Raw genomic sequence first — 288,358 nt, 5'->3', positions numbered from 1 at the left:
ACAAATATATTTTAAATGCTTTAAATTTTTTTTTCATTTTGTTTGCAAGGCAGAGACAGAGCAAGAGAGACAGAGACAGAAAGAAAAGAGATTTCAGACATTCTTCTGCAGTACTCTTTCTTTACCTATTCACAGAGAGAGACAGAGGTATGCGTTTTTATATTTCTGGCACTGAGTATTCAGCGGCCCTTTCCCCCTGGCACCTGAAGCCCCTTCAGTGCTGGGACTCATTTTTTTTTTTTTTTTTGACAGGCAGAGTTAGACAGTGAGAGAGACAGACAGAGAGAAAGGTCTGCCTTTCCGTTGGTTCACCCCCCAAAATGGCCACTATGGTGGTGCACTGCGCTGATCTGAAGCCAGGAGCTAGGTGCTTCCTCCTGGTCTCCAATGCGGGTGCTGGGCCCAAGCACTTGGACCATCCTCCACTGCCTTCCTGGGGCCACAGCAGAGAGCTGGACTGGAAGAGGGGCAACCGGGCCAGAATCCGGTGCCCTGACTGGGACCAGAACCCAGGGTGCTGGTGCTGCAGGCGGAGGATTAGCCAAGTGAGCTGCAGCGCTGGCCTGGGACTCATTCGTGAAGTCTCTATTTGAGTAATAGATTTAACCAAAACTAATTGGGGAGGGATTAATATGGTGGAATGGCGGGAGTTTGCTGCTCTAGTCTAGAAGGTAGTTTACAAAAAATTAGAAAGAGTACAGGCTCAGGGAAGAGTTAAGGAGAAAACAGCAGATGAAACTCTATGCAAACTAGATGGACACAGTGGATCTACACAGAAGGCGAGAACACACACAACCCAGGACTCCAGCAGTCGAGAGTCTCTGTACCAGCATTGCAGAGTGAGATGAGACCAGACTGGAGCAGCCCAAGCCACTGGTGAAAAAGCTACAAGAAGAGCCTAGAGAGAATCCAGCTTGGAGCCCTGTGGGGGATAGTGTACCTGCCAAACTAGAGGAGAAAAAAACAAAGAGGGGGACACATTTTCTCTCTTCCGGATCACTCTGCAACTATGTCCTGTAACAAGCTGATAGAGAGCACGCATCATTTTGGACATGCATAACAGCTGCCCCAGCTCCTGTCTGCACCCAGCAACCAGCCAACCAGAGATTCCTGAGTCTGGTGGGGATAATAGATACGGGGCTGGGTGCTCATGACTGTGGTAGGCTTGTGTGCTGGGACTGTGAAAACACTGAGGCTGCGTGGGAAGACTCACGATGTGGCTAGGACTTTGGGCAGTCACTGTGGGAGGCTCCACACGATCAGGGCTCCCTGGTTGCCTGGTGAGGGACACTGCAGGGGAATCTGATCTGAGCTTACACTGAGGACTGCACAGATCCTTTGTGTAGTTGTTGGGGCAGAGCAGATGAATAACATACCCACTGGGGTTAGCACTCAGGCACTGGTCTCCTTTGAGAAGAGGAGCTCAGCTGAGTCTATACCTCTCCTCTGATTGAAAAAAAACCTTCCCTCTGATTAAAAAAGAAGAGATTTACCACACCAAACCTGGGTGTGTTGCTCAGACATGCCCTTCACCCTGGAGCACTGAACAGAGCTCCTAGGCCACATAAACCACACACCTCTAGGTATTTCCTGAAAGCAGACACTCCACTAATCCACACATAGTCAGAATATAAAAACCATCACAGGGAAAAAAAACTAAAGAAACCAACAAGTATCTCTACAAATGCCAAATAATAAAATGCAGCAATTCAAGAAACAAGAATAAGGAAGACAACATAATGCCCCAAAAAGAACACAACATTTCAATACCAGAATGTGAAGACGAAGAGACTGAACAAATGCCAGAAATAGAATTCAAAAAATTGATCATAGGATTACTTAGAAGTAATCAGAATAAAATGCATGAACTAATGAAATCTATACATGACATGAAAGGAAATTTCTCCCACAAAATTGAGATCTTAAAGAGAAATCAAAATAAAATCTTGGAAATTAAGCATTCAATAGAACAAATAAAAAACACAGTGCAAAGCCTTAACAGAATTGGTGAAACAGAAGAAAGAATATCTGACTTAGAAGACAAAGCACAGGAAATTATACAGTCAGGCCAAACACAGCAAGAAGAAATTAGAAAACTAAAAAATGCTGTTGGTAATCTTACAGGATACTATCAAATGACCCAATATATGGTTCTAGGAGATCCTGAAGGTGTGGAGAGAAAGGATTAGAAGGTCTTTTTAGTGAAATAATAACAGAAAATTTCCCTAATTTGGTGAAAGAAAGGGACATCCAAATACAAGAAGCACACAGAACTTCTTATTTTTTTGATTTTTTTAAACTTTTATTTCATGAATATAAATTCCAAAGTACAGCTTATGGATTACAATGGCTTCCCCCCATAACGTCCCTCCCACCCGCAACCCTCCCCTCTCCCACCCCCTCTCCCCTTCCATTCGCATGAGGATTCATTTTCGATTCTCTTTATATACAGAAGATCATTTTAGCATACATTAAGTAAAGATTTCAACAGTTTGCTCCCACACAGAAACATAAAGTGAAAAATAATAGATGATTTTTTAAATGATGATGAAATCAGATCAGACCTATTGTCATGTTTAATCCCAGTGAGAGTCAAGTTGGGAATTGATAATTTCTTTTTTTTTTTTTTTTTTACAGAAGATCAGTTTAGTATACATTAAGTAAAGATTTCAACAGTTTGCACCCCCATAGAAACACAAAGTGAAATATACTGTTTGAGTACTCGTTATAGCATTAAATCTCAATGTACAGCACATTAAGGACAGAGATCCTACATGAGGAGTAAGTGCACAGTGACTCCTGTTGTTGACTTTACAAACTGACACTCCTGTTTATGGCATCAGTAATCTCCCTATGCTCCAGTCATGAGTTTCCAAGGCTATGGAAGCCTTTTGAGTTCTCCAACTCTTATCTTGTTTAGACAAGGTCATAGTCAAAGTGGAGGTTCTCTCCTCCCTTCAGAGAAAGGTACCTCCTTCTTTGAAGACCTGTTCTTTCCACTGGGATCTCACTCACAGAGATCTTTCATTTAGGTGTTTTTTTTTTTTTTTTTTTTTTTTTTTTTTTTTTTTTTGCCAGAGTGTCTTGGCTTTCTATGCCTGAAATACTCTCATGGACTTTTCAGCCAGATCCAAATGCCTTTAGGGCTGATTCTGAGGCCAGAGTGCTGTTTAGGACATCTGCCGTTCTATGAGTCTACTGTGTATCTCGCTTCCCATGTTGGATCACTCTCCCCTTTATTCATTCTATCGGTTAGTATTAGCAGGTACTAGACTTGTTTATGTGCTCCCTTTGACTCTTAGTCCTTTCATTATGATCAATTGTGAACTGAAATTGATCACTTGGACTAGTGAGATGGCATTGGTACATGCCACTTTGATGGGATTGAATTGGAGTCCCCTGGTATGTTTCTAACTCTACCATTTGGGGCAAGTCAGCTTGAGCATGTCCCAAATTGTACATCTCTTCCTCTCTTATTCCTACTCTTACGTTTAACAGGGATCACATTTCAGTTAAATTTCAACACTTAAGAATAACTGTGTATTAATTACAGAATTAAACCAGTCATATTAAGTAGAGCAGACAAAAAGAAATACTAAGAGGGATAATGTATTAAGTTGTTCATTAACAGTCAGGGCTATGCTGATCAAGTCACCGTTTCTCATAGTGTCCATTTCACTTCAACAGGTTTCCTTTTTGGTGTTCAGTCAGTTGTCACCGATCAGGGAGAACATATGATATTTGTCCCTTTGGGACTGGCTTATTTCACTCAGCATGATGTGTTCCAGATTCCTCCATTTTGTTGCAAATGACTGGATTTCATTGTTTCTTACTGCAGTATAGTATTCTAAAGAGTACATATCCCATAATTTCTTTATCCAGTCTACCGTTGATGGGCATTTAGGTTGGTTCCAGGTCTTGGCTATTGTGAATTGTGCTGCAATAAACATTAGGGTGCAGACTGCTTTTTTGTTTGCCAATTTAAATTCCTTTGGGTAAATTCCAAGGAGTGGGATGGCTGGGTCGAATGGTAGGGTTATCTTCAGGTTTCTGAGGAATCTCCAGACTGACTTCCATAGTGGCTTGACCAGTTTGCATTCCCACCAACAGTGGGTAAGTGTCCCTTTTTCCCCACATCCTCGCCAGCATCTGTTGTTGGTAGATTTCTGTATGTGAGCCATTCTGACCGGGGTGAGGTGAAACCTCGTTGCGGTTTTGATTTGCATTTCCCTGATTGCTAGTGATCTTGAACATTTTTTCATAGCACACAGAACTTCTAATGGACATGACCAGAAACGATATTCACCACAACACATTGTAATCAAATTCTCCACAGTAAAACATAAAGAAAAGATTCTAAAATGTGCTGGAGAGAAATTCCAGATTACTATCAGAGGATCTCCAATTAGACTCACAGTGGACTTCTCATCAGAAACCTGACAGGCTAGAAGAGAATGGCGAGATATATTCCAAGTCTAAAGAAAAGAATTGGCCGGCGCCGTGGCTCAATAGGCTAATCCTCCACCTTGCGGCGCCGGCACACCGGGTTCTAGTCCCGGTTGGGGCGCCGGATTCTGTCCCGGTTGCCCCTCTTCCAGGCCAGCTCTCTGCTATGGCCAGGGAGTGCAGTGGAGGATGGCCCAGGTCCTTGGGCCCTGCACCCCATGGGAGACCAGGAAAAGCACCTGGCTCCTGGCTCCTGCCATCGGATCAGCGCGGTGCGCCGGCTGCAGCGGCGGCCATTGGAGGGTGAACCAACGGCAAAGGAAGACCTTTCTCTCTCTGTCTCTCTCTCACTGTCCACTCTGCCTGTCAAAAATAAAAAAAAAAAAAAGAAAAGAAAAGAATTGTCAACCAAGAATACTATACCCGCAAAGTTGTCATTTAAGAACAAAGGTGAAGCTGGCGCCATGGCTCACTAGGCTAATCATCTGCCTGCAGCGCCGGCACAACAGGTTCTAGTTCCAGTTGGGGCGCCGGTTCTGTCCCGGTTGCTCCTCTTCCAGTCCAGCTCTCTGCTGTGGCCCAGGAGTGCAGTGGAGGATGGCCCAGGTCCTTGGGCCCTGCACCGACATGGGAGACCAGGAGGAAGCACCTGGCTCCTGGCTTTGGATCAGCGCAGCGCTGGCCGTAGTGGCCATTTGGGAGGTGAACCAACAGAAAAAGGAAGACCTTTCTCTCTGTCTCTCTCTCTCACTGTCTAACTCTGCCTGTCAAAAAAAAAAAAAAGGTGAAATAAAGACCTTTCATTGACAAACAGAAACTGAAATTATTTGTCACCACCCATCCAGCCCTGCAGAAGATGCTAAAGAATGTGCTGCACACAGAAACACAGAAACATGGTAATCACTACAAAAGAAGGTAAAGAAAGGAAATCTCCCAGTAAAAGTACAAAGTAAATCCAAACTGAAGAATAGGAATATTTATGGGAAAATGGCAGGGCAAAGTCATTACTTATCAATAGCCAACTTGAATGTAAAGGCCTTAACTCTCCAGTTAAAAGACACAGACTGACTGCATGGATTAAAAAACAAAACACATCTATTTGCTGACTACAAGAAACACATCTCACCAACAAAGATGCACCCAGACTGAAAGCTAAAGGTTGGAAAAAGGTAAGTCCATGCTAAAAGAAACCAAAAAAAAGCTGGTGTAGCCATCCTAACATCAGACAAAATAGACTTTAACCCAAATCTGTTATAAGAGACAAGGAAGGGCGCTATGTAATGATTATAGGATCAATTCAACAAGAAGATGTAACTATTATAAACGTATATACACCTAATTACAGGACACCTGGCTATTTAAAAGAAATGCTAAGTGATCTAAAGGGAGACATAGACACCAATATAATAGTAATGGAGGATTTCAAGACCCCACTTTCAACAATGGACAGATCAACCAGTCAGAAAATCAGCAAGGAAACAGCAGAGTTAACTGACACTGAAGACTAAATAGACCTAACAGATCTCTAAAGAACTTTTCATCTTACAGTTGCAGAACACACATTCTTCTCAGCAGTGCATGGAACTTTCTTTAGGATTGACCACATTCTAGACCTTAAAGCAAGTCTCAGCAAATTCCAAAATTTTGAAATCATACCATGCATCTTCTTGGACCACAATGCAAAGACACTGGAAATCAGCTACTCAGGAATGTTTAGAACATATACAGACACATGGAGACTGAACAACATGCTCCTGAATCAATAGTGGGTAACTGAAGAAATCAAAAGAGAAATCGGGCCAGCGCTGTCGTGCAATGGGTGAACGCCTTGGCCTGAAGCGCTGTTATCCCATGTGGGTGCCAGTTCTAGTCCCAGCTGCTCTCTGCTATGGCCTGGGAAAGCAAGTCCTTGGGCCCCTACATCCACGTGGGAAACCTGGAAGAAGCTCCTGGCTCCTGGCTTCAGATCTGCGCAGCTCCAGCCATTGCAGCCACCTGGGGAGTGAACCAGCGGATGGAAGACCTCTCTCTCTGTCTCTACCTCTCTGTGTAACTCTGCCTTTCAAATAAATAATATAAATCTTAAAAAAAAAACAAAAGAGAAATGAAAAAATTCTGGAAATGAATAAAGATGACAATACAACATATCAAAACTTATGGTATACAGCAAAAGCAGGGTTAAGAGGAAAGTTTATAGCAATTGGTGCCTACCTCAAGAAATTAATAAATGAGCTATCAACACATCTCAAGGATCTAGAGAAACAACAGCAAACCAAACCCAAAACTAGTAGAAGAAAATAATTAAAATTAAAGAAATTAACAAAATTGAAACAAAAAATCAATACAAAAGATGAGTAAAATGAAGAGCTGAGTTTTTGAAAAAATAAACAAAATTGAAAAACCATTGGCTCAACTAACCAAAAAAAGGAGAAGAGAACCAAATCAATAAAACTAGAGATGAAAAAGGAAATGTAATAACAGATACCACAGTAATAAAAAGACTCATCAGAAATTACTACTAAGAGCTGTATACCAACAAACTGGAAAACCTAGAAGAAATGGATAGATTCCTGGACACCTACAACCTCCCTAAATTGAGCCATGAAGATACAGAAAACCTAAACAGCCCCATTACCAAGATAGAAATTGAATCATTAATAAAGACTCTCCCAACAAAGAAAATCCCAGGACTGGGTGGCTTCTCTGCTGAATTCTACCAGACATTTTTTTTTGACAGGCAGAGTGGACAGTGAGAGAGAGAGAGACAGAGAGAAAGGTCTTCCTTTACTGTTGGTTCACCCTCCAATGGCCGCTGTGGCCGGCACGCTGCGGCCGGCGCACTGCACCGATCCGCTGGCAGGAGCCAGGTACTTATCCTCTACCAGACATTTAAAGGAGAACTAACTCCAATACTTCTCAAGTTATTCAAAACAACTGAAAGGGAGGGAATCCTCCCAGACTCCTTCTATGAAGCCAGCATCACCTTAATTCCTAAACCCAGAAGACACAACAGAAAAAGAAAACTACAGACCAATTTCCCTGATGAACATAGGCACAAAAATCCTCAACAAAATTCTATCCAGTTGAATCCAACAACACATCAGAAAGATCATTCACCCGGACCAAGTAGGATTTATCCCTGGTGTGCACGGATGATTGAATATTTGCAAATCAATAAAGTGATACATCACATTAACAAACTGAAGGACAAAAACCATATGACTATTTTAATAGATGCAGAGAAAGCATTTGATTAAATACAACACTCTTTCATGATGAAAACTCTGAGCAAATTTGGTATAGAAGGAATATTCCTCAACACAATCAAGGCAATTTATGCCAAACCCAAGGCCAGCATTGTATTGAATAGGGAATAGTTGGAAGCATTCCCACTGAGATGCAGAACCATAATAGGATGCCCACTCTCACCACTGCTATTCAATATATTCCTGGAAGTTTTAGCCAGAGCCATTAGACAAGAAAAAGAAATCAAAGGGATACAAATTGGGAAGAAAGAAGTCAAACTATCCCTATTTGCAGATGACATCATTCTGTATATAGGGGGTCGAAAAGACTCCAGCAAGACATATTGGAACTCATACAAGAGTTTGGTAAAGTAGCAGGAAATAAAATCAATACACCAAAATAAATAGCCTTTGTATACAGACAATGCCATGATCGAGAAAGGACTTCTAAGATCAATCCCATTCACATTAGCTACAAAAAATGTCCTTTGAATAAATTCAACCAAGGATGCCAAAGATCTCTATGATGAGAATTATGAAGCATTAAAGAAAGAAATAGGGGGGCTGGTGCTGTAGCATAGAGGGTAAAGCTGCTACCTGCAGTGCTGGCATCCCATGTGGATGCCAGTTCGAGTCCTGGCTGCTCCACTTCCGATCCAGCTCTCTGCTATGGCCTGGGAAAGCAGTAGAAGATGGCCCAGGTCCTTGAGCCTCTACACACATGTGGGAGACCCAGAGGAAACTCCTGGCTCCTGTCTTCGAATCAGTGCAGTTCCAGCCATTGCAGCTAACTGGGGAGTGAACCAGCGGATGGAAGACCTCCCTCCTCCTCCCTCCCCCCGCCTCTCCTTCTTTTTCTGTGTAACTCTGACTTTCAAATAAATAAATAAACCTTAAAAAGAAAAGAAAGAAATAGAAGAAGATACAAAAAATGAAAAAATCTTCCATTTTCATGGATTGGAAAAATCAGCATCAACAAAATGCCTTCTTCAGAAATCAATTTACAGATTCAGTGTGGTACCAATCAAAATACCAAAGTCACACTTCTCAGATCTAGAAAAAAATGCTGAAATTCATGTGAGACCTCAAATAGCTAAAGCGATCTTATACAACAAAAACAAAGCTAGAGGAATCACAACATTGATTTCAAAACATACTACAAGGCAGTTAAAATCAAAACAGCCTGGTACTGTTACAAAAACAGATGGATAGACCAATGGAACCAAAAGAAACACAAGAAATCAATCCAAGCATCTACAACCAACTTATCTTTGACAAAATTGACATTTTGAGAAGGTATGACTTGAATAGCCCTTGTCTTGACTGTTGAGGAATAGTTTCATTTCTTTTTCTCTTCTTCATACTATTTGTTGAACTCTTTACTTAACATAGAGTTAATCATATGTATATAAAGTCAATTAAAAATAAATCTCAGTAAAAAATAAGAGTGGAAATAAGAGAGGGAGGAGGAAGTTTGTAACTATAAAGCTGTATAGTTCTGCACACATTCCTACGGAATTACTTCTAAGGGTACAGTTTAAAAACTTGCCACGGGACTCCAAATCCTATTATGCTACATGGTAAAAATGTCATTTTAAGTGTTAAAGTGACCATATAGATAGGATTAAGTATTAAAGGTATCATGTAAATAAGATCAAATGTATGGTAATAATAATATATAGAATTAAAAGGAGAGAATTTTCCAACACAGGAAGCAGTCCACACAACATACTCATAGAATAACAATTGCTTTAAACAGCACTCTGACCTCACATTCAGCCCTTAAGTCTTCCTGGTCTGGCTGAAAAGCCCATGAGAGCTTTTCAGGCATGGAAAGCCAAGACACCATGGCAAAAAATGTCCTACATGAAGGATCTCTGTGAGAGAGACCCTAGCAGAAAGAAGTGGCCATCAAAGGATGTACTTTTCTCTGAAGGAAGAGAAAACTTCCACTTTGCTTATGGCCCTGTCTAAATACTGATAGAGTTGGTGGATTCAAAAGGCTTCCATAGCCAAGGTAGCTCATGTCAAGAGCCTAAGGTGATCACTGACATCATACATAAGTGTGTTAATTGTTAAATTAACTACAGGAGTCACTGTGCATTTACTTCCCATGTAGGACTTCTGTCCTCAATGCATTATGAGAATTAACTGTAAAACTTGTTCTCAGCTTTTCTGGCCTGAGTGTGCAAATTGTTGAAATCTTTACTTGATATAGAGTTGGTCTTCTGTGTATAAAGCTAATGGAAAATGAATCTTAATAGAGAATGGGACTGGGAATGGGAGAGGAAGGAGTAGTTGTGGTGGGGGTGGGAGGGCAGGTATGGTGGGAAGAATCACCTAAAGCTGTACATATGAAATTTGTACTCATTAAATAAAAATTTCTTTGGGAAAGAAAAAGACTTGGAGTATAAAAATAATTACTTGAATGTCATAGAGGAACACTGATAAATGAGAAGACTGATTAAGTTGTTTATAGATTAACAATGATGACTAAGAATTTCCTAAAGGAGTCCAAACCTCCAGTGTTTTGACTGTTTAATTTTTGAAAAGAACCCACCTATAGCATTCTGCACCATACTTCCAGGGGTGAGCCATCTCTTCACTGGCTTGGTTTTTACATATGGAGAACATCTGCTGGCGTGACACTCCTGGCCTCTCTTCCTACTCCTTCTTTCTTAACGTAGCAGGAACAATGATTTGAGGTTAATGAATTTTATGAGAAGGAATTGAACATGCTCAGCTCTACACATTCCAGCATTTCTATCTGTTTGCATCCAACCTGAACACCAGAGCACATATTCCATTGTTTACTCTGGAGAAAGCCTACCATTGTCCATTCTGCTTTGTGACTGGGTGTGTGTATTGTCTAATTAAGGAGGGTGAATTAGGAAGTCCAGCGTAACCACACACCCCAGCTGTGTTTTCTAGTATCTGATTGATAATGAAGGCAGAATTTGTTCTCCTTCTAAGTGACTTTTATGTCACCTCTCAACTGGATCTGAAATCTAGGAAGGAAATGTGTCTTCTAAAACCCCAGCATGCATGTTAACACGTAGTTTAATGAGTGCACATGTGTGTGTGTAAATACATACATATATAAATACATATACATTGGTAGAGGATTATTTGCACAAAATCATGGGTAGTTGAAGGAATTCAGTAACAATTTGGATACTGCTTGGTTTTCTCTTCCTTGCTGACTTTGAAACCCACTGCCCATATCATTTGCAAAACTAACACATACTGTTCCCAGCAACCAACAGAACAGTGAATGTCACACCTGTCAATGTGTTCTCACAGCTCTGCTGAGTGGGTCCCAACGAACTGAGAAGTGATCTTTTTCATTAATGAAACAGAGAATATCTGAAGATGTTCTCACTCTGATAAATTCCCATGGAGTTCAGTTTAATGAAGACATTTGCCTCAATACACCTTTGTGGCAGTCATATATTTCTAAAGTAATAGCTGAGTCCCTGCTATTAATTCAAACAGGACTCCAGTCTACCAGCCTTTTAGAATCTCATGTTAAAAGAGTTTATGACCCCATTACCTTTCAGTTTGACAAACTTTCCCATATAAGAAATATATGATAGCCTCAGACCTTGCAGATATACCATATGAACAAATCATATAATCGAAAAAACAGTCACATTTTTCATACCTAAAAGATTATTGATTCATTAATTTAACTAATCACATAATTTACTCAACAGATATTGTGTGTTCATTGTGTTGAGCACTCCACTATGGACTTAGAATATAAAAAGAGATCGTTGCAGAGACTGACACAGAAAATAATTGTAGAATAATGCTAGATGCATAGAGATAGGTGCAAATTGCTGTAGAGCCTCAGAGGGAGGGGCGGTTTTCCTTGGCCAGAGGAGTCTGGAGCCCAAAATAGGTAGATTGTTCTGTCCTCTAAACCTTAGCAAGGTCACAGTTAAATTTCCACATCAATGAAATTTTGACCAAAGTATGATTGTGGGGAGCAACTCAGACTAGACTGTTACTGGAATTAAGACTTATTCTATGCATCTGCTCTCCCACAATATGGCGCTGAGAAGGGAGTAACAACTTCTACGCAGCTGCCTCTCGCCAATTTGAATGATGACCTGCAGGAGCTGATCCTGCTCCTGATTGCAGGAGAGCAGTGTGCTCGGCGTGTGGGTAGCAGAGTTGGGATTGGTGGAAGAGGTCTATAAAGGAGGAGAGAGACAACATGCACCAGGAACATCTACCTGGAGGAACACCTGTGCAGCCCCCGAGAGAGCCGGCCGGCGATGTGCCGCTCCCCTGCGGAAGTGGGGAAAGTGGCCAGGGGGAACCGCCCTTCCACGGAGGTGGGAGGGACGGCAGCCAACCCGGGAAGAACCAGCAGCAAACCCGGGGAGGGCCGAGCAGACAAAAGAACAACGCAGGGTCCTGTGTCGTTCCTCCGTGAAGAGGGGGAGCGACAATGATGGTTTGAATAGATACACTAGTGAAGACATTTATGAGACTTTGGTCATGGCAAATTTACTTATATATCATGATAAGTGTAGTGAATAAAAGGAGTTACCAAAAAACAGAGGAGAAAAGGACTAAGACTGTGCATTTAATTCCATTTAAGATAGAATTTTCATTCCCTCAAAAGTGACTTGGAGAAGGTCATAGAGAAAGGTGGAAATTACTGGTTTTTGATAATAAAAAAATTCTGAATTTTTTCAAAACTTCAAGTTTGTTTTACATATTTTGATAACATGATTAGTTTGTGAGCCATTCTGTTTGAAAACAGGGATCCAACAACACTTATTTTTAAAAGATATTTATCTATTTATTCGAAAGATGGAGAGAGAGAGAGAGAGAGAGAGAGAGAGAGAGAGAGATAATATGAATCTTCTATCTGCTTGCTCATTCCCCAACTGGCTACAACATCTAGGACTGGGCCAAGTTAAGCTGAGCACCTGGAACTCCACCCAGGTCTCCCATATGAAAGCCAGAAATTCAAGCACTTGGGTCATCATCCACTGCTTCCCAGATGCATTAGCAGGGAGCTGGACCAGCAGTGCAACAGCCAGGACTTGAACAGAACTCTGATACGAGCTGTGGCTGTCCCAAGCAGCAGCTTAACTTGCTGCATGACAACACCTGCGGCTCACATAGCATTTATTCAATACTTACTAGATAACTTCAAGTGAAAAAATACATTAGATTCATGCAGTGATAGAAAAATTCCTACAGAGACAAGTCTGATAACATAAATCCATAGTAAATCAGTCTGGCTGAAATATAATAGATGCTGACAGAGCCTAAGATAAAATTTAGAATGTATACTTCATCCTCCATTACCCAAAAATTTAAAATTTAAACTAAAAAAATAGAGTAGATCAAATAAAATATCTTTGTTAAGTGAATCTGGCCCTTCAATTATTTGAAACCCTTGGGTTGGGGTTTCAAATACTGAGATAACGCCATTCCCATTCATGAGTTTGCAGACTAGTGGAGGAGGCAGATCTATTACAGTGCAGCAGCTGCAGAGGGTAGCTGAGCAGAACTTTGGGAGCACAGCTCACTACTTAGTCAAAATAAGCAGAGATCCTGAAATGAGTATCACACAAAGCTCACAAATTCCATCAAGAATTCTGCTTGTTGTCATGTAAGATATCCTCTTCTTAAGCATACATCAAGGTGCTTTCCATAATATTTTCATTGTTGTTAGCCACAGTTTATTTTCTTTCATTATGTATTTTATCAACATTCATAAATGTTGCCCAACTATGATTTATTTTCTCTAATAATTTCAGTTGAGTACATTGTGAAGAGTATTTTGTTACGTCAGTGAAATATCGTATACATGGAAACAGGCCAACTTGTTTTTCTACCTTTCCAATATTGGTTCATATGTCTTGGTTGGGACTTCAAGCACAACAATGAATTCAAAGTGTGACTGTGATGACCCTTTTCTTTCTCCAGGTTTAATAAGAAGTTTTGGGGCATTTTTCATGAAGTTGACTTTAAAACACATTAAAAACTAATTTGGGGAGTTCATACATCAACGATTTAAGTGCAGAATTCAAAGAGATGTTGGTGTACCCACATTTACAGCAGCATTATTTCCAATAGCCAAGGTGGAAGGAACTCAGACATCTATTGATAGCGGAGTGGATAAACACAATGTGCCCTCCACATACAATAGAATACTCAACTTAAAAAGAAATGAAATCCTGGTACATGCCACAATGTGGATGAACCTCAAAGAAGTTGTGCTAAGAGAGGTAAGCCAGACACAAAAAGACAAATATTATATGATTCTCCTTATGTGAAGTAACTAAAATACTTAAAGTCTTAGAGACAGAAAGTAGAGAAGAGATTACCAGGGACCAGAGCAAGGGAGATTCCAATATTATTGTCTAAAATGTACAGAGTTTTAGTTTGGGAAGAGTAAAAAATTCTAGAAATGGATGGCTGGTTGCCAAACAGCGTGAATGAATGTACTTAATGCCACATTTTGAAATGGTGAGTTTTATTTTTCATGTATTTCATCACTTAAAAAACTAATTGGGAAGTATTTATAGCATTCCTTATGCTCTCCAATAGCTAATGTGGGGATCAGGTGGCATCTGTTACTGGAAGTTTAAAAGCAAATCATCTATGGAACATTCGGAGGTTCATTATACACGTGGAGGCTGGATCTGAAACAGTATTCAATTTTTTTCTGAAATTATTGGTCTTCTATCTCCTTTGAATGAAAATTTATTAAGTTATATTTTCTAAGGAGCTAGTACTCATTGTCCAAGTTTTATACTAGCCAAAGCATTTTCTAGTAATTCTTTGAATTGCCTGGTGTCTTTTTCCCATTAAAGATTTATTGTTTAGAAATATACATCTGGTTATATAGAGAATGTTTACATTAGAGAGAATGGAGAACAGGTATGAGAGTCAAGTAATAATGAGGGCCCAGGTAAGGATATAAGGATATTACCAAAGGGATAAAATGGAGAGGCAAGATTTGAAGGGAATTTTTTTTTTTCGAGGCAGAGTTAGTAAGAGAGAGAGACAGAGAGAGAGTTATAGTGAGAGGGAGAGACAGAGAGAAAGGTCTTCCTTCCGTTGGTTCACTCCCCTAATGGCCGCTATGGCCAGCGCTGTGCTGATCCAAAGCCAGGAGCTTCTTCTGGTCTCCTATGGGGTGCAGGGCCCAAGGACTTGGGCCATCCTCCACTGCACTCCCTGGCCACAGCAGACAGCTGGACTGGAGGAGGGGCAACCGGGACAGAATCTGGAGCCCAGACCGGGACTAGAACCCGGTGTGCCAGCGCCGCAGGTGGAGGATTAGCCAAGTGAGCCACGGCGCCAGCCGAAGGGAAATTCTGATACAGAAGCCACAGGACCTTATCTGCAGAGGACGCCATTGGAGACGATTATGTTTAGTGAGATAAGCCAAACCCAAAAGACAAACATGTTTTATTTGATTTGTGGTAGCTAATATATAGAGTACAAAAAAATGTAGTGTGTATGAGTGAAATTGACATCATGAGATTTGATTATTGTTTTTATCCCTTGTCTATATTCCTGAGGAACAGTGGTCCTTATACTTACCACTTGTTGAATTCTTTATTTAGTGAAGTATTAAGCTGGTCTTTTTATTTCTCCACTATTCCTTAACATTTTGCTTATAATGAATTCTCGACCTAGTTTAAAAAAAATGCAGACCTGCAATATAATATTGGTTTTATTTATATACACACACACACACACATAAACACACACACACATACACCAGCAACAAAAAAACTCTTTGATTTATTATCCATTTTAATATTTTAACTATTTTCCTGATTGTTAGAGTGCTTCGTTCATTTGTTTTTATTCTTACTTGATTGACATAGTGCTGAAACATTAAATTTCTTTTTTTTTTAATTTTTTTAACTTTAATTTAATGAATATAAATTTCCAAAGTACAGAATATGGATTACAATGGCTTCCCCCCGATAACGTCCCTCCAACCCGCAACCCTCCCCTTTCCCGCTCCCTCTCCCCTTCCATTCACATCAAGATTCATTTTCGATTCTCTTTATATACAGAAGATCAGTTTAGCATACATTAAGTAAAGATTTCAACAGTTTGCTCCCACACAGAAACATAAAGTGAAAAATACTGTTTGAGTACTAGTTATAGCATTAAATCTCAATGTACAGCACACTAAGGACAAAGATCCTACATGAGGAGTAAGTGCACAGTGACTCCTGTTGTTGACTTAACAAATTGACACTCTTGTTTATGGCATCAGTAATCACCCGAGGCTCTTGTCATGAGCTGCCAAGGCTATGGAAGCCCCCTGAATTCACTGACTCTGATCATTTTTCGACAAGTCCATGGTCAAAGTGGAAGTTCTCTCCTCCCTTCAGAGAAAGGTACCTCCTTCTTTGATGACCCATTCTTTCCACTGGGATCTCACTCGCAGAGATCTTTCATTTAGTTTTTTTTTTTTTTTTTCCCCAGAGTGTCTTGGCTTTCCATGCCTGAAATACTCTCATGGGCATTTCAGCCGGATCCGCATGCCTTAAGGGCTGATTATGAGGCTAGAGTGCTGTTTAGGACATTTGCCATTCTATGGGTCTGCTGTATATCTCACTTCCCATGTTGGATCATTATCTCCCTTTTTGATTCTATCAGCTAGTATTGGCAGACACTATTCTTGTTTATGTGATCCCTTTGGTTCTTAGTCCTATCATTATGATCAATTGTGAACAGAAATTGATCACTGGGACTAGTGAGATGGCATTAGTACATGCCACCTCGATGGGATTGAATTTGAATCCCCTGGTTTGTTTCTAACTCTACCGTTTGAGGTAAGTCAGCTTGAGCATGTCCCGAATTGCACATCTCTTCCCTCTCTTATTCCCACTCTTACATTTAACAGCGATCACTTTTCAGTTAAGTTTCAGCACTTAAGAAGAATTGTGTATTGATTACAGTATTCAACCAAAAGTATTAAGTAGAACAAACAAAAAAAAATACTAAGAGGGATAACATATTAAGCTGCTCATCAACAGTCAGGGTGAGGGCTGATCGAGTCACCATTTCTCATAGTGTTCATTTCACTTTAACAGGTTTCCTTTTTGGTGCTCAGTTAGTTGTCACCTATCAAGGAGAACAAGTGGTATTTGTCCCTTTGGGATTGGCTGATTTCACTCAACATAATGTTTTCCAAATTCCTAACAGGGATCACTTTTCAGTTAAAATTTAAACACCTAAGAATAATGGTGTGTTAATTACAGAGTTCAACCAATGGTACTAGAGTAAAAAAAAATACTAAAATGGATAAAGTATTACATTGTACATCAACCGTCAGGACAAGAACTGATCAAGTCACTGTTTCTCATAGTGTCCATTTCACTTCAACAAGTTTCCCCTTTGGTGCTCAGTTAGTTGTCACCGATCAGGGAGAACATATGATTATTTGTCCCTTTGGGACTGGCTTATTTCACTCAGCATGATGTTTTCCAAATTCTAGCATAGATTTGGTTGTATCACCATTTTTTCACATGATATTTTCTTCCTTGTTTTCTAGATAACCTGATTTATTCCTTTAGTTTTTTTCCTTCATTTTCTCTTATTTATTTATGTTTTCATTTTATTTGAAAAAGAGTCACAAACACACACACATACACACACATTCACCCACAGAAAGAGATAGAGAGACAGATATCTTTTATCTGCTGGTTCACACTCCAAATGCCTGCAAGATCAAGGTCTGAGCCAAGCCATAGCCAGCAGAAGAACAGAACTTAATCCAGGCCTCTAAGGAGAATGGCAGGAACCCAAATACTTGAGTCATCACTGCTGCCGCCCACAGTACACATTAGCAGGAAACTGGATCAAAAATGGAAGAGCTGAGACCTGAGCCAGGCGCCCTTAACCACTGCACCCAACCACTGCACCAAAAGCCTGCCCCACAGTTTTTCCCTTTCCAGGTAAATATAGCTTAATTTTGCCCAATTTTCTAAATATTTTGGAAAAATTCACACAAAAATTGAAAGACTAAATAAAAAAATTAACTTACCAAAATCCCAGCACTCTGATGTAATCACTATTAACTTTTTGGCGATATTTTTGTGAATACATTCATGTTCACAAAATTATAATCTTCTACGTATAAACTATCAGTTTTACCATAGACATATTAACAGATGATGACCACAGCATCCAAACTATGTCCTAAATTACCCCAGAATGTCACAAACAATCACAGGAGTGTCATGAGATATTTAAAATTTCAGAAGTACCACAGCAATATGGGATATCTGATAGGTACTAACCGAACTACTACCTGAAGGGCAGTCACAGTTTCAATATGTAGTTATGGAGAATGTAAGATGGAGTCACATTTGCTCCTATGACATCATTTACTATTTTATCAACCACTTGTTTGGACTTAGCTAAAAATGAGACTGTGGGGCCAGCATTGTGGAGCAGCATCCAACGCCAGCATCCATGAGCACCAGTTCATGTCCTGGCTGCTCCACTTCTGATCCAGTTCTCTGCTCACACACCTGGGAAGGCAGTGGAAGATGGACTAAATGCTTGGGCCTCTGCCACCCATGTGGGAGGCCAAGATGGAGTTCCCTAACCCCTGGTTTTGACCTGGCCCAGTGCTGGCTATTGTGACCACTTGGGGAGTGAAACAGTAGATAGAAGTGCATCTCTCTCTTTCTCTGGCTTTCCAATAAATAAATCTTAAAAAGAAATGGGACTAGCCGGCGCCACGGCTCACTAGGCTAATCCTCCGCCTTGCGGCGCCGGCACACTGGGTTCTAGTCCCGGTTGCCCCTCTTCCAGGCCAGCTCTCTGCTGTGGCCCCGGGAAGGCAGTGGAGGATGGCCCAAGTGCTTGGGCCCTGCACCCCATGGGAGACCAGGAGAAGCATCTGGCTCCTGCCATCGGATCAGCGCGGTGCGCCAGCCGCAGCGCGCCAGCCGCGGCGGCCATTGGAGGGTGAACCAACAGCAAAAGGAAGACCTTTCTCTCTGTCTGTCTCTCTCTCACTGTCCACTCTGCCTGTCAAAAAATAAAAAAATAAAAAAGAAATGGGACTGTTACTCACTTTTGTCTTTTTTAAAGGGGTGCCATAAAAATTATAATAAAAGTCACCTGAAACCTCTATGAAATCTTTAATTTTTATACACTATTATTATCTTCTCCAACCAATCACTTTCTCTTATGCTTTGCCACACATTTAAAAAGATTGTATAATAAACATATACTTTTTCTTTCTCCAAGTGTGGTGGTTGAAGGGGAATAATTCCTAATCTCAGAATTTCTACAAAGCAGGAGTTCAAGGGCAGAAATGTAGTAGCAATGTGAGCCGAGGAAGCTCACATCCTTTTGTGAGACTACCCGTTTATTTTGGGTGACTTTGAGGATGCAGAGGGAGGCAATGGTATTGTTTCCTAAACTCCCCTTCTTGTCCTGAACTGTCTTGCTTTTCTGATCTCCTCTAGACACAGAGCTAGCATGCAGGTAAGAAAGTTCCCTACTGAAGTTCGAACTTACATCAGTCAAGCTCCCAACACAAACAAGGTAGTAATCTCAAGTGGGATAATTGAAGAAACTTTAATAAAGAGATTATTTAAACGGTGGCTGTGGCTAGGTAAAAACTGCAAGAGCGTACCCTCAAGGCTAACAAGACTGAGGAAACCAGGAACTATTAATACTCATAGGCCTATTTCAAACTGGATGAGTCTTGGTAGTTTGTCTTTTTTTTTGAGAATTGGTCCATTTCATGTAAGTCGTCTAATTCATGCATGTAGAGTTGTTCATAATATCCCCTTACTATCTTTTTGACACCTGTGGAGTATGTATGTGACATCCTATTTCATTCCTGATGTTTGTGATGTATATCTTTTTTTTTTGTTAGCAATTGAACTAGATCTTTGTCAACTGTGTCTTTTCAGAGATAAAACTGTTTCACCAAATTTTTATATTATTTTTCCATTTTCAGTTTCATTGCTTTCATTCTTATTTTTGTCCTTCCTTCTGCTTGCTTGGGATAAATTTGTTCTTCTAAGTTCTAAACATGGGACTATAGATTATTGATGTGAAGTCTTTCCTCCTTTATAATATAATCAATTGAGAGAGCGAGTTTCTCTTTCACTACTGCATTAATGGCATCTCACAAACTGTGATACTGTATTTTTGTTTTCATCCAGTTTTATGTACTTTTAGAAATTTCCCTTAAGACTTACTCTTTGATGCATGGATTATTTAGAGGCATGTTATTTAATTTCTAAGTGTATGGGGATTTTCCTGTTATCTTTCTATTATTGGTTTCTACTTTGATTCTGCTATGGTCAGAGAAAACATCTTGTATGATTCGACGCTTTTAAATGGGCTAAGGTTTGTTTCATGGCCTAGCATGTCGTCTTTCTTAGTGAATGTTCTATGAGCACTGGAAACCGATGCATATTCGATTGTTGTTGTGTGGGTGGGGTGATCTGTCAATTAGATTTTGTTGGTTGAGGTGACGTTAAGTTTTTCTATAACTTTGTTAAATTCTAAGTCTTTGCTAAGTTTTATCAGTTGCTGAGAGGGCAGTATTGGGTGTATCCAACTACAACTTGTGGATTTGTCTATTTCTCTTTCAGTCTGATTAATTTTTGTTTCATGTAATTTGACGCTCTGTTCCGTGGTACATGTGTTCATAGGCTTTCTATTTCTTCCTGATGGATTGACCATTTTATCATTATGTCCCTCTTTGTCCCTGGTTATTTTATTTTCTCTAAAATTTACTGTATCTGATAATAATACAGCTATTTGTGCTTTGATTAATATTTTCAGGGTAAACATTTTCCATTCTTTTAAACTACCTGAATCATTAGATTTGAGGAGCGTTTCTTACAGATAGCACATAGCTGGGTCCCAGTTTTGCTTGTTTGTTTTTTCCTCTATTCAACCTCCTATTGAGTCCCTCAGAGTAAGGATTTCTTTTTCATTGAATTTTTCAGTTCCAAATTTTCTGTTATTCTTCCTGTGGGGAGCAACTCGGACTAGACTAAGTTACTGGAATTAAGACTTATTCTATGCATCTGCTCTCCCACAATATGGCGCTGAGAAGGGAGTAACAACTTCTACACAGCTGCCTCCAGTTCAACCAATAAACTGTAGGACCTGCTCCTGATTGGAGGAGAGCAGCGTACTCGGCGTGTGGGTAGCAGAGTTGGGATTGGTGGAAGAGGACTATAAAGGAGGAGAGAGACAACATGCACCAGGAACATCTAAGGGGAACATCTATCTGAAGGAACACCTGTGCAGCCCCCGAGAGAGCCGGCCAGCGGAGTGCCGCTCCCCCGCGGAAGTGGGGAAAGTGGCCAGGGGGAACTGCCCTTCCACGGAGGTGGAAGGGTCGGTAGCCAACCCGGGAAGAACCAGCAGCAAACCTGGGGAGGGCCGAGCAGACAAAAGAACAGTGCAGGGTCCTGTGTCGTTCCTCCATGAAGAGGGGGAGCGACACTTCCATTTTTGTTCTGAGACTTTCTACTTTTTACAACTTCTAAGTGTGCTCACAACTGCTTATTAAAATATTTTTATACAATATCTGCTTTAAAATTCTGTCAGATAATTTCAATCTCTTGGTCATTCTTGTGGGTAATTGTTGATTGCTTTTGTAATCCATAATGATATTTCCTTGTTCTTTGTATGATAAAGGTATCCTGATATTTGGGGTATAATATTGTGAGCTATATTTCCTCACTAACTTTTTTTCAAGCAGTCATTCTGTTTAGGATTGCATTTGCTAAATGCAGACAATTACAATATACTGCACTTTATGAAATCCTCTGGGAATTATTGCACTTTTCTATACAAAGAGCCTTACTGAGAAGACAGGTACTTTAGCTCACTTCATTGTCTGCTTTGAAATCTCCTCTTTCAAGATGTACATGTATTGGCCGGCACCATGGCTCACGAGGCTAGTCCTCCACCTGTGGCACCAGCACCCTGGGTTCTAGTCCCTGTTGCTCCTCTTCCAGTCCAGCTCTCTGCTGTGGCCCGGGAGTGCAGTGGAGGATGGCCCAAGTGCTTGGGCCCCTGCACCTGCATGGGAGACAGGGAGGAAGGACCTGGCTCCTGGCTTCGGATCGGTGCAGCGCTGATCTGCCGGCCATAGCAGCCATTTGGGGAGTGAACCAACGTAAGGAAGACCTTTCTCTCTGTCTCTCTGATTGTCTATAACTCTACCTGTCAAAAAAAAATGTACATGTATTTTGTTATTATTTATCTTCTCCCAAGCAGTTCTCCCCGAGGCTATTTTTATCTGCCCCACCTAGATCAGCTCTGCTTTCAGCAGCTTTTTAGAATCCAGCTATTTAGCTCTTCTAATGCTCCCACAGATCTTTCTGAGTTGTGAAATCATGCAGGGGTCCTGAGGCTCTCTCACCCCAGGCACTTACTCCATAAAGAGCCTGGGGCTCCAGCTCCTGCTTTCAGCCACTGTTCTCCCACCACTCCACCACTCTTCCCCTTCTGGGTCACCTGCACTGTCCTCCAGAGGGGAGGGGTGGACTCACTCAGTTTACTAACAGTTGCCATCAAACACCTTACCGGAACAGCTCCTCCTGGAAGAGTGCCACAACGGCTTCTCCGTGTTGAAAAAATTTCTGCTTTTGAGCATTGTGAAGTGATTCAGTGGACAAAACCAACAGAAAAAAATCAAAGTTAAATAACTTTCCTACCTATATCTAGACTCTAGAAAGTGGGGGCAAAAGGGACTTCAGGAAGAGAGGCAAGGGAGAGGGAATCAGAAACCCAAGTTGCCTATGGAGCGAGAACTTAGAGCCAACAGCCTAAGGGCCCCTGAAAAATCCTCCCTCCCAAAAAGATGCGGTGGATATTTAAAAGCTAGTTCAGTATTCCAGTTAATAAGGAAGAACACAGCTGGACTGTGTTGGGTGTGAAAAGAGCGTGGAACAGCTAGCTGTAAGCGGCAAAGAAAAACAATAAAATAGCTTGAACTCCAAAGGAGACATTAACCAAGTTACAGGAAACAAATGGCCCATCTCTTTGCTTTCTTATTTCTAAAGTGGACAGTGGGTTAAACGACGGTTTGCCGTGCTGGCATCCCACATATGGGCGCTGGTTCAAGTCCCACCTGCTCCACTTCCAATCCAGTTCCCTGCTAATGTGCCTAGGAAAGCAGTGGAAGATGGCCTAAGTCCTTGGAATTCTACACCTAAGTGGGAGACCCAGCCATAGCCGTTGCAGCCATCTGGGGAGTAAACCAGTGAATGGAAGATTCCCTTGCACTAGCTCTCCCTCTCACTCTGTAACTCTGCCTTTCAAATAAGTAAATAAATATTAAATTAAAAGCAGTGGACAGTGAAGGTACCCAGAGTAAGTGCTGGGCTCCTCAGAATGGATTGTTGTATTGGAAAATGAAAAACTGCCAAAACAAAATTTTCAAAAATGTTGTACTTTATACCATATTGAAACAGATCACATGTAACACATTATGTGTAACATATGTGTAACATATGTGTAACACATGTAACACATAAGAAGAGGCAATGTAATTTATTCTTTGCAAGATAATTTTAGATTTTTTTAAAAATGAATGCCTGGCATATGGTTTACTCAGTCTAAAATTTATGATGACCATTCCCTTCTTTCAGATCCGGCAGTGTAGCCTTCAGATTAGATAAAAAGCTTTAATAGGATATGGGGACCTTGTTCATGGGAAACATGGGCCAAAGAGGACCCCTCCTCTCCCTGGCCTCTCAGCTACACTATTGAGCAAGTGAGCCGCTCCTAAGGGTAGTTCATGCGGGAACTTGTTAACTGTACTTCCCTCATTAGGCAGATCAGTTGCCTGCGGGTGGCCCAGTGCATGAGTAAAAAAAACTCCTGCATGGCACTTGGCCCACACCTGAAACCTTTTTTCTGGCTAACTACATGACAAGAAATGGGAAGGCAGTAAAAAGAAGAAAGGAAAACCATTTTTCTGTGAGCTGGAAATGAGGGCCCAGGTACCCAACAAGCTGAGAGACCGAGGCCTCTGATGTACAAACTCCTGGGTTGGCTCTCCCAGGCCTTGCTGCAGAGATGCACAGTGGTGAGCACACAGTGTGTCCTCAGGCTTGTACAGCCACTGCCCGTGTCTCAGGCCTTGTGCTGCTTTCTGCTCTCTTGTCCTCCCCTACTCTACAGGATGTCACAACAGCAGTTTCTGCACCCTGCCCAGCCCCCTTCCCATTGTTATGGGAATAGGAACCTCAGTTTTATTCCAAGCTCTTGTCCCTACAGAAATAAAGAGTTCAAAACAGAGGCATAAGCCAGGTGCATAAATGAGAATAGAATTTATTTAAAGTAAGAAACTGGGAATAGCTTCACACATGAGTGTGGGCTACCCCACAAGAAGAGATACCCACCACGGGAGGGCCAGAGTTGCCTATGAAGACAGAAAATGGGAGGCAGCCAGAGAAGGAAGACTAGGACAAAATCAGAGTGGTCCCACGTACACTGCTTTATTTGTTGGGGTGTAGGGTGGTACTGTAACTGAATATACATATGGGGTGGCTTTGGACACAGTTTAGTGTGCATAAGGCTTTCTGGGCGCTTCATTGCCACCTCTATGTGGAGATTAACTTCCACATTTTCATCATGGCATCTTCTCCACCCAGTCCTGGATTAAAAAAAACACAGGTGCATCATGGGAATGCGGGAGTACTGGATTGACAGGCCAGGGGTGGAGTTACAGCACAGGCCGCGCAGCAATTGTGAGAAACTCTTCCAGCTCATTTATCCCTAACTTCACACCGGTTTCCCTCCTAACACCATGGCCCTGCCTTGCTCCTACAAGTGCTTTGATTGAGGAGCTCTGAGAAGAATCCATTGATCAATCAGCTCCCAAATTTCCTCAGAGGTGATCCCTCATCCCCACTGCAAGGGATTCTTTAGCCCTTACCTCCTTTGTCTTCCTTCTTAGTTGTATTAAAACCAGCTCCCAGGGGCCGGCGCCGTGCCTCACTAGGCTAATCCTCCGCCTTGCGGTGCCGGCACACCGGGTTCTAGTCCCGGTCGGGGCGCCGGATTCTGTCCCGGTTGCTCCTCTTCCAGGCCAGTTCTCTGCTGTGGCCAGGGAAGGCAGTGAAGGATGGCCCAGGTGCTTGGGCCCTGCACCCCATGAGAGACCAGGAGAAGCACCTGGCTCCTGCCTTCGGATCAGCGCGGTGCGCCAGCCGCGGCGGCCATTGGAGGGTGAAACAACGGCAAAGGAAGACCTTTCTCTCTGTCTCTCTCACTGTCCACTCTGCCTGATAAAAAAAAAAAAAAAAACAAAAACAAAAAAACAAACAAAAAAAAAAACAGCTCCCAGAAGATCTGACAAACCTATCTGCACCGCACCGAGCAGACACCTGTACCGTTTCCCTCATAGAGTGCATTGCAAGAAGTGACGGCGCAGGCGGTCTCTGATTATGCAATGTCCAGCATCAACACGGACACTTTCCTCATAGGAGTTTGTGAGGAGAGATTCAGCACGTGTTTGGAATTTTAATTTGGTTAGCAAATCTCCCTTTTCCTAATCTATAAAGTACAGATTAAAAGAAGTTTGGGAGTTTAAAGGAAGAGAGTGTATCTACCCTGTACAGTACTGTTATTGGCTGGGTTTGGACCTAAACTAATTTTCCAGGTTCTTGCCTTTTATTTAGAAAAGAATTCTAAATACAGGCCCAAACCCAGCATCCAGTGTGATAAACTTTATTTACAAAGTGGAAAAAAACCCACACAGGACCATGAGTGCTTTATTTAGGGAAAAGGGGCCACAGAAAGGGAAGTATCTATCATACCCTGCTCTGCTCAGCCTGAGTCCACGAGGAGAGAGAGCGTGCTCCTGCTCTTCCTAGCATTTTATGAGCTTTAGAAAACCGGAAGTGTTTACGTGGTACCACCCCCACTCTGGGGTAAGAGGAGGAACTTCCTGGGGAGGGGTCCCCTGATTGACAGGTACATGAACCTGGCAACACAGAGCAAACGAGGTGTGGCCTCCAGCTCATGAATTTAAAATTATCTATCTAAGCTGTCCCACATCAGTACCACATGTGAAAGTGTCTGATAAGTGACCGTCTGCAGCTGCTGTGGCTGGTGGACTTCAGCTTTGCCTCCAAACCTGGCACAAGGCAAGGCCACAGGAGGTCTCTGGATCCAGTAACAGCAAAAACAGATTTCCAGACCTCCAGATACTCTGCATAAAAGGAGACTATTTGCATCTGGACAGCTTAATTCTCTTTCTCCCACACGGTTCCCTCCCATGTTAATTCTTAACCTCTCTCCCTCCTTCCCAACTTCTTTCCACATTTTCTCAGGCATCCAGAAACCAGCAGAGTCTCAGTACTTGCCAAAGGCCCACAGCCAAAGCAGAACAGATTTTTTTTAAAAGATTTATTTTATTCACTTAAAAGCAGAGTTACAGAGAGAGGTAGAGACAGAGAAAGAGGTCTTCCATCTGCTGGTTCACTCCCTAGATGGACGCAACGGCCAGAGCTGCACAGATCCAAAGCCAGGAGCCAGAATCTTCCTCTGGTCTCCCATGCGGGTGCAGGGCCCAAGGACTTGGGCCATCTTCCACTGCTTTCCCAGGCCATAGCAGAGAGCTGGATCGGAAGTAGAGCAGCCGGGACTAGAACCAGTGCCCATATGGGATGCTGGTGCTTCAGGCTGGGGCTTTAACCTGCTGTGACACAGCATCAGCCCCAAACAGATTTTTTTTAAGTACACATGACTCAAAGGTGTGTATGTCACCACCAACTACACACAAAGCATCTTCACCAAGAACTATAGAAGAGGACCAAGAAAAGAGAGAGAAAGAGAGAAAAGTCTTCCAATTTAAAAAATCAAGGCATTCATTTGAATTTGGGTTTAGAAAATATGGTCACTATAAACATACTGTGATAATAGGAAGCCGTCAAAAAAGCTTGGTAGAACAGATCTTTGATTCCTACGGAAACACTGGGCAAACCATATAGCAGCATCCCTGTGTGTGTGTATATGGGTAGTGTGTGTGCACATGTCTGTGTGGGCCTGTGTTTAAATGGGTGAGAGTTCACAGAGGGATGCTCAGCATGAGTAGTTAGACAGGAAAATAGTCCTGTATCGCAGTATATCCTACACAGAAGTGAGTGCTTAATTAATTCAAGAACACACCTGTCATTTTAATTATGATTCTGTCAATAAGGCTTAGTGCCTGTGAGGAGTGTGGAAGAGGAATTGTGGTTCACCTTCTCTGGCAACAACAAAGGAAGATGAACTCTGTGGCACTGACTTGAGCACTCTCTGCCCCGTTAATGGACCTGGACAGCAGAAGCTAGGATTCTAATTAAATTGGGAGTTTGTTCCTACTTATCTTGTAGTTATTGCCTTTGTGTATAGATTCGTTTTTCTACAGATTTACAGATTATTGTTAATATATACCACCGCATTTCTGTGGCCATTCAAGGTTTGGTCTTATCTCAAAGATCACTCTGTTGCTTTGTCCCCTTGAAGATGAAAGGATCACCATGATGGCGACAATACAGTCAGAGGAGGAGGGGACAGGAGCAGGGGAAGGAGCTCTCCAGCCAGTGTGGGACAGAGGCATCGGGACCCTTCAAATATGGCAGCTGGGGAGCTCTGGGAGTTCAGCACCCCTGGGACTGGGGATCCTTGATGGTGGAGTCTTCAATATGGGATCTTCAAAAATGTACTCTCCCTCCCCTCACCCCATACCCAAACACACACGACGTGGTTGACTGCATGGCCTCAGGCTGTGGTTTTCCTGCCCTCCCACAAGTTCTGTGACCTGCCTAATTTATTTTAGTATTTCACCTTTCTTTATACAGACTAATCCCAGTTCCTTACCTGGTCTCTAGGAATTGCTATGTAGCAGTTACAAAGAATTCACTGCACTGACATGGAATGCCTAAAACATTGTTATCAGTGAAAGTAAAAAATCAGAATCCAAAAACTAAAGAGTATATTTCTGCATTACATAGGTATCTGCAGAGGCGTAGAGAGAGAGAGAGAGAGAGAGAGAGACCTTCTGCAAGAAAATAGAAACAGTGGTAAGCACTGGTAGCTTCTAGAGAGTGAAGGGGGATTGGGAGTGGGGTAGGAAAACACATGAGTACTTATGCCTTTCATCGTGTACTCTTCCACCTGAATTTTTACAAGGAGAACACTTTCCAGTATTGTTTATGTGCTCAACATGGCAAAACAACAGGTGCTGCAAACAGAGCAGTCTCTGGCTCATTATCGGCCTGATTCCCTTCAACTGTCATAAGCATCCAGGCTGTGTACCAAATACAGTGTGGACAAAGATGGATGGGAAGGACCCCATTGCTCTCAGGGACCAAACAAGCAGATACGTAAATAGATGAAAAATTTAGAAGGAGTGTTGTGTGTGAAAGGATAGCAATACAAAGAGGTTTCACAGGGAACCCATGGAACGGTCCTCCGAAGCCACCCCAGGAAGAATGGGGTGCACAAAAGAGATTTCCTTGAGGAACTGACACAAGGCTCCAACTCTTGAAGAATAACGTAAAAGGAATGTGTGGGTATGTGTCAAGTGTCCATGAAGGGTGAGCAGGATTGCAATTCCCTTCCGGGTCATCCTCAACAAAGCTGTTTTTACCTACTCCATGAACAAGACAACCATAATGCAGGTCACGTCAGAAAGAAATATGAAAGACTGGAGGCACAACCAAGACATTCACCCTGAGCCCAGATAGCCTCTGGGAGACACAGGCAGGTCCGGATGCCCACTCAACAGCTGCCTCCCTCACTGCGGGTCAAACAGAAGCCCAGCAGCCTCCCTGGGGCAGCAGCACATCGCTACAACCAGCACCTTTGCCCCGCAGTGTGTGGGCATTCACTAACAGTGTATTGTGTTATAAACCACTGAAGCTGTCAGCCTGAAACAACACCACAGAGAGGGGCTCTCCAAAGAAATAAATTTACTAGGGAATAAACAGGAGATCAGAATCCAGGATACACATGCTCTGATGAATCATAGGCATGTCCGGAGAGGTTGAGGCAACGGGAAAATTTTAAAGGCAAAATAAGAAAGGTTACATAAGTTGTTTTGAAACCACTGTCCTTGGCTGCAGGAATGGATAGCAAGGGCGGCATCAGGCCAAGGTTGAATAGGCAGTTGCTGGGCAGATGTCCTCACAGAGGTGGTCTTCGCATGAGGCTCCGGTGGCCTTTGTGCAAGGTTGTGGGTTTCAGAGTCCTTGTAAACGTTTTTTATCATAGATGTGTGTGTGTGTGTGTGTGTGTGTGTGTGTGTGTGACTTCTTCTTGACTTTCTGACACCATTTTGTTAGGGTTTGGGAGAACTAACTCCATTTTATTTCTGACATCTTTCACAAGTCAAATAAAAGGCACTGGATCAGGCTGCATGGCGTCTGACGAGTCAACAAGCTGACACTTGTCTTTTTTTTTTTTTTTTTTTTTTTTTTTTTTTTTACAGACAGAGTGGAGAATGAGAGAGAGAGAGAGAGACAGAGAGAAAGGTCTTCCTTTGCCGTTGGTTCACCCTCCAATGGCCGCCGTGGCTGGTGCGCTGCGGCCAGCACACTGCGCTGATCCGATGGCAGGAGCCAGTTACTTATCCTGGTCTGACACTTGTCCTCTTGTGCTCTCGAGCAGGGACCCAGTTCTACCTTCTTCCTGGTGTCCCCTTTGCTCTGTTCCTTCACAAATTCCACTTAGTGTCTTCACGGGGACTTCCTGCAGTTAGGACTTCCCAAAGCTGCCCCACAGCTGTACTTCAAGGGTTTCAGTTGAATATCCAGACTTTTCCTTTCTCTCAGAAGCCAGTCTTTGGCACTACCAGTCTGACCTGTCTCAGTCTTGCTAAGTGTTGGGGCCAAATCTGGTAAACCGAACCTGTCAATGTAATAACTGATGACAGCTTGATGAGTTACTCCCTGTAGGTAAGGGATTTGCCTTTAGACCAAGTCTCCAGGGTGAATAATCCCTTCCCTCAAGAGAAGGCAAGAGAGAAGTGTAGTCACAGTATGCCCTCGCTGGCCATCCTGGTCAGAATTAATCACCTGAGCTGTGCACCTGCCATTCAACTTCATCCTCTTAGTCTAGATAAGCATCTAGCTCTGTCTTCTCTTTAGTGTGTGAGCTCTGAGGGCGTGTTCACCATTGAGCCTGCTGGAGTGAGACTTGAAGAAAGTTGGCCTGAACTCATTTAAACAACAGGTCTTTCTCAAACTCCAACTGAGCATAAGACACTGCTACTCCTGGAGACACAAAGGAGAAACTTAAACCATCCCTGCTCTGAACAGCCAGTCCACTGTGTGCAAAATGGTTCTGCTTTCTGCTTTTGAAAGGTTTACATTCAGTTGGGAGAAAAGATATAGCCTAGGCAAAAATAAACCCACTGCAAAGCCAAAGCTAGACACATAAACAACAATGCTTTTGGCGTGGAAACAACAGCTCAGCTGAGGGAAATATATGGACAGGCTCCAGGTCTCTAATATTAGAAGAACTGTCTTAAATATGAATGGAAAGGTTTGGGTTGGTGTTTTTATTTTCTTAGTTTCCTGTTTTATTAAGAAATTTTGAATGCTACAGAGGATAATGTAGCAAATATCCTCATTCATAACACCTGGATCCAGTAAATCTTGACCATTTTGGCATATTTTGCTTTTTTAAAAAGATTTTATTTATTTATTTGAAGGGCAGAGTTACAGAGAGGCAGAGGCAGAGAGAGAGAGAGAGAGAGAGAGAGAGGACTTCCATCCACTGGTTCACTCCCCGCAGATGGCCACAACAGCTGGAGCTGCACCAATCTGAAGCCAGGGGCCAGGAGCTTCTTCCAGGTCTCCTAAGCAGGTGCGGGGGCCAAGGACTTGGGTCATCTTCTACTGCTTTCCCAGGCCAGAGCAGAAAGCTGGATCAGAAGTGGAGAAGCCAGGACTTGAACCGGCGCCCATATGGGATGCCAGCACTGCAGGCGGTGGCTTTACCCGCTACATCCCAGTGCTGGCTCCTCTTTCTGTTTTTAATAAGGAAATAAAAACTACAGATAGAGTAACAGGTCTTTGAAACCTCTCCCTAACTCTGTTCTCTTGCCTCTTTCCCAGAGATCACCATTCTTCAAAGGTCATTTTGTTTCCTTCCCTTTTGTATTGTTACTTCTTGTGTTCCTTTTGTGTACCCCAGTCAAGATCAATGTTATTGGTGGTGTGTTTTTGGAATTTCCATGAAGGCATTTATACTGTGGGTATTTTTTATTCTTTTTCACAATGCTTTTTCTAGCATCCGTATACTACTTTATGGTTTTTTGTTATTCAGTAAGTCTCAATTTACTGTGAGATTTAAATATACACACACAGACTCTGCTGAGACTTAGGGAGGACACTTCCAGGAGGCCCTCCCCCAGACACTCAGAGCTTGTTAAGGCCCCTCTGTGGTCGTCCGGTAACACTTCTTCAGCATTGAGTTAACATCTGAATATCTTGTCTCACACACACTGGGTATCCGATTATCAGAAACCATCATGCCTCATGAACTGTGAATCAAGGAAAGATACAGGCATTTATTTCTCTTTGACCTTCAGTATCTAGCCTTGTGCCTAACACATAGAAGGAAGTTTATAAATATTTAATGCCTTAATCTAAATTCCTTTAAAAAAAAAAAAAAGTATGTCCAGTGCACTTCTGTGGGTCTCTGTGCCTCTATGTAAAAGTTGGGGGTCTAGGGAGTTCAGAAGCTCCCTTGCTCACTCTTTATTCTAGATAGAATTCTGATACGCTCTTTTCCAACCCACCATAAAAACAAAAGATTCAACCCAAACAGGAGGGGGTGGCATTTAGCCCAGTGGTTAAGATGCCCACATCCCAAATGTGAGTGTTTGGGTTTGAGTCCCACCTCCAACTCCCATTCCAGCTCCCTGCAAATGCAAACCCTGGGAGGCAGCAATACTGGCTCAGGTAGTTGGGCCCTGCCACCCACACTGGAGACTTGAATTGAGTTCCAATTGAATTGAGCTCCTAGCTCTAGCTGTAGCTGGCATTTGGGGCCTGAACAAGCAAATGGGAGCTCTTTGTCTCTCTCTCTCTCTCCGTCTCTCAAATAAATAGATATTTGTTTAAAAAAAAAAAAAAAGGAGGACCATAGTCTGCCTCTAGATGAGAACATGTATGGCCTTAGTAAGTGAAAGTCACGCAAAGCCTAAGCGTCTGCAGCTATTTGCTGGAACCAGTCCATAAACAATGCCCAGTCCCCGAAAGATGATTACAGTGTTCTCCACATACTCTGCTGACGAAGCCTGAGAAACACAGAATGGTTTTCAAAGGTAAAGAAAAAAAAAAAGGAAAAAAAATGCTGGAACAACAAATCTCATTTTTTGGACCTGTCGTCCCTGTCCAAAGTTTAATAGATGGAAAACTGCAATATGTGTTTTTAATTAATTGTTTTTGTTCAACATTCGAATGATCCCTGTTTTAAATTTTAAAGTAGATGAATTAGAACATTTTGTATTTCTCCCTTCATAAAAGATCACACACACACACAGCCAAAAATCAACAATAAAAAAACCCCACCCATATGCATTATTTTCATGGTTCTTGACCAAATTTTGTCCCAAATCAGACATCACCTCTCACTTCTTCTGGAGTCCTCACAAGCTCCCTGAAAGGTAATGCCCAGCACCGGGCTCTCCTCCTCTCCCACCGGCCATTTGTCCCCTGCGCGGGGCAAGCTGGTGGCAGACAGAGGGAACCGCCACCCTCCCCCGGGTCCTGTGCGCTGGCTCCAGTCTGGGGACGTTTGCTGGCTGCGCGTGCGCCAGTTGTGAATGCTGTGGAGTCTCAGGGGGTGAGAACGGCCTCGGGCTGGGTTCCAGGGCAGCGCAGTCCCAAGCCCTTGGCGACACCTCGCTTTCCGGAGGCTGGCACAGCTGTCCTGGCCACCCGGCCCCTGGTTCGCTATGCGGAACGCGAAACTAAGAGCTGTGTGACCGGATACTAGGTCGTAACCAATGCTAATCAAGAAGGAGCTCTGTAAAATAGTTGAGACTGGTTAAGCCCATCTCGAGTCTTCATTCAGTCTCTCAACCCTAGAGCGTTCAGGTTTTCACTTTGCTTAATTCAGTGCCTAAGGATGTTGGATGATGAGGATGGATCTTTGCAAAATATGTTCATCAAAATATGTTCATCATCAGGGAAGCGTCTGCTTCCCTGAAAAAGAGCTCACAGAAGAGGTGGAATGACCATCTAAGACCCAGGGAGAGAGAAGAAATGGGCACAAATGGGATATGTCATTTCTGAAGTTCAAAGCTGAAATGGCAAAGAATGCCTTAACAACATGGTATTTTTTTTTTACTTCCCTTCACTTCTTTCCTGTCCACTGCTGCTACACGGAGGGTTGTAAAAATGCAGCCGTGTTGTGTGGGTGGGTCCTGGGCTGTCTGGGTGTAGTCGATCACCATTGCCAACCATCCATGGACCCATCAAGTACCCAAAAAAGGCTGTGCTGATCTGATTCAGTCCTTAGAACTCTCAGTTCTTCAGGAAAGGACTAAATGGCTGATCTCACCTCTTGCAAAAGGGTCTTGAACTTGGTGAAATTTGTGTTGAGAAATAAAGTTTTCACTTTTAAACTGTGTTTTCCACGAGCATTTTGAAGTCCCCTCGTCTATTTCCTCAGTATTTATGTGAGTAGGCCCATGGAAAGAAGAGCTCCTGTACAAAAAGGCCCAAGAACAGTGAGCTAGGCTGTGGGGAAACAGGATTATGGAGTGAGCATCACTGTTTGCATGGTAAACTTTAGGCTGTAAATAATGCCATGTCTATTACAAGCAGGACATTTCTGAATGGCTTTATGTAGGAATTTATTTAATCATTCCCAAAAACCTGATGAGGCAGGTGCTACTATTATTGTCCCAAGTTTTTCAGATGAGAAAGACCAAGGCTCAGGTAGGAAATGGAAGACTTAGGGTTCGAACTCAAGGATTGAACTAACACTCTACTTTTAAATTTGTTTTTCATTTATTTATTTCCCTCTTTTATTTGAAAGAGACACAGAGAGAGGAAAGTGAGAGATCCTCCATCTGCTGGTTCACTCCCCAAATGCATTCAACAACCAGGGCTGGGCCAGGCCTAAGTGAGGCACCCAAAATTCTATGCAGATTCAGGTCTCCCACATTGGCAGTAGAGACCCAAATACTTGCGCCTGTTGCCTCTCAGGGGTGCACATTAGCAGGAAGCTGGAATTGGAAGTGGAAGCAGGACTTGAACCAAGGCACTCCCATACAGGATGCAGGGTCCTAGGCAGAGGCTTAACTGCTATGACAAAAGCCCACCACCCTGTCACTCCTCAAACAGAAAGGAATTTGCTGTTCCTGTCTCATATGGTGGAAATTCTGCTTTTACAAGCCACTATAAATGTTGGGCATCCTTTGATCTATTGCTTTAGTCTCTCCATGACTGATTTGCTTGGAGAAGCCAGGGACATAAGAAAATAAAAGGCCAATAAGCAAAAGCCTGTTGATTTAGATTTTATTTGTGTTAAGATAGAGAACTATAACTTATTTCACTATTCACTTAGAAAAATTTAATAACAAAGCTTGTGAAACTTGTCAAAGAAAGAAAAACAGAACTTATCCTGAAGTCTGCATTTTGGTCAAATTAACATGGGCAGAAATATGAAACAAGAAAGAGAAAGTAACATGGAGCAGAGAGGAATCAAGACAAATTAAAAGCTATAAAGAGACCAAGACAGCACAACAGAGAAGGGAAGATATTAAATAATTGAAAAAGAGAGGAAAACACAGCTGCAGAGGAGACATACCAACAAAAAAAGGAAGACATTTAGGGAGGCCAGTGAGGAGTGGGGTGGGAGGCCACAGAGAAATCCAATACTTCCCACAGAAATGAAGACGGATTGTCAGCTCCCTGAGGACAGACTGTTTTGTTTGCTGCTGCTTCCCCAGGGCAAGCACAGTGCTTGACACAGAACAGACATTCAAGAAAAAGCAGTTGCCTGAATAAACAAAAGGGCAAGACGAAGAAACACAAGGGTCACAGATAGGAAAGAAATCAGCGAAGTCATTGAACGTGTAGAAAGGGAATCAGGTGGATCCGGGTTCAGAGCTTGGTCTTGCAGATTCATGTGATCTTTGGTAACCTTCTCATATTTTTTTAAAGATATATTTATTTATTTGAAAGTAAAAATTACGGGGCGGGGGAGAGAGAGAGATTGTCCATCCACTGGTTCACTCCCCAAATGGCCGCAAAGGCAGGGGCTGAGCTGATCTGAAGCCAAGAACTGGGAGTTTCTTCTGGGTCTCCCACGCAGGTGCCGGGGGCCAAGCACTTGGACCATCTTCTACTGCTTTCCCAGGCTGCAAGCAGAGAGCTGGATCAGAAGTGGAGCAGCCAGGACAGGAAGTAGTGCCCACATGGGATGTCAGTGCTGTAGGCACAGGTTTAGCCTACTAGGCCACAGTGCCGGCCCTAATATCCATCTCTTGATGGGTGGGAGCCTTAGTGAAAAACGATAATAATATCTACTTTATGGAGTTGTGAGGCTAGGTGGGTAATGATTTTAGAGTATTGGCTGTGGTAAGAATTCAAAAACCATTAACTATTACATAGAGACACAGAAGAAAATTCAGGCATTCATACCCGTGGTGGACACAGATGGGCTTTGTAGCCTTTGACAGCTGTGCTATACTTTTCCAGCTAGGGACACAGATAAATTATCCAAGTCAGATATCATATATCATTGAATCTGAGACACCATTTTTCACATATACCATTCATTTTGAGTATCACCAAGAAAATTTAAAATCATTAGCAATTAAACTATGCCATATTTCAGAGGACGAGGCCTATCCTAATATTGGAGACATTATACAGTGAAAACAAAGTATGTCTTATGATAGAATACAGTAGGTATTGAGACACATCCTCGTGGAGGAAGCCATTGGGAATTGGTTACAAGGATATAGATATTTCATTTGATTTTGTCTGCCTGTTTTAATCAAGGAATTGCCTACCTCACTGAGAAAGCCTCCCAGTTTTATAGACAAAATAACCTAGCACACAAACCACAGGCAAATCAGTTTGCTTTCTGCTCAGGCTGAGAGAGGGTGGGAACCTATAGTGGAAAATTTCCTTGCTTAGGATGACCAGTGTGGTCTGAGCTAAAATTATACTATGTCCAGAACACGCCGTAGGCTTTTATGAGTCATGCTTAAGTTTCAATCCAAGTATGTTTCTGGAGCATGGTAACAATAAAAAAAAATAAGGAATGTAAAAATAACACCTATGAGTCAATGTGTTTTCTGCCCCAAACAGGTTTTTACTATAGCCGGCTCTGCACAGCCCCGATCACCTTGGGAAAAGTCTGGAATTTACTCCATGTCATGCAGATTCAGTACTGACTCTGTGACAAGACACAAAACATATAAAGAAAGAAAGAGAGAAAGAAAGAAAGATGAATTCATGCGGCGGAGCGAAGGGAGGAGGGAGGAAGAGAGTGGGATGGCTAGGACCGACTGGGAGTTGATGTAAAGACAAAAATGAAAACTCCTCACAGGTTGTCGATGACCAGTGTTGCCTTTCTTTAGTGTTCACACACTGGGCAAACAGGAAGACCTGCAGTCTGCCTCTCTTCCCCCACTGCCCCTCTGACGCCATCTGAAGGTGGAAAATCACACTGATTCGCTTCTAAAACAGTGCACTCCACTGGCAACACTTATTTAAAAAAAGCCCTCTGTACTTAACGCTCAAACGTTCTCCTGGGAGGTGTGAAGAGGAAAAGTCAGCCGCAACGTGTAAGAGTGAAGAAGCCGGTGGTGTGGGCTCCACAGGAGGGAGAAAGGGACTCAGTGGAATGCCGGGAATGTTTACTCCACTAGACAAGATCTCTCTCCAAATCCCCAAACAGATTGCTGGAAAGACCACACAGAGGAGTCACGGTCAGGGAGTGAGACTGATCAAGATCAAAAAGTCTGCGGAAAAAGGCAAAGAGAACAGTCGGGGTTTTGGTGTAGAACATTTTGAAATCCACACATAGGTTTTTCAAAAAACACATTTTCCATGAACTTTTTGAAGACCCCCTAGTTTATACAACTTCAAAAGTTTTTGCAGCGAAACAATATATTTTTAATTCCATTTTCCACCTACTTCTTGAAATACCCTCGTATGTTGAATGCGCTGTTTATTGCATGTTTACAATGCTTCTGTGTCCGAACGCTAGGCACAGGAGATGCAAAGACAAATGAGAAAGTCCTGACCTCCAGGAGCTCACCCTCTCACCAGTGTGTAAACAATCAACCCAGAACTTCCCCAAAGCAAAAGCAGAGTTCAAAGATCCAGGGCCACGGAAGTACAGAGGAAGGCGGGGATGGAGAGGCACTCTTCCAGGGGCCTTTGCATTGGCTTTTCTTCCGGGCTGGAAGCTCTTACCTGAGATATCCTTGTGGCTCACTCCCTCAGCCATGCTCAGAACAGGCCCAGCATCAGGGGGACAATGATACAATGGATGAATCCGTAGGGTCTGTGGCATCCCTGAGCGCCTCCAGTCAAAAACTCAAGGTACCAAATCTCCTCCCATCTTGCTCAGATTGTTTGACTCATAGCACTATGTGCCCTTACAAGAGTGACAGCATTCCCACGTTAAATCACCAATGTGTATGTAGTGTGCATTTCTGAACAACATATTCTGAGATGGGGTGACTCAATAACCAATCATAGTTCCCTCGTATTGTGCACACACGGCCCCAGGAGCCACAAAAGGGTGAGGTTGTTGGTGGAAGTGCAGGCAGTGGTGTGCTGGAGCTGGCTCAGTAGACCCAATGGTTAAAGTCATACGAATTATTCAAGACAGCAGATATCATATTGAAATCAGTGAAGGCAAAAGTATTCAAACCATGGAAAGCAGCCAACTCTACACATCAGGGCTCCTTTTCCTTCTATAAAGCCAGTTAGGCATTAACAAGCACCCTATTGTCAAGGATGATTCTTCTGGGCTGCAGGGACCAGCTAAACCCAGGTTTCTTCAGTGAAAACTAGACGAAGCATGCGGAAAGGGACAGAGAACTGCATTTTCCCTGCTCGTGTACAAGTACAAGCTGTCTGGTGCTTGCTCCCTGTCCAACAGCTCCTTACAGCAGGGGTCAGAAAACATTCTGTAAAGGGGCAGGTAGTAAATAGTTTTTATTTGCAGGCCATATTGTCACTCTCTTTTTTTAAAACAAATATTTATTTGAGAGGTAGAGTTACAGACAGAGAGGGAGAGACAGAGAGAGATCTTCCATCAGCTGGTTCACTCTCCAGATGGCTGCAATGGTCAGGGCTGGGCTGGTCTGAAGCCAGGAGCCAGGAGCTTCTTCCGGGTCTCCCACATAGGTGCAGGGGTGCAAGCACTTGAGCCATCTCCCACTGGTTTCCCAGGCCATCAACAGGGCACTGGATCATGAGACTCGAACCAGTACCTATGTGTGATGCCAGCCCTAGAGGCAGAGGCTTAACCTACTAAGCCACGGTGCTGGCCTCCCATGTTATCACTCTTTCTGCTATTCAGCTGTCCTTCTGTAGAACAAAAGCAACAACAGTCAATGCATAAATAAAAGGTGTGACAGCATTCCTAAAGAATGTGATTTGTGACCACAAATTTGAATTTCATATCATGCACATGTGTCACAAACTACTCTTTTTCTTTTGATCTTCTTCATTATAGATGTAAAAATCATTCTTAGATCACGGGTTGTACAACATCAGGCAGCAGCCCGGATTTGGCCCGAGGGCCACAGTTTCCTTCACCCACCTAGAAGGATAGCATATTGAGCAAAAACAAAGAAGGGAAAGTGATCTCTGTGTCTCACTAACAACCCCCAGTATCGGGTAGTTCATGCAAGAAGTGTAGTAATACAAGCTTTACATACCTTACCTGATGTTATTCTTAAAATAATCCTAAACTAAATGCTAGTATTCAGGCTTAGAGAAGAAAAATAATGTGGCCAAGATCACTGGATTAGAACACTGCTGAGCAAGGTGGGGTTTGGAGTGAATTTTTGGCCTAATTTGAAGGTTTGCACTCTTACTTGCCTCCACCCTGGTCAGAAATTCTGGATCTTGTTTGCAGAAAATAAGCCTGAGCAATTCATCCCCCTTCAGCCTTTCCTTGCAACCAGTCCATCCTTCTGTACTTTCTCTTCAGAAGCTATCCAGCAAATTCACCCTAGAAGAGCAATTAGATGGACAAAGCAACGCTTGTAATTTTATCTTTTTTTTTTTTTAAAAAAGAACTTCATAAAATATGGAAATAGGTTGAGTAGCACTTGCAATTGCTGTCCCAAAAAGGAAGGCTGAAAAAGGGAGGCTCCTATGTCACTTGAGGATGCACGGGGTTTCTAGACTGGACTTTGTCCTTGATTGACACAAAGCTGAGTCCAAGCTAATAAACCACTTCTCTGTCTCTGCTGTCAGCAGGACAAAGCTAGGAGCCCTGCTCCTCAACATTGTGTTAAATAAGAAATAGAAACTTAGTTATTTTGAAGACAAATGATTCCTGGAAGGAAAAAAATGTTTAGATTGTGTGTGCATGTGTGTGTATTTATGAAAGTAACACTCAAAATGTTCAGAAATGAAATAAAAACAGCCTAATGTCATAATTTCTGTAATTATCTTGAAACTACTTTCATTTATTTATTTATTTTATTTTTTATTTTGGAAATAGAGGCAGATGGAGAAATAGATCTTCCATCTCCTGGTTCATTCTCCAATAGTCAGGGTTGGGTCAGGTCAAAGCCAGGAGCTCGAAACTTAATCCAGGTCTCCCACATGTACTTGGCAGCAACCCAAGTACATGAACCATCACCTTCTGTCTTTGGCGGTGTGCATTAGCACAAAGCTGGAATTGCAAGTGGAGCCAGCACTCAAATGAGATGTGGGCATCTCAAGCAGTGTCTTAACCATTGAGCCAAATGTCTATCCCTTGCAAGTACTTCAGACAAAAAAAAAAAAAAAAAACACAGATGAAGCAAACACAAAAGTTAGTATTGTTAAATATAAGAGATGATTTGTCACAAATGGAATCTTTTAGATGCCCAAAACAAACAGTGTGATTGACCAGAAATAGATTTTTAAGAACATATATCATTTTGTTCAGTTTAAGTTCTAAGATAAACCAGACAGATGATGGCCTAGGTACAGTTCAGTGGTGTCCTGACAATGGATTTCCAGTTTACATTGGCCTTGACCACACGTGGCCTTTACTGGGCCATCAGTTTTACTCAGTGTTGAAGTAAACTGAATACATCCGCACCAGTTAAGCTCAGAGATCCAAGCACCCATTCAAAGGAAAGTTTAGCTCGAGCCTGAAGACTAGTATATACTTTCACTAGATTATGCAGAAAGCTGATTAGTCCCTTGACGTGGGAAGCTAGCTCTTCAAATCACAGAGTGTCATGTCTACTTAACCTTGAAAAAGGTCAAGCTACCGACGATGGAGCCCCAGTTCCAAAGGAGAACCAGATGTGAGAATGGGAATGACCAGGAACACTGCTGTGGGGGTTTGGGGAAACCAGCACGTGCGTGCACTTTTGGTGGGGGTGGAAGTTGGCGCAGTCTTCCCAAAGGAAAACTTGGCAACATGTAGAAAAGGCTTTTTTAAAAGTCTTTGATCTCAAAGTCCCACTCCTAGGAATTTACCCTAAGCAAATAGTTGGATAAATGTGCTTGGATGGTGAGTAGGATGCTAACTGCTATAGAGTTTACAGCACTGAAAAATTTGAACTGATCTCAATATTTAGCAATAGGAGCCTGGTTAACTAATTATGGCATATGCACACAACGAAAACATTAGCTGGGATGAGATGGATCTATAGATAGAGATATCAAATGATGGATGTTTAGATTTTGCTCAGCGGGAAAAAAAATCTGTCCTCTGTTTCTAGGAGAGTACTTCAAAATGTTCATGGAAAATGTGGGAGCCAATGCTGTGGTGTAGCGAGTTAAGCTGACGTTTGCATGCTGGTGTCCTGTATCCGAGTGCTGGCTCGAGTCCAGCTGCTCCACTTCTGATCAAACTAATGCACCTGGGAAAGTAGCAAAAGCTGGCCCACATACTTGGTCCTCTGCCACCTACTTGGGGGGCCTGGATGGAGTTCCAGGTTCCTGGCTCTGGCCTGGCTCAGCCCTGGCTGTTGTTCCTTTTAGGGAGTGAACCAGCCATTGGGCAACATTCGTCTGTCTGTCTGTCTGTCTCTCTCTCTCTCCCCCTCCCTTTCATATTAATTAATTTTAAAAAGTCAGAAATTAAAAACCAAAGTTTGAGGCCCTTTGGGGATACATGCCTGAAGTCAAACAGATACTTCTCTGATACCCTCCATATCTTTCCCAAGCTGGAATGGTTGAGTACACACCACTCCATCTGGCCTCCACGCGTCCCCATTCTGCTTTCCCAGACCTGACTCTGGCTTTCTAGTCTTACAGCTCCCAAAATACATTCTGGGTGCTCCTCAGGCCATGGCAACCCAGTGGCTTTTGCTTTGGAGAGTTCAACCTCTCTCAACACCCACATGAGAGGTAGGGTTGGGGCCCAGCGCTTGCCACGAGCATGGCTTCTCTGGGGCAGATTGTTGCCTGCAGAGCCCAAGCTCTAGATATAGTAGCCCAGGAGTGGCCACAAGACAATACTCCACCGTGGGGAACCATGGTGCTAAGGGTGTAGAGGTCCAGGCACACCACACCTGCTTGTGCTTAGGAAACTAAACAGGCCAAAGACCACAGCTGCACTGATGTGGTGTGAAGTTCCAAACAAAAAACAGAAGTCATGTCAACATGTCCCTGTGACTGCAAGACCAGGCCTCCGCCACATGCCGCATTTGGATTACTGAGCAGACAAGACTTCAGCCTGCACAGCTGGGCAGACACAGCTCATTCGCAGCCATTCCCAGGCCCAGCAGAAACAGCTGTGCCGAATTCAACATTGCTCCTTGTTGTGCCAAATCCCCCTTAGAGCTGGACAGGAGCAGGCACTGAGGATGCAGAGTCCTCAAGCAGCTGCCGTGGGGAACACAGAACAGGGGGACCATCGTGGAAGCAGAAACAAAGCTGCGACCCTCCCGAGCACTCCTGCAAGCTGTGTGACCTAAAGGCGGCGTCAGGGGTGGACATAACCAACAAGTGGCGCCGGGCCAGACGCTCTGGATAACGTTTTTTGTTTGCTTGCTTCTGAACTTTCTACTCAATACCAATGACGCATGCGAGGCCCCGCCTGTATTATTACACAAATCAACTCCCATTTATCTCCCTCCCAACCCCCATTCTTTCACCACAGGCAATATGTTCATGTGCTTCATGTAGATCTTTTTATATGCATGTTTTAAAAAACATGTGATGTTTTGGGTGCATGGATTTTTCACTTACATAAATAGTTATGTTAAACATATCTGTTTTCTACCTTTTTTTAGAGTATTAGTGTGGCTGTGTGTGTGGTGTGTTCCTTAGTGCCATAATATTTAACCCATTGTTTGTAACTGCAACATTGTATTCAGTCAGTGGCCTCACAACTTTCTACTTGTCTGCTTCCCCACTGAAGGAAGATACCACAGATGATTCTGCAGTTAACATTCTTATGCACTTGGAGGAAAATATCTCTGGAATATACATCCAGGGGCTATAGAGTTGGAAGACAGGGTAGATGCAGTCTTAGTTTTACTAAATTCTGAAACTGGTGCTGTGGTGTAGCGGATAAATCTCCTGCGTGAAGTGCTGGCAGCCCATATGGGTGCTGGTTAGAGTCCTAGTTGCTCCACTTCCTATCCAGCTCTCTGCTATGGCCTGGGAAAGCAGTGGGAGATGGCCCAAGTCCTTGGGGCCCTGCACCTGCATGGGAAACCCAGAAGAATCTCCCAGCTCCTGGCTTCAGATGGGTGTATCTCCAGCCATTTTGCGGCCAGCTGGGGAGTGAACCAGCAGATGGAAGACCTCTCTCTCTCTCTACCTCTGCCTTTGGCTCTATGTAACTCTGACTTTCAAGTAAAATAAATAAATCTTTAAAAAATTTTTTTATTAAATTCTATAACATTGCTTCCCAGAATGGCTGTACCAGTCTATAGTCACATGAGAACTCTGAGAAGATGCCCATGTTTCCACAGCCCCAGAGCAGGCACCATTTTTAAGAGGACCTTGGACCGTGGACCTTTTGTGTCTTGCTCCCAGGCTAGCTGCCTGAGCTCACAGCACCTCAGGAAATCCTGGAAGTTTGTACTGAGAATACTCATTGCTAGGGCTTGCCAGAAGAAAGATGAATTAATGTGCCTCACTGCTAGCTAACTTTCGAACAAATATTTATTGAATGCCTTTTAAGTGCAAACATCTCTGTCAATGGAGAAGAGCTGTAGGCCCTCTTGAAATGTTTACTGAACCAATGACTAAAAGAATAGAAGTCTGGGCTTCAGGGAAGGTCTCCTGAGGACAAGTTGTTTGAAGCAAGTACAGGAAGACAAACAAGGGCAAGGTGGTGGTGGTGGTGGTGGTGGTGGTGGTGGTGGTGGTGATGGTGGTGATGGTAGAGGGCGTGATGGTGCTGTGCTGATGGTTATGGTCTTGGTACTGGTGCTGGGGGTGATGGTGTCTCTTCCCACCCCTCTCACTCTCCTCTCTGGAGGAGCAGTTAGCAAGAAGGCTTGTGCAGACACAACTGCTGGTGAGGGAAGAAGGCATCTCAGGCTCCCTTGCATGCATGCACACACACACACATACACACGCACAAGCGCTCATAAACACTTCTGTCAACTGTGGGCGGCAGGCCATAATTATCGTAACTGGTCCTCAACAGACACGGCAGCATGCTCCAGCTTTCTGCCAGGCACTTGGAGCCACGATGACAAATGGCAGTGGATTTCCTAAGCCTTGTTTAAAACTGGAGGGAGTCTGGCTGAAAGGATACTGAGTCACTCCTTCACTTTCCCTTGAAGAAATGGGGACATTCCCGACAACAACTACCTATTGAATCCAAAATCAAGCAGAACGGGGTTACTGAGTTGTGGGCAGTCATTGGGATTTTATTTTAAGCAAAATAAACTCAACGAGTGAAGAGACTTAAGTATTGCAGGGAGAAGATAAGTCATTTGAACTAGACATATGGGAGCCTGAAACATTTCTCTCTCGCTCGCTCTCTCTCTCTCTCTCTCTCCCACCCTGCAATTTATTTTCCAAGGAAGGTTTCGCGCAGATGGGGTAATCTGTGTCCTGAAAGAGTCCAGGCGTCTTCTCGGGTCTCTTCAGGATCTGGTTGAAGATGCAGTGATGAAGGAGCCGCTCGGATGAAGGCAGAGCCCGAAGTTTCCCACTGCTTTTCCCGGGCTCCCTTCCCTTACGCGGCCTTCCCCCCGCCCTTTGAGAACTGAACTCTGGGGTCTCCTGCTAACCCATGCATTTTCAGCGAAGGCGCTAACCAGAGATGGAGGGGATTAATTTTACAAGATGGTCTAGATACCTTGGGCTTCCAGCCAGGCACAGGGAAAACTCCTGACGACAGAGAAACATGCAGACCCAGGGGAGGAAAAGCAATCCCAAGACACAGAGGGAGTCCTCCCCGACCAGATTTAGGCAGACCTCACCCAGGCGATCTGAAAAGGGCTTTCGGTTTGAATCCCCAATGAAGGCTGATGCCAAAGAGAAATTGGTGAGGACGCACACACTCATGCACAAACACACACACATGGTGTGAGAGAAGAAAATGGATACAGTTTCAATTGGCAGCAGTTCATATGAATGAGATACTAGGCAGGACCTGAGGGAATTGCATGACTAATTATGAAAATAAACCTAAAATAAATCTGGAAGAAAATACAGAATGTAGGAGAGAGCTTCAAAAAGGTCATGGAAATTGTATATTATGAAAAAAAATGCCTGGTTTCAAATATTTTTTGCAGCAAAATAAACTTATCTTGCATTTTTTCTCTTTTTTTGATTTATTTATTTAATTTGAAAGGCAGAGTTACAGAGAGAGAGGGAGAGACAGAGAGACAGATACAGAGAGAGAGAGAGATCTTCTATCCACTGGTTTACTATCGAAATGGCTGCAACAACCAGAGCTGAGCTGATCCAAAGCCAGGAACCAGGAACTTCTTCCAGGTCTCCCACGTGGGTGCAGGGGCCCAAGCACTTGGGCCATCTTCCGCTGTTTTCCCAGGAACATTAGCAGGAAGCTGGATCAGAAGAGGAGCAGCTGGGACTTGAACCAGCATCCGTCCATATGGGATGCTGGCACTGCAGGCGGCAGCTTTACCCACTATGCTACAGTGTCCACCCCACTTATCTTTTTTTTTTTTTTTTTGACAGGCAGAGTTAGACAGTGAGAGAGAGAGACAGAGAGAAAGGTCTTCCTTCCTTTGATTCACCCCCTAAATGGCCGCTGCGGCCAGTGTGCCGCGCAGATCCAAAGCCAGGAGCCAGGTGCTTCCTCCTGGTCTCCCATGCGGGTGCAGGGCCCAAGTACTTGGGCCATCCTTCACTGCCTTCCTGGGCCACAGCAGAGAGCTGGACTGGAAGAGGAGCAACCGGGACTAGTACCCAGCGCCCCAACCGGGACTAAAACCCGGGGTGCCGGAGCCACAGGCGGAGGATTAGCCAAGTGAGCTGCGCTCCCGACCCCCACTTATCTTCTATTTTAAAGATTTATTTCTTTGGAGCTGGCATTGTAGCTAGCGGGTAAAACTGCCACCTGCAGCATAGCATCCGATATGGACACCGGTTCAAGTCCCAGCTGCTCCTCTTCTGATCCAGCTCCCTGCTAACGCTGGCCAGGCAGAAGCCAGGAGCCCAGAACTCCATGCTGGTCTCCCACATGGGTGGCAGGAGTCCAATACTTGAGCCATCTTCTATTGCTTTCCAAGGACTTTAGCAGGGAGCCAGATCAGAAGCAGAGCAGCTAAGTAAGCCTCACTGGCACTCTAATATGGGATCCCTGTATTGCAAACTGCGGCTTTAACCTGCCACACCACAATACCAGCCCCATAAATCTATGTCTTAATGCTGTTTTCCAGAAACTTTTTAAAGTGTCCTCATATTTGGGCAAAAAAACTAAGGAGTTTGTGTTTTGTTATGATTAAAGGTGTATTTTTCAGCTGGGGACCATTATTTAGAACCACTTTATAAATGAATCCTTTCCATCTCTGGTTAGGAGCTCCATAAACAACAAAAGGTGTTAAATGCGTGTGTTTGTGTGCATATTGAATTACTATCCGGATAAATATGTACCGCATATCATATTGATTTTCTGGTAATTCGACACCAATTCCTGGCAAAGCATCCTTGGAAATTCCAGACCTATGAATGCTTTTCTGGAAGGTCATGATCAAGATGTGTGGAAATCCAATTGTATTACAAACAAATCCTGGATTCCTTTTTAAATCAAGAAACAGCATTTCTGCACTGCTTTTTCTGACCGTCGAGCCAATGCCTTTCGTTAAATAGCTGGTATTTTAAGAATTTGACCTAATACTCGAAATACCCCAGAAGGAAATGTGACAAGTGTTACCACTACAATTTTCCAGAGATGAAAGAGAATGTGCTCCATAGATCAGACATGGAGGGGACATCAATGCTGAATCTCGTGACATGGTTTCATGAGGAATCCAGCTCATGGGATCAGTTCCTTGCCTCTAGCAATCAGAAATAAACCATGCTTCATTTAACTTTAAAATCTTTTCTTTAACACAATTATTGGACATTACATTATTATGCCCCCCCCCCCCCCACACACACACAGCATCAGATCATCTAGGTAACTCAGGGAAGAAAGAAGAGATAATCTAATCAAGTTTCAGAGACGCTAACTGAGTCAGTTGGCTGAAAAGGTGGTACAGGAAGTACTTCCGCCACCTGAGAACTCTCCTTCCCCCATTTCTCCAATTGTGTGCATTTTGTGTCTGTTCATGTAAGCCACCACTAATGGATATTCCTAATACCAGTGCTATTACTGGAAAGTAATAGCAGTAGACAGCAGTGTGTCCATCTGGGCTCTTTGAGTTTGAAGTGGGAGTTATCATCTTGCCCACTATAGAGACGAGGAAATAGAGTGCTAAGTAAACTGTCCAACGTCACCACCCTGCTAGTAAAAGTGGAAGGGCAGGTTCCAAAGTTCAAGTCTTTATAGTAGGCACCAAGGTGACTATTTGTTATCCCTTCCCTAAGTAAACAGTTCATTGATTTATGACCCCCTCATGCTTATCTGTATTCAATAAGGACTTTATTGGTGTATAAACTCCACGAGGGTAGGAACTTGACCACTTTGCTCTTAGCTGCATCCTAGTGTTTAGCACACTGAAGATGTGCCATAATCAGGGCCGGCTCCCAGGGACTGTGGGCAGTGCTCTGGTTCAGAACCTCAGTGGAACACTTTACTTATAACACTCTGCAGTCACTGGCCTGGGATCCTCAATAACATTGTCTGTGGATTTATGCTTTATAGACAAAGTCCAACAGGACAGGGAAGCATGGATGGGGCATCTGTTACCTCTACTCAGTTGTAGCCCCACTTCCAACCATTTCTGATCTCTGGTCTCCCTGCCTGGGATCTTAGCTTCTCACTCCCTGCTCTCCTCGTCACCCCCCTCCCTGCCATGATGCTGTGAGTGGCAAACAGTTCGTGTGGGGTGGGGACAAGAGCCTGACTCTGGCCAAGGCTGGGTTTTAGTGTGGGAAGAGTTGAGGCATATCTTCAGGGGCATAGCAGAAGCCATCCCACTCTGCACAGGGAGCTCAATAATGCAGAGCAGGTGCACTTGACCCAAATGTCAGGGGTATCCTGGCGGGGAAGTTGCAGTGCCTTCAATATCTCACCTGTTTCCAGCCAGGGCCGGACACATCAACCACAATGAAAGTTTAATATTTTAATACTAAAATGATAGTCTTCCCTGATTTTTGGATGGGGCCCACACGTTTTGGTTTTGCAAGAAGCTCCACAAATTATACGGCTGACTTTGTCCTTAATTATGTATAAGAATAATAATTGGCACTCTTGGAGATCAAAACTTGCATGTCTCAAAGAAATGAAGCACTAAAGATCCAGAAACAATAGAATCTTGGACTAGAAAGTTGGCCTTCTGGTGATATTCCCAAGGGAAAATGGATAAGAAAAACTGATATGCCCAAGAACTTCTTGACAATAAGCACTAGAGTGGGGTGTGCAGGGACACGTAAGTGAAACCTCCCACATGATAACCATGACGTTAATGGGCTATAGACAGTTATTGTTTAGCAGTAATGGTTTTTAAAAGGACCCATTTGGCTGCGTTTTTGATAGGTATGCTACTGTGTGGTTGGGTCCACCTCCTGGAACTCCCCAGTGTCTCACACTTGGCTGCTTCTCATGTTTGCTCACACTTAGACGTTTGAAGCCAGCTCAAGAGGCATGTCTGTGTTTACCTCTTGTTCTGAGCAGCAGTATAGGAAGATGTATCCTGCCCCTTTTAGGACTGTGATTCCATGAATATGGTAACAAAGAGAGTTCATAAATGATTTCTCTGGGAGGAATAATTATTATGGGGTGCGATGTTTTTATATTCCTATCTCCCCCACTGCACTATGACTTTTTAAAGACATATATTAGTCATAGTCTAACTGCTGAATGAATAAGCCTCAACTCTCAGTGGTTTAACACGATATAGGGTACTGTTTATTTCTTTGTTCTGCACTTGCGTTGTAGTCCAAAGAGAGTCTGTGAGGAGATTTACTCCACATAATCATTCAGGGATCCAGGCTCTTCCATCCCGTAACTTCCTCAATTCTGACGGCCTGGGAATCTTCTACTCCATCCACATTTGGCTGCAAGATAAGGCGGAAGAGAGCCCATGAACAACTGTGACAGAGGTTTTTAGGGGTCAACATTTGCAAAGACAAACATTATTTCTACCCACATTCTACTGGTTTCGACTTCACGTGACCCAAGATAGCTACAGGGGAGGTTGTCAACCATCATCAGCTTTACCTTCTTGTCAATTCCATTACTCTGAAATTCAGACTGGCAGGAGATTCACAGAGAATATCAGCTAGCAAATGGCCTGCCTTTGAGCCTACAATCTGTACTTGAACATCGCTATACCTCAAGTTTGAGCTGCTCTGCAACTTCACTAGCTATGCAACCTTGGGCAACTTACTTGACTTAACTTCAACTTTTTTCTCTTGTGTACCTAGGAAGAACAGAAAACAGGGTTTGGTGCTACACTGGTATTGCCTCCATTACATTAGAGATCATAGGAATCACTATATTCCTGAAGTTGTACTTATGAAATGCATAAAGGCTGTATTCCTTAAATAAAAGGTTTCTTTGTCGGCGTGGGGGAATAAATAGGAAAAAAATCATAGGGTGTTTTCTTTTTATATGGGATAGTTGGCATCCAGGAAATGTTCAGTAAGTATTTATCAAGTTAAGACAATAAATCAGATGGGTTAATTATTATGGGCTATGTTTCTGTGTCACAGGAAAGTCCTGAACTGGGTGCATCTGAAATGAGCTGAGAAGTATTATTTGGAGAAAATGAGAGTTCAAGCAGTTGACTGGAATTGCTTATTTGTGTTTCACCTCTGATCCAGTGACTAAGTGGATGATGTGTGTACACAGTCAATCTTCTCTATCTCATTTACTTTTCCTGTTTTTGATGAATTGCTTCTTTCCCCAGTATATTCCTTTCTGTTTATGTTTGTACGTACTCCAAGGAATGTGCTAAAGGTTTTCCAAATTCTGATCCTGCTTTTTCTGTGGTGTCATCAATTGCCCTAAAAACGTTTCCACCATGCAAATCATTGGTGGATTAGCAGAATATAATAAACTTGGCTTTTTAACAACAGCTTGCCTTTATGACAACATTTGCCCTCCTCCCCCCACACACACTTCAATGACACATCCTCCATATGGCCATCTCATTAGATGCAGAGAAAGCATTTGATAAGATTCCATACCCTTTCACAAACTAGTATAGAAGGAACATTCCTCAAAATTATAAAGCCTATGTATCACAAAGCAACAGACAATGTCAAACTGAATGGGGAAAAGCTGAAAGCATTTCCCCTCAGATCTGGAACAAGACAAGAATGTCCACTTTCACCACTCTTATTCAATATTGTACTGGAAGTTTTAACGAGAACAATTAGGGAGGAGAAAGAAATAAAGGGCATCAAAATTGGAAAAGAGAAAGTCAAATTATCCATGTTTGCGGATGACATGATGTTGTACATGGAAAAACCCAAACACTTCACCAAAAAGCTGTTAGAATTGATAATCCAATTCAGTAAAGTGGCAGGTCACAAAATAAACACACAAAAATTAGTAGCTAATGATGCTAATGATGAACTACAAAAAAGAAATCCTATTTACAATAGCCACCAAAAAAATCAAATATTTCAGAATAACTTTAACCAAAGTGAAAGATCTCTATAATGAAACTTATTGAACACTGTTGAAAGAAATCATCAAGGACATGAAAAAATGGAAAAATACTCCTTGCTCCTGGATCAGAAGAATCAAATCATTAAAATGTCTATACTACCTAAAGTAATTTACAGATTCAATGTAATCCCTATCAAAATACCAATAATAATCTTTACAGAGTTAGGAAAAACAATCCTAAAATTCATATGGAATCACAAAAGACCCAGAATAGCCAAAGCAATTCTGAGCAAGAAAAATCAAGCTGGAGGCATCACAATACCTGATTTCAAAGCACACTACAAAGCTATAGTAATTAAAACAGCTTGGTAATGTCATAAAACCCAATACATAGATCAATGGAAAAGAATAGAGAGCCCAGAAATTTATCCAAATACACAGCCAACTGATTTTTGATAAAAGTGTTCAGACCACACACAGTGGAATAAAGATAATCTCTTCAACAAATAGTGCTGACAAAACTACACACACATACACACACACACACATATATATAATATTATATACTGGATATATATTTATATATATTATGTATATAGGTGGAAGAATGAAATTAGACAAATACCTCTCACCATACACAAAAATCAACTCAAGATGGATCAAAGACCTAAATATAAGACCTGAGACTATGAAGTTGCCGGAAGAAAATGTAGAGGAAACACTCCAAGAAATTGGTATAGGTGATGACTTCTTGGACAAAACCTTAAAGCACAGGCAATGATATCAAACTCAGAAACTTTTGCACAGCAAAGGAAACTATCAATAGAGTAAAGACAGGGCCGGCGCCGCGGCTCAGTAGGCTAATCCTCCACCTAGTAGTGCCAGCACACCGGGTTCTAGTCCCAGTCGGGGCGCCGGATTCTGTCCCGGTTGCCCCTCTTCCAGGCCAGCTCTCTGCTGTGGCCCGGGAGTGCAGTGGAGGACGGCCCAAGTCTTTGGGCCCTGCACCCCATGGGAGACCAGGAGAAGTACCTGGCTCCCGCCTTTGGATCAGCGCGGTGCGCCGGCTGCAGCGCACCAGCCATGGCGGCCATTGGAGGGTGAACCAATGGCAAAGGAAGACCTTTCTCTCTGTCTCTCTCTCTTACTGCCTGCTCTGCCAGTCCAAAAAAAAAAAAAAAAAAAAAAAAGAGTAAAGACAGAGCAAATAAAATGGGAAAAATAATATTTGCAAACCACCTATTTGATAAAGGATTAATATCCTGAATATATCATCAACTTAAAAAACTCAGTAACAAAAAAAAAACAAGCAATCTAGTTGAGAACAGGCAAAATACTTCAATAGTTCTCAAAAGAAATCAAATGATCAACAAATACATGAAAAAAATGCTCAGTATCACTAGCCATTAGGGAAATGCAAATCAAAACCACAATGAGATATCACCTCTCCCCTGTGAGAATGGCTAAAATCCAAAACACACTAAATTTAACTGAAAAGTGATCCCTGTTAAATATAAGAGTGGGAATAAGAGAGGGAGGAGATGTACAGTTCGGCTCAATCGGACTTGCCCCAAACGGTAGAGTTAGAAACATGCCAGGGGATTCCAATTCAATCCCATCAAGGTGGCATGTACTAATGCCATCTCACTAGTCAAAGTGATCAGTTTAAGTTCGTAGTTGATCATAATGATAGGATTAAGAGTCAAAGGGTTCACATAAACAAGACTAGTGTCTGCAAATACTAACTGATAGAATTAAAAAGGAGAGAACAATCCAACATGGGAAGCAGGATACACAGCAGACTCACAGAATGGCAGATGTCCTAAACAGCACTCTGGCCTCAGAATCAGCCTTTAAGGCATTTGGATCTGGCTGAAGAGCCCATGAGAGTATTCTAGACATGGAAAGCCAAGACACTCTGGCAAAAAAAAAAAAAAAAAAAAAACACTAAATGAAATGTCTCTGTGAGTGAGATCCCAGCGGAAAGAGCAGGCCATCAAGGAAGGAGGTACCTTTCTTTGAAGGGAGGAGAGAACTTCCACTTTGACTATGACCTTGTCTAAATAAGATCAGAGTTGGCAAACTCAAAAGGCTTCCATAGCCTTGGCAACTCATGACAAGAGCCTCGGGTGATAACTGACGCCATAAACAGTAGTGTCAATCGTTAAATCAATAACAGGAATCACTGTGCACTTACTCCCCATGTAGGATCTCTGTCCTTAATGTGTTGTACTATACAAATTAATGGTATAACTACTTACTCAAACAGTATTTTATACTTTGTGTTTCTGTTTGGTTGCAAACTGTTGAAATATTTACTTAGTATATACTAAATTGATCTTCTGTATATAAAGATAATTTAAAATGAATCTTGATGTGAATGGGATGGGAGAGTGAGCTGGAAATGGGATGGTTGTGGGTGGGAGGGAGGTTATGGGGGAATAAAGCTACTGTAATCCAAACGCTATACTTTGAAAATTTATATTTATTAAATAAAAGTTTAAAAAAATCCAAAACACAGAGAGTAACAAATGCTGGCAAGGATGTGGACAAAGGGAAACACGTATACACTGTTGGTGGGAATGTAAATTAGGGCAGCCACTGTGGAAGACAGTGTGGAGATTGTTAGGGTCCGAAAAAGCCCACCGCCTGAGGAACGACTCCAAGAGACTTTTCTCTCATGCAACCAGCAAAGGGTTAAAGATTTATTGATCCAACATGTTGGGGCTCTCTGAACATACAAGGACAGAGGAGCCCCGAGGAACTACAGCATAGGGTTTATAAAGGCAAAAACCACAAAATCGGGAGGGGGGAGAAAATACACGGTTACTAAGCGGTTGCTAATATCTTACAATCAGCAATTATGATCTTAAGACATAGACAAATCACATCTTCATTATTAGCTCAGGTAACCCAGGTGCAACCCTTTTATTTTTAAGCTTGAGCAATCACGCTAGGGGGTTTTTGTGCGTAGCCAAGGGTGATGTAGTGCACTGCTATTGTCCGACTATTTGAGATCATAGTTTCAGACCAGAGTCTCACGGTGGGTGGGGGGGGGTGCTTTTCCAGAATGGAGTCTCAAGTGCTCCAAAATGGAGTCCCTACTGTCAAGGTGCTACTTTACTTTGTCTTATTTTCACAGCTGCACCAGGAAGGTTTAAACCTATAAGCTTAAGCTTAACTTTTTATACCCGCACATATACAATTTTAACTCTTCAGAGATCTCTTAAAAAAATAGGGATAGACTTGCCATATGATCCAGCCATCCCACTACTGGGTAGATATGCAAAAGATATGAACACAATGTATCAAAGTGATACCTGCACCATGTTTATATCAGCACTGTTCACTATAGCCAAAATTTGGAACCATCCAAGATGTCCATCATCAAATAAGTGGATAAAGAAAATGTGGTATATATATACACAATGGAATATTATTCAGCTATAAAAAAGAATGAAATTCTATCATGTGCAGCAAAATGGATGCAATGGAGGGCATTGTGCTAAGTGAAATTAGCTGGACTCAGTAAGACAAGTTCTTCCTTATATGTGGAGCAAAAGTTTAAACAAAAAAAGGAAAGAAAGAAAGAAGGAAAAAAAGTCTGCATGTATTAATATTGCTGCAAATAGTTTTGTAAAACTTTGTTTTATAACTTTGTCAAACCAATGGTTAAGAATGTTACATTACTGTAGTTCAAATAATCTGTGATTACTTTAAAATTTACTATCTGTGGGTGAAATGGTCATTTTTTCCATTCAATTACTGTTTATAGCAATTATCTATACTCTCACTAAATCAAGGTCTTTTTGTCTTTTACTTGTTAAACTTCTTATTCAGTGAAGTATTAAGCCCTCTTAATCTAAAGTCACTTTAAAATATGTTATCTCAAAAACTAAAAACAGTCAAAGAAAGGGAGAAGGAAGAAGGCTAAGAAGAAGAGAGGGAGGGAAGGAGGAAGGCAAGTCATGTTCTTTGAATTGTATCTACAAATCATATTGACTCTATTAAAAACTGATTAAAATTTAAAATTAATTGACTAATTTTTAAAAAGAACATTGAAGCAAACACTCAAACCCAGATCCCACCACTTCAACACTCCCACTTACTTTATTTCATAAGAATTATATTTATGTAGTTATATTACATTATTATTCCCTAACCTAATTATAGTTGTCAGTTCTAAATGTGAAAGCAGCAGGAATAGTCTTCAAAAATTCAGACCACATTTTATCCACAAGATAAATGTGGTCAATTCCTAAAGAATTGATCTTGGTTTTCTCAATAGTGTTTGATTTCAATTTTCACCAAATGTCATGTAGAAGTCTCACTGAAGCATCAGATTTCATATGCTGGGTCACTTGGTAATAGTAATTATAACAACAATATCTTATTTATGTAACAAGGCAAAAATACAGCAGCTAATTCAGTTATCATCATAGCCCAGTGCAATAGAGATGGAATAGTTTATTATGAACCCCATTTTGTAGAAGAGAATGAAAAGAGAAATTTGAAAAATTTTGATTTGCCCAAGGTCCCATATTTATTAATTAAAAGAAATGGAATCATAATCCAAGCCATTGTCTTAAAAGCCTTTAGTTCTTTCTGTTCTGTGCTTATATGCATCTTGATTCTATTAAATTTAAATTATATTGTTTCATTTTCCCATTTGCTCAAGGACATCTGAGATGAACATCTGGATACAATATTCTTCCCATAAACTCTTCAGAATCCATTCACTTGAATGAAGGGCTTTTGTCAACAGTTAACCTCTCAGACAGCCTCTCAGGAAAAAACAAGCAGGGCAGTAGAGGTTTAAAAGTGGTATTTTTTAGAAGCCAGGAGTTAGGTGGTGTCATTCTGCAGAATGAACCATGTGAAGTCAAGGTCAGCTGTTGGAACCACCTGTTCCTGTCTTCAAGCACCAGCTTTGCAGAATCCAGAAAGGAAAAGGAGCAGTCGCCAAGGCTGCATGTTTACGTCACACCCTGATCAGGCCTCACCGGGAAGAAGATCCAGCAAGTCTGGCCAAGGTCTGAAGGGAGGCCAAGGGAACTCTGGTCCCCTGATGAAGGGGAGGATGAGGGGCAATAAAGGAATTCAAAGTCAGGTCTAAAGACAGGCTGAGTTCATGGAAGATGAGACAACTGGACACCACGACAAGTGGCGAAATGGGGAAATGGCTCAAGCCAAGATTTTTGTCTGGGACTCCTTAGAGTCTACCAAGGAAGTCATGACAAGGCAGTCTGGCTCCAGATTTGAACCAGCATAAGCAGTGGCTTTACGCACTACACCACGACACTGGCCCTAGGACTGCACTCATAACCACAGCACCAGGGTTCCTCCTATGCAAAGGAGCTTAAGCTATATCCCAAGGGAAGGAATTTTCGTGTAGAAATGATAAACCAATTGCCTACATGTTTCTATATCCAAAATATCTTTATTCAGTAATCTGAATCCACCTTCTTACTTGCCCCAGCCTCAAGTCACTAGTGGGAACTAAGGGTTTTTGACTAGGCATCAATGTACAAACTGTTCATTGTCCCAAAACTGTCTTGGAATCCCCTCCCTGGGGTTCCAGCTGTTCAATGGGAAACCAAAGACCTGCCAAGGAACCCTGGAGATGCCCTACTGGCAAAGAAAATCTAGTAAAATCCGGATTTTTAATAAATTTACAGGCAAACCGTGCAGCCAATTGCTTGAGAACTTAGATTCAATGCATTTAAAGAAACAAAACCTTGTACAAGGCAAGATTCAGTAACTAGCTTTCCCTTGCCCCTTTTCTACATATGGCTTACTTAGTTAAGCCAGATTATCCAACCCTAAAGAATTTTAATGGCCTCCGTTGTTCCTCTCCAGTTGTGTATTAGTTTTTATCTCTGTTGGGCATTGCCTAAAGTCCCCATTACAATATGGCGCCTGGCAGATGTTCAAGGGGCATGTCCCGGCAGGGATAGGTCCGCTTTAGTTCCAGACACATGGACAGAGCGTGATCACTATACTTTACTTAAGGTGCCCCTGTGCGTGGTCCACCCATGCCTGTGTGACCTTTTCTCTGATTGGCTCCCCTACTGCGCATGTCCTTTGTAAGCTTTATAAGCCTGTACACTTCCTCAATAAAGTGGTTCCTGCTTCAACAGAACTCACGGGTGCTTGTGGTGTGTTCATCACCCCTTGACCTTACCCTTCCAGTTCACCTTGTTGGGGAGTGTCCGTACTGGCCCCTGCTGGTCAGGGGCCAGCCTCGGACTTGAGACTCCAACATATCTCATCTACAGAAAGGAGCATCCATCTACCAAAATGTACATTCTAGCAATGGGGAGTCACATAAATGTACAAAGACTCTACCAACTGTTAAAAATAGTCTCTGATCTTTGGTGGGAGAAAGATGACTGTCACTATAGATCGCAGTCAAGAGTGCCTCCAGAAGCTTAGAGAATTTCAGAGAATGCTTCCTCATTATAAAGAGTCTGAAATGTGGCACTATTGGAGGACCGCTTTTAAATGATGACCAAGAAATATCCAGAGCCCACCTCCTGAACAAATTGGTTTTCTCCTTAATCTGCTGGTTAGAACTGGAATTTACATTTCAGGATCTTCGCCATCATTTTGTCCATGGAGAGTTTTGGGAAAGGTGACAGCTGGGATCGCTGGCTCTGAAACCAGGAGATTTGGATTTCATTCCCAGCACCACCATTTACCGTAGTGTAACCATGGCAAGTGTCTCGCTCCTCTACTGTGGTTTGTTCCCACCAAAACTCACGTTGACATTTAATTATCAATGTAGGGTATCAAGAAGTGGTGGGGCCCTTAAGATTTGATATGGTGATTAAGAAGGATTAGTGTTTTTCTCAAGGGCCTGCGTTAATACTCATGGAGTGAGACACGAGGGACTGGAGTAGTTGCTTTGAGAGGGAGTTGTCATAACGCAAGGCCGCCCCCTCAGTTTCCTTTCCTTCGTGTACTTGGACCTCTGTGCAAGGTCCTCACCAGTGCCAGGCTCTGGGACTTTCCAGACTCCAGAACTGTGAACCAAAATAAACTTTGTAATGTGCTGTTACAGCAAAAGAAAACAGACTGACACTCTGGGGTTCAGTTTATCCAAAATTAAGATGCAGATATTAATAGGACTCAATTTATAGGATATTATGTGAGGGTTATTAAGTAGTATGAAGGGCATCAGAGTCTTTCATCTCAAAATACGCCACTTTGGGGCTGGCATTGTGGCACAGTGGGTTAAGCTGCCACCTGCAATGCCAGAATCCCACTTGAGCTCTGATTCAAGTCCTATCCAGCTTCATGTAACACACTTGGGAAGGCAGCAGAAGATGGCCCAAGTAGTTGGGGCCCTGCCACCCACAATTGAGACCCATATGGACTTCCAAGCTCCTAGCTTCGGCTTGGCACAACCCTAGCTGTTGTAGCCATTTGGACAGTGACTCAGTGGATGAAAGATATTCTCTCGCTCTCTCTGCCTTTCAAATAAATAAATCATTTTTTAAGATTTATTTATTTATTTGAAAGTCAGAGATACACAGAAAGAGGAGAGGAAGAGAGAGAGAGAGATTCTTCCATACGATGGTTCACTTCCCAATTAGCCACAAATGGCCAGAGCTGCGCCAATCCGAAGCCAGGAGCCAGGAGCTTCCTCCGGATCTCTCATGCAGGTGCAGGTGACCAAGGACTTCTTTCGCTGCCTTCCCAGGCCACAACAGAGAACTGGATCGGAAGTGGAGCAGCCAGGTCTTGAACCTGCGGCCATATGGGATGCTGGCACTTCAGGCCAGGGCGTTAACCTGCTGCACCACAGCACCGGCCCCAATCTTTTTTTTTTTTTTTTTTAAATGCCGCTTTGGCATAAGAATTATTTTGAGCTAGGGGCATTTAAGAAATAGTAGGGGGACCTTGTGGTGCATGCAGTAGCTTAATGCAGATTCCTGCAAAGCCAGCATCCTATATCAGAGTACCATTTCAAGTTCTGGCTGCTCTACTTCAAACCCAGCTCCCTGGTAATGTGTCTGGGAAAGCAGCAGAAGATGGCTTAAGTACCGGGGCCCTCGCCATGCATGAGGGAGACGTGGCTGGAGTTCCTGGCTCCTGCCTTCTGCCTGGCTCAGTCCTGGATGTTGTGGCCTTTTGGGAGAGTGAACCAGAGGATGGAAAATGTCTTTCTCTCTGTCTCTTCCTCTCTTTCTGTCACTGTACCTTTCACATAAATAAAATAAATCTTAAAATAAAAGAAACAGAAGAAAAAATTCTCTGCTCCCTAGCTGTTTGCCTGAAGAGATGGCCCTGACAGGAATCAGCATTACGATCCTTATTAAAATGACCCTTATCTTCCATTATTTTCCCTCATACATTTACAGTCCCCAAATTTACCACCTATAGAGATGCAACCCCTTTTTCCTTTGTCTTCTTGCCTCTCCACAATTTACCACACTTCATTAGAATGGGATACAAATTTATAGATCTGCCTGCTTCTTTGGAGTTCTCATCTCATTTCTGTGAGGTTGACCCATATTCAATGAAATAAACCTTTTCCTCCTGTTAATCTCTCTATTTTCATTTTATTTTGCAGGATCCCAACCACTGAACCTAAGGGTAAAAGACTTTTGGAGGGGATATTTTTGAATATCACATATTTTAAAAGTTGCGCTTATATTCTTGCATAATATAAGCTCAATAAATGTTGGTGGCTTCTTCATGCTCAAGAAACACAAAACAATGGAAGATATAAGCATTATTCTTTGTCCATTTCCGGTGAATCCAACTCTTCCCTAAAGGTAGCCTTTACATTATCTTTAGCAGCTTATAAATTAAATTATCTTTTCCCATAATTTCATACTTAACATTTTTGAGGGAGTTTAATGTGTGCCAGGTCACCTATTTGGAATGGACCCTATTATTATTTCTATATTATAGATGAGGAAGCCAAGAGTCAGATGTGCAATACCTTCTCCAAGGTAATGCAACTGGCATGGTTAACTCCTAGGTGATGCAGTCAGAGACAGGCATAGAATATAAGAAGCTGCTGGAAAGGAATCCATGGAAATGGTCTCTCATTCAACAATGCCTTGCATTTAGCAGGTACTTAAATATTTGCTGAATGAATGATTGATAGGAAAGAAAATTGGATAGCCAAGGAGTCCCGTTCTTCCCTGAGCCACACCTCTTTAGCCATTTCAATATTATCAGAAAAGGCCAACCTTTCATCACACTAGAACTTTGCAAATATTGATTTCCCACCCACTTAACTTCAAAGCATCTTCTATCACACAAAATTGCTCCCTGTATCAATTACGTTTCAAATCTTTTCCTCCTCCCCTGTATGATCTAGATGATAGACCAGCTGGCTGAGTAGATTAAAATTTTCTTCCATTCCACGGTTAATACAGCAGTGCAGCTTTGTTCCATAAGCAAGGCCTGATGGAGGGTTTCTGCCGTTAAATCTCTTGGAACAAAATGCGATCACTTTTGCAAACATTCTGCCCCCAAGCAGATTTATAAGCAAGTAGGTTCCACTTTGTTACTTTCAAATTCTCATTTCCATCAGCCAAGCACAGAGCACTGGAAGATTAGATTATTTTAAAGCTATTTGAATGTCATTTCCTGACACTGTGTGCAAACTTTTCTGGGCCAAATGGTTCGGGTTCATTCAGATTAAAGACTTCCATTGGCAGTTAAGGAAAGTCTTTTCTGCCCTTGACCCTGTAATTAAGACTGAGGAGACTGTGACCCTGGAATGCAATCTGAGGAATCTATATAAATGTTAATGGAGACAGAGAGAGAGAGAGACAGCCCTGAAGTTCCTTCCGGTTCTCTGGAGAGCTATTTCAAATGAGATACTGCTTTGCCTATGGTCCATCGAGCTTGTGTCAGATCCCCCATGGACTTCAATTTGGCAAAACAAATTCTATTAGAAGCTAGTGCACATTTGGAGAGCTTAGATGGGGGTGTGGTGGGGTCGACCCAAGAAGCAACATTGTTACTCTTCTACATCCTGGGAATGGGAAAAGAATGATCACGTGGGCAAGATCACTGCTAGCACTGGACAGCTCCATCCTCTGCCCTGGCTTCCAATGCTGGCCTTCCTTTTGGTTTCCATTAAGCCAAGGAAGTTTGCCCTCCCTGAGTTATGCCCTGACCCTCAGTCCATGCTCACCCAATGGCCAGTAACAATGGCCAGGTTCTGCTTGATGTCCTGTGGGTCTGTCCCTTAGGAGTACCCACTGCCAAATATACAACCCTACACCCAAGAGATGGCCAACAGACAGCAGTTTGGCAGGTTGGGACTGGAAGAGACCTTGGACATGGTGGCTGAGGGTTCTCATGCGTGCCCATATAGCCTGTGAGTGAAGGTTAGAGCCATCTGTGGGGAAGGAAGTGGGTAAGACACAGCCTGAGCCTTCCATTTGTATCTTTTCCCTGAGCTGTGCAAATGGCAAGAACAGGTCTGCAGAAAAGAAGGGTTAGATCACCTCAAATCTGCAGGTTAATTACCTTGATTTTGCGAGTGCACCATAACATGCTAGCTCTCTGGAGGCTAGGCCCCTGCAAACCCACCTGGAAAGTGTGTGATGATCAGTTCATTTGCAATGAGAACCAACACTGCCAGGCTCGGTGGGGTCTTCATGCCAGTCAGTCAGATACTTGCCTCTTCTAGGAAACTCCTTATGGAAAGCTGGATTAGAGTCAGAAGTTTTGTTGGCAAATATGGAGTCAGAACAAGGAGATTTAAATTTAGCACGTTGGTATACTGAGAAATCCAGCTCCAGGTGTATCTGGTAAGTGGACCCAGTACTTTCATTATCAGCTTATTATCATCGCCTAAGAGTAACATGAAACACTCACAGGCTTATGATGTTTGGGTCTTCTGTAGACCATTCCCATTCAGTTTATGGAGCACACATTCTATCTTCAAACATATTAAAGCCAATGATTAGCTGAGTTTTCCTTTTAAACATGATTTGAATGCATTTCCAGGATTTGTTTTTCCTGCTTGGAAAATACGCCTTTTAAGGTGAAAGCTTCAGAAAGAAAGTCCCAGTTCACATTGTATTGAACTAATTATCAAGGCCGGCGCCGCAGCTCACTAGGCTAATCCTCCGCCTAGCGGCGCCGGCACACCAGGTTCTAGTCCTGGTCGGGGCACCGGATTCTGTCCCGGTTGCCCCTCTTCCAGGCCAGCTCTCTGCTGTGGCCCGGGAGTGCAGTGGAGGATGGCCCAGGTGCTTGGGCCCTGCACCCCATGGGAGACCAGGAAAAGCACCTGGCTCCTGGCTCCTGCCATCGGATCAGCGCGGTGCGCCGGCCGCAGTGTTCTGGCCACAGCAGCCATTGGAGGGTGAACCAACGGCAAAAGGAAGACCTTTCTCTCTCTCTCTCTCACTGTCCACTCTGCCTGTCAAAAAATTAAAAAAAAAATTATCAGTAACAAGCCTGGAAGAAAGTCTGGAAGTCTTCTCTCCATGAGGACCCTAGCTTCATAAATCATTTGAGAGTCATTCCCCTTTCTAGAAGGGGCAGAAAAAACTGAAAGAGGAAAAAATTTTCTGTTTTTACTCAAATTATTTACCAGCATTTTTTCTGGTCATGTCCTGAACTTGTGAACTGGAGTCACTTGCATTGGTTATTGCAAATTATGTGGTTTTTTTGTATCCACGGTTTGCAAGCACAAATGCAACAGACAAGGGCTTCTTCAAGCTTCCCACCATCCCTTCCTTGCCAGTTCTTCGAGCCTTTATTACCTTTTCTATTTCCCTAGCCACAAAGAAGCAGAAAGTGAGGCATTCTGCAGTGATTGTCTTCCTCACAGACAAGAATTAACAATCAAGTCTGGGGACCAGCGCTGTGGCATAGCGGGTAAAGCTGCTGCTTGCAGTGCCGGTATCCCATATGGTCACTGGTTCGAGTCCTGGCTGCTCCACTTCCCATCCAGCTCTTTGCTATAGCCTGGGAATGCAGTAGAAGATGGCCCACGTGCTTGGTCCCTGTATCCATGTGGGAGACCCAGAAGAAGCTCCTGGCTCCCAGCTTCAGATCAGTGCAGCTCTGGGCATTGTGGCCATTTGGGGAGTGAACCAGTGGAAGAAATACCTCTCTCTCTGCCTCTGCCTCTCTTTAACTCTGCCTTTCTAATAAATAAATAAATCTTTAAAAAATGATATCTGGCAAATAACATCTATAAAGTGATCTCTCCTCAAACATCCCATCTCAAAGTTTACAACGTGTTCTGATATGTGTATTTGAGATCAGAGGAGAATCAAGAAGGTTAAAATAAACATCCAGAGAATAACTCTGTGTGTGGGGGGGGGGAGTGGCTGGGTGTGTGTGCGTGTGCGTGTATGTATATGCTTCGATTCCCTCTGTGCGTAGTACTTCTGTGTGTGTTCATGTGTGTACGCATGCTCTGATTCCCTTTGTGTTCTGTTCTGATATGTGTATGTGGTTGCACATGCTTTGATTCTCTTTCTATGGTACTTTGTGTTCACATATGTAATGATTCTGTTTGTGCTTAGTTCTGTGTGTGTGTGTGTGTGTGTGTATGCCATGTGTGCTTTGAGTTTCTTTGTGGTCTCTTTTTTGAGGATCTGTGATAGAGGCTAGAGTGCAGCTACAGGAAGGCAGCTGACTTTCTCAACTAGAGATAAGAAAAGGAAGAGGATACAGTCAAAAAGAGCCTGATGGTTAAACATGGGGTGGGCAAGTCTAAGCTTTGTGAATGAAATAGTACATGGGTGTTTCAAAAGTTTTGTGTGAAATGGAACCAAAAGATAGGCTTGTTTTTCTGAAAAATAAATAAATAAATAAAAATATATGCCTAGAAGAGTATTCAAAAAGTTCATGAAAAATGTGTATCATGGGGCCTGCACCATGGCACAGTAGATTAATCCTCTGCCTGTGGTGCTGGCATCCCATATGGGCGCTGGTTCGAGTCCTGGCTGCTCCTCTTCCAATCCAGCTCTCTGCTATGGCCTGGGAAAGCAGTAGAAGATGGCCCAAGTCCTTGGGCCCCTATACCCATGTGGGAAACTGGGAAGAAGCTCCTGGTTCCTGGCTTCAGATTGGAGCGGCTCCAGCAGTTGCGGCCATCTGGGAAGTGAACCAACGGAAGGAAGACCTTTCTCTCTGTCTCTTCCTCTCACTGTCTGTAACTCTGCCTCTCAAATAAATAAATAAAATCTTAAAAAAAAAAAAAAAGAAAAATTGTATCATGGAAAAACTATGCATGGGTTTCAAAAATATTTTGAACCAGAATAAACTGATCTTTTAATTCCATTTTCCCACAGATGTTTAAGCCTATCCTTGTATGCTTCTGAATGAAATCAGTTTCAGGTTATACAAAAATTCATGTCATCTCCATGAAACAAATGGAAAACCACAACCATGATTTTCAAATGATCCTCGGCCTTGGTGTTGACATCCACAGAATAGAAAGATTCAACAGTACTAGAGACCTCAGCAAACTCTTGACATGCCTATGTGCAACCTTACCTCTTGCCTTATGTTCTTCTCTCCTCTTGCCATCTCTAAATCTTGCTTCTGAATCTTGAGTTCTGGTTGGGGCTTTACATTTTGTCACCCAGTGAGGCTGGGCAGGAGCCAGCAGGATTCAGTCTGGAGGAAAGATGCTGCCAGCAGAGACGTGGGTGGTGATGCCCATGGACCACAACATCCGGGAAATCCAGGCAGTTCCTTACTCGTGACGTAAAGAAGTGCACCTGCTGAAAAATGAAAAGTGTCCCGATCCCTGCAGAAACAGAGCCCAGCAGCGTGGGTGGGAGGGAGGGAAGCATTGCTATGTTCCTAAATCTGTATATATGAAATACATGAAACTTGTGGAACTTAGATAAATTTTAAAAAAGGAAACTCTCCCTACCTCCTTTATAAATGAAATAAAATTATTTATTTTCAAAAAAAAAAAAAAAAAGGAAGAAACAAAGAAACAGACCCCAGAAAACAACAACACTTACAGAAAATATAACCCTACTTCTAGGTTCAGTTATGAAGAATATTTGTATGTCAGAATAATAAAAACAGAATATGGATTGTGGGAAATTTTTCATGTAAATCTGTTGGAGGGTGGAGTTGGTGGTATGAGAGCTAATATCTTCTTATACTATCTAAAATTGATGAACAATAGTAGAATGTGCACATTATTTATTGAGAAATATGAATCCAATCCAAGAAAAAAGGAGCTAAAACAGTAGAAAATAGTTGCTCCTGGGAGTGGAAAGGTGTGTGAGAGAGAACTGTAGTTTCAGCAATAAGCTTACCAATCCTATTTGACTTCCGAAACCATTTTCATAGACCGCTCTGAAAAAAGAAGAATTTTTTTAAAAATTGAACTCTGTCCAATTCCAAATGCATTCACTACAGTGCTTTGGGAAATCAGTATCACTAACTTCTCATCCCGGTCTAAAGCAAAGAATCACAGAATCTTCCACCTGGTACACCAAGCCGTTTGGAGCCCTTTGTCCTGTGTGACCTTAAAACACTCTATCTGGGGCAGTGAATCCCCCAGGGCTCGGTTGAACATGAGGATCTATTTTGTACACTTCTGGGTTTTCTGCACGCTCAGGCTTCACACACGGGAGGTATCACTGACAGCATTGTTGAGGGAGGAAATGCTGTAACACTGAAATAATCTGCAGTAAGAGACAAACATTTGCACTAAGAGGCTTAGTTTTTGAGGGAATATGCCTCTTAAGTTGCCATGGATAACCATAAATTTTCCATTTAAATTGTGTTCTAAGTGAGAATGAAAATACAAAGTAGGAAAATGTTAAACAGTTCTCAGCTTTTAATGATAGGTAATAGTCCTTCAGAGATTATACAATCCCTTGCTCAAATTCATCTGTACCTCTTTGCTTTTTATTTGCGCAAACCTGGCTTCACATAAGTAATAAAGGATTTTTATTTCTTTCTGTGCTTATCCCTTAGTCACACACCAGATGCCTTACCTGAAACTTGAAGACCAGGGAGAGGCTGCTACAAACAAAAGTAACAAAGCACAGAACCCAGCAGTTCTCTGAAGACAGAGATTTTTAAATCCAGTTGAAACAGAGAGATGTACAATGCAGCAGAGGGGTCAGATGTTACCCAGTGCTCCACTCCAGCCCAGCAAAACCAAATTCCTTACCATTCTCAGGGACAGAGATGCCAACAACACTGGCTTCAACCAGGTCAGCTGTGCTGATTCTAAAACCAACAGTCTCTGGGTGAGGTTGAAAATGTATGCCTCGGGGGCCGGCGCTGTAGCATAGTGGGTAAAGCCCACTGCTTGCAGTGTCGGCATCCCATTTGGGCGCCGGTTGGAGTCCTGGCTGCTTCACTTCCTACCCAGCTCTCTCCTATGGCCTGGGAAAGCAGTAGAAGATGGCCCAAGTCCTTGGGCCCCTGCACCTACGTGGGAGACCCAGAAGAAGCTCCTGGCTCCTGGCTTTGGATTAGCGCAGCTCCAGCCATTACGGTCTCTCTCTCTCTTTCTCGCTCTGCCTCTCCTTCTCTCTCTCTATGTAACTCTGACTTTCAAATAAATAAATCTTTTTAAAAAATGTATGTCTAGGTAGAGCATACACCATATTCATTGTAGCAGAATAGAAACTGGAGGATCTGTGTTAGTTATCAGCTCTCTGACTGCCCAACCTAGAACCACTCTAGTCACCAACCAGCAAATGCCTGATAGTTTCCTAGTTGTTTGTTAAAAAGTGTTGAAATCAATTGTTAAGGTTTTGGGGGCTCTGTGGCCCTATATTAAAAAAAGGTAATAGTGATGGTTTTTAATATTTATTGACATGTGATGTACATGACTGCAAATTAATTAAATCAATCATGTTATCTCCTTTTAACATATAAGGAAATTAAAGCACACAGAGGTTAAATAACTGGCTCAAAGTCACACATTTGTTAAGAGGCAGAACCAGGATTCAAAACCCCAAGTCCATGTGCTTACCCACTACACAGTTGTCAACTTCTGGCTTATACAATTTCTATTGTTTTCATTCTGTTAACTGTCATTATCAATGAGATGAAATGGAATCTCTTATTCTAATTCTATATTCCACTTTTGTTACTTTTCATAAATTGGCCCTCTACATATCCATCAGTACTTGGGCCTGCAAACATCATGGCAAAACATGTATTTGTATTCAAGATATGAGAAACTTGGAATTTGACACGGACCCGTGCTTAGGTAAAGTGGAAAGGGAGAGCAAATACTACGGATGACAGAACCATCATCTAAAACCTGCTAACAAGGGACTGGAAGGAGCTCATCTAACAAGATACAAGGCATAATAATAAAGGTAGTGGTGGTGTGTGTGGATGACAAACTTTCTTTTTTTATTTTTTGACAGGCAGAGTTAGACAGTGAGAGAGAGAGACAGAGAGAAAGGTCTTCCTTTTTCTGTTGGTTCACCCCCCGAGTGGCCACTATGGCCAGCGTGTTGCGCCGATCCGAAGCCAAGAGCCAGGTGCCTCTCCTGGTCTCCCATGCAGGTGCAGGGCCCAAGCACTTGGGCCATCCTCCACTGCACTCACAGGCCACAGCAGAGAGCTGGACTGGAAGAGGAGCAACCGGGACAGAATCCAGCACCCCAACCGGGACTAGAACCTGGGGTGCCAGCGCCACAGGCGGAGGGTTAGCCTAGTGAGTTGCGACGCCGGCTGACGAACTTTCTGAAAAACAAAAGCACTGATATCTAGCATTTCCCCGAGGAATGTTATGGGTCACACATGCTGAGGAGGGAGAAAAAGCCCAGGACTTGGGGTCAGCCAATCGAGTGGAAGACATACAGCTGTGCATCCCCGGGCAGTCGGTTTACCACGCTGAACCTGCCTCTACCGCTAGCAATGAGGCTGTAGCAAGTACTTCACAGGCAGGTCGTGAGGACAGAAGAGAATGATATTAAGAAAACACTTGGCACTTTCTAACATCTGGCTGCTCAAAGTGGCTCCACAGGCCAGCAGCATCAACAGTATCCAGGAGTTTGTTAGAAAAGCAGATTCTCAGAACCAGCCTTGACATGCAGAGTTAGACTCTCCTCCAGCAGGATCCCCAAGTGAGTTTCATGCACATTTAAGTTGGAGAAGCCCTGTTCTATGGCACTGAACAAATGCAGCCTGTTGTAATCCGGGATTCTGTTTCCCACTGATATGCTGCCAATGAAATACAACATGGCCCAAGTGAAAGGAGTCAGCCCTTGTCAGAAGTTCCCACAGTCCTCCCTCCCTGGGGCCTGATGAGCCCAGCAGGTGTGGGGAACAGATGCCAACCATGCGACTTAGCAGGTTGTAACTGGACAGGAACTCCCTTTGGACCTCTGGCAGAGACTTTGCCTTATAAAATCCCTTGGCCTTTTTCAGTGTAGAAGAACCAATAAAATGTAAACCCCCATATAAAACACTGTCTCCGTTCTGGGAAAGACTTAAATTTGAGGCCAAATGTAAGTAGCAGCCAAAGTGGGGTTAAGGTGGATTTTAACCTTTCCTACCCAGAATGTCTGGGAACAATGATGAAGAGTAGCAACACAGAGAGGAAGTCTCCTTATCATAAATTTCCCTTCTATTAGATCCCTGTTATGCATGAGAGACACTTGATAGGTGCTTCACCAATACTTGTTAAACTGAGTTGAATACTCTGTCAGTTTCCTAACTACTCAAAAGGTCTTTAACACAATTATGGATCCTTCAGGACCCCAGCACTAGATAGAATGTAAGAACTCCTTGACTTTGAACTAGTTTAACTTCACTTTATGTGCGTAGACACACACACATGCACATACACACACACACCATTGTTTTCATCATAATTACTAAGTGTTCCACTTTACATTCCCCTGGTCAAAAATTAACCATGTGAACCCAAATATTTTAATAATCTGCCCAGGCACTCATAATAAAACTGGAATGATTCCATTTGTAAATCACTATTTACCTAAAAAAATTATTTGCACTTCAAAAGTGATTTAAATGGATGTCCTAAATTTGGTTTAAGAAACAACCTGCTCCAGAAATCTATGACAATGAATGAAAAGCTAAAACCCATTAGCAAAGTATTATTACACAAATTTCAGTAATTTTGCATTGTCTACAGCATCAAAGATCAGAGAACTGTGCCATGCAGAAGTGGGTCAAAGGAAATATAAACCTTCCAGTTGGAGAGTGTCTCAATTGGAGAATATTCCAGCTGGGTTCGTGTGCCCTTCAGGAGTACTGTTTACATTTTTTCTTATCATAAAAAGAAAAAAAGCAGGGCTGGCGCTGTGGCGCTGCAGGTTAAAGCCCTGGCCTGAAGCACCGGCATCCCATATGGGTGCCGGTTCGAGACCCGGCTGCTCCTCTTACGATCCAGCTCTCTGCTGTGGCCTGGGAAAGCAGTAGAAGATAGAGCAGAGAATGGTCCAAGAAGACCTGATCACCAAGATCCTCCCAAACCCAGAAGCACAGGAGCTAAGGTAGAGCTGTGTGTATCCTAGGAGACATATACATTTCTAAAAGGTTCACTGTGACTTGGTTTTACTCTACCTCAGAAGTAGGATTACATAAAGCCATATTTGATGACAGTGGAAAATCTATAAGAAGGGGCCCATAAATTCACTTATTTACATTTTCTTCTAACATTTATGTTCACCTAGGATTCAAGCATGTCTGGCTGTAGGTGAGTCCCCAGTGTCTTCTTAAGTGAGAGGCCAAGGGGTTCAACCTATGGAAGCCAAGAGAGGACTGTAAGCTTAGCTCTAGGACAAAAAACAGCTCCTGGGAGGGACATATTTATAATACAGTAGAGTCCAGCTTTCAGAACATTCCCCGATCCAAGAGACATAAATTCAATCAACACTGAACCCTAGGAAGAGGAAACTGCCAGAAACAGAGCTGCCTCCATGCAGGCTCCTCGGAGGACAAGGCATTGACATCGTTAGACTCATTCCTCGGGCGACAGTGGGGCGGAGAGAGCCCTCAGAACTGCAGAGGCGGCTGAGGCACGGAGGCTGACGGTCAGGAGCTATTTCTGGCATCTTTGGTAGATGTCAGTTAGTGAACCACTAAGTTCAGCAGTGGCAGTGACCAAAACTTACTCCCCAAGCAGCCACAAAAGAGAATGACAATTGTCACACCACAGCTAAGGAAAGACCACTGTGCACTCATGACAGAACCGTGGGGACTCAGAATGATTTAAGGTAGGGCTTGAGAGGAGTGGGGGATGAGTCCTACACAGCAAGTCACATCAGACACCAACTTTGCAATCTGTATCCATTAAAATTTTACAGTTGTATGCACAAGCTTTTGCTTACATTTCCCTACCCCAAGGCTGGTGAGATATAGGAAACAAAGGATAGAATAGGGAAGTCTATGTTTGTGGGATCCTAAGCCATAAATCTGAGATTGAACCATCCATACTTGCAGAAGACACAGGACACTTTACATGAACCACCAGTCAGTTGGCAGCATTTACTATCAAACCTATTAATCAGGAATTGAAGCACAGTCTACCTTAGCAACCTCCAAAGCACCAGCAGCTGCTCCTGAGGCATAAGTCTGACCCAGAGGTATGCCGTTCTCTGAGTTCATTTTTACTTTGAACTTGTAACAGAATTTTTGCTCTTAATTGCTTCTTTATTAGTCCAAGATCTGTAGTTCTGATCTCCTTCTTTGATCTTTTTCTGGATAACCATGAATGACCTTTTCTTTAACACAATGTACTGGTGCTATTAAAACAAATCCTTGAAAATCAAGATCAAATATAACTGTGATGCTCAGAGATAATTGGGATGGAATTCCACAGTAGATAGAACAGTGCTGAGAAAACTGTTTCAGATCTGAAGTGAAAAGTCTTGGGTTTAAGACCTGATGTTTTGGGGCTGGCATTGTAGCACAGTGGGTTAAGCCACCAACTATGAAGCCAGCATCCCATATGGGCTCCAGTTCATATCCTAGTTACTCCATGTCTGATACAGCACCCTGCTAATGATCTGGGGAAAGCAAGGAAGATGGCCCAAGTACTTGGCCCCCATGTGGGAGACCTGGATGAAGCTTTACTCCCTGGGGGAGTAAACCAGTAGATGGAAAATACTGATCTCTTTCTCTCTCTTCCTCTGTCTCTCCCTCTTTCTCTGTAACTCTGACTTTCAAATAAATAGATCTTTTTAAAAAATCTGACATTTGTCACCTACTAGTTGCACAAGCTCTGACAAGCCATTTCCCATAAATCTTATGTGAATTAGGGATAACAACAATTCCTGCCTCTCAGAAAAATGGGGATTGAATGAGATAAAGAGGCTGTGCTGGAGATGCTTAGACCTCTCTTCCCCCCCACATCCTTCTTAGAGAATCTACCACCACCACCACCCCTAGCCTGAAAAGGGCAGTCCTACAGACTCAATAACACTTCAACCCTGCCATCGCTGATTAAACCCCAGCTAACCAACAGTCAGCTTAGACCAAAGATTCTCTTTGATGGGAATTGGAAGTTGGAGAGACAGAATCATTTAGCCTCAGAGAACCAAGCTGGAAATTGAAGGAAACTTGGGGACCAAGAAGACCACATTTCAGGGTAGCCATGATGAGCACAAACAAGAATGAGCAGAGAAACTGATCTGAAGAAAGAAGAATGAAGCAGCCTTGCAGAGGGAAGATGCTATATGTTCCCAACAAGAGAGAGAGATGGTAAGATTAGCCTCTGATGACTGTCTAGTTCTCATAAGCTTCCTCATTTGGTGTGTGCTTCTTCTACATCCTTATATGATAAACTCATTCTTTGGTTACTTTGAGTTTTTGTTCCTTGCAAAAAAAAAAAAAAACAGGAAGAGTGAAATAATTGTAAAACTATAAAATAGAAAACAACAAATAGTCACATATATATATATATGTGTGTGTGTGTGTGTGTATATATATATATATATATATTTTTTTTTTTTTTTTTTTTGCCTAGGACTTGGCAGCCAATTTGGGAAACGAGGATTAGCTAGGTAGCCTTGCTGTCCAGGCAAGAGCAGCTGCCCTCCAAAGCCTGACTAGGGACTAACACCCTCCAAATAAAGAATCAGGATCTGAAATCAGCCAATCGGGCAGCCTATATGGAGAATGTTCAGTCTTAATAAAGGCTGATATTCATCAGAATTCTTATGGCTACATGGAAGATCCAAATTCTATCTCGTTAAGGCAAAATAGAAGTGGATTAATTCACCTATTTGCTAGATCTAAGAGGTGGAAGACCCAGAGAGAATACTCTACAATACCACCATCAGTTGGCAGTGTCTGGCTTGGAAATCTCTCCTTCATTTATCTCTGTTCTGTATGTTGGCTTCATTCCCAGATAGTCCACCACGATGGTAGGATGGTTCCCTGGTGTTCCAGGCTTAGTTCCATCAGTCTAATAATCCCACAGAAAGTAGCTCTTTGGTTATAGTTTTGGCCAGACTCCCTGGGATGGTTCTGATTGGTCTAACTAGAGTCTTGTGCTTAGCCCTAAGCCAACCACCATTGCCAAGGAATTCAATCTTTCCTTTGCCAGGCTAGGGTCATGTGTTCTTCTCTGGCATGAAGCCCTGATATCAGACTCACAGGATTCATGGAGCTTAGGGCCAGGATATGATAGTTCACCAACAGAAAAATGACTGGGCAAAGGCATGTTGTGGGGACTTAAACTTCCTCCTTCCGTGAGCACTTAAGACTTACAAATGAGAAGCAAACTTTTGTTAGCAAGGAAAACCATTTTTATTTTTAACTGGACACTTTTTTTAAAGGGTCATTTTAAAATTGTGACCTTTGCCCACTACACGAACGTTGTCCAGCCCCTGCCAGAGAGCGCTGTACCTGCTGGTGACTTAGTCACTGTCCCGAGGCTCAGACTCCCCACCCACAGACTCATTGCCAGTTCATTGAATCATCCCATGCCCCACCCAGTGTGTGCTGCAGTTCCCACCGTTCCCTTGGCTCTATGGGAGCGGGGCACAGAAAGTGGAGCCTTTCAGAATCACCAGTGCCTCCCTTATAAGCAAAGCCAACAGAAGAGCTGGCTAAGGGGGCTTGGAATAGGAATTGCTCTGCAGTTCCTGGTGCACTAAAAATCAGATCATTTCTTATTTAAAAAAAAAAAAAATGGCTTCTTGTGTAAGTTCTTTCTGCATTCCTCTGTTAAAAAGCAAAACCCCGTCTCACCCTTTTAGATCCACAATCCTGCTGACAGCCTCATTTACCTAAGAGGCAGCCTTTGGCGCTCCTTCCCTGCCCTCACACAATGTCAATGCCACAGTCTCAGAGCCTTTCATCTTGTGCTATGACTAACTGTGTGGCTGCCTGGCTAGCCCACAATGCCTCAAATAGGTCAGGAGTGATGCCACGCTTCTCTAGTCCCCTACCCAGAGTCTGGTACATAGAAAATCCTCCACCAATGTCTGTGAAATGACCTAATGAGTGAGCCAGTGAGTGAGCAATTGAGTGAAAAATGAACAAACTGCTACAGAGCTCAGAATATGTGAAAGGTCACCTACGTGACCATTTTTTTTTAACACCTCCAGGAAGTGACTAAGCATCTTTTTCTTTTTTAATATCAGGTTCAGTAGCATCTCAACTGTAGGTAATTCCAGATACTGCTCCCAAAAGCCAAGAGTGTTCACACTCTTTAAAAGAAAATGTCTCTCAGTAATTGCATAGGATGATAGTCTTGGGATTTTATAACTCACATCAGGGAAAATACTACAGCAGCCCAATTACTGACATAATACATTCAATGTTTGGATACAATAGGCAACAGTCATTAAGTGCTTTCTAATTAATCTGTAATTAATTTAGATACCTATGCAGTTGTATTGTACAGAATTAAATGCAGCAATATAAATATACATGACGAATAATAAACTGTAGCTGACTCTCAGGGTTCTGGAATCCTCTAAAGACAATAGGCCATTTGATTTTCTAGTTTCTGCTGGAAGTCATTTAGAAGTGTTTAAAATATACTTGGAAAGGAGAATGATAATTTTTTATTCTAAATAATAATACAATAATCATCCTATTATTCCAAATAGTGGCAATAAAAAACAAGTCACAGTGGAAATATGAGAGGAATTCACATCTATTTTAGTATTCTTTCTTGCCTTATTCCCTGATAAAATAAATAAGAGGACAGTGTTTATATTTACCCACTTTTCACTAAATAAATGTTATTTCCTCACCTAGAATGAGGAAACATGCCAGGCAACATGTTTTCCAGGTGAAGAAGATGGTAGGTAGAAATGAAAGTAACTTACCCTTAGCAGAATGGGGTGAAACTAATTAAAACAAGACAGAATTTCCAATGCCTTCTTTACTCTTTCAAGATAATGTCTTCCTAGGAACCATTTTTTTAAGGATTCTTGTATTTTCACAGCATCTTCCGCTTTATAAAGAGGTTTTGTATAAATATATCGGTTAGCATTCACAGAAGTCTTTAGGAGTGAGCAGAATTACTATGAATCCAATTGTTCAGTTGGCACAGTGTAACCCAGAGAAGACAAGTGAATTATCCAAGAGAACAGGAACGACAGAACAGGACCCAGAACTAGGACCAGTCTCCTGGCTCTAACTTTAGTTATCTTCCATGCTATATTACATTTCTTTTTTTTAATTTTTTTTTTTTTTTGACAGGCAGAGTGGACAGTGAGAGAGAGAGAGGCAGAGAGAAAGGTCTTCCTTTGCCATTGGTTCACCCTCCAATGGCCGCCATGGCCGGCACGCTGTGGCCGGCGCACAGCGCTGATCCGAAGCCAGGAGCCAGGTGCTTCTCCTGGTCTCCCATGGGGTGCAGGGCCCAAGCACTTGGGCCATCCTCCACTGCACTCCCTGGCCACAGCAGAGAGCTGGCCTGGAAGAGGGGCAACCGGGACAGAATCCGGCGCCCCGACCGGGACTAGAACCCGGTGTGCCGGCGCCAGAAGGCGGAGGATTAGCCTAGTGAACCGCGGCGCCGGCTATATTACATTTCAACAGCAGTTCAGTCCGGTGCAGCTAAAAATGGCTCCAGAATTCAACCCCGGCGAAGAGTCTCTCTAAACTATGATCTCACTTTGTATTTGTGTGGGGCCATAAAGAAATTGAAGGGTTGAGGCTGTGATCATTGGCACCCATCCTGTCCTCCGATCATCTGTCAAAAGAACTGACAAGGAGCTTCCCATTCACAGAATGCAAACAAGAAAAGATGGAGGGGAAGTTTGGAGCCTCTGAAGCTGTGCTTCTCCAAGCTTTAAACAACCACTTATCAGAAATGCTCTGGATTCTACATCCTTGGATGCTTCTTAAGAGCTCAACTTGCTCGTTGAAAAAGACACAAAAATCAATGACACACACCCTGGAAGAAATGAAAGCCAAAACACTTTTAGCTTTGCCAAGTGAAGACTTCACTGAAGTGTCCCTCAGCATGGGGTTGAGATTTAGCATTCTTAAGTGAGCTGTTAAGCTCTGTGGCATTATAAATAGATGTAGCTTAGTGGCTGGTGACAGCAGATTCCACCCATCTCTGCCCCTCTGCCCTCCCCCTGTTCTGTATTAGGACTCAATGGCCTCTAAAAAATCCTATCAGCTCACAAGGCTTGAAGAAATACCACTGACAGTCATTAGTGGGTTTGTGCCTTTTCTTTTGGTTGGGTCAGTATCTGAGTTGGAGGTCTCTCACAAACTCCAGAATCGCAAAGAGAGGAACAAATCCTCAGAGTGAAGTAGTATAGTAGACATGGATGAAGTTAGCACCAGAGGGGCCGGCACCGTGGCTCACTTGGTTAATCCTCCGCCTGTGGCGCCGGCATCCCATGTGGGCGCCAGGTTCTATTCCCGGCTGCTCCTCTTCCAATCCAGCTCTCTGCTATGGTCTGGGAAAGCAGTGGAAGATGGCCCAAGTCCTTGGGCCCTGCACCCGTGTGGGAGACCTGGAGGAAGCCCCTGGCTCCTGGCTTCGGATGGGCGCAGCCATCTGGGGAGTGAACCAACGGAAGGAAGACCTTTCTCTCTGTCTCTCCCTCTCACTGTCTGTAACTCTACCTCTCAAATAAATAAATAAAATCTTAAAAAAAAAAAAAAGAAAAAGTTAGCACCAGAAAACCTGGCTCACCTCTTGTCCATGTCTAACTTCTCTGTGTCTCTGTGTCTTCATCCTGTGGAATAACGTCCAACATCAGAGAATCGTTTGTGGTAGGAATCCCACGAGGGTAGGTCTGTGAAAGTCACCAGAGGTCAAACGTACAGCTGTGCAGTTTACCTTAATCGGCTCTATTTCCAGTTCTAGAATCAGGCAACCCTCAGTCCATGAAGCAGTGTTCCAATGAGTTGAGCAGATGAGGTTGGTTTTCTGGGGAGAGTAGTAAAGAAGAAAGCAGAAACAAACCAAACCAGAAAGACAGTGGTCATTCCAAAGTTACTTTCCTAGCGGGAAAATAGCTTACTGCCTAATACCGGGTGACTACCTTTTTTGTGATGAGCCAGGCAGAGGGAATTTCATCACTATGCCAATTGAAATCAACCTGTCAGGAAGATTTGGGTTTTTTCCGTGCCTCTCCTCCACTCCTGACCCCCACCATTTCTTTCTCTCTCTCTTTTTTTTTTTTTTTTAAAGATTTATTTATCTGAAAGGCAGAGCATCAGAGAGGGAGTAGGAGACAGAGACAAAGAGATCTTCCATCTGCTGCTCCACTCCCCATATGGCCACAATGGCGAGGGCCAGGCCTGGTTGAAGCCAGGAACCTGGAACTCTATCCCAGTTTCCTATGTGGGTGGCAGGGGCCCAAGAATTGGAGCCAGCACCTGCTGCCTTCCCAGGTGCATTAGCAGGGACCTGGATCTGAAGTGGAGCAGCCAGGACTCAAACTGGCACTCCGATACGGACTATGAGCATTGCAAGAGGCAGCTTAACCCACTGAACCACAATGCCAGCTCCTCTCCCAATTTCTCAGGAGGTCAGAGAACAACTTAGTTTTGATTTGGTGATGTGGAGCAATAGCATGGGTGACTCCATCTGGTCTACAGGGGCCCAGTGCAGCAGCCTGCTCCAAAACAATGGCCTTTTGTAATTTTTATTTGAAAAAAAAAATGGTTTGTAAACTGCCAGCAGAAATGTTTTTCACTTTTCTTCCAAAGATCTTTAGCTTCATGACTCAGTGTGTTGGTGAGAATCTGTCACTAAAGTTCAAACAAACTATTATGTATTGGGGCAGGTGTTTGGACCTGTGATTAAGACACCAGTTGGGATACCCACATCCTAAAGCAGAGTGCCTGGGTTCAAGTCCTGGCTCTGCTCCCAATTCCAGCTTCCTGCTAATGCGCACAGGTGATGACTCAGTTGGGTCCCTTCCACCCGAATTGGAGACCTGGAAGGAGTTTCTGGCTCCCTGCTAAAGCCCCAGCTGTTGTAGGAATTTGGGGAGTAAAGCATGGGATAGGAGATCTCTCCCTATGTCTCTCTCTGCTGTTCAAACAAATTTTTTAAATTGTGTTAAAATATTAAATTAGAAATGTAAAAATAGTAGCTTAAGAGCACTTCAAAGTGTTTTTGTTTAAAAAATGTAAGATGATTGAATACATGCATGTCAGCTGTTGTCATAAGTGAATTTTTATGGCTCATTTGTTTAAAAACATCTAACAGCTTTATTTTATAGTATTCTATATTCACAGCTAATCAACTTTACAGAATCGGACTCTGTCTAATTGGCAAAGCAGGGAACTAGGAGACTTCGAATGGGGGCCAGTGCTGTGGTGCAGCAGGTTAAGCGGATGCTTAGGACTCCGGCATCCCATGCTGGAGCACTGGTTCGAGTCCCAGCTGCTCTGCTTTTGATTCAGCTCACAAATGCACATGAGAAGGCAGTGGAAGATGGATGGAGTCCCAGGCTCCTGACTTCCGCTTGGCCCAGCCCCTGCCATTGCTACCATTTGAGGAGTGAGCCAGTGGATGGAAGATCCCTCCCTCCCCCTTTCTTCTGTCACTGTGCCCTTCAAATAACAAAGAAAATTTTTTAAAAAAATACTGCAAATGACCTCCTATTTTTCTTTCTTGAACTTACCCTATGTTATCACAGTGGTACCTAGTGGCAGCATGTGATACTTTAGCCCAGCTTTTGGTGGACTTTATTTCTGAATTAAAAAATAAACTTTTTAATCTTAGAGCAGTTTTTTATTTATAGAAAAACTGCAAAGTTAGTACACAGTTCCTATAAACCTTACACTCAGTTGTACCTATTAATAACATCTTATATTAATATACTACATTTGACAGAATTGATGAACTAATATTGATACATTACTATTGACTAAAACATATACTTCATTAAAATTTCCATAGGGGTGGGGATCCTGGTGTAGCAGGTTCAGCTACCACTTGGAACACCAGTTTACCATATTGTAGTGTCGGTTCGTGTCCCAGTTACTTCACTTCCAATCCAGCTTCCTGCTAATGCATCCGGGGAGGCAGCAGATGATGGCTCAAGTGCTTGGGCCCCTTCTCTTCATGTGGGAGATCCAGATGGTATTCCCTGCTCTGGGCTTTGGCCTGGCCCAACCCCAGCTGATGCAGGTATTTGGGGAGTGAACCAGTGGATGGAAGATATTTCCTTCTCTCTCTCTCTCTGTGAGTGTGTGTGTGTGTGTGTGTCTGTCTGTCTTTTGCTGTTATTATGACTTTAAAATAAATAAATCTGAAAAATTAAATTAAAATGCCCTGAGTTCTTACCTAATGTCCTTTTTCAGTTCCAGGGTTTCATCCAGGACACCAGGTGATGTGTACGTGTGTCCTTGTGTCTCTTTTAACTTTTCTTGACTATGATGGTTTCTCAGACTTTGGTTTCTTGACAGCTTAGAGGAGTAGAAGGCAAGTATTTTGTGTGATGTCTCTCAGTTGGGATTTGTCTGATGTTTTTCTCATGATTAGACAAGGGTTATGAGTTTGTGGAAGATTCTTCTAGATATTTTAATTACTTGAGTTTGAGGATATTCCAGTGGAGAGTCAAATCGTTCTCTGGCACAAGGAAAAGCATTTTGGCCTGAAGCCATGCAGTCCACAGTGGACATCACACAGCTGGGAAAGAGCTGAAAACACAAAGTAGATCTTCCAGAAAAATCTACCCTCCCAATAGGCTTAACTAATCCCAGCATCCACAAGCTGCCCCCGATACATTCACTACCTTAAATGCTTTCTTTCTAAAGGCTTTTGGCACAATATCCACTGGTCTTCTGTGGGAAAAATGTCTAGTCTTGTGATGAGATTTAATGGGAAAACAATATTCATTTTGCAGAAATCCTATTAGACAACATTGCTGAACTACATTGGATGCTTGCGACTCTCACATTGTCCGGAACAGAAGTATATGAATAAGAAGAACATGAGTTTTATGAGGGTACTTTGTGGGAAGATGGAATTAAAAGATGTTTATTTTCGTGCAAAAGCTTTTTGAAATCCACTGAGTTTTTTCATAGTACACATTTTCCATGAACTTTGAAGACCCTCCTCAAATGTGCTGGACAGGACTCTTAGAGCTCTGCTGCTGATAAACCTTCACTTACTTCACGAAGTCTCCCACATCAGCCATCTGGGATCCCATCTACAAAGGAGTGACGGCTGTGGAATCTAGACCTCAGCTACTCTCTGACAGCTGATCCTCAGAAGAACCAAATTTGAGTTGGGATCTAAGAAACTGGGGGAATCCTGAAATACTCCTCCCAAGAATTCACTGCCTTATTCCATTTTCAGCAAAGGCTATGGTTGTTAGGAAAAGAGAAAACAGTTTTCTGAATATAGAAAACATTAAACATTATGTGATAACACGTGTTATATCCTATGTACAGTTTTGTAATAAAAAAAGCCTCAAAGTATGTGTGCTGACATACTCTATCCCTTCATAATCTCACTGAAATCTCACTGATTCTATACTATGCAGATATAACAATAACAGCTCACATTTATTTAGAATTTATCTGTGCCTTATATACTTTATATCATATAATCCTCTCTATTGTAGATACTATCTTCTATAAAAAGGAAGTTTTTTAGTTTTTAGGGAAGTTAAATAGCCCGTCTAAGGATACATAAATTAAGTCAGGACTTGAACTTAAGGTCAGAACTGTCTGGCTCCAGGATCTTAGCTCCTAATCACTGGGCTAAACTACCCTTGCAACAAGAAGAAATTTCAAAATGCTTTTTGAGAGAGTAAGAACTGTGTCTTTTCTTTCATTTACTTTTGAAGTCTCATAATTAATTTCTATTTATTTATATGACACGTCATTAATAAGACCTAAAACTGAGGAAGATGTATCAGTACTGCTGACTACCACTGTGAAGCTGAAAGATCAAACAGCTCCATCCCGACAGAGCCACAGCTGAACCATAAGGGAAGGTCGCACATTCAGCACCTGCACCTGAAACTACAGGGAGAGTGGCTTGGCTCTCCATGTCTTAAAATACAGAGCGATAACAGCAAACTTGAGGGGTTGCAAGGCCACCAAGTCAGGGGAGGCTTGCATTGCAAAGATAGTTTGTTACTCACCATTCCCAACACACCTAGCATGTCAGCCCTCCCCGCCCCGCTGCGGCTGCCTGAGGAACACTGCCACCATCAATCAGGAGGCAGAGGGAGAGGGGAGAACTGTAGACAAGAGATCTTACTGTGGCATCCAAGGGAAGCAGTGAACAAGAAAGTGTACAAGGGAGCTTCAACGAGTCCACAGAGAGAGCCCAGGGGTGTGGTGCCGTAGGTTAAGGTGCCAACTGTGATACTGGCATTCTGTATGAGCACCAGTTCGAGTCCTTGCTGCCCCACTTGTGATCCAGCGCCCTGCCAAAGTGCCAGAGAAAGCAATGGAAGATGCACCAAGTGCATGGGCCCCTGCCACCCATGTGGGACACCCAATGGAGTTCCAGGTTCCTGGCTTCAGCCTGGCCCAGCCCTGGTCATTGAGGCCATTTCAGGAGTGAAACCATGCATGGGAGATATCTCTGTCTGTTAATCTCTGATTCTCTCTCTCTCCTTGTAACTCTGCCTTTCAAATAAATAAATCTTTTTAAAAGGCCACAGAGAATGTGTACTATGAAACAGCTATGCATGAATTTCAACATTTTGCACCAAAATAAACTTATCTTTTAAGTCCATTTTCCACTGATTGAGGGACTGCCATAAGCCGATTTGGTATTAGCTAGTCTGAATGATTTCAATGGGCTCTGGTGCACAGGGGCTTCCATCTTCTCAAAAGGGAAGAGCCTTCCTGCACAGAAGGTTTAGGGTCCATCAGACAGACAAAGCACTTGCAACAATTACTCTTCAATCAGCTTGATTAGCAGGCTACATTCTACAAAACACACATACACAGCGTTTGTCTAAATGTGAGCCCAACATCAGACCCTACTCATCCCAGCCCCCACACACCAAATGACACATTTTTAAGAGCCTACACTGACTGAGTCCAAATGGACATGGCCTTTTTTTCTCCAAAACTATGAACTATATTAAGACAGCACAGAGCTTATTGTGATCTTACAGCTTCCTTAATACCAGGAGCAGTATTCTCAAATCCTACGGTACTGCTTATTCCAGGACATGTTTTCTTCATAGTCACGACAAAATCAAACACCACATGACCCCAAGTTCCAGCAAACACTTTATTCTCCTCATTAATGTCTCAAAACGGTTGGAAGCCAAGGCTTGCTAAAGTTCTTCCAGCTAGAAAAAGTTGCAAGAGGATATAAGTTCCTGTTAACCACGTTCTGAGTCTTTTTCTTTGATAAAGTCCTTAAACTTGAATAAATTAAGTACAATGTCGATAGAAGTGAAAGAAGTAATCTGTGAAGAATATCCCAGCAAAATATGGATCTGTGGAGCAGTCAGCTAAGTCCTGTCAAGACAGGAGAAAAGTGAAAAAGGTCAATATAAAAATTAAGTATAGCTAAAACGCCTTATTGGTACATACATACATTTATTTATTTGTTCTTTCACTTAGAGGTCCATTTCTTACTCACTAAAAAGAAAAAGGGCCTTTGGCACAGTGGTTTGAGTTGAAGCTTGGGATGCCTGTATCCTATATCAGAGAGCCTGGTTAAGTCCTGGCTGCTCTGCTTCTGATCTAGCTTCTTACTAAAGCACCCCCTGGGAAGCGGCAGTGAGCTGCCTGAGTCCCTGCCACCCACGTGGAGACCAGGATGAGTTCCTGGCTCCTTGCTGCAGCTTGGCCCAGTCCCTGCTATTGTAGGTATCTGGGGAGTGAACCAACACACAGATTCTCTCTCTCTCTCTCTCTCCCTCCCTCCTCTGCCTCTCTTTCCCTCCCTCCTCTGTCTCTCTCTCCCTCCCTCCCTCCTTACCTGCCTGCCATTCAAATGAAATGAATAAATAAAAATGTAAAAAGTAAAGAAAAAAGAGCACACTTACTGGTGCAGCTACACGGAAATGGTATTTGCTGTCAAAGAAAGGAGCTACAGGGAGGGTCCAAATGTGCTGATATCCCTAAATAGTGAATAAAAGAGAGGTCCGTTTCATAACCACATTCTACATGCACTCGGACAGAGCGCAGGCTGGGAAAGCATTTCCCGGGCGACTATAGAAAAGGATTCTGTGATCAGAGCTTTTGATGGATGTTGCTAGAATGTTCTACAGTTTCTCAAAGACACAAGGAAAATGCTAAGCCCAGCCCTGTGATCGGGGCCAGCCAGCAAAGAGAAACACTAGCATTCAGTTCAATGCGTCACTCCCTTCATAGGGGACCTAGGCCGCAATTCTAGACATGCTTCTACCGGAACAGAAGACGTTACCTGTGTGATCTCCTGGGAAACTTCGAGGCTTTGGATCGCTTTGGCTTCCATTTTACTTCGGAAACATATATTCCCAAGGACGAATTTGCACTGGAAGACTATCAGCGGCTCTGTTGTGCTTCGGGAGGCAAAGGAAAGAAAGGGCAGATGGAAAGGAGTTACCAGCTCCTACTAGGCTGCATCTTGATGGGAAGAGGGACTAATGGGAGTGCAGCTTGGAAAGCCCTACAACGCTCACAAGAGGCATTTTCTCACCTAAACTGAGTGATGCCATTGGCCGGCTCACCTCTCGTTACAGAAAGAAACTCAATTTCAAATGACTACTGAATGACCATATGATTGCTCCTAAAACCCAGCGTCATGACTTAAAACTACCTCACATCAGAACTTCCTATTTCCATAGACTTTAAAAATAATTTACACACACACACATACACACACACACGCACACACTGGCAGCTGACTAACACTTCCAGGATTGTAGATTCTACAACTACCCTGGTCTGGATAGGCACTGTTTGAAACAACAAGGCAAACAAATACAGATATGGGCTTGGAGGTGAGCCCTGCTATAATCCGCGAGCTTTTAAAGCTATCAGAATGGAAGGCCTGCAAGAAGCGACGGTTCTTCTCTGGAAGTTGACTCACTCATCATCATCAAGAGGACTAGAACTGTCTATCTTTGGAAACAATCCGTTGCACAGTGGAGGTGACCTACAATCTCAGTTGAGTATACAGCAGTCCCCCTCTCTTGTCCAAGAGCAGCAGTAGATGTTCAAAACTGTGGATAGCACTGAACCCTATATAAGCTGTGTACCCATACATACACACCTATGATAAAGTTTAATTTTATAAATTAGGCACCAAAGAGATTAACAATAGCAACTAATAATAATATAGAACAATTATAATAATATGCTATTAAAATTATTTAAAACATATGAACTGTTTATGTCTGGGATTTTCCACTTAATATTTTCAGCTGGCAGTTGATTGTGGGTGCCAAAATTGTGGAAAGTGGAACCCTGTGTTGGAGGGTGTATGGTATATGTTATTTTAAGATAACTCATATTACAAACACAGTTTGTAAAGCAAAAAGCCTGACTTATTGGTTCAAGAGGATCTTTTGCTTCTTCAAGGAACACTGTGTATAAGGTCACTCCCCTCTGGGGACAGCTAGGAATAAATAAGGAAACACTGTGCCGGCTTCCTCAAGGAGTGCAAGAGAAGCATCCACTGTGCTTTCCTCTGCCTGAAACATGGTGGCTTCCAAGTCACGAAACATTAGCTCTTGAAACAAGCCTTTCCAAGGCGTGGCAGGAGCAAAGCTGATGAGGGGCGGAATACAAAGCCTAAAGTAGACAGGGAGGGAAACCGGGGGTCAGGAACGATGGCAGGGGCGTGGTACAGCTGGGGGAACAGGGGAGATAGGAGGCAAGGGGAAGAGAGAGAGAAAAGAAAGGGGAGAAGAGAAGAAGTGTGGAGAGGAGAGGAGGAGAAACTAAAATCAAGAGACGTGAGATAAAATCCTCTGTCTTCTAGGCAACCACCTCATTGCGTAATGTTTAGTGATGTGGGTGGGAAGTCTGACAGTGCCGTAATAATTTGACACATCTGATGACAAGAGGTGAAATGGGCTAGTGATTTTGGAGGAAAGGTGGTCCTCCTAAACACTGCCAGTTACTGAGGGTCTCTTCCGTGCAGGCAGGGGCAATGTCCTCACAAATCTCATGGTTAGAAAGATGGGCTCCACTACGGGTCAGCTGTGAGTGTCAGAACCCAGTCTTGGACCTCTCTGAACCCACGCGTTCCCATCTGAAAAGCACAGACAAAAACATGTGTGTGTGTGTGCACACGCGCACGCACGCACGCACACACACACACACAGATGGGTTGTGGCGAGGATTACTAGGACCCAGTGGGAAAGGGTGAGTATCTGCTGGACAGCCCAGGCTCAGCAATGCTAGTCACTAATTTTACCAGTGTTAACAGTCATCCCACAGCAAGTCTCCTGCTGGGGCACCTTGTAGCCCTCACTTTACAGCTGCAGAAACAGTGGCTCAGAGACAAATGGTTTCTCCAAGGTCACAGAATCAGGAAGCTACAGAAACAAAATGTGAACTCGGGCCAGCCCAGCACCAAATACTGACTCCTAGTTTTCTCTCTCTTCCCTGGGGAAATGTTGTGGGGTCTGCTTATCACTGCTACCAGGAATCCCTGGAGCTGTGCAGCCCCTCATCTGGGTGCCATCCCACTCAGCAGGTGCAAATGTAAAGCTGAGAACTCTGCCACTCCCCAGGGAGCATCTGGATGACCCCAGGCCTCACCTTGGAAACCTCCCCTCAACTGGTGCACATCTCAACCTATCTTAGTTAACGTGGCCTGATGCATTTATTAAATCAGAAAATTTATTAAGTAATAAAGCATCTGGAGCTTCCTGTCTTCTAACTTGCTGATCAATGTGTGAAATACATTCAGACTTGCTGTTGTATTAATAACACACATGGCCCCAGCGTCACGACAGGAAATGGCAGTTAGGAAAGGCAGGATTGGTCAAAGTCAACATCACATCTCCTCTGAGTACAGAGTAGAACTTCTACTTCTAGAATCGTCTGAGAAAAAATTTACATTTTCTAACTTAAAACAACTAATGCTAGAAGTAGAGTTCTTGTTATAGCCATGCACTTACTTGATTTCTAGAGAGAATTTGACGTTAGTGGGTGTCTTCTTATTAACAGGAATATTGTAATTATAGTTTCCAGGCCTAATTACAGAAAAAAAGATAAACCACAAATGAAAATAAGCAGGAAAGCTTTCAAAAGGCTTTTTGCCACTCTTTACATGCAATGTAAACTGTAAAATATCATATGATAAATAATAAATGTAGAAAATCATTTCATCTGGTATCGTTTTATGTTTTTCAGAGATATACTTGTCAAATTTCAGAGTGATCTTTCAGGTCTTAATATAAAATACGCTACAAAGATTTATGGTGTTTCAGAATATGTAGAAAAAATGATGGAAAGTCAAACCCCAGACCAAATACACAAAACTAAACATGCAGCAAGGGGTTTCAGTCCTCCTTAAGGAGATGCACATTTCAGAAGATAAATGAGGCAAAGGCCTCAAACTAACAATCTCCCTAGAAAGAGGGACTGGAAATAATAAATACCAGTTTCTCCACCATAAGTCACTCATTTCAAACAACATTCGCAGGAAATATCATGCACTTTCAGAATCTGAATCTACTAAAATTATTGTAGTCCTAGCTACCATTTAGTAATGGAGAAAATTACAAAACAGAACTGCTTAGACATAATTTTTTTTCCCTTTTTAAGAGAGACATTTGGGGAAAACGGAAGATCCTGTGACTTGTATTATACTGAAAAACTCTAGCAGAACGGCATACTGTATCCAATACAAGTTTCCCTTATCATCTGAAATCCCTTATTTGGAATTATATGGAGCAACAACTAAAAATAAATGGAAAATGAGAATGTCATTTTAGACTCTCTTTAAATAATACTGAACTAAGTTGTTAAAAATGTGGAAGCACGGGGCAGACATTTGACTCGGTGAAGATACTGTTTGGGTTGCTGTGAGCCATATGGAAGTGCCGGTGTTCAAGTCTTGAATCTTCTTCTGATTTCAGCTTCCCACTGATGGACACGCTCAGACGCAGCAGGAGATGGCTCAAGTATTTGGGTCCCTGCCACCCACATGGGAGATCCAGACTAGTTTCAGTCTCCTGGGTCTATCCTGCCCAGCCCTGTGTGTTGTAGGCTTCTGGGGAGTGAACCAATGCATAGGCAATCTCTCTGTCTCTCTACCTTTCAAATAAAATTAAAACAAAGTCAAAAAAGTTTTTGTTTATGTAAAAGTAAAATTGAAAGAAATTGAAAGATGTAGCCTTTTACAATGTTTAGGTTTATCAAAAACATCCCATTGTACACTATGAATTTATACAATTTTGTCATTTATATCCAAATAAAGCTGAAAAAAAAAGTGTGCTTCTTGTGTATCAAGTGGAGAATAGCGTTATTTCGGTGAATGAATATATTTTTAAAAATCAGAAAGATCTACACTGAGATCTGGAGCACTGGGTTCCATGGGATTCATTTTTTATCATGATTCTCCCAATGTCAGGGAGCTTTGCTTCAATCCAGCTCAGCTGACAGTATCCTCATCTCACAGATGAGGAGTGGATATGCAGGCTGGATAAACATCTTGCCGAAGCCCTGGAATCTGAACCTGAATCACTCTTCATCACAGTGTCATCCTGCCTCCAGAATGAATACCTACTTCTGACACTTATCCCATGGGTGACCTTCAGCAAACTTTTTTCAAGTTTACTGAAACTTAAACCACAAACTGGGGAGAAATAAGACCAACTTCACAGGGATTCCATGAGAATTCAATAAGGTAAGAACACAGAGGTCACAAACAAATCACAAAACACCATACAGGTTATTCTTGTAACTCTGGACCATTCATTTAAAACCTGTTATATCCAGTTGAAAAAGAAGGTTGAAATTTCACAAGACCTACCACTGCAGTTCCAAATACAAGCTTTGTATTAAACCTAGCAGACATCCAGTAAGTATGTGAAGAATCAAGAAAAATAACTCCTCCTTCTGAATGACTACACCTTGTGTACAGTGCTTGCCAGAGCACCTTGCACTCTTGCTTTACAATGCTGCATGACCTCCATACAGATGATAGAACATGCACTGGATGTGGCAGACAGCTTTTGCTATCTCTGAATTTTTTTCCCTCCTGATTTAAAAACCAAGAGAAACTATTTTCTTTAGCAATTAAAAATGACATCTCTTACTAGGATGTAGAAATATGAGCTCACTCGTAACTTCGAGCCATCAATAACGTCTTTCATATCCACAGAGTTAACCAGCAGCTCCATGCTTAATCGAACTGTGTCCCCAGAGAGTCACTCACAGAGCTGCCCCCTAGGCTTTCTGCTTTGGAAATACCCATTAAACCAAGAGATTGGAGCTACTGGGGCCATGGTTTATTCCCATTTGCTAATACCAACTGTTTTATGATATCCTTAGCCACCATGTAACAAACGTGTTTTCACTTCAGCAGCAAATAAGCAGACATTGATTTCACCTTGTAGCTTTAGCTTTCATTCATTTCAAAAACCCAGAACCCTGGGTAAATTCCAGAAATAACCAGGACATAATGGGCAGGCTTACCCACCCGCACTGGAGGCTTTCACTGCAGTACCGATGATCTATTATTTGCTGGATTTCCATAATCTGAATAGAACTGATGGTTGTATCAATCCCTGAATTGTGAAGAAATAAAGAGAAAAAAGTAAACACTTCTGCAGAGGTAAAGTATTATACTCCAGCATAACCCCCCAAATGGCAGAACATGAAGTAAGAGTTTCCTACATTAACAGATTTCATTTGCATTCATATAAAAAAAAGGAGGTGAAGGAAGGGGAGAAGACTTTTTTATTCTTTTGGTTATAGTAAAATTTAAGAAAACTAATAAAAAACCAGGCCCCAATAAACTGCCCCCATAACATCCAAAAGAATTTCTGGACCACAGAAGTCCTACTGAATCAAAATTTACTAAAATGAAGGGGCAATATGAAATGCAATCTGTTTCAGAAAACAGAAAACAAACTGAAAGTATAGTCAGACTAAAGGGGGGAGCAGGAAGTTCAAAGACACCATTAACATCCAGAGACCAACTGCCACTTCTCCGGCAGTACATGAGGGTATCATTCACTGTTAGGGTGGCATCGGGTATAAAAACACAAGCCCGGGGTGTAGGTGACAGGCAGGGTGCGCCTTTGTCCTTGCTCCTCACTCCAGGAATGCTTTTACAGCTTGTGATGCTGCCTGGCCCTACAGCACCAAAGAAGAATGTCACTTAAATGTCAACTTACAGTCACTCCCCCTGTTAAGTCTGCTGAGCGTATCTCTTGCCAGGAATGATTTGTTTCTGTCTTCTAAAGAAGAAAAAAGGCCATCAGACTTGCAGCTTTGCTCAGGATGAGACGAGAAGATATCCCCTGTGGGCCCCAGTTGGTCTGGGTGAGTCAAATGTCTGCCCACCCTTTCTCTCTCTCTACCCTTCAACCTCTCCGGTCCCTTACCTATTTCTTATGATCTAGTTTATTCTCACCCTTCTCCGTCTGTTATGGGCTGAATTGTATTCCCACCTAATGTATATGTTCAAGTCCTAGGCAGTCCAGTGTGACTGCCTTTAGAGACAGGGCTTTAAAAGAGGTTTTAAGTTAACATGAGGCTATTAGGGTAGCCCCTCCTCTTATCTGGTGTCCTAGAGAGAGACACTAGACCCACGCACACAGAGGAAAGGCCATGAGAGGACACAGCGAAAAGCTGGCCTTCCGTAGGCCGAGACCTGCTAACACTTTGACCTTAGACTTCAGCCTCCATCACTGGGACAATATTCATTGCCTGTTGTTTAAGCCACTTGGGGATTCTGTCACGTCAGCCCAGGAAGAGAGAGACACCATGCATGACTGGGTGCTGGTGCTCACAGCTCCCACCTTTCCAAAGCCACAGCATTTACTGCTGAACCGTCTTATGTGGCCATCAGCTTGTACATGTCTCTCTACTGAAGGGCATGTAATCTCTGGATGATTACTTAACTCTTCATGTATTTCTGTCCTTTCTTGACCACTCTGCAGTAGGGAGCCTCTATGAACATTCTGTGAATCCTCTGAAACTCTTGGCATAATGTCTTGCTCATATTAGGAAAACCATTTTTCTTTGATTAATAACAATGTAACAGTGGTTATATTTCTTATCTGGTTTATGAATTAGTAGTGCTGTTAAGCAAAATCAACAGATGTAAGTTGTCTGGGTTCTTTTCTATGCACCTTAGTGACACTATATCATGATTGTATGGACTAATATAACAAAATGGAAGTAAGTCACCAGGGAATCTCAGCTTGAACACCTCCGGTGATAGGTGGCTCACTAACTCCTAGGGTAACCCACTCCTTCCTCTGCTGCGAGGTCAGAATACATTCTTCCTTCTATTGAGCGTCCACCTTCCCGTGGCTCCCCCTTTGATCCTCATTCTACCTCTTGAGCGAGTTTAACAGGTCCTGAAGGTGCCTACTCTGCCCAGCCTAAACCCGCCTCCCGCGAGGTTGCTGAGAAACAGGACATACCCACGAATCCTGTCTTCTGAGTGAAAACAAAGAACACTAAAAATGCGACATTTGGAAAGTAGGAAGGAGAAGGAAACAACAACATGTATGTTCAGAATGTGATTTCTGATGTATTCCAGGAGATCCAAGGGGGAAAGCAAGAGAAGGGATTCTTTGGTGTGGGCTCCTTTTAGAGTTAAATCCAGGGCCTAATGTTGAGTGGATATTGAACAGTTTTTCAACCCTGTCTACTCCTGTGGCCTCTATGCTGGATGAAAGATCCTGTTAAGATGAGGAATATAGTTGAAGAGCAGTAGAGGGAATAGGTAAAAATGAAGAAAAACAGAGCAAGACTATCTCTACAGTAAAATAATGATATATTAACCTTCTTTATGCAAATAGAGTTTGGGGTCTCTAAAGAAAAGCAAAACTTACAAAGTTATTGCATTTTCCTAATTGCTTAATAGCCTGAATGTTAAAAGTCAGAGAATCTTTTTAATTTTATATATACACACAAACACACACACATACATATAAAGACCTGTTTATTATATGAAAGGTAGAGTGACAGAGAAAGAGGAAGAGAAACACACAGTGAGAGGTCTTCCATCCATTCCTCAAAGGCTTGCAACAGTCTGGGACTAGGCCAAGCTGAAGCCACAAGCCAGGAACTCCATCCAAGTCTCCCATGTACATGGAAGGGACCCAAGTTCTTGGGCCATCATCTGCTGCCTCTCAGATTTATTATCAGGGAGCTGCATCAGAAGTGAGGGGTAGCTGGGTCTTGAACTAGCACTCCAATATGGGATGTAGATATCCCAAGTGGTGGTTTAACCTGCCGTGCCACAACACCTGCCCCAGGAAAGTTTTTTTTATTAAAAAAATTATTTGAGAAGCAGAGAGACAGAAAGAGCTCCCATCTGGCTTATTCCCCAAATGCCCACAATGGCCATAGTGGGGCTAGGGCCAGAGTCAAGAGCCAGGAACTCAATCCATGTCGCCATGTGGGTGGTGGGGGTTTAACCATTTGAGCCACCTGCTGCCTCCCAGGGTCTGCATCAGTGCAAAGCTGGAATCAAGAGTCAAAGTGGGGAGTTAAACCCAGGCACTCTGATATGGCTAGTGAATATCTTAACCACCAGGCCAGATGCCCGCCCCTCTTAGAGAAAATTCTATGGAATTTATGTATTTTTGCATTGAAGGATAATTATGATAAATCAAGTTTTTATTATCACATACTATTTATTGAACATTGTTTTCAGTATCTCATAACAGTTCAAAAGGGAGGTTATGGGGCCAGCCTTGTGGCATAGTGGGCTAAGCCTCTGCCTGCAGTGCCAGCATTCCATACGGGCACTGGTTCGAGTCCCATCTCCTCCTCTTCCAATCCAGCTCTTGGCTATGGCCAGGGAAAGCAGTGGAAGATGGCCCAAATGCTCGGGGCCCTGCACCCCCATGGGAGACCTGCAAGAAGCTCCTGGCTCCTGGCTCCTGATCTACCCACCTCCGACTGTTGCGGCCATTTAAGGAGTGAACCAACAAATGGAAGACCTCTCTGTCTCTCCCTCTGTCTGTAACTCTACCTCTCAATTAAATAAAAAATCTTTTTTTAAAAAAAGGTGGGGAGTTTATCCCTGGTTGACAAATAAGCTAACAGAGGCACTAGGGGGTCACCCTGCAGATAAGGAATAGAAGAGGGAGTCTAGTCCAAACCACCGATTCCAGAGCCTGCAATTTTCCTATGATGTCCATAGGGGAAGAAGTCAGTTTAACTGAGCAGCAACTAGGTATAGACAGGAGTCCAGTCACTGGCATGGGGCCAGAGTCACTGGAGTGGTGATGCACTTGTTGTCTCCAAAAAGGCATTTTAAAAGGCATTTTGAAAAAGGAACCACCCAGATGATTGTTATTAAGACTATAAAAATTAGGTATCCTTTAAAAGCATACAGTGAAAGTCATCATTTAGTGTCTTGCTAAACAACCTCACAGAAGAATTTTATAAACTCTTGGCAGTCATGTTTGAAGGAGTTGTGGATTTAGATGTGTGTTCAAGGTTCCATTTCATTTTTTAAGATAGAAAGAAAAAGTAGTGGTGGACAATACTGAGTGCGACCACTCTTGCAGGTACCTCTGTGCTGGGTAGTCCAGCTGTCAAGTGGGTGGAAAGTTTGTTCACTTGTGCCCCCATTGGACTGTGGGCTCCTGGGAGTCTGCATCTTGTTCCTTCCTGCATTCCCAGATAGGGCAGCGCCAGGCTCCCTTGTAGGTGTTCCACAAATATTTATGGAAGGATGGAAGAGAGCCAGGGAAAGAGGAAGGAAGAGAAGCAAGGCCAATTGTTTAACCTCTAAAAAAAAAAGTTTCCTCTTCTGTACTCAAAAGGAAACTTGTCGGTAAATGGGTAGGGGTACAGCGGGTGCCCATGAATTGCTGAGGTCCTTCACCTTGATCAAAGAGGAAGGAGGCAGAACCTAAAGACAGGGCTCACTTTGAAGCATCCTGTCTGCCAGAATTCTTCCCATTAAGAAGAAAGGAGGGGTTAAAGCCATGGCCTGCAGTGCCGGCATCCCATATGGGTGCCTGTTTGAGTCCCGGCTGCTCTACTTCCGAACCAGCTCCCTGCTAATGTTCCTGAGAAAGCAGCAGAGGATGCCCCAGGTGCCTGGGTCCCTGCACACATGTGGGAGAAGCTCCTGGCTCCTGGCTTCAGCATGGCCCAGCCCCGTTGTTGCAGCCATTTGGGGAGTGGACCAGCAAGTGGAAGACCTGTCTCTCCTTCTCTCTCTCTCTCTAACTCTGCCTTTCAAATAAATGAAAAGGAAAAAAAGAGAGAGAGAGAGAGAGAGAGAAAGGAGAAATCTTGATATGTAAGAATTTTCTGGGAAAATTTTTTTTTTGACAGGCAGAGTTAGACAGTGAGAGAGAGACAGAGAGAAAGGTCTTCCTTCCATTGGTTCACTCCCCAAATGGCTGCTACAGCCAGTGCCGATCCGAAGCCAGGAGCCAGGTGCTTCCTCCCGGTCTCCCATGCGGGTGCAGGGTTCAAGCACTTAGGCCATCCTCCACTGCCTTCCCAGGCCGCAGCAGAGAGCTGGACTGGAAGAGGAGCAACTGGGACAGAATCCAGCGCCCCAACCAGGACTAGAACCCGGGGTGCCGGCGCCGCAGGCGGAGGATCAGCCAAGTGAGCTGAGGCGCCAGCCGGAAATTGATTTTTCATTTCCCTTTCCAAAAGGCCTCCAGAGTTCTTGGATTCTAGCTATTCCAGTAATTATGATGTTCAAGTACCCAACTTCTATTATGAGTTTTTGTTTAAGATTGCTTCCATACAAGGCTATACAAATTTACAAGGCAAATAAGGCAGAAAGAATAGAAACAGGAACTTTCTATCCTGTTTTCTTCGCCTACCTTTGGTTCTATTTTTCTGCTGATTTTTCAGGGAAAGAGCCCATGATAAATCCTGGCCAAAGAATTAAAGATTTGTCTCATCGCCACAGAACTGTGTTTTTAGGTTCCTGGTGATGTAGAACCCTAGGTATAGAATTGAGTATTGGACGAGATAAAGTATTTTTTAAAACAGTAATTGAGAAGAGATAATGTTGCATATTGGATTCATGAAAATGTTTTTTCAAAAGCAGAAAATAAAACTGAAATCTTACAAAACACTGCCAATTTGTCATGTGTCTGAAGTAAGACTTTTCAGCTCAGTCTTGATTTATGTTTGAAAACCATAAATGCTGCTTTAGTCACACAAGGCTAGTTCTCATCTTACAAATGGCCTTCAGCAGTGTTCACTACCAGGTTTGTGTACATTCCTGGCGGCTTCTGTTGTAAAACTGGAGATGCATTTCACAGTTGGCGGATGAGACCTCTCAATAAACTAAGTTAGGAACTTCTGGAGGAGAGAGGTAAGCAGGCGTCTCACCAAAGTATATCTGGTGTGGTAGAAGGTGTATATTGCATTACGTATAAAGCTGTGTGGATGGCCGAGTTCCAGGGCAGCACCTTGGATATCTTTCTTTTATACTGATTGAACGAGATTCATGTCAAGAAGCAGTCGATGAGGTCCACTAGTCAATGGCTGAATCTTTTAACTCAGGGGACCACTTTCTTTCGCTCTGCTCTGAGTTCTGGTCTCCAAAACAGGGTGAGCATGAGTTCCTGATGCCCTTTGCTTTGTGATATCTTTAAAAAACCTAACCAATTCTTTTATAATCCACAGAATTTCACAGAAGTTTCCCCTTCTGGGCTCTCTGCTTTTAAGATCTAACTTTCCTGTCTACTTAAATCCTTATTGGTCCCACGGACCACAATCCAATTCATCACATTCAGGGGACTCCTCAGAGTAGAAGCTCAATATTCCAAAATTCTCACTTTCCACTTCCTAATTAGTCTTGCCCAGACTTTTATTAAGTGAATGGGAGAAGGGCATAACTTTTCTGAAAGACACTTCGTAAAGGCTGACACAACCACCTTGAGCTCAGCATGTCAGAGAAATGCTAATTTTCATTCACTTGTTTTGTTGTAGTCTTACTCCTCAGGGAGGAAGCTCAATGATGCATGTTGGGAATTATTAAACTATTAGATATTATTCTGCAGCCCACTGAGAATTTTCCTAAGTTTTTTTCACCCTTGCATTTCTTTTTCATTTTTATTCCCTAATTTTTAAAAAAGATTTATTATATTTATTTGAAAGACAGTTACAGAGAGAGGAGGTAGAGCCAGAGAGAGAGAGAGGTCTTCCATCCGCTGATTCACTCCCCAGAAGACTGCAATGGCCAGAGCTAAGTTTATCCGAAACCAGGAGCCAGGAGCTTCCTCTGGGTCTCCCATGCGGGTGTAGGGGCCCAAGGACTTGGGTCATCTTCTATTGCTTTCCCAGGCCATAGCAGAGAGCTGGATCAGATATGAACTTGAACCAGAGCCCGTATGGGATGCAGGCACTGCAGGCTGGGGCTTTAATCCACTACACCACAGTGCCGGCCCCTATTCCCTAATTTTTAATTGGTCTTTAATGCTGCAGAAACATCAGGTTCAAAGTCAGAGTTGCCTGGCTTTCTCCTCTTTTGTAAATTTAGGAGTCCCAGTATGACACAGTGCTCTGGGCAAAATGAAGGATGGACCAGCTGCAGAATGGAAGAGGTTTTGCTCAGACCCTCAGCAACAGCCCACACTGGGGACATCGTAATGGCTACAGGAAACCCTGCTGGTGGGGGAGGTACAGGACCTTCCAAAATCCAGGGAGTGGATACTTCCCATATCCTCTAGACTTGACATCAGTCAGGTGCAAGCGTATCCTGTGTCCAAGTACATGGAGGAAGGATGGTAGAAAGAACCCAGAACAGGGAAACCTGGTACCTAGATTACAATTTCAACTTTGCAGGTAATTCAGCGGAGGAATCTTAAGCAAGGTCCCATGCCTCCATCTCATCAGCTGTAAACTGGGAAAGCTGGTAGGAATCAGAAGTTCTCCTGACCTTGAGCTTCTGGAATCCCTGGTTACTGCGGACCCTGGGGTCTGGGGCATTGTTTGCAGATTTGGAAAACAACATCTTCCTCACAGCTGAATACTATTTTTCAAATGTCAAGACTGTTTTCGTAAAAATAGTTCAATGAAAAGCCCAACTGAATCTAGTTATACCTTCGCTTTATGTATTTCCCAATCAAATCACTATCAAAGTATATTAATAATGGATTCTCAGGATCAAAACATGAGGGTAGCCCTGGTTTAGCTGCTTTCTGACAGTCTGGGACTCTAACTCCCCATGAGTTTTCAGGCTTCTTGAAGGTGAGAGAGAGGCAAAATCATCTAAATTCTTTATATTTTTCCCCAGTTGAAAGGAGGAACACTTTTCCACTGTATCATGGAGCTTTAAATTTCATTCTTAGGTAGAGAAGAGGCTGGTTCTGTCTAGGGGGACACAGCCAGGCACCTGGGAACAGATCTTTCTTTAGGAGTTCACACAGGTCTGAAGTCATAAGAGAAGCACACATTCCTTGTCCCAGGAAGAGCGTGGCAGCCCTCATCTGCTTTGATAAAGGCTGTTTCCCCCAAAATCCCTTTGATGTGAAGAGCTGGCTGCTGCATGACTGAATTTGTTCAGGGGCCAAGACATCCTTCAAAGTGAAGAGTGGCGCAGTCCACGGCTTCTTCCCGTTCAGGACCCATTGTCATCAGTGTGGGGTGATCCCTTCTGAGGACTGCCCTCAAAAAGGGCCCCATGTGTCCCCAGGGTGAACTCCAAAGGTAAGGAAGGGGTTTACCAGCCACGGTTTCTCCACGTGCTTTCCCAAGAGATGAAGGTTTTGGGGACTTTTGTGTAGTACTGAATTTTTTCATGACTAAAAATACTGAGACTATGATTCAAACCAATTCCTTTCTTCAGAATGAGCTTTCTCCTCACTCTGTAGTAACATATTTATCCCCAAATTCAACCAAAAATCATTTTTATGAAAAAAAAAAAACAGGCCAAATTCTGCCTCTTATAGATGTGGGGAAAAAATCTTGGGTCTAAGGATATTCATTGATAAAAAAAAAAATTTTTTTTGAGATAATAGCAGTACCTGTCCTGTAGGCTTGTGAGGATTAAGTAACTTATTCGTGTATACTATTTGACAGTATCTGGCATACAGGAATATCTCAGTACATGATGATGATGGTGATGATGATGATGATTTGCAAAAGTTATATACCCGGAGCTGGCGCTGTGGCGCAGTGGGTTAAAGCCCTGGCCTGAGTGCTGGCATCCCATATTGGCACTGGTTCAAGTCCCAGCTGCTCCTCTTCCAATCCAGCTCTCTTCTATTGCATGGAAAAGCAGTGGAAGATGGCCCAAGTCCTTGAGCCCCTGTACCCCCGTGGGATACCCAGAGGAAGCTCCTGGCTCCTGGCTTCAGATTGGTGCAGCTCTGGCCGTTGTGGCCATCTGGGGAGTGAACCAGTGGATAGAAGACCTTTCTCTCTCTCTCTGCCTCTCCTCTCTCTGTGTAATTCTGACTTTTAAATAAATAAAATAAAAATCTTTGAAAAAACGGCCAGCGCCATGGCTCAAGAGGTTAATCTCCACCTGTGGCACCGGCACACCAGGTTCTAGTCCCGGTCAGGGCACCAGATTCTGTCCCAGTTGCCCCTCTTCCAGGCCAGCTCTCTGCTATGGCCTGGGAGTGAAGTGGAGGATGGCCCAGGTCCTTGGGCCCTGCACCCGCATGGGAGACCAGGAGAAGCACCTGGCTCCTGCCATCGGATCAGCACGGTGCGCCGGCTGCAGCGGCCATTTAGGGGTGAACCAACGGAAAAGGAAGACCTTTTTCTCTGTCTCTCTCTCTCACTGTCCACTCTGCCTGTCAAAAAAAAAAAAAAAAAAAAAAGAAAAGAAAGAAAGAAAAATCTTTGAAAAAGAAAGTTGCATACCCAAGACCAGGAATAATATCAAAAGGAAAATGAAATCACATTGCTGCCCTCAAAACTTCACCCACTGACTATACTCTATGTGTCAGCCATTGATACTGCTTACAAACACTTCACTTATTTTCTTCCAAGCACACATTAAGTCTGCCCTTTGCCATCTGTTTTTAAATTAGACATGACTAATGTGACTTGCTTTGGCCAATGAAGTGTAAGCAGAAATGACATACATTATACCTAGGTGGACATTTTCAGAGCTAGCACACAGTGTGTCTTGTTCTCTTATCACTACTGTAGAGATTATGGAAATATGTATTGAGATGGAGCCCCCACCAACTGAGCCCTGAATGACAATGATATGATTTTGATTTTGGTTAACATTTGATAAACACAGTAATTCAGAAACAAATTTTTGCCACATAAAAGCGCTGTTATTTGGGACTTGTTGGGACAGCACCCTAACAGAGAAGCCACACTAATATGCACTGTAATTACTAACATCATCTCTAACACATGCATTAATATATGTGTGTAGATGATTTTGAAACATCAACAAATTAGTACGCATGTGGAAGAATTCTATTTGATCTGACAGAGATAGTTTCACTTGTAGCCCTTGATCAAGTTTCTATAATTTTTTAACATGACAATTCTGTTACTGGAAAAAAACTATGCGTGTGTATATGTGGGTGCACTCGCGCACGTGTGTGTGTGTGTGTGTGTGTCCCTAGGAGGAAGAGGAAGAGAAAGTTCCTGAATGTGACATGCCAACCTTGTCTTTTTCACTGCTCAAAGCTTACTATGTATCTGTATTCTAAAGTAGAGCTTCCGAGTCTTTTCTATTTTACCCTCATTAGTTTGGGTGGAGAACCCAGATGCCACATCACCAGAGCCAAAAATATCAACCCACATGCACGTAATTATTTCACTGTGCTGCTATTACTATCTTCTTTGGCAAAGGACAAAGGGAACCCTTTCTCTTGGAAATCACAAAAACTTGAATCAACCAAAATTTTCTCCCCAGATGACTGACTATTTGTATATTTGTGTGGTTAAAGATCTCACCACCTCAGATAGAACCATGGAACTATTAACAGACAATCTAAGTAAATACTGACAAGGGAGAAGTCCCAAGTGCAAAGCCCTGGGGTTTGCCTCTGGTCACCAGTTACCTCCCCAACGCCTCTGATGGTTTTCCGTCTCCTCCTTGGACTGGGCTTGTAAAGCACTTGGAGAGACTCTTCGTGTTCCCCAGACAGGGCAGCAGCTGGTCTCCTGACATGGCAGGATCGTGCAGAAAGTGATCTCAGGGACTTCCAAGTTGGGCTGGGTGGCTGCCAGGGTTGTATGAGGTGCTGCGAGGCATTGGGCAGAGAGGAGAGAGGCAAGAAGGTTAACCTGAAAGGCTGGTTTCTTCTGTTGACGGTGCTGCATGTGTTGACAGTTCAGAGACACAGAGGGTGAGGAGTGGGAAGGCCTTACCTGCAGGGGAGCCGGTGGTTGGCAGCGCGGGCTCCTGAGAGCTTGTGATGTTGCTAGAGGAGAACAACACGACTCGTCAAAGAGGCCCTCGAGAATCCTTCTCCCCAAAGGAATACAAGACCTGAACTCTCACCTCGTAGGGAGACTGGAGGCATGTCGGTCTTGATCTTTTAAGCTAAGTATGTAAAGGGAGACTATTGTCAAGGCACTGTCAAAAAAAAAGAAAGAAAGAAAAAGAAAAAGCATTATGTGACAGATTAGTTCCAGATCTATCTCCCACATCCAGCTGGCCCAACACGGATGCTCTCAGGCCACACAGATGGGGCAAGGGGGAGGGGTGGCCACAGCCAACAGAAACACCAGGGCAACTAGCACACTCGGGCTTTTCTGCCCTGGCGAGGAAAAGCCCTCGGCTTTCTGGAGCCTGAGGCTGCTGGGGTGCTGCACACTGGTGGACTTGTTTCCTAAGGGCACCGGCAGCCCGGGCCAGCTGTCTCAGAAGCGTCTGGCACCAATGGAAGATTACAAAGGATGCGTGGATACAGCTGGAGGCAGTCCTCAGCTCCATGCGGGAGAGAGGCAGGGCAGAGCTCACAGCCTGTAGGGGGGAGTCGCCTGCACCTGGTGGCCCTGGGGGACCAGAGCCTGCGCACGTGTCTGGTCAGCTGTGGACGGCAAACCCTTGGGCTGCTTCTCTCACAGTCTCTCAGCTGCCTGTCTTTTTAGAGCACGACACTCAAAACTGGGCAGAGAAGGAAAAGCAAGGCCATAAAGCTTCCATTTCCACACTAGGCGACTTCAAGATAGTGAAAGTGTCTCCCTGCACCCTCTCCCAGCCCCTGTGATCAGCGCTTAGATGTCCAACTGGAGCTTCCCTGAAGGTTCTCGGCTCTGCGAAGCTGTTCTCAACAGCTCCATGTTCTCCTCTTTCAGGGTGTCTTGGGAACTCTCTCAGGGGAGCCACAGAAGGAAGTCTGCTGGGTGCTGGGCTTGAAGCCAGGCTAGACACTTTGCCGGCTTGATTTCACACCTGGGTCTCCAAATGTGACTCCTTATTTTATCTCCGTCAAAGGCAGTGGATTGACCATGATGAAATGTCCCAGGGAACTTCAAAATATTGGTGGAAAATGGAATTAAAGGATAAGTTTGTTTTTGGTGTCAAAAAAACCCACACTGAAATCCAGGCATAATATTTTCATAATATGCATTTTCCACGACTTTTTTGGAGATCTTTCCACTTTTGGACAAAGAAATGTGAGAAGCAATTCCTCATGTGTTCTCAGCAGCAGCTGGTGACTGCCCAGCAGGCTCGGCCCTGCCTGGTAAGTGATGCTGGGTCTCACAGATGCCATCTGACAGAATGGGCTGTGTTGCCCTGGCGACTGTTTGCTGTGGTCCAGCCGCCCCTACTCCCCATCTCTACACGACTACTTCTTAAATTCTCTGTGGGAATTGTCTCTGCCATCTGCCTCAATGCACTGCCCAGAGAACTTGCAGGACTACAGAACGAAACGGACACCTACTCCCCTCTTTGAGGGCAAACCCTGGTTTTGTTCTCCCTCAGGTACATCCCAGGCCAGCAACAAGATACTAAGCTTCGGACCTCCTGTTTGTGGCCTTAATGGACACCAAGATTGGAATCTGCAAGATCTGATAAGCATGTTTAGGAAGCAATCTCTGTCTCAAAGTTAGGCTTCTAGAAACTTTCCACTGGGCTGGGAATCTGGTTCTGGAGAATGCTAAGTATGTCTGCTCCAGGCAGCCGCTCAGACTCTCCTGATGTGAAAATCCCAGCCAGAGAAGACAGGCACACTTAGGGGTGTGAGAAGAGTGAAAAGCTTCCAATGCTGAGAGATATCAGGGTATCTTCCCGGGAGCACCAGCAGGGCATGAGAGAAAATGCCACTGGCAGAGAGGGCACAGTCTGCCTTCTACCGCTGGGAAGCTCTCGAGGCACTGGGAACTCCCTCGCCTTTGAGAGTGAAGGTCTCCCCCAAGACTTGTCCAGAGCCTGTCCTAGCCAGGGCTCACAAAGCAGCTTTTGTGGGACAGATCAAAACCCCTTCCATCACATGAATAGTTAGACAAAAAAGCAAGGAAGGAGAATTCAAAGGCCCAGAGAACCCAGGCAAGAGGACCTGACCCGGGGCTCAAAGGCTGGGGTCCACCGTAGCAGTGGCAAGAGCCTGAAGGCTGCATTCCAGCAAGGGCTGACCCCTGCTCTGTGCAGAGGACACAGGGGGTGCTCAGTGGCCCAGGCAGATACTGTTGCGATTACTGTGTTTACCTCGTTTAACTGTCTATAGTGAATCTGGCTACAATTTCATCATAGTGTCCATCTTGATGTCCCTTTGGTATACATCCACTGAAGAATCCCAGTAGTGACCAGGGAGAGTGGGTTGTACCTGATTTCATTCTCACTTCTTTTCCCACAAGCCAGCAGGAAGGAAAATTTGAGAAAGTTATTTGCAAAGTGATGAAACACACACACACACACACACACACACACACACCACCACCACCACACCACCACACCACCACCACGTGCACGCATGCACACACACAAGGAAGGCACAGGTTGCTGCTAAGACATGGAAGTTCACTGAAAAAAAAAATCATCCTTTAACTCCCACTCGAGTACAGAAAGTCTGTGCTTTTCTCTTAAGTGCGAGGTTTAGAAGGACGCCCTCATTTCCAAGCTATCGGCCTGGTTTAAAGAGCTTCTTGCCATCAAAGTAAATAAAAGGTGGGTCCCCAGTCCCTAAGTACGGAAAGAGAGATGAGAAGAAAGGAGGTTGACGATACAGCAGAACTTTGAAGTTTTTCTTACCAAAAGGCCATTACCGCTGTCAGACTGATAACCAAAGTCTGGAAAACCCAGTGAGGACACGACTGGCTTTTTCCTGAAAAATAAACCTATAAAGAGGTTCAGTATTGAATGCGCCGCCTGCAGGGATCTCTGCCGCTCCCGTGGAGGGTGCCAGTGCCCGGATTTACATCCCCCTCTTCCTCTCTGCCTCTCTGCACACAGTGCTCCTCCAAAGCCTGCCTCAAGGCCTTCCCTTTCCTTGATACTCCAGGTGCAGCAGTCTCCTTTTCCCTGACATCCTGCAGGGCAATTGTCTGTGCCATGCACTTGGTACTTATTTTGCAGTTGTTGATTTTGTCAGAGCCCAGAAATCCATCTCTTAATAGAAGACTTAAGGAAATCAAAAAGTTGTCCAGATGTGAAAGAACACATCTAACAGAAGAACTTTAGGAACCATGATGAATTCTAGAGAAGATTTTCATAGCGTGAAATCTTACTAAGTAATTAAATAAGACAAGGGGCTTCATAAAGCTCATGGGAGATGGTACTAAAAGATAATGTGTGGAGCAGGCGTTCAACCTGGCTGCATCCCATATCAGAGCACCTGGTTCGATCCCCAGCTCCAGCTCCTGACTCCGGCTTCCTGCTCACACAGATCCTGGGACGCAACAGTGATAGCACAAGTGGCTGGGTTCCTGCCACCCGCATGAGAGACCTGGATTCAATTCTCAGCTTCAGCTCAGCCTAGCCTCAGCCACTGCAGGATTCTGGGGAGTGAACCAGCAGGTGGGAGCTCTCGTCCTCTTTATTTCTGTCTCTCTCTCTGTGTCCTTCAGATAAATGAATTTTTGAAACATTTTAAATGTGAATTTTCCATGAAATTTGTGAAGTCCCCCTATACACATCAGTATCCAATTCTTCTACCTATTTAAAAGGGCTGCTCTGGGCCTGTTTCTTATTTATTCTTATATCCATTCAATCAGATATTTAGTGAGCACTACTATATACAACGCTTTAGAAGATATAAAAATTAGTGAATTACAGTTTTTGGGAAGTGAATGGGACAGACTTTCTGGACTGAGATATATTAGCATAAAAAGTTTGTGCTTAGGGAATAGGCCAAGAGCTACAGGAGAAACACCTCCAGAATGATGGAGAACTGGACTGAAGAGATAGGAGTGGTTCTCTGCCCCCTTAAATAAGGTGCTTCTTAAAGATGAGTTTTCTGTTAATGCACTGGGAAGTATGTTTGCTTCCTTCTGGGGATACAGAACATAGATCCAACATGCTGTTGGTTGGAATGGTATTGCAGGGAAGTGGTAAATAAGAAATAGCTTGCAACTGGTTGAATTTCTTGATCCTAGCTGGTTAAGGAAAATATTCTTCAATGTAAAAGAGGGAGGTATTAAATACTCTTTTTAACAAGTACACAAACCCTGAGAGCTACTGTAACTGCATCATTTAAGTGCAGTTTCTGAAAACTAAGAAGTCAATGGCCTAAGACCTGAAGCCAGACTAAGTCATCTAGACATCACTGAACCTCATTAATTAATAAGAATTTAAAAATGCCTATTTTTGTTATTGGGTAGATGCAATTAACACTTTAATGGTTCTTAGATTTAAATGCACATAAGAACTACAAGTAAGACTGTAAAAAATCTAAATGCCCTGGAAAATTCTGGTAGATGGGATGGGGGCTGGCAACCTGTAACAGTTGAGATAATGACAAGTATTTATCCCTGTTCATTTCTCTCCTCTCCCCCTTCGCCTCCACTCTGAAGTCCTTCCCACCTCACTCTGAACTCTACACATAGCAAGAATCACCCACCTACTTCTTAGAGGTAGGAAAAGGAAGAAAGGAAGAAAGAAGAACTCTATAGATTCAATGAGCCCTAGGGCCAGACTTCCCAGTTCTCCCCCAGAATGCATACCATCTCAGCCAGCATTAGGAACTGGCTTCTCACCATCTGCGAAGGCCTATCAACTTGCTAACACAGCAATTTCTTTGCTCATTAATACCCCACCCCCAACACACATGTACTGCAATGACCCAATGAGGCCCAAAGAACAAGGGACACCTAGTGAGTGGGTGGCAGGGACAGTCAACTTCATGGAAGCAGAGGCCTCCTACCAAGACCACACAGCGGGAGTAAATCATTCTCATTATGTATACTTTACCGAGCTCTGAGGATGTTTCTGACAAATATAAAAATATGGGAACAACTAGAATAGTAGGTCTAAAAGTACTGGTAACAAAGAGAAGATATTCAGCACTTACTGTGTGCCGCATATTCTTTTTTTTTTTTTTTTTTTTTTTTTTTTTTTTTTTTTGACAGGTAGAGTTATAGACAGTGAAAGAGAGAGAGACAGAGAGAAAGGTCTTCCTTCCGCTGGTTCACTCCGCTATGGCCAGAGCTGTGCCAATCCGAAGCCAGGAGCCAGGAGCTTCTTCCTGGTCTCCCACGCGGGTGCAGGGACCCAAGCACTTGGGCCATCCTCCACTGCCCTCCCGGGCCACAGCAGAGAGCTGGCCTGGAAGAAGGGCAACCGGGACTAGAACCAGTGTGCTGCATATTCTGAGTGCTTTACATGTACTGTCATATTCAGTCTTCACAATAATCCTCAACAGCCCATGAGCAGGTCATGTTATCATCTGCATTTTAGAGGCAGGAAAAGGGAGGCACAGGAAAGCTGTGTTCTTACCCAGTCAATAAATCACAGGGGCAGGATGTGAATTTTAAGGAAAAAAAATCATTCCAAAATCTGTGCTCTTAACTACAGTGCTGTGCTGCCCCCTTTCCTCTGTGCAAACAAACAAACAAAACCCACTACACAACACAGCTATTATGGCTATCATTCAGAAAGGCTTCATGGCTTGTCAAGAAGTCTGAGCCTATCCTATCTATTTTCAGCCTTATCTTTACTATCCTCCCTAATCGATTCCCACTAATCCTTCAGTGAAACCCGTGCCAGCTCCCAGAACTCTGTTTATGCTGCTGTCTGCAGCCTCTCCTCCAGCTCCACCACTTTCTAGGCCAAAGGCTACTGTGCTTTTGAAGCCAGGCTCCCATGATACGCCTGCAGCACTCCGGGCCTCAGCAGCGTTTATCCCGTCAGGTACACCCATGCTTTGTATGTTCTTCCCATCCTCGGAGCTACCTTGTACAGCCTTGGAAGAAAAGATCGCTTCTGACTCAGCTTTGCCTCCCACAGGGCTTCTGCAGTGACTGCAGGAGGTCTCCGAGCGCAGAATGTTCTTCCACTCTTGTTTAAGTCCAGGATCCGTGTCCACATGTCAACTCCCACCTCGCCCACACACCCAAGACATGGAACCACTTAGTGTTTTCAGTTGCGATTGTGAGGCTTCAGGAAATATTGTCAGATTGGACTCTCATTCATTTGTTTGATAAATATTTCTTGAGTACCTATTATGAGCCAGTCTCCGGGAACAAATCAAGATGACAGACTCAAGGGCTACCCTTGTGGACCATACATTCTGGTTACTATTCTCAGATACTTGCAAATTAAAGAGAATCTCTGTGTGCAGGGCAGATTTAAAGAGGTTGCAGCTAACAAAATTATACCTATCAGGGCTTCTCTGGACACAGGCACGATTCCCTCCATTTCATAATTACAAACGGGCTACATAATGTCTTTAGTGTTTTGTGTTTCTTGAGCTATATGTGCTGGACACTATCATCAGCAATCCTAATAAGACAAGTGCCATAGAGAGCTCTATTTGACAGTGTGTCCCCAGAACACGTCTACATATATATTTATCCATGTATTTGTGCCCATTGTCAGCACATAAAATGTCATTAGTTTTTAGTAGAAGAATATGGAATGACCTCTGAATCTCATGCAGTACAGCATGAGAAACAGACAGTAAATGAGGCAGTAACTCAAACACCAATTAGGCTGCCTTTAACAGAGTATCCGTTGAGGTCATGAAGAACTTCCCTGGGGAGGTCCACTTTCGGGTCACTGTGGAGCAGAGGGAACAAGCTAGGAAGGCCGTTGCAGCTCCTCCCTCACTAAGACCTCTCTGTGATGGAGAGGGTGTCCTAGAGGTTAACAAACGATCAACTTCCCTTTTTACTGTAAATGTCACCCTGCCCGATGAAAGTTGTCTATCTGTGAAACCATTGCATTTTAACCTTTGCAAGCAAGCGAAAACCTGTCCTACCATCTGCATATTAAATACTAAACTCCAAAGGGAAAAATGGAATTTGAGGATTAAGGGAAGGCCCTTTGGGAGCTACTGAAGCCAAAGACATGGGACTCAGTGGGGTCACGGAACACACACAGATCTCTCGGCCCTGGGCTGAGTGAGTGCGATGCGGAAATATGAACAAAAACTGTCAAGACAATTCTGAAATGGACACACTCGGTACTCATTTCTCTAAACTTTTGTGCTTAAAGAAAGTAGCTATCCTATTCAAGGGTGGGTATGTAATTCCCTGAAATGCACAGGATGCAAACTATAAATAAATAAATAAGTGGGAAAAACTTCTTTGATCACTTTCTTGAAAGGTTTTTTTTTTTTTTTTTTTTTTTTAGTATAAAAGACATCATCTCTGTTCATTGGAAATGTAAGGCTATTTACCTTATTGGCATTTTTGGAAATGGTCTTTCTTCGAGAAGATGCACTAACAGTTCTGCTAAATTTGCTTTAAAAAGAAAGAGAAAGAGAAAAAAAAATGGTTACTCTTCACTTGTCTCTCTAGGAGTTACACGACAAAGGCCCAGGCTGTCACTAACACAGTAGTGTGACTTTCTTTTGTACTACGATGATAATTTGGAAAAAAAGAAAACCCAAGGCAATCGGGAGTTCTTTTTGTGAAAAAAAGATGTGAGTAGGCACAGTGAATGCATTAAGCATTACATTTCTCTTCTTCTCAAAAGTGGCCCTAAAAAATGTGCACTTACCTCTTTGCATAATAAAACAACAACAACAACAATAAGTTTCTTCCCTGAGGACCAAACACAGTTTTCTAAATTTAGAAATGGTCACTGCTGCTAAAGAGAAGCCAGTCTTTTGCTAAGATCTAGCAAATAATCCTTCCTGCAGCAACTGCTATTCAACAGATACCTCTTGCTTTGTTTCATTTTTAAAGCAGCAACAGAAAAAAGGAAATTATCACAGAACCCAATTGTGTTCCAAAACATTCTCAAGGAGCAGGGACTTTATTCTCAGACAGTAGTGGTTCCTGCTTGACCAAAAGAACATTTGAATTGATATCTGGAAAGAACCCACTCTCTTCTTCCCTCCAAACGTCCATGGTGGCACTGGCCATACCTGCTTGAACTCGCTTCACTGACTGAGGACTTCCAACTGTTGAGGCGCTTCAGCCTGGCCAGCCTTTTGTTCCATATCTCTAACTCTTCTATTCTTTCTTCAAGGTTGTTGGTTAGTTTGCAGAGCTGCTTCACCGCACCTACATTTTCCATAAAGATCTGGTCCTAAAAAAAAGGAAATAATAAATAGAGTGCATAAATTTACAGAGTGAGGCCACCAGAGAATGGTCCACAGCCCATTCCAAACAGCTGGGACACACATTGAAAATGGTTATGTACCCACAGTACCAAGTTCCTTCAAGATAAATCTGGAGAGGTTTGAAACTTAAAGCTGTCTCACTGAACTGCTGGCTATGTAGTAAAACTGCTTCTACTCAATTTGCAATAAAGGGGAAATATGTCCTTGTAACCCGAGAGAGAATGGAGCTGAAGGACCTCGTCAGATCTGGGACCTAGAGATTTATTTCCAGTGGCCATTCTGCTATATTCAAAACTCATAAAAAGCAAGCCGGAGCAGGCTTCCGGGTGTTGATTTGTGTGTTCATCACTACGTCCCCCTAAGAAGTGAGTCCAGCTCTCCCTCGAAGAACGGGGAGACCCTGCTCAGGTGAAGGTGGAGCAATGAAGACCCAGTCTTTGTCTGAGTTCCGTCTCCCGCTAGAAGGGAGAACGCAGGTGAAAGATAGTAAGATCTGTGGGCTTCAGCTTCCTCACCTGTCCAGGAGAGAATAATGCTTGAGGTGTTGATTTCTGCTTTAGCATCTCATGAACTATCATGTGAAATGTGTATTTTAACCTAAATCCCAAACAAACAAACACGGATTTCTTCTGTCCAGAGAAAATCACTGACACATCAGAAAGAGGAGGGGAAGACTAACTCAAAGCCGGAGAGCAGAGGCCATCGGCTCCCACATCCACACTTCAGTTGTCCTAGGAACACGGGCACTGACCTCTCAGCCATAACAAAAACCCTGGGAAGCTCTTGACAACTCACACCCTGACCCTGTGACCTTGCCTCCTTTTCTGCTCTCTGTTCACAAGTTCAAAACTCCACAGCGCGCTCTGGGTCTCACGGAGGCGAGGTCACTGTTGTGAAGTATCGAGCCCGTGGCCAGTAACTCAAGGCTTTTGGTGGTCTGGCGGTCAAACTCAGAGCTTGTGTGTCTTTGAGACTCCCAGGCTGCAAACAAGCTTTCTGGGTTTCAAACACGGGGAAAGCAATCACGCGGAGCAATGAAAAGCCGACTGTGACAGATGCAAGGCTTAGTGCGGGCAGCTGAAAATCAGGCATGCCTTGTGCAACGCTGGCTGGCTCTCTCCAACTCCCAGGGCACTCACTCAGATCCAGTGACGCCCCTACACCCTCACCAAGGTCTGGGACCTTACTCCAGCGGTTATGTCTGAGAAAAAGCCTTTCCCTGAAGCCAGTCCAAGCCCCATCCCACCAGAGGCCACAAGTCAGAAGGCAGCCCACTCTCCCATGATGTCCAGTTTTATCAGTTGGCCGTGTGCTGTGTATCAGGCAGCAATTGCGTTGATTCCTTTGTGTATCTCACCAGCGTTTAGCTCATGGCTTTGCCCACAGGTCACGCTTAGTAAGAACGCACAAAAGGGAACTGGAAGGTGCTAGGAGTTAGCAATGTAGGAAAACAGTGAAGTTGCCAAAAGCTTCACCCCTGAAGCCTACACTCACCATCAGAGAACTTTAAAAAATTAAAACTTAAAATTAAAAGGTATCTCTGTATTCTATTCATAGAAATCAGAAAACCCTGTATTTTTCCTGAGGTCTTAACCAATACCCTTCAAAAGAACACAAATTGATAAAACTACTACGGAATTTAGCAATATCTAGCGTAATTGCAAATGTTTTTATTGTTGAGTCAGTAATCCCACTTCTAGGAATCTGTAAGTCTGAAATCAATCCAAATACCATTAGAGTGGACTTGACAGTAAGTGATGCTACATTCACACAGCAGCATATAATGCAACTATATAAAGGAATGAAGACTATCTCCATATACTGTAATGCAGCACCAGCATCCCATATGGGCTCCGGTTCAAGTCCTGGCTGCTCCACTTCCCATCCAGCTCTCTTCTATGGCCTGGGAAAGCAGTGGAAGATGGCCCAAGTCCTTGGGTCCCCTGCACCTGCATGGGAGACCTGGAATAAGCTCCTGGCTCCTGGCTTTGAATCAGCTCAGTCTGGCTGTTGTGGTCATTTGGGGAGTGAGCCAGCAGATGGAAGACCTCTCTCTCTCTCTCTCTTCTGGCTCTACCTCTCTCTACAACTCTTTCAAATAAATAAAATAAATCTTTTTTTAAAAAAAGCAAATAGTTACAATACCAAGAATCAATATATCAGGCCGTCGCCGCGGCTCACTAGGCTAATCCTCTGCCTAGCGGCGCCGGCACACCGTGTTCTAGTCCCGGTCGGGGCACCGGATTCTGTCCCGGTTGCCCCTCTTCCAGGCCAGCTCTCTGCTGTGGCCAGGGAGTGCAGTGGAGGATGGCCCAAGTACTTGGGCCCTGCACCCCATGGGATACCAGGATAAGTACCTGGCTCCTGCCATTGGATCAGCACGGTGCACCGGCCGCAGCATGCCGGCCACGGTGGCCATTGGAGGGTGAACCAACAGCAAAGGAAGACCTTTCTCTCTATCTCTCTCTCTCACTGTCCACTCTGCCTGTCAAATAAATAAATAAATAAATAAATTTTCTAAAAAAAAATCAATACATCAAGTAAAGCCCTAGAAAAGCTAAATTTAAATTAGGAATATTACCATGAATTCCTGATATATTCAGTTTTTCACAAGCAAGAAATGTGTCTTAGCCAAGTCCATTAAAAAGGACTAGAAAAAATATATTTTGAACCTACCGACAATGAGCACACCTCATTGTGGTCTCTAAACACCATTCCCACTGAAAGACCTCAGGCCTCTTTGGAGGACTAATGAGTCCAGGTTTGAAGTAGAGATGGAGGAAGTGATCTGGAGCATCTGACACTCAGAGAAAACAACAAATGACAACCAAGAACCATGCTTGTATCAAAATGACTCAGAATCTAACCGAAGAAGCTTCTGTTGGCCAAATATAGAACTTCAAAGGATTAATTACTGTAAAAATCACAGAATAAAATCTGTTTTAAAGCCATTCAACACTTGAAATTTAAAAATATTGCACTGGTTACTTTTGGAGAATATTAGGGGATCAATTTATTTTTTTGCAAACTTGTAAATAAAGGGAAGAATCGAGCTTTATCTTGCTTTTCCTGTTCATCAGCTACATAGTTGACAAGGGAAAGTTCCTCATTTTAGAAGCAAGCTCAAGATTGATAAACAAGAAATGACAGAGTGGCACTATTTTCCAACTGCTAATGAAACAATGGATCTAGGCAACGGTCCTCAACGTTCCTAAAATCATGTTTCCTTGTGTCACACATACATACTCATATTTAGAAACAATCGTAGGGGGCCGGCGCCATGGCTCAATAGGCTAATCCTCCACCTAGCGGCGCCGGCACACCGTGTTCTAGTCCCGGTCGGGGCGCCGGATTCTGTCCCGGTTGCCCCTCTTCCAGGCCAGCTCTCTGCTGTGGCCAGGGAGTGCAGTGGAGGATGGCCCAAGTGCTTGGGTCCTGCACCCCATGGGAGACCAGGAGAAGCTCCTGCCTTCAGATCAGCACGGTGCGCCGGCCGGCAGCGGCAGCCATTGGAGGGTGAACCAACGGCAAAGGAAGACCTTTCTCTCTGTCTCTCTCTCTCTCACTGTCTACTCTGTCTGTCAAAAAAAAAAAAAAAAAAAAAAAAAAATCGTAGGGGCTGGCATGTAGCACAGCTGGTTAAGCTGAAGCGGGTTAAGTCCCAGTTTACAATGCCATGTATAGATGATTGCCAGTTCAAGTCTCAGCTGTTCCACTTCTAATCAAACACCACTGGGAAAGCAGCAAAAGATGGCTAAAGTGCTTGTGGCTCTGCCACCCACACAGAAGGCCCAGATAGAGCTCCTTCCTCCTGGCTTTGGCCTGTCCCAGCCCTGGCCTTTGCAGCCACTCGGGGAATGAACCAGCAGATGAAAGATCTCTTTTTCTCTGTCTTTCCCTCACTCTGTCACTCTGCCTTTCAGCTAAATAAATCTTTAAAACAAATAAAATAAAAACAATTGTGATTTCAACACCAGTTGGGTTTTAGGATATAAAGGCATCACTAGAAGTTTTTATTGTGGTAATTGTAAAGCGATTCAATTTTTAAGAGATAATCCTCTTTCAGGAAAACTATTGAATACTGGTGATAAAATGATATGATGTTAGAATTAGCTTTAAATAATCCAGTTTTCCAAGGATTCCATAGGGGATTTAACTCAAATAAGATCGAGTAAGAATTGGTAACTATGGAATCTGAGTGAGGTATGTGTAGGATTTTTTTTTTTTTTTTTTGACAGGCAGAGTGGACAGTGAGAGAGAGAGACAGAGAGAAAGGTCTTCCTTTGCCGTTGGTTCACCCTCCAATGGCCGCCGCGGCCGGCATGCTGCGGCCGGCGCACCGTGCTGATCCGATGGCAGGAGCCAGGTACTTATCCTGGTCTCCCAAGGGGTGCAGGGCCCAAGTACTTGGGCCATCCTCCACTGCACTCCCTGGCCACAGCAGAGAGCTGGCCTGGAAGAGGGGCAACCGGGACAGAATCCGGTGCCCCGACCGGGACTAGAACCCGGTGTGCCGGTGCCGCAAGGTGGAGGATTAACCTGTTGAGCCGTGGCGCCGGCTATGGATTTTATTATGATTCTAATTTTGTATATGTTTCAAATTTTTTTTATATATGGTGCTTTAAAAAGCACACACACACACAATTCTGACAAAAGCCCCTCTGAATTTCCTAATCCAATATAAGTTTTCCTTTACTTTTAAATTTGTTTTAATAAAATTAAGGCTGAAATCATGCAGAAAAGAAGAACATTCTGTGATTGTAGATCACAATAAATATTATGTGGTTATTTACTGTGTTTACTCGGTAGGGTGTCTTAACACTATAACCATATTTACAATGGATCACATGGTCAGTTAATGTCCACACAGAAAGCCAAATTTGGGTCCCCATCAACCCGACGGACCCTCTCCTACATCCCGGTTTCCCACAGGCAATTTCTCAGGGATGTCAACTTCACACCCCAAGCCTCCCAAATCTACCCCCTTCCCTTCATCTTCACCCATAATACTTACATCTATTTTCTGTCTTAGCAACTGGCTTCTTCCCTTTTTTTTTTTTTTTCTTTCTAAAAAATTTAGGGGCCGGCCCTATGGTGTAGTGGTTGAAGCCTCTGCCTGCCATGCCAGCATCCCATATGGGTGCTGGTTCAAGTCCCAGCCACTCCATTTCCAATCCAGCTCTCTGCTATGGCCTGGGAAAGCACCTTGCACCCATGTGGGAGACCCAGAAGAAGCTTCTGGCTCTTGGCTTCAGATTGGCCCAGTTCTGGCTGTTGCTGCCATTTGGGAGTGAACCAGCAGAAGGAAGAGTTCTTTTTCTCTCTCTGTAACTTTGCCTTTGAAATAAACAAATAAATCTTTTAAAAAAATTTAACCCATTTGCCATGTGCACAATTTAAAGGTAGATGAAGGCTAGCTTTGTTTTGCTTAAATCATTTTTTTACTTGAGAGACAGAAAGAGTTCCCTCCCACTTGTTCACACCCCCAGTGCCCACAGTGGCCAGGGGCTGGGCAGAGGCCGAAGCTAGAATCCAGGAACTCAGCCCAGGTCTCCTACATGGGTGGCAGGAACCCAGGTACTTGAGTAATCACCTGCTGCTTCCCAAAGTCTGCACGAGTAGGAAGCTGGATTCAGGAGCAGAGGTGAACATCAAATCCAAGTCCTTGGATATATGACAAAGGGCATCCTGACCAGCATCTTAACCACTAGGCCCAATGCCCACCTCATTTTTATAATGTCTGCAGATACATTAATTTGTGATTTAGCCCAAAGCATGCAGTGGAGAGTGATAGTAACGTCCCCTCTAAACCACAGTAAATTCTTTCTGCAACATCTTCCTCAACAGAACTTAGTATGGCCTCATGAAATACGAGCAATGGCTGCAGCTGTCCAGTTACTTGTCAATAATGATAAAAGGCCAGCTCTGATTTCTCCACTTCCTATTTGCAAGCCCCATGCATCTTCCAGGAAGGTCCAATAGGCAGAGAGATAACTTATGAGTTCTTCTATGCAGGAGGAAATAAAAATGGAAAGGAAATTTACTGCCTTCCTGATTATAATTATGGCCAGCCCTGACTTTATGGCTCCAATGGAAAATTACCAAAAAATAAATTCCCAGGACATGTTAGATGGACTCTGATCAAAATACATGGAGTTCTGACTTCTGTCCTCCATCATCACAGTGAAGCCAGTGTCAATGGGTTTCAAAATATAATCTTGAGTTTTCAGAAAATGCTTTTTTCCACACAAGTAATAAGCTCTCTCTGAGAGGATTTTAACAGGAATATGCATCACAAATGCCCTTGGAACTTTATAAATACATACATCCAGACCCCAAAAGGGGCTTGGGTTCATTAAGCCTGATCTGGGTATAAGGGCGGAACATTTTGAAGAATTTTCCCCAGCTGATGCTCACCATTGGTTAAGAACAACTTTGCAACTGCACCTAATTCAGTTATTCAATGCTCTCCAGCTAGGAGGTTTCAGATGGGACCTGTTACTGCAGCTGCAATGTACCTTTACAACTATGAAAATGGTTGATCTAGCTTGCCACCAAAAACTACTGATACTGTGGAGGAAAAAGTGGCAAGTCCATCAACCCACACCAGAATCTTTTAGCCACTTTAGACTTGATTTGCAGTTGGGGTACATATGGACAGTATGAGCATATTTTCTAAATGGACAGCCAGGACACTTGGGAAAGTATAGGTGCACATAGAAGTAACAGAGGGGCACTGGTGAAATCTGAGCCATCATCAAGCTTAGAATGGATCCCTTATCCAAGTCCTGTTCACAGTCTGCTCTAACCTTTGGGAACCATTTGCCATGCACTGAACCTAGCATGCTGCTTGAACAAGAACAGGTCGCTCCCTCTACCTGAACCACCTTCCTCACACGTGGCATCATTTATATCATAAACACTCGGAGACTGTCTCCAGAGGGGTGGGATGATTAAATGAGTGAATGTTCATACAGTGGTAGTTCATGCCATGAATAGCTCATGAGTGAAATGAATACAGTGGCCCCACTTCTAGTTAATTCTTTTGTCTGAGGTTTTGCCCAGAGATGTAAAAGAACTAAGGCCCAGATTCCTTTTCTATGTTAGAAAATGCCCATGGAATCTTGGGTGAATTAAACAAGAACTAGCACTTCCCACTTCAGTGCAAGGGGCTAGTGTTCAACTGTACCCAGCACACTGGGCTCCATCCGGGGGAGGTCCTTTCCTCTTTGGGAAGGGATTGGCTCAGGAAACTGAAGACAGCCCTTCAGCCCTCCCCACCCTAGGAAACCTTTGGACACTGAAGAACACAGTTCACAAATTCCTTCCTTCCTTGCAGGCTGAGAATAATGAGCCAGGGACAATGGGATGCAACCCAGGCAGTGGGTTTACGTCTTCTCTTTGGAAACTGCAGCCTGTCCTCTACCTAACAACACTGAGTGACAGAAACCAAGTCTGATTGCAAGAAAGCTTTGAGCAGATGAAATAACCTCATAGATATTTCCAACAGAGTCATACATAGGCTTGCACGGACTGATGCTTTATAATAAAATCATGAGAAGAAGACAGCCTGTAATTGAGCATTGTAAAAATGATTGCCAAAGGGAGAGAGACTGTCTGTAGCCAGTGGGTGTGTCTGACCATTGTTCGGGCTTTGAATAAACTCAGCTTTAGATCTCTGTCCAAGAGTCTATTTTGTGGGGAGCTCACTAAGCCCTAAGGAGGCTTTAAAGAAAGTGAGAGAAGCAGGCCACGGAGACGCTGCAGAAGCCCCAACTTCTGGCTGGATGTTCAACAGGCTCTGGAAGACAGCACAGGCCCCCGGCATATGGGTGTTTCTTTTGCCAAGAATCTAACTCTTGGGCTCATTTCCTCAGACGTCACATTTTGACCTTCTTCTGCCTTACATGGGAAGAGCATAAGAGTCATAAAATTTAGTAAATTGGGTGTATTACTTTTCCATTATTTACCTTAGAATCCTTGTTTTAACTTTTACTTCCATTTACAAGAGGTCTTCAAACAGCTCATGAAAAATGAATAGTAGGAAAAATTACACATGGGTTTCCAAAGTCGTTTCCCACCAAAATAAACTTATCTTTTCATTTCATCTTTCACATCTTTTCAAAAAAAAATTTACTTATTTAATTCGAAAGACAGAGTTGAAAGCCACAGACAGACAGACATCTCCCATCTGCTGTTCCACTCCCCAAACTGCACTTAATAGTCAGGGCTGGGCGAGGCTGAAGCCAGGAGCCAGGAGCTCAATCCAGGTCTCCCACAGGGGTGGCAGGGACTCAAGTATTTGAACCCTCACTGCTGCCTCCCAAAACAGAAATTTTTGAAGTCCCTTCACAAATGGAATTTTCTGTGGAAAAAGCTTAAATCCTTTGACTAAGACAAGTTCCCAGTTGAACTAACACACATCACAGTTTGGTGTGATTCTCTGATTTCTGTCCTACCAGGGTGACCAATGAGCTCCTTTGGAAGGCAGCTACAGTGTCTTGGGACTCCCTAGACTAAGCCAGCACCTGATACACGTAGCTCAATAATCAATGAATGACAGAATCAGTCGTCCTTCATTGATCACCTGTGAGGTGCTAAGCACTCTCCTGAGTGCAGAGGTAAAACAAGTAGATAAGCCAAACAGCACTGCTGCCCTCAAAGACCACATTTGCTAGTGGTGCTGGGGGAGGGAGAATCACCAATACCAAACAAAGCACAACTAAATAATAACATTGCAAGTTGTGAGTAGCACTAGGAAGGAAACCAACAAGGCATTTAAACAGAACATAAGTGCTACCATCTTAAGTTATTGCTATGGGTTTTATTTTTGAGCACTGAAAAAGAATAAAGCAATAGAGCCCAATGAGAAGTCACAGTCTCATCCTGGAAAAGGCAGGTGACCCAGAGGAACACTGAGCCAAACAATCCCCAAAGTTAACAAGAAAGGAATATACAACTTCACTACTAATTAGAGAAAGCCAAGTAAAAACAGCCTGATGTCACCTTAATTCCATCATGGTTGCAAAAACTGAGAAAGTCTGATAGTGTCGGGTGTAGTGGAGGACACAGGGCACCAGGAGGCCCCTTGGGCTGTGAATCTGAACTCACCGACAATCTGACAGCAGCGCTGTGTGTCTCCGATACCCGGTGCTGGGGCAGGTCCGGGGAGAACATCTCAGCCCCATTTCTTAGCCACCCTCTTTGTTCACCTGACTTTTTGACACCGCGCTCGTCCTGCGTTCTCTTCCCTCTTTCCTCCTGTCCTCCCAGCCTCCTCAGGTTTTCGCCCCTCCAGGCCACAACTAGATGTGCTCCTCGGAGCTGCTTTCCCTCCTCTTTCCTTCTCCTGCCTGAACCCAAAGCCTACAGGCCCAGGCAGTTAACAGGAAGCAGTGACACGGCTGGGGGAGCCATTCTACAGCCTCATGCCTGCACACCGTCTGGTCTCTCAAGGAGCCCAAAGTTCAAAACATGTGTGAAGATCCCCTGACTTTTAAACAGAGAGGCAAAACATTTGAAATATTTTTAAGTACCACAAGGGGAAAAAATGTGTGCAAGGCCTTATTTGCCACAGGCTTTTCACCCGTGACCAGCGTCCCCAAGCTTTGCCTTCCTCACGAACATCTTCACCCGAGTGCAGCCACGTCTCCACCTTAGCTGCTTTCTCCGGTCCCACACTCCAGGCACCTGCTGGACATTTCCATCTAAATGTTCAGCTGAAATCGCAAAGTCAAAATTGAATTCGTCTTTTCCCTAGACAATCACTCTGCCTTCAGACTTCCTCATGTTAATAAAACACTTCTCTTCCTTTCACTCAGGCATTAATATAAACACATTTTTTTTTATCTGACAGAGCCAGACAGTGAGAGAGAGACAAAGATCTCTCCGTTGGTTCACCCCCCAAATGGCCTCTACAGCTGGCGCACTGTGCCGAGCCAAAGCCAGGAGTCAGGTGCTTCCTCCTGGTCTCCCATGTGGGTGCAGGGTCCAAGGACCTGGGCCATCCTCCACTGCCTTCCCAGGCCACAGCAGAGAGCTGGACTAGAAGAGGAGCAACCGGCACCAGAACCCGGCGCCCACATGGGATGCTGGCACTGCAGGTGGAGGATTAACCAAGTGAGCCACGGCCTTGGCCCCATAAACACATTCTTTTTAAAAAAAGAACCACATGTATTTATTTATTTGAAAAGCAGAGCTACAGAGAGACAAGGAAAGACAGAGAAAGACCGAGAAAGAGATCTTCATCCACTGGTTCACTCCCAAAAGGACTGCAACGTGCAGGGCTGTACCAGGCTGAAGCCAAGGAGCCTAGAACTCCATCAGAGTCTCCCATGTGAGTGGCAGGGGCTCAAGCACCTGGCCATTATTTGCTGCTTTCCCAGGAGCATTAGCAGGGGGCTGGACTGGAAGTGAAGCAAGCTGAGACTTGAACCACTGCTCAGATGGGATGGTGGTATTGCAGGCAGGGGCTTAACTCACTGTGTGACAATACTGGCCATTCCCAACGTGCCAGACTCTGTACTACAATCAACACAGGACTGATGAGGCATATTCCCAGACCTCAAGAATCTCACATGGGCAGGTGTTTAACTCAGCACTTAAAGTGCTACTGCTACTTCAAGTGATCTATAGATTCAATATAATTGCTATTAAAATTCTAACAATGTTTACTGCAGAAAAAGAAAAACCAATTCCAAAATTCGCATGGACTCTCAAAAGACTTTTAATAGCCCAAGAAATTTTGAAAAAGAACAAAGCTGAAGGACTCTCAACTTCCTCATCTCATAACTTACAAAGCTACAGTTTGAAAACAGTATGGCATGGCTATAGAGACAGACATATATACCAATGGAATAGAACAGAGAGTCTAGAAGCAACTCTCACACATGCAATAAAATGATTTTTGATAAGGATGTCAAGACCCTACAATGGGCAAAGGAGAGCCTTCAACAAAGGGTGATGGAGAAACTGGATATACACATCCCAAAGATGAACCAGGACCCTTACCTAAAGCCATATGCAAACGGTAACTCACAAGGAATAAAAAACTTAAATGCAAAACTTGAAACTACAATACTCTCAGAAGAAAACACAGGGCAAAATCTTTACAACGCTGGGTTTAGCAGTGATTTCTTTGCTATGACACCAAAGGCACAGGCAACGAACAATAGATAAATTCAATGTTTCATCAAAACTAAAAACTTTTATGCATAAAAAGACACTATCAAGAAAGTAGGGGCAGGTGCTGTGGCACAGTGGGTTACAGCCATGGACTAAAGCACCTGCATCCCATATGGGTGCCGGTTCAAGTCCCGGGTGCTCCACTTCTGATCCAGCTCTCTACTGTGGCCTGGGAAAGCAGTAGAAGATGGCCCAAGTCCTTGGGCCCTTGCACTCATGTGGGAGTCCTGGAGGAAGCTCCTGGCTCCTGCCTTTGGATCGGCACAGCTCCAGCCATTACGGCCATCTGAGGAATGAACCAGCAGATGGAAGACCTCTCTCTCTGTCTACCTCTCTCTGTAACTCTTTCAAATAAATAAATAAAAAAGTGAAAAGACAACCCATAAAATGTGAGAAAATCTTTGTGAATCATATATCTGATAGGGGCCGGTGCTGTGGCGTAGTAGGCTAAGCCTCCATCTGCCACGTTGGCATCCCATGTGGGTGCCGGTTCCAGTCTCAGTTGTTCCTCTTCAAATTCAGTTCTGCACTATGGCCTGGGAAAGCAGTAGAAGATGGCCCAAGTGCCTGGTCCTCTGCACCCATGTGGGAGACCTGGAAAACTTCTGACTTCTGGCTTCAGAGAGGCACAGCTCTTGTTGCTGTGGCCATCTGGGGAGTGAGCCAGCAGATAAAAGAACTTTCCCTTTGTCTCTCCCTCTCTCTTTCTATAACTCTACCTCTCAAATAAATAAAATTAAAAAAAAAAATCATATATCTGATAATGGATTAGTGTCCAGAAGAAATAGAAAATTCCTAAAACTCAACAACAGAAATCAAACAGCCCTATTCAAAAAATGGTCAAAGGACTCCAATAGACATTTCTCCAAAGATGATGTACAAATGGCCAATAAACATATGAAAAGTATTCAGTATCACCACTTGTTTGAAAATAAAAACTATTATGATATACCACTGCACACCCATTAGGATGGCTTTGTTAATGAGGATATGGAGAAATTAGACACCATGGGCATGGTTGGTAGAAATGTAAAATGATAGAGTTACTGTAGAAAACCATATGGAAATTCCTCAAAATTAACAGAATAACCATATGATACAGCAATTCCCCTTCAAGGTATGTATCTTGCCAAAGAATTCTAAACAGTGTCTTGAAGAATATTTGTACCCACATTCATAGCAGCATTATTTACAATAGCTAAAACATGAAAGCAACCCATATATCCCTCAACAAAGAGGTGGATAAACAAAATACGGTAAATTCCCACACATATAGCAGAATATTATTTAACCTTAAAAAGAAAGATAATTCTGACATATGCTGCAATACGGATGAACCTTGAGGGCATTATGCGACATGATGTAAGCCAGTCACAAAAAGACAATACTGTAGGATTCCACTTACATGAGATACTTAAAGCTGTCAAAATCAGAGACAGAAAGTGGAATGGTGGTTGCTAAGGGTTGTGGGGAGAGAGGGTTGGGGAGTTCTGTTTCATGGGTATGGAGTTTCAGATTTACAAAATGAAGAGTTCTGGAAGATGGATGGTGGAGATGGTTATACAACATTAGGACTGTGTTGAATATCATTGAGCTGTACACTTAAAAGTGATTAAGAGGATAAATTTCACTTTTTTTTATATCTTCCTACTACATAATAATTGGGAATAAACACATTGCTCATGATCCAGTTCTTTTTTTTTTTTTTTTTTTTTTTGACAGGCAGAGTGGATAGTGAGAGAGAGAGAGAGACAAAGAGAAAGGTCTTCCTTTGCTGTTGGCTCACCCTCCAATGGCCGCTGTGGCCGGCACACTGCGCTGATCTGAAGGCAGGAGCCAGGTGCTTCTCCTGGTCTCCCATGGGGTGCAGGGCCCAAGCACTTGGGCCATCCTCCACTGCCTTCCCGGGCCACAGCAGAGAGCTGGACTGGAAGAGGGGCAACTGGGACTAGAACTTGGTGTGCCGGCGCCGCAGGTGGAGGATTAGCCTATTGAGCCACGGCGCCAGCCTATGATCCAGTTCTTAAATGAGGGGACAGTCAAGATCTTAGAGAGACTGAAGAATCTCTTCTATCTAAAACGCATTCCTTGAGAACAGGAGGTAAGAGGTCAACTTCCTCCACTCAGCTCTTGGAGCCCAAGGCTGAACAGGACTCCAAGGTCATCCTATCATCCAAGTGTTAATGTTGCTGTGATACTCCACCATGGGGATGGCAAGACAGGCAGCCCCTGGAGGCTGCTTAGAAGCACAGAATCAGGGCCAGCATTGTGGCACTGTGGGTTAAGCCACCGCCTGAGATGCCAGCACCCCATACTGGAGCACCAGTTAAAGACTCAGCTACTCCACTACTCTGATGCAGCTTTCTGGAAACGCAGTGGAAGATGGCCCAAGTGCTGGGGCTCCTGCCATCCATGTGGCAGAGTCAGAGGGAGTTCCTCGTTCCTGGTTTCAGACTGGCCCATCCCAGCCATTGAGGCCATTTCGGGGAATAAACCAGCAGCCGGAAGATCTCTTCCTCTCCCTCTCTCCCTCCTTCCCTTCCTTTCTCTCTCTCCCTGTCACTCTGCCTTTCAAATAAATAAAATAAATCTTAAAAAAAAAAAAAGAACTGCAGAATCTCTGATCTCACCCATTCTTACAGAATCGCAATCTGCATCTTAGTAAGAACCCCAGTGCTGTATTTTGATGTTGGATGAGCACGACCTACGTGAACTGACTAATCAGTTTCCATCCAAACATCTCTCCCAGCTACGACAAAATCCCTGTTTTAATCAGTCTTTCCTCCCAGTATCAAATGTAGCAATGTAATGTAAAGCAAATCAATAGCAGAGTGAATTTGCAAGCCTTGCAAATAGGCAGGATTTCGCAGAGTTGACAGACATGTTATCAGCGAATGACTCCTAACACACACAGCACTGACAAGCAAGGAACTGGCAGGCTTCGCCTGTTGCCAAGTGAAGGGAAGCTAATCTACAGGCACAGTAACATGCCTTCAAGAGACAGTGCTTGGAATATCAAAGAATTAAGACACTCCCTCGGGGGAAAATGATGAAGTCCATGAATAGTTGGAAAAATGACCCACTTTATGATTGTACAGTGAATGAGACACATAATTTTATCAAATTGATGCTCAAATATGTCAACCCTTCATTCGGCCTTGAATCATTCTAAGAGGCACGTTGGGAAATTAGCATTTTATCTGTATTACAGAAAGGAAGATTCATTTTCCTAAGTTTTAGTTCCATTTTAAAAAATTAATCAGAGCTTGTTGTGTCAGTATTTATCATGATGTTTGATTCTCGTTTTATGCACATTCATGCTAAGTGGACTTGTCCAGTGCCAATTTTTCTTTAACAAACCTTCTGAACTCAAATTCTTACTACTGCATATTCCTTCTCCCCTGCCAGGAGACTTCTTTTTCTTAAATTATTACATATTGACAAACTGTAGCTGCATATATTTATGGGTTACAAAATGACGCTTGATGTTTTAAGATACAGTGTAGAGGAGCCATGGCCAGCACTGCTGGGTAGTAGGTAAAGCTGCTGCCTGCAGTGCTGGCATCCCATATGGGCACCGGTGGCTGCTCCACTTCCAATCCAGCTCTCTGCTATGGCCTGGGAAAGCAGTGGAAAATGGCCCAAGTCCCATGCATCTGTGTGGGAAACCAGGAAGAAGCTTCTGGTTCCTGGTTTCCGATCTGCATAGCTCTGGCCATTGTGGCCATCTAGGGAGTGAACCAGCGGATGGAAGACCTCTCTGTCTCTATCTCTCTGCCTCTGCCTCTCTGTAACTCTGCCTTTCAAAGAAATAAATAAATCTTTGGGAAAAAAAGATACAATGTAGAGAAACCAAATCAATCAACCCATCCATATCTCAAGCATTTGACATCTTCCAGGATCAGAGAGTGGATTTATGGGATTTCTTATTAGTGCCTATGAACAACGTGGGATAACTGATACTAATTTACTCCAGAGTTCAGTGAAAATCTGTTTTCAAGGTCCCATTTCCTGGATGGATGTTTCAGTACATTGTGCTGCTACACACACGGGGGCCTGAGCCGGGGGTGGAAGCTACAGTGGCAGATACCTCGTCATCGACTGATTACCTTATCGACCATGAGGAAGTTCTCCAGCGTCTCTCCATTCTCACAGGTGACACTGCCAACCTCTCTGACGGCTCCAGGCAGGATCTCCTGCACCTCCTGGGCAATCATTCCTATAACAAAACACTCCAACAGGCTTAATCAGGGAAAGACCCTCCCAGAGACAGTCCTTGCAGGCCCACGTTGGAATGGAACAGCGACAGCCACATTTATGGGTACATGCTTACCCCTTTAAAGTGTTTGCTTTGATAGAGGATGCAAATAAGGAATTCTGCACTAAGAACTACTATAGGATTAAAAGTGGAAATGTCATTTTCTTTGTTTTGTTGTTTTGTTTTGTTTTTCTGAGACTGGATCAAATGTTAGAAATGCTTAGTAGTTACTTTAAAACCCCTGTGCATAGAGGGAAGGGTAAGGCATGAGCTAAGTTTCTTTTCTTTAGGTGGTCTTGTCCCCTGAATGTTTAATCTTTATCTAGCATTCCTGGATTGGAGTATAAATATCACTTCATTTTTTCCTTCTCTTATCAACCCTGACACCTTCTCTCACCATCCGGGGACTGCCCAAACCTGCTCCTCATACAGATTAAGCTGCCATCTGCCCCTGAACCTCCATCCCATCAGCAAAAAGAACCAATGTACTCAAAATATCCCACCAGGACTTGGGGTGCAGGCATGGGGGTGCTGAGTAAAAAGAACACAGAAATTCTTTAACCTTCCCTGTTTTAGCAACTCTGGGTTTCCCAAAGGAAGAGTGAGACTAGTTGTTGTCAAATGCTGCAGCATGCAACCTCCAAATAAAGGAAGGATGAAAATTTTAATCACTGACCCTACAGAATTAAAAGGGAATTTGTGTACCTGTTTGATGAGCAGTGTTTATTCCCATCGCAGATGCAAATTCAGGCTTGTATTCGTATTCAACAATCCTCATCTGGGCTATTCTTCTCAGCTGTTCATTTGTGTCAACCTAATTTAATTAAAGAAGAGCAGATTTCACTTGCATAGATATTTGCTATTCAAATCAATGCCCACAGTGACCCAGAGAGATTAGGAATATTAACAATGAGACTGTTTTTTCTTCTGTTCAAACTATTTTTAAGAGAAATGTATTTTTTTCTCCTCAGAGGAGCTAAAGTTTCAAAGTTCCCATCAGCGACTTGCATCCACTGATTAATAAACTGGTCCAGAGTTTCATGTCCAAATTACAGGGCCAAACTCCGCCACTCACTGCTGTTGCCTGACTTCTCTCCTGGAGAAGGCGAGTCCTCCTTCTGAGAAAGGAGGTCCTTACTTTGGAACTAAACAATCACTGTTCAGGATTGCAAGGTGTCATTTTCAAAGGAGCCCATGACCAAACCTGTATTCGCAATAGAAAATGCAGTGCTTAATGGAAGTGCCAACTTGGAGGAATAGATCGATCCTATGTCATGGGATAGTTTTTAGACATTTTGCTGAAGAAAATTTCTTCAAGATTTTAAACTGGGATAACCTAACTCCCATTCCTCGGCACACAGACCCTCCCCTTCTCCAGGAAATTCTCCCGAGCACCCTGCTCTGAGATCACTGTTTCCCATGAAAGGCATTTCCAGCTGTCACTCACAGTCCTAAAAATTTTCCCTGGCTCCCAGCAACAGGTAACCATCAAGACACTATAGCGAATTTTCCCAATGGCTAAATGTGTGTGATCCAAACGATCCCCCTTTGAGTTTGGTTTTATAATGAATTGATGAAAGTAACAGGGTTGACTTGTTGGATAATGACCTTATTTGGCAAGGAGAGAGTGGGCACCCTTTGTAGGCCCCCAATCATCCTGGAGAACACAACTGAGTTATGAAGCCCGTGGCATCTTCATGATTAAAAATAGGCTGCCTGGGCATTCATCTGTGCATTAGAAGAATGAAAAACGTCTGTCAGTGTTGTTTTAAGAAAACCCTGTCCTGGCCCTCAATTCTTCCCTTGGCCCACTGCACGAGGTGGCGGTAATACTCCTGCATGGTCATTGAGGGCTGCTGATGAAGAATGGTGGCTTGGTGCTTCATTGGCTGTATCACTTGGCTTTACTTTAGCTTCTTACCCAGAGCATAATTTTGAGCTGTTTTGGTAACGATTGTTATTAAAAGCTAATTCATTCATTCCACGTTTTATGTAACGTTTACCAATCACCTTCAGCGTATCACATACTACTAAGTGTGGGGAGTGGTCTAGACAAGGAGGCAGACACATCACATAGGGTTACGTACTGCAATGTGAGAAAGGCAGGGTGATGGTGGAGTTAGGAACAGCAAACTGCGGCAGTTCCAAGGAGGGACCTAAAATACTTTGAGGGGAGCACACAGGAAAGCTTCCCAGGGATGGTGAAGCCCAGCTGAACTGCTTCAGCTCCTCTCCTCAGGGCCTCGGCCCACGCCTTTTTCCCGGCTTCGAAAGCTCTACTTTCCCCCCTCTCAGTGCAAACATCCCCCTCTCAGAGAAGCACTTCTTGACCTTCAAGACCAGGAAGAGTTCCTCTGCTTCACATCCTCACGGCACCTGTCACAACCATCACCAGACAACTCATGGTGGTGGTTTTATCCCGTCTTCCCCTACAGAACGTACACCCTAGAGGACACACCTGAGCCAGGGTTTCTGCGCATCATCACATCACCAGTTTCTAGTACAACTCCTTGCCCGTGGCAGGTGCTCAACTGATATATTTTACATACATTATTGAGTTTGTGGTAGGAGTTAGGGAAGAGGTAGAGCTGGGAGGAGAGAGAAAAGCCAAGACTAAGTCACAAATGCTAGGCAGAGAGAACACCATGAACCAAGTCCCAAGAAAGAAAAGTCCTGAATGATGTCTGGAGAACCAAGGCAGATTTTGGCATTTCTGGATGGTAAAGGTTAAGGTCAGGACAGGGAAGGTCTTGAAGCCCATGTAGAAAGGAACAATTGCAAATTTTATGTTGTCTGTGCATACATCTGTTCCTGTGAGCTCCTTCACTCATTCAACAGATGTTTACTGAATAACTATTACGTGCCACAGCGGGTGGCTGCCAGATTCAATATCATTGCATGTTTCTTATTTGGAGCTTAAATGTTAATAAAAGTCCCATTCCTGAGGCTAAAGCTTGTGTCTTATTCATTGCAGGGCCCGGCAAAGTGGCTGACAAAATCTTCGATGGAGAGAAAAAGAAGCAAAGAATGAGGGTAGTGCCATGCCAGGACAATTCCTGACAGTAACCAAACTGAAGAAAGGAAGGCAACCAAACGCCAGCTTGGGCCACCCTCCCATTCCCAGGCCCTGCCCAGGTCTTCACCCCCTGGGCCACGGCAGTCCTGCACTGGTTCCCCATTGTCCCCTTGGTTCCTGTGCAGCCTGCAGGAGCCCCCACCAGGGAACCAAGTGGAGGCCAAGTGGGTTCCTTCCTTGCCAAAAGCAGAGGAGGATGTGCCCTCACTCAGGCTTCGAGACTGCGGAGAACAACGGCCTTCCCTAAGAAATTCTTTTCCTAACTCCTACCTTAAAGTTGTTAACGTACTTAGCAAATGCTAGACATAGCAATGAGGTCCTGTCATACAATTACTGGTGCACAATTAGATTTCTGGTGTGAGAAAAATTTTAAGGGTTAACTGGGAGACCTAAGCATCTTATATAACAAAGTTCCTCAAAAGAAATGCTCTTCACATTTCCAGTGCTGGTTTGGAAGCTCCCCAAAGCTAAATATAAACGGTGTATGGCAAGTTCCCCATGAACACACTAGGCCCAGGGAAGTCTTGAGGCCGGGGCAAAGCTTTCTTTCGGCCCTCCCCAGGAACTCCACACACGCCAGCACTGAATCCACTTTGCTCACCAGTGTGTGTGTTGAGTAAGAAGCCACAAGCTCAACAGGGCTGTCTATTTGCTCTTGTCCAAGACACTTTTGGAACACGGTGACCATGCAGGTGAACAGCCATCATTGTCATGCCACCTCACCCCCACGGTTTCTACATCACAAAGTTCGAAGTCCACTCCTGTTATCCATCACCTGGTCCCCGCCCACATCCTGCCCTCAGGCTGCTGTCACGAGCCCCAGCAGTGACACCTGCTCATCCCAGCTGAAGAACTTCTGCATTTGCCTCCAGGCCCCGAGGGAGACTTTGCATGTTTCACTTTCCTGAGCTAAAAAGCTTTTTGTCTTCAACCAGCAGACTGGCTGATGTGGTAGGGGAAGGGCAAAACAACCTTTGAGCATTTTTCTTAACTGATTTTTTTTTTTCTGGATTTTGCTTTTAAGTCTCTTGGGGCCATTTTTCAGTCTCCACCACAGAACCAGTGGAAGCTCTCAACTTCCTCATTTTTTTCTAATTGACACCAATACTCTTCAAGTCCCTTAGGTTATCAGCGTGTCCCTTCCACCCAGTTCTGCTCTCAGAGCTGCGTTTCCGTCTCTAGTCTGCAGTCACCCAGGCAGAAATAAGGTCACGGTCTGGCGAGGCAAGCTGCTCTGCATTTGGGATGACCTCATCTCCCTGTTGCTTCAGTGACAAAGGTTCCAATTGCGCCCGCATCATCTTTTCTGGGTCTTGGGTGTGTGCCTGTGTGAAAACCAGAGGTTTCCTCCACCAGGGTTCTAGGCAATACTCGTGTTTGCCATGCCTGGAGTGAAAAGACCCGTAGAGCAAAGCAGCAAACTGCAGTCAATTTCCCAGATCACCGTGTTGGGCAACGAGCTTGGCCACTACATTTTGCAATAGTAGCGAATGCAGATGCTGGCTCTAGCTGGCGGGCCTCCTTAAAGAATGAGAAACTGTTTCCATTCCTATGCATGCAATCAAAGTGATTAAGGGTCAGTACTATGGTTTGAATGATGATATCACATTCAAAATTCATGTGAAAACTTAATTCTTGCTAGGGTGGTATCAAAGGTGGGCTTTGGAGGAAGTTTATAATTCAGGAGGGCATGGATTAATGCCTTATAAAAGGGCTGGAGGCAATTAGCTTAGGCTTTTTTTTTCCTTCTTCTTTTTTTTTTTTTTTTGTCTTTCCCACCCCTCCACAATGTGAGGACACAGGGTTGAGGGAATCCCCATGGAAGCAGGGATCAGGGTCTTCACCAAACACCAAGCCTGCCAGCATTTTGATGTTGGACTTCCCAGCCACCAGAACTGTGAGAAACAAATTTCTGTTCCTTATCAGTCCATGGCATTCTATTACAACAGCACAAATGGATCAAGACAGTGAGCTTCCCAGAGAATCTGGAGGAATGACTGGCTTTTTAAAAGCTGGAAAAATTGAGCCGGGGAGAGAGAAGATCAAGTTCACACTCAGCAGCAGCAGCACCAACAATTACTATCATCTCTCTTGGCTCTAATAAGTGGCAGACAGGACAGACAGGATTTTTAGGAACATATACTTCATAAATGTGGATAGACTAAAGGTAGAACAAATACATTAAAATGAAAAAATGCAACAAATGAATCATATAAGTTGCATTTTGTACAAGCAAATAAAAATATCTATTTGTTCTGCTTTATACAGCTAAAAATCTTTTACGTCTATAAGCTTAGAAAAATCCTGTAACAGGTATAGAATGAATATGGACATTCCCTGGACACAGACCACAAAACAAAGGCACAGAATGTCTCTGGTCTAAAATCCCTGGGCTGGTGGAGTCAGACCTAAACCTCTAGTCTTCTAGCCAAGGGCTCAGGATTCTCTTTATTCCATCAGCTGTTGGGAACAGGAAGGGGACGCAGCAACTTCATGCTTAGAGCCTGGGTTGGGATAACCTTTCATTTAGATAAAGAAGGTGTCCTAGAAGACAACTGAGAAATTCTAGGGAAGCTTGTTATCCTTTTTTTTTTTTTTTTTTTTTTTTTTTTTTTTTTTTTGACAGGCAGAGTGGACAGTGAGAGAGAGAGACAGAGAGAAAGGTCTTCCTTTGCCATTGGTTCACCCTCCAATGGCCACCGCGCTGATCCGATGGCAGGAGCCAGGTACTTATCCTGGTTTCCCATGGAGTGCAGGGCCCAAGGACTTGGGCCATCCTCCACTGTACTCCCTGGCCACAGCAGAGAGCTGGCCTGGAAGAGGGGCAACCGGGACAGAATCCAGCGCCCCGACCGGGACTAGAACTCGGTGTGCCGGCGCCGCTAGGCAGAGGATTAGCCTAGTGAGCCGCGGTGCCCGCCAGCTTGTTATCCTAAGACAAGACATTTCCCTCAAACCAAGGAGCAATGTTTGAAGACTTTGGTAAATGCAGTTCTATACTAAGCCTGATGTGGGAGGAGCAGTTGTGGTGTACTTTTCCCACTTGTTATGTTCCATTTCCATTTCAATAAGACTCCATAGGAAATTGTATAGCCAACTGCAAGGACAAGTGTTCATGGACGGACTTGAAATGCAGTTTATGTCTTGCCATTTCGAGGACCAAGCTCTGGAAATGCATGAGACCTTTGTAGCCCTGAGCTGTCCTCCAGCTACCAGGTCACATAGCTCTCTATCATGAGCTGTGATTTCACAATCGTATAACAGTCTACAATTACAATCATTCTTTGGAATCCTCTAAGCAAAGGACATTCCTTGGCTGCTTTAGAAAAACCAGTGCAGATTTACACTGGGAAAGGAATTCAGGAAGAAAGGCCAATGATTAACAGATTAGGTCTCCTAGTGGCTAAAAAAAGGGGGGGAGGGGGTAAAGAAAAAAAGAAAATCAGATTTAAAGATGCAATTCTGCCATAGACTCAAAAATTCTTTTGGAGGCTAGGGAGGGCGGCATTTGGCCTGGTGGCCAAGATGTCTGTATATTGGGTTAGAGTACTGGCTCTAGCCTCGATTCCAGTTTCCTGCTGGTTTGTGCCTTGGGAAACAGCAGATGATGGCTCAAGCACTTGAGTCCCTGCCACCAATGTGGAAGACCCAGACTGAGTTCCAGACTCTTGACTTAAACCTGGCCTTGCCCTTGCTGTTTTCAGGCATCTGAGGAATAAACCAGCAGAGGTAGAAAATCTGCCTGTATTGGTCTCTGGCTCTCTCTCTCCCTGCCTTTCAAATAAAAATAACTAAATATATATAAAAATATTTTAAAACATTGGGGTAAGCCAAGGGGAGAATCCTTTTTCAAGAAAGAAATGATTTCACGGTAGCCCAAGTGGCGAGTAGGGAAGGAACAGAAGCAGTGAATAGAATGAAATAGCGGGAGCAGTGAAACCAGGATTGGCTAAGTGATCGGAATCTTTATCCTAACCCCTTTGGTCTGCACAGAGGTTGTAACTTTCCATGACAACATAATGTCTCAACTGGTTAAAATATAAAAAAGTGTCCGAGTGGCAGACAAGCAGGCACATTTCCGCCTTTAGACAAAGACACTGAATTCCCTGAGATTAAGTGTTTCTCCAGGGTCACGTTGCTGGGGAGAGCTCCAAGGCGAGGAGCAGTCTCCTCGTGTCTGGGTGAGCTTTCTGATTTCCAGTGGGGCGACCCCCTCTGCACAGAGAGAAAGGGTCTTCACCTGGAGCCCTGTGACCCAGTAAAGGCTGGGAAGGGAGAGTTTCTCAAGGGCTCCTCAGAGGAAGATGACATTCCAGGAAGACAATGGCAGGCATGGCTGGGACCACGCATTCTGCGAGGAAGGGGCTCCAGCAGAAATATGATCAGGAACTGGCCTGAGACAGTGCTCCGAAGATGAGCGGGGAGACGGAAAGGAAAAGGCAAGGCAAGCTATGGCCACTGACAAAGCGAGGAAGGAAGGGCAATGATTGCGACGCCAATGACATCCTGTCGATGCCACCGCCCTGTCAGGTGCACTCATTCTCGGGTAGGGACTGCTTTACAGTTCCAGCAACGATGCCCAGGAGCTCGGTCATCATTTCAAAGTAGCAGGTTCATCTCACATGACGAGCAGCATGGAAGGCTGCCTGGGGCAAGGTGTGTCAGAGGCCAGACATGCCCAGCACACCTGGTTGAGAAGGGGCCCGAGGCCTGGCCCTGTGCTCACCTCCTGGACATTCTGCTTTGCACGGCTGTCAGAGGGATGCAGGATCGTCCCCATCACTTTCATGTTGCCACAGACAACCAGGGCTTCATCCGGCGCATCTGTGTTTATTCCTACTCGACCGTGACAGACGACAGACTCTGGGACTTGTCCTCGCTGCCATAATGCATCACTGTCATTTTCAAATTGCCCTGGGTTAGAGGCCTGGAAAAATACATAAATATATTACAGTTAAAGTTATAGTAGCAGGAACAGATGACTGTGTTGGTGTTTAGAGCAAAAGAAAACAGAATGTTGTCTAAGCTTTTCATATGGGAATCCAACACTAGGTGGGGCACCCTTGACATAACCAGAGAATTCCAGGGCCCCAGAAAAGCCAGGAGGCTTCCCTCATTACCCACCTCTCCAGTAGCAGCAGCTCTGTATGCTGAGCTGGGAACATACAGTCTCCTCCACATCTCTCTGGGAGTGTCAGGTGGGTGACAAAGAAAAACCAGGGGCCAGTGCTGTGGCGCATGGGTTGGGCTACTGCCTACAATGCTGGCAGCCCATATTGGAATCTCTGCTGTCCCACTTTCAAAACTGCTCCCTGCTAATGTGCCTGGGAAGGCAGCAGAGGATGGCCTGAGTGCTTGGATCCCTGCACCCATGTGGGAGATCCAGAGGAGGCTCCTGGATCCTGGGAGACCCATATGGAGTTCCTGGCTTCTGGCTTTGACCTGGCCCAGCTCCGGCCATTTGGGAAGTGAGCCAGCAGATAGAAGATCTCGCTCTGGGTGTCTCTCTCTTTCCCTCAGTAATCCTGCCTTTAAACAAATATATCCAAAAAGGAAGGAAGGAAGGAAGGAAGGAAGGAAGGGAGGGAGGGAGGGAGGGAGGGAGGGGAAAAAAACTAAAAATGTCGTCTTTTCAAGGACTAAAATAGTCATGACTTAAAATCAGAGCATTACATCACAAAATGATGCTCGCTTATCAACGTTCACCTAAATAAAGGACTTGGCATGTAACTAGCGCTTCCATAGTTTCAAAATACTCATTTATGGCCATATATGCAATTGGCAAAGATAATACAAATATATTTAATGTAACTCAAGTACTCCCTAAACACAGATAAAACTGGGGGGGGGGGGGGGGAATAAGAGCAGCTCTATTTGTTGAATGTTAATTCACACTGCAATGCAATTAGATATGTACTATTATCTTCATTTTATTGATACTGACATTCTTAAAGGATAAATAAGTCACCTAAAGGCACAAAGCAGCTGAGTCCTGGAGCTGGAATTATGCTTGTCCTGCTCATTAAACAATGATTCTCACTTTACCTATTTCCTGTTGTTACCTTGAGGTGGCCCTAGCATTTGTCAAAGAAAAGCCAAATTAAACTGTTGAACTAGACAAAGTTCTGGAGATTTTACTCTTCAATAAAATTCTCTGCAAAAGAGCTTTCCACTGTACAGCATTCTCCTTCTGCTGAGAAAATTTCCAAATAGGGATCTCTAAATTCTACGAAATTCTCACAAGGAAATTAATTTGTTTTTAAAATAATGACATATTTTATACTTGTGATTTTTGTGTGTTGGAGGCAGGTAGGCACAAATCCAGGCAAACATTTGGGATCCTGATCATCCAAAAAGTCACCATTCATACATGATTTCACTTTTTGCCCTTTAAGTGGTCTGGGACACTTTGCAAGCTCATGAGTTGAATGTTCCCAGATGATGTCTGAGGATGATTCTGGAAGCTCCTAACAGTGGATTTCTCAAGGATGGAGACAAGGAGATGTAACTCCCTGTGGATGTAATTGTGGTGGAAGGAGTTTTACTGTTCTCTAGATCCTCTCTTAGTAGTGTATGGATGTTTTGCCTTCTGTATATGTTATCCATTAAAAAGTAATTAAAGGGAAGGCATTTGGTCTTGGAGCTAAGATACCTGCTTCCCATATTGGAGTGTCTGGGTTCTCACTCCAGCTCTGGCTCCTGCCTCCAGCTTCCTGCTAACACAGATCCTGGAAGGCAGCAAATGAGGATGTAAGTGATTGGGTCCTTGCCACCCACGTAGGAGACCCAGACTGACTTTCCTGCTGCCAGACTTGACCTCAGTCCAGCCCTGGCCATTGCAGACATTTAGGAATGAACCAGTGGACAGGAGCTCTCTTTTTCTCTCTCTCTTACTATATATTTATATATGTCTCTCTCTATGCCTCTCACATAAATGTTTTAAATTAATTAATGAAATAAAAGAAATAAAATAGCAGAACTTTTAGGTGCCTTCAACTTCCTCTTTCATTTCTACAAGTCTGAGCCCGAGTTGCCTGCAACACTCAACCATTGACAACTGACAAAGGCAGTGAAAGAATGTAAAGTCACAACTTTCAACATTATTTTCTGTAAATTCACTTGAACAAAGGGCTTTTCTGCAAGGTCCCTAGAGCTCCCCTGGTTGTGAATGGCAAATTGGCTTTGACGCAAATCCTTTTATAGTGAGCAATCAACTAAATCCAAAGGTATGCCCTATAAAATGTCGATGTATTTTGCTTAATGCCCAAACATAATGAGCCACTTCAAGGAAACAAAATATTGAGGGATTTTTTTTTCTCTTAATGAACTTTGGGATAATTATTATCACATTGGTAACTTGATACTGCAACAGTGGATATGAGTAGATTTAATTTTTTGGAATAATTGTGACAGTCTCACTTGGCTTGCATCAGATGAGAAAAATCATATCCCTAAAATATGTTCAGATCATTATGCAAAGGGCCACAGATTTACAATGTTCTAAAAATACAGATCACGGAAGGGTCCTCATAAGGAACAGGAAATATTCTTACAAGATTTGTGAATTTCTTTCCCTTCTCTGGAATCCACACTCTTCCTGTGTCAAAGCAAGCCATAATGTACTACTTTTTTCTGAAATGCTATGTTCGCATACAGCCCAGTAGTGCTTGACGGGTACTAAACACCAAAATGAATTCATTAAAGATTTTGAAATACATTTATTCATTTGGCTCAGGGAAGACCTGAACCTTCTAGTCCATGAGGATACCCTGAAAAGTTCATGGACAATAAAATTAAGATGTTGATTTTGGGGTAAAAATATTTTTGAAATTCATGCATAGCTTTTTCATAAAATGTATTGTCTATGACCTTTCTCAAGATTCCTCATATGTGTGGATTTCAAAATTTTTTGCACCAAAATAAACTTCTTTTGCAACCCCCAAACATATTTTCATTCCATTTTTCCATGAATTTTTTTTAAAGATTTATTTATTTGAAAGAGTTACAGAGAGGCAGAGGTAGAGAGAGAGAGTGAGAGAGTCAGAGAGAGAGGTCTTCCATCCACTGGCTCACTCTCCAAATGGGTGCAACGGCCAGGGCTGGGCTAGGCCGAAGCCAGGAGCCAGGAGCTTCATTCCCATCTCCCATGTGGGTGCAGAGGCCCAAAGATTTGGGCTATCTTCCGCTGCTTTCCCAGGTGCATTATCAGGGAGCTAGATTGGAAGTGCAGCAGCCAGGACTTGAACTGGCACCCACATGGGATGCCAACGCTCCAGAAGGCGGCTTTACCCACCATGCCTCAGCGCCAGCCCCTCCATGAGCTTTTTGGTGTGCCTTCATATGTAATGACACTAACTGGTTATGTGACCTTGGGGCAGTCACTTCACCTCTTTGTGCCAGCCTTCCCTTCTGAAGAATAAAGATAATTTTGTCTTCTTTACCCATCTTACAGGGTTATTACTGTGAGATTAATGAAATCATGGGTGCATGAACAGTTAAGTCTCAAATGCACCCTCAACATACCTCTGTTGGGCACAGAAACCACAGTCTGTCCCATAATTGATCAGTCTGCTTCCCTCAGCAACAAATCTGCAATTGGCACAATCCTGGGAGAATTCTAATCACAAAGACCACAAATGCAAAGGGTGCCCTCTGCAGGTGCTTATAATAGGAAACAGAATCAGAAGTAATTTGGGACCTACTCTGGTTAACTATGAAATAAAATGCTAGGATTTTTGTTTGTTTGTTTTACTAGCATTTGTAATTTTTTAAAAAGATTTATTTATTTATTTATTTATTTATTTATTTATTTGAAAGGCAGAGTTACAGAGAGGCAGAGGCTAAGAGAAAAAGAGAGGGAGAGGGGGAGAGAGAAAGAGGGGTCTTCTACTCGCTAGTTCACTCCCAAAATGGCCGCAGTATGGGGTCGACGCTGTGGCACAGTCGCTGGAGCTGTGCCGATCTGAAGCCAGGAGCCAGGAGCTTCTTCTGGGTCTCCCACGTGGGAGCAGGGGCCCAAGCACTTGGGCCATCTTCTACTGCTTTCCCAGGCCATAGCAGAGAGCTGCATCGGAATTGGAGCAGCTGGGACTCGAACTAGTGCCCATATGGGATGCCGGCACTACAGGCTGCAGCTTCACCCACTACACCACAGCGCAGGACCCATCGTTTGTAATTAACAGAGAAAGGCAGCTCCTAGGAAACCAAATTTTTCACCCTTTTAAAGGATTGCAGAAAGTGGGCCCAGAAAAATGTTCTCCCCAGTGCTACTCAAGGGTATGATCTGCAAGATACACATCAGCATCTCCCAGGAGCTTGTTAGAAATGCATATTCTCTTGGGCCAGTGCTGTGGCATAGCAGGTAAAGCCGTGCCTGCACTGCTGGCATCCCATATGGATTCCGGTTCGAGTCCCAGCTGCTCCACTTGCAATCCAGCTCTCTGCTGTGGCCTGGGAAAGCAGTAGAGGATGGCCCAAGTCCTTGGGCCCCTGCACCCACGTGGAAGACCCAGAAGAAGTTCCTGGCTCCTGGCTTCAAATCGGCACAGCTCTGACTATTGCGGCCAACTGGGGAGTGAAACAGCGGATGGAAGATCTGTCTCTCTCTCTCTGCCTCTCCTTTTCTCTCTGTGTAACTCTGCCTTTCAAATGAATAAATAAATCTTAGGAAAAAAATAAAAAAGAAATGGCTATATGTCATGTGGGTAGAAACAGGCCACAGCAGCGAAAATGAGACGACAACCAGGACAGCTCTGCTCTGCCCCTGTCCTTGGCATCCCTGCAACTGCCTCCGTTCTGTTTTCTTCCCTGCTCCCGGGTGTCAGCTTCCCACGTCAGTGTGGACTGCAGATCCATAACAGAGGAGTTCTTGGGGGCTGTGCCCATTTCTGTTCTTCTGGAAAATAACACTGAGTAACTTACTCGCTTTCAAAATTAGGGAGGAACCCTCATGTGTCTTTGAAAAGCAGACAAAAGCAATCTCCCCTGCTGCGTGCAGACCAGCATGCCTAACTACGTGTAATGCAGTGTTCTAGAAGGGAAGCGGAGCCGACGGGAATCAGAGAGAACTCCGCTGGGGAATGCTCCCAAAAACAAAGTCTGGGGAAACAAACCTGCTCTCTGAGTAAACCTCAGTCACCACCAAACTGGTCAATTTACACGATAAGACCATAATAGAATTCTAAAGCTGTTTTGATTGACAACCCAGACAATTACTGGATCCTGCCCCGAGATCTGCAAGGGGAAGGCTGCTAAGTGGGGCCTTCTGCAGCCCTGCTGGGGGCCTGAGACTCATCAAGGTCCAATCTTCACACAATTATCTTTACCAAATAGCAAAGCGTTGATCTCTGTTATTCGGAAGAGTGGTTGTTAGGCCTCAAAATGCATCTGGATTTAGGAAATGCAGTTTGCGGTTCTCTGTGTAACTCAGTCAGGTCCATGATGTCTTCGTTAAGTTTTTCTCTCCATCCTTCATTTTTGAGCTCAAACAATCCAGCCATGGTGTAAGAGGCTACACTGGGACTGGTGCTATGGAACAGTTGGTTAATCCTCCACCTGCGGCGTCAATGTCACATACGGGTGCTGTTTCAAGTCCTGGCTGCACCTCTTCTGATCCAGCTCTCTGCTATGGCCTGGGAAAGCAGTAGAAGGTGGCCCAAGTCCTTGGGCCCCTGCACCGACATGGGCAGACCCAGAAGAAGCTCCTGGCTCCTGGCTTCAGGTTGGCCAAGCTCCGGCTGTTGTGGCCATTTGGGGAGTAAACCAGCAGATGAAAAACTTCTCTCTTTCTGTCTCTGCCCCTCTGTAACTCTGCCTTTCAAATAAATAAATCTTTTTTTAAAAAGATGGTGTTAGTGTTTGAATGAGTGAGTTTTAGAAATGTGCACAGAATACATTTCTTGCCCTGAGATTCTTCAGGGGTTATGAGGGTACTTCCAAAAGTTCATGGAGAAACGGTAAAAGCATCTTCCACTGCTTTCTCAGGCCATAGCAGAGAGCTGGATCAGAAGTGGAACAGCCGGGTCTTGAACCGGTGCCCATATGCGATGCCTGCATAGCAGGTGGCGGCTTTGCCCGGTACGCCGCAGCACCAGCCGCTAACACTATTTCTAAAATCAATTTTTCTCTTGGTTGTTTTAAACATTAATAATTAAGCAGAGGCTAAAAAAAATCTGCATTTGTTTTCACTTCTTTGTTTTGGGGTTAGAATCTTAGAACATCAATAAGCTGTCTCTAGTTGAGGGGCAGGTGAAGAGTATATGTTATTATCATTGCTTTAGGGTAAGTTTGTATTACTCAGCACACTTGTGGAATGGGGTCCTCTAATTCTCTTTAACCAAAACAATAAAAATTAAAAAAAATCACAGCTAGGAGAAAGCTGTCAGATCTTAGAAGTAAAAATGTAGGGAATAACATGACACATAATCTATGCTGAGTACAATTGACTATTTTTTAGTATTCATACTGAAAACGAATTGCAGAGGCTTTGCACTTTTCAAGTCATCATTATGAGCTAATTATCATTGCGCTTTGGATAGAAAGAAGTGCCAATTAAGAGAGCTCTTACAGCAGCCACAGGGCAGCTGTGCAGGAGCTGCCAGCAGCAAATGGAGATGCCTTGTCACCAGGTAAATTATTCAAAGTATGCAGGTGACTAGCAGACTGTCTGACTCAGGCAGGAGTTACACAGCTCTGGACAAGCACCGTCAGCACAGCCAAGCTAGGCTTACTCCGAAAAGAATGGCATTGTCAGTCTGTATTCCTTCCTAAGAGGAATCATAGCAGCAAGCAGCCAAGGTTCACAGACTGGACTTTGAAGCAGATCTGTTAACACAGCATAGCGAGCCCAGATGGCACCAGGCGAGACGTCAAAGACAGTGTGGGCCCTACTGAGGATGGACTGGCGCCTCTGAGATCTGCTCTGACCAAAGGAAGGTGCCCCCGACCCTGCCTCAGCTCCAGGGGAGCCTCATTTGCTCTAGGTAATCAGGCCCCAGCCCTCACTGCTGGGACATCTAAACACAGGGATCTTTTACTCATTACTTTGCCTCCAATCAAACTTTGAGAAAGGTTGAGGATTTCTACTAATAAGTAGCTTGCTACTCTTACTTTACCAAAAGCACCACAGAGGATGCTTTGTTTCAGGCCAAGAGAGGCTCTGCTTCCCCCGAGGAGTGCAGCTCCTCTCCCCAGGCCTAGGGAACAGCCACACACGTGGTCATGCCCATCAAAAATGAGTCTGCACGTCCCCCTCTCTGTACCACTTCCAAGCCCGGGGACAACACAGCTCCTCCCAGGGTGGCCAGCCCTGCACATACCTGTTACCTCACGCCCCTGGCATTCTCAGCGGTGGCCAGCCGGACCTCACACAGCTGCAGCTGCAGCTGCCAAGACTCCTGTCCACAGCTGTGGCCAATCAGCCAATCATGCATTCAGCCGAACGCTGAGACCTTCCTGTTTGCTTCACTTTGGAGCACGGACCGCTTTCCTACCGCTTTCCCCACCCTGTGGACTTTGGGGTCAGGGAGAATTGGGTTATCACCCAAGCTTCCTCATCTATAAACACTGTGATCGTGAACGAGTTGGCTTCTAGACCCTGAATCCTTCTGGGTGTAAAGAAGATACAGTGCAAATTATCACAAGGTAAAATGATGCTGTATCTAAATTATTTAGCTCCGTGCTCGGAACACAGACTAAAGACCAAGGTTTCTCTACCTTGGGAGCACTGACATTTTGTGAGGAATCGTCTTTGTTGTGGGGGTTTTTCCGGGCACTGTAAAGTGCTGAGCGGCATCCCGAGTCTCTACCCACTACTGGCCAGTTGTATCATCCAAAAGCATCTTCCAGACCTTGTCACATGACCCTTGGGGAACAAAACCACCCCTGGTTGGGAGCCACTGTGTAAAAGCTAGACAAATAGCTTCTGCTATTACTATCATCAGCATCAACATCATCATTGGAGCCTCCCACTGGAAACTCAAATCCAACCCATAGGGAAGATCATCCAAGGAAGCCAAAGAACGGACCTTACCCTTACAATGATCCTCTCAGAGATGTGGGCAGACAACAGATAGAACTGGTCTTGGTTAGCAGCATACAATCCAACCACCAACATGAAGTATCTAATTCAGAAAGAGCAGACCAATGCCAACACGTCAGGGAACAGAGACACGGTTGGTGCAAATACACCCCAGGGAATCAATAGTGTGTTTACCCAGAAGAGTGCTTATTTAAAGACTGTCTTTTCCCTTCTGCTCTGTGTTGTCCCCCACAGTGAAATGAGCAAGCAATTGATGCACTTGGTATTGTTCAGGGTCTGCCCTTTGCCCATTTGGAGGCATGTGTGAGCTGTTTAGCAGGCTCCGAAGCAGCAGGAAAGCAGCCTTCCCTGGGGAGCCAGCCCAGTGGGGGCCTGGGCTCAGCGCATCTGTGCTGACTTGGCCAGGCCTCACCCAGCTGCATTCCCGGGCCCTGGGCACAGCACTGCTCACAAACAGCAGGACGCCACCAGAGGTCCCTTTGTCCAGAGATACCCATGGCACTGTCTTAGGCCTCAATGGAGAGTGACCCAGCAGGGTTTGCCCACCTCCCTCCATCCTTCCTACCCTAATCTGTTCTTGGCTGTGTAGCCTGCACCTTCATCATCCTCAGGTCTCAACTTCAGCCCTAGCCCTGAACTTCCAATCCAATGGCTCCCAAGGCGATTTTACTCACTGTTATTTCAGTTGCGTCTTCATTATGTTTTGCTGACAAGTTTAAGATTAGATCATTTCTTGGAAGTTGAAATAAAAACTACCATTATCAAAGAAACTTTTGCTGTTTAACACTACATGAAAACCTTTACCAGCTTCCATTGTAAGGCTCTATGGATTCTCCAGTCCTAGAGAACAAGATTTCTGTCTGGTAGATACAGTAATTCAGTAATTACTGTTATCAGCTACCATGGAGAATTCAAAATGTGTCAGGCACTGGGCTTAGCGATTTACCTACATTCTTTCATTTAGACACCAAAAACAACCCTATTGGAGTAGGATATCATGATTGTCCCCACTTTACAGGATAGGAGAACCAGTCTCAGAGAGGTTACGTGCCCAAAGTCCCCCAGTTAGCAAATGGCATTATCAAATATGCAAACGCAATTCCATTCAACAACCAAACCTATGTTCTAAAACCAATGGTTCTCAAACTCGAGCACACAGCAGGATCGCCCGGAGGGTTTCTTAAAATACAAATCGCCGAACCCCACACCTGGAATGTTTGGTTCAGCTGGTCTTTAGGGACCTGTGCAGCCAGAAGCCCGTGATGGTGAAGAATGGTCTGAGAATACCTTCCTGTATTTCTAAAAAGCGTCCAGATATGGCTGTTTCTGCTAGCTAGCCCTGGCAACACACTTGGAGAACCACAGGTCTAAATCATGATGACAAATATATTTTCTTTTCTAATGCAAATGATGAAAGCAAAGCTTCAGGACTCAGAGTACGGCACCAGCAACCAGCACGCAGGCTTGGGAAATGCAGTCAGCCCAGTCCACCTTGGCCATGACACATAAGCACGAGGTCCCACAGAGAAGGCTGCAGAGAATCAAAGCTGCGCAGGAGAACGGGCATCGCGGGGAGTGCAGACAGGAGAGGGAGAATGTCTACGGGCAAAGGAGTATGGGAATAAACTGGAAGAGTCAGAGAAAGCAGGGCAGCAGCCCAGGGAGGCCCAGCGTGCTGGCTGGCTGGAGTACCTCTGGTCAGGATTTGGTTTCCCCTTCTTTCTCATGTTATTTGCTGTGGTTTCGCTGAAGTGTAATCGTCCCAGCGTTACTTTGGTGACCTGGTCGGCCAGGAGGTCGATTCTAAAATAAACAGCAGAAATACCAAGTGATCACAAGAGAACACAAAGTCTTTGGTGGGACCTAATCCGCTCTCGGGCTCTGAGAATGTTTATTCCTCAGTTTCATCACATGGTACAGGAGAGTGCATGCCAACCGCTGATCCACAGCATGGTCAGGAACTGATGCCAGACTGACCTTGTGCGGTGAGAGAAGCTGACTGACTCAGCAGGAGCTCAAGCCTGGAGCTTCTGGCTCCTAAGGGCTATGTGTTCCTCACACCACCTACGGGTGCTGGCACTTCCATGGCAGGGAGAAAAAGACACATTTCATTTGGACCACTGCTGTCTTGCAATTTCTCCAGCCTTGCCACTCCTTCACAGATCTGTCCTCTCCCAGGCCACGGATGGGAGACAGCTTCCTGCAGAGGATGGTCGCATGCAGCCTGCCCAGTGAGAGCGAACCAGCTGCACCAGGAGAGCTGAGTGTGGTGTTTGTACAAATGGTTCCTGCCTGAGCATCAGCCTGAGTTATCACCTGTTCGTCCAGGCTGCAGAACCGTCTTCTTCCTGGCCCAAAGGGGAGTGACTCAGCAACAAAACACTGAGATGTCTCAACTGCATCCCAGCCAATCTGTCAAAAGGCAACTCTATTCCCCGTCATTCTGCACAGGGGACTCTGGCTCTGGACTGCCATATGCAGTGCCTATGCTTTGGATATGACCAATCTTGCATGTGTCTATTTTGGAACTCACTCGTCAATCTATTGACATAACTTTAAAATATAAGAAAAAACAAATCGTATACATGAAATGCATGAAGTTTATGTACCTTAAATAAAAGGTTTCTAGGTAAAAAAAGAAAACAGAAAAACAATCGTAAACACAGCAGGGTCTAAAACCTTAATTCATCAGCACCATGCTGATTTAAATGAAAAAGTAAAAGAAATATCTAGCCATAATCTATCTCAAAGACCCAAAATTGGTAGTAAAGTTGTTAGCAAGCTTGCTGTAAAAATAATTATGATTTGAGGAAGCATCTAGCCTAGTGGTTAAGATGCTGTTTAGGGGGGTCAGCGCTGTGGCGTAGCAGGTAAGGCTGCCGCCTGCAGTGCCAGCATCCCACATGGGCACCGGTCCTAGTCCCAGCTGCTCCTCTTCTGATCCAGCTCTCTCCTGGCCTGGGAAAGCAGTAGAAGATGGCTCAAGTCCTTGGGCCACTGCACCTGGTGGGAGACCTGGAAGAAGCTCCTGGCTCCTGGCTCCTGGCTCCTGGCTTCAGATCGGCACAGATCTGGCCATTAAGATCATCTGGGGAGTGAACCAGCAGATGAAAGACCTCTCTCTCTCTCTCTCTCTCTCGGCCTCTCCTTCTCTCTCTGTGTAACTCCAACTTTCAAATAAATAAATCTTTAAAAAAAATGTGCTGTTTAGGATACCTGTCTATGTGTCTATGTCCCATATGTCCCTGGGTTCAATACCCAGCTCTACTTCTTGACTTACACTTCCTGCTAATGTAGACCCTGGGAGGCAGCTGTGATGGCTCAAGTAGAATTTCTGCCAAACACATAAAAGACCTGGCTTGGGTTCCTGGCTCCCAATTCCAGCTACCTGGATGCTGTAGGCATCTGAGCAGTAAACGAACAGATGGTTTGCTTGTTGTCTCTTTCTCTCTTTTTCTATCTCTACCTCTCAAATAAATACACTTAGATTTTTATATGATGATGTAAAAAGTGGCCCTTTTATAAAGAATTTTTTCATGATCTCAATGCATTTTACAACTTTACTTTTGTTGACAACCATGTGTTCATTTCACTAACTTATTATTAATTTATTATATTCATGGGTTTCATTTTTAAAAAGAAAAATAAATTAGGTGATAGATCTTCATAAAGCATCCACCAAGGAATTCAGAAAAGATATTCTTACCTAACAGGATTGAAAATCTTTTTGCTTCTATCTGCTTGGGACTGTTCAATAGCAATTATTTGATTGGTGGCTTCTGCCTGTATGGAACAACAAAGATAAGTGAAATACTTAATGAGTTAATTTAATAATAAAAATGCACATTTGCAGAGTGTTTAAGTATACTTATAAAGTTTTCCAAGAGACCCTGGTAGGCCCTGGGCTGGAGGTACAAGTCACAGAAAAGACATAGAAGACCATGGCTCCTGCCTTAAAGCAGTGTATAACTGATGGGGAAAAGAAATAAAAACATAATTTAAACAATAAAACACAAGGAGTATCTAGGCAGGAAGTGAATACAGAGTGAACGTCTAGATTCAAACATCAGGAGCAAATCAAGGCGGAGGCAATACCGCAGGAAGGGCTTCCATTCCCTCACTGGGTCTGTAACTACACACCGCACACCAACTGGGACTAAGAGGGAAACAACATTCTCCCAGATCCCTGCCCTTTGGGGAGCTTATCTTCCAATACGGAAAAACAGTGAAACAGACATGTGTAAAACATAGGGAATGACATTTATTCAGCATCGACTACTCTTCTTAATATTCCATGAATCTTGGCAAATAAATTTTTATCTTTTGTTATCCATTTATGTTAGGTTCCAAAATTTTCACAATGAACTCATATTACCTACATAATTAGAAAAATAGGTTTTGTTTTTGTTTGTGGTATGTATTTTGGGGCTTTTTATTATTGGTTTGCTTTGGCTTCGCTTGGTTTTGGTTTGGTAAGAGCTCAGTTTGGAGCAAGAGCAGCTGATGTGTTCAGCAGCAAAGCCCATTTTAGGAGACTCAATGCCTAAGCCCCAGTGAATAAAATCAGAACAAAACATGCGGATGATGGAAGCCTCCCCCCTAAAAAGTTGAAAATGAGGCAATGATTTAATAAAAAGTTTTTACCACTCAGAAGCCAATCTGAGCCTTAAACTCAGCTCTACCACTCACCATCTCGGATGCACTGTGTAACATTACTGGGCTTCCGCTTCCCCTCTGTCACACAACAGAGGCACTGACTATACTAGTGACTGTAAGAATCTGATGAACACCATCAACCTACTCACCTGAAAATGCACCATCATAAATAAGAATACAATACTTAAGGAAAAAATTCATGGGAGAGAAGTGCAGGATTTGTACACTAAAAACTAAGAAACCGTAGTTTGAAGTGATGGCTGTCCCACTTTCTGAGCCCAGGCTTAGCAAATTGCCAGCTTCCACTTCCTGGGTGTGGGAAAACCCATTCTCAGAGCCCACGCACTGTGCCGTGAGGCAGCACAGTGCTGCCCGAGAGAGGTCCACACGGAGAAGAGCTAAGGCTTCCCAGCCCGAGTCCCAGCCCATTTTGACGTAACAGCTGGTGGTCAGCTCCAGCTTCACACGCATGAGCCAGCCGTCTTGGAAACAGCCAGGCTGACAATTCCGGAATAGAGATAAGGCATCAAAGACGAGCTCAGATGCAGCTGTAGCTTTGTGACCCAAATGGTGAGTGTTAGCTTTTTTTTTTTTTTTAAGTGTATTTATTTACTTGAAAGGCAGAGTTACACAGAAACAAGGAAAGGCAGAAAGAGAGAGAGAGAGAGAGAAAGAGAGAGAGAGAGAGAGAGAGAGAGAAAGGTCTTCCAGCCACTGGTTCACTCCCCAGTTGGCTGCAACAGCCGGAGCTGCGCCAATCCAAAGCCAGGAGCCAGAAGTTTCCTCCAGGTCTCCCACGCAGGTGCAGGGGCCCAAGGATTTGGGCCATCCTCTACTGCTTTCCCAGGCCATAGCAGAGAGCTGGATCGGAAGTGGAGCAGCCAGGACTCGAACCAGTGCCCATAGGGGATGGTGGCACTGAAGGTGGCAGTTTTAACCAATATGCCACAGTGCCGGCCCCGGGTCAGTGTTATGTTAAGTCACTAACTAAGTTTGGGAGTAATTTTTATTTATATGGTAATAGACAACTGCAATTATTACTGAATGTTGACAGCATTACATTGAACAAAATAAAAGACTTACCTTAATTCCAAAAGCTTTCAAGTAAAACATTTCTATTGGCTTTAGGCCCATTTGGGTTTTCACAAATTTTGGATTCCCCCAAACTTGGACATGGATGGTTATCTGAAAATGGTTCTTCTTTTGGCAAACAAAAGCTTCATCTGCTGGTGAAAAATTAAATCCTTTGTCTGTGATAACTCGATAGCCCACATCGGGTCTAGGACAAAAGGAATCAAGAAAACAATTGCACATTTTCTTTCATTGATAATATCAATTGCATAAACATCTCAAGGAAATACATTGTGGAAAGTGCCTTTTATTATATTTAATCAAGTGGTGTCTTGAATTTTTACTGAGGAAATGAAAACGATATTTAAAAACACCTCTGGCTCCTACCTCATTTTTAATCTGCTCTCAGGAAGAAGTACAATTCTTACTAAGTGGGAGCTCTGCTTCCTCAGAGTGCCTGTCCACTTTTCAGACTTCTAATTTGCCTCCACAATATGACAGAAAGCCATTGGCAAGATGTAGAAAAGTTACAGCATTCGCTTGTGAAATATCAGTAATAGGATTCATCTCCTTCCTCCTCAAAACAGTCTCTAAATTTCATCAGCGACAGCACACTCAAAAATTTATTCAAGGGGCTGGCACTATGGCATAGCAGGTAAAGTCTGCAGGGCCAGCATCCCATATGGGCGCCCTTTCAAGTCCCAGCTGCTCCACTTCTGATCCAGCTCTCTGCTGTGGACTGGGAAAGCAGTAGAAGATGGCCCAAGTCCTTGGGCCCCTGCACCTATGTGGGAGACCTGGAGGAAGCTCCTGGCTCCTGGCTTCGGATCAGCACAGTTCCAGCCATTGCGGCTACTTAGGGAGTGAACTAGCAGATAGAAGCCCTCTTTCTCTCTCTCTCTCTCTGACTCTCCTTCTCTGTGTAACTCTGGCTTTCAAATAAAAAAATAAATAAATATTTTTAAAAAATCATTCAAGGGCTTGCATTTTAGTGCAGCAGGTTAAGCTGCTACCTGCAATGCTGGCATCCCATATGGGCACTATATCATATACCAGCTTCTCCACTTGTGAACTACCTCCCAGCTAATGCACCTGGGAAGACACCGGAAGATGGCCCAAGTGCTTGGGCCCCTGACACCCATGTGGGAAACCTGGAAAAAGCTCCCAGCTTCTGGCTTAGGCCTGGTCTAGCGTGGCTGTTGTGCCTATCTGAGGAGTGAACCAGTGGATGGAAAATCTCCTCCTCTCTACCTATAACTCTGTCTTTCAAATAAATAAGTAAATCTTTAAAAAGAAAATCATTCAAACAAGTAAACATTCAGCCTCTTGGTAGTCATATAGAAAAGCAGACTGGTCAGAATAACTAGCAGTAGGTTTACACCAAATTAACCACAGACAGTCACATCACTGATTGAAAACCTTTTTTTCCCAAAGAAACCTTTTATTTAAGGAATACAAATTTCATAAGTGCAACTTTAGGAATACAGTGATTCTTCCCACCAAACCCACCCTCCCACCCACACTCCCACTCCTCTTCCTCCCTCTCCCATTCCCAGTCCCATTATCCAGTAAGATTCATTTTCAATTAACTTTACATACAGAAGATCAACTCTATACTAAGTAAAGATTTCAACAATTTGCATACACATACACACACAAAAAAAAAAAAACTGTTTAAGAACAAGTTTTACAGTTAACTCTCATAATACAACTCATTGAAGACAAAGGTCCTGCATGGGGAGTTAGTGCACAGTGACTCCTGTTGTCAATTTAACAATTAACACTCTTATGTATGATATCTGTGACCACCCGAGACTCTTGTCAAGAGTTGCCTAGGCTATGGAAGCCTTTTGAATCCACAAACTCCATCAGTATTTAGACAAGGCCATAAGCAAAGTGGGAAGTTCTCTTCTCCCTTCAGAGAAAAGTACATCCTTCTTTGATGGCCACTTCTCTCTGCTGGGGTCTCGATCACAGAGATCTTTCATGTAGAACATTTTTTGCCACAGTGTCTTGGCTTTCCATGCCTGAAATGCTCTCATGGGCTTTTCAGCCAGGCCTGAATGTCTTAAAGGCTGATTCTGAGGTCAGAATGCTACTTAAAGCAATTGTCATTCTATGGGTCTGCTGTGTGGACTGTTTCTCATGTTGGAACATTCTCTCCTTTTTAATTCTATTTATTATTATTATTACCAGATACTTGATCTTATTTATATGATCTTTTTAACACTTAATCCTATCTATATGTTCACTTTAACACTTAATATGATCACTTTAACACTTTAAATGGCATTTTTACCACCCAGCTTAATGGGATTTGGGGTCCCTTGGCAAGTTTTTAAAACTTTTTAAACTTTTTAAACTTACCCTTGGAAGTAATTCCATAGGAATGTATGCAGAAATATATAGCTTTACAGTTACAAACCTCCTCCTCCCTCTCTTATTCCCACTCTTATTTTTTACTAAGATCTACTTTCAATTGACTTTATACATATATGATTAACTATGTTGAGTAAGTAAAGAGTTCAACAAATAGTATGGAAAAAAAAAACTGCTCCTAGACAGTCAAGACAAGAGCTGTTTAAGTTATTGCTCCTCAAAGTATCAATTTAACTTCTACAGAGTTCCTTTTAGGTGCTCTATTAGTTCTCACAGATAAAGAACATATGGTATTTGTTCTTTTGCAACTGGCTTATTTCACTAAGTCTGATATTTTGATGCAAATGACCGGATTTCATTTTTTACCAGTGTGTAGTATTCCATAGTGTACATATCCCATAATTTCTTATCCATCCTTTGGTTGATGGGCATTTAGGTTGATTCCATGTGTTAGCTATTTGAAAACCCATTTTTAATAGAACATGGTCCTTTTCTTTTTCCTCCTAATCTGATAATAACTCTGAAAACCTACCATGATGGTTACTTCTCCAGAAAGGAGTGGGAGAGCAGTGAGGTGTCAAAGTAGACTATTGATTTATTTGTTCTATCATTACCATTTTCTTTTTAAAATTTTATTTATTTATTTATTTATTTCAGAAGTAGAAAGATTGAGACACAGAGAGAGCAAGTTCCCATCCACTGGCCCAATCCCCAAAGGATGCAATAACTGGGCTGGGCTAGTTAAAGCCTGGAACTAGGAACCCAAATCACGTCTCCCAAGTGGGTGGCAGGGACCTAACTAACTTGAGTCATCACCTGCTGCCTCCAAGGGTGCACAGTTGCAGGAGGCTGTAATGAATAGCAGAGCTGGGACTCAAACTGAAACACCCAATATGGAATGCAGATAACAGAACCAGGGTCTTCATCACTTTTATTTTCTTTCTTTCTTTTTTTTTTTTTTTATTTGACAGATAGAGTTAAACAGTGTGAGAGAGAGATAGAGAGAAAGGTCTTCCTTCCATTGGTTTACCCCCAAAATGGCCGCTACAGCCAGAGCCACACCGATCCGAAGCCAGGAGCCAGGTGCTTCTTCCTGGTCTCCCATGCGGGTACAGAGGCCCAAGCACTTGGGCCCTCCTCACTGCCCTACTGAGCCACAGCAGAGAGCTGGACTGGAAGAGGAGCAACCGGGACTAGAAACCAGCACCCATATGGGATGCCGGCGCCACAGGCACTAGTAAGCCACGGTGCCGGCCCCTATCACTGTTATTTTCAATAACAATTCTTTGTGGATAAATGCTCAGTAAATTCCTCTTTAAAATAATCACAGGGGCTGGCACTGTGGCATAGAGGATAAAGCTGCCACCTGCAGCACCAGGATCCCACATGAGCGCCAATTCAAGCCCCAGCTGCTCTTCTTCCTATCCACCTCCCTGTTAATGTGCCTGAGACAGTAGTGGAGGATGGACTAAGTGCTGCGGCACCTGCACCCACATAGGAATTACGGATGAAGCTCCTGGCTCCTAGCTTCAGCCTGGCCCAGCCCTGGCCATTGTGGCCACTTGGGGAGTGAACCAGTGGATGGAAGATCTCTCTCTCTCTGGCTCTACTTCTCCCTTTCTGTAACTCTGACTTTCAAATAATTAAATCTTTAAAATATATATTAATAAGACACACTAACATATAACATGAGCAAGTAGAAAAGAAATTTAAATTAGAAACATCTTTGGTAGTGAGCTTTCCAGTACACATTTTAGATAAGGAACAAGATTTTGGTGTTATTTTTAATTTCTTGAAAAGACAGAGAGAGTCAGACAGAGAGATCTTCCATCTCCTGATTCACTTCCCAATGCTGCAAACTGGTGTGCCTGAGAACAGGAACTCAATCCAGGTCTCTCACATGGGTGACAGGGACCTAGTACTTGAAACATGGCGTCCCCTGAAGTCTGCATTAGCAGGAAGCAGGAGCCAGGAGCCCTAGCCAGGTATCAAGCCCAGTTACCGGGAAGTGGGACATGGGTCTGTTAACTGTTAGGCCAACGAGCTGCCCCGGAACGTGACTTTTAATACCCCGAGCCTCCTAAATGTGCATCTCTTTCTCAAGGAGCTCCTTCCCAGGAACCCTAGCAGAGGACAACAGGACTCGATACTCTTCTGTGTGGATCTTTGCTTCCTGGGATCCTAATGTGAACAGCTGCCACTGATTACAACAGAGTTTCTAAATTTTCAGAAATGCAAACTATCCATGCCTGCTTTGGCAAAAGAGCATTCATGTTCTTTGGGAGTTAAAGCTGCCCCTGGCCCGTGCCTCAGCTCACTAGGCTAATCCTCCGCCTGCGGCGCCGGCACCCCGGGTTCTAGTCCTGGTTAAGGTGCCGGATTCTTTCCTGGTTGCTCCTCTTCCAGTCCAGCTCTCTGCTGTGGCCTGGGAAGGCAGTGGAGGATAGCCCAAGTGCTTGGGCCCTGCACCCACATGGGAGACCAGGAGGAAGTACCTGGCTCCTGGCTTCGGATCAGTGCAGCGCCCTGGCTATAGCGGCCATTTGGGGGGTGAACCAACGGAAGGAAGACCTTTCTCTCTGTCTCTCTCTCACTGTCTAACTCTGCCTGTCAAACAAACAAACAAAAAAGCCGCCCCTGTGGATCAGGTCCCTGGGTCACTGATTACCTCCAGTAGCTCATCAGGCAAAGGCGCCACCATAGCAGCACCACCCAGGAATTCAATAAGCAGCAGGCATGCTAGGCCTCTGGACACTTTCTATTAAAAAAAGTGTCTTGAATTAAGCCACTACTATGCTCACTTAAAGGCCAGATGGATACAACCGTATAGATTTTACCACAGAAGGTAGTATAAGCTCTCTTCATTGAGCAAAAATGATTTTGTTTGCAGTGTTCCATATTTCACTGTCAAAAACTCTGAGGGAAGAAGGCAGGGTTTAAGGAACAGGTAGGAGCATTAACCTGAAATTTAAGGGCAGTTGTACGCTAAAACACAACTGACAAGAATTACACTGGTGAGGATTATTCTGAACCTGAACAGAAACCTCTGGTTATGGAAATCTGTCCTTGTTACTAAAGAATGGCAGTTCTGCTCTCAATATCAAAGGTGAAGGATGGGCCTGGTGCTGTGTTGTAGCGGGTTAAGCCTCTGCCTGTGGAACCCAAATCCCATATGGGCGTTGGTTCAAGTCCTTGCTGCTCCCCTTCCAATTCAGCTCTCTGCTATGGCCTGTGAAAGTAGTGGAAGATGGCCCAGATGCTTGGTCCCCTGCATCTACATGGGAGACCGGAAGAAGCTCCCGGCTCCTGGCTCCAGATTGGCCCGGCTCTGGCAGTTGCAGCCATCTAAGGAGTAAACCAGCGGATGGAAGACCTTTCTCTCTGTCTGTCCCTCTCTCTGTCTGTAACTCTACCTCTCAAATAAATAAATGAATCTTAAATAAAGAAAAAAGTGAAGGATAAAGTCAACTACACTGACTCTGACAATACATCATTCCAAGAAAAAAAGATCTAATAGAATTTTAATGCCCTAATTTTATAGCATTTGGGGTAATTTAGAGGAACTATATTTTGTAACAAATTAGGCAGAGTTATCTAAGAAGAAAAGATAAGTGATTTTCTGTCTTAATGTTACAGATAGTGGAATCAGGAAAGCCTGAATTTTAATGGCAATGAGTATTGCCTCTCTTTTTTGCTTAGCAAAAGTGAATTATGGCTAAACATTCAAAATAATCTGCCTCTTTACCTTTGAGTTGATACCATCTGTGTTCTTTTATTTCCAGATCATTGGAGCAGAGATGCTTTTAAAAATCTCTTCAAGTAAGAAGAGAAGTAACCCTTACCTTGAAAACTTGATCCACTCAGATGCACAGGCACTGGGAAACATTAAAGGCCTAAGTAAACCACTGCCTCTGTGTGAAGTTCATACCTCAGTCCTCACAGTGAATACAGAACATGGAACACTCCCCAGAATATAACCAAATGAGGGCTAAGACTCAAAGCCTATGGACCCTCATTTCATTTTCTAATTGCTCATAGCAGGAAGGACATAAAGTTGTGACACTTCACTGATACAACTAGCAATTAGCTTCTTTTTGCCTCCTATTAAACACACCAAATGGGATCAGCGTTGTGGCATAGTGGGTTGAGCCACTGCCTATGGCGCCAGCATCCCATATGGCACCTGAGTCCCAGCTGCTTCACTTCCAATCCAGTTCCCTGCTAATACACCTGGGAAAGCAGTGCAAGATGGCCCAAGTGCTTGGGCCCTTGCACTCACATGGAAGACCCAGATGAAGCTCCTGACTCCTGGCTTCAGCCTGACCCAGCCCTGGCTGTTGAAGCCATTTGAGGAGAGAACCACTGAATGGAAGATCTCTCTTTCTGTCTCTCCCTTTTTCTCTGTAAGTCTTCTTTTTCAAATAAATAAATCCTTAAAAATAGCAATAAACACACCAACTCCCAAAGTCTGTTTAACTCCCTAGATTTTTTTTAAAGAAAATATTTCTCCATTCTTGTATACCCAACTTAAGAATCCTAGTGACAAGCTATCCTACACTTGAATTTGGAAAATATCAAGAAGGCCCTCAATTATATCGCAACATTTCTCATTTCATATTTATTACTTAAGAATCCTAGTTTTTTTTACTATTAACACTTTTTTAGAGTTTCAAGAGGGCATTTACAGTCAATGAAAATTCTAGAAGACTTGGGTAGGTAAATTATATCCTAAGGAATAAAAAAGCTCTAACAGATGTTTAAAAGCAGTCATGTCCACACTATTTCTTGAAATATAATGTCAAAATCAGGTTAAGCTTTCCCAGTTTTAGGATAACTTATATGGCTTGATTTCAGCCTCTTAATATAAGGAAACCTCTGGCTATGATTGCGCAAGGTTTATTTTGAATTTGACAACACTGATTCACAACATGATGGTGGCCCAAAAAAGTACCCTATGGTGGTATAAGTGAACTGCAGGGTGACATGCTAGTGATTTAGGAGATCCACCTTTTCTGGCTGTTGGTTTAAACTGGGCATGTGATCCCAGAAAGATTCCCTCTCCCCCCAACACTTAGTGGGCAGATTATAATGAGTCAGAATCACATGTCTGGGTTCCTGCAGGCCAGAAACGCATGGCAGGTATTCATTAGTTGGGAAACAAAGCACAAGAAGACAGACTTTCTCACTGACCCATCCCACATACCCAGTGCTGGCATCAAAGCCCAAATACTGAAGACTCAATCTGGAGATTTAGCCCTGCCTGTCTACCCCCACTCTCCAGCCTCCCCAAGGGTCATGGGGCCACTTACAGTTTTTCATAGTGACTGTTTAACAAGCTGTGCCAAGGAACACTTTGGTAGGGCTGCCACTTCAGAGCAGGGGAGCACTGGTCCACAGGTGTCCCATTGTGTCCCTCACCGTCGTGGTCTTGAATGTCGCCGCTGTGACTCCTACTTGTCACTGCAAGGCAATCAGGGAGTTAGACCCTTCCTACCAGACTGCTCATCGCAGACCTGAGACAGCTGCATGGAGTTAACAGATGGGCCACAGGCAAAGCCAAGTGATTGTGGGAAGTGCCAGGTATCAGGAGGCGGGAAGGGTGCTACTGGCCTTATTCACTCATCTGCATAAAGACCAACTCGAGTTCAGGGACCCCCAGAGGAGGTGGCGGACACTGGCTGGAAATCTCATTCTCTTACAGCCTGCATAGCTTCCCCCCACAAGTCTATGTGGTTCCAGTGAAGTCCTCTCCCAGACCCAGGGAGGCAGTGACCCCGGCTGGACCAGTCGCAGGAGAGCATTCATTGCTTGTATCCGGAAGGGCAAGTGGCCTAAGTCAATCCAAGTCTAGTGAGTCTGGGCGCGTCAGGGGGCGTAGGCATAGACACGGCTCTTTCCCAAGAGGTCTGAACCTGTGTGATAACATCCCCAGCAGCTGCTGGCACCACTGTGGGACATGAAGCAAAGCCCACATGGGAATGAACCCTGCACCGCAGAAGACAGAATCAAGAGTGAAGGGCACGCAGCTCTGAGGATGTGACTCCAATTCTGGGATCCACTCCTGAATGCTTGAATTATAGGAGCCAGCAGACCCCCAGGTTTTGGTTTATTTGTGTTGCACTTTTTTTCCCTCTCCCGTTAAGGCAGTGAGAAGTTTTTATTCATTGCAACCAACATGTAGTAATTTGCTACAGGCTCTTGTGGCACCAAGAATCTGAGGTCTGAGTAGCCTTCGGAACTTAGAGGAGTTCTTTATTCACTTAGAGTCTCACCTTCCTCGGCTGAAGAACAGAAGTTAAAACCGCCTATCTTGCCCATCTTGCAACATTACGCAAGCAGACAGAATGAGATAACAGAAGTGAAAGCACTCCAAGAAGCTAAAACCCAGCTAAAGCAACAGAGACGATCTTGGGAGTGTGCAATATCAACTACACGAAACTACCATCCGTGTCTGCCAAAAATGGTGACATAACAGCAATTTCACATGTGCAACCAACCATTTTTGCATAATCCTTACAAGTGGTTGGTCTTAATTTGAGTTTGCCTCCCAAACTGTATGATTCAACGTCAGATATTTTTTTTATGTAAAATACTACTGGGCCTTTTGCTGTTTCCCCTTTCTTCTAACTCCTCCACGATCACTCATGCCTGACTTCAGGAGAGAAAGGGAAGGAGCAGGCGTCTGAAGGGCCAGGTGCAGCCTCTCAGCACTGACACAGAAGCAGGGCACTGGCCTCTTCAGAACGTGCCCACCTAGCCCACAGCGTGGAATCTGCAGCAGAAAGGGGCGTTTCTTTCACTCAGCTTTCCTTCTGTCCATATTTACCTAAAATAAATAAATAGAGTTTCTCCAGGTTACTTTAGATCCCAAATGTCATAGAAAAAATATTTTTCTAGGGTTCTTGAAGGGATGCAGTGAGGTAACTTCTACAAAGTGCTTAGCTCAGTGTCTGCCACCAGCAAAGAGTTCAAACAATGGTGCTTTTACAAAGTATTATTTTTTGGGACAAGCATTGACACAGCACTTGGGAAACCCACATCCCATGCCAAGGTGGCTGGGTTGGAGTCTTTGGGTCCACTTATGATTCTGGCTTCCTGCTAATGTGCACCCCAAGAAGTAGCAGGAAGTGGCTTGAGTACTTGGGTCCTTGGCCACCCCATAGGAAACGCAGACTCTCCTGTGGCTGTTTTCTGAAGATTTGAGAAACCAGTGCTATCTCAGGGTTGCAGCCACAAACCACCCCAGGAAGGAGCTTAACTCTGGACTGGCCAGGGTGCTTTGTGTAACAATCTGGATGGACGTGGAAACTCCTGGAAGGGCTGAGTGACTCGCCAGTACCTCCAGGGAGCTGGGGCACCAGGAGGAGGGTGAACAGATGGTTCCCCCTTCTGGCTAAGAACTCAGTTGGCCTATTATGTTGGAAAATCATAAAGAAGCCACAGGCTAATGACAATGAAGAAATTAATGTCACCTCACATGGGACATGAGCAGGGAGCTTGAGATCATCCAAAAGGGGGGTTTCCATGAGCATGCTGGATTTCCAGGGCTGAGAACAGAAAAATCAACTTCTGGCCAAAGGAGGGGGTTGCTTGGGCAAGGGTGGTCCCTGGGGATGGGGACCTGGGGGACCTGGCTGACAAGGGGAGGTCATCATCCCCTAAAGGGCCTCTAGAGCCCATGCTGGAGCTGAAGTCAGATGCCCCTGCCAGCTGAGCTCATACCCTGGGGCTGTGGAAGACAAAGACAGTGTCTCTGGCTAGGAGGGGCATCTTCCCCTACTCAGGTTAGAAAGCCACACACAGCTCCCTTCCGGGCAGTGTAAACTTCTAGAGGTTGGGGGCCATGGAGAGGGGAGCCCCAAGAGGGAAACCTCATGCGAAGCTGCTACAGGGACTTGTTGCCCTGAATGCAAAGCTCTGTTCACACAGCCTGCACTGGAGAACCTACGGTGGTGGAAAGTCTCCTGGAGTATCATCCTTTTCCCTAGTAAAGACCAGAGAATCTGCTTGGAAAATTCAGAAGTTCAAGTCTTCGGACTCCAAAAGATAACACTTTCTTCACAACTTGATGAGGTCTCTAAGCTCAAACATAGTATGTTTCATTTTATATAAGACTAAAAAAAAGATAGGCTGACCCCTGGGGCATCAGATGATACCGATGGAAGACCTCCAACATGATTTTCCGGAGTTTCAAAGCTCAACTCAGAACTCCCAGGTTTGGTGGAGTCCCAGGAAAGCTCAACGCCCCATCCCTCCCACTCCCGTGGAGACATCCTCTGACCTCTTGCTGCTCAGAGTGCCTTCCAGGAACCAGCAGCATTGGCCTCACCTGGGAGATGCTAGAAATGTAGATCTCACACCCCGTAGCAGATTCACTGAATCAGAATCCGCATTTGACCAAGAGCCTCATGCTGTTCTAGACACATTACAGTCAAAGAGGATTGCACTCAGCCAGGCAACAGGTGCACCAGCAAACTCTTGCCGGCCTGAAGCACGGGCCTTCTGAGACATGGTGCTCCTAAAACTGAAACACTGGGGTTGCACCTGCACCAGGGAGAGACAACGGCAGCTCTTCCTGGGAGCACCTGTGTGACCCTCCCTGCATGAAAAGGCACGTCCAGGGGAAGGAAAGCACTCTCTCTCTCTCTGAAACAGAACGAAATCTTGTACAGCTATTCAAAGGCTGGTGGTCAATCTTGGTCTTGTCCCCTGCCCCAGGTTTGCTCACTTGGTCTGGGGTAGTGCGGCCACACTCGGCAGTCCTCGGGGCCCTCCAGTGCCTGTGTGTGCTTCCTCTTCTTGCTGGGGGGCAGGGAGGTTCTAGAATCAAGAAAGCAGAATGGACGTTAGGCATCTTCTTTGCTCTCCGTCACATTACATCACTGCACTCTCCCTGGTATCTGCTCTCCACTTTCCTAAGACTAAGTCCAGTTGGTTAAGGTGCCTTGAGCCCAACTAGTCTGAAACTCAGTTTTCCCTTATCCAGTGGGTCGGAGACTCTCTTGCCTAGAAAACAGACATTTCCAAAGGCAGAGAACTTACTGAGAGAGAGACGACAGGAAATTAAAACACAGGTGTATGCTTTACACCTGAGGTTTTTTTTTCCCACAGTTTTTGATGCCCTTTGCCATCCTCTAGATCCAGAAGGAATCAAGGGAATGAAAGAAGGAAAGGGGGGGGGGGGATATCAGTCAATACTTAATTGATGGATAGTTTTCTGATAGTTCATTCAGATTCCCTTGAGCAGATTCCCATAAAAACAGCACTTCCTCCCTCGCCCAGAAAATCCCTGTACTTCAGGTCCTTGTTGAATGAGGGCCTTGGGTTTGGTAGGTTTGTAATTAAAAGATGGGCTAAGGCAAGAACACCAGGGCCTCGCCGCGGCCCATACACGTCTCAATACTGCCACCTCCTGGACAGGAGTCCGCTGGACAGTCTAGGTCACTGCCACAGGGGCCGCCTGCTGAAGGCTTTCTGCTGAGGTCGGTCAAGGCTAAATACGGTGCCCTTTACCCAGGGATGTGGCACAGCGTTTGCTGATGGTGAGAACAACTTAGCCCCAGATGCGAGGGCGCGCACTGGTCCGGTGGAGGGGCGGGGTGGCCGGTGTCGGGACAGCAGGTGTGAAAGCCGCCGTGGGTCTGGCAGGCATAGCTCACGGCAGCCACGCTCTGTGGAGGGTGCGCGGGCAGCATCCGGGGAGCAGCTGTGCTGTGGGGAAAGGCAGCTGGGGCCCGGCCAGGTGTGGTCCTCAGGGTCCCGTGGCAGGCATCTGCGGGAAGACACGGCAGGGAGTGCCTCTGCACCTTACCACCCGGAGTCTGAGAGGAGGAGGCACAGGGCGAGCCCTCACTCACCTTTGCCCTGCGGAGGGGAGCATGAGTCTGATGCGGAGTAGGGTGGGCTGTCAGGGAGCTGGCCTTGCCTGCGGATTAGAGACACGTGTTGCTTTCCGGTCTTACGCGGTCCTGTTAACAGTTACGTTCCCACTGGGAGGCAGGTCTGAGCACAGCTCCCACTGTGCTGATGCCAACTGCTCTGGGTGGGGACCACACAGAGCTCACCAGACCATCCCAGGGTCACAGCGCGATTGAGTGACAGGGCTTGGTGCCCTAGCTCTCGCAGCTCCTAGCTGTAGCCACAAACAAGTGCTTAACCTCTGTGGCTTCCGTTTCCTCCACTACCAAATAGGATAGTGATCACACCCACCTCACAGCATCGTGGAAATGAAGAGAAACAACGTGTTCAAATCCACAGCATCATGCTCCAGACATTGTGCATGTGCAGGACAGCTTAAATGATATCATTATTTCATAACATTCCCAACATCCACACACGAGAGACAGGTGCACATTCTGTGTGGGCTAAGGTAGTGTAAAGGCTGTCACTAAAGCGACAGCTTGCCATCTATGCTCTGAGGGATCCCAAAACTTTTGGAAAGAGCTCAGGGGTTTTACAAAATGAAGAAGAAAGGGGTGGGGGAGAGAAGGGAGGAGGGAAGTGAGGAAGGAAAGAGAAAAGAGGAAGAGAGAGAAAGACAGACCCTCAGATTCTTTAGACTTCAGAAACCCTTGATATAAGCACCACACTCTGCACTTGATGCTCTGGCTTGGAGAGTAAACCATCTTGTTAAGTTTCCAACATAATATGAGGAAGGGAAAAGTTTGTGTTTTTCATTTACTGGAAAAGTTACGCTTTCTCCTCAAATGGGCTCATTATCATTTATTCACTTCCTATGAGTAAGACAAGAGAACACAGTGACCATTCTCCAAAAATCTCATGCCCATGAGCATGGAAGAATAAAGAGGTGTAAGTGTAGAAGGACATCGAGTGTGAACACACAGCAGACAATAACACGGTGCCAGGCAGAGCCAGGGTGGATGCGGACTGGATTCCCAGGTGGAAGGGATGCAGGAAGCCAAGAAAAAGCATCCAGTCCAACAAAACCCCACAGAAGTACCTGGACGTGGGAGTTGCCAGGGGCAAGGGCAGGGCTGAGAGCAAAACAGTTGGTTAAAGATTTGATTAAGAAACAGTCGTGGCCGGCGCCGCGGCTCAATAGGCTAATCCTCCGCCTAGCGGCGCCGGCACACCGGGTTCTAGTCCCGGTCGGGGCGCCGGATTCTGTCCCGGTTGCCCCTCTTCCAGGCCAGCCCTCTGCTGTGGCCAGGGAGTGCAGTGGAGGATGGCCCAAGTGCTTGGGCCCTGCACCCCATGGGAGACCAGGAAAAGCACCTGGCTCCTGGCTCCTGCCATTGGATCAGCGCGGTGCGCCGGCCGCAGCGCGCTGGCCGCGGCGGCCATTGGAGGGTGAACCAACGGCAAAAGGAAGACCTTTCCCTCTGTCTCTCTCTCTCACTGTCCACTCTGCCTGTCAAAAAATTAAAAAAAAAAAAAAAAAAAAAAAAAAAAAGAAACAGTCGTACCCTTAGGTTAGCTCCCCCACCCCGTGATTGGATATCAGCCCCCTTCAGTCCAGTAGTTGGAAAGATCCACTACGGAAAAAGAGAACCAGGGGAACTGGGGCACAGGTCTTCCAGGCACGGGTAAGGACCTGGTGAGGTACTGCCTGAAAATGGCAGGATTCGTTAAAACTTCAACTGAGCAGCAGGTGGCGGGCCTGGCTGCTAAGATGCCCACCTCCCATATCAGAACACGTGAGTTCCCTGAGTTCCCTTCCCAGCTCTAGATCCTGACATCAGCTTCCTGCTGGTGCACACTCTGGGAGGTGCTGGTGATGGCCCACCTGTTTGATTTCCTGTCACCCATGTGGGAGACTTGGATGATAGTCCCAGCACCCAGCTTCAGCTCTGGCCCACCCCTAGCAGTTGAGAGCATTTGGAGAGTGAACCAGTGGATGAGAGCCGTCCTCCCACCTCTCAAATAAATTTTACCAGTTTCCTGCTAATGCACACCCTGAGAGGCAGTGATGACCTGAGTACTAGGGTCCTTGCAACCCACAGCAGAGAAACAAATGGAGTTCCTGACTCCTGGCTTCAGCCTGGCCCAGCTTTGGCTGTGGTGGACACCTGAATCACTTTGCCCATCAGTCTGTCTCTCTGCCTTTTCCATAAAAAATAAATAAAATTTAAGAAAATCTCAATGCTGACCTGTGAGACACTTTCTCAGCTCTGCTTTGTGTGCATCTAAGCAGATTTCCCACAAGAAGGAATCTGAAATACTGCTCTCAAGAAAAATCAGATGTATTCAGAGGGGAAAATGGTACTTTGAAGTTACCAAGAAAGCAGCAAGTCCCTGCCTGATCCCTCTATAACAAAGTTCATCCTTTGAAACTAACAGCTTGCACTCAGAACTTCCCAAACAGGAAAAAAACAATGTAGGAACAGACATTTTCAGAAAGCTTTCAATATTAAAGACAGCGAACAAATAACCAGATAAATAAGGAATGTCAAAAGATCCAAAAGATCCCTTTTGCTGCTGTTACAACTGGTAACCTCCTTGCAGGTCTAAGCCTCCTACAGATGAAAACTCTAAACTCACGGGAAAAGAGACCCCCATGGAGCCATTGGAACTGGGAAGAAGGTGATGGCACCGGGTGAGTTACCTCTTCACAGCTTTCAGCCTGGGTTAAGGAGAGACCACAGAGTGGTTAACACTCCTACAGAAACCCACAGTCCTTCTGGCCTGAAGAACTAGCAAACAGACTTTGGGAAAACACAGCTGATGACAAATGAAAAGGGAATCTTGGAAGACAGATGCAGATTCTGTGTATATCTGCTCAAGTCTCTGAGCCAGCCTTGGGTGGGGCTGGTTACACATAGCCTAAGACAAAAGGACTGCATTGAAATGCTAGCTACATCCCCAGAGAGAGTTTACAGTTGAGTCTAAGCAAAGTAATTGCCTTCTACAACAAAAGTATCTATGCTCTGCAGAGGAAAGATGTCCAGAATGCAACTGAGAATTATTCAACAGGGGTGTGTAGCTGTTAAGTCACCGTTTGGGATGCCCACACTTGGGTGCACTTGGCCCGCCCAAATCCAAATGCTGGACTTCTGATTCCAGTGTCCTGCTGATGCCCACCTGGGAGACAGCACTGACATCTCAAGTACTTGAGTCCCTGCACTGATGGGGGGACCCAGATTGAGATCTGGGCTCCAGGCTTTGGCCTGACTTAGCCCTCACTGTTTCAGGCATTTTGGGAGTGAATCCGTATGTGGAAGATCTCTCCCTGTCTGTCCACCTCTGTCTCTCTGTATCCTTCTGCCTTTCAAATAAATAAAAATAATACATACATTAAAATAATTTTTAAGAATCTTCAACAATAAAGAACCAGGAAAATGGGACCTCACCCAGAGGGAAAGGGATTTAACAGACGCCAGCCCAGAGATGATGCAGATACTGGATTAGCAGACAAGGATCTTTGTAAAACATTTATTTAGCTACTTATGTTTATTTTGAAATGAAGGCAGATATACAGACCAGACAGATGGAGATCTGTCATCTGCTGCTTCACTCCCCAAATGTCCACAACTACTGGGACTGGGCTGGGCTGAAGCCAGGAGGTGTGAACTCAGTCCAGGTCTTCTGTATGAGTGGCAGGGACTCAACTACCTGAACCATCACTGCTGCTTCCCAGGATGCACATCAGCAAGAAGCTGGAATGGGGTATGAGCTGGGGCTTGAACACAGGCAGTCTGACATGGGATGCAGGTGTCCTGAGCAGCAACTTTTTGTTTTAAGATTATTTATTTATTTGAAAGAGTTATACAGAGAGAGAAGGAGAGGCAAAAAGAGAGAGAGAGAGAAAGAGAGAGAGAGAGAGAGAGAGAGAGAAAGAGAGAGAGAGAGAGATCTTCCATCTGCTGGTTCACTCCCCAGTTGGCTGCAACAGCTGAAGCTACACCAATCCGGAGCCAGGAACCAGGAGCTTCTCCTGGGTTTCCCACATGGGTACAGGGCCCAAGGACTTGGGCCATCTTCTACTGCTTTCCCAGGCCATAGCAGAGAGCCAGATCAGAAGTACAGCAGTCAGGACTCGAATTGGTGCCCATATGGGATGCTGGCACTGCAAGTAGGGGCTTTACCTGCTATGCCACAGTGCCAGCCCTGTGACCAGCATCTTAACTGCTGCACCAAATGCACCAAAGTAAGGGTCTTAAAGCAGCTGCTATGACTCAGCTTAGAGGAACATGTGTTCGTAAGGAATTTAAAACACAGGGATGGGTGTTGTGACGCAGAGTGTTGTGCCACCGCCTGCAGTCCCAGCATCCCATATAGGCAGCTGTTCTGGTCCTGTCTGCTCCACCTCCAATCCAGCTTCCTGACAGTACGCCTGGGAGAGCAGGGGAAGATGATCGGAGTACTTGGGACCCCATACACATGGGAGACCCGAGAGAAGCTCCTGGCTTTGCCTTGCTCAGCCCAACTGTTGCAGCATTCGGGGAGTGAACCAGTGGATAGAATATGTCTGTCTGTCTGTCTGTCTCTCTCTCTTTCTCCCTCCCTCCATCTCTGTAGCTCTGCCTATCAAATAAATTTTTAAAAATAATAAAACTTTAGAAAAAATTGAAAAATACAAATTATCAGCAAAGTAAGAGAAATTATAAAAAAATAATTTTAAAAGGGAAAAATGAAACTATGGAGAGAATGAAGCAGAAAAACTAAAGATATGAGGATACTTCAAAAAGTTAAAGAGGGGCATAGCAGGTAAAGCCACCACCTGCAGTGCCAGCATCCCATATCAGCACCGGTTCAAGTCCCAGCTGCTCCACTTCCCATCCAGCTCTCCATTTATGGCCTGGGAAAGCAGTAGAAGATGGCCCAAGTCTTTGAGCCCCTGCACCTGCATAGGAGACCTGGAAGAAGCTCCTGGCTCCTGGCTTTGGATCGGTGCAGCTCCAGCCATTGCAGCCAATTGGGGAGTGAACTAGTGGATGGAAGACCTCTCTCTCTCTCTCTCTCTCTCTCTCTGCCTCTCCTTCTCTCTCTGTGTAACTCTTTCAAATAAATAAATAAATCTTTACAAAAAAAATAATGAAGGGCAACAGGACAGCGCTCTGTCCTATGGAATCTACAAAAAAAAAAAAAAGTTAAAGAAAAATGGAATTAAAGATAAGTTTGTTTTGGTACCAAAAATTTTTGACATCCATGCAGTTTTTTAAATTCCATGCGTGTTCCATGAACCTTTTAAAGGACTTTAATGTAATAGCCAAAAACTTCCCAAACTTGGTAAAAGATATAATGTTTAATTTCAACAAGCTCACTAAGTCTCAAGCAAGTTTGATATAAAAAAATCAGCTCTAGGGCAATTGAAGTCACTGCAACCCCAAAAGAAGATCTTGAAAGTTGCTAAATAAAAACAAGGTATTACCTGTAAGGTAATGATGATTCAATAATCACTGATTTTCATCAAAATTTCCAGGAGCCAGAAGACAGTGTAACACCTTTAAAGTGCTATTGAAAAGCAAAACTGGTAAGCCAGAATTTTATATTCAGTGGATATATCCATCAAGGATGAAAGCAAAGTATATCTTTTGATTAAAAAAAAAAAACTTGGTGAACCTGTGCATAGTTGTGCACAATAAGAAACATGAAAGACAGGGGCCGGTGCTGTGGCACAGCGGGTTAATGCCCTGGCCTGAAGCGCCAGCATCCCATATGGGCGCCAGTTCGAGACCCGGCTGCTCCACTTCTGATCCAACTCTCTGCTATGGCCTGGGATAGCAGTAGAAGATGGCCCAAGTCCTTGAGCCCCTGCACCCATGTGGGAGATCTGGAGGAATCTTCTGGCTCCTGGCTTCAGATCAGCAAGCTCCGGCAGTTGCAGCCAATTGGGGAGTGAACCGTCGGATGGTAGACCACTCTCTCTCTCTCTCTCTGCCTCTCTCTCTGTGTAACTCTGACTTTCAAATAAAATAAATAAATCTTTAAAAAAAGAAAAAGAAACATGAAAGACAGCTAGTTGGGCTAAAGGGAAATGGTTCCAGATGGGAACCTGGAACTTTTGGAAGGAATGAAGAGAATCAAAAGTGGCATATACCTGAGTGCCAATTATTTTTTTAATTTCTCTGAAATGCAAAGGACTGTATAAAGCAAAAATTATGACGTGATCTTGTTAAGTTTGTATTGCATGCTAACAGTTGTGACTTATGACAGTTTTAGCACAGAGGATGGGAGTGGGGAATGAATGGAACTGGAGAGTTGAAGGTTTCTCTATTCAAGGCAAAGTGAAACAACAGTAACCCAAAACTCCAAGTAGACTGGAAAAGGTCAAGCAATGCAAGGAAATTTTAGGTCAGTAGATAAAGTGGAATTCTAAAATCATCCAAATAATACACAAAAAGCAGCAAAGGAATTACAAAAAAATAAGAAACAGAAGGGACCCAAAGAAGACAAATAATAAAGTGGTAGGCCTAAATACACTATCAGTCATTACAATGAGTGTTAAAGGATTAAGCACTCAAAAGAAATTATAAGAATGAATTTTTAAAAAGCAAGACCCAACTGTATGTTGCCCACGAGAAATACTGTGTAAAAGTTCAGATAAATTGAAAGTTAAAGGAGAGGAAAATGTGCACAAGAAGGCAGACATAGATTCCTAAATAATAGCTAAAAATAACTTTCAAATAAAGAATAGTACTATGGACAAGGAAGCTCATTCAACAATAACAACAGAGCCACTTCATCAGGAGGACAAAGCACTCATAACTGTTCATGTACCTAGAAACAGAGCCTCAAAATACAAGGAGAAAAAGTGACAGGACTGAAAGGAGATGTAGACAACTGTACAGACACAAAGGAGGGACATTAATATCCTTCTCTCATTAACTGACAGAACAAAATAGATCAAACAAACTGGTAGAAGCAAAAAGTGAGTAAGACATAGATCATCTGAAGAACGTCTTCAAGAAGTAAAGAAACTGGTGCATCTAATTATTAAAAAACTTTTGGGGCCGGCACTCTGGTGCAGTGGGTTAACGCCCTGGCCTGAAGCGCCAGCATCCCATACGACCTGGCTGCTCCACTTCCCATCCAGCTCTCTGCTATGGCCTGGGAAAGCAGTAGAAGATGGCCTAAGTCCTTGGGCTCCTGCATCTGCGTGAGAGACCCAGAGGAAGCTCCTGGCTCCTGGCTTCGGATCAGCGCAGCTCCAGCCGTTGCGGCCATCTGGGGAGTGAACCAGCAGAGGAAGACCTCTGTCTCTCTGCCTCTTCTCTCTCTGTATAACTCTGACTTTCAAATAAATAAATAAATCTTTAAAAACAAGAAAAAGAAAAAAAAACTCAGTTCTGTTCAGAAACATTCAAGGAAGGTTGCACACAGTGCTATTCAAAGCCAAGCAAATTGTGAAAACAAGGCAATGAGTCAAGAAAAACAAAATAAGCACAGTAAATTATATGTGAACACATAGTGATAATAGTGTAAGCTCTGGATATTAACCTAACCAAGTCAAGAAAAACAAAAACAATAAGCATAGTAAATTATATGTGATAATAATGTAAGCTCTGGATATTAACCTAACCAAGAGTTTTATACAGCTTTCTGATATTGGGGGGCTGGGAATAGAAGTAGATGTGGATGTGGTACAAGAAAATTAAATCCTCCTGCAAGAGGATATGGAGTTCTTCAAATGCATGAAGTAAGAACAGCAATATGAAAATATCACTTAGGTAGAGGGTGGCAGAAATATCTGGAAGTATTGAAAAGTGACTCCCACTGGAAATGCTGGACTCAAGAGGTAGGGGATCAAGGACATGGGATGGCTGGGAGCCCACTATCACCCGCCAGGTATGCAGGTTCTTTGGACTCCTTAAAATCTGAGCTTCTCACTCTGATAGATCTGCAAGTTGTATTTTTAATTGGCTCTGTGATCCCACTACTCCACATTCAGGGCTCTAGGTGTTTGTTTAGTTACTCATGTGGGGAGCAACCCGGACTAGACTAAGTTACTGGAATTAAGACTTATTCTATGCATCTGCTCTCCCACAATATGGCGCTGGGAAAGGAGAAAACAGCTTCTATGCAGCTGCCTCTTGCTAACTTGAGTGATGACCTCCAGGAGCTGATCCTGCTCCTGATTGGAGGAGAGCAGCATACTCGGCGTGTGGGCAGCCGAGTTGGGATTGGCGGAAGAGGACTATAAAGGAGGAGAGAGACAACATGCACCAGGAACATCTAAGAGGAACATCTATCTGAAGGAACACCTGTGCAGCCCCCGAGAGAGCCGGCCGGCGGTGTGCCGCTCCCCCGCGGAAGTGGGGAATGTGGCAGGGGGAACCGCCCTTCCACGGAGGTGGAAGGGTCGGTAGCCAACCCGGGAAGAACCAGCAGCAAACCCGGGGAGGGCCGAGCAGACAAAAGAACAGCGCAGGGTCCTGTGTCGTTCCTCCATGAAGAGGGGGAGCGACATAATGGTGCCGTGACTCGGATATGAAGCCTAGGCAGGGTTTGGTGTCGTTCCTCCATGAAGAAGGGGAGCGACAACTCATACAGGAGAGGCACCAATGAATTCAATAATGTTAGTAAAAAACTGGAAATCATCAGTGAATGACTAATTCACTCAAGAAATATGGCACAGATTATAGACAGCAAAGCAGGCTCCATCCAGCAGGCAGAGCCAGAGGCTCCTGAACTGAGTGACAACAACATGTGTTGGCAGTTTTAAAATGATGGCTTTTAAACTTTAAGTGCTTTCCTTACATTTTACATCTCCTTCCAAACTTCAGCAGGACTGCTTCTTTATTTCATAATATTTACACCCTCCCACACTCAATGCATCTAAATACATTTACAGAACTTTCAAAGTTCTTTTCAGAGAATTTGAGGGAATTAAAACTAAGCAAACTATTAAAACAAGAACGAGGATTAACTGCAAGAAAAACATAGTTGTTAGGCCGGCACTGCGGCTCACTAGGCTAATCCTCCACCTGCGGCACCGGCACACCAGGTTCTAGTCCCAGTCGGGGTGCTGGATTCTGTCCCGGTTGCCCCTCTACCAGTCCAGCTCTCTTTCTCTCTGTTTCTCTCTCTCACTGTCTACTCTGCCTGTCAAAAAAAAAAAAAAAAAAAAAAAAAAAAAAAAAAAAAAAAAAGAAAGAAAAGAAAAACAGAAAAACAGTTGTTTGGGATTGCTCCTTTGCAACAAACTCCTCCCTTCTCAGAGTCACCACATCAGGATCCCAGAAAGGCACATTGACACTGTTTTGGCCTTTGTGCTCTGAATTTGTCTATTGTGCCAAAGAATTCCCATAAAGTAGATGCCAGGCACCATGGGTAGTTCTTTTATAATACACATTTTCCATGAACTTTTGGAACACCTCACATGTGAATGCATTTCAAACAATTTTTTGCAACAAAATAAACGTCTCTTTTTAATTTCATGTTGCTTTTAAAAAAAATTTCATTTATTTGAAAGGTACAGTGACAGGGTGGGTGGGAGACAGAGAAAGAAAGACAGCGAGCTTCTGTCCACTGGTTCACTCCCCAAGTACCTGCAAAGGTCAGGGCTAGGCCAGGGCTAGGCCAAACCTAAGCCAGGATCCTGGAACTGCATCCAGGTCTCCCACATGGCACTTGGGCCATCTTCTACTGCTTTCCCAGGCCACAGCAGAGAGCTGGATTGGAAGGGGAGCAGCCAGGACTCGAACCGGCGCCCATACGGGATGCCGGCACGGCATGCGGAGGATTAACCCACAGCGCCACTGCACTGGCCCCTATATTTTATCTTGTCTTGTATGCTGTCCCCCACACCTTTAGCTCCTTCTCTCCAGCAGTACTCCATACCTGGACATTTCCCAGGATGCCCCATCCCACAGGTCACCTTTGTACCCAGTAGGTAACTGGCTGGCTAACAGAGGCAGTCAGAGAGGACCTCAACCTGCTCCTCCTGGGCAGATGGCTGCCCCGATCTCTGCTACACAAGGAAACAAAGGGTTAAGAGCAATTTGCAGAGCCCTTCACATGCTAACAGAACTGGCCCCAGAAAGATGAGAAAGAGATTTGCTAAGGAAAAATGATGAAATCCTGAGCAACAAATCCCAAAACTCAGACACGAGTCCATGCCGCCCTAAAGGAGTCCTTGGCCAAATAACTGTAAGAAACGCTATATGCCACTCCCTTTCCCAGCTGGGCCTTAGCACAGCAAAGGCTCTGGGAAGTCCTGCAGTGAGGATGCTCGCTTGGTCTGGCTTACACCAATGAGTCCAAGCTTAACGACGGATCGTGGAATTTTTGGTTTTTATCCCCACATCTCCTAGGACAAGTTTTCTTTAAAGTATTTAGGGAAATTTGCTCTGCAGGATCAATAATTCCATTTAAAAAAATATATTTGAGATCTAGGGGCCGGCACTGTGGCGTTCCAGGTAAAGCCGCAGCCTGCAGTGCCGGCATCCCATATGGGCACCGGTTTGAGTCTCGGCTGCTCCACTTCCCATCCAGCTCTCTGCTACAGCCTGGGAAAGCAGTGGAAGATGGCCCAAGTCCTTGGGCCCTTGCACCTGTGTGGGAGATCTGGAAGAAGCTCCTGGCTCCTGATCAGTGCATCTCTGACCATGCGGCTAGTTAGGGAGTGAACCAGCGGATAGAAGATCGATCTCTCTCTCTCTCTCTCTGGGCATCTCCTTCTCTCTCTGTGTAACTCTTTCAAATAAATAAATAAACCTTTAAATATATATATTTATAATATATATATATTTGAGATCTAAATATATATATTTATAATATATAATATATATATATTTGAGATCTAAATATATATATATATATATATTTGAGATCTAAAAATGTGCCAGGAGATTCAAACCTGCTCTCAGTCGTTTTGAAGTGTGGTGATCCCTTTAGATAGGGCTGTCATTGACATTTTATAAAGGCACAATCTAGAAGCAAGTTAGCAGAGAAGTAACTTGGGATTTTAGTAAACCCAGGTCTGGATCTCAGCTCTGCTACCCCAGGCAAAAAAAACCATTCACATCCCCAGGCTAATGGGACAGAAACAACTAACTTGCACAAAAAGCCCAGGACTTAGAGAAATGCAAAGCTTGGAGTAGCTGAGCAGCTCGCACAGATGGAGTAATCACTGTGCCAGTCCTCTGCCCCTGCGGTCACGGACTGGACTTCTGCCTGTTTGTTCCCGGCCAGATTTTTATTGCAGCTCCAGTTAACTGCGTGTTTTATCGAGTAATAACAGGTTATCTGATCATAGAACTTTTTTTTAGTGAACCTGAACTCTGATAGTCTTCACAAAACTGTGGCTTTGATCTTTTCTGAGCCACACCTTTTGGTTGATAATTTTAGGTACTTACCACATGTTCCCCTGAAGTTCACATTCCTCAAAAACAGGCCATAATACAGCACGTAGGAGAAAGGACACACAATGTTCGGCCAGGTAGATGTTAATCTCAGCCTGGCCTCTTACTGACCTATGCATAGTTACTGAATCTCTGCACCTCGATCTCCTTGTCTGCAAGATGTTGATAATTTCCTACTAATTTGGCAGAGTTCCAACAAATGAAATGTGTAGCATCAGATATGTGCCTAAATAACTGAATGTGTAAGCGTCAAAGAATAATGCCCAATGTTTAGCAAATGCTCAATAGTTTCTTCTCTTCCTCACCTACAATCCATCTCCCAACCTCCTCCTCCACAAAGACAGAAACTGAATCCTACTGGGCAAACCAGGCCTAAATCTCAACTGCAGTGGGGAAGGCTGGGGTGGTATCTCTGGTCCTGTACGGAGGACTATTATTATCATCGAGGAGACGAAGACTGTAAGACAGATGTCAGACCTCCAGGTAAAAAGACAGGCACCCCTCCAAACAGGTAAAGGCCTTTCTGCTAATTATAAATTGGCCCACATGATTAAGCAGAACTCTGGTGGAATCAGCTGTACCACCTCTTACGAAGACACTTAGGGGAGAGAGACTGGAGAACTTTTGGCAGAAAATAAGAATATACCCATTGTTCATAATTCACCCCAGCTGCTTGGATGGAATGAGAGGACTGTGACGGGCAGACACAGAGCAATTAGTGTCTGGGTTCAGCCCATGCAGTGCCTGGAGCAGAACAACCAGCTCCGAGCGTGGGCTCAGCCGTTGAGCATCTCTACCTCTCTCCTCGCCCCTTCCTTTCGAGTGTGTATGTGTGTGTGTGTGTGTGTGTGTGTGTGTGTGTGTGTGTGTGTGAGACTTACATACTTTCTGCTAGTCTGTTGGGCAAAGATGTTTCTGTTGACAAATGGCGCTAAGAGACCTACAAATGGGCTTCCCTACCACTATTAAGATTCAGGCCCAGTTCCACTGTCTGTTTCAGTAGGGCAGGGAATGCTAAAGTGGGATCAACAACAGAGTGAAGGTGATAATGACAGAGGAGGGTTTGTGATCTTGAAGACAGATCAATAGAAATTATCCAGTCTGAACAACAGAGAGAGGACTGATAAAATGAACTGAGCTTTGGGAACCTGTGTGCATGTCAAAAGGCCTACCGTCTTTTATTGTTGGAGTCCTAGAAGAAGAAAAGACAGACACTGGTACAGAAAAACAAATGTGAAGAGACTTCCCAGACATGGTGAAAAGCATAATTCTACACTTTCAAAAAGTTGAGTGAGTCCCAAATACTATAATTTCAAAGAAAACCATGTTTATATCCAAATGCATCACAATCAAATGGACGAAAGTCAAAGATTTTTAAAAAATGCCAATTTACATACAAGGTACAAGGATTCAAACAAAATCTATTGTCATCAGAAACTGCAGAAGCCAAAAGATATTGCATTAATCTTTTCAAAGAGCTCTTAAGGAGAAAAAAAATTTATCCACTAAGATTCCTTATCCAACAAAAATATCCTTTAAGAGTGAAAGTAAACTAAAAACATTTTCAGTGGAGAAAAGACAAGAGAATCCAACACCAATAAATCTTCTATAAAGAGGATTCTTACAGTGGAAGAAAAATAATTCTAGATATGAAATAAGACCAACAATGATGACAAATGCTTGAATAAATATAATGGGCTATTTTCTTATTTGTAAGTTCTTTCACATATATATGAATTTGAAAACCAAATATTACACATAGAGTTTTAGATGTTTGTAGCTGCATTATATTCATACCAAACACCGAGGCATGCAGCTGAAACCATAAGGAGAGGGAAATGTATTGCACTGAATGTTTAAATTAGAAAACAAAGAATGGTCTCAAGTAAAGAACTAAGCTTCTCACTTAAGACACTAGATAAAGAAGAGCAAACTAAACCAAAAGCAAGCAGAAAGAAGATGATAATAAAAATAAGACCAGATATCAGTGACATTAAAAACAAAACATAATAAAGTGAATGAAATCAAAGCTTACTTAATTGAAAAGACCAAAACTCATAAATATCTAACTAGATTAATTAAAAAAGAGAGGCAGAAAATAAACAAATTATCAATATGAAGAACCAACAACAAAATATCACTACAGTCTTCAGAGATTGAGTAATAAAGAATCCTACCAAAAACTCTACGGCCAAAAATTTGACAACTTGATGAAACAGACTGATTCTTTGGGACAAAAAAAAAAAAAACCAAACCAAACAAAACAAAACCCTACCAAAACTCACATAAGTGGAAAGAAATAACATTAATAATCCTGAATCTACTAAGTTAATTTATGGTTAAGACCTTCCAAAAAGGCAAACTACAAGCACAGATGGTTTCACTAGAGAATTCTACTAAACTTTTTAGGAAGAAATAAATCCAGCTCCATAATTTTCATTGAGAGAATTCAAGAGTAGGGAATGCTTTCCAATTAATTTTAGAAAGCTATAATTATCCTGATATCAAAGCCAAAAAAAAATCCAGGATAAAGACTTCAGACCAATATTTTCATGAATAGAGATGTAAAAACCTCAATAAAATTTTAGCAAATTTATTTTCATTTGATTTAAAATGCAGAGAGACAGAGAAACAGAAAGATAGGACTGGCCCAGGCCAAATCGAGGAGTGGAACTCAAGCTGTGTCTCCCACGTAGGTAGCAGGCATTTAAGTACTTGAGCAGTAACCTGCTACCTCCCAGGACGCACATTAGCAGCAAGCTAGATTGGAAGTGGAGAGTCCAGACTTGAACCAGGCACTCCGGTATGGGTTGCAGACATCCCAACTGGGGACTGAACTGCTGCAATGGAAGCCTGACCCAGCAATATATATTTTTTAAAAATATTCATTTATTTATTTGAAAAGCAGAATTAAAGAGGCAGAGGCAGAGAGAGAAAGAGTAGAGAGAGGTCTTCCATCTGCTGGTTCATTCCCCAAATGACCACAATGGCTGGAACTGGGCTGATCCGAATCCAGGAGTCAGGAGCTTCCTCCAGGTCTCCCATGTGGATACAGGGGTCCCAGGACTTGGGCCATCTTCTACTGCTTTCCTAGGCCATAGCAGAGAGCTGGATTGGAAGTAGAGCAGCTGGGACTACTACCGGTGCCCTTATGTGATGTTGGCACTACAGGCAGTGGCTTTACCCACAGTGCCAGCCCCAGAAATATATTTTTTTAAAAAGTATATCACAGGGCCAGCATTGTGCCATAGTGGGCAAAGCTTCCACCTGAGATGCCAGCATCCCATATGGGTACCAGTTCCTGTCCCTGCTGCTCTACTTCTGATCCAGTTCCCTGCTAATGTGCCTGGGAAGGCAGTGGAGGGTGGCCCAAGCACTTGGGCCCCTGCACCCACATGGGAGACCTGGAGGAAGCTCCTGGCTCCTGGATTCGGCCTGGCTCAGCCCTGGCTATTGTGGCTTTCTGGGTGAGTGAATCAGCAGATGGAAGATCAATCTCTCAATCTCAATTCTCTCTCTCTCTCTCTCTCTCTCTCTCTCTCTCTCTCTGACTAGCTCTGCCTTTCAAATAAATAATCTTTTTTAAAAATACATCACTCGAGGCTCTAATAAGAGTGTCAATTGTTAAATCAACAATGGGAGTCACTGTACACTTGGTCTCCATGTAGGATCTCTGTCCTTAATGAGTTGTACTATGTGAATTAACGGTAAATCTACTACTCAAACAGTACTCTATACTTTGTGTATCTGTGTGGGTGCAAACTGTTGAAATCTTTACTTAGTATATACCAAGTTGATCTTCTGTATATAAAGATAATTGAAAATGAATCTTGATGAAGAATGGGATGCGAGAGGAAGTGGGAGATGGGATGGTCGCAGGTGGGAGGGAGGTTATGTGGGGAAAAGCTGCTATAATCCAAAAGTTGTACTTTTGAAATTTATATTTATTAAATAAAGTTTAAAAAAATACATCACAACTAACCGAAGTTTATCACAGGAACTCAAAGCAGTTCAATATCCAAAATAAAGCAAAGTACTCCACCATATTAAAAGACGAAAGGGAAAAACATAATATCAACAAATATAGAAAAGACATTTGACAAAATTCACCACCCATTTATTATAAAAAAAAATTATAAGCAAACTAGAAGTAGAAAAGAACCTCCTCAAGCTAACAAAAGGCATCACAAAAAACACAGATAGTGTCACACCTAATGACAAAAAAAAATGAATTTTTTCCTCTAAGATCAGAGAGAAGAAAAGTATGTCTACTCCCACTACTTTTCTATTAACATTATACTCAGTTCAATAAGGCAGGAAAAGGGGTCAAAGGGTACATAGTGTGGAAAGAAAGACATACAAGTACCTCAATTTGCAGATGATATTGCCAACATAGAAAAATCTCAAGAAATATGATCCCTAAAAAAGCTCTTAGATCCAATAAATGCCTTTATTAGGATTGTGGTACCCAACTCTACTGACAGTATTGGTAGTATTTCTATATACTTGTGAAGGGTAGCTAGAAGTTTAATTTTTAAACCTTTTACAATAGCACAAATGGAAATATGAAATATTTAGATATAAATCTAACAAAATATGTACAAAATCTGTTTCTTAAAAATTGTAAAATACTAATGAAGAAATCAAAGAAGGCCTACATAAACAGAGAGGTATACCATGTTCATGAATCGGTTTTGATAAGATGGCCATTCTCCCCTAAAAGATCTCTAGTCATAATATAATCCTAATCTAAATCCAGTAGAATTGTTTGGACATCAGATTCTTATATATATGTGATTTATCAAATAAGCCAGCAAAGCCAAAATAATTTTGAAAAAGAAAACAATTTGGAAAATTTATACTATATAATCTTAAGGCTTATGCTAAAAGTACAATAATCAAAAAAATGTGATATTGTCAAGATGATAGACACATAGATCAACAGAATAGAATAAAATGCTAGAAATAAACTAATATGAGTATGCTCAAATGCTTTTTAAAAACAGTGTAAAGACAATTCAGTGGAAAAAGGCTGTTCAATAAATGATTCTAGAATAATTGGGCATTGATACACAAAGAAATTAATCTTGACCTGTATCTCAATTCTTATGTAAAAATTAATTCAAAATGTATCATAATTCTAAAGGTGCAATGTAAAACTCCAAGCCTTTCAGAAAAAAAAAAAAAAAAAAACAGGCGAAAATCTCTGGAAACTTGCATTAGACAAAATCTGTATTTTTTAGGTACAAAACACATATCATAAAACCCTACAAAAAATCAGAAAATTCTACAAACTGGACATCATCAAAAGTAAAACTTTTGCTCTGAGAAAGACACTGTGAAGAAAATGGAAACATAAGTTAGAGACTGGGAGAAATATTCACTAATCACATGTCTAACAAAGTTCTAATATCCAGAATATTTAAACATTTTTCTAACCCAAAGATAAGAAAATAATCCCAATATTTAAAAATTGCAAATGATTTGAACAGATACTTCACCAAGGAAAACATCTGAATGGCAAACAAGCACATGAAATGATGCCCAAATTCATTAGTCATTAGAAAAACGCAAATTAAAACACAATGGAAGATGACTACAAACCTGTTAGAATGGCTATAATAAAAATTCTAAAAATTCATTATGAAGTGAAGCAACTTGGTATCTACAGCTAGTGGTAATATAAAATGATATGGTCACTCTAGAGAATTTGATAATTTCTAAAATTAAATTCACAATATGATCCAGAAGTCCTTAAGTATTTACCCTAAAGAAGTTAAAACTCTTCATCACACAAAAAAATCTGTACATATTTATAAAACATTATTCATAATTGCCAAAAATGGAAGTACCCAAATATTGTTAAAAAGGTGAGCAGATATATTGTGTTATAATAATTCAAAAGAGTCTTTCTTAGCAATAAAAAGGAATGAACTATTGATCAAAAACATCAGCACTGGACTGGCGCTGTGGCTCAAAGGCTAATCCTCCGCCTGCGGCGCCGGCACACCGGGTTCTAGTCCCGGTCGGGGTGCCGAATTCTGTCCCAGTTGCTCCTCTTCCTGTCCAGCTCTCTGCTGTGGCCTGGGAGCGCAGTGGAGGATGGCCCAAGTGCTTGGGCCCTGCACCCCACGGGAGACCAGGAGAAGCACCTGGCTCCTGCCTTCGGATCAGCGCGGTGCGCCAGCCGCAGTGCACCTGCCGCAGTGCGCCAGCTGCGGCAGCCATTGGAGGGTGAACCAACAGCAAAAGGAAGACCTTTCTCTCTCTTTCTCTCTCTCTCTCTCTCTCTCTCTCTCACCGTCCACTCTGCCTGTAAAAAAGAAAAAAAAAAAAAAGAAAAAAAAAAACATCAGCACCGGCATCCCATATGCTGATCCAGCTATTCTGATCCAGCTCTCTGCTACAGCCTATGAAGACAGTGGAAGATGGCCCCTGCACCCTCATGGGAGATCCAGAAGAAGCTCTTGGCTCCTGGCTTTGAATCACCCCAGCTCTAGCTGTTGCGGCCATTTGGGGAATAAACCAGTGGATGGAAGACCTTTCTCTCTGTCTCTCCTTCACTCTGTCTGTAACTCTACTTCTCACATAAATAAATAAATCCTTTAAAAAAATTTTTTAAAAAGATACAACTGCCTCAGCTGAGAGCTACCAATAACCTGAACAGTCCCATATATTTCATTATTTATTTATTTATTTATTTATTTTTTAAAGATTTAGTTATTTATTTGAAAGTCAGAGTCACACACAGAGAGAAGGAGAGGCAGAGAGAGAGAGGTCTTCCATCATTGGTTCATTCCCAAGATAGCCACAATGTTTGGAGCTGTGCCAATCCAAAGCCAGGAGCCAGGAGTTTCTTCTGGGTCTCCCACATGGGTACAGGGGCACAAGCACTTGTGCCATCTTCTATTGCTTTCCCAGGACATAGCAGAGAGCTGGATGGGAAGAGGAGCAGCTGGGACTAGAACTGGCGCCCATTTGGGATGCCGGCGCTGCACACAGCGGATTTACCTGCTACACCACAGTGCCGAGCCCGAGTCCCATATATTTTAAAGACATTGAATTTGTGTTGGGAGAAGGAGGGCAGGCAAGGGGAACTGCCCACAAAAGAAACCCCAGATCCAGGTGGTTTCACTGGTGAAATCTGCCCAAGATTTATAATGGAAATGATGCCAATGTTACCCCAGCATTTTTGGAAAATAAAAAAAGAATAACTTCCTGGCTCAGTAAATTATTCAATTAAATTATTATTTAATTATCCAATTTTAAAACCTCAAACAGAGAGCAGCACTGTCATTACTTACAGAGCCCCCAAATCAAAATCATTGCCCAAGAACTCCTCCAGCAGACTTGTGTCCAGGGCAGGATTTTCCAGTGTGCTGCTTGCTCCCTGGGCTGCAAACACAAAAGGAAAAGCTTGAGAACCGTGAGGATTTCGGAACAACCAGTGACTAACACTTTTGACACGCTTACACACCAGAATCTCAAAGCAACTAAACAACACAACGCATTTATTGAGACTGGTTTTCTTTTATCCAGATACTTCCTTCAGAAATCTCATTAGATGTCACTTTCCTCCAGCTGCCCAAAACTTGTTTAGATGCCCCTATCTTGTGTGCTTCTATAGCCCCATGTACGTTTCTTTATATACTATTATAGTTGTTTATTTGTGTTTTTATTCATCATCTATATCTCTATCTATCTTTCAAATCTTTAAGTTTTTCTTATTGTACTTGTGAGGATCCATAGCATGAAACAAGCAAGCAGTAAACATTTATTGGATGGATCAAAAGAAGGAAAGATGGATGAATGGATAGACATATGGTTGGCTTGTTGGCTTGATGAATCATTTCCAGTTATACTCAATAAGAACTTCAATATCTTATTTGATATTTTGTCAGACTTCACAAAATGTTAAACAGTAGTCTTTTTCTTGGTTTACAAAATTCTGTTGACTTTTTTCAGATTATAATAAATATTGTTAGAATTTTAAAAGAATATAAAATATAAGTATATATTATAGAGCAACAAAACTATCTTATTTGTGGATAGCATTATTTTATACCTAGAAAACTCAAGGCAAACAAATGAAAAAAATCAGAAATGGCCAGAAAATTAAACAGGGCAGTTGTTAAAATTAAGTTTGAGGTAGTGGGTATTGTGTCGCAGCTGGTTAAGCTGCAGCTTGGGGCACCTGCATCCCATATCGCAGATTTGGCTCAAGTCCTGGATGCTCCAAGCTTCTTATCCAGCTTCCTGCTAATGTGCTTGGGCCCCTGCCACCTATGGGGAGATGCAGATGGAGTTATGGGATCCTGGCTGTGATTTGGCATAGCCTTGACTGTTGTGAGCATTTCTCTCTGTCTCTCCCTCTCTCAGTCACTCCACCTTTCAAATAAAGTAAATAATTCTTTTTGAAAGTGTGAAAACAAGCCAGGTACCAATGGCATTGTGGATCATGACTTCAAACCTTTCATAGTATCTATTTAATAATAGCCATTAGTCCACTCTTATGCAATATGGAAAAAGAAGTTTCCAATTATTTATATAAAGTCAAAGTAAAACTGATGCCAAAATCTGAGAGGAAATAAATGAAACTATAGACTGATATATGTGAATGTATACCTGAACTCTAAATAAATGTTGTAAAAATTCAACATTAGAAGAATGACAAGACTAGTGTCTGCTAATACTAACTGATAGAATTAAAAAGGAGAGAACGATCCAACATGAGAAGCAGGATACACAGCAGACTCATAGAATGGCAGATGTCCTAAACAGCACTCTGGCCTCAGAATCAGCCCTTAAGGCATTCAGATCTGACTGCAAAGCCCATGACAGTATTTTAGGCATGGAAAGCCAAGACGCTCTGGCAAAAACAAAACAAAACAAAACAAAACAAAACACCTAAATGAAAGATCTCTGTGAATGAGATCCCAGTGGAAAGAATGGGCCATCAAAGAAGAAGGTACCTTTCTCTGAAGGGAGGAGAGAACTTCCACTTTGACCATAACCTTATCTAAATAAGATTGGAGTCGGCGAACTCAAAAGACTTCCATAGCCTTGGCAACTCATGACTAGAGCCTAGGGAGATTACTGACAGCATAAAAAAGAGTGTCAATATGTTAAGTCAACAACAGGAGTCACTGTGCACTTACTCCTCATGTAGGATCTCTGTCCTTAATGTGTTGTACAATGTGAATTAATGCTATAACTAGTATTCAAACAGTACTTTACACTTTGTGTTTCTGTGTGGGTGCAAACTGTTGAAATCTTTACTTAATATATACTAAATTGATCTTCTGTATATAAAGATAGTTGAAAATGAATCTCAATGTGAATGGAATGGGAGAGGGAGTGGGAGATGGGAGGGTTGCGGGTGGGAGGGAAGTTATGGGGGGGGAGAGAAGCCACTGTAATCTATAAACTGTGCTTTGGAAATTTATATTTGTTAAATAAAAGTTAAAATAAAATAAATTAAAAAATTCAATATTAAGAGAAGATGCTATCATCAAGGAACATAAAGATGATCCTATGTTAGAATTCATGCATCAAAGGTATGATACCCTTTTACCTTCTTGATTGATGCCAAAAGGCACTGCCCATTCAATATGGATTCCAAAGACTGTCCTTAAGATTATGTGTGAATATATTCATACATATATATATAAGTTCTGATAAGTATGTGCATGAGAGAAAACCCACAACAAATAACAGCCAGTGCAGGGCCGGCACTGTGGCGCAGCGGGTTAACACCCTCGCCTGAAGCGCTGGCATCCCATATGGGCACTGGTTCTAGCCCTGGCTGCTCCTCTTCTGATCCACCTCTCTGCTATGGCCTGGAAAAGCAGTAGAAGATGGCCCAAGTGCTTGGGCCCCTGCACCCACATGGGAGACCTGAAAGAAGCTCCTGGCTCCCAGCTTCAGATCAGTGCAGCTCCAGCTGTCGCAGCCAATTGGGAAGTGAACCAGTGGATGAAAGACCTCTGTCTCTCTCTGCCTCTCCTTCTCTCTCCGTCTAACTCTGACTTTCAAATAAATAAATAAATAAATCTTTAAAAAAAAACAGCCAGTGACATGTTTAATGATTTAAAAAATTGGAGCTTTATCCATTAATGTTAAAAATAAATTGAGGATTTTTTGGTTTTTGTTTGTTTTGTTTTTGGATTTTGCCAACAGTGGAAAGTCAAAGTCCTTTCTTTCATCTTATTAAAATCTGAAATAGATGACAGATAATGTAATACAGGCTTAATGAATTTGGGGAGGGGAGGGCTATCCTAGTATATAAGTTGTATCCAAGTACAACTCTGTATCCACATACCAATATTCCTTATGTTTCATGCTGGTGCCTTAATAATAATTTGGAGACTTTTTTCTTTCTCTGTGTTCCAGAATTGTGAAAATAGCAGAGAAGAGGCATCATCAACTATATTTGAAGACATGGGCCAAGAGGGAAATGGGGGGGACATAACCCAAGTGTCTTCTGGACTCATAGGAGAAAGAGACCCCTAAAAAAATCACAGTAGTTAGAAATGGCCTCATAATTGAGTTTAGACTTGAGCTAGACTTTGGAGAAAGAAGATGGAATGAGCAGGACAAGGCACATTTGTTCTTCCATTTATTCAACCAACACTTCTTAAGCACCTACCACTTTAGGGGAATATAGGATATATACCACTAACTAGGAATAATGAATAAACAGAGTATTTTGAGTTAGTGATGAAAATAAAGCAGGGTAGCATGAGAGGCAGTGGCAAATGGGAAGCTTCTTTCAGTTTGGAGTCAACTGCCAAAATAAACCGGTCCTGCAAAGTTCAAAGGTAAAAGGCAAAGCTTGTGAGGTGTGGGGTGGCAAGAGTAAGAGCCAAGGTTGGTTGGTCTGTATTGAGCCTGTTTGCAAAGCCAATCATTTCAGCATGGTTAGAATGCAGGGGCATGGGGATAGGAGAGGAGGTCAGAGCAATGGAAAAATCTCTGGCTAGTGGCATGTTAAGCTCTTCATGGTCATTCTGGTTGCATTGTGGGAAAGGATCACATGAAGACAAGAACAGGAGAAGGATGATCCAAACACTACAGCAGTTGTCCGGGGACATTCAGACTTTGGAGTTCTTCCTCTGAGCCAAACAAAAGGATAAGCACTTCGTTTGTATTATCTCATTTAATCTTCTTAACAGCCCGAGGAGGCAGACATCATTGATACCCAGTTTACAGATGAGATCAAGTGATTACAGAGGTAAACTAGCTTGCCCAGAGCTAGCGACACTTAACACAGCTTGTGAGTGGCACAAGGAAGCCAACCCAGGCCTACCCTGATTCTTGAGCGTGTTTCTCTCTCTACCCCCTTCGTTCCCACCCAATCACCCCCACCAGCAGCTGGTGCTCTCCTGTTTCCCCTGATCCCAGCCAACTTCAGGGAGGACTGCGCTGCTCCTACTGCTTCCCTGGGCTTTGGACAAGCCTACGGCTAAGGAAAGCAGATGGAAGGAGAAATCGGTTTAGTCTCCCACTGAAGCCCCAGCTGGTGTCCCATCTGCTTTCAACAGCATCCCCCCTGCACTCACGCACTCATACACACAACTCCCCAGGAAGAAACGGGAGATGGCTCATGGATTCCAAGACCTGACTGAGGTGCCACATTTTTCATATCACCCACCAGCCCCCACCAGTCCCAGGCCGACAGAGAGGATGGCCACAGCTCCTGAGGCTTCCTGGCTTGCCCTTAATTAACAAGGACAGAGGGAACTCCTGCAGGAGCTGCTTCCTCCAGGACTCCAAAAATCACATCTGTGCTTTCCATACCCAAAGGAAATCACTCAACAAGATAAATCCACAGTGTCAGATTAGATTGTTCTCCGGAGGTTTTACACACACAGCAATTCTCCATTGGCTCTTAAAATAAATCTCACGCTTTAAAAAAAATAATCACTTCACTCTAATCATCTTGGACTGTTGTTTCCAACACCCAGACCAGAAAAGAGTGCATCCCTGGGTGTCTCCTCCACACCCGGGAAGGCTGAGTTTCAGACACTGATTCCACCCTTTTCTACATTTATCTGTGTGTTTTGGAGGGGCTGCCACTGTTCGGCTCTCACAAGAAGCTGCACAGGCTGCCTGCAAGAGTCGGGGAAGCTGTCCCTTTACTGTTCTTGTAATGCAAGGCTCTTCCTAACCCTAGTTCTCTGCCACCCCTTCCAGGTACAAAGCCAGCTACAAGACAGTGGCCTGACCTGCTGCCCGTGGCCTTAGCCAGAAAACAATAAAGCACATGGTTTTGAAGATCAATCCACTAATGGTACCATGGACAAATTCAAGTCACATCCCTAGAGCCTACTAGTAAACAGACCAGGGTACTTCAAAAGATCTTGGAAAATATAATTAAAAGATCAGTTTATTTTGGTGCAATTTGGAAAAAAAAAATCATGCATAGTTTGCATAGTTTTCCCATAACAGGCATTTTCCATAAGCTTCTTAAAATTAATTAATTAATTAATTTTTATTTGAAAGGCAGAGAAAAAGAGAGAGATGGAGACAGCCAGAAGAGGAGAGATAGGAACTGAAAAGAGCATTTGTAAATGAACTCGGTCAGCAGCAGGGCTCCTATGGAAATGCGCCTTTTGGCTGGAGCCAGTAGGCATGGAAGGACATGGCACAGACTGAGAGCAATGCCCTTCGCAGACCCCATACTTTTGTTTCAATCGCTGTAGCAGTTATCCGCTGTATGTCTGTCTCACTCTTTTTCAACTCTAAGCCCTGGGAGGCAGAGATTGTTGTTTATCATACAAATCCTCAGCATCTGGAGCAGGACCTAGATCACAATAATTATTCAATAAATATCAGATTTGTTGTACGAGTAAATAAAGCTTCGAATGAGTGAATGTAAGTACGAAGGTGGAAAGTGCCTCGAGCAAGACTGTAGACACCAGGGCTTGAAGGTCCACTGGGATCATAGTAAGGGCTTTATCTTGAAAGTTATGGAGACATTGAGACATTTTAAGTCGAGCAATGGAATAACCAAGGGCTTGTAATTTTGAAAGTTCATTCAGCCTACAGCTGGGATTTTGGACCGAGGCAGGCTACACCACAGCAACATTGGCCTTCCCTGATCATATTACTCAACAACAATAGGCACCTTCTAAGGGCCAGGCATAGTGTCAAGTGCTAGAGACACAAAGACAAAAGAGTGTCAGAGCTCTTTTTCCACAAAGATTAATTGATTGATTGATTTGGAGGGCAGAATTACAGAGAGAGAAAGAGAGAGACTAATTTTCCATCTGCTGGTTCACTTCCCAAATGAGCATAATAGCCAAGGCTGGGCCAGGCAGAAGCCAAGAGCCAAGAACTTCTGGGTCTCCCATGTGGGTGGCAGGGGCCCATTTGGGCCATCTTCTACTGCCTTCCCAGGCACATTAGCAGGGAGCCGGAACCAAAGTGGAACAGCTGAGTATCAAATCAGCACCCATATGGGATGCCAGCATGGCAGGTGGTGGCTTAACCTCCTATGTCACGTCAGCTTCAAGTAGGGATTTTTTTCCAAATTTAAAAAAAAGAAATTTGAGATAACATTTTTTAAAGTTATATTTATTTATTTGAAAGACAGAGTTACAGAGAGGCAGCGAGAGAGGTCTTCTATCCACTGGTTCACTCCCCAGATGGTCACAACAGCTGGAGCTGTGCCGATCCAAAGCCAGGAGCCTCTTCCAGGGTCTCCCGCATGGGTACAGGGACCCAAGGACTTAGTCCATCTTGTACTGCTTTCCCAGGCCATAGTAGAGCGCTGGATGTGAAGAGGAGCAGCCGGGACTCAAAGTGGCGCCCATATGGGATGCCGGCACTGCAGGTGACAGCTTTACCCACTATGCCACAGCGTCGGGCCCAGATGATATTTTTAATTTACATTATAGTCCGTCAAAGGCTCAATACTCCACTAAATAAAGAGTTCAACATATAAAAAGTAAAAAGACCATAGTTCTGCAGGAGTATGGGCAAGGGCTATAAACAATAATCAAAGGAAAAGATGTCCACTGAGCCGGTGCTGTGGTGTAGCAGGTAAAGCCGCTGTCTGCAGTGCCGGCATTCCAGATGGGCACCAATTTGAGTCCCAGCTGCTCCACTTTGGTTCCAGTTCCCTACTAATGTGCCTGGGAAGGCAACAGAAGATAGCCCAAATCTTTGGGCCTCTGCACCCATGTGGGAGAACCAGATGAAGCTCCTGGTTCCTGGCTTCAGAATGGCTCAGCTCCAGCCATTGCAGTCATATTGGGATCTTCCAGAGGATAGAATATCTCTGTCCTCTCCTCTCCTCCCCTCTCCTCCCCTCACCTCCCCTCCTCTCTCTCTCTCTCTAACTGTGCCTTTCAAATAAATAAGAAAATCTTTTAAAAATGTCCATTTCATAGATAGTGAATTTTAAAATAGTTACAGATCATTCAAACTATAGTAGCATATGATTCTTAACAATTTTTTTGACAAACATTTAAAATAAAGGTTGAAAAAACCCTATATTTGCAGGAGAACTGATAATACAAGCATTTCTTTCTCTTTTTTGGCTTTTTTTTTTAATTTTAGCTCCCATACATAAGGGAAAACATGCAATATTTGTCTTTCTGTGTCCAGCTTAATTCACTCAACATGATGTCCTCCAGTTTCACACATGGTAAAATTTCATTCTTTTTTATAGCTGAATAATATATATATTATAATATATATGTAATTATATATATATACACACACACACACACCAGATTTTATTTGCCTATTCATCTGATACTGTACACCTTGGTTGATTTCATATTTTGGCTATTGTGAACAATATTGCTACAAACACCGTGGTGCAAGTATTTCATTAACTCAATGTGTTCGGGCCAGTGCTGTGGTTCAGGCCGGATAAAGCCGCCACCTGCAGTGCCAGCATCCCATATGGGTGGCAGTTCAAGTCTTGGCTGCTCCACTTCCAATCCAGCTCTCTGCTGCGACCTGGGAAAGCAGTACAAGGTGGCCCAAGTCCTTGGGCCCCTGTACCCACGTGGGAGAACAGGGGGAAGCTCCTGGCTCCTGGCTTCGGATCAGCGCAGCTCCAGCCATCGCAGCCATCTGGGGAGTGAACCTGCAGATGGAAGACCTCTCTTTCTTTCTGCCTCTCCTCTTCTCTCTGTGTAACTCTTGACTTTTAAATAAATAAATAAATCTTTTTTAAAATATTTTATTTATTTGTTAGAGTTACAGACAGTGAGAGGAAGAGACAAAGAGAAAGGTCTTCCTTCCGTTGGTTCACTCCCCAGGAGCCAGGAGCTTCTTCCAGGTCTCCCACGCAGGCGCAGGGGCCCAAGGACTTGGGCCATCTTCTACTGCTTTCCCAGGCCACAGCAGAGAGCTGGATAGGAAGAGAGGCAGCCAGGACTAGAACCGGCGCCCATATGGGATGCCGGCACTTCAGGCCAGGGCTTTAATCTACTGCACCACAGCACTGACCCCATATATAAATCTTTAAAAAACAAAACAAAACAAAAACAATGTATTCATGTCTTCTGGGTATATGCCCAGTAGTGGGAATGCTGGGTCACATGGCAAGCCTATTTCTAGTTTTATAAGAAATCTCTACACTGTTTTCCATAATGGCTGTACTAATTTACATTCCTACTGAATGTGTAACAGTGTGTAAGAGTTCCCTTTCCTTCACATCCACATCAGCATTTATTACTCCATCTTTTGGATGTCAGCCATTCTGACAGTAGTGAGGGCATATTTCATTGTGTTTTTTTTTTAATATTTATTTATTTATTTCCAAGTTAGAGTTACACAGAGAGAGAAGTAGAGGTAGAAAGAGAGAAAGGTATTCCATCCACTGGTTCACTCCCCAGTTGGTCACAACAGCCGGAGCTGTGCCTATCTAAAGCCAGGAGCCAGAAGCCAGGAGCTTCTCCCGGTTCTCCCACGTGGGTGCAGGGGCCCGAGGACTTGGGCCATCTTCTACTGCCTTCCCAGGCCATAGCAGGGAGCTGGATTAGAAGTAGAGCAGCCAGAACTCGAACCAGCACTCATGTGGGACACCGGCACTGCAGGCAGTGGCTTTACCCACTACACCACAGAGCCAGTCCCCTCATTATGGATTTGATTTACATTTCCCTGATGGATAGTGATGTTGAACATTTTTTCATATATATGTTGGCCATTTGTATTTCTTCTTTTGAGAATTGTCTGTTGAAGTCTTTTGACCATTTTTTAACTAGATTAGTTGGGGGGTTTTGTTGTTGCTATTGAGTTTTTCAGTTACTGATGTATTCTGGATATTACTCCTTTGTCACATAGGTAGTTTGCAAAATAGTAATTAAGGACCCTAGTTCCACAGTCGGGTCTGGGCTAAAATCCTAGCTGAGATACCTCTTAGCTGTGCAACTTTGGGCAAATTACATAACCTCTCAGTTCTTTCATCAGGAAAAGCTTCTAGGAGCAGAGGTTGACAAGGCCAGGAGAGTCAGCAGCAGCAGCAGCCCCTGGGAGCTTGAATGCCCTAAGACTCAGGCCTGGTGCAGATACATGTGGAGATACGTGGTCAAGAAAGTGGACGAGTGTGCAGCACTGTGCTGGAGTCACTGTGCACAAGCTTCTGCTCACCTCTTCCCAACTTCATGTTCCATGACATCATGTCAATAGCTTGAAATCAGCCACAGTGAGAATATTTACACCGTGGAAATTGGCCAACATGGCAAGTCAGGACGGCTTTTTTTCCCCCAGAGAACTGGTTATTAAACATGCACCAGCACATGGCTGTATGTGAGTGTACCTGGAAGGATACATGGCTAGGTTATGTGAGTGCTAGGAGCCTACAAAATTCCCGAAGATGCAGGAGTTGGGTGAGGAGCCAGCAAGGAGCAGGGTTCAATTCATCCATCTATCCTGCCTTTGCACCCCTCAAGGCAAAAGTCAGCAGCAGGGCACTGCCCACAGGAAAAACTCTGCCTAAGGACCAGGAACCCTGTGCATCTCCCAGTCCCCTTAACTGTATCGTCTTACATTGACCCCAGATGAATCTAGTCAGTTTCTGCAAGCACAGGTAGCATGCCCCGTTGCGGAAACAGTGACGGAATTAGTAGACTGTCTCTGGACCTTAATATGAGGTGCATCACCTGGAACCTATGTGCCTTACATCTGAGAGATAAAATGAAAATTAACTTTTATTCAACGTGAGTAAATAAATACTCCAAGTATATTGGGTACCTGGATGGCAAACCCTACTTCCTATACCTGTCACAACTGCAAAATTCTAGAAAGGATTCTACAAACTTGGCTGCGGGACTGCGGAAACAGCAGACGCCACCAAGGAGCTCCCACATGCCAAGGGAAATGTGCAGCTGATTTCAGCTAGACACTTAACAAAAAATGCCCATTCATTCATTCATTCAACATATTTAATGATGTGCTGTGTGCTACACACTGTTGAAATAAAAGCAAGCAATCCCCAGTCTCAGCCCGAGGGTAGAGGAAGGAAGCACAGACAGTGAACAGGTAGTAACAGTATAGAGAGGTAAGGCTCCCCAGGAGACACTTAGGAGCAGCTCCTAACCCAATTCAAGAAGAGGACCAGGTTGTCTACAGCTGTGGCTAACTGGGAGAAGCACAGAGGGAACCACATTAGAATTAGATGAATTTCTACCTAGGAGAACTGCTGTGCTCCAGAAGGCTACACTTGAGAAAAACCATAAAATGGCTCTGCTCTCATCTGTCTTAATAATGTTATTTGTGATGGCAAGTATTTGGTGCAGTGAGTAAGTTTCTTCCCAAATCAGAATGTTGAGCTCCAATCCCAGCTCCACTTCCAATTCTAGTTTCCTGCTAATGTACACTCTAGGAGGCAACTGGTGATGTCCCAAGTTGTTGGGTTACTGCTCCCTATATGGGAGGCTCAGATCAAGTTCCAGGATCCCAGCTTCTGCCTGGTCGGTACCTGACTGTTCTGGCTATTTGGTGAATGAACCAGCAAATGGGAGATCACTCTCTGTCTCTCTACATTTATAATTAGTTTTAATTAACAGTTATTTGTAATTTGGATAAATAGAAAGAATGCAAACTATCCAAGTGTACAAGCAGTCTCAAGGAGTGGGCAAGGCATAATATAGTATAAAAGTGTCAATCTAATCTTACTGACTAGGTTGACGGCTGATTGACAAAATGAAATAGCATATGCCTTTGCATTGGATTTTCTAATTATGTAAATACAATATGAGGACATTTCATTTATAAATGAACAGATATAAAAATATCATTTAGTTCTGTCTTCATGAAGAAATATTGGAAAGAAACCAACATAGGTATAACAATAAAATCATCGAGCACAGGGCTATTATAATGAGTCCCTGTACCTCCATGCACAGATTGGACCCTGAATGACTTGGAACCCATGCCTTATGAGGAGTGCTGATGAACAACAGAGTACCTAGGGCAGGCATTTGGCCTCGTGGTTAAGATGCCAGTTGGGTTGCCCATTTCCCATGTCAGACTGCCTGGGTTTGATATACACCTCTGGCTCCTGGCTGTAACTTTCTGCTAATGCAGACCCTGGGAAGCAGTGGTGATGACTCCAGCAATTGGACTCCTACCACCCCCATGGGAGACGTCAATTGAGTTCCCAACTCTCAACTTGTTGCAGGCATTTGGGAGTGACCAGTGAACAGGAACTTGCCATCTCTCTCCCTCTCTCTCTCTCTCTCCCCCTCTCCCTCTCCCTCTCCGCCCCCCCCCATCCACACCCTCACTTCCTCTCTCAAATTAAAAAAAAAAAAAAAAGAGTATCTAAAGAAGAGCCAGTAGAGTGCAAAAGAATCACAAGTCCAGTCATTCAAGAGATGACCAATGGAGAATACCTGGTAAGTTTAGTGAATGTGTACTAGGTGCAGATACTGTGTTAAGAAATTTATATGTCCTTTGTCACTTAATCTTCACAACAATTTTACTCTATCAGATAGGTACTGTTATTGTCTCCCTTTCTCAGAAAAGCAGTCAGCCATACTGAACTGAAATATTGCTCATGTTGCAATAACACAGTTGACCTGGCAGGGACTCAGGGTTCTCCACCCCAACACAATGTGTATGCCCCTGAGCACTTTGCTTTCTGCAAAATGATATGAAAGTACAAAAGAATGTAGGGTTGGGGCCAGCCATGGAAAGTTAATAAAAACAATAATATTCTCTCCAAAACAATCCCTCCAAAACAATAACATTCTCTCCAAAAGGCAGGGTAAATTACCATTAATACTATTAAGGACTTGAACAAGTACAGGCATGTATCCTTTATACAAAGGAATTGCAGGGGTTGTGAAGTAGAGGTGACAGCTGCTGAATTACGAAGAGAAGGGGGAGAGAGCAGGCAATCAGGATCATGGTAACTGGTTTAAATAAATCACAACCCATCACAAAGCACCGGGTCGGAGCCTATCCTTCCAGGTTCGAAGACTCTTCTCCATCGGAACAGACTGGGCCTCTGTTAGCAGGTTGTCATCCTGTCGGATGAGCTGGGTGTGTCTGCAGATGTATGTGCCATATGTACCTTCGAGATGTGCATCTAAGTTCCTTCAGCGTTAATGGTATTAAAATTCCACAGGAATGTGTCACCGATTGCTTTTTCACAAACTTAGCGGCCACTGAGGGTAAATAACACATGACTGCTGATTGGCTCAACGTCGCTGGAAAGCTGCCCTCGTGGCATTTGCAGTTTCTCCCTGGAAAATCACAACTTTGTTGTGGCTCCAAGTCAGAAGGGAAAATGATCGTCCACTGCATCGCGCAACCTCTATTTTGGTCAAAGTATGTTAGAGACTCTGAAGTTTACACTTCTCCTTTTACACTAGTGATCTGAAGTATAAATTAAGCAAGATACTCTGGCCTTTCTGGGTGTCTGGGAATCGTTTCTCCAGGAGTTTTGGAAACTTACAGCTGAGTCTCCTCCCAGCCCTATAAGGTAAGGATTCAAGTTTTTGTCTTCACTCACTTTCTCTTCAATAACACACATTTGTGTTAACGGGTATAAGGAGTAAATAAAACACCAGGAGACAAACAGAACACCATGGACTGCACAGCAACCAACGCAAACTTCAACCACAGAAGATAAATCTCGGAAGCAGAAGTTGGAGAAGCGGTTTTTAAAAATAATTATTTATTTATTTGAAAGGCAGAAAGAGAAAGAGAAGACAGATGGAGATCTCCTATGTACTGGTTCCAAATGCCCACAATAGTCAGGGTTGGGCCAGGTTGAAGCCAGGAGCCACAGACTCCATCTGGGTCTGCTACGTGGGTGACAGACCCAACCATTTGGGCCATCACTGCCGCCTCCCAGGATGTACATTAGCAGAAAGTTGGAACTGGGAGCAGAACTAGGACTTAAACCACTCCCTCCAATACGGGAAGGGGTCATCCAAGTGGTATCTTAAATGCTAGGCCAAAGGCCCGCCCCAGCCAAGTTTTTTTTTCCTTTTTCCTTTTTTTAATGGCATAAGAACATATCAAGTAACCTCACTGACTTCATGTCCAAGGTTTTGAAGACTTACTGTTCTGGTTTAATCTATTAGAAAGTATGATCTTTCCAAAGGCTAAAAAGAGGAGGAAGGGGAGGAGGAGGAGGAAGAGGAGGAAAAGAAGGATGAGGAAGAGGGGGCAAACCTTCTCAAAGGAAAGACAGTTAAGGAGGAACCCACCCATAGGCTCATCAGGTGGGTTTGGCTGCCCTGGAATGCAGTGCTGAATATTAAAACATTTCCTCCCTGGACGACCCCGCATGGCACAAGTTCAGAAAATGGGACAAAAAAACTGCTTATCTGGGGCTCTCAGGAGTGTCTGTCCTACCCCAGCAGTGCCTCTCTGCCCCGCAAAGCCAGGCAGAGAGGGAACAGCCCAGGAGAGCGCTGAGTGAGGGCTGAGTCTTGCACCAGTTCCAGGAGTCACTTCCTGGTAGGTTCGAGAAATAAAAGGAGCTCCAGAACACTTAGAGCCCTCGTGGGAGCCCAGGCTTGCAGTTTTTCACTTACTCGTTGAACAGTTGTCTGCGTGCGGCTCTGCACCAGTCCTTACGCATGGAGGCTGGAGAAGTGGAGGAGGCATAGTTCTTTCTTCCCAGTTGTTTATAGGAAACTGACCCAGAAAAAGACAATTCCAGGCTTTGAAAGGTCAAGTGGAAAATACTATGGAAATACACAGGGTGCCCCTGAGAAATGAGGCCAAAGGCAGGACATAGCCCAGACCACAGTTAACCAAGTCAACAGGGAGGGAAGGCTATTCCAGGAGTGGGGAGCCCCACGTGCCTGGAGATGAGAAGAGCGTGAGATCTGGGGAGCTACGAGTCAGGAAGACCTTGGTTAAACTTCAGTTTCACTCAGCTTCTCTTGGCCTATTCCCTCATCTGGAAAAGAAGGCTTTGCTTCCTCAGAGGGCTGCAGTCAGACCGAACGAGCAATGTGACCCATGTAATCCCACCCCTGGTGTGCAGGAAATCCGCACCTTGTCGTTCTGATTGCTTCTCTGCTCCCCAGCCCTCCCCCAACCTGAGTCCCAGGGACTCAGAACAAGGAACCAATGGCTGTATCCAAGGAGGAGCACTTTAGCAATCAGGTTAGGTGAAGGCTTAAGAGAATGGAATTTGCTACCTGTCTTGAAGCGGAGGTGGGGTCAAGGACCAGTGGCCGATACACGAGAGGCCACATGGTGGCTAAGGGCAAGTGAGGAAGAAGAGGATAGAAGCAGGGAGGATTTCGCAAAGACGAGCCGTACTTACATAAGTATTTTTCTGACAACCAGACCTAGACTGTGGAAGCTAAGAAGCCAATCCGTGACTGTACCTGTGTTTTCCTGTGAGGAAGCAGAGTGGGGTGCAGATGGAAAGAGCACAGGGAAGGCATTTGGCACGGTGGTTAAGACACCACTTGGGATACCTGCATCCCATATCAGAGCGCCTGGGTTTGAGGCCTGGCTCTGATTCTGACTTTTTATTTATTTATTTATTATTTGAAAGGTAGAGTTATAGAGAGGCAGAGAGAGAAAGAGGTCTTCCATCCACTGGTTCACTCCCCAGATGGCCACAACAGAGGGGCTGCGCCGATCTGAAGCCAGAAGCCAGGAGCTTCTGCCAGGTCTCTCACACAGTTGCAGGAGCCCAAGGACTTGGGCCATCCTCTATTGCTTTCCCAGGTCATAGCAGAGAGCTGGCTGAGAAGTGGAGCAGCCGGGACTCAAGCCAGCGCCCATTTGGGATGCCAGCACTGCAGGCAGTGGCTTTACCTGCTATACCACAACACCGGCCCCTCTGCTTCTGACTTGTAATGCACATCCCTCACAGCAGCAGGTGATGGCCCAATACTTGTGTCCCTGAAGCCCCTGCAGGTAGCCTGGATTGAAATCCAGGCTCTTGGCTTCCACCTGACCCAGCACTGACTGTTGCTGGCATCTAGGAAGTGAACCAGCAGATGGAAGCTCTCTGTTTATCTCTCTCTCTCCTCTCTGCCTTTCATGTAAATAAAAAATAAAATATTTTAATTAAATGGAATGAGCATTGGACTTAGAATGAGAACATAAGAGTTTTGCCACCAACCCTGGAACTTACCAGCTTTTTAGATCTGTCAAGTCATCAGGGCTCAATTTTTTTTTAATGTAAAAAATACCTTCCTCTTAGTGTCATGTGACAGACCAATGAGTTGATGGAAAGAGAAAGGCTTGGAAAATGGAAAAGTGAAGAGGAAACTGGGTGTTGGCATTGTGGCATAGCCAGTGACACTGGCATCTCACATCAGAGTGTAGGTACGAGTCCTGGCTGCTCCACTTCCAATCCAGCTCCCTGCTAATGTGCCTGGGAAAGCAGTGGAGGATGATCCAAGTACTTGGGCCCCTGTACCCACAGGGGAGACTAAGCTGTTTTTCCTGGTTCCTGGCTTCAGCCTGGCCCAGCCCCAGCCATCCCAGCTGTTTGGGGAGGGAACCAGCAAAACAAGTAGATGTAAAATTGGTAGCTGTGTGGAGAATTTTGTTTTTTCCAACAATTCCCTAAACACCAAACTAAGAGGAGGATAGTTCCTGAACTGTGTTTCCCAGACCTCATCTCCTCACCACCACTAAAGGGCGTGTCACACGTACACAGAAACCTGCCTCTCCCAGGAGAAGGAAGCAGTTTCCTGTCTTTGATTCCCATGCAGCTAAAAAGAGTAACCAGGGGCCAGCATTGTGCTATAACCAGTTAAGCAACCACCTGCAAAGAAAGATCCCATAAGAATCCCCACTGTTCCACTTCCAATCCAGCTCCAGCTCCCTGCTAATGGCATGGGAAGACAGCAAACCATGGTCCAAGTAGTTGGGCCCCTGCCACCCACGTGGGAGACCCAGATGAAGCTCCAGGCTCCTGGCTTTGGCTGGGCCCAGCCTTGGTCTTTGCAGCCATGAGTGAACCAGCAGATGGGAAGATTTCTCTGTGTGTGTATGTGTGTGTCTTGTAACTCTGCTTTTCAAATAAATAACTCTTTAAAAAGAAAAAGAAAAAAAAAAGAGGAACCAGTAGTTCTTCCTATGCTTCCTAAGGGGCAGTGCTTGAAATGTGTGGATGATAGATTTACAGTGACCTTCTTCTGACGGTGCTGACAGCTAGATCTTCATCTCTTACATGCACACACACAAACGTTCCAAAGGTCATTTCCTCCCAGCTGAAACACCTTGTCTAACTGTTACTTACAGAACTATAATCATTTGCAGGGCTTCCTTCTGGCTGTTCCTGCAAGATTTTCTGTGACTCATCAATAGATTTGTTTCGAAACAGCAAGCCTTTTTAACCCAATGAGGAAGAAAGAGGAAAACCGTCTCCACTCTTTGCATCTATAAAATCCCACAGCAGCAGGCATTTACCCTAGCCCTTGAGCTGCTGGTTACAACCTCTGGGTTCCACATCAGAGTGCCAGGGTGGGATTCCTGGCTTTATGCTCAATTCCAGCTTCCTGCTAATGCAGACTCCAGATGATGGCTCAAATAGTTCGCCACCTGGGAGACCCAGATTGAGTTCCCAGCTCCTGGTTTTGGCCCTGTCCAGTTTCAGCCATAGAGGGCATTTGGAGGGTGAACCAAGAGGTGGGAGCTCTCTTTCTCTCAAATTAAAAAAAAAAAAAAAAAAGGAGGCTTACTCTGCCTATACAGAATGCATATGGGCAGCACAGCTCCAAATAGCATACTGTAATTTGCTTTTGCTTTAATATGGATAAACAGAGAAATAGCTATGCAGGTTAAAAAAAAATTAGATCTTATACATGTTTTTATGAGCTTTGAAAAACAGAAATTGTACTAGAGTGCTTTGTATGGTGTTAAATTGATATATCCTTTGAATTCTTTTTGGACAGCCAAACCTTTAATTACTGATTATACATGAACAAAAACAGAAGCAATTCAAAGGTTTTATCCTTGTTAAAGAAACAGGTGATTCTCTTTAGTTATGAGCCTAAAAGCCAGCTTCCCCAAACCCTCCTATCATGGTTGAATGACCTGTTTGCAATCAGCGGTTAGCAAGATCAGCAGATAACATTTTTCCATATGAATTTTACACCACCCCAGCCTTTCCTGCAAGATGATTGACAGATAAAAGAGCTGGTCACAGAGCATCACAGAACACAGGTACAAGGGGAAAAGTTCTCTCTTTAAAATGGATTTGCAGCGTCTCAATTTCAGAACTCCTTATCAACTGACTGTAAAATTAGCACAAAATGTGCTAGCATTTCCAGATATGAGACAATAACAACAATGTATCCCCTTCAGCTTCCAGGCTATTCCCAAGCAAGGAATACCAACCAACCCTTGTGAAGATGGAATTAGTTTCCTTGTTCTGCCTTTTCTGAAAATTGTTGATTTCCAGACCAACATGAAAAAGCTGAGTCTTTTGCAATATGGAGAAATACTCAGTACTTTGTCCTTTGTTGCTTGGCAACTAAGGGCTATAAATGGATTTTATGATTATAAAGGCTCTGGAATTAATGTGAACATGTAAAAGTTGTAATAACTCCCTGGAGACAGGAGTATTTCCTTGAAAAAGAAATGTGTGGATCTAAATATGCAGCTTGTACTCATTCTTGTTTCAAAATAAATGAAGCAAGCAATTTGGTTCCTTCATACTTGCAAATAATAAAATAAAAACCAATAACGAGAATTTATTTCACTGTGTCAACATTCTATCCTTGAGTCTAACAACTCTAAGCAGTAGGCAGGCTTCTTTTTTGATTTTTGTTTTGTTTTGTTTTTTAAAGATGGATTTATTTATTTATTTGAAAGTCGGAGTTATAGTGGGAGAGCACGAGGCAGAAAGAAAGAGCTCTTCATCCACTGGTTTACGCCCCAAATGGCCAGAACAGCCCAAGCTGGGCCAATCCTGAGCCAGGAGCCTGGAACTTCATCCAGATTTCCCACATGGGTGGCAGGGGCCCAAACACTCGAGCCATCTTCTGCCACCTTCCAGGGGCATTAGTAGGAGCTGGATCCAAAGTGGAGAAGCCAGAACGTGAACCAGCACTCATACGAGATGCCGGCATTGCAGGGAGTAGCTTAACCTGCTGCACCGGCCCCTGATGTGTGTGTTCTATCACCATTTTACACGTGGAGAAACTGAAGCTCTAATAGGTTAAGTCTAAGTAAGTAATCTGAGGTCACACAACTAAAAAGCAAAGGAACAAGGATTCAAAGCTACGTCTGCCTCTGACTAGCACATCATGAAGAGTCCTATGAAATGTGCCCCTCAGCTCCTACTGTTTAAAGCTGCTGATAGTATAACCCCTGAGAGTGACACTAATTCCAGCCATCAAGTCACACAATATTCTTCTTGTGTATGACTTCCTATTGCTATGCATGATGTTTGTTTCTCACATTGCTAACACCAGACTATCAAATATTGGAATGCCATCTTGCTGAGCATTTTGACCTGAGTCTCGTTACCCAAAATGACAAGATTAACAGTTAATCATTTCTACGCCACTTCTTAGCAAAGCCAGCTGCCTAAATTCCCTTTGTAGATTTTTGTCATGCATGGAGCAGCGCTTCTGGACAGTGTTTGGATTCTTTTATCTTTGTATGCTTCCTAGTGACCTCAAACTTGGGTCTCTGTAGTTGCCTGTACTGTGAACATAAACCATTGTCTTTTTACCACCAACACCTCATCTCGTGGTGCTAGAACTGGGCTGTGCCAAAAATGCCAGATGATAATAAAGGACCACCTGCTCGCAGTCCAGAATAGCTTTACATGCCAATTTTTAAAAACAAAGAGGGGTGGGGGCTGGTGATTTTAACAGAAGCCTTACGTTCTACAACTACCCCCTTGCAACCTGCTTAGAAGACACCACATGCAGGGCTAAGAATATAGCCCCGCAGAGTCAAACAGACTTCTTGGCCAACTCAAGTCTCAGATAAAATAGCTGTGTTACCCTGGGCAAGTATCTAATTTCTCCACATCTATTTCCTCATCTGTGAAATGATGAAAAAAAATTATCTACTTGCTATTTTCATTGTGTTGTACACATTGTGCATCGACACTGCCAAAGGTCTTAGAACAATAACTAACACAAAATCAGGCAGTGGTGTCCCTAGTGATCACAGGCTATTCAGGGAGCTCTTTAGACAAACAAACATTTTTCTTAATTATGGAATACTAAGTATACTTCTTCACTGGACAATAAGAACGTGTCAGGCCCTATCCTTCACCTGACTTGTCACTCCATGAGGTAGGCATTACCCCCATTTGCTAGATGAGGAAACCATCTCAGAGGAACCCAGTCATCTGCCAAGGCAACATCTGCAATGTGCAACAGAAGTAGGATTTGAACCCAGAGCGATCTAACTCCTCTGCCACTCATCACTGGACTCAGGAGCTCTGGGTTAATGAGTGTGATGGACAGCAGTATCCCATCTCTAGAGAGGAGGCAGGCAGCCTGTTAATGACAGCATCAGATGGGAAAGATGTGGCCATCAGACAATCCCTGCTCCCATTCCCACAACCTAGGAACATCACACCTTGACTGTGTTGCCCAGTGCCTGGCCCTTACTCAAGATGGCAGCTTCCAACCCCCAACTCTTAACACCTCCTGCTGATTTCCAAGTATTGATCCTGGTGCCCAGCTCAGCGGGTGACCTGTTTTGAGTTTTGGCCTCTCTGGACTTTGGTTTCTGACCCTCTCCATCCACAGTTCACATCTCTGCCAGGTTTCCACTGAGCACCACACCACCTCCATGGCCTACCTACCAATAAAGAGCTCCTTTTAAAGAACAGAAAGTTCTCATTACAGGAAAATGCCACAACAGAGAGACTTGTAAACACAAAAACTAGCCTCGATGTGAAGGGTGCCAATCCAAAGGTTCAACCAAAATGCCGGAGAAGCACGGCAAAGTGTGCTTCCAACTTGGCCCAGGTCAGTTTTCTAGATGAAGAGGCAGGAAACAGCATCATCCCAGGAAGAAGGCAAGAACCCAAAAAGGCAAACATGTATTCAAGAAACCACGAAAAGCTCAGTGGAACTGATGTAGACATAGCAATGGTGATGATGATAACACAAGGAGATCCAAGCACAATTTTGAGCTTCACTCACCCATTGCATAACTTCAGCAATATTATACAACTTTCCCAGTTGTATAGCTACAGAACTGGGACACAAAGAGATCAAACAACTCGCTCAAGATCACACAGCTAACAAAGGGCAGGTCAAGATTAGAAATCTGACCTCAGGGCACGCTCTTAAGGCCACAGCAAGCTGCTCCTCTCTGGGAAAGTCCTCAGAGATAAGGTTCCATTGGAACCATTATCCCGAGATCAGGCAATGCAGACACTGCAGAAATGCTTCAGTCCAGGAGGATCTTAGAGATGAATGTTCAAACCAAGGGGAGGTTGCAGTTTTTAAACATTTCTGAGTTTGAAGCAACAGAATTTGGTAAATGATTAGCTGCAGACTACAGAAATCAGTGACACCGTGGTTTCTAGTTTGGAAAGAGCTATGGTTTGAAAGTGCCATCTCCAAAATTCAGATGTTGCCAATGTGACAGTATCAAGGGGTAGGGCCTTTGAGAGGAGATTAGGCCATAAGGCATCCTTGTTAATAGGATTCAGGCCCTTACACAAGGGGCTATAGGGCAGGCATTTAGTCTAATGCTGAAGATGTCACTTGAGATGCCTACATCCCATATCTGGAGTGCCTGGGTTCAAATCCTGGCTCCATTTGTGATTCCAGCTTTCAGGTAGCAGAAGATGGTCCATGTTTTTGGGTCCTAGCGACCCATGTAGGAAATCTAGATTGAGTTCCTGGCTCCCAAATGTAGCCTATGCCAGCTCTGGTTATTGCATGTATTTTGGGAAGAACAAATGGATGGGAGATCACTGTCTCTCTTTCTTTTTTCTCATCTCCCCCCACCAAATGGAAAAGAAAAGGAGGCCTCACACAGCACTCAGCCATCATGCTCCTCTGCCTTCCACTGTCTGAGGACACAAAAAGGTTTTCATCAGACACCAAGACCTTGATCTTCAACTTCCAGTCTTCAGAACTATAAGAAATAAATTTCTGTTCTTTATAAATTGGCCACTCTCAGGGTCCAGCAGCTCAAAATGGACTAATTCAGGACATGTGTGGGAGAGTGAAGGGAATACGGAAAGGGGTCAAGATTGGGATAAGAGGGACGGATTCTGCACTTCCGCTTAAGTGAGAAATTGAGAAATGTGGGGGGCATCCTGGCACACAGGAATGTACATTAAGCAGCTGTAAATATAGTCCTGGAACTTGGTGAGAGGGTTTGCGTTATGCTGATCACGTGGATCTATGGGTAAGCTCACGGCACACAAACAGAAGAGTTCCAGAAGTGGATGGGAGAAGACAAGGAAGCAGGAGAACACCTGAAGGAGCCGGAACAGAGACAGAGAAGCAGAAGCAAGCATGCTGCAGAAGCAAATGGGAGAGAGCTTCTGTGCTTAAACAGCAGGTGACAGTGACGGAGCCCAGCAAGAGCGCCAGGAGGATGGGGACTGAGCATCCCAATGTGACATAGCAACCAGGAGACATTTCAACAAGTCAAGGGGACAGAAGCCAGCTCAAACCCGGCTGAACCACTAGTGGATGGCAGAGGAGGAATGAAGACAACAGAAATTTTTCAGAATTCAGTGGTGCAAGGGAAGAGAACAGTGAGCATTTGAGAGCAGAGACAGAGTTGAAAGAAAAGATACCTGGATGATTCCTCCAGGAGGGTCTAGTACCCTCTCTTTTCCCTTGTATTGACTTTTAGGTCAATGCTGAAGGTATCCTTTAATAGAAGCCATTCCCAGAAGCACGTGAGACCAAAGCAACTAGTAAATGTTGATCCACTGCAGGGAATCCCACCCATCAGTTAGGCTTGATGCCTGGAAGCCTCTTTTCAAGGGCCTCTGGCATAAAACTTGGCAGCAGCAACTCCTGGGGACAGAAAGCAACCCCACACAAAAAGGAATTCCCCCTTTCCTGGTCAGGTCAGCTTCTCAGAGCGAAGTCATCTGGTTTCCTATTCACATCAGTAACACTGAGTGCAAACTTTCACAAATCCACTCCCTTTTTTCTCACAACATGGGTTTGGTACAAGTGTAACGGATCAGAATATAAAGAGGAAATGATGTCTTCATCACTGCATTTTTTAAGTCATTGTCTCATGATAAAAAGATTTTTATTTCATTGGAAAGGCAGAGAGAGCTTTCATCACTGGTTCACTCACCAAATCCTCGATGCCTGAAACCAGGAGACAGAAATTCAATTTAGGTCACCCATGTGCGTGGCAGGGACTCACTTGAGCTGTCACCGGCTGCCTCCCAGGGTGCACATGAGCAGGAAGCTGGAATTGGGAGTGGAGGTGGGGCTGGAATTCAGGCACTCTGATGGGTATTGCAGTTGTCCCAAGCAGCAGCTTAACTTCTGAGCAAAATGCCCACCCCATCACTGCTTTTAATCATACTGTCAAATCACCATTTCCTATCAATGTCTTGAGTGGAATTTGTAAGTTTCTAGACTCTGATTGCGGAAACTACCCCACCTCCCCAGCACACCCTCCCCTTCACGGGCTGCTCCAGGTGTAGATTCCTCCAGGAGGAGGCAGGTGAGAGAAGCAGTCAATATCCTGGGACTATAGACTGATTCCCAGTCTCTCCTGGGCCCTGCACGTTGCTGAACATCTGATGAAAACTACAGTGCCTTTCCCCCATAAGAATGAGCCTACAGAAACACATATTACCACCCAATTTCAGAGTCCAAGGGCCCCACTGAACCTCATCCCAGGTTAAGGACTCTGGACAGAGTGTAACTTTTTGTAAGTCGAAAGAAAAACCAGCACTGAGGTGTAGCAGGTGAAGCTGCCACCTATGACAAAGGCATCCCATATGGGCACAGTGTCCCAGCTGCTCCATTTCCCATCCAGCTCCCTGCTAATGGCCTGGGGAAAGCAGCAGAAGATGACTCAAGTGTTTGGGCCCCTGCCACCCAGAAGCAGCTCCTGGATCCTGGCTTCAGCCTGGCCAACCCCAGCCAATGCCACCAACTGGGGTGTGAACCAGCAGATGGAAGATTTCTCTCTCTCTCTGTCAACTCTGACTTTCAAAATACATAAATAAGTCTTTTTAAGAAAAAATTAATATCAGTAGGAGGCAGTGACAGGAAAAGTCTACAGATTTATTTAAAAAAAAAAAAAAAACTTCCTAGCAGGTATTTTGGCATTACTTACCAAAGAACCAAAATATTTAAAAATTATTTGTGCCAACAATTCTATTTTAGGGAGATTCACTCAAAGAAAATAAATAAGGATTGGGGGGAAAATTCTATCACAGTATGTGCATAACAGGAAAAATCGAGAACCAGCCCAAATGGTCAATGAGAACTAGAAATAGTTAAATTATGGAGTTTTCTCTCATACATGTTCCTGAGGCCTGAAAATGGAAAAAGTGTTCTCTTTCCTCTTCATTGATTTCTCCCCTCCCCATGGAGTGTTCATTTAAAAAAAATATGTATTTATTTGAAGTAGAGAGAGGGGGACACACACACCCACAAACACATACACAGAGATAGAGCTCTTCCATTTGCTGGTTCACTCCCCAAGATGTCCACAACAACCAGGACTGGGCAAGGCCAAAGCCAGGAGCCAAGAGCTGCATCTGTGTCTCCCATGTGGATTCAGGGGCCCAGGCACTTGGACCATCTTTCGCTGCTTTTCCCAGGCCATTAGCAGGGAGCTGGAGCAGAAGTGGAGCAGCTGCATGGTAGTCTCTGACTAGCCTGCACCTCCCACTTACTGACACTTACGCCTCTATTCCAATAGCTCTACAACCTCTGGGCTCCCCCAAGCAGTGACCTTATTGCCACTTCCCAGTGATTCCTCAATCCCCATCTCCCACCACTTCCCTCCCTTCTTACTCAGCTCAGATCAGGATCCGTGGTGATAACCACTTTGATGCAAAGACCTGCATCTCTTCTGGTTTCTCTCCAATTCTTCACCCATTCTCAGCCTGCACCTAAGCAGCTGAATGTTGCTGAGAAAATCACACACACTTAAAGTAACTGACAACAAACCTCAGACAGACCCGGGACTGAGGAGCAGTTCCCACCAGCTGCTCCGGAGAGCAACTTGTTTACTCTTTGCAGTGAGCTGAAAAGTGGTCCCCTCAACAGGTATGTCCACCCAGAACCTAGGAAGGGAAGGTGACCTTGTCTAGGAAAAGAATTTTGGCAATTAAGTATCTTGAGATCACACTGGATTAGGGTGGGCCCTAAATCTACTGATAAGTGTCTTTAGAAGAGGGGAAAGAGGGCACCCATAAAGCAGAGGGTGTTAGGAATCAGAGTGGTTGGTCTACACGGCCAAGAGTACCAAGGATTGTCAGCTGCCACCAGCAGCTAGGAGAGGCACAGGATGTATTCTACCCTAGGGCCTTCCCAGTTAGCACAGCCCTGCCAGTATCTTGATTTCAGACTGTGAGAGAATACATTTCTGCTATTTGAGGCCTTCCAGTTCGTGGTAACTTATTGCAGTAGTCCTAGGAAATCAACATCCTGGCTAAGAAGGGAAAAAAACTTACTCTCCTGTTCCAGCTCTCAAACAGCCAACCCCAAACACCTAACTGCCAGCTGCCAGGTGGCACAGGCCCCACCCCTGGTCACCGCCGAGTCCTCAGCTCAGATGTCACCTCCTCAGAAGTCTTCCCTGACTGCCACAGCTCAGGGAACTCACTCCCCCTCCATGCAGCAGCCGCTCTCTGCACCATCATCTGCCTTTATTTTCTTCATAAATAATGACTTTCTGACAACATCTTTTAAATGTATCTCCTGATCCTCTTCTTCCTTTGGCTGGGAGGGCTCTGCTTGTCCACTGCTGACTCTCTAGCCACTGGGCAGCATGTGGCGCATGAGAGACCTGGGAGTGTTCTTGATTGCCTGATGGACTAAACAGAGGAAGGTATAAATGATGACCTTGTAACCACTTGCTACCTGGCTGAGCCTTAAGCAAGTTGCTTAACTTCTGTCAGTCTACTATTTCTCATGGGAGAACAAAGATCCCTCACAGAGCCACTTTGATGGGAACTGAGGAAGCTGATAATCAAGTTCAAGGAGAAAAATAATAGCTACCAATCACTGACCTCTCTGTACCAACAATGGCACTTCACAACCGCATTTTGAGAAAATCTGATTATCTCCACAAGGAAACTAAGACCTGCAGATGTCTTTTTTTTTTTTTTTTTTACAGGCAGAGTTAGACAGAGAGAGAGACAAAGGTCTTCCTTCTGTTGGTTCACTCCCCAATGGCTGCTACAGCCAGTGCTGCACCGATCCAAAGCCAGGAGCCAGGTGCTTCTCCTGGTCTCCCATGCGGGTGCAGGGCCCAAGCACTTGGGCCATCCTCCACTGCACTCCCGGGCCACAGCAGAGAGCTGGCCTGGAAGAGGGGCAACCGGGACAGATTCAGGCACCCCAACCGGGACCAGAACCCGGGGTGCCGGCACCACAGGCGGAGGATTAGCCTAGTGAGCCCCGGTGCCAGCCTGCAGATGTCTACTTAACCCTGGTTCCAAAGGCAGTAAATGACAGAGCCCGGATCCACTTTCAGGATGCCTGACTCACAACTCGTGTTTCCAACTATGATTCTATACACAACACACAATAAATGCTCAACAAACAACAGTTATTGTTACCAGACTGCACATCAGAGACTGGCAAACACTTTCTGTAAATGGCCAGTAGTAAATATTTTAGGTTTTGCAGCCATACAGCCTCTGTTGCAACCACTCAACTCTGCCATCCTGGCCTCAACACAGCTGTACAGTATGTAAATGAGCGCATGCCAATAAAACTTTATTTGCAAAAACAGGCTGTGGGCCTGATTTGGCCACTGTGGCCACAGCTTGCTGACCTCTGTTGCAGATGAGTAAGTAATAAGAGATATTTACTCTATCCATGTAGTTCTATGAGAGAACTGCAAAGTAACTAACAGTATAATCCCATTTTTGCATTAGAAAATACATAAGATTGCCCCCAGCTTTGTGGATTAAGTCACCACCTGCACCACTGGCATCCCATATGGATGCCAGCTTGTGTCCCAGCTGCTCCACTTCCAACCCAGTTCCCTGCTAATACACCCGGGAAAGTAGCAGATGTCCCAAGTGTTTGGGCCCCTGCCTCCCATGTGGCAGAGCCGGATGAAGCTTCTGGCGCCTGGCTTCAGCCTGGCTCAGCCCTGGCCCATTGCAGCCATTTGAGTGAGCCAGATAATGGAAGGTATCTCTCTCTCTCTCCCCTCTGTCCCGTGTGTGTGTGTGTGCGCGCGCGCGTCTCACTCTCTCTTTAATTCTTCCTTTCAAATAAATAAATCTTAAAAAATAAAGTTAAAAATACACAGGATTGATGCCCAGTTTTACAGTAGTTACTGCCACATGGCAAAATCACTTGTGGTAATAATGTCTTCTTTTAGGTGATTTTTTTTTATTCCCAGATTGCCTACATACTGAATGTTTAGCTTCCAATACATTGTAGAGTCTTCCAGAAACCCAGTGCTAAGTCTAAAGCTGAAAAGATAATCATATCAGTCACATCAAAGAAGGTCTAGGTGCCTCCTCTCAGGGGGTCTGTGTGGGTGATTTTGTTCCAGGAGTCCCTAAAGATGGTGATGAACATGGCGGGTCTCCCATGTGGTGTGCAGGGGACCAAGCTCAGCTCTGAACTCACTGTGGCACATTTTAAATTCTGATTAAATTGGGTTCAGCTGGGGGGTTCCAGCATAAAAGAAAAAGGGATTTCTTCTTGGTGGAACCAAGCCAACAGCCTCTCTGTTCTGGATGCTTCATGCCAAGGCAACATAGACTCCAACACCTGTCAACATCAGACAGGAGTGTTCCACAACCCTAAACTTCTGGCATGATCTGGCTGGTACTTCTTGTCTTTGGCAAGCTTTTATTCCCAGTCTCCTGGAAGGCCCAAGCTGCCACATGGATGATCAAGCTCCTACCTCTGTGGGATCATTTCAGCGATGCTGGATCTCACACAATCCAGGTCTACAATTCAACCATTAAAGGGTAACCAAACCTATCCTTGGAGGAAGTAGCCTTCCTGACTCATTGGATCAACACTGCTTCAGGGGCCTATGAAAGCTCTTCGAATACAAGACTCTATAGAGACGTAAGGTGGCATGGATCATTTACTATTTGCTCCTTCTGGGGAACCTCATTTGATTGGAACAGAAGGAAGAGGGCACAAGGGCACTGGATGTCTAAGAAAGAGAGAAAGCAGAGATCCCAAAGTGAAAGAAAGACGGAACTGAGAGACCAGCCTGGGGCCAAACATCCTCTTCACCAACTAGACAGCCGTGCCCAGAGCCAGCCCTGGCGATGGGCAGCTCTGCCCTCTACACAGAGGTCAGCTGTTCAGAGCTGCTGGGCCTCCTCTCAAGAATTCACAAACATGAGCCGGCGCCGTGGCTCAATAGGCTAATCCTCCACCTTGCGGCGCCGGCACACCGGGTTCTAGTCCCGGTCGGGGCGCTGGATTCTGTCCCGGTTGCCCCTCTTCCAGGCCAGCTCTCTGCTATGGCCAGGGAGTGCAGTGGAGGATGGCCCAGGTGCTTGGGCCCTGCACCCCATGGGAGACCAGGAAAAGCACCTGGATCCTGGCTCCTGCCATCGGATCAGCGCGGTGCGCCGGCTGCAGCGGCGGCCATTGGAGGGTGAACCAACGGCAAAGGAAGACCTTTCTCTCTGTCTCTCTCTCACTGTCCACTCTGCCTGTCAAAAAAAAAAAAAAAAAAAAAAAAGAATTCACAAACATTAGCTGAAGCTGTCTCCATATTTGGGGGAAATATTTGTGATACACAGCGACCTCTCAGGAAATTTGTCCTTATTTGTGTTTGCAAATAATGAAACAGGATTTCCAACAATTGGTGACATGTTGTCACAATTGCCATTGTTCATTCCATTCACTAGATCCTTTTGCTACTGAGGTTTTCCTTTCTGGGTGCCCCAAATACAGTTACAATTTAATAACTGTTGATTTATTTGAAATGCAGAGAGACACAGAGACATAGAGATCTCCCATCCAGTGCTACAGCTTTTTGAAGAAACAGCCTTTTGCTCTATGCTTTCGTTCATCTCTAAACACTACTGAGTCCCCACTATAGACTGATGTCACAGGGGCATTATTCCAAGCTACATCTCTCTTGTGCTCAGCTCCCTTGAAGCCTTTGTAGATTAACCCCATCTGGCTGGGGCCTTCAGCCATGGATTCCTCCCCAGTTCCTGAACCCTGGGCTCCAGGGAATTCCTGGATCACTGTGGACGGCAGATGGCGTTCCCTTCCCTGCACCCCTGCTCTCTTTTGGGAATCATTACCTAGCAAATTTGAATCGGATGCAGAGACACAGGCAGAGAATGCTGGCAGCTTGTATGACAGCATCCTCCTCAGGGGATGTTTTGTTCTTCCTCAAATCCCAGCCCCGCCATGGCTTCTGGTTCTAGAGCCACCGCCACAGGCTTCACGGAGGGAAGACGCTTCCACCCGTGAGCTTGCTCGTGATCTCCTCTGAGTACCTCCTTTCCTCACCCTGCACAGCATGGGCAGCAATGATCTCCCCTTTTGCATTCATGAGAAGCCAGTAAACATTGGAGAATATGCTCCAGGATGCTACAAAGGGGATGAGAAAATCACTTCTCACCCACTCAGAAATTTTTCTCTTCAGAGATTCAACTGAACGGACAAATATTCTTTTCAAATGGCTTTTAATAAACTACTTTAAAAAGCTTGGGACAGGGCTGGCGCTGTGACACTAGGGGTTAAAGCAGCCACTTGCAGTGCCAGTATCCCATATGGGCCCCAGTTCTAGTTCCAGCTGCTCCACTTCCGATCTAGCTCTCTGCTATGGCCTGGGAAAGCAGTAGAAGATGGCCCAAGTCCTTGGACCCCTGCACCCACATGGGAGACCTGGAAGAAGCTCCTGGCTCCTAGATTTTGATTGGCAAAGCTCTGGCCATTGCAGCCATTTGGGGAGTGAACCAGCTGATGGAAGGTCTCTCTCTCTCTCTCTCTCTCTCTCTCTCTCTGCCTCTCTATAACTCTGCCTTCAAATAAATAAATAAATCTTAAAAAAAAAAAAAAAAAAAAAAAAGCTTGGGGCCGGCACCGCAGCTCACTAGGCTAATCCTCCACTTGCAGCGCCGGCACCCTGGGTTCTAGTCTTGGTCAGGACGCCAGATTCTCTCCTGGTTGCTCCTCTTCCAGTCCAGCTCTCTGCTGTGGCCCGGGAAGGCAGTGGAGGATGGCCCAAGTGCTTGGGCCCTGCACCCGCATGGGAGACCAGGAGGAAGCACCTGGCTCCTGGCTTCAGATCGGCGCAGCGCGCCGGTCATAAAGGCCATTTGGGGGGTGAACCAGCGGAAGGAAGACCTTTCTCTCTGTCTCTTTTTCTCACTAACTCTGCCTGTCAAAAAAAAAAAAAAAAGAAAAAGAAAAAAAGAAAAAAAGAAAGAAAGAAAAAAGCTTGGAAGCCAACAATGAGTCTTCTGATATCACGGTAGTCTAAAAGAATACACCCATAGTTCTTCAGGGAAACAAATAATGACTCTAAGGATGCAGATACAAGACATAAATGAAATAAACAAAGGAATGGGATTTACTGGGATTCACTTCTTTTTTGACCATTTTTGTCCAGAGAGCTGTTGTATGGATTAAATGACATCATGATGTGAAGTGAACAGCACAGGGCTTGGCACATTATAAATGTTCAGTATGGGGCTGGCACTGTGGCACAGGTTAATCCTCCACCTGTGGTGCCTGCATCCCATATGGGTGCTGGGTGGAGTCCTGGCTGCTCCACTTCCTATCCAGCTCTCTGCTGTGGCCTGGGAAAGCAGTAGAAGATGGACCAACTCTTTGGGCCCCTGCACACGCGTGGGAGACCTGGAAGAAGCTCCTGGCTCCTGGCTTTGGTTCGGTGCTGCTCCAGCCATTGCAGCCAACTGGGGAGTGAACCAGCAGATAGAAGACCTCTCTCTCTCTCTGTCTCTGTCTCTGTCTCTCTCTCTCTCTGCCTCTCCTCTATGTAACTCTTTCAAATAAATAAATAAATCTTTAAAAATTTTTAAAAAATAAATAAATGCTCAGTAAATGTTGCTTCTGGTTCATATGAGTTGACACTGACTGTTTCCAACTTAAAACTTTGCAAATGTTAATAGATACACATTTTTTAAGACAAAATCATGACCTTCCTACAAACATTACTTGAATATATGTCACAGATTTCATTTAACTATTTAATTGATGAAGGAACCAGAAGGAGGTCTCACTGATTGGTTCCAAGGAGAATTCAAATTATATATGTAATAACATTCATTCCATCATTTTATTTATATACACTTACATAAAAATATGCATTTAAATATAATTCATATATAAATTATTTTATGTATAAATATAATATATATTAATTATATGTAAATAAAATAATTAGTACTTCACATTATACTACTTATATGCAATAAAATAATGGAATATATCATATACATCTATTGTATATTTATATATTTTTCTCTATGTAAAATAAAATCATGAAATGAATTAACCAATAAATGTAAAACTGGCTTTAATGGGAACTATTAAAATCCTGAGGACATGCTTTATTTGTCTATCTGTAGATAAAAATCATGTGCATTGATCTCACTTAACTATAATTCACAGAGCCTTTAAAATAGCTCTAATACAAAACAAGGCACAAATCCCAAAGAACCCAGAATGATGTGATTCAGGCATAGTTTTCTATGGAGACACCCAATAAGCCTTTCACCCATGTCAGAGACATCTACAGTTTTTCTTGACACATGGATCTTAAACAGAAGAGTTTTTGCTGAATCAAACCCATTCACCTGTATTTAGTTTAAACTTTACCGTGATTCTAACACACTACATTTCAATTATGAAGCACTTGGATTATAAAGTACACAGAAAATAAACATCTTCATAATAAAAGTATTCATAGACATCCATCAGAATGGGGAAAAATTTTGCAAACTACCTACCTGACAAAGGATTGATATCCCGAATATATCAGCAACTCAGAAACCTCAAAAACTTTAACAACAACAAAACTACCAATCCAGCTGAAAAATGAGCAAAAGACTTCGACAGTTCTCCGAAGAAGAAATGCAAATGACCAACAAACATATGAAAAAAATGTTCAACATCACTAGCCACCAGAGAAATGCAAATCAAAACCACATGAGATATCACCTCACCCCTGTGAGAATGGCTAAAATCCAACATACAGGGAGTCACAAATGCTGGCCAGGATGTGGAGAAAGGAGAACACTTATACATTGGTGGTGGGAATGTAAATTAATGCAGCCACCATGGAAAACAGTGTGGAGATCTCTGTAAAAACTAGAAGTAGACTTGCCGCATGATCCAGCAATCCCACTACTGGGTATATATACCCAAAAGACAAACAAATTGTATCAAAGAGATACCTGCACCAGCATGTTTATAGCAGCATTGTTCACAATAGCCAAAACTTGCAAATCAACTGAGGTGTCCATCATCAGATGAGTGGATAAAGAAAATGTGGTATATATACACAATGGAATATTATTCAGTTATGAAAAAGAATGAAATTCTACCATTTATAACAAAATGGGTGCAACTGGAGGACATTGTGTTGAGTGAAATAAGCCAGACCCAGAAAGACAAATACCATGTGTTCACCCTAATATAAAACTTTGTCTTATACCTTTGTCAAACCAATGGTTAAGAATGTTATACTATTATGGTTTTAATGATCTGTGATTACTTTAAAATTAACTGTAAATGGATAAAAGAAAAATAAAAGCCCTCATAATCTCTTTTTTAAACAATTATTTTATTTATTTGAAAGAGGAGTTACAGAGAGAAGTACAGCCAGAGAGAGAGGTCTTCCATTTCACTGGTTCACTCCACAAATGACTGCAACGGCCAGAGCTGAGCTGATCTGAAGTCAGGAGCCAAGAGCTTCTTCCAGGTCTCCCACACGGATTCAGGGTCCCAAGGAGATGGGCTATCTTCTACTGCTTTCCCAGGCTATAGCAGAGAGCTGGATTGGAAGAGGAGCTGCTGGGACACGAACCAGCGCCCAAATGGGATGCCAGCACTGCAGGCTGGGGCTTTAACCTGCTGTGCCACAGTGCTGGCCCTAGTCCTCATAATCTTAACACTCAGAAGTAACTACTACTAATACTTAACATGTATTCACCTATGTATTTTCCTATGTATTTGTGTTTGAATATATCTATGTTGGATCTGCAAAAAGTTTGTGGAAAATGTGTGTTATGAAAAAATTATACATGGATTTCATTACACCAGAATAAATATATCTTTTAATTCTATTTCCCATGAACTTTAAAAAAAAATATTTTTTGACACACAGACAGAAACAGAGAGAGGGAGAGCTCTCCCATCCCTTGATTCACCCCCTAAATACACACATTTGGTCCAGGCTGAAACCAGTCAATCCAATTATCTCACATTGATGGTAAAGACCCAACAACTTGAGCCATCACCTGCTGCCTCCCAAGGTGTGCCTGAGTAGGAAGTTGGAGTTTGGAGAGGAGCCAGAATGCAAACCCAGGCACTCTGACATGGGATGCAGGGTTCCCAAGAAACATGTGAACAACTACACCAAATGCTCACCTCTTCCATGAATGCTTTTAAGCCCCCTTGTGGATATCTATTATAACTTTTCACTGATTTTTAAAAATCAGCTTTAATAAACTTTGTTGTAGAAAATTACATACACATGAGACTGGCACTGTGGTGCAGTGGGTTAAGCCATGGCCTGCAGTGCTGGCATCCCATATGGGTGCAGGTTCAAGTCCTGGCTTCTCCACTTCTGATCCAACCCCCTGCTAATACACCCGGGAAAGCAGCATAAGATGCCCCAAATCCCTGGGCCCCTGTACCCACTTGGGAGACCTGGATGAAGCTCCTAGCTCCTGGCTTTGGCCTAGCATAGCCCTGGCTGTTGAAGCTATTTGAACCAGCAGATGGAAGATCTCTGTCTGTCTGTCCTCTCTCTCTCTCTCTCTCTCACCCTACCTTTCAAATAAATCTTTAAAAAAATCAAAATGTGTCTCTCTTCTGACAACCTTCCTCTTGCACTGGTACCAGCTTTTCTGAAGAAAAAAAAAATCAAGCACTTCAGAGAGCATCTGGCTTTGCAGAGCATGCCGGGATGCCTGGAGGACCTGATCCACCTCTGCTGCTTTAGCTAACACGCCTGCCTGTTGCATCAGTGGCAGGCAGGGAACCAGAAGCAGAATCAGAATTGTCGGCTAGTCTTGCTGTTTTCCTGAGACAAATCATAAACATTAAGGCATATTTATGGTTTAAAATAGAAGCTAAGATCACGTGAGCATTGACAAGTAAGGCTATTTAATTCAAGATGATGTGGTCAATCCAGATTCTTTTCAATGCAAAATTGTTTACATATTGTTTAGAGCTTACTTTCTTAGAACAGAGAGTCTGCAGGGGTGGAGAAAAATAACTGTCAGGTGTGTAACAATTTGATAAGCGTTTTCCCGATTTCCAGACCTCGAATTTCTTATGTGAAATTGTATTGCAATTGTATTGTATTGTATTGTATTGCATTGCAAGCAGTGACATGGCACACAGCAGGCAGTGACTGGCCTTCCTCATTAGGTCACTATATGTACTTTTGCTGGCTTCATTCTTAGGAAGATCTAGAGAAAGTCCAGAGAAAGGAAATCATTAAAGTCAAAGGGAAAGATTTAAATCCCTTCAAACTGCCATTTAAAGATGGTGGTTGTTGGACTTGCGGTAGAGCAGGTATTCAATATTCGCTGAATAGTAGGAAGAATTTTAAAAATTGACAACTAGCTGTATGACTTTCAGAGGAAGGAACCACTTAGGTTCATGCCTCTGTTTCTTATTTGTAAAGCCCATCATCTTTTCCAGCTATTGACTCAAAGATAATGTCAGAAAAAAAATCGGCCGTATTGTACACTTTTCATGGAGAACTGATTCCTCCCCTTCAAAAGGGCTCCAAACCCAGCCACAGAGGTTGGTTTGGGCTAAGAGAGGTGGTATGGCCAGCGCCGCAACTCACTAGGCTAATCCTCTGTCTGCGGCTCCGGCACACCGGGTTCTAGTCCCAGTTAGGGCGCCGGATTCTGTCCCAGTTGCCCCTCTTCCAGGCCAGCTCTCTGCTGTGGCCCAGGAGTGCAGTGGAGGATGGCCCAAGTACCTGGGCCCTGCACCCCATGGGAGACCAGGAGAAGCACCTGGCTCCTGGCTTTGGATCAGTGCGGTGCGCCGGCCACAGCAAGCCGGACGTAGTGGCCATTTGGAGGGGTGAACCAACAGAAGGAAGACCTTTCTCTCTGTCTCTCTCACTGTCTAAAAATATTCCTGTCCAAAAAAAAAAAAAAAAAAAAAAAAAAAAGAAAGATGGTATTATAATAATAAAAAGGTTCTATCCAATATCAGAAATTGCAAGAAGCTACTGAAGGGATTTGTGGAAACTACATCTGCAGGAATTTCTAAAAATAGCACAAACAAGGAAAGTGCAGGGAGCTGGTAGATCTAACAGTTCTTCCAAAAGACAGGAGATAGACCACATTCACTTTTTCAGGTTTCTCCAGCTCTGGAAATGGAGTAGACATTGTGTACTTATGAAATGAACTGGGGGACAGAAGCTTGGTCTAGCAGTTAAACTGAGGGTTAGAACGCCTGAGTCCCACACTGAAGTGCCTGAATTCTAGTCCTGGCTCTGGCTCCCAATTCCAGCTTCCTGCTGGTGCAGACCCTGGAAGGCAGTGGTGTTGAGTCAAGTTACTGGGTTCCTGCCACCCACCTGCAACACCTGGATGGAGTTCAGTTTTTTTTTTTTTTTTCTTTTTTTTGACAGGCAGAGTGGACAGTGAGAGAGAGAGACAGAGAGAGGTCTTCCTTTGCCATTGGTTCACCCTCCAATGGCCGCCGCGGCCGGCGCACCACGCTGATCCGATGCCAGGAGCCAGGTGCTTCTCCTGGTCTCCCATGGGGTGCAGGGCCCAAGCACTTGGGCCATCCTCCATTGCACTCCCTGGCCACAGCAGAGAGCTGGCCTGGAAGAGGGGCAACCGGGACAGAATCCGGTGCCCCAACTGTGACTAGAACCCGGGGTGCTGGCGCCGCAAGGCGGAGGATTAGCCTAGTGAGCCACGGCGCCGGCCAAGTTCAGTTTTCTGAATTCCACTGTTGTGGGCATCTGGGTAGCAAACCAGTGCATGATATCTCTCTCTCTCTCTCTTTTCTTTTAAGATTTATTTATTTATTTGAAAGGCAGAGTTACACAGAGAGAGGAGAGGCAGAGAGAGAGAAGAGAGGTCTTCCATCCGCTGGTTCACTCCCCAACTGGCCGCAACGGGCGGAGCTGTGCCAATCCGAAGCCAGGAGCCAGGAGCTTCTTCCAGGTCTCCCATGTGGGTGCAAGGTCCCAGGGAGTTGGGGCATCTTCCACTGCTTTCCCAGGCCATAGCAGAGAGCTGGATCGGAAGTGAAGCAGTGGGACTTGAACCAGCGCACATATGGGATGCCGGTGCTTCAGGCCAGGGCATTAACCTGCTGCACCACAGCGCTGGCCCCTCTCTATCTATCTTTATCTCTTTCTTTCTTTCTCCCTCTCTGCCTTTTAAATTAAAAAAAAAAAATGAGTTGGTGGCTTCTCTAAAAAAATTAAAAGCATATATAAGTGAGGTTTGAAGCTTGCTACCTACTGCTGAGACAAAGCTTCGCAGGATACAAAGTTAGGCAGTATCAACTGCGTAACACTAGTGTGCCTGTTACGTGCCAGTCATGAGCCAGGTGGACAGTGTCAAGCTGCCACTGTCAGAGATGGAGCACTCAAAGGGAAGGACAGCAGGATTGAGATAACATAATAACTACCTTGCTATTATGTTCTTTTTGCCCCTTCTGGCAAAATCTAACCTTGAAAACTACCACACTGTGCTGAGTCCTTGCAATAGTGATCAAAGAATCTCACCATGTCTTCAGTCTAAGTCCTTGTTCCGTATTTCACAGTGTTTACGGTTTGACCAATTCCATTCAATTTTTCAACATCTGTCATTTGTCAAGCTGTTACTAAGCACAAGAAATGACAAAAGCAATTTCTCAGGGTGCAACTTGCTGCTCTCTGGATTCTTTAAATAGGCAGGAATCCCCTGGTTCTTCTCATAAGCCTTCCTGGAAACTACTTCGAAATGTGTGCAAGCAATGGCCACATTTCCCCTTCACAGTGCAGTCTGGGCAACGCTAACTGATTAGGGCCCAGAGCCACACTGGTGTGGACACCCACCAGGTGTCCCAGGAGGACAAGTCCTCACTTTTCAACAGTGCTACCATTAGAATATCAACACGGAGAAAGAGGAGATCCTGTCCTGCCATTTTAGGTTTTTAGAAGGAAGAAAACCAGTGTAACCAAGGCCCATAGGATGCCTCTACCTTGCAGGAAAAATATCCAACTTAAGAAACCAACCATCACTCAGTTACACATTTCTAAAGTTACGGAAACAGAAATGTGGAAACGGGGCAGGGAGGGCAGTGTTCCTTTGCTGTTTTATAAGTATGCTGAGAGAAAATTACTTTAAGTAAAACTTTACCTTTTTCTTGTGCTATATTGAACAGGTTTAGATAAACCAAATCTGTAATTTTTAAGATATAAGGAATGAAATTCAGCATAGAGCAGGGACAAGTAATAGTAACAGATTCAAGAGTACTTCAGGGGACCAGGGCTGAGGCTGCACCTGCAGTGCCGGCATCCCATATGTGCTCTGGTTCAAGTCCCGGCTGCTCCACTTCTGATTTAGCTCTCTACTATGGCCTGGAAAAGCAGGAGAAGATGGCCCAAGTCCTTGGGCCCCTGCACCCATGTGAGAGACCCAGAAGAAGCTCCTGGCTCCTGGCTTCAGATCGGCGCAGCTCCAGCCTTTGAGGTCATCTGGAGAGTAAAAATCAGTGGATGGAAGTCCTCTCTGTCTCTTTCTGCCTCTCTGTAACTCTGCCTTTCAAATAAATAAATAAATCTTAAAAAAAGAAAAAGCACTTCAGAAAGAGTACTTTTGAATTTGAAAGAGTAATTTTGAATTAAAAGAAATTTATTTTGAAATTCCTTATTTTTTCATAATATACATTTCTCCAGAACTTTTTGGAGCCCTCTTGTATAGATTTCAATTTTTACACCAAAATAAACTTATCTTTTAATTCCAGTTTTTCCACAAAGTTTTTGAAGTACCCTTCCTATAGCTGACTTCTTGATTCTTTTAACAACCAAGCTATACTGATGAAAACCCTATTTAAAAAAAAAAAAAAAAAAAAGATCACTACCCATACCATTGATTTTTGCTAGCAGGGCACTGAATAAACCTCCACTTCCTGTGTCAGGAGAGTTAATCTAAGAGTGATAGCATTTCATTCGAGACAAAGTTTACGTGAATCCCGGAACGGTGGACCAGTCAATGTCAGCACACACTTCTCCAAGCAGCAGCTTCCAGCTGGAAACCGGCCTCTTACCTTCAAAGAACTGCTGCAGAGCCTCGTGTTCGCCGATCACCTCCATGGCGCCGGGGTCCTGATGCCCCTTCCTCATAAAACAAGAGTCGTCAGACTCCAGGAAGTGCTGTCCTCCCGGCTCAGAGTCTCCGCGTGCTCCTGAAAACCTTCATCTTCTTTGCAGGGGAGTGCGGCATGTCTTCAGCCATCGACCAGGGCCAGGGACACGGCTAATTCTCAAAGGTGATCCTGAAACCAGAAGTACATGCACGGCGTTGGGACAGCTCAGGAAGGGGGAAGTGGCCGCCAATCCATCTATCTCAATGCTGAGGACTGCTTCCACTCTGCCTTCTGTCTTTGTTTTAAGGACCTTTGTCCTCAGTGACACATGTAATTACATAAATGGGCAATAAATATGTAGCTTATCTCTTATGTGTCCTTTTACACCAATATATTCTATCTCTGCCTTTATCAATCAGATCCATTTAACCACCAGCAAGATACAGAGTTTTTTTCTAACCTAAAGGGGGGGCGGGGGGAGACAAATCAATATAATAACTTTTATAGATACCTAGAACAGCAGGTGATTTTAAAAGGCTTGTGATAACACAAAGTTAGGATTTGATGAAGATTTCCAGACTTACTTTCCAAAATGTAAGTGTAAACTTCCATTCCTCGATACACTCCTAGTTTTATTTCCTCCAGAATTTATTTCCATTGAAAGTCCATGAGAAGTCCTTCTAACAAGCAATAAAAACTACATTACAAATTTAATAATCCTTACAACTAAACATATAGTTCACTATGAGATAGTTTCACTTCTAACTATAAAGCTATACCCAAATAAATGCTTTGTTTTTACTGCTTAGCTATAATTTATTAATAGCCTAAGAAGAATACAATTAGGAAATTAAACTACCTTGTTAACCCTTTTCTTTGCTTTTTCCCAGTTTTTTATTTTAATAAGAATTATGAAATTATAGAAAACTGAAACAGTATCATGAAGTACCCATACATTCCTCATTTAAATTTACTAATATTATTTTGACACTTTTGCCTTTTCTCTCTTGAGAAATCAATGTCTTTTTTTTGGTTGAGTCATTTGGAAACAAGTTGCTGAGATCTTGACATGGCACCCCTAACTAACCCAATGTGTATCTCCTAACAATAAAGCCATTCTCCCACCAACATCAAAACCATTATTATACCAAAGCAATATAATCTTTTTTTAAAGATTTTATTTATCTGTTTGAGAGAGAGAGTTACAATGAGAGGGAGAAACAGAAAGAAAGGTCTTCCATATGCTGGTTCACTCCCCAAATGGCCACAATGGCTGGAGCTGTGTGGATCCAAAGCCAGGAGCCAGGAGCCTCCTCTGGGTCTTCCATATGGGTACAGGGGCCCAAGTGTCTGGGCCATCTTCTGCTTTCCCAGGCCATAGCACAGAGCTGGATCTGAAAAGGAGCATCCAAGACTCGAACCAGCGCCCATATGGGATATTGGTGCCACAGGCAGAGGATTAACCTACTGAGCTACTTACTGAGCTACAGCACCAGCCCCAGCAATGTAATCTTAATTTAATGCTATCGTCCCATGCATAACTTGCACCATGCCCAAATTATCTATTGACTTTTGGTGTTCTAATCAGGGATGCCATGAATGTTCATGCACTGCTTCTGGCTGCATCTTTTTAAAATAAACAATAAGACATCAAAACATCACATGGTACCACATAAACATGCACAATTTTATGTGTCTGTTGGCAAAATTCTAAGCTTCTTTTGAAGGTCACATTTGGCCTCAGACCCATGAGGACAAGTCATCAGCTTATTTAAAGAAATGAATTTTCAATTTCTTTCAATTCAGCTTATGAGAGGCTATCTGCTGGGTGCAGGAAATACAAAGATGATTAACAGACCTCCCATAAGCACCAATCTAGGGCATGAGAAAAACACAACTAACTATAACTCAAGTCAGCCTCTGATAAGATCCAGAGAAAATATCCCAAGAGAGCCAAGGGAGGAAAGATTAATTTAATCTGGAGAAATCTGGGAAAGTGCCACAAAGAGCCAGGATTTGAAGAGACCTCTACAATGGTTATGTCTTTAAAAACACAAGCAATAGGTTGGAGGGAAGAGATCCTAGTGGGTGCTGTGTGCTTGGTGCAGTGAGAGAAGAGACTAGAAAAACAGGCTGAAGGAGGATGATGGTCGATTGTGATGTGATTTGATTCCCTATTCATTCTAAGTGTATCTATTGACATCTTCTTTGGGAGAGTGTGGGGCATGATATAATGACATCCAACTTAAAAAAAAAAAATAAGCATGATTGGAATGCACTGACTAGAGCAGTCACTGAAGTTGGTACATCAGTTCCAAAGTTACTGCAAGAATCCAGGTCAACAGGAAGAAAGTGTGAGCCAAGACAACAAGCAACCAAGGTACTGACTAGATCCAGAGAGCAAGGATGAAGTCAGTGTTTTTTTAAAAAGGGCTTATATGCTTCTAGGAATTAAAATGCCTACAACATGCAGCTTCTGGCTACACTTAGATCCAAAGGACACTCCCAGACACATTCTGAAAGGTCGCCACACTGGCACCCAATACCAAATGTCGATTCTGGGTCCTCCCCAAGGTCCACCCAGGACTCCACACAGTCTCAGCTGCAGAGGAACGAGTGGCAGGAGACATCAGAGAGAAAGAAATTATATTGGACTGAAAAGCTACGTGAGAATTGAGGTTTCAAGCTCATCTACTTCTAGGGCCAGCAAGGTAAGTTAGTAAAATGGGTTAAAATCAGCAAAACTGTGCAATGTTAACCATGTAAAGATAGCAGCCCTTAGCCTTGGTGTCAGCGAGACAACAGAGAGGGTGACCACAGAGGGAACTAGAGATCATGTGTCCTACGAACAGGTGGGTGTAGCCAGCCAAGGAGTGAAGTCACTCGGCTTCATTCAAGCCTTGCCAACCAAGAATTTAGGATTGGTGACATCAAAATGGCCAATATTAAAAGAGAAGCTTAAAACACAGATTTTAATTTGAAATCTCCTCACTATAAAAGTTGGCTAGTGTGTTTAAAAACCAAAGGAACAAGCAGAAAAAATCAGGAGAATACATTCAAAGGCAAGGAGCTCCCGCATGAGGCACACAGACCCTGGGTGAGAGGCTGAATCAGAAGCCTTAGCAGGCTTTGTGGAAAGTAAAGGAAATTGAAAAGGAAGTTGCTGGAATTAATTAGTGTGCAGAGCACTTGACTGAGGGTTCACCCAGCTGGTGGCAGGTGGGATTTAAATGGAAATGTCACCTTTTCAGTGAATAAATACTCTGTTTCCTTGGTTGTGATCGTTACACCTCTAATGTTTTCTGATCCTCTTGACTTCCCCATTCAACACCAATTCAATAAAGATGCACTCTCTTGATGGTGACATTGCCAATAGATAAACAGATAAATGCTAAGCCGATGTGCTTAACTCCAGTGATGTGGTGATGGAAACTTTGTCTCCCCTCGAGTCTGTCCTTGAATCCTGTAGCTCCAGAATGTGGGACTCACAGCCACCGGTCTTGCTCCTGAAAGACCGTGTGCAAGCTGGGACTTCCTTGGGAGGCTGCCTGCAGGAATGTTTCAGGGGTTGAATAGGATTCCTCACCCCCAATCTGCGTGGCAACGGCTGACGCAGTCAGGGTGCAGACCCGTCCTAATTGGCTTTGGGGAGGTGGGGCCAATGAGAGGCCTTTGGGTTTTTTGTTTTGTTTTGTTTTGTTTGGTGTTTTTTGTTTGTTTGTTTTTGTTTGTTTGTTTGTTTTTTTGACAGGCAGAGTTAGACAGAGAGAGAGAGAGACAGAGAGACAGAGAGAAAGGTTTTCCTTCCGTTGGTTCACTCCCCTAGTGGCCGGTGCTGCGCCGATCCGAAGCCAGGAGCCGGATGCTTCCTCCTGGTCTCCCATGCGGGTGCAGGGACCCAAGCACTTGGGCCATCCTCCTCTGCCCTCCTGGGCCACAGCAGAGAGCTGGACTGGAAGAGGAGCAACCAGGACTAGAACCCAGGGTGCCGGCGCCACAGGCGGAGGATTAGCCAAGTGAGCCACGGCGCCGGCTGAGGGTGGCTTTTGAGAGGTGAGATTATTTGAGTTCAAGTTCAGCCTAGTTTCTCTTTCTCTTCTGTGCAACGCACCATGTGGTTGTGCCTCCACACCCACCACGACCAACCTCCACAGACACCAGAGTATAGGACTGATGCTGAACCGTAATCTCCAAATTGTGAGCTGAAATAAACCTCTCCCAATGACGCTTCTCTCCCGGTGTCTTCTAAAAAGTAGTGAGCAGCAGACTAACACAGAGCTGTTTCTGTTATTTTCTATATTTTGGCAAGTTGACTCCTCTTTTGAGAGCTTTGTGACTTTTTGAATTTTTTTAGCTTTAAAAATATTCATGAATTGTTTTTTAAAGCTGAGTTTTATTATTAGTTCTCTGTTAACAGCTACCAACATGAAAAGTCAGTGATTTTCTGTTGAGTTTGGATTTTTTTCCTGAGCGCAATGGAAAGCCATTAAAGAGCTCTCAGCAGGGAAGTACCATGCTCTGGCTTTTGTTTTGAAAGGATACAGTCTGCTGCCGTGGTAGTGACTGTCAGAGGAGTGGGTGCAAGGACACCAAAACGAGACTACTGCAGGAGCCCGGGTGAAAGGGAGTCACAGCTTAGACTGAGTAGATGTAGTGGACATGCAGGGAAGTGGGTGGACTGCAGACCTGTTGTGGAGAGAGGTGATGGGATCTGCTGATGGATGGGTCTGGAGATGGAGATAGTAGGAATGAGAAAGCAAGAACAAGCCCTAGAGTGTTGCTCATACAACTGGGCCAGAGTTCAGCCATGTTAGGTTTGTGAGGCCCATTAGAAATCGAAGCGGCTGGACTGAGCGAGCCAATGGATAGTCCAGAGCTAAGGGTAATGTCAGGGTTAGAGAAGCAGAGGCAGTAATCTCAAAGCCTAGCTTACTAAGTGTCAGACAGGTAGGCAGCAAGTACAGCGTGGAAACGCTGAATCAATGGATGACCCTGTCCCAGGCAGGAAGGTGTGGGCTGGCATGAAATTTCACCCTTATACTCCAAAATGACATATAGTTTTAACACTTACAAATTATTTCTGGAAATTTCTGTTTAATATTTTCAGATAGCAGCTGAGCATTACAGACGGCAGAAGGTGAAGCTGTGGATTAGGAAGAATTACTGTAGTTATCGGTTCCTTCTCCAGTCCTTTCTAAGTATCCATAGAGCCCTCCCCTCTTCCACCTTTTAAAATGTGTAAATTTCTCACTAGACTCGGAGCTGTGAGTCCTGGGACCTTGTCTGTCGTGCTGTATCTCCCCCCTAAAATAGCACCTGGCACATCTGAGACTCTCAAACACGTGTGAAGGAATGAACGAATGTAGTAAGGAAGACTTTGCCATCTCTAGTTCTCCACAAACACTGAACGGTACAGGTATGTCTGCATATCATCTGCTAGGTGGCAACTGTACTGCATTCTACAGAGAAAATGAACAACTACTTTCTAGCACAGAAGTGAAACACAAATACAAATTCGTTCTGTGTTGGACTCTTGTCTATTTTTAAGAAAGATTTATTTACTTGAAAGGCAGAGTGACAGAGCCCTTCTTTTTAAACATTGTGTCTCATAATAGAAACATTTTATCTAGAGAAAAACACACTAAAATAACTTCTGGAGGGGCTGGTGTAGTAGTACAGTGGCTTGAACTGCCACTTGCAAAGCGGCATCCGATATTGGAGGGCTGGTTTGAGACCCGGCTGCTCCACTTCCGATGGAGCTTCTGGCTCACACACAGCAAGGTAACAAATGATGGCCCAAGTACTCAGGTCTGTGCCACCCATTTGGAGACCAGGATGGAGTTCCTGGCTCCTGGCCTTGGCTTGGCACAGATGTGGCTGTTGTAGCAATTGAGGAAATGAACCAGCAGATAGAACCTCTTTCTCTCCCCAACTCTGCTTTTCAAATAAATAAATATTTTAAAGAGAAAACTTTTCAAAGTAAAGACCTCTGAATAAAAGCAGAGAGAGACCTGTTTAGACCATAGATGCACAATACCAAACCACAAAGGACTGATTTCCTGGTGATGAGTGAGGGGGTAGGCAACAGTTGCAAGCTGCAAGGGTGTGGAACCCTTTCTTCTGCCGAGGGTCATTTGGATACTTATCGCATCATTTGGGGACATACAAAATTGTCAACGTAAAAATCGGCCTGTTACATAGATGTATTGGACCAGACCAAATGAGTTCGTGGGCTTCACACAGCCTGTGGGCTGGACGTTCTGCACCCCGTCAAGGACTAAAACCCAGTGTTCAGAAACTAAATTTTGTTCTTCCAATCTAGATGCTATCTTATACTATACATAGTCAGGGGCCATGATTATCACAGAGCTGGGGGAGACCAAGGAGAACAGCCAGCCAGCCTTTACAGCAGAGGCCAGAGAGGAGGAGTGATCTGCCTGACTTGCCCGTCCTCTGCAAGCCTGGGCCAGAATGAAGGTCTCCCACGCAAACCCCAATCCAGAGCCAGCCTCTCCTCAGCTCTAAATCTATTCACAGGAACACTTCCAAAAATCAGTCACCTCTGGGCCTTCTGGCCAAGGTTAAGCATTGTACCTGTACATTCTCTTCACTTTACTATCTCGTACATTCTTGATCTGAGGACAATATAGTAAAGGCATTTTTGGAGCAGGGAGGTGGAGTAGGAGTTTCCTGTGGCCACACATGGACCTGGCATTGCTGCACCTCCAGGAATGGTGCACCCGCTTGGGGACTTTAAAAAAACTATCCACGAGTGTTTTTCTAAATTGGTAAAATTCCCGACTTAACTCCCTTTAGAAATACTGTCCTGAGCCTAAGTTAACTATCACACTAATTCTTCCTTCTCTTTTGCCTTGCTGCCTAAGGGCTCCTCCTCCATCTCTGTGAACTCTTTTTCTCTCGTTGTCATAGTAACTCAGGATTCAGTGCTGTACTTGTCTCCAGAGTAACCCTGAAGCTCCCATCTGGTCCCATGGCTAACTACTCCCAAATTTATCCCCTGGGCTGACTTTACTGTTGAATTTAGACTTGTTTACCCAGTACTATTTATCATACCCACTTTGGTGCATCATGTGCATATCCTTCAGTGTGTCAAACACTAAATCCCTGTCTCCCTTTCATGCATACCCGAATTTGTTCCTTCCATAGATTTCCTCAACAAATTACAATAGTTCAAAAGACTAGGACTCAGATCCAACTTTCTTCCCTTTCCTCGCTGCAAAATCTAATTCTTCAAAAGTCCTGTCATATATATATTTAATGTTCTGGAATGCAGGAGCTGAAAAGTATATTTAGGTTGGTCCATCACACAACACCAATGGCCGACGTGACTCTTCATTCATTCATGACAGTATTTACTTTTAATGACAAATTGCCATAAACCCACCAATCAGGCAGCTGGAACATTAACAGTGACTGACTTCCATGTTTGCTACACCCTTCTCAATTCTCCCACATTTAGAAGTAATTACTATCCTGAAATTCATTCCTACTTGCTTTTATTAGTTTTAACACATTCATATACATATCCCTACACAGAAGCACAGCTTCCTTTGGAGCTGCTTTTCTCCATCCGTGTTCCTAAGTGTGCTGCATGTAGGTGACATTCCTTCACGTTTCTGCCAGGTTCTCTTCCCTTAGATTGACATTTGATTCCCCGCCCCCCCTAGAATATTCTTATCTATGTATTCTGGGGTACTCTGTACAAGTACCTCTGTTGAGCATACAGCTGGAAGTGGAGCTGCTGGTCCACAGACAAATGTTCAGCTTTGCAGATGAGTAGTTTTTCAGAGGACATACAACTGACCGCAGTATGGAGGATTTCACATTGGCTATGCCAGCTGACACAGCTGGCAGCATACCTAAGTGGTCCTATTGATTAAAATCTCTAAATCTTGACTTGTGCTGGGTTTTTCAATATTTGCCAAAGGAATTTAAACACATCATGATAGCCTTGATTTCCCTGTTTATAAACAAAAATAAAAATCTCTTAATGTTTATTTGCACATATTTACTTCTAATGTGGAAGATATCTCAGTCTTTTGCTCATTTTTCTGCTGTTTTTGTCTTACAGGTTTATAGAATTTCTGTGTACTATTATTGATTATAAATGTTACAAATGCATATCTTTTCATAGACAGTACAGGGGCTTTCTTTATTATGTCTTGTGATGAACAAAAGTTCTGAATTTAAAACTTAACAGTGCAACTTATTTTCTTTCATGGTTATCTTTTATAGTTTGTTTCCAAGTTAAAAAGTCTTTTTTAAATAAGAGGACCAGGAAGACATTCGGCTCTATGTTTTAAATACAGCTCATCTATACTCTCAATCACAATTTCACCTATATTTTGTACATAAGAAGTTATAAGGTTTAAGAACATTTAAAATGGTTTGTGTGTGTGTAGAGTGAGGAAGAATAGTTCTGGCTGCAATAGCCAAAACTGTGCAGATCCAAAGCCAGGAGCTTCTTCTGGGTCTCCCGTGAAGATGCAGGGGTCCAAGGACTTGGGCTATCTTCTACTGCTTTCCCAGGCCACAGCAGAGAGCGGGATCAGAAGTGGAGCAGTCAGGACTCGAACTGGTGCCCACATGGGATACAGGCACTGCAGGCAGTAGCTTTACCCACTAAACCACAGCACCAGCATACATTTCTAATCAGCTCATAAGTTCCAAGTGAAATATTGGGATTTGGCTTGGAGGTTAACTAAATCTATACAGAGATTAATCTGTAGAGAATAAGGTCTCTTTAAAAAAAAGTTGTCTTTCTACTCATGAATATAGGCTTGCTGTAACTACCTGCTGCCTCGCAGGGTGTGCATTAGCAGGAAGCTGGAATCAGGAGTGAAGCCAGCACTCAAATTCAGACACTCCAGTATGAGATGTAGGCATCCCAAGCAGCAACTTAACCATTAGTCCAAACACTCCTATTTATTGCTTTTATCAATAAGCTTTCCCTAAGCATATGATCACGTCCCTCTCCAAATTTCTTAAAGCATTTCCTGGATTTCTCTATAAGCTTTGTGTGGAAAATCCTCAGAAGCTGTGAATAAGATTATGACCTCACATCACAGTAACTTTTCTAGACATCAGTTTCCAGGTTCCACGTTCTTCTCATGTTCAACCTCCGATTCTAGAGCTGAGCACGGTGAGGATGCTTCCACCACACAGTCACCATACTCAGATGCCCGCTCAGGTACTATCCAGCCTAGTGTCTGAGTCTTCTGTCGGTTAGCTTGACCCAACCCCAAACAGGACTGAAACAAACGTCATCTTCAGAAAACCAGCTCTCATACAGCGCTGCTGTGAGTATATACTGGTTCAGCTGTTCTGGAGAGCAATCTAGCTAAGCGGAACAAACATTTGAAATATGTATATGCCTTGACTGAAAAACTTAGTTTAAGACATCTACAAGAAAGAAACAACCCAACAATGTTCAAAAGGTTCACCTACAGAACTCTGCAGCATCATGGTATCACTAAAATAAAAAAAAAAAATAAAATAAAAATAAAAAACCAGAAACTGAAAACCATCTCATCTCCAAACGCAATAAACTATGTTAAAATTCTATAATCAGGGTCCGGCGCTGTGGTGCAGCGGGTTAACGTCCTGGCCTAAAGCGCCAGCATCCCATATGGGTGCCAGTTCTAGTCCCAGCTGTCCTCTTCTGATCCAGCTCTCTGCTATGGCCTGGGAAAGCAGTAGAAGATGGCCCAAGTCCTTGGGCCCCTGGAGACCCGGAAGAAGCTCCTGGCTCCGGATTGGCACAGCTCTGGCTGTTGTGGCCATCTGGGGAGTGAACCAGCAGGTGGAAGACCTCTCTCTGTCTCTACCTCTCTCTGTAACTCTGTCTTTCAAAGAAATAAAATAATTCTTCAAAAAAAATTCCAGGCCGGCACCGCAGCTCAATAGGCTAATCCTCCGCCTTGCAGCGCCAGCACACCGGGTTCTAGTCCCGGTCGGGGTGCTGCATTCTGTCCCGGTTGCCCCTCTTCCAGGCCAGCTCTCTGCTGTGGCCAGGGAGTGCAGTGGAGGATGGCCCACGTGCTTGGGCCCTGCACCCGCATGGGAGACCAGGAGAAGCACCTGGCTCCCGGCTTCGGATCAGCGCGGTGTGCCGGCCTCAGCGCACTGGCCGCAGCAGCCATTGGAGGGTGAACCAAGGGTAAAGGACGATCTTTCTCTCTCTCTCTCTCACTATCCACTCTGCCTGTCAATAAGTAAATAAATTTAAAAAAAGACTGTTTAAAAAAAATTCTATACTCAACACAAAGCAACTAGGATGTGTAGATTTACCAAAAGGGAAAATGAATATTTAAGCTTAAAAAAGAAAGCCTTTTTGTTCCAGAAATTTGCAAACATAGCTAGAAAATACCTGGAAGCCAAGAGGTTGTTTGCCAAAATATTAAGTTTTTCTCCAGAGAGAATGAAGGGGTTTCCTTAGTTCTTCCTTTTGCTCTTCTGTACTTACTACGTATGTGCCATATAGCTGTTGAATCGTAAAAGTAATTTTAATAGTTTCCCCACCTGAGTCGGTTTCACAATTTGAAACTTAGAAGGTTCTATGATCAGAGTGCACTTGGCATGAAGTACCATTCTTTCACCCACACCCCTTCAAACCTCCTCGCACACACCTCAGACTCCTCCTTGACCCTTACATCCCTCCAAAGCCATTAAGGTGCTCGACATAAATAAAGCATGAATACATTACATCAGGCTGCTCAAGAATGCATCTCTAGAATAGTATGAATGCCTTTAATTTACTATATTTAACAAACCACAATTAATACAGGGTTTCTTTCCATTACAGACTGCAGAATGATTAAAATAGAAATCTCCAAATATTTTAGTAGAAATCTTTATTTTTTTATTGATATTAAAGTTTTTATTTATTTGAAAGACAGAGTTACAGAGAGAGAGGAGGAGAGACAGAAAAAGAAAGATCTTCCATCTGCTGGTTCACTCTCCAAATAGCTGCAGTGACCAGGGCTGGGCCAGGCCAAAGCCAGGAGCCAGGAGCTTCTTCCAGGCCTCCCACATAGGTGCAGGGACCCAAGAACTTGGGCATCCTTCGCTGCTTTCCCAGGCACATTAGCAGGGTGCTGGATAGGAAGTGGAACAGTGGGGACTCAGACCAATGCCCATAGGGGAAGCCAGCACAGCAGGCCACAGCTTAACCTGCTACACCACAGTGCCACCCACCTCCACTTTTTTTTAAAAGGCAGAGTTAAAAGAGAGAGAAGAGGGGAGGAGACAGAAAGAATCTTCCATTTGCTGGCTCACTTCCCAAATGGCTGCCATGGCCAGGGCTGGACCAGGCCAAAGCCAGGAGTAAGGAGCTTCTTCCAGGTCCCCCATGTGTGTGCAGGGTCCCAAGCACTTGGGCCATCTTCTGCTGCTTTCCCAGGTGCATTAGAAGGGCGCTGAATTGGAAGTGGAGCTGCTGGGACTGGAACCAGTGCCTATATCAGATATCAGTGTTGCAGGCAGGGGTTTAACCCACTATGCCCCCGGAAATCTTTATTCAAATAAAATATCTCTCTTTTTTGAATACTAATATATATACAAAACACAAAAACAGGGGCTGGCATTGTAGCACAGTGAGCTGACACTGCCTGTAATGCTGGCATCCCATGTGGGCAGCAGTTCCAGTCCTGGCTGCTCCTTTTCCAATCTAGCTCCCTGCTAATGCACCTGGGAAAGCCCCTGCTACTCATGTGGGAGACACAGATGGGAGTTCCAGGCCCCTGGCTTCAGCCTTGCCTGTCCCAGCTAGTGTGGCCATTTGGAGAATGAATCAGAAGCTGGAAGAACTCTGTTTCTCCCTCTCTAAATCCTAAAAAAAAAAAAAAAAAAAAAAAAAAAAAGAGACAGAGAGAGAGAAAATAAAGTTAAGAGGTACAGAAATTGAATCCTATCCACTCAGCCTCTCCCTTGCCTCTCAGAGGTTGCTGTGCAGCATAAAAATCACTATTAAATATATTCTGCTGACTCTAGATGCCATGTCTGAGCTCGAAGAGAAAACACACACAGTCAATCTAACATTTATTTATTTGGTGTTTGTTTTTCGCAACTAGAAATTACAATCACTAGTACACCTGTAATTCTTTATAGTGTGTTCAACTAAAGAGTAAGCAAACACAGCATAAGTCAGTTAAAAAGAAATCACAGTATTTCTTAGTGTAATTTGCAAAAGAGGAGAAAAGTCTTGGGCCCACTCCTTGGAAATAAATATTGAGTAACCATAAAAATATGCAGTCATTTTTCAGTTGTTCAGAGAGGTTCATGCATGGTCCCACGCCGAGCATCAGAGTTCCTCTTTGAAATATCCCAGCTTTGCCAAGGACATCTCTTTTCTCAACTGCATAACTTCCCAAAACATCTGATCAACTGACAAACAGAAAAGACATGTAAATCATCAAGTACCATTATTTATTTTGTAATGTTTTGCTGAGAATTTCAAAGTCGCTGAAAAGCCAGCTGGGCATGTTCTAATGATATACCTATGCCTAAACTTTCAATACTTCACACAGACTTTTCCCGTGCACTTGTGTGGGCATCCAGGTGTTACCAATAAGCGGTATTTCACCTGTTTTGTCACAACTACTTGTTAGATATGGCAAAGACTATCACTTTAGCCCAAGAAAAAGCAGACATTTTGGTGTCCTGAGTAGACAGTAATGCTGGTGCCTTCAAAGAATCAGACACACAATTTGTTAAGTCAACAACAGGAGTCACTGTGCACTTACTCCTCATGTAGGATCTTTGTCCTTAGTGTGCTGTACATTGAGATTTAATGCTATAACTAGTACTCAAACAGTATTTTTCACTTTATGTTTCTGTGTGGGAGCAAACTGTTGAAATATTTACTTAATGTATGCTAAACTGATCTTCTGTATATAAAGAGAATTGAAAATGAATCTTGATGTGAATGGAAGGGGAGAGGGAGTGGGAAAGGGGAGGGTTGCAGGTGGGAGGGACGTTATGGGGGGAAGCCATTGTAATCCATAAGCTGTACTTTGGAAATTTATATTCATTAAATGTTTGAAAGCAAAAAAAAAAAAAAAAAAAAAAAACAAAAAAAAACAGGTGAAGGGAAGGGAAGTGAGGGAAATTTAATTATGGCTTATATACTCAAATCAAACTAAGAGGGCAATTTAGAGTTAAAACTTCCCTAGATGAAGCGAACCTTAACCAGACATTTCTATATCAAGGTTTGAGAATGTATAATTTAATTAATCATTCTAAGTTAAAAAAATATAAATCTTAAGATCAGGTTTAAAATGTATCATTACTTTACTGGGCAATCAATATGGAATAAATTATTTTTCTTGGTTCAGGAAATGCAAGCTCACAATCTGAAGCTTTTCTTTACCAGAAATTGATTTATTAGGGTAGGAAGGGCTCAGGCTTTAGTATCACGCTGCCTGCAACCCAACCTGACACTTGTCAAACATGTAACTTTGGGAAAGCTGCCAAACTTCTATCCTTTATTCTCATCTATAAAATGGAGATAAGAAGGTCACTTTCATGGAATTTGTTTTAAAGGTTAAATGATATAATCCCATGTAGGTATTTGGCACCTAGTATTAAAAATTTTTTTTCTTCTTATTAAAAAAAAAAAAAAAAAGAATCAGAGACACAGAGAGAGAGATGATGCGACTGGGATAGGTTTGTTAGAGAATCAACCTGAGAGGGGCCTCAGCCACAGAGATGCTCAATTGATTCTTATCAACCCAGAGACTTTCCAGCCCTGGTTTGCTAGATCTTGGCCATTCCACTCTTCATTAACACTAACAGAGGGTGAGCAGGAAAAAAGAAAACAAGAGACAATCTGGAAAGCTCGGTAACATTCTTTGTAACAACAGGAAAGGTTTATGTACGGCTCGAACTAGAAATAAATGATAATGTAGATTTCAATTAAGCTCCTGCTGCAAGAGGAAAAAAAGGCTGTCTCCGTATTTCTGACAGTGAAAGGTCTTCGTCTGACACGTGATCAGGTTAGACTGACAGATCAGCGGTTCTCTGCCAGGACAGTCTGACTCCTAGGGTCCGTCTGGCAATGTCTGCATATTTTTCATTGTCACACTTGGGGTTGCAACCGGCATCTAGTGAGTAAGGACCAGGAATGGAGTTAAACATTCTACAGTGCACAAGCCAGCTCCTTCCCACAAAGAACTATCCAGTTCAAAATGTCATACAGAGGGCTGGCACTGTAGTGCAGCGGGTTAAACTGCTGCCTGCAGAACCGACATCCCATATGGGCATGGGTTCAAGACCCAGCTGCTCCACTTCTAATCCAATTCCCTGGTACTGAGCCTGGGAAAGCAGTGGAAGGTGGCCCAACTCTTTGGGCCTCTGCACCCACATGGGAGACCCAGAAGAAGCTCCTGGCTCCTGGCTTCAGACTGGTCCAGCTCCAGCCATATTAGCCATTTGGGAAGTGAACCAGTGAATGGAAGATCTCTCTGTCTGTCTCTCCCTCTCCCTCTTTCTCTCTCTGTAACTCCACCTTTCAAATAAATAAATAAGTCTTAAAAAATTGTCATACAGATCGAGCATCCCTTATCTAAAATGCTTGGGATTTTTTTCAGATCTTGGAATGTTCGCATATACATGATGAGGTACCTGGAGACAGCATCTAAGTCAAAACACGAAATTCATTTATGTATCATAGATACTCCATACTCATAGCCTGAAAGCAATATGGGTGCCAGCATTGTGGCATAGTAAGTTAAGCTGCCGCCTGCGACACTGGCATCCTGTATGAGTGCTGGTTTGAATCCTGGCTGCTGCTCCAATTCCAATCCAGCTCCCTGATAATAACCTGCGAAAAGCAGAGAAGATGGCCCAAGTGTTTGGGCCTCTGTCACCCCTGTGGGAGACCTGGAAATAGCTCCTGGCTCCAGGTTGGTCCTGCGTAGCCCAGCCCCGGCTATTGTGGCCATCTTGGGAGTGAACCAGCAGATGGAAGATCTCTGTTTATCTCTCCCTCTCTCTCTGTAGCTCTGACTTCAAATATAGAAATATATTTGCCTAGGTTTTGAATACAACTTGTCACATGAGGTCAAGTGTGGAATTTTCTAGGTATGATGTCAATGTCAGAACTAAAAAAGTTTCAGATTGTGAAGCATTTAGGATTTGGGATCAGGGATGCTCAGCCTGTAGCAGCAAGGTCAAGAAACCCTGCTTTAGGTGTGGCTGCACAGATACTAAACAGTTTAAAATCAGGAACACTTGTTTACTATAAACCCACACAGTATACACTGTTTCCCAAATACTGTGAAGTGGAAGGATAACAGAGACCAGGAAGGCAGCGCTTCTATCACCGTCCCCGCCACCTGCTGACACCTTCTGTGTTCACAAAGTAAAGTACTTTTCATCCATCTTCCCTACAAACCTTTTCACCAGGAGAAAAACCCGCTTGACAGTTTAACAACATAGGTCACCCAGTCTCCAGGATAAATCATATTATTCACCATTAGGTATTTAAAAAAGTCAATTTTATTAAAATCATAAAAAAGTGCTACACAGTTTAAAAGACTACTTTTATGCTATGCAGTCTTTTGAAATTAAACATTACTCAGTGACAAGTTTCATTCCCATTCTCTTAGATGTTTTAGACATTAAACTCCTACAACAGAGACTCTAAATGAAATGGGCTTTTTAGAACATAGAGTTTGGAAGAGCTACACTAACTTTTTATCAGCATAGCTGATTTTTCCATAGTATTAAGACTCGCTAGTTAACTGACTGAAACAATGCGTGCTTCTACTAATTTCTAAGCACAAGAATACCTTAAAAAACAAACAACATTATCTCCCATACCTTTGAATTTGAATGCTATTTCTGTTTTAAAACCACCACATGTACTCAGCTAACACTGCTTGGGAGCCGCCAGGCCCTATCAGTTTGTACACCTCACACTGAAGACATCTGGCTGGAAACCATCAGCAATAGTGGAAGACGGCACGCAAAGATTACCGCACTGCCAGGAGCCTCACTCTCCCGGACAGAGGATCTGCACATCCCTGCTGGCATAGAGGGCAGCACCTTGATTCCACCCAGAGCTACCCTAACTCACACGTGGAAGGAGAAAAGACAGGAAAAATCTGCTGTTAGCTCCACCATGGCTTCTATCAAAATAAACTGACCAATTCTAGGGTTTGCTCATTTTTCTCTCTTAAGAAATAAATCCAATGAGCTTTGTACTCTCCTTACATTTACCATCTAGTTTATCACGTCCCCCTTATGAGTGAGAACAGAGCCTGCTTAAAATTCAAAATTAAGATAATAATATGGCTAATACTAAAATTAAACATTTTGAAAGGGATATTCTCAAATTCTCCACACATTTTACTACAACTCTAAAAGTTTAATAAAGTTTATTTGAGCATTACTATGCCCTACACTTACTTTAATGTAAATATTTATAATGAACCAAGAACACTCACCATCCTGCTGTTTCACAAGTCCCTGCTGGATATATCGAATGTATGTAAAAAAGTTACACACAGAAGTGATCTAGGCCAGAAGGAAAAATGTCATGAATAGTTAAATGTTTTATGTTAAAGTGAACATTACTAAAATTCATGGTTAAGTCACTTACCCTATATCTGCAAAAAGGAGAAATATAATAATAGTTGCTTGAGTCCCCTAATTTAATTCTGTGTTTACAGGACTTACTCTGGCCGGTGAGAGCACATTTTCTGTAAAATAATGATAAAATTTCAGCTCTTAATAATTAAACACATTTCCCCCACCTTCTCCATTTACTAAGACAATCACTATTAGAGAACCCCCTACGTACCAGGCACTATGCAAGACGCTGGGCCACAGTGATATAAACGACATAGCTCTGACTTCAAGGGACTTAATACCGTAGCACTAACCACGTTCTAGAAACAGAAGCTGGATGTTTTCAATGTACGCCCCATCCTGCAGTCATAAGCTGCAGGACAGCCCTCAGCTTTCCACCAGGACTTCCACTTCTCAGCTGACAAAAACCTAACAATGACTGTTCAAATCTCAAAACATGTAGAGTTAACAGCTTCCAGATGGGGTGTTGTGTGGTGGGGGTTGGTTGGTTTATATGCATTTAATATGGGACTTCAGGGGAAGTACAATGGCATATACCATGTTATAAAAATACTAAATTTTAACAGTTATATAAAGAGTGCACTACATTTCATTCCATCCTTTCAATTTGCATACTACAAACTCTAAAATTTGGTAGCAGGCTTTTCTGGCTTGGATTAGGCTATAAGCCTCTTGAGAGCAAAGACTGGTCTTGCTCATCTTTAAATTCCTGGCACCAAGCATGTGCCTGGCACACAGCAGAACTTCAGTGACTGCTGAATAAATGATGAGCCACCTGTCACTCTCCTGCTCCATCAGACGAAGCTGGCTTGTCCATCAGGATGGACTTGCAGCAGCCCAGCTGTCACTCGCCTAAGCTAGGAACCTGGCTGAATACAACAAACATTCCTTATCAAGGCAAAATGAGCACCACTCACAGTGAAATGAAATGGCCAGACGCATTTTATGACATTATACATTATGTGTAATGTATAATATAAATGTATATGTATTATATAAAGATAATACATTAAATGAACATTAAATCTCAGCTGTACTTATAGGAAATAGGTTACCAATGTGCTCCATATTATGAAAATGCTAGAATGGGCATTTGAAAGGGGATAATTCGGGAGGAACCATTCAAATCACACACTAACTCATTCTTATCTTTCAAGAGATTTTGTCAGGGCTTGCATTATGGCATAGAGGGCTAAGCCTCTGCCTGCAGTGTCAACATCCCATAAGGGTACCGGTTCTAGTCCCAGCTGCTCCTCTTCCAATCCAGCTCTCTGCTATGATCTGGGAAAGCAGTAGAAGATGGCTAAGTGTATAGGCCTCTGCACCCACGTGGGAGGCCTGGAAGAAGCTACTGGCTTTGGATCAGCCCAACTCTAGCCGTTGCAGCCATTTGGGGAGTGAATCAGTGGAGGGAAGACCTTTCTCTCTGTCTCTCCCTCTCACTGTTCCTAACTCTACCTCTCAAATAAATAAAATCTTTAAAAAAAAAGATTTTGTCTCATTATTTTTTTATTAAAAGCATATTCCTTTAATGATATGTAATAATGTTTAACAGCACTATCTTAGGTAGGGCAAAAAACAAATGCAAAATACAGTGTTAGAAGGTCTTGGAACTTCTAAAAGTATACTTTACACAAGAGGAAAAAGAACAATCAAACTCATCAAAATCAATTTACAAACTATTCTTCTAGAACCAGATATATACCATTCACCTACTATATTGTCTAATTTTGAAAGAGCTCTACTAAAGTGGTTATAAGTATCAATTTCTAAAATAATAAAAACAATGCTTCTTAAGTGACCTCATTTTTAAAGTCACTTGTAAACTGGGCATACCCAGTATATTTTTATTTGAGCCAGGATTCAATGCTACGTCTTCTGGCCTCCCAACTCCAAGCAACTCCAACACATAAGACTTCAAAAACTCAGTAGCTCCCGTGAGTCACAGGTGTAAAAACCTACTTTGGTCCTCCACATTCAACTGCAGAAGCTTTCACAAATCGAATCGGCTGCAGCCCCACTGGTTCAATGCTCAGGGTATTGTTTTCCACGGCCTCCAGAACAGCTGAAGCCAGCTTCAACAAAGTGAAAAGTATTAGACTTTATGCTTGCAGGAAAATACCAACGTTGTACTCCACAGTCATCTAATCTTATACATGATTCTTCCCCCAAGTTCCACTAGCTTGGCCTTAGCCAACAAGTAAGAAAGACATCGCATAATCTTAATTTGATTTCTCTTATAATTCAAGCACTGTTATGAAAGGCAATTCAGTTATGGTGAAATAACTTTTCTCATGACCTGGAGGAGGATTAAAGTTATTAATCCCAGTCTCTGTGTCCTCCCTACCTACAACTAAATACCCACTGTTAATGCCACTTCAAAATGAATATTCTAATGCCTTATGCCACTGAACACATGCAATTTTTTTGTGTGTTGGTCATTTATCACATAGCAGTATATGCTGGTTATGGCTATTACTTTCTGAACTTGCACATATGTGCACGAAGTAATTCACTGAATTATCAGATATTAGATCCCAGATGGAAAGGGCACAACCAATAAACAACAAATGAAAAAGGCACACTTCTCAAGCCTGCCAAGATTACGAACACTGAACGGCCCACCTGAATCCAGGCACACGGCCACAAACAACAACACAGATTCCTATCCAAAGTGTTACACAGTTAATCTGAACTTCTTCCTACAAATTAATGTTATAATTAAATCCTTGAAAGACGTAACTAAGACTCTCAGGATTAAATTTCTTCAATACTGACAGGATATTTGTGGATAAACCTTCCACATGCAAGAACAAATTTAATCTTTACATCTGTATAAAATTTTAAAAAATTTTCTATCAACCTAGTACATACTTCATTTTATCCTGTTAACACCCTTGGGACTTAAGCAAAGAGGGCATTATTTTTCATGCTTTAAAGAAGAAGAAAAGAAAAGAAGTGTGATTTCATCATGTACAGATAAACTCAACAAATGCCTTAAGCAGAATGTACAGAGAACTTCCTTATGCTGAATCTTGGACTACGAATCAAAAAATATAAGCCCTACTCCCATAGACATTTCATCCTTCTCTTGAACACAATGCAAGTCTCAGTATGAATGATGCTCTGCTCAAATAAGGAAAGATATTCAGTAATCAAATGCCAAGACATTAGGATCTAATACAGGACGGAGAAAATGCTTGAGCATGACACTTCATGATAATCTACTTATATCAGATATATTAAAATATGGAACAGGACTTCATAAAACGTACAGAATCAAATCTAATGTGTTCCCATTAACATGGAAAAAAAAAAGTTACCTCACTTTTCGAAAATGTCAAACACGGAAAGATATCTTCCTGATAGATTTTGTCTAAGAAAGGACATGTTCTGTCCATTGTTGGCTCATCCTTCCAAGACCTGAATTCATTATACAGAGACAGATCAGCCTAAACAAGCCAAAAGGAAACACATAAAAAAGTTTTAAAAAGTGCAAACAAAAAACCATTTTGTAAAACCAAAACATAATACAAATATTACTAAAAAAGAAATGCTCCTTATTTAACATAATGAACTGGACCATTCTTAATTATCTATAATACACAGTACCAACTTTTCTATAAGAAAACTGACTTTTAAGAAAACTGTCTGATGGGCCTAGTAGTATCCACATAGTATCCATGACGGTGTCCACTGATGCTGCCATTACCCTGTTGGAGCTCCTTTGAAGACACAGGTACGTACTGTTCTGAATATAAAAAAGGATGATAAGTATTTTCTGAAATTAATGAACAAGTACTTTGGAGTCAAGCTAAATAAAGTAAGAGTGAGACCTGATTTGAGGTCATAAGCTGACACTAATTGTTCTATTAACCTGGAGGCACTTAGTTTAAAAATGCCAAGATGCTTGCTGTGTAGGCAACTAGACAAAAAAGCACACACACAACCTACTAAACTATCTTAAAACTCAGCATTTATTTAAATAGTTCGGTACATCAAGTTAACTACCACCTGAACTATCCACAGAGGCGCCTGCCGGCACTGCCTTCCTAGCCACACCTGTGGCTGGCCATCCCCGGCTGCCCCTCTACAGTACATCTTCCCCAAGTCCTCTTCCCTACAGACCCTCAGGCTCCCTCAGCCCAGATCAGCACCTGCACCAGACACGCCAACCACCCCAGCACAGAGCAGTCTCACTGGTCCTCACACAGCGCCACACCAACCAGGTCCACAGTGCTGGGTGTGCTATAAACGCCCCACTGACAACAGCCGTGGCGGCCTCTCGGACGCTTAACCAGATGTGCAAGCAGTCTACACAAAGGCAAAAGAAGGCTGAGCATATCCAAGCTTTCCTATAGATTTCCTTTTAAGATATCAATGTGAGCTTTTTTCCTCCCAATTCAAATTCCTTGAATCAAAGTTAAGGGTAAGGAATTCCAAGATGGCGGAGTAGGGAGGGTGCTTATTGCTGTAGTCTAGAAGATAGTTTTAAAAAAGTGGAGAGGGGCTGGCAATGTGGTGTAGCGGGTAAAGCCACCGCCTGCAGTACCAGCACCCCTTATGGGCGCTGGTTTGAGTCCCAGCTGCTCCACTTCCAATCCAGCTTTCTGCTGCGGCCTGGGAAAGCTGTGGAAGATGGCCCAAGTCCTTGGGGCCCTGCACACGCATGGGAGACCTGGAAGATGCTCCTGGCTCCTGACTTTTGGATTGGCACAGCTCCGGCCACTGTAGCCAATTGGGGAGTGAACCAGCAAATGGAAGACCTTTCTCTCTCTCTCTCTCTCTCTGCCTCTTCTCTTTTCTCTGTTATTCTCATTTTCAAATAAGTCTTTAAAAAAAAAAAAAAAAAAAAAAGGCCGGCGCCGCGGCTCACTAGGCTAATCCTCCGCCTAGCGGCGCCGGCACCCCGGGTTCTAGTCCCGGTCGGGGCGCCAGATTGTCCCGGCTGCCCCTCTTCCAGGCCAGCTCTCTGCTGTGGCCAGGGAGTGCAGTGGAGGATGGCCCAGGTGCTTGGGCCCTGCACCCCATGGGAGACCAGGATAAGTACCTGGCTCCTGGCTCCTGCCATCGGATCAGCGCGGTGCGCCGGCTGCAGCGGCCATTGGAGGGTGAACCAACGGCAAAGGAAGACCTTTCTCTCTGTCTCTCTCTCTCACTGTCCACTCTGCCTGTCAAAAAAAAAAAAAAAAAAAGTGGAGAGAGTGCAGTCTCAGGGAAGAGTTACGGAGAAACTCCAGCAGCAAATCTGGATGAGGCAGATCGCTGACACCACCCACTCTCCTTCATACAAGCCATGACAGTGTGCTCCCTAGATGAAATAGTGAGATGAAGAAGCCTACCAAGTTTCCAGCAGGTTTTCCACAGTCAATCAGGTGGAGAATGGAACTGACGAACCCCTGAAAGCAGCCAGCTCTAGATAAAGCCTCCCCCCTCTTACTAGCACATATTTTGTACTCAAACCTTTGCCAGTAAAAACCACAACCGACACTCAGTGCTGAGAACTGAAAGCATGAGGAAAGCCAGAGGGGACAGTCCTTGACGAGTTACCTCTTTGCAGTCTTTTACAATTGGCTGTATCACACTGAGGTCCTGATGACTGCCACTCATGGCACTGCTTGTACTTTTATTCCTCTGATGCCCCTTTTTAAACGGTGTCTTTCCACCTGGCAGAGGCTCCTGTGTAGGCGAGGTTGGAGAACTGGACAACACAAGCGTCTTCAGTGCAGCTACTTCAGCTTGAAGTACATCAATCTTGAAAAGAAACCAGCATCCTCGTCAGCACTACGTGTTTTGTGACAGATGCCCCTACATGTTAGCAATTTGGTCCAAACACTTTCAAAGATGGAATTTAATTTGTACTTCCTGTGGACTAAGAAGATAAAACCAAGTTTTCTGATATTTTCCTATGATTCAGATTCAGCTAGTACTCACAATGTCAAATAAAATTATCCTATCTTATGATTGGTTCTAGTTTACTCCTAAAACAGTAAAATCTAGTACCACGTAGGTTCTTTTTCTCAGTGAGAAAATAAATATTAACATTAAAATGTGGTCATATAATTCTTTTAATGACACATGTGATACAGTGTTTTAAACCATTTGGTTCTAATATAAATGAACACCGATATAAACTATTTATTTCCCCATGGTAGCTATTTTTTTATATTTTTCCGCAATTTCCAAATCTAAAACAACTTTCACAATCCGAACAAAATCCAATCGTTTTTTAGATACTAATAATCATCACTAATTTCCGTAACTTCTATACTGTAACAGCAGTGAGAACTTACTTTTCCTTGAGCTTCTTTCAGCTGTTTCTCTGCTGTTGCTTGCTTGACATTCGCTTCCCTCACCATCTTATGAGCTTCCTGAAAAAGTCAACATCTCAAGGCTTGGAAACAGCATTAGCATTTGTTTTCAAAAATCTTTCACCAGATGTCTGTGACTGAAGCAAAAATGCCTAACAAAATATAGCCTGAAAATAAGAATTTAATGTCAACTACAGGAACAGCAGTTGACATAAGACAAATCATTAGGAATTAAAACAGGTACCTTCTCCTAGGACCTATCACTATGCTTGTGTAACTATTCTGAATGTGATGAAGGAAAACAGAAGATGACCCACACGTCAAAGCCAGCTCATCTGAAGTCAGGTTTTTGTAATTTGCTCACAATATACATGAGGGTACTTCATTTTGTGAAAAACAGAATTCAAAGACAAGTTTACTTTGGTACAAAGAAAACTAAAATTCATGCTTATGAAAAATCTTTACATAATTCACAGAAAATATATCATGAAAAAAGCCTTATAGATAGGGTCTTAATTTTTTAGCACCATAAATGTGAAACTCCAGGTATTTAATTATTTTACTTATTTAATATCTATTCATCAAAGATTTACAAGTGACATTTCTTTGTGAATACTGTTCTAGGTGCTGATAATACACTGGGAAAAGAGACAAAACCCCTGCTCTTAAGGAACTAAGACTGCATTCTAATAATCAATAAAACACCAAGTAAGAACTATAGATTTGGAGTTGGTACTGTGGTGCACCAGGTTAAGCCACTACTTTTGATGCCAACATCCCATGCCCCCAGCTACTCCACTTAAAATCTGGCTTCCTGCCAACGTGCCTGGGAAGGAAGTGGAAGATGTGACTGAGTTCCTGCCACCCACTTAAGGGACCTAGCTGGAGTTCCTGGCTCTGACCTGGGCCAGAGCTAGCTGTTACAGGCATCTGTTGCAGCTACTTAGGGAGTGAACCAAATTACAGATTCACATTCTCTTTCTCTCTGTTGCTCTGCCTTTCAAATGAGTGAGTAAATAATTTTTTAAAACAACAGAATTATAGGTTTTATTCTAAGTGTGACTTGAAGTCTTACTTTCTTTTAAGGAGGTGACATGATCTTATCTGTATTTTATGCTGCTCTATGGAATACTCCCTCTGAGGGAGTACATGGATTCAGAGAGCACAGGGTGCTATAATCCCCTGGGATGTAAGAGCTTCTATTTTAGAACTTCAATCTACACTTTATTGAAAGAAGAAAAGGAGGGGAGGCAGGAGGGCCAGGAGGAAGGGAGGAAAGACAGAGGGAAGAGAGGAAGCATGCTTTAATAATTAATAAATACACAGTTGACAATGCCACCCTTACTAGGTCCATCAACTGCTCAGTGGCACAGTGGAAGCTCTCCACAGCAGAATGTGAGTGACATTCCTACTTGTTTACGCTCTTACAAGTATTGTAATAATTGCAGTCTCTCTGTGCCCTTGTATGTGAATATATAGGTCACATCATTTTAAATATGAGAATTTTACTATCAGTGATTTATAATGAAATGAGATTAACCACAAAAATATTCCATGTATGCTGGCTATCTTGGCAAAGCCCTTAAGAACTGTCATATTTAATGATGAGCTAAGCACGTTTCTTTCAAAAATAACAAATGTTTCACAGCAGTGCTGAGTTTTTCTGGAATGATAAATGGTTGTCAACAGATGACTAGTTGGCAGATATTTTTAAAATAATACTAGCTAATCTGGCCCTTCAAGATGAGCAACTCTCTAACTATAAATGCAAAAGTAACTCATGCTATGAAGAGAACATTTGTTTAAATACTTAGAAATGAACTCTGCATACAATTTGGATCAAACTTCTAGCAGAAAACAATTAGAAAAGCTGAGAAGTTTTTTTTTTTTTTAATGTATTTGGAAGAACTAGAGAGCCTCCAAAGTAGTGATGAATTAGAGGCCAAGATGCAGAAGAATGAGGTGAAATTTGAGGTGATTTACCCCCTTAAATATACTAAGGGGTATAGTGAAAAGGTATAGCATGCATATAACTAGAGTCCCAAGAGGAAGAGAGAATTAGACCGAGGCAAAAGACAATGCATAGGATTTTGCAAATCAACAAGAGACATCAAATGTTAGATTCAAATAAAGTTTGAAAAATTTTCTATTACTCTATTCTTCTAAAGCTGAAAATAATTCACCATTTATATCAAGAGTCAGCAAATGTTTTCTATAAAGGGTCAAGCCTTGGGGCCGGCACTGTGGCACAGTGGGTTAAAGCCCCGGCATGAAGCACCGGCATCCCAAATGGACGTCAGTTCTAGTCCTGGCTGCTCCTCTTCCCATCTAGCTCTCTCGTATGGCCTGGGAAAGCAGTAGAAGATGGCCCAAGTCCTTGGTCCCTGCACCCGCGTGGGAGACCCAGAAGAAGCTCCTGGCTTCTGGCTTCAGATCGGCGCAGCTGTAGCCGTTGCAGCCATGTGGGGAGTGAACCAGTGAATGGAAGGCCTGTCTCCACCTCTCTCTGTAACTCTTTCAATTAAATAAATCAAATCTTTTTTAAAAAAATAAAGGATCAAGCTTTAAGTATTCTTCAATATAAGCACCACAAACGGTCTCTGTTGAAACTACTCAACTCAGTCTTAGCTGATACACAAATGCATGTGGCTGCCTCAGTAAAAAATTTTATGGGCACTGAAATTTGCATTTCATTATCTTTTTTTTTTTTAACATATCCATTATCTCACAGGGTTACCTCTTCTTTTTCTACTGGTGGTGTGAACAATCGGGATGTATCTTCTAAGCAAATTTCAAACATACAATGGTCGCCATGCTGTTATTAGTTAGGTCCCCAGAATTTATTCACTGTGCACAACTGAAAACTTACATCATTTGCCCAGCATCTCCCATTTCCCCCAGCCCCCACCCCCACAAAGTACAAACCTACTCTGTGCTTCTATGAGTTCGACTATTTTAGATTCCACACAGGTGAGCTCGTACAGCGTTTGTCCTTCTTCCTGTGTTTGGCTTACTTAGCATAATGGCCTCCAGCTTCATCCATGTCGTCACAAATGACAGACTTAAGCATATCATGCTTTCTTCCTTCATTCCTAAGTTCTTTTGACAACTGAGAGTAACACAGCAATGAACATAGGAATACAGATAGCTCAGCAAGATCCTGCTTTTATTTCTATGTATCTATAGTCAGAAGTGGGACTGTTGGATCTAATGCTAACTCATATCTAATGCTATCTCATAACTTTTGGGGGAAGAACCTCCTTACTGTTTTCCATAATGATTGTACTAATTTACATTCTACCAACAATGTTCCTTTATTCTGTATTCTTGTCAACACTTGCTATCGTTTATATTTTGATGATAGTGCCTTTAACAGGCATGATGTGATATCGCTTTAGGGTTCTGATTGCATTCACCTGACCACTAGTGATGCTGAGCACCTTCTCAACCATCTGCTGGTCATCTCTATGACTTCTTAAGAGAAATGACTACTCAGGTCCTTAGTTCAGTTTTTAATTTGGTTATCTGGGTTTCTGTTTTTGCCTCTAACTTCCTTATATATTTTGAATATTAACCCCTTATCAGATATATGGTTTGCAAATGTTTTCTCCCATTCAGTAGGTTATCTTTCCATGTTGTTGACTGTTGTGCACAAGTTTACTTTTAAAAAAAAAATATTTACTTGAAAGTCAGAGTTACACAGAGAGAAGAGAGGCAGAGAAAGAAAGAGGTCTTCCATTCCACTGGTTCATTCCCCAAATGACTGCAATGGCCACAGCTGAGCTGATCCAAAGCCAGGAACCAGGAGCTTCTTCCAGGTCTCCCACATGGGTGCAGGGGCCCAAGGACTTGGGCCATCCTCTACTGCTTTCCTAGGCAATAGCAGAGAGCTGGATGGGAAGAGGAGCAGCCAGGACTAGAACCGGCGCCTATATGGGATGCCGGTAACGCAGGCTGGGGCTTTAACCCGCTGTGCCACAGCACCAGCCCCCAGAAGTGTTTTACTTTCATGCACTCCTACTTATGTATTTCTGCTTTTATTGTAATATCTGATAAGTCACTGTGCAGACATGCCAGCCGCAGCAGCCATTGGGGGGTTAACCAAGAAGGTTTTTCCCTGTTTTAGTTTTACGGTTTTAGGTCTTATATTTACCCTTTCATCCTATTTGAGTTAATTTTATCATGGTGTGAGATAAAAGCCAATTTCATTTATCTGCATACAGATATCCAATTTTCCCAGAATCACTTTTTTTTTTTCCCAGAAATCTTTTACTTAAGATAAACAGGCCAGTGCCGTGGCTCAATAGGCTAATACTCCACCTGCAGCGCAAGCACACGGGGTTCTAGTCCCAGTTGGGGCGCCAGATTCTGTCCCGGTTGCTCCTCTTCCTGTCCAGCTCTCTGCTGTGGCCCGGGAGTGCAGTGGAGGATGGCCCAAGTGCTTGGGCCTTGCACCCACATGGGAGACCAGGAGAAGCACCTGGCTCCTGGCTTCAGATCAGCGCAGTGCACTGGCCACAGCGGCCATTGAGGGGTGAACAAACAGAAAAAGAAGACCTTTCTCTCTGTCTCTCTCTCACACTGACCACTCTGTCAAAAAAAAAAAAAAAAAAAGATATACAAACTTCTGGGGTTGGCACTGTGGCATAGTGGGTAAAGCCATCGCCTAAAGTGCTGGCATCCCATATGGGCGCCAGTTTGAGTCCCGGCTGCTCCACTGCTGATCCAGCTCTCTGCCGTGGCCTGGGAAAGCAGAAGATGGCCTCAGTCCTTGGGCCCCTGCACCCACGTGGTAGACCCAGAAGATGCTCCTGGCTTCGGATCAGCATAGCTCTGGCTGTTGTGGCCAATTGGAGAGCGAACCAGCGGATGGAAGATCGATCGATTGATCTCTCTCTCTCTCTCTCTCTCTCTCTATGCCTCTCCTTCTCTGTGTAACTCTTTCAAATAAATAAATAAAGCTTTTTAAAAAAAGGTATACAGGTGGCTGGCACTGTGGCACAGTGGGTTAATGCCCTGGCCTGAAGCACTGGCATCCCATATGGGTGCTGGTTTGAGTCCCGGCTGCTCCACTTCTGATCCAGTTCTCTGCTGTGGCCTGGGAAAGCAGAAGATGGCCCATGCACCCACGTGGGAGACCCGGAAGAAGTTCCTGGCTTCTGGCTTTGGATAGGCACAGCTCTGGCTATTGTGGCCATTTGGGGAGTGAACCAGCAAATGGAAGACCTCTCTCTCTCTCTCGTCTCTAACTCTTTCAAATAAATAATCTTTTAAAAATGTGTACAAACTTCATGCATTCATAAGTACATTAGGAACATACTGATTCTTCCCACCGCACCCAGTCTCCCACCCACGCTCCCATCCCTCTTCTTCCTCCCTCTCCTATTCCCATTCTTAGTTTTTATTAAGATCTGTTTTCAATTAACTTTATACACATGACTAATGCTATACTAAGTAGAGTTCAACAAACTGTATTAAAAAAAGGCTGTTCCTCAATAGTTGAGTCAAGGGCTGTTAAAAGTTATTGCATCTCAAACTGTCACTTTCACTTCTATAGATTACCTTTTACATGCTCTATTAGTTAGCACAGATCAGGGAGAACATATAGTATGTGTCCTTTTGGGACCGGCTTATTTCACTAACTATGATGTTTTCCAGTTTCATCCATTTTGTTGCAAATATTCAGATTTCGTTTTTTTTTTTTTTACTGCTGTGTAGTATTCCATGGTGTACATATCACATGATTTCTCTACGCAGTCTTCAGTTGATGGACACCTGGGTTGATTGCATATCTTAGCTATTGTGAACTGAACTGCAATAAACATGGGGGTGCAGGTAACGCTTTCATATGCTGATTCCTTTTCCACTGGATAAATTCCTAGGAGTGGGATGGCTGGATCATATGGTAGGCCTAAATTCAGATTTCTGAGGTATCTCCATACTGTCTTCCACAGTGGCTCTGCCAGTTTACATTCCCACCAACAGTGGATTAGGATACCTTTTCCCTACATCCTCACCAGCACTTGTTTTTGATGATTTATGTAAAAAAGCCATTCTAACTGTGGTGAGGTGAAACCTCATTGTGGTTTTGACTTGCATTTCTCTTAAGGCTAGTGATCCTGAGCATTGTTTCATGTGCTTGTTGGCCATCTGGATTCCTTCTTTTGAAAAATGCCTGCTTAAGTCCTTTACGCATCTCTTAACTGGGTTGTTTTGTTGTTGAGTTTCTTGATTTCTTCACATATTATATATTAATCCTTTATCAGTTGCATAATTTGCAAATATTCTAATATTTTCTCCCATTCTGTCAGTTGCCTCTTCATTTGGCTGAGTGTTTCTTTTGCAGTACAGAAACTTCTCAATATGCTGTAATCCCATTTGTCAATTTTGGCTTTGATTGCCTGTGCCTCTGGAGTCTTTTCCAAGAACTCTTTGCCTATGCCAATGTCTTGCAGGGTTTCCCCAATGTGTTCTAATAACTTGCCAGCTTCACTTATAGAAGAGATTGTCCTTTCCCTATTGGGAAAGGCACACTTGTTAAAGACCAGTTGACAAGAGGCCAGTGTTGTGGCATGGAATCCCATATGGGTTCCGGTTCAAGTCCTGGCTGCTCCACTTCTGATCACACTCCCTGCTAATGCGCCTGGGAAAGCAGCAGATGGACCAAGTGCTTGGGCCCTGTTACCTACATGGGAGACCTAGAGGAAGCTATTGGATCCTGGCTTCAGTTTGACCCAGCCCTGGCTGTTGTGGCCATTTGAGGAGTGAACCAGCAGGTAGAAAAAAAGATCAATCTCTCTCTCCAACCCTCTTCTCTGTGACTCTCTCATATAAATAAAATAAGCCTTTTAAATTATGGGCTCTCTATTCTGTTCCATTGATCTGTCTGGTTTTTCATCACTGTCATACTGCTTTGATTACTGTAGCTTTGCAGTATATTTTGAAACCCAGAAGTTTGATGCATCTGGATTTATTTTGCTTGCACAAGATTGCTGTAGCTTTTCAGATCCTCTGTGGTTCCCTAAGAATTTTAGGATTTTTTTTTGTATTTCTGTAAAGAATGACATTTTGATAGGAACTACACTGTATTTGTAGATCCCTCTGAATATGGATAATTCAAGAGTAATCTGGAGCTGGCACTGTGGCACAGGAGGTTAAGCTGTCATCTGCAGTGCTAGAATCCAGTATCAGCACCAGTTCCAGTCCTGGCTGCTCCATTCCCATCCAGCTCCCTGCTAATGTGCCTGGGAAAGCAGCAGAAGATGGCCCAAGGACTTGGGCCCCTGCACCTACATGGGAGACCCAGAAGAAGCTCCTGGATTTGGCATGGCATAGCCTTGGCCATCACGGACATGTGGGGAGTAAACCAGCAGATGGAAGATTCTCTCCTGTCCCTAACTCTTTCAAATAAATAAATCTTTAAAAAAAACACAGTAATTCTTCCAACCTGTGACATGTCTTGCCGCACATCCATGTCTTAATTCATCACATATAATTTTTATAGTGTACAAGCCTTTCTCCTCTTTACTTTTGGTTTTTTTTTTTTGGACAGGCAGAGTGGACAGTGAGAGACAGACAGAGAAAGGTCTTCCTTTCGCCGTTGGTTCACCCTCCAATGGCTGCCACGGCTGGCAGCTGCGGCCGGCGCACCGCGCTGATCCGAAGCCAGGAGCCAGGTGCTTTTCCTGGTCTCCCATGGGGTGCAGGGCCCAAGCACCTGGGCCATCCTCCACTGCACTCCTGGGCCACAGCAGAGAGCTGGCCTGGAAGAGGGGCCACCGGGACAGAATCCGGCGCCCCGACCGGGACTAGAACCCGGTGTGCCGGTGCCGCTAGGTGGAGGATTAGCCTAGTGAGCTGCGGCGCTGGCTCCTCTTTACTTCTAAATATTTCATTCTTCCTGATGCTTTTACAAATAGGATTATTTTCTTAATCTCCTTTTCAGATAGCTCATATTTTTGTATGAGAAACACCACTAGCTTTTGTGTCCTGCAATTTTGTTAAATTCATTTTTCGGGGCCAGCATTGTGGCACAGTGGGTTAAAGCCCTGGCCTGAAGCACTGGCATCCCATATGGGCACTGGTTCTAGTCCTGGCTGCTCTTCTTCTGATCCAGCTCTCTGCTATGGCCTGGGATAGCAGTGGAAGATGGCCCAGGTCCTTGGGCCCCTGCACGCACATGGGAGACCTGGAAGAAGCTCCTGGCTCCTGGCTTCAGATCAGCGCAGCTCTGGCCGTTGCAGCCATCTGGGGAGTGAAACCAGTGGATGGAAGACCTTTCTCTCTCTCTACCTAACTCTTTCAAATAAGTAAAATAAATCTTTAAAAAAATTCATTTTTCAGTTCTAACAATTTGTGTTTTGTTGCATCTTTAGGGGTTTTTACATATATGGTGACACCATTTGCAAACAGAACATTTTTACTTCTTTTTCAAAACTGGTAACCTTATTTCTTTTCCTTGTCTAATTGCTCTGGCTAGGAATTCCGGCATGGAAGTGTTGAAAGTGAGCATCCTTGCCTTGTACCAGATCTTAGAGGATTTTCCCCATTGGTTCCAGTTTCATATATGGTCTCTGTTGGTATTGAAGTTCCTTCTTTATCTATTTTGCTCTAAGTTATCATGAATGGATACTGAATGATTTGTAAACACTTTTTCATTATCCATTGTGAAGACCATGTGCTTTACATCTATTAACGTGGTATATAACAGTGGTTGATTTGCTTGTGTTGAAACATCTTCCATGCCAGAGATAAATCCCACTTAGTTATGGTATGCAACCCTTTTAACACACTGTTCAATTCTCTTTGTAATATTTTAATGGGGATTTCTGCACCTATATTCATCAGGAATAGTGATCTGTAGCTTTTTCTTATAGTGTCTTTGCTGGTTTTGATATCAGGATGATGCCGGATTCATAAATGAGTTGGGAGGGGTTCCTGCTTCTGTTTTTCAGAGAGTTCAAGAAGAAATGGTATTAATTCTTCAAAAGTTTGGCAGAACTCACCTGAGAAGTCATCTGTTCCTGGGCTCTTTGCTATTGGAAGGTTTTTAATTATTTGTCGTTGGTTTATTCAAGCTGTTTCTTCCAGATTCAGTTTTGCTATGTGTATGTTTCTAGATTTTATCCATTTCTTCTAGCTTACCCAATATACTGGTATATATTCTTATATGTCTTTTTCGGTTCTGATCTTGAATATTCTTTTTTCTTAATCCAACTGAAAGTTTGTCAGTTTATCTTTTCAAAGACTCTTACATTTGTTATTTTCTAATATTTTCCTATTCTCTAGTTATTCTTACTCTAATTTTTATTATATCCTTCCTTCTACTAATTTTAGGCATATTTCTGAGTTTCTTTGGGTATAAAACTGTTCATTTGAGATTGTTCTTTTTTAACGTAGGCAACTATCACTGTAAAATTCCCTTATTGGTGTTTTTGCTGCATCTCAGCAGTTTTGGTGACGCTGATTTTTCTTAGTATCAAAATATTTCTCAAATTCCTTTTTAATTTCTTTGACTCAATGGCTGTTCACAATGATGTTGTTTAGGGGCCAGTGTTCTGACACAGTTTAAATCACCATGTGAAACACCATCATCCCCAGTAGGTACAGGTTTGAGTCCTGGCTACTCCACTTCCAATCCTGCTAATGCACCTGGGAAAGCAGCAGAAGATGGCCGAAGAACCTGGACCCCTGCCACACACATGGGAGACCCAGATGGAGTTCCAGGCTCCTGGTTTCAGCCTGGCTTAACCATCACTGTTGCAGTCATTTGGCGAGTAAACTTCTTCTCCCTCTTTAACTCTGCCTTTCAAATAAATTAATTCTTAAAAAGATAAAAAGAACAAAATAGTGTTTAGTTTTCATATATTTGTTTTCTTACTATTATTCATTTCCAATTTCATTCTGTGAAAAGATTCTTGGACTGATTTTGATCATCTTAAATTTAACTCATTTTGTGACTTATCGTGAATTCCGAGGAATGTTTTCACATGCACTTTAGGAGAATGTGTGTTTTTTTGCTGCTGATGGAAAGTTCTATTGTGTGTGTGTGTTAACATCATTTGGTCTACAGAGTTATTCAACTGGTTGCTCATTTCATCTGAAATAATCTATCCATTACTGAAGCTCCTCACTATTACTGTATTGCTATTTCTCTCTTCAGATCTGCCAACGTTTGCTTTTACATATTTAAGCACTTTGATGTTGAGTGCATACAAAATTATATATGTAATACACATATAATAGAATATAATCACACATTCCTGTTCAGTTAAGCATTCTGTCATTATATAATGATCCTGTCTCTTGTGATAGTTTTGACTTAGTGTCTGTTTTGTCTGATGTAAGCATAACCACTCCCGCTCTCTTTTAGTTAAACCTGCATAGAAATATTTTCCCACCTCTTTACTTTTGGACAAGGTTATTCTTGAATGTAAAGTGACTCTCTTGGGGCTGGTGCTGTGGTGCAGGTTAATCCTCCACCTGTGACGCTGGCATCACATATGGGTGCCAGTTCTAGACCCGGCTGCTCCACTTCCAATCCAGCTCTCTGCTATGGCCTGGGAAAGCAGAAGATGGCCCAAGTCCTTGGACCCCTGCACCCATGTGCGAGAGCCAGAAGCAGCTCCTGGCTCCTGACTTCGGATCGGCACAGCTCCAGCTGTTGCAGCCATCTGGGGAGTGAACCAACGGAAGGAAGACTTCTGTTTCTCCCTCTCACTTTCTGTAACTCTACCTCTCAAATAAAATAAATTAAAAAAAAAAAAAAAACTTAAAAAATAAAGTGACTCTTAATAGAAAACACACAGTAGGGCTTTGTAATAAATTTTGAAATCCAGAAGTTTGATGCATCTGGATTTATTTTGCTTGCACAAGATTGCTGTAGCTTTTCAGATCCTCTGTGGTTCCCTAAGAATTTTAGGATTATTTTTTTCTATTTCTGTAAAGAATGTCATTTCAATTTTGATAGGGACTGCACTGGATCTGTAGATCTCTCTGGATACGGATACTTTAAGAAGAGTAATCCTGGGGCTGGCTCTGTGGCACAACTGGTTAAGCTGCTGTTTGCAGTGCTTTGATGCCACATGGGCACCAGTTCCAGTCCTGGCTGCTCCATTTCCCAGCCAGTTCCCTGCTAATGTGCCTGAGAAAGCAGTGGCAGATGGCCCAAGTGTTTGGGTCCCTTCCCACACCATTAAGCTACTGCACATCTTTTGACTGGGGAATTTCATTCCCCAAATTTACATTTAAAATAATTACTGAAAGGCAAGCACTTATTTCTGAAATTTTGTTAATCTGTTTTGGAATTTTCTTGTTCTTGTCTTTCATTGCTAGTGCTGTATTTTTATTCTTCTCTGTTTTGTGTGTGTACCACACATATTTTGGGGTATACATGGTGACCATGAGATTTACAATGAACATTTTACAATTACAGAAGTCTGTTTAAAACTGTTAACAACTAAATTTCAACCACACGCATCTATGCTTTGCTTCTTCCCATAGACATGCACTTCCCATAACTGATGCCAGATTTCATTCTTTCTATACTGTATTTCCATTAACAAACTTCTAGTAGCAAATCATTCTTACCATATTTATCTAACTCATATCAGTATTAAAATTTTTGTGTAATTTCCATATGTAACAAATTAATCTTTTAATGTTTTTCCCCAACCATTTAAAAATATAGAAATCATTCTTAGTTCACAGGCTGTACAAAAATAAATATAGGCTACTTCTGTCCTATAGTTGTAGTTTTCAAACTGCCTGATCTAGATGTTTATTGTATATACTTACGAACTTTGAAAATAAGATTTTTTCCTCTCTGGTTGGTAGTGATTCAAATAAAAGAGGGTCTTTTTTTTTTTTTTTTTTTCAAAAATAATGTTTAAACACAATATGATTAACTTGCAAATAATTTGTTAATATGAAAACCAAAAATCTGTTAAATGGAAAAATCTTCACATTATTGGAAACAGAATTAAAAATTTAACATGATTTTATGCAAGGAAAGATGTACTTCTTACATTGGAACAGTATATCTGTAAGTTATCAGCAATAATATATCTAATTTTTAAAAAGAAACTTAGAACAGAGCTTCATCTGAATCAAACTGGTAAGGCAAGATTTTTTAAAAATAAAGTACCATATGCAATCACATTCCTCTCAATATATGTAAGATGTATATGTGTGTAAATGATTCAGTGAGAATGCAAAATGTTTTTCCTATTACAAAAAACCATAGGCTTTGGCTCACCTTTCAAAACATGTTTTACAATGTATATAATACGTATGTATTATCTAAGTTGTACATGTATATAACTTATAAATAAGAATATATGCTCCCAAACAGTTCCTAGCACATAACAAATCCTCAATAAATACAGGTATCTTCATCATAATTGAAAAAAACATGCTCGGATTTTTCTTTTGCAGATCAGGTACAGGAACAAAAAGTCCCCAGCATCTACCGGTCTGGACAAGAACTGACGGTAGCTGCTGTATTATGTCCTGAGGGGGCACCACAAGGCCTTTGCAATAATCTGAATGTAGGACTAAACAGAAAGAGGCCTCAATGACACCTCCCTCATCGTAGCTGGAAACAAATGGAGACGCTGTTTACTTTTTCACTATACGTCGGTCATGAATCCAAGCACTGCTCACGATCCTTTGCCTCTTTTTCTGCACAGATAAAATGATGATAATCTGCTCTATAGGCCTCACAGCACTGCTGAGAAACAACCAGGCATTTAGTGGATACTTTTACTAAAAACTCAATGCTAAAACATAAACATTTTAAGACTACTTTTTTTTTTCATTTTAAATGTAAAGATTCTCGCAAATGAACTGATATTTTTTAAAAGCCTTATTTTTATTTATTTGAAAGGCAGAGTTACAGAGAGAGGTAGAGAGACAGAGAGACAGAGAGAGAGAGAGAGAGACGTCTTCCATCTGCTGGTTCATTCCTTAAATGCCTGAAACCACTAGGGCCAGGCCGGAGCCAGGAGCTTCCTCCAGGTCTCCCATGTGGGTGCAAGGGCCCAAGCATTCGGTCCATCCTCTGCTGCCTTCCCAGGTGCATCAGCAGGGACCTGGATCAGAAGTGGAGCAGCCAGGTCTCAAACCAGCACCCATATGGGATGCCGGTGCTGCAGGCCAGGGCTTTAACCCACTGTACCACAGCACCAGACCCCTGAACTGATTTTATATTATCTCAAAATTGGAGATATTAAGAGAACAGTATGTCACTTCTGAGTTTAAGTATTTGATACTTCAAGGAGTCAACTTTGCTACATATAAAGTATGATTATTTTCAAGATTATTCATCATACCTAATAAGCTACTAATTTAAATTTACATGTTAAGTTTGCCAAACATAAGCAAATTAAGTTTATTCAAAATAAGTTTTAATTCTTAAAACACTACATACATAGAATTCAGGCAAAAAATTTTTTCCTAAGACAAGAGTAAACAGATCACAAAGGCACAATTAAGACCACAGGAAAGCTTCCAGACTTCTTTTTCACATTCCTATTTACGGTTTGAAGACAACTTTCTTCATAACTGAAGTCATTCACAGGGTCAAGGCTGCTAATCATTGTTGGCTAGGGAGAGGTTAGAGATCCCAAAACTATTTTTTTATTTTGTTTAACTGCATAAACAAGCATTCCTAACCCTCACATCTATTGCAAAGAGGGAGAAGTTTCCTTCTGTTTGTTCTCCTCCTACCTATCCAACAGAATATACGCATGAGTACAGATGGGTGGAAACAGGCAGCACTAAAATTAAATCCAAGCAGGCAGAAAATAAAAATTAACATAAATAGCTTATTTTTGCTTTCTTAATCACTACCTGTTTATCTTTATAAAATGGTCTCGTAGCTAGGCAATACCAGGAAAAAGCCTTGTTTCTGTAAACATTTCTCCATCCAAAAGTGTAACAAGTCACACGACTCCTGTTCTGGATCTTTCACTTCCCATTCTCCACATCTTTACACTTTCTCTCATCTCTGATAACTAGCTAGCTAAATAATTAGTTTTAAAACACTCATTAGAAAAAATGACCCAGCCGGCGCCGCGGCTCACTAGGCTAATCCTCCACCTAGCGGCGCCGGCACACCGGGTTCTAGTCCCAGTCGGGGCGCCGGATTCTGTCCCGGTTGCCCCTCTTCCAGGCCAGCTCTCTGCTGTGGCCAGGGAGTGTAGTGGAGGATGGCCCAAGTACTTGGGCCCTGCACCCCATGGGAGACCAGGAGAAGTACCTGGCTCCTGCCATCGGATCAGCGCGGTGCGCCGGCCTCGGCGGCCATTGGAGGGTGAACCAACGGCAAAGGAAGACCTTTCTCTCTGTCTACTCTGTCAAAAAAAAAAAAAAAAAAAAAAAGAAAAAAAGAAAAAATGACCCAAAAATAACAGAAGGAAAGGGGTATGAAACAGATGGGGTCACAAAAAACCTTACATATCAAAAGATATTCACTGGGGCCAGCGCTGTGGGTTAACAGGTAAAGCCGCCTGCAGTGTCAGCATCCCATAATGGGCAACAGTTTGAGCCCTGGCTGCTCCACTTCCAATCCAGCTCTCTGCTATAGCCTGGGAAAGCAGAAGATGGCCCAAGTCCTTGGGCCCCTGGTCCCGCATGGGAGACTTGGAAGAAGCTCCTGGCTCCTGGCTTCGGATCGGCACAGCTCCAGCCGTTGCGGCCATCTGACCTCTCTGCCTCTCTGTAACTCTGCCTTTCAGATAAATAAATAAATTCTTAAAAAAACACACACACAAAGTATTTCAAAAAGTTTGTGGGAAAATGGAGTTAAAAATAAGCCTATTTTTGAAATAAATGAATATATTCACTGCAAGTTACTGATATGACAAAAACTGTGGGATATACAGTTGATAAAGACTATCATTACAACTAGTGACTATATAGTAACATAAAAAATGTTATTTGAAAAAAATACAAAATATACTAGGATCACTCTATGCAAAGAAATGCGCATATCTCTAAATTTGAAATTGATGCTGAATAAACAACAAAAGATGATGGAATTTTTCCCCTAAGGTTTTTTATTGAAGTTTTAATAAAGTGTTAAGGCAAAAATTATTGCTAAGTGACAATGGCATTAGCCACTCAGCAATATATCCCTGCCTTTTTTTTTTTTTTTTTTTTTTAAGATTTGTTTACTTGAAAGCCAGAGCTACAGAGAGAGAGAGTAGGAGAGGCAGAGAGAGGTCTTCCATCTGCTGGTTCACCCCTCAATTGGCCTCAACAGCTGGAGCTGCACCGATCCAAAGTCAGGAGCCAGGAGCTTCCTCCGGGTCTCCTATATGGGTGCAGGGGCCCAAGGACTTGGGCCATCTTCCACTGCTTTCCCAGGCCATAGCAGAAAGCTGGATTGGAAGTGGAGCAGCCATGACTTGAACCGGTGCCCACATGAGATGTTGGCACTGCAGGTGGCAGCTTTACCCACTATGCCACAGCGCCAGCCCCTACATCACTGTTTTTGGTAAGGAAAATCTAAGGACTCAAAGTCTCAACACCCAGGGAGACCCTTCATGGCAAAGGTTCTCGGCCACAGCAATCCCATCCTCTCACCACCCCGGAGATAGGTCTAAGTCAGCAGAGATCAGGCGGTGTGACTGGCACCTTCCAGGCAAAGTCTGGTGGGATGTTAACTATGTGTCAACTTGACGCGATCATAGGGTGCCCAATATTCAGTGAAACACTATACTGGGTGTTTCTGTACAATTGTTTTTGGGTGAAAATAACATTTAAATCAGTGCAGTGAGCAAAACAGACTGTCCTCTACAGTGACAGGGCTTCCCCCAGTCACTTGAAGGCCTAAACATAAAAGAAAGGTGGACCCTCTGAACGCAGGAAAATTCTTCCCCTTCGGGCTGGAACTCAAACACTGACTCCTCCTGGCACTTGGGCTCTCAGCCCCTCTGGGTCTCTAGCTTGCCGACTTGCCCTGAGGCTCCCAGGCTTACCAGTTGCCAGGATCAGGTAAACCAATTCTTTGTGAATGAGTGCCTCTCTGGCTCACTCAGCCTGCTCTCTCGCTCGCTCGCTCGCTGTGTGTGTGTGTGTGTGTGTGTGTGTGTGTGTGAGATACTACTGCTTGTTTCTCGAAAGAACCCTAACACACCAAGGATGCTAGAAGTCCTGCAGTATGCACTCGGTGCCAGGCTGGAGGGCAGTGGTACTTGCTCTAACACCGCTGACGTCACCTCCAGATGTGAGATGCCTAACTCAGAGCTTGCCATCGTTGTTGTGAACTCCCATACTGGCCCATAAACACCTAGTAAAATAGATACAGAACTAACATTGACCTCCTTGCTTTCTACATATACATTTTTAAACAACCTGATACTGGCAGACCAGAGGGTTTTTCTTTTCACACCAATTTAAGCTGCAGACTCGGCATTCACTAGAGATTTTGTTTTTTCTTTAGAGAACTTACAAATATGCATGAAGCTAAGTATATCCTTTTCAAGATTCCCTGAAACAATAATGCTATCAATATATAAAAATCAAGATGCTGCTGTTGGCCAAGATGTAGACAGACCAACCTCAAACAGACTAGCTGTGAGTTCTTCCAATTCCTGTCCAAGTTGGTCTCGCACTTTTGAAAGCCTCTCACATTCTTCATCTTTTAACTTCAGTTCCTATGAAAAATTGATAATTTTATTTTGGATCTCCACAGTTTGAAGTTAGATTCAGCACACTATATGATCTTTTACTAATAAAATTACAAAATATTAACACTGTCTCCTCCTACGTGGTTCACATTGGAAATGTTTATCTAGTACGTGCTATTATAGAAGATAATCAGGCAGGCCTAAAAACACAAATAATCCCAACTAACATTAAATTTTCACATATGATTCAAAAGACATCCAAAGATTAAATGTAAATATATAGGTAAAAATAAATGACAAAATGACTTTATTCACTTATTTTTCCCTTAACTGTTCTGTGAACATTCACTTACTTCCATCACACAAGGAATTTCTGCAAGTGTGCTTACTAATTTCAACGAAACTCAGTGGGTTTTTTTTTTTTGCATGTTTACTTTAAAAATTGTTATAGGTATCTTCAACTACCATACTACAATTAACCTAAAATTTCCCCTAGGATACTATACTTTAACACTGCAACCACAGGTAAATGATGCCCCTTTAGCATTTAAAATCAAGAACAAAGTTAATGACAAAGAAATCACATTCCACATTTACATATGACTCCTTAACAGGGCATAAATAGATGTTCAAAAATTATTTTAAGATGTTAATAATGTTCAATCTTATAAGCTAACACAGCCCTTAATTAACCTTTCAAACACAGATATTAAAAAAAAATCCAAGTTCCCTTGTAGCAACAACAATTACACTACCAAAATGAGCTAATCACGTCGAGATTGTGGTGGCAGCATAGTTTTTTTCCAAGGTTTTTATTTAATGAATACAAATTTCGTATACGCAGCTTTTGGGAATATAGTGTTTCTTCTCCCCATTCCCGCCCTCCCATCCCCACTCCCTCTCCCATCTTTAAAAAGAAAAACTGAAAAGAAGAGACTCTGTGCAAGTCTCAGAATAGGAGAGGCTGTGGCTAAGCTGCCCACCCCACAGCGCCAGCTGTGCACAGAGAAACTGCAGGAAGTGAAAGGGAACTCAGGAAGCCCAGGATTACTAACAAATGCTCCAGGAGGAGAGGTCACTATCCTGGGAGGACAATGGGAGGCAAATGGAGAAAAGGGGCGGGGTCTCCACAGGCCAAGTGGCTGGTGAAGGTAAAGGTGAAGGTAGAACTCCGTGAACTCGGCTGTGCGAGCTGCAGCAGGGCCGTGGAGTTGTCAGCTCTCACGCAGCTCTGGAGTAGTCAGTGAAAAGCCCCTTTCCAAAGGAGAGCGTCTCACCCTAACGGAAAAACTCCTGGGACCTAAAACCAAACTGCAGGGCAGGAACCATGGAGATAGAGCGAAAGAGCAGACACACAGAAAGGGGAAGGGGGCGTCAAGACTCCAGAGGAAACAGGTCACAGAGCACTAGAGCTCTGAAAGCAAGGCTCACTTCTGAGAGGGAGAGAGTGGTCACACTGATGCACCAAGAACAACAGAGGGGAAGTCCTTCGCACGTGAACAGAACTGCCACCTGGCTTACCCTGCTCCCTCACAAGAACCGCTCCCCAACTGACCTGGGAAATCAACTCATTTAAACATGAGACACAGACACAAATACATATAGTAAAAAAGTTAAACACAGAACACATCACCTATAGGGAGAAGAATCAGATGGGTATTAACCTTCAACAGCTATGGTTTATGCTAGAAAACAACAGCCATGTTTTGCGGTAGAAAACAAGATACTCAAAGGAAAAAAAAATTGAGCTGAGTATTTTATATCCAAAGCATTCTTCAAATATAAGGTGATAATGAGCTCTAAGCCTGTAAGACCTTAGAAAATATCTACCCTATGGGGCCAGCGCTGTGGCATAGCAAGTAGAGCCACCACCTGCAGTGTTGGCATCTGAGATGGGCGCCAGTTCCAGTCCCGGCTGCTCTACCTCTGATCCAGCTCTCTGCTATGGCCTGGGAAAGCAGAAGATGGCCCAAGTTCATTCGTTCGTTCAGATTCATGCTCTCTCTCTCTCTCTCTCTCTCTCTGTGTGTGTGTGTGTGTAACTCTAACTTTCAAATAAATAAATCTTAAAAAAAAAAAAAAAAAAGGAACTATCTACCCCATGAGAATGCCTGAGTAATGGAATACAGAGTAAGTCTCAGACAACTAAAAAGCAAAAACACTGAAGATGGTTTAACATCACAGATGAGAAGTGAGGAGGAAATATATCTAACTGTAGAACTACAATTAAAAGATGGTAGTAATGTCAAAGAGCATGCAAAGTCTGAACACAGTCTGGGAGGAAATATTTGAAAAATGACATATCTGATCAACGTTACCTAAAACAAAGAACTCTGAAACTCAACAGTAAGAAAAGAATAATCCAATTTAAAAACAGGCCAAAGATCAAAACAGACACTCCATCAGAGAAGATAACTGGAAGACAAGCATATTAAAAGATTCTCAACATCATACTAAAGCAACGAGGTGCCACTACACCTAAAAATGGCCAAAATCCAGGACACTGATAATACCAAATGCTGGCAAAGAGTGCAACAACAGAGCTCTCATCTTCACAGCTGATAGGTGAGTAGTTTATTTTTTTAATATTTTATTTATTTTGAGAGGTAGAGTTACGGACAGTGAGAGGGAATGTCAGAGAGAAAAAGAATGCCTGAATAATGGAATACAGAGTAAGTCTCAGATAACAAAAAAGCAAAAACACTGAAAATGGTTTAACATTAACTAACATCTGGTTCACTACCCAGATCACGACAACAGCAGGGGCTGAGCCAATCCGAAGCCAGGAGCTTCTTCTGGGTCTCCAGCAGAGATGCAGGGACCCAAGCACTTGGGCCATCCTCTACTGCTTTCCCGGACCACAGCAGAGAGCTGCATCAGAAGAGGAGCAGCCAGGACTCGAACTGGTGCCACAGGCAGAGGCTTAACCTACTATGCCCACTGCACTGGCCCATCAGTAGTTTCTTTCACCCAGCAATCACACTCTTTGATATTTACCAAGTTGAACTGTCCTAACAAAAACCTGCACAAGGACATTTACAGCAGCACAATCATTCATAACTACCAAAAATTGGAGCCAAATAAGATGTCTTCCAGTATGTAAACAAATAAGCCACTATGGCACAGACAACAGAACATCAGTCAGCACTAAGAAGAAATAAGCTACCGTCATGAAAAGACATGAAGGAGTCCTAAATACCTACTACCAGGTAACACTGCCTTTCAGATAAATGTCCCCTGCCTGTAGGTGAGACCTAATTTCTTAGCCTGAGATCCAAGGCTTTTCACCTAACTTCCTGGCATTGTCTTCTTGTGGCATCCACCACTACACCTAGATTAAAAATTATATTGTACAGCACTGACAGATTAGATACTGCAGAGGAAAAGAGTAGAAACACAGAGGACACCGCAGTAGAAACTTTCGATGAAACATGGAGAAAAAAGGATTTTAAAAAAGTAGTAAACACCTATGAGCAGTGGGACAATTTTAAGCAGTCTTACACTTGGCGTACAGAAGAAGGAGAGAGAGGGGCCAGCACTGCTGTGTAGCAGGTAAAGCCACCACTTGCAATGCTGGCATCCCATATGGGCACCAGTTCCAGTCCTGGCTGCTCCACTTCTGATCCAGCTCTCTGCTATGGTCTGGGAAAGCAGTAAAAGAGGGCCCAAGCTCTTGGGTCCCTGCACCCACATAGGAGACCAGGAGAAAGCTCCTGGCTCCTGGCTCTGGATCAGGCCACTTCCAGCCATTGCGGCCATCTGGGGAGAGTGAACCAATGATGGAAAGTCAGTCCATGTCTCTCTGCCTCTGCCTCTCTGGAACTCTGCCTTTCAAATAATTAAGTCTTTAAAAAAAAAAAAAAAAAGGATAGATATGGGGCAGGAATGTAAATCTCTTGGAAAAAATGACCAAAATTTCCCAAATTTAATGAAAATTCACAACCTACAGATTTAAGCTCAACAAATCCCAAGGACAAGAAACCTAAGAAAATTACACCAAGATAAATCATAATCAATTGCTCAAGCCAATGACAAGCAGACAGACAGAAAAGACATCACACAGACAGGCACAAAGGAAGTGAGCAGACTTCCTCCGAGAAACAATGCCACTGTAGCAACGTCTTTACAGTACTAAGAGAAAAAAAAACTAAAAAATTATCAACCTAAAATTCTCTACCCATTGGAAATATTTCTAAAAATGAAAAAGTGAAAGTAGATCTTTCCTGGTATACAGAAGTTAAAATGATTGATCACCATCAAACATAAATGTTAAAGGATGTTTAATATAAACATGTTCAATATAAATGTTAACATTAATGTTAAAGGATGCCCTTCAAGCAGGAGGACAATACCACCAGCCGGAAATCTGGATCCACAGAAGGGAAGAGTAATACTGGGAATAGTAGTGACCGTGGGCAATTAGGTAAGAAATAGAGTTTTTTTTTTTTCTTTGACAGGCAGAGTTAGAGAGAGAAAGACAGAGAGAAAGGTCTTCCTTTTCCGTTGCTTCACCCCCCAAATGGTTGCCACAGCCAGCGCGCTGTGCCGATCCCAAGCCAGGAGCCAGGTTCTTCCTCCTGGTCTCCCATGGGGTGCAGGGCCCAAGCACTTGGGCCATCCTCCACTGCCCTCCCGGGCCACAGCAGAGACAAAGACTAGAAGAGGAGTAACCGGGACAGAATCCAGCGCCCCAACCGGAACTAGAACCCGGGGTGCCGGCACCGCAGATGGAGGATTAGCCAAGTGAGCCGCAGCGCCGGCCTAGTTTCTTTCTGATTACTTAAATCCCTTTAAGAGATCACCAATTATTTAATGAAAAAATAATAACAATGTACTGTGAAGTTTAAAATGCAGAATTAAAACATGCTAATCATTACAAAAAAGCTGAGAGGGGGAACAGAAATATACTTTTGTAGGATTCTTACACCACTGTATATGAACTAGTATGGTTATTAGACACTAGACAATGATAAGTTAAAAACAGACACTATGAATCCTAAAGCTATCACTAATAAGCCAAATGATATGGGTAAATCATAAAAAAATAAGTAGTGTATTGAAAAGACAGCATAAAAGGGGGAAAAAGGAACAGATGAGAAAGACAGGAAACAATAAGGGGATAGATAACTAAACCCTATCAACAGCTCATTAAATGTAAATGGCCTAACCACACCAATTAAAAGGCAGTGATTATTAGCATAGACAACTACAGACTGTATACAGAAGTTCATTTTAAATACGAAGAAACAAATAAAATAAAAATAATATAAAAATAACAATTACCTGATCTCTCTTAAAAGAATAATCACCACACAGAAAAAAGCTGTTGACATGGTTTAGATTAACAAACTGCCATAATTCAGGACATTTTCTCATACTCAAGAATCTTTTTCAATCCTTGAGATCTAAGTAAATATTAATACTATCTTGCACTCTTCATTATAAAATTCCCCACATGTTCATACATCATTAACATTTGAATTACCTCAACAGTACCTCTAAATACAGCAAATTAAAGATTTCAAAAGGAATCCTTAACTAAGAGATTAGCCATCTTTCTGATCAGTAAGTAACCACAGTATATTCTCAAAAATGGATACATATATATGCTCAATAGTTAACCTCCATATAATATGGGATTTTATTAAAATACTGCATATTCAGACAAGAGACTAAGCCAAATGCTAAGAGGTAAAATACAAACATATCTCACTACATTCCCTTCCTTTGAGAGAAGATTTAAAAGCATATAAATTTTTCTTCCTGATAAAATGTATTTTGACAAAAAAATGTTAGTATGTCTGCATGGCTCCTTATCTATTATACATTCAATGAACCATTTATAGAGACATACTATATTAAACTAGGCACTAGTGATTTAAAAAAATAAATATGCTATGTTTTTTTTTTTTTTTTTTTAATTTTTGACAGGCAGAGTGGACAGTGAGAGAAAGAGACAGAGAGAGAAAGGTCTTCCTTTTGCCGTTGGTTCACCCTCCAATGGCCGCCGCTGCAGCCGGCGCACCGGGCTGATCCGATGGCAGGAGCCAGGATCCAGGTGCTTTTCCTGGTCTCCCATGGGGTGCAGGGCCCAAGCACCTGGGCCATCCTCCACTGCACTCCCTGGCCATAGCAGAGAGCTGGCCTGGAAGAGGGGCAAACGGGACAGAATCCGGCGCCCCAACCGGGACTAGAACCCGGTGTGCCGGCGCTGCAAGGTGGAGGATTAGCCTATTGAGCCACGGCGCCGGCCTATGCTATGCTCTTAAGAGACATAGGTAGGAACAGAATAGGAGTGGATATCTGCAAAATGACAGAATGCTGGAAATCATACCTAGATTGTTTGCCCTATCTTCTCAATTTTCTGAGTGCGAATATTTTATTTTACCTACGTTGTCAATCTTATGTTTGTACACCACTGCTATTATTCCTTTATTGTACTTTTGAGGTCAGTAGTAACATCTCATTTCATTTCTGCTATTGATAATCTAGGTTTTCTGTTTTTCTTTATCAGTCTTGCCACAGGCTTGACAATTTCCACTGATCTTTTACAAGAACCAGCATTTTATTTAATTTTCTTTACTTTTTCTGTTGTCAATTTCACTAATTTCTGCTGTTCTTTTCTTCTTTATTAGTTTCTTAAGGTGGAAGCCAAAATTTGTTCAATTGAGACTTTTTGTGCTTCCTCTTTTTATGCTATGAATTTCCCCCTGAAACTTAATTACTGTCAGAGAAAAAGAAAAAGATATGGCCAGAAACTTGGAAGTAAGCAGCAGAAATCTTAAAGACGACCAAATGGGGAACAAAACACTTTATCAAGAAAAGAAAAGCCTCCAAGCAAGATACAGAAAATATTCAAATCCAACTGTAAAACAAAAATTACATCATTAAAACAATTCTTAAAAAAAAAAACAGAATGCTTTAGAATGAATGACTTCAACTAAATGACTATGCAGTCAGCCACTGCCAGAGGAATGTAACCCACAAACCGTACTACAGAAAATGCCAGACAGGGCACAGTTTCAGAATCTCCATTCTCTAGTTGGTACTCCTAACTGAGCCTTACCACTCAGCCCATTGCACCAACTCCTGAATGCTCCCCAGCAGGAACTGAGCCTGGGCACATATGAAGGGTGTGTAGAACTGCAGTGATTTTTAGTTGATCCCATGGAAGTAATTTCTATGACAATATATGGAAGAATAAAATAAATTTTTTTCTTACCCTCTGAGCTTTTGCGAGTTCTTCTTTTAATCTTTCGTAGCCCTTTTCTCTAACTTCCAAAACAGATGGGCTTCGTAAACGGGACAGACTGTCGATACTCAACCCAAAAATATCATCACTGCCCTCGCAAGCCTCTGTTAGAGTGGCACCCTGTAAAAACTCCCTCTCTGCATTACAGTTGTCCTTCCTCGTGGCTGACTTAGCTAACCCAGCTGTGACTCCAGAGGTAGAACAAGGTGCTGGGTCTGTAACATGAATGCTGTAAAAAAAGAGAAACATTTTTCAGATAACATCAGGACATGCTCAAAAGAACTGGCATAAACACACAGCTGCAGAACTGCACTATTTAATTGGGTAGCCTCTATTTTTAATATCATGTCCCCTGCCACACAGCTACATTTCAAGGGCTCAAAAGCCACACGGGGTTAATGGCTATCATTCGTATTAGCACAGAAACAGAACATTCTCATCATCACAGAAGTTCTACTGATGGTACCACTTGATCACAGGAGTCAGCATGCTATGGCCTGCAGGCTAATTCAAGCCTGCCACCTGTGTTCTTAAGTTCTGAGAGCAAAGAAAAGTTTTTACATTTCAAATGGTTGAAAGGAAATCAAAAGAAATATTTTGTGGCATGTGAAAATGGCATGAAATTCAAAGTTCTCAGTACGTAAGTTTTATTGGAGCACATACTCATTCATTTACAGACTGTCTATGACTAGTTTCACATCCTAAAATATTTACCATCAGGCCCTTTACCTAAGAAGTGTGCAAACCCCTGCTCTAGAACACTAACACGTATCACTCAGCATAGCAAGTTTCTATTACTCAAATTATCTAAACCTTAGAGTAACCAAGCAAACTGTTTATTTTTACACAACAATAATCCAGAATAAGTGTTTTGATGACCGCCTACCTGATACCAGATATTTCCGCACAACTTAAACGTCTGGGAGATGAATACACAGGCTGTGTAGGGAGGTCAGAAGCATCCAACGCATTAGCCTGGATAGGGGCAGAGCATAGAGCTGCAGGGTGCGGCCGATAGATGACACCTGGTGAGGTAGTCTGCTCTTGGCTTCCCGATTCATACACACCAAGAAGGTCCGGGGAAGTAGGTGAAGCAAGGTTTACTTCATGGAAGCCTTCCAAGGGGTCATCAGCCATAGCAAAAGCCTCATCGTAAGATAACCTGTGTTAAAACAAGAGGCAGACAGTTATTTCTAGATAGTCACCTTTAAAACTAAAGCAAAAAGTCTAAGTTATAAAATGTGTTTAACAGTCCATTATAAAGTATGAGCTTACAATAAAAGACATAAAAAAAAGTACAACCACTTAATATTTACTAAGTGATCACAGAGGACAGATGCTATGAAAGCAAACAACTGATCTGGAAAGGACTTGAGAGTGATAACTAACGCTGTTGAAGTGAGTATAACAAATAAGTATGTGGCAGGAATAAGAATTTGTACGACATTTTTAACACTGCTATCACGTGTGACCTTGGGCACACAGAACAAGACAGATCCAGGGTTAGCTGTTCTGCTGCATGCCTTGGGATGAGTTGGTGTCTTATTTTCTATTTTGAAATAATTTCATATTTACCTAAGAACTACACAGTTCCTGTGCTCCTTTCCCCCAAACTATGAAATTGTTAACATTTGTGAGTCACTCAAGAATAAGTTCAGACACATGCCCATAAACTCTTAGTATTTCAGTAGACACATACTATATCCTAAGTAAAATTCCATTCTGCTATCAACAACATTACCAAAATCAAAGTTTAGACATGAAACAAAATTACCATCTAATCAACACGTCCCATTCAAATTCCACTGATTGGTCCAATAATGTTCTTTATGGGCCCAAGATCTAATTCTAAATAATGTATTTCATTTCTCTAAACCTTAAATTTCTCTTCTGATGGGGAAAAAATGGGAATATTCCCTCCACATGTAGTATGCTTCAAAGATTAAAGCCTACAGACTGTATAATGTACTAAGTACCTGGCAAACAGTATGACCTTAATAAGAATCTGTTATCACAATTGGTCAGTAATAACATATATTGCTTCAGTTTTTCCATAAGCAAAAAGTATTTCATCTATTACTACTCAGTTACATCACACGAAAAGTCCACGTGAAAACAAAAAAGTATACCACTCAAGGTTTTAATCTGATAAATCTAAAGCTAAAAGAAACCTTATAAATCTTTTATGGATTTCCCATTGTCTGCAGAATAAAATTCAAATGTATTAGCCTGAAAAAGTCTTCTATGATCTGATCCCAATCTTTCCTTCCCATTTTTTTCCTTTCTACAATAGTACTTTGATAACCATGAATGATACATTCCTATGACTTCAAAATCTTCAAACACAAGCACCAATGTAGCATGTAATTCCTTCCGTAAAATATACAAAATTCATTGATTTGGATAAATTTAGCTCTTTCATAGCCTTAATTTTTGGAAGTGTTAAAAAAGAAGTAAAGAACAAATAACAATAGTCAATCTGGGAAAGAAAAGAAGAGTTGATTCAGTATTTACCTATTCTCTCAAAATTACAGGTAACACAGACCTTCCAAAACACATAGAATCAATCAAAACTATAACAAATCTACAAACACCAAACTTCCTATCAGTAAACTACTCACTAATAGCAAAGAGAAATTTCAGGTCTCAAAATGTTAACTAATCCTTATTCTTCACACAAACTATTCAGTGACCAAGTGAAAGATCGATTACCAGGGATTTAAAGTGTTTAATATAGTATCATAATTTATTACTTTTCATACAAGATAAATGTCACTCTTTATTCATAATTCAAATATACATCAAGAAAAATATTTATATTCAAAGTATTTTCCCTTATAGTATACAAGCCAATTCAGCAGGTTTTCACCAAACTTTAACATTTTATCAGTACCTATTTATCCCAAATATTTCTAATTCATCTCTCTACACCCTGAAGGATCATTGAATCATGGTGTGTAAAAAAATGTGCATTTCTAGAAATATAAAATGGTACAAATCCTCTGGAGAAAAATTTGGCAGTATCTAGCAAAATGACACACTCACTAACCCTGATTTAGCATGCCACTCTTTATCCCAAAGATAAACTGCCACTTGTTTAGGAAAAGCTAACATGCCTAAGGCTAGCAGCATTACTGGCAAAAACAAAAGACTGACTTCATGAACGAGGGTACACCCTCATAATAAAGCACTACATAGTTATAAAAAGAAATTAATAATATCTACATACCACTATGAAGCAAGCTTTGGGAATACACTGGTAAATTAAAAAGCGAAACAAACAATTATATAGCAAACTACCTTTTATTCAGGAAAGGAGAACAAGATTACAACTTATGTGTAGAAAACATGCATATGTATTTTTACATATCTTATAGAAGTGGAAGAATAATTCTAAAACTAATAAAAACAGCTACCTACAGGAGGAGAAGAGAAATGCATGAACAGGAATGACAGCTAGACTTTTCTGAGCTTACCTTAACTTACAGACTTGAATTTGAGCTTGAAAGCATGTAAATGACAAAAAAAGATTTGATGTTCAAGCAATTTCTCAAGATAAAACAAACCTAACTGTGTATTGAAATGGTAGCTAAATCAGAAAGAAAAGAACTATTTTGAATGGTTTTAAAGCATGGTAATATAAATATATATCCCGAATGAGATGTATTCTAAGGATAAAAAGAGTCAAAAAAAAAAAAAAAAACCTGCAAACTATTTTCAGGGATCACATTAGTAGAAACACTGACATTGCTATTCTGAAACTCTTATGTATAAGATGAAGCAAATACATTAATGTCAAGCGAAACCATGTCAGCATAAAGATACAAATATAAAATCAAAAGCCGGGGGCCGGCGCCATGGCATAGCAGGTAGGGCCACTGCAGGCACCTGGTGTGGGCGTCAGTTGGTGTCCCAGCGGTTCCGTTTCCACTGCAACTCCAAGCTGGCGTGCCTGGGAGAGTGGCAGAGGGTGGCCCAAGGGCCCCTGTACCCACTCTGGCTTCAGACTGGCCCAGCCATTGTGGCCATTTGGGGAGTGGGCCAGCAGACGAAGGATCTCTGTCTCTCCTTCTTTTTTCTCTCTGTGACTTTGTCTTTCTAAATAAATAATCTTTAGAAAAAAAAATTCAATAGGTAACATCCTGGAGTCTGAAATTTGAATCAGAAATACCAAAATCATTCAATGAAATGGCAGAGCAAAACTGACCAACTGAGGTGCTCAGAGTTACCATTTCCTGCAGAAACAATGAGGGTACCTGGAGAATGGCTGCTCCAGCCAGGGGCACAAACACACAACAAAGCCCTGGAACACCTTAAAAATACCAGGCAGCAAGAGAGCTATCAAAAACTACTAAGGAACAGCAAAAGGATTCCCACAAACCAAAGATCAGACAACACGAACATCAAAAAGGACAGTATTTGCAAAGAACTGAAACTCAAGTTCATGACAATATTAAAAATAAAACAAAAACTTCATGTGTTTCCATTGATCAGTGCTATGGAGTCGATTCATTATTTTCAAGTCTGGCGAACAACAGAATCAAGTATTTACTACAACCTTCCTTCACATCAGGGAACTAAACAGTTCATGAGAAGATATTTTCCAAAAAATTCCACTTCTCCACTTAACAAATATAACTTTCTAATCCTAATGAAACAATGGGTGTAGGCAATAAATATCACCACCCATTGAAACAATTAGATAAAGGCTGTTTGAGGAACTTCACAGTTAACAGACTGGAGTGCAGTACCTGAGACCCACTGATAACATCTTCTCATAAAGATACATACAAACATGGTTTAAAATTCAACTCCTGAAAAAGGGACTATTTTAAGAATAAATTTGGGCCGGCGCCGCAGCTCACTAGGCTAATCCTCCGCCTTGCGGCGCCAGCACACCGGGTTCTAGTCCCGGTCGGGGCGCCGGATTCTGTCCCGGTTGCCCCTCTTCCAGGCCAGCTCTCTGCTGTGGCCAGGGAGTGCAGTGGAGGATGGCCCAAGTACTTGGGCCCTGCACCCCATGGGAGACCAGGAGAAGCATCTGGCTCCTGCCATCGGATCAGCGCAGTGCGCCGGCCGTGGCGGCCATTGGAGGGTGAACCAATGGCAAAAGGAAGACCTTTCTCTCTCTCTCTCTCTCACTGTCCACTCTGCCTATCAATAAAAAAAAAAAATTGAAAAAAAAAAAAAAGAATAAATTTGGTCTCTTTTTCCTTTCTGTGAAATTTCTATAAAATATAATTTGGCTGGTAATGAGCTGCCAACCTCACTGGTGTGAAAATCTTTTGCCTTTAAAATATATGGAAGCCTTAAGAATTATTTCATATTTAAAGTACTTACATGAGTAAAATAAACTATTTTTAAGCAGCAATATTTGCTGTTAAGCAATGAAAGAACTAATTTCAAATGGAGATTATCCCAACTTAGAAACTAACCTTGTCAAGGATCATTGCCAGGAAGTAAAAAAATATGATTTCCTTAAATTTTAAAGCGAATTATCTATACAACTTAGCTTGCCTTATGACTTCGCTCCAAGTAAAAAAGTTGATTTCCATTCATAAGAAAAAAATGATCAAAACTATTTGTTTCTGAAGCTAATATGTACTTCTTGTTAACTGTTCTTCCTGGAAGTCAGTAGTATCACAGCAAAACTGTCAGGCAGTAATGCTAAGAATTTCACGGTTATTAACTCATTTAATGAATCACTAGAAAAATCCTACCAACTTCTTATAAAATTTTTCCAATTAAAATGAATTTTCAAATTAAAAAAAAATCATAAGACAAACAACATCCCTACAACAACTTAAGAAACTAAGGTGAATTACAGCTAAAATATTTTCAATTAAAAATGAAAGATATGAATAAAACATTTATACATAATTTAAACAAAATCTATGAACTTGATAAATCAGTAGTTCAAAGGAGACATAAAATCCATTTTCCTAGCAGAAGATGGCCCAAATCCTTGGGCCCTTGAACCACGTGGGAGACCCAGAAGAAGCTCCTGGCTTCCAACTGATGCAGCTCTGGCCTTTGCAGCCAGTTGAGGAGTGAACCAGTGGATGGAAGACCTCTCCCTCCCTCCCTCCCTCCCTCCCTGGGAAGTGCCTGGGAAGGCAGCAGAAGATGGCCTAAGTACCTATGCCCCTGCACCTATGTGAGAGACCAGGATGCAGCTACTGGCTCCTAGCTTTGGCCTGGCCCAATGCCAGAACCAGTAGATGAAAGATCTCTCTTCCTCTCTTTCAAATAAATAAATAAATCTTTAAAAAAAAAAATAAAGATGAAAAGAAATCATACAATCACTTAGTTTTCTTCAAAATAATACAAAAGGGGGAGAAGTCAATGGGGCAGGACTGATCATTGTTGATCCTCACTGTGCAAAATAATGGGAACTCTGAGGTTCATACTATTTTATCTGCTTATTTTATCTGAAATTCTCCAAATTAGAATACTCTCAAAAAAAAAAGTTAGGATTTACTCAGATACTATATATACAAAGGAGAAAAATGCATGCATAAAATAATTTTTCCATTAACTTCCAATACTTTAAAAAAAAAAAGATTTTATTTATTTATTTGAAGGGTGGAGTCAGAGAGAGGGAGAGGCAGAGGAAGAGGGAGAGAATCATCTATCCACTAGTTCACTCTCCAAATGGCCGTGTGGCCAGGTCTGGGCCAGACTATAGCAAGGAGCCAGGAGCTCCATCCGGGTTCCCACATGGGTGCAGTGACCCAAGCACTTGGTCTATCCTCCGCTGCTTTCCCAGGTGCATTAAAAGGGAGCTGGATTGGCCAGCTCTCTGCTGTGGCTAGGGAGTGCAGTGGAGGATGGCCCAAGTCCTTGGGCCCTGCACCCCATGGCAGACCAGAAGTACCTGGCTCCTGCCATCGGATCAGCGCGGTGCGCCAGCCGTGGCAGCCATTGGAGGGTGAACCAACGGCAAAGGAAGACCTTTCTCTCTTACTGTCCACTCTGCCTGTCAAAAAATAAATAAATAAATAAATAAATGGGAGCTGGATTGGAAGTGGCGCAGCCAGGACTCAAGTGAGTGCCTACATGGGATGCCAGTGCCTATATGGGATGCCAGTGCTGAAGGCAGCCACTTAACCCACTACGCCACAGCGTCAGCCACCAATACTATTCTTTAATTGCATTTATTTCACTGAGTGGAATAGAGACAGGGAGACTGCCCATCCACTGCCTGGGAGACAGGAGCTCATTCCAGTTCTCCCATGTGGGTGGCAGGGACCCAACTACTTGAGTCATCACTTGCTGCCTCCCAGGAAGCTAGAATCGGGGTGGAGCTGGGATTTGATGGCATGCACTCCAGTATGGAATGTGGGCATTCCTAGTGGCATCTTAACCACTGCACCAAACACCCAACCTGATTTTGATTATAATTTTGAAGTTGGCTTTGTCGCTCCCCCTCTTCATGGAGGAACGACACAGGACCCTGCGCTGTTCTTTTGTCTGCTCGGCCCTCCCTGGGTTTGCTGTTGGTTCTTCCCGGGTTGGCTACCATCCCTCCACCTCCGTGGAGGGGCGGGCCCCCTGCCACTTTCCCCACTTCCGCAGGGGAGCGGCACACCGCCGGCTGGCTCTCTCGGGGGCTGCACAGGTGTTCCTTCAGATAGATGTTCCCCTTAGATGTTCCTTGTGCATGTTGTCTCTCTCCGCCTTTATAGTCCTCTTCCACCAATCCCAACTCTGCTACCCACACACCGAGTACGCTGCTCTCCTCCAATCAGGAGCAGGTCCTGCTGTTTATTGGTTGAACTGGAGGCAGCTGTGTAGAAGCTGTTTCCTCCTCTCCCAGCGCCATATTGTGGGAGAGCAGATGCATAGAATAAGTCTTAATTCCAGTAACTTAGTCTAGTCCGAGTTGCTCCCCACAGATCCCCCTTTCTTTTTATTTTTGGTGTTGATATGCGCCTGTCTTCGGTGCCCCGCGGCACACACTCTGCTCTGCTTGCTAGAGTTGCCCACAGGTGCTTACAAGCCCTACCAATCAGGCAAACCGAATCCGGGTCCTCTCGTTGCCATCTTGTGGGGAGACTTATTGGTGTTGATAACGTGCCTGTCTTCGGTGACCTGCAGCCGCCCACAGGTGCTTATCGTCTTACTAATCAGGCAGACCGAATCCGAGCTCTCTCATTGCCGTGTTGTGGGGAGGCCTTATTTTTCTCTATTTCTCTACCTCCAGGCATTCCTCTCTCTCCTATTTTACTTCTATCTGCCAGCATTCCTATTTCTCTCATTTTACTTCTAAACTTCTGTTTCTCTTATCCCCGCGGCTTCCCGGCGCCCGCCCCAAGGCTGCTTCTCGGCGCCTCACCCCGCGGCGGCTTCCCGGCCCGCACTTCTCTCATCTGCGTGGCTTCCCGGCTTTGCGCACGCTCCGCGGTCTCAGCGCCCCTTCGCGCCCACACCACGGCCTTCGCACTAACCCATGTTCCCTATCTATTCACACCCCGCGCGCTCTTTCTGCACGTGGCGGCTTCCGCGAGTCACACAGCCTAGCTCACGTTTCTGCCACCGGTATTCAGTCTAAGTTCCCCGGGCTAACCTGGCGAAATCCAACCTAGCCTACGTCTGCGCCTTTCGGTTTGGCTTCCCGTCTTTTGCTCCCCGAGCTAATCTGACGGATTCCAACCTGGCCCACGTCTCCGCCTCTGGTTCCAGATTTTCGCCCCTTGTTCCCCAGGTTGACTCGATGAATCCCAACATAGCTTACGTCTCCGCCTCGGCCTGCCCCCGCAGCTTTATCCTCCCTAACATATTTTTCTCTACCCGGTATGTTTCCTAACTTTTCTTCCAACAATATTCCCCTCTCACTTCTCCTGGCTTCTCCCCACAGTCCGTATCCAAGTCTAAGTTTCTTCTAGGTTTCACTTTCACTTTCAACCTGCAGTCTGTATCTGAGTCTAAGTTTCTTCTTGCTTTCACTTTAAATCCTAACTTCTTTTCCACAGTCCGTATCTGAGTCTATGCCTAGCTCTCAATAGCTTCTTCCGGCACCTTTTCCGTCCGGCTTTTCCCTAGGCTCTTTGCTAGTCTCTCTCTCCGGTATTTTCCACTTCTTCCTGCTTCTTCCCTCCTAGGTTTCTTATCCGAGTCACGGCACCATTATGTCGCTCCCCCTCTTCGTGGAGGAACGACACAGGACCCTGCGCTGTTCTTTTGTCTGCTCGGCCCTCCCCGGGTTTGCTGTTGGTTCTTCCCGGGTTGGCTACCATCCCTCCACTTCCGTGGAGGGGCGGGCCCCCTGCCACTTTCCCCACTTCCGCAGGGGAGCGGCACACCGCCGGCTGGCTCTCTCGGGGACTGCACAGGTGTTCCTTCAGATAGATGTTCCCCTTAGATGTTCCTTGTGCATGTTGTCTCTCTCCGCCTTTATAGTCCTCTTCCACCAATCCCAACTCTGCTACCCACACGCCGAGTACGCTGCTCTCCTCCAATCAGGAGCAGGTCCTACAGTTTATTGGTTGAACTGGAGGCAGCTGTGTAGAAGCTGTTTCCTCCTCTCCCAGCGTCATATTGTGGGAGAGCAGATGCATAGAATAAGTCTTAATTCCAGTAACTTAGTCTAGTCCGAGTTGCTCCCCACAGGCTTTCCAAACTAACATTTTAGTTATAAAAAAGAAAAAGCTCATATTTACAATAAGAAACATTCTTCTATTTTTACAAACTTGAATTTAATTAACAACTCAAGGGAAAAATTAGTCAAATGGCCAAACAATACAATCTTCCCATTTTTGTTAAAATAAACTACAAAATGGGGCCAGCACTGTGACGTAGCCATCACCTGCAATGCTGGCATTCCATATGGGCACCGGTTCAAGTCCCAGCTGCTTCACTTCCAATCCAGCTCTCTGCTGTGGCCTGGGAAAGCAGTGAAAGATGGCCCAAGTCCTTGGGCCCCTGCACCCAGGTGGGAGACCCAGATGAAGCTCCTGGCTTCAGATGGGCACAGCCCCAGCCACTGTGGCCATCTGGAGAATGAACCAGAAGATGGAAAAACCTCCCACCCCAACTCTTTCTCTGTCTCTCTGTAACTCTGCCTTTCAAATAAATAAATCTTTAAAAAATTAAAATTAAAAAATAAACTACAAATTAATTTTCACTAATTCCACAGTTCTTGATTGTATACATAGTCTGACATATTTAGAGATTTTAGTTACTGCAGATTCTCTTGTTGAGGGTTTTCAGAAAATGCTCTGAACTTAATGAGCTACTAATGTCATACCACATTTAATTAGAAATTCTCGAAACAAAAATACAGGAAGTTTTCCAAATTTTTCTTAATACTGGAATCTTTGTATATGCAATAATATGTGAATACTAAACATTCAATAGGCACTTAAGTAGGCACTGACTAAATGTATAAATATCAAAAGTCTTTAGAAAGAGAATGAATAGCAAAGTAGTGAAGACTAGAGACAGTTATTCCAGGCTACCTTTGTTGAAAAATAGTGACAGAAGCATAAGCACCTTGAGAGAATACCAAGATAAGAAACTGCAGTTTTGCCGGAGCTGCAGCTCACTAGGCTAATCCTCCGCCTGGCGGCGCCGGCACACCGGGTTCTAGTCCCGGTCGGGGCACCGGATTCTGTCCCGGTTGCCCCTCTTCCAGGCCAGCTCTCTGCTGTGGCCCGGGAGTGCAGTGGAGGATGGCCCACGTCCTTGGGCCCTGCACCCCATGGGAGACCAGGAGAAGTACCTGGCTCCTGCCATCGGATCAGCGCGGTGCGCCGGCCGCAGCGCGCCGGCCGCGGCGGCCATTGGAGGGTGAACCAACGGCAAAGGAAGACCTTTCTCTCTGTCTCTCTCTCTCACTGTCCACTCTGCCTGTCAATAAATAAATAAATAAATAAAAATAGAGAAACTGCAGTTTTTAAGGTCTGAGGAAACCCAAACCTTTTATCAGACTGATTTCAGGAAACCTTCCTCTAGTTCAGATTCTGTCACTGCCTACGTGGTGGTACTATTATCTCCCCTGCCTATATTCGAGAATATCATGGCTTAATTATTAACATAATATTTTGTAGACTGTGAAGCACAGCACTTTGTATGGTGCTTATACAGATCTAAGAAATACGGAATAAAAGATATACAGCACGCTGCAGGTTGGTCTTATAAATGAGAAGGGGTCCTCATTTATCTGAGACGAAAGAGGGAAATAAGTCTTTCTGAGGAACTCAAGGGGTCTTCAAAAGTTCAGGGTGGCCTGCCCCACGGCTCACTATGCTAATCCTCCGCCTTGTGGCGCCGGCACACCGGGTTCTAGTCCCGGTCGGGGCACCGGATTTTGTCCCGGTTGCCCCTCTTCCAGGCCAGCTCTCTGCTGTGGCCCGGGAGTGCAGTGGAGGATGGCCCAAGTGCTTGGGCCCTGCACCCCATGGGAGACCAGGAGAAGCACCTGGCTCCTGCCATCGGATCAGCGCGGTGCGCTGGCCGCAGCGCACCGGCCGCGGCGGCCATTGGAGGGTGAACCAACGGCAAAGGAAGACCTTTCTCTCTGTCTCTCTCTCTCACTGTCCACTCTGCCTGTCAAAAAAATTAAAAAAAAAAAAAAAAAAAAAAATTAAAAAAAAAAAAAGTTCAGGGTAAATGCGTATTACGGAAAACTATACATGGAGTTCAAAAATTTGCTGTGCCAAGATAAACTCATATTGCACTGTTGTAACACACCTGAGTAGGAGCTAGTCTGAGGCACTAAGAAGGTTAAGACATCAGTTGGGAAAGAGCCCCCCTCTCCCCCCAGCCACATACATTCTGCTAAAAGTGATGGAAGTACACTCAATTTACAGTGAAGCTTGGATGGAACCATGGTGACATCAACGATGCTTTACAAAAGCAATGTGGGGACGCCCCCACAGAAATCATCAGAGGGCTGGCACTGTGGAGCAGTAGGTTAGTCCTTCACCCGCAGTGCCGGCATCCCATGTGGGAGCCAGTTCTGGTCCCGTCTGCTCCTCTTGTGATCCAGCTCTCTGCTTGTGGCATGGGAAAGTGGCAGAAGATGGCCCAAGTGCTTGGGCCCCTGCACTCGTGTGGGAAATCCAGAGGAAGCTCCTGGCTCTGGATCCGCCCAGCTCTGGCCACTGTGGCCATTTGGAGAGCGAACCAGCAGATGGAAGACCTTTCTCTCTGTCTCTTCCTCTCACTGTTTGTAACTCCAGCTCTCAAATAAATAAAAATATTTTTTTAAAAAAAAGAAAGAAAAAAGAAATCATCAGTACACAGCATTAACTCCTTTCAAGAAAGAACCAGACAATACTGAAGACGAAGCCCACAGCAGATCACCCACATCAATCTATGAGAGAACTGCATTCATGCCTTAAATGAAGCAGATGAACAGCTAACAGCAGAAACAATATCCAATATCAGAGACACCTCAACTGGTTTAGTGGTCACAGTTATAAGCAAGTAATTAAACTAAAGCAATCTTTCTGCCTGATAAGTCCCAAAACTGTTGTGCCCACATCAGCTGCTGTTAAGAGCAGAGCTTTCAACAGAAATTTTCAGTAAGTGAGATCAAGATCCTGAAGCATTTCTCCGAAGAACTGCTTTAACAATACAATCCCAAAAACAATGCACAAAGTAATGGCTAAGAGGGAAAAGTGATCCAGCCAAAGAAAAAAGCAAAGTGGTCAAGAGCAAAGGTCATGCCAACAGTTTTTCAGATTGCTAAAGGCATCTTACTTGTTAACTCTCTGGAGGGCCAAAGAACAATGGCATCTGCTTAGCAGGACAATGTTCTGAGAAAATCAACCACAGCTTCAGCCGAAAAAGGCCTAGGATGCAGCCAGCGCTGTGGCACAACAGGTAAAAACCACTGCCTGCAGCACCAGAACCTCATATGGGCACCAGTTCATGTCCTGGCTGCTCTGCTTCCGATCCAGCTCCCTGCTAATGTGCTTGGAAGGGCCGTGGAGGATGCTCCAAGTACTTGGACCCCTGCACCCATGTGAGAGGACCTGGAGGAAGCTTCTGGCTCCTGGTTTCCAATCTGCCCAGCTCCAGCCATTGTGGGCATTTGGGAAGTGATCCAGAAGAGAGATCTCTCTGTCTCTCCCTCTCTCTCTGTAACTCTGCCTTTCAAAAAAATAAATGAATCTTTTAAAAAAGAACAAACAAACGAAAGAAAATGAAAAATACCAAGGAAAGCTTCAACAAAGAGTTCCCCTTCAGGGCTGGCACTGTGGCATAGGAGTAAAGCCACCGCCTGCAGTGCCAACATCCCATATGGGTGCCAGTTCGAGTCCTGGCTGCTCTACTTCCGATCCAGCTCTCCACTAAGGCCTGGGAAAGCAGAAGGTGGCCCAAGTCCTTGGGCCCCTGCACCCACATGGGAGACCCGGAAGAAGCTCCTGGTTCCTTACTTCAAATCAGCCTAGTTTCAGCCTTTGCAGCCATCTGCAGATTGAACCAGTGGATGGAAGACACCTCTCTCTCTCCCTCCCTCTCTCTCTCTCTCTTTCTACGTCTGTAACTCGGCCTTTCAAATTAATTAATTAATTAAAAAAAAAAAAGAGTTCTCCTCCACAACAATCCTTGTGCTCATTCTTCTCATCAAACAGGGCAGTTTTATGAGAATTCTGATGGGAACTCATTAGGGATCCATGTTACAAACCTGACTTAGCTCCTTGACACTTTGTTTCCTCATCTTAAATAACTAGTAAAGGGCACCCGTTTTTCTACAGTTAATTATGTTAAAAAATAAAAAAACCTTCATTCACATGATTAAGTTCCCAGGACCATCAGTTCTTTAGGGATGGGCTGAACAGCTAGTATCATCTTTTATAAAAGTGTCTTGAACTTGATGGAGCTTATGTTGAGAAATAAAATTTATAATTTTATCTTTCAATTCCATTTTTCCACAAACTTTTTGAAATCATCCTGTACAATTCAAATATGAAATCTCCTCCCAACAGGGCATTAACTAATATACATACTTACTCCTTTTTTTTTATTTTTTTATTTTTTTATTTTTTTATTTATTTTTTTTTTTTTTGACAGGCAGAGTGGACAGTGAGAGAGAGAGACAGAGAGAAAGGTCTTCCTTTGCCGTTGGTTCACCCTCCAATGGCCGCCGCGGCCGGCGCGCTGCGGCCGGCGCACCGCGCTGATCCGATGGCAGGAGCCAGGAGCCAGGTGCTTTTCCTGGTCTCCCATGGGGTGCAGGGCCCAAGCACCAGGGCCATCCTCCACTGCACTCCCTGGCCACAGCAGAGGGCTGGCCTGGAAGAGGGGCAACCGGGACAGAATCCGGTGCCCCGACCGGGACTAGAACCCGGTGTGCCGGCGCCGCTAGGCGGAGGATTAGCCTAGTGAGCCGCGGCGCCGGCCATACTTACTCCTTTTTCAAACATGTTCTTTTATACTTTATCCCGATCTGTCGAATGGGTACCCCAAAATAAGCCTTCAATGTTATCGCTCGCACCTGGACACATCAAATTGCAATCCATTCATTTAATTGTTTTTTTTAAAAGATTGATTTATTTATCTGAAAGTCAGAGTTACACAGAGAGAGGAGAGGCAGAGAGAGAGAGAGGTCGGTCTTCCATTCGCTGGTTCACTTCCCAATTTGCCTCAATGGCTAGAGCTGTGCCGATCCAAAGCCAGGAGATAAGATCTTCCTCGGGTTTCCCACATGGGTGCAGGGGCCCAAGGACTTGGACCATCCTCCACTGCTATCCCAGGCCATAGCAGAGAGCTGGATTGGAAGTGGAGAAGCTCGGGCCGGCGCCGCGGCTCACTAGGCTAATCCTCCGCCTAGCGGCGCCGGCACACCGGGTTCTAGTCCCAGTTGGGGCGCCGGATTCTGTCCCGGTTGCCCCCCTTCCAGGCCAGCTCTCTGCTGTGGCCCGGGAGTGCAGTGGAGGATGGCCCAAGTGCTTGGGCCCTGCACCCCATGGGAGACCATGAAAAGCACCTGGCTCCTGGCTCCTGCCATCGGACCAGCGCGGTGCGCCGGCCGCAGCGCACCGGCCGCGGCGGCCATTGGAGGGTGAACCAACAGCAAAAAAGGAAGACCTTTCTCTCTGTCTCTCTCTCTTTCACTGTCCACTCTGCCTGTCAAAAAAAAAAAAAAAAAAGTGGAGAAGCTGGGTCTAGAACCGGCGCCCACATGGGATGCCAGTGCCGCAGGCCAGGGTGTTAACACACTGCACCACAGCACTGGCCTCCATTTAATTGGTTCTAAACTACCATCTGTATTTTCCTTTATGCTTCTAGAATACTCTCACATTACTGAATAGTTTCTTGATTTCAGACTGTCAGTCCTTGTACTTACATCATATATATTCACATCCATCAGTGGAATTTCACCAGCTTCCACTACGCTTATAATTACAACCCTGCTGTTAACTACAAGCAACACATCTCTCATGAGCTTATTTTAATGATTTTCATCTTCCTCTAAGTAATGGTATCTTATTACAGTTCTTCAATTTTGTGCTAACATTTAAAATAAACTGACTAGTTTTTCACTGTTTTCTAACCATGACTCTACACAAGTGAAGCTTATGGAACTTAGTTGTAAGCCAAGAGAAATGAGACAGGAAAGATAAAGATATCAAAATAATGTTACATCATAAATATCCCTCTTCTTAGCCTCCGCAATTCTCATTCTAAATATGCATTTTAATTTCTAATGCTAAACCAATTTCATACATTCTAGAAGTCCTCAACCACCCATTCACCAGCAAACACAACACTTTCTACTGGGTACCAGGCTCAACGCTTAAAGCTATGAAAGGAGGTAAGATATATAAGCCTTGTCTTCCAAGTACTGGCACATCAGAGAAAGACATCACCTTGTCAATAAACATTTCTAGTGCTCTAATTAACAGTTACACTACAAATATCAAAAATAATAAATGCCAAAATAGACATGTACTCAGAATTATAGGAACAAAGGGCTGAGGGAATACTACCTAGTACAGCTAAGGAATGTAGTACAGGAAGAGAAGAGCTAACCAGAGGGAGTCCTCAAAACTCAGCCATTTTATTTTTAGGACATCAAGTGTGTAATTTTACCAATTTACTACCCTTTGTTGAACTGTACCTTAATGAAAATTATGTTGGACAAAGGCTGAATCTGAAAAAGTGTACTCCTTCAGGATATACTCAAAGCTTTCCCCCGTGAGCCCACAGCACAAACACCTCCACCACTACTCACCCTCCCTTCCTCCGCTTCCTGCCAAACTATTCCCAATCTCCCTGGGCACTCGTTACAATGCATACTTGTGCCTTCTAAAGCTTGAGTAGCTTCTGACAGACAGGAATGCCTCGATGGCCGACCTTTCACACTCCTTCTGAAAACTTTCCTTTAACCCCCACTATCTTGCAGAGCAGATATTTGATTTCAGATATCTTCAGAGCAGAAGTCTGATTTCAAAAAAAAAAAAAATCTCTGGTGACATAGTAAGAATCACATATGACACTAACATTAAGTATCTCATAAAAACCACATTAAAAACAGTTCTTCAGCATTACAACTTACACATGAAATGGCAGCAGGTAGTGGTTAAAAAGCAAACAATTTTCCAACATTACAAAGTACACATGAAGAGAGGGGGAACATGGTAGTTAAGAAAGATTAAAGACAAACTGCTTGACTTCTAATCTAGGCCTGCCATTTAATTAGCTCTATGATCTCAGGCAAGTTACATCATCTCTCCACGTCTCAATTTTCTCAGCTCTAAAATGGGGATAAACTATTGCCCATCCCTTAGCTTGCTGGGAGACACAAAAGCGTACAGTGCTTAGCCCAGGCCTTGGCACACAATAAGCCCTACCTAGGCTCCACGGTAGTAGGAACAGAAGAGCTATCACCATCATCAGACAACTCAGATATTTTTCAACCACGAATACAATAACAAAACTTCTCATCCATAACCTCAGAACTCTTTTACAGAAGAGTAGATCGGGAATATAGGGAACAAGAGTGTTAAAGAGAGTTCCATTTGAGGGAGGCACACAGTTTTTAAGCCTGGCTTTCCCATCAGTCAGCTGTACAACCAGTGACAGAAAATAACAATACATGCCGGCGCTGTGTAGTGGGTAAAGCTGCCAGCCGCAGTGCCAGCACCCCATATGGACGCCAGTTCGAGTCCCAGCTGCTCCTCTTCCAATCCAGCTCTCTGCTATGGCCTGGAAAAGCAGCAGAAGATGGTCCAAGTCCTTAGGCCCCTGCACGGTGTGGGAGGCCAGAAGAAACTCCTGGCTTCGGATCAGCCAGTTCTGGCTGTTGCCGCCATTTGGGGAGTGAACCAGCAGATGTAAGACTACTCTCTCTCTCTCTCTCTCTCCCTCTCTGTAACTCTTTGCCTTTCAAATAAATAAGTAACCATACAATTATTTCATATTTCTGCACTTTTTCCTGATATGTAAAATTCAATAAACTAACTACATCCCTGGAAAGTCCTGAAAGACTAATGAGTCAAGGTACCTAAAACAGGCTCGCCCACATCTCACGGGGAACATTTCATGCAATCCTCCTCCCACCATTAAGAAGTTCCTACTGGCCGGCGCCGCGGCTCAGTAGGCTAATCCTCCACCTGCGGCGCTGGCACACTGGGTTCTAGTCCCAGTCGGGGCGCCAGATTCTGTCCCGGTTGCTCCTCTTCCAGGCCAGCTCTCTGCTGTGGCCCGGGAGTGCAGTGGAGGATGGCCCAGGTCCTTGGGCCCTGCACCTGCAAGGGAGACCGGGAGAAGCACCTAGCTCCTGGCATCGGATCAGCGTGGTGCGCCGGCCGCAGCGGCCATTGGGGGGTGAACCAACGGAAAAGGAAGACCTTTCTGTCTCTCACTGTCCACTCTGCCTTTAAAAAAAAAAAAAAAAGTTCTTACTAGGCTGAAACACGAAAACCGGCAGAGTGCTGGCAACCGCACTTGCTGTGGTCTGACAGCATTTCCATAATGTAGAAAACAAGTTCAGAGAGGTTAAATGCTTCCCTCAAAGTCATAGGCTTAGTAAGTGATGGAGCAGAAAGTTAAATCATTCTTCCTTTGGCCAGCTCACTCATTCGTTGAGTGAGTCCCGCCTGGGAGGGGGCAAACAATGTATGCTAATCACCACAATCAATGGAAACCACTGCACCTGTAAGTTTTTTCTGCCTTATTAAAAAAGGACGGGGTGGCCTAGATTTCTAAGACCTATTCCATTTTAACAATTATTTGTAGAGCCTGTGTCAGGGGTTGGGCAGGGAAGGACAAGTGGAGAGTTGAGGGAAAATCAGAGGTAAAGAATACTAACGAACAAGGGGTGACGCTGTGGTGCAGTGGGTTAAGCTGCCACCCAGGACACCAGCATCCCACATGGGTGCTGGTTCCAGTCCCGGCTGCTCCACTTCCAGCCCAGCTCCCTGCTAACGGCCTGGAGAAACCAGGGGAAGATGGTCCAAGTATATGGGCCCCTGCCACCCACGTGGGAGGCCTGGATGAAGCTCCTGGCTCCTTGTTTGGGCCTGGCCCAGTGCTGGTCATTGAGGCCATCCAGGGAGTGAAATCAGCATATGCAAGATCCTTCTTGTCTGTCTCTCCGTCTCTGAAACTTTCAAAATAAATAAATAGACCTTTTAGCAGAGATTAAAGAAGCATATAACCACATGAATTCAGAAAGCACAACTGGATCTAATCAAAAATCTCACTAATTAAAAGCAAATGCACATCAAGTACCCATCCTGGTGAAAAGTTACAGGTGTTCAGTTGTGTGCCAAACCCACGAGGAAGAGTTACCTTAGACACTGCGGGTCACGAAAGCATGCGTTAATATATAACACCATTACAACAGAAAACATTCGCAGGCTTTTCTTCTAATAGTAAGAAATACACCACTGTCGTAAAATTATTTAACTGTGAAGTTTATTCACAGAAATTCCACAAAGGCTTTAGGATCAGATCACATCAACCATATTTGGAATACAGTGACTGTCTAAACCTGAGAAGTCCTATCAAAATGCACAGTACTAGTAAATAAATAACATTAACAGAACAAGACCTCATAAAACTGGTGAAATATTTAACAGTATCAAATATTTACTGTGACGAGTATACAAACCTATTCTGCCTCTTTTCTCCTTGATGTGTCATTCACCATTATTTTCGTTAAAACTGCACGAGCCAGAGAAGAATAAGGATAATGGAGAGAAAGCGGGTCTTTCAATAGATTCACAACAGCGGAGTTTCGTTGTAATCCTCTTACCGGGCTCTCCAATTATGCAATCATTCCAGGGCTGGCTCCCAGGGCTCTTTCCCCACACTGAAAGAGTCAGGGGGAAAACAGTGTATAACAGATAGCCTTGGAACGAGTAACACTGCCAGGAAACTAAACAGCCTCGCAGGAGCTGCCTCTGTTCAACTCGGCTCTCTGATTTTCCAGCATCTTACCAGGCAGATAGTATTATTATTGCAACTCTCCTAACTGGCAGCTCTCCACGTGCTGCGGATTGCATCCAGCATCATCCCTTCCACAGCCACCTCGCTGGCTTTTCCCGGGGCGCCAAGGAGAGCTGCTAAGGCCGGCAGGGCAGTGTCATTATGACCAGTCGGTGCAGCGTGTCCCAACTGCACCCAGCGCCTGCGAAAGCCGGGCAGAGCCGAGTGCCTCCCTGGGGTAGGAGGCTCCCGGCTCGCTCTCTCCCACCAGGTTTCGCCGAAACCTCCGGGGGTGACCTCTACGCCTCGCAGGGCGCCTGAGAAGCGGGCGTGACCCAGGTCCCGGTCCACGGCGCCCGCGCGGCCTCGGAGCTGCCCCGGGCTTCCCACTTGTTCGGGAAGTCTGTTCACCCCACTCCGCGACCCCCGGGGCCCGGGGCCCGGCCGCGCTCGCTCGCACACAGGTAACCAAGCTCCGAGCTGCCCGTCTCCGGCGCTCGGGACCGCGCAGTTAATAAGTAACGCGCCCGTGCCCGGGGGACAAGGAGGAGCCGCCGCCCGCCGCCCACCAGCGGCCCGGGGGCGCCCGGCTGACCCGGGGCGCCGAGGCCCCCACCACTCGCAGCCGCCGCGGGTCTGGGAGCCCGAGTGCCCAGGCGGGCAGCCCGCCGGGCCCGCGCCTCGATGGCACCTGCACCTGCCACAGACGTCCCTCCCGGCCGGCTCGCGGGAGGCGGGCAGGCGCGAGGGGGGCGGTGCTCCACGCCCCAGGCCTCCCACTCTTCGCGGCCGCACTCACCTGACGAATCCACAGCGGCCAGTGCCCGCACTCAGGGCAGCTCGCAGAGAGGCAAGAGAGCGCGCGCCTCCAAAACGGCCAGAAGCAGAGGAGGACGGCGGGCCGAAGCCGCTACACTCGGCGGCGGCGAGCGCACTGCGCCGGGGAGCCGCCGAGGGAGCGCGGGACTGCGCCTGCGCCAGGAGCGGGGCCCGGAGCCGGGAGCGGCCGGCGCCCGCGGAGGGAAGGCGGGGCTCGGGGCGGGGCCTCCGGGGGCGGGGCCTCCGGGGCGGGGCGCGGCCGGTGTGGGGCGGGAGGAGCCGACGCGTTTCCGCGCCCCCTGGCGCCGGGCGGGGCTCGCGGCAGGTGCCACCGCTCGCACCGCTGGGGCCCCAGGTGCTTCTGCGGGCGGTTTCCGTGGGAACGGACGCGACGGCGCCATGCCGTGTTGCCCTCCGCCGGCGCGAGGCCTCCAGGTAGCTTCCCCGGCGTTGGTTTCACCCGACGTCGGAAGAGGCACGGTGGCGGCGAGCTGTGGACTGCTAGAATCAACCCGAGACGGCGTCCACATGAACCTTACCGCGTGTGTGCGTGTGCATGGCGGGGACTGGGAGGGAAAGACTGATAGAACTTAGACCGCTGCGTTCGAGCCATTGCCAGAGCATTCCAGAATGTCCTTTCTGTACCTGCCTTCTCCTCTCTTTTGTGTCACCTATTGTTATCAAACTTCGCTCTCCGCCCCCTCCACCCCCCACATACACATTTTAAGTTCTCCAGGTAGGAGAAGTGAAAATACTGACAGAACCGAGCTCCTGAAAGTCTGATTAAAAAAAAAAAAAAAAAAAAAAGACAATCGCCATTATGTGGCTATGGCTAGTAAAAGATTCGGTATACTGATCAGATCTACTAGAGGCAGTAAAAAGTAGGTTTGTGGCTATTGGAATCAGAACTTCTGGCCTAACTGTGGGGCTGGCCTTGAGCAAGCTAATCCTTAATAACCCAAATTTTCTGGGGCTGGCGCTGTGGATACTGGGTAAAAGCTGCAGCCTGCAGTGCCGGCATCCCATATGGGTGATGGTTCAAGTCCCAGCTGATCTACTTCCATTCCATCTCCCTGCTATGGCCTGGGAGAGCAGTAGAAGATGGCCCAAGTCCATGAGCCTCTGCACCCACGTGGGAGACGCAGAAGAAGCTCCTGGCTGGTAGTCAAATCGGCCCAGCTTCGGATATTGGGGCCATTTGGTGAGTGAACCAGCAGATGGAAGATCCCTCTCTCCTTCTCTCTCTCTCTCTCTCTGTGCCTCTGCCTCTCTGTAATTCTTCCTTCCTTTTCTTTTTTTTTTTTTTTTACGTTTTTAAGCGTTTTTATTCAGTGAGAGGAATGCACAGGAAAGTGAGGGCTTTAATTAGGAGAGAGCGAGAGAGGTCTAGAAGCTAAGTTGGGTCCACACCAGGCAGATAGCAGGCCAGCAGCCACATGGAGCAAGCATACATACAAGAAAGCAGAGACAGCTGGCAACAAAGGTTCGCAACCAAAAAAGGAGGCCTTTTATCTACTCCCAAAGGGGAGTGGTGTTACTCTTCCTTTCAAATAAATAAATAAATCTTTAAAAAACAAATTTTCCCATCATGAAATGCATATAATGTGTGTACCTCATTGAGTTGTTGAAAGTTTAAATATCTAATACATGTAAAGCAGTGTACTGTTTGATACAGAATGCCTAAACAATATTAACTAGTATTATTATTGACAGCATCCACCTATAATCCAACTGGAGATGTAGAAAGTCAACTTTTACACTTGTCTACCCCGTCTCCAATATGTCATAAGACCTATGCATTCTAATTCCCAAATAATAGAATTACTATCTGTCTCATCTCAGATGCACTGCCACTAGGTAAGCCCTTCCTTATTAATGGACTCCCTTACTCCATGTAGTTGGCCACTCGTTGATTTAACATTGTGTTCCATCTGTGCGCCTACTGCCAGACATGGGGACAAACTGTTAGTCACACCATCCAAGGACTCAAATGCAGAGAGAGAAGTGTGTCAACAATAACTAATTGGAATGAATAAACTCCACATGCAGCAAACTCTATGGGCTCCCCAGTCTTGCCAGACTCATTCATTCCTGTCTTTGGCTGTGTCTTCTTGTGTCCTAATCCCCACCTCTTCCTTACCTGGCCACTTCCTTGTCCCGCATTGTCCCCCAGGCATCTGTGTGAGCTCTTCCCTGTTCCCTGTCACACAGCCCTGTCCCACCCATCCCAGCAGGGACTAGGTGCCCCCTACCTGTGCTCCCATAACACCTTATCTCTTTCTAGCGTTTATCACATAGAACTGCCAATAGAGAATTATTTCTCTATCTTCCTTATTACACTGTGAGCTTCCTGATAACAGGTACAAAGCCTTCCTGCAGTAGGACTGGCTCCGTGAATGCAGAGTGAGTGACTGGCATATGTGCAGAGTGCACTGTCTTGGTACATAATATCTTATGTCCTACATAAGACCTAAGGCATCGTGCATTTCCAGGAAATAAGAAACAGCCACTTGCCTGAGTCCTGTGTTAGTCTATTTGTATATCACCTGCTATCCACGTGGTTCTTTGGAATGTACTCAGGGGTACTACTCTTAAAAACTTAGCCTGCTAGTACATCCAGGAATAGCTGTTCGCTATTCAAAAAAATACTTGAGGTAACCAACTTTAAAAGGAGAAAGGGTTTATTTCACTCATAATTTTGGAGGTTCAGTCCCAGATTTGGTGATCCCATTGGTTTAGCCTCTGGTGAGGGCAATGAAAGACAAGGGCAGGCCCGTGAGTTGAAACAGGTGTTCACATCTGGAGCCAGGAAGCAGAAACTCAGGCTTTTGTAACAATCCTCTTAAGAGAATTACCTTCCGAGGGCACATCACCAATGACAGAGATAGCCCACTAGATCCCATGTCCTAAAGTTTCCACCCCCTCCCAACAATGCTGCCTTGGGGACCAAGGCTGGAAGACATGGGTCTTAGGGAGACGCCTTAAGTGTTTATTCTAACAATGTCCTTGTAGCTCAGAGACCAAGACACATGACAGAAGGTGAAACACTCAAAAATCTCAGCCCAGCCTGCACTGTGCTTTTCCTCAGATTGTTGTGAGCATCCTGCATTAGACTTCTCACTAACATCTCAAAGGGACAGAGACTTCACAGACTTCAAATATATGAGAAGTTGTGTAGTGTGTTCAAGTTTGCCTTCTTTCCCTTTCAGTAAAAAAATAATAATAATAATAAAGTCAAATGTCAAATACAACACACTTTCTGTATATCCAAAGAGTTTCCTATTCATACCTGTGGCCAAAAAACAGCATGAATAAAAGATTTAGACATTTTAAACTGAATAAATCATTCTAGGGTTGTCACTCTTAGTTATAACTTTTGTTGCTTGTTTGCCTGTATTGTATTTTCAAAGTTAAGGAAATGTATCTTTGCATAATACTTTCTGGTTTCAAACCAACTTCATGTTCTCTCAATTTGACATAGGAAGAAAGGTAGTTTTCTTCGCCTTTACAGATGGAGATCTTAGCCTCGAAGTTAAGGCCCATTAGAACACAGACTAATCTCTTACAAACTCTTTAAATTGCATATTGGATTTTCTTGTCCAGCAGTACAGCAGTCTAAAGACCCTGGCTGATTCTCCCACCAAAAACAACTCAAAATGCTGGATAAAATAGATGAGACTTCTTATCAGACACATCAGTGAGCTGGCAAGAACATAAGAAATTCTCAAGGGTAAAAACTTGGTAAAAGTAGCAACCTGGTCAGTAAATAATAACAATGCAAAAGGACAAGACAATGGCTACAAGGAAATTGTATCAAAAATATTATTTCCTCATCCAGTAATAGAGTTTCTTATGGGCCAGTGCTTATATTCCCAGAAAAGTTTGCTTTTGCAACTCCAGGACAGAAGCAGAGCTGTAAGAGTCTTTACAATGGACAACACTGCATTTCAGGCCCCTCCTATGATGTTGGAATAAGCAATTGTGTAAGAATGAGAGGGTTAACAAAGATGTTAGACTCGAAAAAGTATAGTTCTCTTCAAAGGAATCACTTTAACAAACCACGTATCAGTAAGAAAATGTTTTGGGGAGCCGGCACTGTGGCATAGTGGGTAAAACCCGCTGCCTGCAGTGCCAGCATCCCAAATGGGTGCCCGTTCAAGTCCTGGCTGCTCCGATTCTGATCCAGCTCTCTGCTATGGCCTGGGAAAACAGTAGAAGATGGCCCAAGTCCTTGGGCCTCTGCACCCACATGGGAGACCCAGAAGAAGCTCCTGGCTCCTGGCTTTCGATCCACACAGCTCCGACCATTGCAGCCAGTTGGGGAGTGAACCAGTGGATGGAAGACCTCTCTCTCTCTCTCTCTGCCTCTCTTCTCTTTCTGTATAACTCTTTCAAGTAAATAAATCTTTAAAAAAATATGTTTTGGGAAAAAAAATGTTTTGGAAATTGACTCCAAAACACACACAAACTGCCATCCATTAAACAAATATTTACTTATTGTTTCTCTATGCCCAGTGCATAAATAATCTGTAGTAAGAGGAAAGACAAAGAGAAATGAGACATGAAAGCACTTCCTGGTTTCCCCAGTTCTAGTCTATTCTTCAGGCTCCCTTCACCCCTTCCTGTAGCTTCTGCGAGAAATCTTTGTTTCCCTAAAATAAATAATTCCCCCTTTTGGCTTAATATAAGTGTAACTGGATCCTGTCATAGGCCACCAGAAAACTGCCCTAAACAATATACTCTCATGAAGAGGATGATTTATATAGCAGTTAAAAGTTCAAAGTAAAAGTAGTTTAAAATGAGTTCATTCCTCACCTGTAAGTATAGGTTGTCTAGGTTTGGTAAGGTCGCACTCTCTGATCATTAAAGGTGCTTATTCTATCCTAAGGTTTCATCATCTTGAACCCGGAGCTTCTGCTTTTGATCCATGATGGTTGCTCAACTTACAGCCATCACGTCCCTTTTTCCAGCCAGCAAAAAGAAGTAGGGACAGAAAGGAGCACATCATTCCATTTAAGAACATCTGCAGGAGATATGTGCATCACTACAGCTACACTGTATTGGTCAAGTGTAGTTTCTGTTAGTATCCATGTGCCCAGCCAACAATCAGTGGTTCTGAACTAAGAAGAAGAGAACAAATATTGGAGATAACTTGCAGTCCCTTGCTCACCATAAGAGACAAGATTTCATGTGAGAGAAGTGGTGATGAGGTAAAACACATACAGACCAAAAGCCATGTTAGAGAACATGACGTATGTTCTGTTATGGCAGATAATGCAGACCAGTTGGCACATGGAACAAGTGCAGGTGGATGCGTAAGCCTGGAAGAGTATGTAGGAGCCCGACTGTGGAAAGATCATAAGTGCAGAGTGAAGAATGTGGAATCTGACCATTGGGACAGTTACTGAAAGATTTTGAGCTGGAGAGTGAAATCATCAAAACAGTACTTTATGAAGACTAATGTAGCAATGCCCAGAATTAGATAGAAAGCTTCTACGAGATAGTAAGTGCCTGTCTCACTATCAAACTGCAAAGGATGAACCTGTCTCATGCAACAAGTGGCTGCATGTCCCCTTACCTCTCCCAGCATCCATTTTGCTTTTTGGAGATCAGCATAACAATTTCACATGGGGAATCATCTTTCCATTACATATAGTCCATATGATACAAGTGCAACTGGATGGCCCACAGGAGAGCATGTAACCCGGGCTTGACCAATTAGAATCCTCCTAGTCTCTGTGATTGGTTCAGTGAAAGGCAAATGACTCTAGTGTGGCCAAATAGGAATAAATTCGGGGACTTTTGGGATTGTGAAAAATGAGTCTCTATGAGGATGGCTAAAAGGTAGACTGTAAGCCTGAAGCTACTGGCAGCAATCTGGTCACCCAGTGAAGGACATGATAAAGAATGGAAGGAGCATGCAAAAGGCAGATCTGAGAGGCAAAACAGTCAAGGGTGAGCCCTGCTGACATCATCTGGCTGGATGGATGCAGCTGTGACTAACGTAAAGACTCTGGACTTTCCAGTTATATGAACCAGAACTTTTCTCTTTCTTAAGGCCATTTGTGTTGAGTTTTCTGCCACATGCAACTGAGTGTACAAAAATACAAGTGAGGAAGAAGTCAATGATAATTTCAAGCATTTAAGACAGTGTAGTCTACCTTTGCCATACATAGTCATAACCAGACTTGCATCTGATAAATTTTATCTGTTCCAAAATGTCAAGTCTACATTCAAAGGGAGAATGTTTGCTATGATGGGAATGTTCACAACAATGCCATGAAAGCTCTGAAAGTAATTACAGAGTCATAAAATACAGGGGCTGGAGGAAACCTTTAAGTCAGCTGCCCTCACCACCTATTTCCACACAGGTGGAACTGAATCCCAGCAAGATGAAGTAGTCTATCCAAAGTCACAGAGCTAATACACCCTAAAGCTGAGTCTTGAACCCAAGACATTGGGATACAAATCCATATATTTCATCTTTCTGATACATCAAAACAAATGTCTGAAAAATGTTGCCAAATGTATTTGAAATACATACAATATAAATACAAATTCTCATGATGCACTTTTTTAAAGATTTATTTATTTATTTGAAAATCAGAGTTACACAGAGAGAGAAGGAGAGGCAGAGAGAGAGAGAGAGAGAGAGAGAGAGAGAGAGAGATGTCCTCCATCCGATGGTTCACTCCCCAATTGGCTGCAATGGCCGGAGCTGTGCCGATCCACAGCCAGGAGCCAGGAGCTTCTTCCAGGTCTCCCACGTGGATGCAAGGGCCCAAGGACTTGGGCCATCTTCTGCTGCTTTCCCAGGCCATAGCAGAGAGCTGGATCAGAATTGGAGCAGCCAGGACTTGAACGGGTGCCCATATGGGATGCAGGCACTGCAGGCGGCGCCAGCTATACACAGCGCCAGCCCTGATGCACTTATTATGAAAGAGCAATACTCATTTTGAAAGCATGGTAGTGTCAGCAGTGTTCACCACATTGCTGTGAGGATAGATGATCTTTCTGCACAGTTTTGCTATGGGTCATGCCATTAAGTGAAACCAACCATGCTGACTTCACTAATAATCAGACCTGGAAAGATACCTGAGCCCAAAGCAACCCTGTGTGGTTACATTGGTTATGAGAAAAGTCAGCTGTCCACAATGGGAATCCTGCCTTCTGTCAAGAGAAATCAACCCAGTCAGTTTCCTTCTCTTTGAAAATATGAATGCGGCAGGTGCCACGGCTCACTAGGCTAATCTTCCACCTGCGGCACCGGCACTCCAGGTTCTAGTTCCGGTTAGGGCACCAGATTCTGTCCCGGTTGCTCCTCTTCCAGTCCAGCTCTCTGCTGTGGCCCGGGAAGGCAGTGGAGGATGGCCCAAGTGCTTGGGCCCTGTACCCACAAGGGAGACCAGGAGAAGCACCTGGCTCCTGACTTCGGATCAGCGTAGCGCTGGCCGTAGCAGCCATTTGGGGGGTGAACCAACAGAAGGAAGACCTTTCTCTCTCTCTCTCTCTCTCTCTCACTGTCTAACTCTGCCTGTCAAAAAAATTAAAAAAAGAAAGAAAGAAAGAAAGAAAGAAAGAAAGAAAGAAAGAAAGAAAATATGAATGCAAAGTGTACACAGAGAAGGTTGGTCATTTGAGTTCAGAGGGTAACCAAAACCAAGACCTACTATTCACATTATACAAATATCCTATATTACCTAACCTTTGCAGTAATACATATGTTCCTTTATTTCATGTGTCCCTTGCATGCCAGATATTTTTTAGATGCTGGGAATATGTCAGAAAAACAATACAATGTCCCTGTCTTTATGGCTCTTATATTCTAGTGGGAGAGCCAGTCAGTCCGGGAATAAATGCATGATACAGTATTAAGTAACGATGTGTGCTATGAAGAATAAAGCAGGACTCACTGCTTCATGAGAACTTTGCCACGTGGCTATAAAGGGAGCTAGAAATCTAGTCTGGGTCAACAGTCACTGCCCAGGAGGGAGAACTGGCAGCCTGTCACCAAAGGGTGCTACAGGTAGAAGCTGAAAATACCACTTTGTAATGAATCTAACACATTCGATTAACAATCTGTCCCATGGTTAAATTGACCGGAAGGGAGTATTCACCTGGTGAGCTACATCAGCACACAGGTAACTTGTACTGGATTACTTTTGGGAAGTATGAGACTATGTCTTTCATATTGATGTCATTCATCAGTTGTGTGTCAATTAGTGTGCTAGATAACAACTGAACAAATCATAGAATATTTCGGAGATAGAAAAAAGAAGGTTCTCCTTTCTCCAAGGAAAATATCCCTGCCTCAGTACCTTCTCTCTGGGGACACATGTCTCAGCCAGTCTTATTTATTCCATTACATATGCCAAGACCTATCCTAGCAACACTCCTGCCTTTGTGTATGTTATATGTGGCTGCATACAAGGTGCAGTTTGTGAACCACCAGCACCAGAATCATCCAAGGTGCTTTTTTTAAACCAAGACTTATGAATGGGAAGCTTTGCATATCAAGTTCAACTACAGAAATTTTTAAAGAAAGCAATTGTTGGGACATTATACTCCTTCAGAATCAACCGTAGGAGCTAGCACTGTGGTGTAGCAGGTAAAGTTGCCACTTGCAGTGCTGGTATACCATGTGAGCTCCTGTTCGAGTGCTGGCTGCTCCACTTCCAATCCAGCTCCCTCCTAATGTGCCTGGGAAAGCAGCAGAAGATGGCTATAGCCGCGGCGCCAGCTATAGATTCCTTTTATAACAAAAGAGGAGGAGGTGAGGTACAGGTAAAAGATCATTAAGCTCTGCTGTTGATGCTGGAGGCATTCAGTTGGTGAGGCAAAATGGAAAAGACAGACTTCAACATGAGCGGTCCTACAGTGCTGATTTAATTACAGGTAGAAGCTCATCTTAAAAATTAGTTGCTATTGCCGGCGCCGTGGCTCAATAGGATAATCCTCCGCCTTGTGGCGCCGGCACACCGGGTTCTAGTCCTGGTCGGGGCACCGGATTCTGTCCCGGTTGCCCCTCTTCCAGGCCAGCTCTCTGCTGTGGCCCGGGAGTGCAGTGGAGGATGGCCCAAGTGCTTGGGCCCTGCACCCCATGGGAGACCAGGAGAAGCACCTGGTTCCTGCCTCCGGATCAGT

General features: G+C 43.6%; 2 protein-coding genes, 2 long non-coding RNA genes and 1 other non-coding gene across 12 annotated transcripts; 2 read left to right on the top strand and 3 right to left on the bottom strand.

Annotated features, from left to right (window-relative positions):
* Positions 1–30,366: 30,366 nt before the first annotated feature.
* LOC138844395 (uncharacterized) lies at positions 30,367–37,331 on the bottom strand. The gene is made up of 2 exons (XR_011380161.1): positions 37,139–37,331; positions 30,367–30,717 (listed from the first exon to the last, which is right to left on the bottom strand). It is a non-coding gene; the product is annotated as an uncharacterized lncRNA (long non-coding RNA).
* Positions 37,332–80,668: 43,337 nt separating this feature from the next.
* MYRFL (myelin regulatory factor like) lies at positions 80,669–217,322 on the bottom strand. 3 transcript variants are annotated; one of them, XM_008256780.4, is made up of 27 exons: positions 217,267–217,322; positions 212,780–212,875; positions 212,157–212,384; positions 174,408–174,498; positions 155,695–155,762; positions 155,351–155,609; positions 154,566–154,657; positions 151,147–151,297; positions 143,471–143,666; positions 141,438–141,514; positions 139,424–139,534; positions 137,723–137,813; positions 129,419–129,619; positions 122,322–122,430; positions 121,468–121,577; positions 105,977–106,140; positions 105,284–105,347; positions 100,699–100,784; positions 98,002–98,076; positions 97,869–97,921; positions 97,559–97,741; positions 87,746–87,808; positions 87,046–87,133; positions 84,518–84,592; positions 81,829–81,946; positions 81,449–81,523; positions 80,669–80,915 (listed from the first exon to the last, which is right to left on the bottom strand). In XM_008256780.4, exons 3-27 carry the CDS (start codon positions 212,230–212,232, stop codon positions 80,829–80,831), a joined length of 2,763 nt encoding a protein of 920 aa, XP_008255002.2. In that variant the 5' UTR covers positions 212,233–212,384; positions 212,780–212,875; positions 217,267–217,322; the 3' UTR covers positions 80,669–80,828. The 3 variants fall into 3 exon arrangements, with proteins under 3 accessions (XP_008255002.2, XP_069908718.1, XP_069908720.1); XM_070052617.1 differs by lacking the exon at positions 217,267–217,322 and having other exon boundaries at positions 212,780–212,894; XM_070052619.1 differs by lacking the exons at positions 212,157–212,384; positions 212,780–212,875; positions 217,267–217,322 and adding an exon at positions 188,118–188,311.
* LOC138844394 (uncharacterized) lies at positions 186,916–192,259 on the top strand. Its single transcript, XR_011380160.1, has 2 exons — positions 186,916–187,054; positions 191,869–192,259. It is a non-coding gene; the product is annotated as an uncharacterized lncRNA (long non-coding RNA).
* Positions 217,323–218,750: 1,428 nt separating the features above from the next.
* Positions 218,751–218,940, top strand: LOC127491260 (U2 spliceosomal RNA). The gene has a single exon (XR_007919842.2). It is a non-coding gene; the product is annotated as a U2 spliceosomal RNA (small nuclear RNA).
* Positions 218,941–224,242: 5,302 nt separating this feature from the next.
* Positions 224,243–279,335, bottom strand: RAB3IP (RAB3A interacting protein). Of its 6 annotated transcripts, none has more exons than XM_070052620.1 (12): positions 279,195–279,335; positions 278,079–278,279; positions 259,893–260,168; positions 258,977–259,235; positions 251,686–251,781; positions 235,103–235,180; positions 234,360–234,563; positions 232,133–232,261; positions 230,772–230,884; positions 228,820–228,919; positions 228,665–228,734; positions 224,243–224,600 (listed from the first exon to the last, which is right to left on the bottom strand). In XM_070052620.1, the coding sequence occupies exons 2-12, from the start codon at positions 278,108–278,110 to the stop codon at positions 224,518–224,520; spliced, it is 1,440 nt and encodes a 479-aa protein (XP_069908721.1). In that variant the 5' UTR covers positions 278,111–278,279; positions 279,195–279,335; the 3' UTR covers positions 224,243–224,517. The 6 variants fall into 6 exon arrangements, with proteins under 6 accessions (XP_069908721.1, XP_069908722.1, XP_069908723.1 ...); XM_070052621.1 differs by having other exon boundaries at positions 278,223–278,279; XM_070052622.1 differs by lacking the exon at positions 279,195–279,335 and adding an exon at positions 278,408–278,546 and having other exon boundaries at positions 278,223–278,279.
* Positions 279,336–288,358: the final 9,023 nt, after the last annotated feature.

This window comes from Oryctolagus cuniculus, chromosome 11, assembly GCF_964237555.1.
Source record: "Oryctolagus cuniculus chromosome 11, mOryCun1.1, whole genome shotgun sequence".
NCBI lineage: Eukaryota > Metazoa > Chordata > Mammalia > Lagomorpha > Leporidae > Oryctolagus > Oryctolagus cuniculus.
The sequence above is the reverse complement of the archived record's forward strand: the minus strand, read 5'-3'. Positions and strand labels throughout refer to the sequence as shown.

What these genes read in the sequence shown, in the direction of transcription:
- MYRFL (XM_008256780.4), bottom strand. Translation starts at nt 212,232, where the DNA reads ATGAGGAAGGGGCATCAGGACCCCGGCGCCATGGAGGTGATCGGCGAA. An exon ending in ACTTCCTCATGGTCGATAAG is followed by an intron (nt 106,141 to 121,467) that starts GTAATCAGTCGA and finishes CCTTTTTTTTAG; the next exon opens with GACCAGATCTTTATGGAAAA. An exon ending in ACAGCGGTAATGGCCTTTTG is followed by an intron (nt 98,077 to 100,698) that starts GTAAGAAAAACT and finishes TTTTTTTGACAG; the next exon opens with TGCCTTGACAATAGTCTCCC.
- RAB3IP (XM_070052620.1), bottom strand. Translation starts at nt 278,110, where the DNA reads ATGACACATCAAGGAGAAAAGAGGCAGAATAG. An exon ending in GCGGAAATATCTGGTATCAG is followed by an intron (nt 259,236 to 259,892) that starts GTAGGCGGTCAT and finishes CTTTTTTTACAG; the next exon opens with CATTCATGTTACAGACCCAG. An exon ending in ACTTGTGAAACAGCAGGATG is followed by an intron (nt 224,601 to 228,664) that starts GTGAGTGTTCTT and finishes TCTGTTTGTCAG; the next exon opens with TTGATCAGATGTTTTGGGAA.